The 286,530-nt window shown below is 48.3% G+C and overlaps 3 protein-coding genes and 1 long non-coding RNA gene across 6 annotated transcripts; 2 read left to right on the forward strand and 2 right to left on the reverse strand.

The window, feature by feature from the left end:
* The first annotated feature begins 11,763 nt into the window (after positions 1 to 11,763).
* HK1 (hexokinase 1) lies at positions 11,764 to 169,162 on the forward strand. Of its 3 annotated transcripts, XM_058298948.2 has the most exons (20): positions 11,764 to 11,954; positions 57,015 to 57,108; positions 63,325 to 63,369; positions 99,240 to 99,402; positions 121,119 to 121,267; positions 127,193 to 127,312; positions 131,554 to 131,649; positions 132,335 to 132,434; positions 132,533 to 132,716; positions 138,807 to 138,962; positions 143,501 to 143,734; positions 145,610 to 145,914; positions 148,178 to 148,326; positions 148,590 to 148,709; positions 150,121 to 150,216; positions 152,576 to 152,675; positions 155,032 to 155,215; positions 157,070 to 157,225; positions 166,026 to 166,259; positions 168,254 to 169,162. In XM_058298948.2, exons 2-20 carry the CDS (start codon positions 57,082 to 57,084, stop codon positions 168,402 to 168,404), a joined length of 2,769 nt encoding a protein of 922 aa, XP_058154931.1. In that variant the 5' UTR covers positions 11,764 to 11,954; positions 57,015 to 57,081; the 3' UTR covers positions 168,405 to 169,162. The 3 variants fall into 3 exon arrangements, with proteins under 3 accessions (XP_058154931.1, XP_058154932.1, XP_058154929.1); XM_058298949.2 differs by lacking the exons at positions 11,764 to 11,954; positions 57,015 to 57,108; positions 63,325 to 63,369 and adding an exon at positions 77,848 to 78,047; XM_058298946.1 differs by lacking the exons at positions 11,764 to 11,954; positions 57,015 to 57,108; positions 63,325 to 63,369 and adding an exon at positions 80,851 to 81,159.
* An 802-nt stretch (positions 169,163 to 169,964) lies between these two features.
* Positions 169,965 to 184,628, reverse strand: TACR2 (tachykinin receptor 2). The gene is made up of 5 exons (XM_004470546.5): positions 183,586 to 184,628; positions 179,940 to 180,134; positions 175,616 to 175,769; positions 174,307 to 174,503; positions 169,965 to 171,390 (listed from the first exon to the last, which is right to left on the reverse strand). Exons 1-5 carry the CDS (start codon positions 183,975 to 183,977, stop codon positions 171,111 to 171,113), a joined length of 1,218 nt encoding a protein of 405 aa, XP_004470603.1. The 5' UTR covers positions 183,978 to 184,628; the 3' UTR covers positions 169,965 to 171,110.
* Positions 184,629 to 203,673: 19,045 nt separating this feature from the next.
* LOC131278744 (uncharacterized) lies at positions 203,674 to 214,593 on the reverse strand. The gene is made up of 2 exons (XR_009186166.1): positions 214,343 to 214,593; positions 203,674 to 207,057 (listed from the first exon to the last, which is right to left on the reverse strand). It is a non-coding gene; the product is annotated as an uncharacterized lncRNA (long non-coding RNA).
* Positions 214,594 to 214,745: 152 nt separating this feature from the next.
* Positions 214,746 to 263,692, forward strand: TSPAN15 (tetraspanin 15). Its single transcript, XM_004470548.5, has 8 exons — positions 214,746 to 214,934; positions 243,942 to 244,127; positions 245,329 to 245,403; positions 252,540 to 252,635; positions 254,972 to 255,088; positions 260,896 to 260,943; positions 262,474 to 262,590; positions 262,861 to 263,692. The coding sequence occupies exons 1-8, from the start codon at positions 214,839 to 214,841 to the stop codon at positions 263,008 to 263,010; spliced, it is 885 nt and encodes a 294-aa protein (XP_004470605.1). The 5' UTR covers positions 214,746 to 214,838; the 3' UTR covers positions 263,011 to 263,692.
* Positions 263,693 to 286,530: the final 22,838 nt, after the last annotated feature.

A 286,530-nucleotide genomic window follows, 5' to 3' on the forward strand; every position in this document is an offset into this window, starting at 1 on the left:
ACATCTGCTTCCCTACTTTAAATCTTTAGGGGATAATTTATTAGAATTCTAATCTTTTTTAATGAATTGAATATTTATTATTCTTATAGTGACCCTCTCTACGTCTAGTGATTCTCGTTTTATAGTCTATATTTTCTAATATTCCTTCATCAACTTTTTTGGGGTAAGTATTCATCTGATGTATCTTTTTTCATTCTTTGCATTCAATTCTTGTCTGTCCTTATTTAGACATGTCCGTTCTAAATAGTATTTGGCAATATTTTTGTTGATAGTACAATTATATATATATATATTTTTAAAGATTTGTTTTTTATTTATTTCTCTCCCCTTCTCCTCCCCCTCCCCCCCCAGTTGTCTGTTCTCTGTGTCCATTGCTTACTTCTAACCTTTATCAGCGGCACCGGGAATCCGTGTCTCTTTTTGTTGTGTCATCTTGTTGTGTCAACTCTCCGTGTGGGCGGCGACATTCTTGGGCAGGCTGCACTTTGTTTCGCTCTGGGCGGCTCTCCTTATGGGGCGCACTCCTTGCGCATGGGGCTCCCCTACGTCGGAGACACCTGTGCATGGCACGGTACTCCTTGTGTGCATCAGCACTGTGCATGGGCCAGCTCCCCACACATCAAGCAGGCCCGGGTTGGAACCATGGACCCCCCATGTGGTAGGCGGACACCCTAATCACTAGGCCAAGTCCACTTCCCAATCATATTTTTGTAATTATTGATATATTTAAACTTTTTTGAACTATCTTAGTTTTTTTTTTTTAAGATTTATTTATTTCTCTCCCGTCCCCCTTCCCCTCCCTGGTTGTCTGTTCTTTGTGTCTTCTATTTGCATCTTCTTCTTTGTCCACTTCTGTTGTCAGCAGCACGGGAATCTGTGTTTCTTTTTGTTGCATCATCGTGTTGTGTCAGCTCTCCATGTGTGTGGCACCATTCCTGGGCAGGCTGCACTTTCCTTCGCCCTGGGCGGCTCTCCTTACGGGGTGCACTCCTTGTGCGTGGGGCTCCCCTACGTGGGGGACACCCCTGCGTGGCAGGACACTGCTTGCGCGCATCAGCACTGTGCATGGGCCAGCTCCACATGGGTCAAGGAGGCCTGGGGTTTGAACCGCGGACCTCCCATGTAGTAGACGGATGCCCTAACTGGGCCAAGTCTGCCGCCCTCTTAGTTTTATTTCTATTTTTAAACTATGTTCTATCTATGTCCCCTTTTACCTTTGTTTACCTATGTTCCTTCTTTTCCTTTGTTGCCTTTTTTGGGGGAGAGGGGAAGCAGATTGATAGATTTTTGTCCTATTTAAAAACTCTTTGCCTAAGTTACTATGTTATTTTTTCAAATTTCTATATTTTATTTTTCATATTTAATATTTCTATTTGGTTATTTTTTGTGATTTCAAGTTTTGTTTCATGTTCTTATACTTCATCTCATTAAGTGTATATATATCATCCTTACTTGACACTTCTGGTCTGTCTGTTCTAACATTTTCTGCTTTAGTTGTTTGCTCAATTTGCTTACTTTCTTTATAAGTTATGAAGAGTGGCAGGGGTGGTCCTTGGCTGGGTTCGTTTGCTCGGAGCAGCAGAAGACAGACATGCCAAACTGGGCTAGGAAAGAAAAGAGGACTTATTTGCTGGCAGGAAACCGGAGATGTACAATCTCAAATCAGCTTCTCACAACTGCAGAAATTCTAATATTTTATGCCATCAGGATGCTAATGAGTAATTGGGATGGAGAAGGACATAGGTTCCTTCATTAATGAACATTAAGGGGTTGAACGTGGTGGGGGTACCAAACCAGGGTGAGTTACAAGGTTGCAATCATGATCAGAGATCAAGATTCTGGGATAGGAAAGTACAGAGTAGAGGTCAGTCACGAGGTTTCCCATAGGGACGGTGAACCGGAGGGTGGAGGGGTTATACACAGGGAGAGGTTACATTTTGTGTAATGGTAAACAGGGATGAGACCTTTTTAGAATGACTATCATAATTACAAGTCTAGGCTAAATCTAGCCAGTTTCAGCAATTTCCGATATTAACCTTTTGCTAATCTTTATAAAAAGGCATTTATATCATTCTTAACCTTCTATTGCAAAGGTTCAGTACGATGCCTCCATATTTAATCTATACTGGGTTTTTCTAATACTACAGTTATCTTATTCCTCAACGTCTAGTTAGTTTTTCCTTTGAGCTTATATTTACCCAAGGATTACCCTGTCTCGGAATGTGTACTGGGGAAGGATAGAAGACTACACCCTAGTCTGAGTCAGTTCCAGTGAAATCAATGAAGGGCGGGGGAGACCTCTCTAGAGATGCGAGTCCTCGGTACCCGAAATGCACGTTAAATACTCCTGTTATCCTCAAGCACCTCCTGTGGTCAGGGTTTTAGAGTTTGGCCTTTACTGTCTTAGGGAAAAGCAACATGGGAGGAGGGATCTCAATGTATTATTCTACCAGCCCTCAGGGGTGGGCGAGTGAATGCCCAAGACTGGCCAAGCCTTGCCCGTTTTCCAGCTCTTCACCCTGGTAGGGCTTTTGCCCTGGTCTTACTCCATGGACACGTGCACTGGGGCCTGAGCCATTGCTGCCCCCAGTGAAGGAGCTGGAAGTGACAGATTACATGCAAGGAGAGGCAGGAGCAAAATTTAAACCACTCTTCTCTGACCCTCACCTCTTTCATCTACAGAAACAGCTACTTCCTGTGGTATGGTGGATACACATGGATGTGGTTGCTTTGGTGGTGGTGATAAAAATGGGATTCTCCTTTAAGCATTGCTCTGTGCTAGCTATTTTTGCTTACAAATATGTCATGGATAGCCATTAAGATTTATGTCGTCTTTTACTTTTTTTTTTTAAAGATTAATTTTATTTATTTCTCTCCCCTTCCCCCCTCCCCCCCCCCCAGTTGTTTGTTCTCTGTGTCCATTTGCTGCGTGTTCTTATTTGTCTGCTTCTGTTGTTGTCAGCGGCACGGGAATCTGTGTTTCTTTTTGTTGTGTCATCTTGTTGTGTCAGCTCTCCATTGTGTGTGGCACCATTCCTGGGCAGGCTCACTTTCTTTCGCGCTGGGTGGCTCTCCTTACGGGGCGCACTCCTTGCACATGGGGCTCCCCTATGTGGCACGGCACTCCTTGTGCGCACCAGCACTGCGCATGGGCCAGCTCGACACGGGTCAAGGAGGCCTGGGGTTTGAACCATGGACCTCCCATGTGGTAGACGGGCACCCTAACCACAGGGCGAGGTCTGCTTCCCATCTTTTACATTTTTATAGCTCCTTATAAGCGTTAATAAAATTCTATTCATCGGATATCCCTGTGATAAAAATACTGTTTTAGAATGAACTGTGGAGGGACAGGGCTGGACACACAAATCTGATGGTGGGATTAGAGGTGAGGAGGTAGAGGAAAGGAGACTGATATTTCCCAGGGGAACTGACAGGTTAGCCAACTTCCCAGGTCAGGTTCATCTTCTTGGAACCATGCTGCTATTTCCTCGGAGCCTAAGGCACTTAATAAAGCACTTCCTACTCGCACTATGGCTACCTTATGGGCTTTTCTTGGGTATATGTTTGTATAATCGTGAGTTTTATCGGCCAACTCTTCGAGGGTTTCATAGTTCTACTCTGTCCTACCATCTATCCGCCCCCTTCCACTCCAGGGCCTGGTACATAGAAGACAGCCTTGGGAACCCAATAGGAAATCTGTCTCTCCTCTTAAAAGAGGAGTGAGCGCTGGATCTATGTGGCCTGTCCCCGGGGACCCGGTTCTAGCCTGCCTACGTTTCTGAGTCTGCTTGTGAGGTCTAGGAATGCCCCTTGGGGAGAGGTCAGGGTGGGCAGTTCTGGGTTTGAAGCTCGGATCTGATCTGTTAGACAGCGTCTGGAGCTTCGCACAAAAGGGAATTGAATTGTAGATCAGCTGGGAGGTTATTGTGATGGCCCTGGTGCCCCGTGGCCTCCAGGGCTGGAACCCTGTGGGAGCACATAGCTGGCATTTTTTGCTTGAGATTAGGAAGTCATTTGCTTCCTCTGTGAAGTGAATTCAATGGGCTCTTGTGGTAAGATGGGGACACTTTTTTTTTTTTTTTTTGGTGAAAATGAAACAGAGATTTGGCTCCAATTGTTAGGAGGCAGGGGCGGATGACCTCTCTCCCGTGTTTGGTACAAAGCCACTTTAAGAGCATGTGGTCACATTTTTGTCCGGAATCATCAAGAGTGGAGAGAAGCTGTGATTCTAGCCTCAGAGGATGAATTTTTATCACTGTGTGACTCTCCAAAGACCATCTTTATGCAGGAAATGTCAGAGCCCATTACATAGTAAGTTTCTTTTTAGGTTTTGTTTTGGCTGATGCTATGCCATCACTTAGGGGCTGACATCATCCCAGGTGGTGGCATACATGGGAGTCTTCCCCAGCCTGGAGTCACTGACTGGCAGTGGATGACCAGGCTGAGAAGCAGGTCCTTGTGCTTATTTCTTCCTGGGCTTCAGTCTGTCTCACGCTGAAATGGGCTAACAATCTCTGCCCTCTTCCTCAGGTCATTAGGATGTGGGGAGAACATGCTAAGACAAGTTTGAAACAGAATGTAAAACTGCTCTTTTTTGTACTCTGCCCCATTTTGTTTTCTCTGAACTGGGTCTTTGGTTGGCATAGTCTTCAGAATGGCATTTGCCCAAGGTTGACTTTAGTTTCTCAATTTGAGGAAAATATTGGGCACTGCCCCAATTGAAGGTAAACTGGGGGAGGGTCTGGGATTGGATGGGGTTTGGGGGATGGGCAGAATGGTTGAATGAATGTGTGAATAAACATACAATTGGTGGAATGTGATAAGGAGCCATAGAGTGAGAGATGTTGTGAGAATCATTTCCTCTGCAAATAAACAGGTCTTAGGCTGTGAAGTAATCAGGACTCCTGAAAAACGTCAATAGTTTACTTAGTCCAAAAACTTCTTCCTAACCAGCCAAATCATGAAAGGGGGATTTAGATTAAGCCATGTGGGAAAGACCTCAGTGACTTAGCAAACATGCTAGCTTGCCTCAGAGTTGGGAATCATTTCCCTATGGCCTTTCCTTAACATTCTCCAGGCTGTGGTCACCCTCATGTCAGCTGGCCCAGCTGAAGGGTGAATGTCCTTGAAGTTTCTATCGTGTGTTCCCACTTGCTGTAATAAATCCAGGGTCTTTCCTTATACTCTGGTTGGTCTGTGATTGTGTCTTCACTAAGAACTATGGACAAAGAATGACTGTCATCCTTGTGCAGTCATGAGGAAGGAGAGAGTTCACCCATAAGAGTCCAGAGAACTAAGGCCAGTGGAAGGAAATCAGAGGGAGGTAACTTTCATCTCTGATTTTCAATTCAGAGCCAACCCATAATGGAAAAGTCTGCCTTCAAGGGTGAGGTACCACCTGTCCCCGTCTTGTCTTGGGTGGGGGGTGGAGGTGGGGTGGAATATGATCTCCTAGGTACTTTACACTTCTAAAATAATACACTTTACTTTCCAGAGTCTCAGCCTCTAGGCATTTAGTCTCTGAATTGCTAAAATGCTTGGATTCGGGGAAATCTTTCATTCCCTTACCCCCACCTCATCAAAAAATTTGTTGCCTTTCTCTCTACAGTTGGAGATCCCTATCAGGGCTTCTATCTTCCAGATTATCATCAGGGCTTCTATCTTCCAGATTATCACCTAAAAATTCCTCTTCCATTTGGAGAACATGAGCAATTGAGAGAGAACCACTTTTTAAAAAATTCCCCTCCCTTGCAGCTTGCTTGCTCTCTGCTCTGTGTCCATTTGCTGTGCATTCTTCTGTGTCTGTATTTATTTATTTTATTTATTCCCCACCCCCCCTTGCAGCTTGCTTGTTGTCTGCTCCTTGTGTCCATTCATTGCACACTCTTCTTTGTTTTTTCACTTGTCTCCCTTTTTTTTTCTTTTTTCCTTCCGTCACCCTGTTTTTTTTACTTGTCTCCCTTTTTTTTTATTTTTTCGTTGCGTCACCCGGCTCTCCGTGGTGCTTGCGGGCTGGGCAGCACTCCGTGGCACTTGCAGGCGGTCAGCTCTCCACAGGTGTGGGCGAGCCTGCCTTCACAAGGAGGCCCTGGGATGCGAACCCAGGGCCTCCCATATGGTAGACGGGAGCCCAACTGATTGAGCCACAGCCGCTTCCCCGAGAGAACCACTTTTAATGAATGAATCCACTTGACTGTAGACATGGGAGAATGGCTCTCAAACTTAGGCTTGCTTTAGAATCACTTGGAGGGCTTGTTAAAACACAGGTTGTTGGCCTCACCCCCAAAGTTTTCATCTCATTAGGTCTGGGAGGGGGCCTGAGAATTTGCATTTCTAATAAGTTCTCAGGTAATGCTGATGTTCTCCAGGGCCTACTTTGGGAATCATTGATCTAGAGACCATTCTCAATAAATCCCAAATACGGAGGGGGTGGGGATTAATACGTAGTAGGGCATGCTGTCCTCCTTCTCCTTTAAGGGCCCCTGTTCCCTGCCTCGGGGGCCTCAAAAGAAAACCCGCACCAGGGCAATGTGCAGCTCCAAAGTCCTTTCCTCCCATGATCCCCCAGGCTGTATTTGATTCTGTGGGTCCTTGTGCTTCTCCTTTGTGGTAGTTACTCCAATTCATAGTTTGTAATTGTAATTTTGTAATTCCTTAATTAATATCTCTCTAACTTAGAGACTGTTAAGCTCCATGAGGCCTGCATTTAAAAATAGTAGGAAGGAGGTGAGAAGGTTGGGTGGGGATTGTGCACAATAAAGGAAGGTGAGTGGACAGAGGCGTCTGTCCCCAAAGCAGCTCCTCACACAGGGAGGAGGATGGAAGGAGGAGGCCTGGGACAGTCATTTGATTTTTGGCTGGTCGTGTCTACCAGCCGCTGAACCTCACCTCATCTTGCAGCCAAGGGCTTCGTGGTTATGTGTTTCCGACTCCGTGTATCTCCAGGAAAACAGAGCAAGAGAGGTTCAGCAACTTGCTTGGGGCCACAGACTGGGATGAAAAGCCAGGGTCTTTTCGCTGCCTGGTGCATGCCAAAACCAACCTGTGACACCAGGGTTTGGAAGAGAAAGAGCTTTAATGCACAGTACTGTGTAAGGAGAACAGGAGGCCTCAGCCTCAGATCTGTCTCCCCACATTGGAGAACTTTGAGCCTTTTATGAAACTCAAACAAAGGGAGGTGGGGTTGGTGACACTGGGATGTTGGGAGACAGCGATTGCTTTGTTTCATTGGAAGTGAGTGAGGGCAGGCCCCAGAGGCTGCTCTTGTGGATTGACAAAAGCCAGCTGCCGGAAGCATGGGTCCCAGGTTATGGCAGAGTCCTAAATCATTTAATTAACTTACGATCTCAAGTAAAGGAACTGAACTGAGCTGAACAAGAGGGCCATTAAGAACTGACCAAGTCTAGCGGGGCAATATGTACACAGTTCATTAATAGTTCAATTGATACGGGATAGGAATTAAAGGAAAGAAAGCAAACTAAAATAACATCCACTATAATAGTCAGCAGTTACGATCTACAGGGAGACTGTTCCTAGGGGAAATGGGCTACCTGGCTACAACAGTGGTTACACAGTCACACCTGCTTGTTGACTCCACATACGAGGAAAACGATCTTTTGAAATACACAACGCCAGGCCTGGGGGAGAGAGCAGCGACCCGCCCTGTGCCTGGGGAGTGAGCTCCAGCTTCCTGGGCTTGCCTTCTGGTCCTGCTGCTAGGCCAGAGGCGTCAGGACAGCGTTTCTGACCCCCGCAGGGACTGCGCAAGGCAGGTAGGGTGATCCCCGTGTTACAGGTGTCAAAACGGAAGTCTAGCGAGCAGAAGGACCACGTCCACGTTCACACGGTAACCAGGACTCAGCGACGCTGCACCTGGCCAGCCTGGCACCAGCCAGAGGGGGCTCTTCTCGATTTCTTCCACCAACCTGGACCTTTCTCTCTTTCTTTCCTTCCTTCCTCCCTCCTCCTTCCCTCCTTCCCTTCTTTTAAAAATTGTGGTAGCATAATATGCCATAAAATGTGCTATTTTAACTCTTTAAAATTTTCTTTTTATTGTGGAAACACATATATAACACATTTCCCATTTTAACCACTTTCAAGTATACAATTTGATGGTGTTAATTACATTACTTCATTCCTGTTTATGGCTGAATATGGACATCTTTTTTTTTTTTTTTACCACAGATTCTTTCGCTTTTTCCTCCATCCCTCCCTCTTTTTCTCTCTTTCTTTTTTTCTTTTTCTTTCTGTCTTTCTTATTAGAGCGTTTATAGGTTTACAGAAAAGTCATGCAGGAAGTAGTTCCCATATACCACCCCTCCTCACACACAGTTTTCCTGATTACTAACATTTTGCCTTAGTGTGTTATCTTTGCTGCAATTGATGAAACATTGTTATATTTATACTATTAGTTATACTCTGTAGTTTACATTAGCATTCATTCCTGTTGTACAGTCTATGGGTGATTTTTTTATAGAAATTTCATTCTGGAAACATATACAACCTAACTTCCCATTTTAACCATTTTCGGATATTCAATGACATTTAATTACATTAACAATATTGTGCCACTATTACCACCATCATTTCCAGCACCCCAAACAGAATCTCCATATACCAATTATTGTAGCAGTTTGATATGGTTATGAATTCCAAAAATAGATATTGGATTATGTTTGTAATCTGGTCTGTACCTGTGCATGATTAAGTTATAATTAGGCTTTGATTGGGTCATTAGGGCATTAAGTTCCCACCCCTCGGTGGGTGGGGACTCACAGATAAAAGGCACGGCAAAGGACAGAGTTGAGGGTTTTTGATGTTGGAGTCTGATGCTGAAGCCTTAGGCTGGAGCCCTGGGAAGTAAGTACATAGAGGGAAGAGAATCCAGCCCCAGGAAGAGAGGAACCCTGAGCCCAGGAAGAAGCAGGTCCTGGGAAGAGAAGAACCCTGAACCCAGAGAGAAGCAAGACTCTGGAAGGGAGGAATCCAGGAAGCCTGAACCCTCGTAGCCATCGGCAACCATCTTGCTCCAACACATGAAAGTAGACTTTGTGAGGGAAATAACTTACGTACGCTTATGTCCTGGTATCTGAAAGCAACTAACCCCAAATAAATACCCTTTATAAAAACCAACCAATCTTTGGTATTTTGCACCAGCACTCCTTTGGCTGACTAATACAGTCATTAACATCCCATTTCTTACCCCGACCCTGGCTCGTGGTAATTTGTATTTTAGTTTCTGACTCTGAATTTGCACATACTAATTATTTCATATAAGTGAGCGCATATATTTGTCCTTTTGTGTCTGGCATATTTTACTCAACGTGATGTCTTCAAGGTTCATCCATGTTGTAACATGCATCAGAACTTCATTCCCTTTTATAGTTGAATAGTATTCTATTGTATGTATATACCACATTTTATTGATCCATTCATCCATTGATGGACACCAGGGTTGCTTCCACCTTTTGGCAACTGTGAATAATGCTGCTATGAATATCAGAAGACAAATGCCTGTTCAAGCCCCTGCTTTCAATTCTTTTAGGTATATACCTAGCAGTAGTATTACTGGGTCATGTGGTAATTCTATACCGAACTTTCTGAGGAACCACCAAACTATTCTTCATTGCAGTTATACAATTTTACATTCTCACCAACAATGTACGAGTGGTCCTATTTTACCACAACCTCTCCAACACTTGTATTTTCCACATTTTTTAATAGTATCCATTCCAGTAGGTATGAAGTGGTATCTCATGGTTTTGATTTGCATGTCCCTAATGGCTAATGATGTTGAGCATTTTTTATTAGCCATTTGTGTATCCTCTTTGGAGAAACACCTATTCAAGTCCTTTGCCCATTATTTCATTGGGTTATTTTTGTAGATGTGTTTTAGGAGTTCTTAATATATTCTGTATATTAAAATCTTATCAGATTTATGGTTTCCAAATATTTTCTCCCATTTTGTGGGTTGTCTTTTTACTTTTTTTTTTTAATTTGTAATTATTTTTTAGGTACCAGGGCTGGGGATTGAACCCCTGACCTTGTATATGAGGAGCTGGTGCTCAACCACCTAGTCACATCACTTACCCTAAGTTGGTTTTTTGTTTGTTTTGCTTGTTTGTATTTTTGTTTTTAGAAGCACCAGAAACCAAACCTGGGTCCTCCCATGTGAGAAGCAGGCGCTTGAGCCACATCTGTTCCCTTTTTACTTTCTTATGAAGTCCTTTGATGCAGAGAAGTTTTAAATTTTTATGAAGTCCCATTTATCTATTTTCTCTTTTGTTGTGTGTGCATTTGGTATAAAGTCTAAGAAATCATTGTCTAATACAAGGTCCTTAAGATGTTTCCCTACATTTTCTTCTAGGAGTTTCATAGCTTTGGTTTTTATATTTAGAACTTTGATCCATTTTGAGTTAACTTTTATATATGGTGTGATGAAGGGGTCCACCTTCACTCCTTTGCATATGGATTTCCAGTTTCCAAGGACCATTTGTTGAAGGATCAGTTTTTTCCCCATCGAGTGGACTTGGCACTCCTGTCAAAATAAATTGGCCATAGGGAAGCCCATTTGGCCCAACTGATAGGGCATCTGCCTACCACATGGGAGGCCCAAGTTTCAAACCCGGGGCCTCCTGACCTGTGTGATGAGCTGGCCCACGCACAGTGCTGATGCATGCAAGGGGTGCCGTGGCACGCAGGGGTGTCCCTCGTGTAGGGGAGTCCCACGCATGAGGAGTGTGCCCCGTAAGGATAGCAGCCCAGTGCGAAAAAAGTGCAGCCTGCCCAGAAGTAGAGCTGCACACATGGAGAGCTGACGCAGCAAGATGACGCAACAAAACGAGACACAGATTCCGGGTGCCGCTGACAAGAATACAAGCAGACAGAGAAGAATACACAGTGAATGGATACAGATAGCAGACAACTGGGAGGGGGGGCGGGGAAGGGGAGAGAAATTTAAAAATAAATAAATAAATTGGCCATAGATGTGAAGTCTTATCATAAATGGGGAAGTCTTGAGTTGAACTCTCAATTTGATTCCCTTGGTCTATATGTCTGTCCTTGTGCCAGTTCCATGCTGTTTTGATTACTGTAGCTTTGTAACAAGTTTTTAAATCTTGGCTTTTCCATTTCTGCAAAGGAATCTGTTGGAATTTTGATTGGGATTACATTGCATCTATAAATTGCTTTGGGTTAACACAGATTCTTAAACTTGAGTTGGTTTTACTAGATCTGAACTACCTACTAGCTCCAAGTCTCAGCTCCTATACTTATAAAATAGAGGTAAAAGCACGAGGGCTGGAGATGCCTGAGTTGGAAGCCCGACTCAGCCATGCATTTCCATGAGCATGTGACTTAACTCTAAGCTTTCTCTTCCCCATACCTAAAATAGTTTCTACTTCCTAATGCTGTTGCAAAGCTTCCAAGAGTCAATGCGTGGGAAACTCAAGGCACGGCACCTGGCACATGTGAGCTGCCCTCATTATCACCATCTATCATCATCCTTGTCTTCATTCATTTTCACCATTCACACCCCTGTGCCCAAGGTTTCTGTGAGGTTCCAGGGGGACAAAGAATTTCGTAGCCATAAAGCACTGTCCAAATGCCAGGGCCATTGAAGTGCCCACGATAAAGTTCTTTTCACTGGAAAGGAGACCAGTTCCCTTCTTTCCAGGGGATACTGGCACAGGCCCTCCCCCTGCAGGCCCTGTGGTGACTCCCAATTTTATGACAAATGCATCTTTTGTGCCTTTCTGTTCTCAGGGCTTCAACTAACTAAAGGACTGTTGCCCAGAGCATTGTTCATAGGAAGAAAAGAGCCAGAGCACCCACCCACACCTGCTTTGTGCCAAGAATCTACAGTTGGGAAGCAAGGACAGCAAATGTTGTCCTTTTGGAAAAATGAAAGTGAGCACAAGTGAGGAGCCAGCAGGGGCATTTCAAGCCATCACAAGGCAAGTGGATGGGGTGGGTGGGTTGGGGTGCAGGTCTCACTTCCCAGGGATCCAGACCCTCTCTGACCTTTTTTTTCCCCTGAAAATACAATAGAAAAACTTTGCTCACTGGTGTATTTTTCTAAATGAGCAATAGGCTATTCACAAATAAGCAGATTTCCAGTGACGTATATTAAAATGGCAATCCTATCATTGTTTGAAATCCAAATGAAAAAAAATTCATTGAGACACATTTGATCTGTGAGTTTTAAACAAACTTTCTGATGTTATGACATTCATTTTGTTTTTGTGCCCCCCCCAATCACATGAGCACCAATATTGTCAAAGAACATTCAATATTTAGTAAAACAGTGAAAAATGTAAAAATCAGTGGGGAGGGGGGCTTTTCGAAAGGAAATCTTTGGAGATCAGTTTATTGCAAATAAAATACCAAACAGTGAGTGCCCACTCCTGATAAATAGAAATACTAATAACTAAAAGGTAGTCCAGAAATAGCAGCTTCTCTGACCTTTTGCATCAACTAGCTTCCTGCCCTGTTCTATAAAATAAGAATAAAGAGATATCAAAGAATCAGGATTTCAAAAGGTAGATCCTGGAGTTTAAATCCACTTATTTTACTGATGAGACCCAGAGAGGCACAAACATATTCTATGTGTTACACAGTAATTTGTAACTGGACCCAAACTCACTACAGTTGGGTCTTTTTGTTTCAAGTGATTGGGCTAATGCCATCTATAACGTGATTTTTGTCCCTACCAGATGGCTCCCTCATCTGTCTGCTCTCTGTTTTTGCTCATTGTCTGCTCGCTGTTTGCTCATTGTGTCTGCTCTCTGTCTGTTCATCTTCTTTAGGAGGCACTGGGAACCGAACCTGGGACCTCCCATGTGAGAAGCAGGTGTTCAACTGCTTGAGCCACATCTGCTCCCTATATAATGTGCTTTTTCTAAAAAAAGGCAATGATATGCTGATATTCATTGTAGCTTGACAAATTGCAAAATGCCTCTTTTCTGTGTGCCCTTTCCCCCTTCTCTTTTAACATCAGTGTCTGAGTTGACACCGTGCTGTTGAAAGACAGTGTAGAACTGAAACCTGGGAAGTCCTGGATTCCTCTAGGTTCTTGGCTACACTACATGAAAGAATTTAAGAACATGCCAGTTTAGTTAGACCAGTAAAAAGAATTTATTGAGACATGGGAGAAAGGAACAGAGCTGCTGAGAAATGGAAGAGAAGGACGGAAATATGCACTGAGATTTGATGCTGGCTCTTCTAGGCAGAGAGCGTAAGATTTGGCTTGTGTGGTCACCTTTTAAGCTATTAATTATTCCTCCCCTTGCTAATTTGCTAATGTTTGTGGGAGGGGCCCCAGCGATTTGCTGTTCTGGTTGATTACCTACCGTCAGATCACCAGGGGACACAATGATGAGGCCCCTTGGTGATATCCAAGGCTTTCTATCTTGTTCCAAATGAGACTCTCATGGCCAGATCCCAGCCTTCTTCTCAGGAGGTTTCCTGGCCAGGTCTCATGGCCGTGCGGTCTCTCAGCCATGTTGTCTGTTGGCCATATTGTCTGCCGGGCTAGCCGCCTTCCCCCTTTCAGTATGCTAACCTACTTTAGTACAGTGGTTAAGAGCACAGAAGCAAAAAAATATATATATCTAAATAAAACGTGTAGAGAAATAAAAAATAAATAAAAAGAGCACAGGACCCAAGGCCAGCCTGATTTCAAACCTCGATCTTGTTGCTTACCAGCTGTATGACCTTGGGCAAGTTACTTAGCTTCTTGGGCCTCATCTATAAAATGCGAGTAATAGTACCTACTATCAGGTTTGTATGAATTAATGCCTGTAAATTATTTTGAGCAGAGATGGTAAGCACCCAATAAATATTGTTTATAATTATCTCCAAAAGAGTAGTTTAAGGGAAGCGGATGTAGCTCAAGTGATAGGGCAGGCTTCTGTCTACCATATGGGAGGACCTGGGTGTGGTCCCTGGGGCCTCCTGGTGAAGGCAAGCTGGCCCACGCGGAGAGCCGGCCCGTGCGGAGTGCTGGCCCATGCAGAGCACTGGCCTGCATGGAGAACTGGTACAGCAAGTTGATGCAACAAAGAGAGACACAGAGGAGAGACAATAAGAGATGCAGCAGACCAGGTTGCTGAGGTGGCGCAAGTGATTGAGTGCCTCTCTTCCACTCCAGAAGATCCCAGGATTGGTTCCTGGTGCCTCCTAAAGAGAAAGACAAGAAGAAAAGACAAGCAGACACAGCAGAACACACAGCGAATGGATACAGAGAGCAGACAGCAAGCACAAACAATGGGCGGGGGAGAAATAAAAATAAAATGCCGGGGTAGAGCAGATGTAGCTCAAGTGGTTGAACACCTGCTTCCCGTGTACGAGGTCCTAGGTTCAATCCCCAGTACATCCTAAAAAAGCTTGGCTATTAGGATCCCTAAATTAGGTAAATTACACAAATTAAAGCATCTAATTTTAAATCGTATGTGATAGAAACCATGACAGGTTTTCGAGAAAGGCCCCACTTGTTTTACACTAATGCTATGGATTCCCAGGAGGGAAGGAGGAGCATGGTTTTAGACTTCCTGGAAAACCATCAAATTATAAACAAATTGAACTTTTTAAGGAAAGACTTTGTAACAGTTTGATATTATTTTTGAATTCCAAAAAAGATATTATGTTTATAAACTGATCTGTTCCTCTGGGCATGATGCCCTTTGTATTAAATTCAAAGGTTTTATGTTTACTTGATTAGATTAGGGCTTTGATTCTACCACATCAGAAGGTTGTGATTCAGGGTTGAGTCTCTGCCCCCTTGGTGGGCTGATAGAAACTGACACTCAAGAGGATATACAGAAGAGGGCACAGGAAGAAAGAGAGCTCCAAAGACACAGAAGAGGAGAGAATTTGGTCATTTCAGTCCTGCCAGAAAGGAGAAGGCTCAAACAGCTAAAGCCCCAGGGAGAGCTGATAGTTTGCAGCTGAAGAGACCAGGGACCTGAGCAGCTGAGAAGGCCCAGAAAGAAACTAGCCCTCCAGCCTACAGCTGAGATCAGAAGAAGCGGGGCCCGTGGAGCCTTAAAAGGAAGAGGAGGCTGAGCTCTGGCAGAGATTGGTAACCATCTTGCTTCAATACGTGGCAACAGACTTTGGTGAGAAAATACCTTTTATGATACCTTGAGTTGGACTCTGTAGGGCCCTATAAATGTAAGCTTTTACCCCAAATAAATACCCTTTATAAAAACCAACAGATTTCTGGTACTTTGCATCAGCACCTCTTTGGCTGACTAACTCAGATTGTATTCAAAAGGCTTATTGTTGGGGAAAGTTCTGCTGCAATTGAGGGAGGGGACCATGGCAATAGGGAGAAAGCTCTGACCTTCAGGTGTGCAAGTGTCTCAAGTATTAGGAAAAAGGGGTTTTCCTTTATAGAGAAGAAAAAAGAAAGGAGTGTGGGAAAATGGGATGAAAGGTGGGCATGACCAGATAGCTTTGAGAACATTTTATGCTGAAGCAGCCTAAATTCTGAAGCATCCTTAAAGTTCTAGAAGTCTGGAGGAAGGAACTTAGCCAAAGTTTGGTTAACAAGCATTTTGTTCAAATTTATCAATGGGACAAAAGTTCTGCTAGTCACTTATGAGACAGGCAATAGGAATGTGGAGGGCCCGCGTCTGGCCTTGTCATGGGTAAACCAGGGGCATCCATGGGGAGGAGCATTCTTTGCAGGACTCTGTTTTCCAGAATACAAAGGTTGGGGGCTTCCTTAACCTTCCCTGTTTTCCAGCATCGCAGGACTCAGATGAAATCGAGCATTGTCAGAACCCCTGCGCTCCCAGTTGGAGTGGTGGGAACACGGCCTCCAGTGCGAAGTAGGCTGTGCATGCGGGAGGTACCGGCTCTATGAGGTGCAAGCGAAAGCGTCATGGATTTCCGCGCAAATTCTAGACCAAGCAGCCTCTTGACAAAAAGCAAGGGCCCTGGGCCAATCCCTAGGCTTCCTTTCTTCCCTCCACTACCGTCTCCTGGGTAACAGCAGATCGGAAGCCAGGAAGAAGGGGGGTGGCCCTCAGCATTATCTTCGCTGTCACAGTACTGACCCATGGGGACTTTTAAGAAATCAGTACAAATGGGAAAGGTGTAACATCCATTCTCTGTAAGGTTGCTTTGGTGATGCAGAGCAGCGCCCGCACTAGACACGAGTTGCTGCCCGGGTCTTGGACAGGAAGCCCAGAGCGCATGGTGGAACATGCCGATGAACTGCTCTGAATGCAAGGGGCCGGCTCAGCCCTTGCGGGCTCTCCTTGGGGAGGCGGGGCTTTCTGGGGGCTGAAGAGGAAGGGGGGGGGGGTGGACGACAGGATACAGACTCTCACAGTGAAGTGGAAGAAATACGGGCACTGGAGTCTGTGAGCTCTGCGCCCAGGCTGTCCCCCCAGTGCTGTGGTGTGGCACTGAGTCAGTCACAGCCCCCCGAATGTCAGCATCCTCATCCATTAAAATAGGAAGTACTATCCCCCTCTTAATGGGGTTATCAGGCTGAAATGAGGAAAGTTGTTAAGAAGCGTGATGTGTAGATGTTGCCCTGTGAGTGCAATCTCTTTCTTACTGTGGCATTGTTAGTAGTTCCTGGGCAACGAAGTCTCTTTTGTGCTAGCTTTCATCCAGCCCATCTCCCCTTCCCTTGGAGCATCCTAATACCTTCCTTGAGGGATCCAACTGGCTGTGTTGGATCTTTGCAACGAGGTAGAAGGAGAGGGATCGTTATCTGATGACACCTGAGGTTTGGCGGGGTTCAGGGTCTTTGCTGAGATTGTCTAGTAGGCGGTGGACCCAGGACCAGAGCAGCAATTCTGACTACTTGTCCAGCGCTCTTCTACTCCAGCCTGCTTCTTTTTTTTTTTCTTTTAAAGATTTATTATTTATTTATTTCCTTCCCCCCGCCCCCCATTGTCTGCTCTCTGTGTCCATTCACTGTGTGTTCTTCTTTGTCCACTTGGAGTCTTGTCAGCGGCACGGGGAATCTGTGTCTCTTTTTGTTGCTTCATCTTGCTGTGTCAGCTCTCCGTGTGTGCAGCCCCACTTCTGGGCAGGCTGTGCTTTTTTCATACATGGTGGCTCTCCTTACGGGGTACAGACCTTGAGCGTGGGGCTCCCCTACACGGAGGACACCCCTGCGTGTCAGGACACTCCTTGCGCACATCAGCACTGCGCGTGGGCCAGCTCTCCACATGGGTCAGGAGGCCCTGGGTTTGAACCCTGGACCTCCCATGTGGTAGGCGGGCACTCTATCCATTGAGTCAAACTCACTTCCCCAGCCTGCTTCTTGATAGCAGGGACCAGCTCCTTCGGGCACAGTTATCTAGTGTTATGTTAAAAAAAACACCCTGAATTTAGTGGCTTAAAACAATAAGCTCAAAATTCTGTTTCAGCAATTTGGGCTGAGTCCACCTGATGGTCCAGCTGGTCTGAGCCAGGCTGGGCTGATCTCAGCTGGGCTGTCCTGTGCCTGCAGGTGGCTCCCAGGTGGCTGGGGGTGGGCTGGCCCGGGGTGCTCAGCTGGGATGGCTTGTTTCTGCCCCATTTGGCCTCTCATCACAGCAGGTTAGCCCAGGCTACTTCACATGGCCCCAGGGCAGGGGGTCGCCAGCAAGAGAGAGTAAGACCCCATCCGTAAGCACTTTTCAAGTTTCTTCTTGGAACATATTTGCTGTTGTCTTAACACTAAAGCGAGTCTCTTGGCCAAGCCCCTAATCACTGTGGGGTGGGACTCCCTGAGGACATGGACAGAGAAAGGAAATGAGGTACACAGGTACAGTGAGCACCGCCAGAAGGTGGGTGAGAGGCTCCAGTCCTCTCCAACCTGGAATTCTGTGCCATAGGTCAAAGGCAGGTGTTCTTTGAGAAGCCTTCTCAAACCCACAGAATATGGTTCAAAATATAGTAGCACTCTTCCCCCTTAACAATGCATTCTAATTGTTCTTTATTTTCATAAGCTCTACAAGGGCAGGTACTATGTCCATCTTTACTGCTGTGGTGCTGCTAAGAGCTTGTGTATTTGGCACATAGTCAGAGCCAACTAAATTCTTGTTGAATTGGACACTTGTATAATTTCTCCTTTGAGAATTACAGAGAAGTGTTTTTCATGATGGGGCTACATGTGGATTTCTCGGGGTTAGAATAATCTCTTGCCCACTATCATTTGGTAAGTGTAAATAAAATAAAACAAACCCAACTAGCTATATTAACAATAGTGATGATTTTTTTTTTAAAGATTTATTTATTTATTTAATTTCCCCCCCTCCCCTGGTTGTCTATTCGCTGCGTCTTGTTTCTTTGTCCGCTTCTGTTGTCGTCAGCGGCACGGGAAGTGTGGGCGGCGCCATTCCTGGGCAGGCTGCTCTTTCTTTTCACGCTGGGCGGCTTTTCCTCACGGGCGCACTCCTTGCCCACGCGGGGGACACCCTTGTGTGGCACGGCACTCCTTGCGCGCATCAGCGCTGCACATGGCCAGCTCCACACGGGTCAAGGAGGCCCGGGGTTTGAACCACAGACCTCCCATATGGTAGGTGGACGCCCTAACCACTGGGCCAAAGTCCGTTTCCAACAATAGTGATGATTGCTATTAAGTACCTACCATGTGCCACAACTATGCATCATTTACTCTGCAACATCCTGGGTTCTACTAAACCTTCCCATTCACTCGACAGCCACAGGCCATGCATGGCCCCATCTGCCTAGGAGTTTGCCGGCAGGGAAATGTCAGGTTCTCCTTTCCTGAGGGAGTCTGTGCAGCAGCCCACACAGCAGAACAGCTCAGATGGGGTAAGACAAGATCTCACTGGGCAGTGTAGAATCCCCTGGCTTACGCCCCTGTCCCTAATATCTCTTGTAACGGCTCCACAGGGATATCTTCCTGCATGCTACGTTGACAGGTATGAGTTGCCACCAGGTACTTATAGTTCTCTCAATCCAGAAGCAATGACCTAAGGAGGGGTTATTTTTATCCTAAGGCATTTGGCCAGTAATTTGCATGGCATACAATCCTTATCAGGTAACAAGGGGAGCAGAGCTGGAGAGTTAACTTAAGGTCAAATTCTAATACAAAAGGAGAAGAACTTGATAATTCTCTCCTGTGAAACAGATGCTATTATTATGCCCATTTTATCGGTAAGAAAATCTGGGCTCAGGGTCATTCAGTAAGTGGCAGAGCAGGGATGAGAACCTTAGTTCCAGGCTACATGGCTAGTTTAACTGTCTGTTAACCTCTCTGGCATAATTAGGAGAACACTTTTTTAAATATAAACAAATCATAAATTACAAAGCAAAATGTCAATTACATTTAGTGTTTTGCTTTGTCAGTTATTGGACTTTCATTAGTATAGGCTGATGGAGTATCTATCAGGGTATTTGCAGAGCAAGCTGGAGAGGACAAAACCAGGAAAGCTTTATGCTTTTAGTCAGGGCCTCCAAACCTTTTTGGTTGTGCACCCCACTGATAAAAAGTTTTGTGGACACATCCCTGAATGTATGTGTGATGGTTAGGCTAATGCGTCAACTTATCCAGGTAATTGTGCCCAGTTGTTTGGTCAAGTAAGCACTGGGCTAATTGTAATTCAAGGGCATTTATGGACTTTAGTCACCCATAAGTTTATGCATAGATAGCTGATTACATCTACATCAGTCAGGGAGATTGCTGTCAGCAATGAATGACCCTTTATCCAATCAGCTGAATGCCTTAAAAGGGGAAGTGAAGGAAGTGGATTTGGCTTAATAGATAGAGTGTCTGCCTACCACTTGGGAGGTTCGGGGTTCAAACCCAGAGCCTCCTGACCTGTGTGGTGAGCTGGCCCACACGCAGTGCTGATGTGTGCAAGGAGTGCTGTGCCACGCAGGGGTGTCCCCCGCGTAGGGGAGCCCCATGCCCAAGGAGTGCGTCCTGTAAGGAGAGCCGCCCTGCGCAAAGAAAGCACAGCCTACCCAGGTATGACGCCACACACAGAAAGCTGATGCAGCAAGATGATGCAACAAAAAGAGACTCAGATTCCTGGTGCTGCTGACAAGAATCCAAGTGGACACAGAAGAACACACAGCGAACGGACACAGAGAGCAGACAATGGGGTGGGTGGAGAAAAATAAATTAAAAACAAATGAATAAATAAATAAAAAGGGGAAGTGACTTCAGCATTCAGGAAGAATTTCCCAGCTTGTCTTTGGACAGCCAACGTCTCCTGGAAACTCATCAAGGACCTTCACTGGATTTTCATCAGAGACCCTGGTTTGAACCTGGACTTGTGCATCCCCATGGTCACAAGAGAGACTCTTATAAAATCTCATTCTATTGAGAGATATATCTTCTACTGATTCTGTTTCCTTAGAAAACCCTGACTAATACAATATTTATTTTAATTATTTTGAAATTATATACATCTATGAGTCCATTTATATGAAAGGTCCCAGAATAGGCAAATCTAAGCACGGAAGGTAGATTAGTGGCTGCTAGGAGTGGAAGTGGGGGGAAAATGGGAGTGATTGCAAATGGGTTTGGGGTTTCTTTTTAGAGTCATAAAAATATTTTGGAATTAGATAGGTAGCAAAACCTTGAGAATATACTAAAAATCACTGAATTGTACACTTTATTTAAAAGGGTGAATTTTTTTATGTGGGGAAGTAGATTTGGCTCAACTGATAGAGCTTCCACCTACCACATGGGAGGTCCAGGGTTCAAAGCCCCAGGGCCTCCTGACCCATGTGGAGAGCTGGCCCATGCGCAGTGCTGATGCATGCAAGAAGTGCTCTGCCAAGCAGCCTGCCCAGGAGTGGCACCACACACATGGAGAGGTGGTGCGGCAAGATGATGCAACACAAAGAGACACAGAGTCCCAGTGCTGCTGACAAGAATATAAGTATACACAGAAGAACACACAGCAAATGGACGCAGAGAGCAGACAACTGGGAGGAGAGGAAGGGGAGAGAAAAAATAAATCTTAAAAAAAATTTTGTATGTGAATTATATCTCAATTTTTAGAAAATTATATACATATAATAACTGGTGGTATCTAGGAGTTATGTACCCCCAAAAATATGTTCTTAATCCATTCCTATGGATGTTAACCCATTGTAAATAGGACCTTTTGATGAGGTTACTTCAGTTAAGCTGTGACTCAACTGTATCGGGATGGGCATTAATCCTATTACTAGAGGCCTTTTAGAGAAGGGCACAGAGAGAAGCCATAGGGAGCAGACAGAATTTGGAAGTCAGTGGAAAACCTGGGAGAGAAAGAAGACACCATCATGTGCATTGCCATGAGATGGAAGAGCCAAGGAACCCCCAAAACTGCTAGCCAGAGTGAAGATACTGACACCTGAAGAAAGCAAGCCTTCTAGCCTCTGAAACTGTGAGCCAATAAATTCCTGTTGTTAGGTCAACCCCTTGTATTGTATTTGTTTTAGCAGCCAGGAAACTAATTACAGTAAAGTACTAAAATAATGTGTACATTAAAAAGAATAGCCTGCCAACAACCAACATGGCAGCAGAGTAACTTGCTCCAAGAGTCAGCATGTGCTACAAGGCAGTTAGTAATCACCCAGAACTAACTAAAGCACCTGTTTGGGGGCTCCAAGAAAGTAGAAGAACACCCTGTAACATCCTTGAAAGAATGGAGGGAGGAGACTGCCCATGTGCAGAGAAGATTTGTGAGTAGAGCACTCCTTGCCACAGAGGCTGGTGCCCATACTCCACTGGTGGTACAAGCTGCCTTGGGAGATATTCCATGGCTGGAATTGGAAGCTCCATTTACCAAAAACAGGGGAAGAAGAGTCAGTAGGCACAAACTTCAGATCCTGATTAGTAAATTTGGCTGGCTAAAGTATAACCCCAAGAACAGTTAACATTTAAACCTGTCCAAGTCAGAAAGAGGCCAGTAGCTGCCATTTTGACTCTGCCTCTGGCATGAAAGGAAGAGGGGCTGATTGAAAACCACAATAATGGTAGAGACTGGCTTCTTTCCACCCAGATTGGACTGCAGGCCTAGCTTAGGCTCCAGCCCCACCTCTGGCAGGGAGGAAGCTGGCAGAACCTGCACCAACCTCTCTGGGTAACTGCAGGTACATTCAGCTGGCACAGACTGAATAGTTGGACACCTATAACTCCATCCCTGCTCCCAAGTAAGATAGAAGGGAAGCTGTGTTTCCTTGCATTTCTGGGCAAAGACAGATGCTTTTGGCCTGCATGGCCTGGACTAGTGGGTACCTGTGGATCCACCCTACCTCCTAATAAGATAGAAGGGGGCTGGTGTATACTCAACCTCTCCAGACAACAGCAGGTACTCTCAGCCTACAGAGACTGAACTGTTCGGCGCCCATGGATCCATCCCCACCACTCAATAGAATAGGAGAGGACTGGTGTTTCCTCAGCTTCTCTGGGCAATGGCAGGCACCTTTGACCTATGTGGGCTGAACTGTTGGGTGTCGGTGGTTCCATTCCCACATTCTAAAGGGCAGAAGGGACAGTACTCCTTCAGCCTCTCAGGGCAACTGCAGGAACATTCAGACAACATGAATTGAATTGTTGGGCAGTCCAGAGGGACCATCTCCACCCCTGGTGGGGGGATGCTACATCAGTCTTCCTGGGCAACTGTGGTCATTTTGGACCCACATGGCATAGATTGCTGCCCACACCTGTAGCTCCATCCCCACCCCAGGCAAGGGAGGAAGGGGCATGAAGCTTCATGAATCACTTTGGGAAACTACAGATGGTCTTGGCCTGCATGACTTAGATTATTACACACAGCTGTGGCTCTATCCCTACCTCTGGCAAAGGAGAAAGGTGGGAGAAGCTTCATTGGAACGTGTGGCAACTCAGGCAACTTCAGCCTCCACAACTTACAGGACCAACTACATGGTCAGCTCCTCCTATACAACCAGGAAGGGAGAAAGGGCATAAAAGCCCAAAACGAAAGAGAGAAACTGTTACCAGATTTTATCCAGGTTCTTGGCTATGCTGCAGAAAGGAATTTCAAGAGCATGCCGGGGGAGTTAGGTCAGTAATTTATTCAGGTAGGGAGGGAAGAGAAAAGGGAGAAAATAACAGAGCAGGGGTCCCAGGTAGAGAGGAAGGGGGTGAAAAGGGATAAAGAGGGCTGATTTACAGGCTACAATTCCACATTATAGATTATAAATGCCCAGGTTTACTTGTGTGGTCACGTGGCAGAGGAAAAATGGCAAGAGCAGTACACAGAGGGCAGGAACGTGTCCAGAGGCAAGAGAGCAGGGTGTGAGCCTACTCGGTCCTCTCGGTTTGCTTTATAAACTATTAATTATTCCACCCCTTTGCTAATGGCAGGGGAAGGATTCCAGATGTTTGCTTTTTGATTGATTACCCCACCCATCAATCCCCTAGTGAGGACCCAATGATAAAGTCCCTAGGGAACATCTGGGGCTTTTCTTTGCTCCCAGAAGAAGTCTTTGATCTGGATAGCAGAATCCTGGGGGTGGGGGTCTTCCAGCAGCCATCTTGGGGGTTACTGAGGTCCACTTGGACTCTCTGCCAGGTTCCAGATCCATCTATTCCTTATCTTACTAGCCTGCTTCATGCCCCCCTCAGGAGTTTACACCTTTAATCTTAAAGGGGTGTTGAAAGGAGATGATCTTTCTTTTGTAGCTACTTCCTGCTGGTTACAGGCATTCCCTGACAAGGTGTAGAACCCTGCTATTCTATCTCGATTGAAGGAAGACAGATCTGGCATCCTCTATGAAGCTGCATGAAGTCCCCATACTTCGCTAACAAGATGTTGATCTTGGAAGAAAAAAACTTGATTAGAATTTTGAGAATATATGATCCCACTAAGAGGATACTGGACCACTGAAGTAGAAAAGGTCAGGTATCTGCAAAGTGTGCATTTTCCCAAAGCTGATGGGAAAGAATATTCTTTCTTCAGTAGAATGGGAAGTATTGTCCTTTTTAGTTAAGATCCAGGAAATGAAAACAGACAAGGTTTCTTTAAGGGATGTTTGGTTTGTTTTCCCCCTAGCAATAGGCATTTGGGCTAGAGTTAGAGGGAACAGCTGACTTTGACACAGACACTACTTGGCTTTTTTTCTTGAAGAGGTATCTTACACCGTCCAATGGCTGGCACTCTATGACCTGTCAGGTGTTTCTGGTGAGAGTTAATACTTCCTTGGACAGCTGGCTTCACTCGGGATAAATGTACCCAGCTGGCAATCCCTTTAATTTAACAGCTGTGGGAGTGATTAAAACCACAGAATAAGGTCTCTTCCATTTAGGCTCTAATTGAGAGTGAGACCTGTTTTCTTGCCAGGTTTTGATTAGAACCTGGTCTCCAGGTGTAACTTTAGGTAAAGCTAATTCATGGTTGGGGCTAGGAAGAATTTTGTTTCCAAGCTCCTGGATGATTTGTTGAGTTCTTCCTAGGCTGATAAAATATTTTGTAAGTTCTTGAATTTCTGGATCTGGTACGAGGTCCTGGGTAAGAAAAGTCTGTCCATAAACCATTTCAAAGTGGCGAAGCTGAAGTGGGTTTTTAGAGTTAAACGGAGCCTTAGTAAGGCCACGGGTGAGTTGGTGACCCAAGGTGATGCAGTTTCCTGGCAGAGTTTAGCTCGAATTTGCTTTAAAGTACAGTTAACTCTGCCTTCCTTGAGGATTGGGGCCTCCAGGAACTATGGAGATGATATTTAATTCCGAGGGCAGTTGATAGACCTTGGGTTATTTTACTAGTAAAGGCTGGCCCATTATCATTTTGGAGGGACTTAGGCAAGCCAAACCTGGGAACTGTTTCCTTTATGAGAGCTTTAGCCACTCCAGTTGCCCTTTCTCTTCTGGTGGGAAACGCTTCCACCCATACAGTGAAAGTTTTTACCAGTACTAAGAGATACTTATAGCCCTGGCAAGATGGCATGTGGGTGAAGTTTATTTGCCAGTTCTCCCCCAGATATGATCCCTGCCTCTGGACAGGGGGGTTTAAAAGGGGAGGATGGTTAAGCCTCCTGTTGTCTGAGTTATAAACTGCACACTGGGGGCAACTCCTGGTAACTTCTTTGACTGTTTTCACTAAGCTCTGTCCTTCAAAAACCCGTTTGGCTAAGCTGGTTAGGGCATCCCTCCCCAGTTGAATGGCTTGGTGAAGTCCATGAAGGACTTCCCATTGAACTGCTCCTGGCAGGTAGACCTGAGTATCCTTAACAAGCCACCCATCAGCCTCTAGGGTGAACCCCAGGCTAGCTGCCCTGGTTTGTTCATCCTGGGTATATTGTGGAACTTCAAGTACTGGTACAGGTGTTGAAATAAGGGGTAGGAGGGAGGCCTGGGTTTGTGCTGCCCCTTTAGCAGCTGCATCAGTTTGAGCATTTCCCTTGCTATACCAGTGTTTGTTTTCTGATGCCCTGGACAATACATAACTGCTATCTCTTGAGGCAACTGTATGACTTCTAGTAAATTTAAGATTTCTTGCCTATGCATAATAGGTGACTGTTCGTAAGCAAGCCTTGTTCTTGCCACACAGCAGAGTGAGCATGAAGGACAAGGAAAGCAGACTTAGAGTCTATGTAAATATTAGTCCATTTCCCAGCTGCTAGTTTTAAACTTTGGGTAAGGGCAATTAGCTCTGCTTTCTGGGCTGAAGTGCCAGGGGGAAGAGCTTGGCCTCTATGGTTTTATTGAGAAGCCACTGCATAGCCTGCCTTTTAAATTCCTTCCTTAATAAAACTGCTTCCATCTGTGAACCATTTAATGTCTGTTCACAAGAGGCTCATCTTTTAAATCTGGCCTGCTTGAGAGTAGTTTTGGTTAAGAGTTTCAAGGAAGGAGTAGAGAAGGGGTCCTTCAGGATCTGACTCTGGGTCCTCTACTGGTAGTAGGGTGGCTGGGTTAAGAGTCTGACACACCCTTATTTGCCCTTCAGGGGTCTCTAGCAATTGAGCCTGGTATTTAATTAACTGGCGACCTGTGAGCCACGGGTGGCCCCTGGCCTCAAGCACGTCCTTTACCTGGTGTGGGGTGGAAACTGTGAGAGCTTGCCCCCAAGTTAGTTTGGTGGCTTTTTCAGTTAAAAGGGCTGTTGCCACCACTGCTCTCAGGCAAGGTGGCCATCCCTGTGCTGTACTGTCTAGTGGTTTAGAGAAACAAGCTACAGGTTGTGAAATTTCATCCAGGTTTTAGACTTACACTCCTAGAACTACTCCTTTTTTCTCAGTTATATATGGAAAGAAAGGCTGGCTTAGGTTAGGAATTCTGGGGCTGGAGGGCTAACTAAGGCCTCTTTCAGAGCATGACTTGTTCCCCGCTCTAAGGGTTGGTTATCAGCTCCTGCAATAGTGCTGTACAGTGGCTGGGCCATTTCCCCAAACTTAGGTATCCACAGTCTACAGTAACCAGCCATTCCTAGGAAAGTCCTCAGCGCTTCTTTGTTTGAGGTAGGGGATACTAGCTTGAACTCTTTCTGGGGAGAGATCTTTCTCCTGGGGTAAGAAGGAACCTTAAATGGTAGACTTTCTGCTGAGAGATTTGTGCCTTGGATGCTGACACCCTATAGCCCTATCAGCTAGGAAATTAAGGACTAAAATGGTGGTGGCATCGGAAACTTCCTTCATTGGACTGCAAAGCAACAGATCATCCACGTACTGTGAAAGGGCACTCTGTGGCAAGTGGAGGTCAGCTAAGGTGTCCCCCAAAATGTGGGGGCTGTCTCGGAACCCTTGAGGCAACACAGCTCATGTAAGCTGGGCTGGGGGCCTAGAGTTGGACTCCCGCCATTCAGAGGCAAAAAGGAAATGGGTGTCTGCATGGAGAGGAATACAGAAAAAGATGTCTTTTAAGTCTAGAACGGTAAACCAAGTCAAGGTTTCTGGGACCTGATTTGGCAGAGTATAAGGGTTGGGTACAACTAGGTGAATTGGTATTACAAAGTTATTGACTGCTTTTGTCTTTTTTTTTTATTTTAATTTTTTAAATTTCTCTCCCCTTCCCTCACCCTCCTCCCCAGCCCCTCCTCCCCCGTTGTCTGTTCTCTGTGTCTATTTGCTCCGTGTTCTTCTTTGTCCGCTTCTGTTGTTGTCAGTGGCACGGGACTCTGTGTTTCTTTTTTGTTGTTGTTGTGTCAGCTCTCCGTGTGTGCCACGCTGGGCAGCTCTCCTTACGGGGCGCACGGGGGACACCCCTGCGTGGCAGGGCACTCCTTGCGTGCATCAGCACTGCGCATGGGCCAGCTCCACACGGGTCAAGGAGGCCCAGGGTTTGAACCGCGGACCTCCCATGTGGTAGACGGACGCCCTAACCACTGGGCCAAGTCCACTTCCCTGCTCTTAAGTCTTGAACTAGCCTGTAGGTACTGTTGGGCTTTTTCACAGGAAGAATTGTCAGGTTGCAGGGAGATTGGCAGGGAATTAGTAGGCCATTCTCCAAGAATTTTTTAACTGTGGGCCAGAGGCCTTTAACAGCCTCCTCCTTGAGGGGGTACTGCTTTCTGTGAGGGTGTGGCTGGTTAGTATCATAAGAAATGGAAACTGGGGGAACTGGAGGGCCCTTCTGGGCATCCCAGTTTCCCAAACAATAGCATTTACTTTACTCTTGATTTCCTGGGGAATGGCTGTTGATGAGACACTGACTCTTTCTCCAGAACCATGGCTGAACACAGAGTTCCACATTCTTCCTCTGAGCACTGGGCTATAGGCACCTAAGAGGTTCTATCGATTCCTACTAGTTGGATGCATGTTCTCAGAGTACGAAGTGAATCTCGCTCCAGTAAGGGGGTGGGACATTCAGGGACAATTAAAAATTGATGGCTTAAAATTAGGTTTCCTATTTGGCAGAGAAGGGGTTCAGTAAAAGATCTAACTTTAGTTCTACCGTCAACACCCACTCCTGGACAGGTCCTGGGGGAGGAGGCTTGGAGTGACAGGTCAGAACTGAAGAAGTGGCTCCCGGATCAATTAAAAAGTTAATTTCTTTACCTGTCATGTCACAGGTCACCCGGGGCTCCTCTAGTTCGGTGTTCCACGGAGTCGTCCAAGGAGCCACTCTTTGCCCGGGCCCCTCAGTCCTCCATGGGGTGGGGGCTGCTGCCACCAGGGTCTTGAGCTGTGCTCTGCCTCCCCTTAGGGACTCGGCGCCCTCTGGAGCCCAGGGGCCTGTTTTCCCACACCTGGGGCGGGGACTGAGGGCTCCTTACGTGGTTTAGGGCAGTTTTCCCTCAGTGACTAAACTCTGCACAGTTGAAGCGGGATCTCGACGGTCTGGAGCCTGAGCTGGGGTGACCCCGAGGTGGCCAGCTGCCATTTATGGCAACTGCAAGTGGCTGAGCCTTCTGCCTGTCCCTCTTCGCCCTTGACTCCTCAAAGGCCTGGTCATGGTTGTCAAAGATGGAAAAAGCTGCTTTTAAAGGAGAATTCATTGAGGGTCCAGGACCTGGAGCTAGCTTTTGGAGTTTTCTTTTACTATCTGGAGCTGCCCGGTCGATAAATGATTTTTAGTCATAAATGGTTTTTAATACAATCTGTCCCTCCAGTGAGTCTGGATTAATTTGGGTATACTTTCTCATAGCTTCTACTAATCTTCCTTGAAACAGAGCAGGATTTTCCTTTTCCATTTGTGTTATTTCCTGCAGCTTATTATAATTAATGGATTTGACAATGTACTTTTTTTATTTCCTTTAGTAGGCATGCTATCATATGGTCTCTTTTCCTTACGTCTGCTTGCCCTTTTTGGTAGTTCTAGTTAGGATCAGCCTCTAGAACTGCCACAATCCCTACGGCATATTGCTGGGGCTGCTGGGCAGCCGTCCCATCCCCATGCCCCTGGGCTGCTTCCCAAATGGGGCGTTTTCCTTCAGGGGTGCAGCACAGGCTAGGATAACCTGCACATCTCCCCATGTCAGCTCAGAATTTAGAGTTACCTTCTGGAATTCCTCAGTAAACTTATTTGGGTCTTCTGAAAATTGCCCCCACTGTTCCTCACACTGAGTTAAATCTGTCATGGAGAAGGGAACATGGACTCTAATTGTTCCCACTTCTCCATTTGCTGCTTGCCTTATTGGGTAGAGACCGTTTTTGCATCTCCTATTAGGGTGAAACATGCTCCACTTCTAGTGACTCCTGCTGGGTTAACTACAGGGACATGAGGCGCGGAAGCAGAGGCTGGAGAAGGGGAACTGAGGAGGGGATCATCTGAGATATCACCCTCCTTTTCAGGGAGTGGTTTCACTTCCCAAGCATAGTATAGCTTGCAAGATCCACTTAACCTCATATCCTGATATAGAGCTATAAAAAGCTGAATATATGAAACCTCTGACTGCTTTCTTTCCTTCTTACACAGGAGGTCTATTTGCAAAACACAGTCATAATTTAGAGTGCCATTTACAGGCCTCAAGGCTATACTGTGGCCATGCAGTGTTGCAGAAGAAGATCAGTTTCTCCTTCTTCAACCCTTCGGTTGGTAGGGTTGTCCATTTCTCGAGAATACCAGCGGAGTCTGCTGGTATGCTAGAGGCTGCACCCATTATTCTAGGAAGAATGAGAAGCACCCTTTAGTCGACCATTCTGGCATCCCAGAGTCCTAGTCTGACTAAAATTCACCACTCCACATAATTTGGAGCTGAAGCCCTGTCTCAGCATCCTGAGAATTCTTATTTTCAGGGCTTAACTGACCCACAAGTGTCCTTGTGGGTAGGTCTTGGGGGTATCTGATTCTGGATATCAGATCAATGACCCCAGATCAGTGGCCCCAAATCAAAGCACCTGAGACGTTTGTCCCGGGAGATATCGGCTGCTCTCTGAATGGATGGGCCCAAGGGAAGGGAGATATTCAGTTTCCTGCTCTGATTCTCGGCACCCCTACTTTCCAGGGTCTGAAACCGACTGACCCAAACAGAAGTTCCTGAGTTAAATCTCAGGAAATATTTGGCTGCTTTCTGATTCCCACCATCACAGGGTATCATAGAGCCCTTGCCTCCGGGCATTCCCGGGGCAGTCCTAGACTTGGGAGACAGGTTGACTAGATTTCAACCTGAAACTGCCAAGCCGAATTGTGCTTCTTCCTCCTATCCTTCTAGAATTCTTAGACTCAGCCTTAGGTCTTATGACTTTATTGTCTGATAGTTTCCTAGTTAAACCAGTCATCAAAAGGCCATTAAGTGATTAGAGGCTAATTGTTCTAGCTAACAGGCTTTGGGTTCCTGAGGCAATAGCTTCCTGGTTAGACAAAGGCACTTTTCATTTTCACAGTTTTTGGTTTTTAAAAAAAGATTTATTTTTATTTATTTCTTCCCCTCTCCCCCACTACCCCCCCAACTTCCGTTGTCTGCTCTCTGTGTCCATTCCCTGTGTGTTCTGCATCTGCTTACATTATCTGGTGGCATTGGGAAACTGTGTCTCCTTTTTGTTGTTGTTGTTGTGTCATTTTGCGTCAGCTCTCCGTGTGTGTAGGGCCACTCCTGGATGGGCTGTGATTTTTTTCAAATGGGGCAGCTCTCCTTGCGGGGCACACTCCTTGTGCATGGGGGCGGGGGTGCCCCTGGGTGGCACGGCACTTGTTGCATGAGGCAGAGTGTGCGTGGGACAGATTACCACATGGGTCAGGAGGCCCTGGGGATCAAACCCTGGACCCTCCATATGGTAGACAGACACTTTATCAGTTGAGGCATGTCTGCTTCCCTTTTCACAGTTTTTTAAAACAGACCAAAGCATCCTAACACAAACCTGCAAAGAGAAATTCAGTAGTAAGAAATAAAAAGGTAAAACATGGGCAAAGGTTAATTATGCAAGGGTATCACAGCCTGTGACCGCCTTGGGGAAGGGAATTCCCACGGCATCCATTTTTGGCTCTGCCCGCTGCCTTCCCACTTCATTCCTCCAGATGGCTGGGTATGGTCAGATAGGAATGCTGCTTGCAATGGCATGGACCCGGTGGGAGGGGTAAGCTCTCAGATCTCCACTATTGCCATGGACCCCCTAGGGGAGAGGGTGGGAGAAGGCAATGGCAGGCAAGCCCGAAGACAAAGACTCTGGCAGCTAAAGTGGCTTGAAGAAGGTCAGCAGGGCCTGGTGCTGTCCTGGGGAACCTCTGTCTTCGTAGGGCCATGATTTAAGCCACTGCCACATGATGCAGCCATCCTGACTGGGATTAGGTCTCACAAGGCAGGGTGCGCAGAGCAAAGGTGAATGTGGATGCAGACATGGACGTGGAGAATTCCTGAGCCCCAGCCCCTTTTCCTGGGATTACAACCTTTGGGGCCCATTTAAAATAGAGAACAAAAGGAAGGCATTAAACAAGCTGTAGGCCACTCACCAATAAACTCCTGGACTGGCACGCCAAATATGTTACCGGGTTGTATCTAGGTTCTTGGCTATGCTGCAGAAATGAATTTCAAGAGCATGCCGGGTGAGTTAGGTCAGTAATTTATTCAGGTAGGGAGGGAAGACAAATGGGAGAAAATAACAGAGCAGGGGTCCCAGGTGGAGAGGAAGGGGGTAAAAAGGGATAAAGAGGGTTGATTTATAAGCTACAATTCCTCATTACAGATTATAAATCCCCAGGTTATTTGCATGGCCAGTGGCTGAGGAAAAATGGTGAGAGCAGCACACAGAGGGCGGGAATGGGTCCAGAGGCAAGAGAGTGGGAGGAGCGAGCACTCAGGCCTTGCAGTTTGCTTTATAAACTATTAATTATTCCACCCCTTTGCTAATGGCAGGGGAGGGGTTCCAGCTGTTTGCTGTTTTGATTGATTGCCCCACCCTTCAATCCCCTAGTGAGGACCCAAGATACCCAGAATCTTGGGGGTGGGGGTCTTCCAGCAGCCACCTTGGGGGTTACTGATGTCCACGTGGACTCTGCCAAGTTCCAGATCCATCCCTATCTTACTAGCCTGCTTCAAAACTATACTCAGAATAAATACATCTAGTAAGCCAGATGCCAAAACACTAACAAAAAATTACAATGCATACCAAGAAACAGGAAGATTTGGCCCAATTAAAGAAAAAAGATAAGCTTCTAGATGACATAAAGGAGTGAGACAACTAGTCATAGACGTTCAAATGATCTCCTTAATAAATTCAGTGAGATGGCTGAAGAGATTAAGGATGTTAAGATTTTGGGCAAGCACAAAGAAGAATTTGAAAGCAAAAATAGCAGACCTTATGGGAATGAAAGACTCAATAAATGAAATTAAAAACACACTGGAGGGCACTTCTGGGAATATGGTGGCCTAGAAAGACATGGACTTTCTTTTCTCCCAGAAAAATACCTAGAAGACAGGCTGAAAAAGTCGGGAAAAAGTCTTCTAGGGTTTAGGATGCCTGATGAAGGCTGGGCACTGCCCAGAAGAGAGTGACAAAGGAAAAGAATCGCAAAAGCAAAACTGTGAGTTAAAAGCTGTGGCTTAAAAGAAAGAAAATTCCGGAATTTGTTATTATTGTAATTCCGGTAAGACAAATTGATGGCGCTTTATGTTTTTGATCAGTTGAATAGATATCAACGTCAATGTGTGAAATTTTTCTTAAACTTGCTCGTGTATTATTTTGATCCATTTCTCTGTGGCATTTGGCACAATAAGTCTTTTGAATTTATCTTGAAAATAGCTGTGGCTGCTAGTGCTGGCACCCTCCCCCACAGTAAAGACACTTTACAACTCTCAGGCCTCTGGGCTGGCTACAGACAAAGGGAGCTCCTGGGATCCACTAGCCTGGGAAAGGGGGGAGAGAGGAGTACAGCCTAAGGCTGACTCAGCTTTTTAAAAAAAAAATATCTATTTTTATTTATTTCTCTCCCTTCCTGTCCCCCCCCCCCCGCCCCAGTTGTCTGTTCTCTGTGTCCATTTGCTATGTGTTCTTCTGTGTCTGTTTCTATTCTTGTCAGCAGCAATGAGAATCTGTGTCTCTCTCTCTTTTTAAAAAAGATTTATTTTATTTTTTTCTCTCTCCATCTCCCCCTCCCAGGTGTCTGCCCTCTATGTCCATTTGCTGCATGTTCCTCCGTGTCCACTTCCATTCTTGTCAGCGGCCTGGGAATCTGTCTCTTTTTGTTGCGTCATCTTGCTGTGTCAGCTCTCCGTGTGTGTGGCGCTGTTCCTGGGCAGGCTGGGCGGCTCTCCTTACAGGGCACACTCCTTGCGTGTGGGGAACCCCTATGTGGGGGACACCACTGCATGGCATGGCACTCTTTGTGCACATCAGCACCGCACGTGGGCCAGCTCCACACAGGTCAAGGAGGGCCCTGGATTTGAACTACAAAACTCTCATGTGGTAGGCGAATGCTCTATCTGTTGAGCCAAGTCCACTTCCCCTGTGTCTCTTTTTGTTGCGCCATCTTGCTATGTCAGCTCTCCGTGTGTATGGCGCCACTCCTGGGCAGGCTGCACTTTCTTTCACGATGGGCAGCTCTCCTTACAGGGCATGCTCCTTGTGCATGGGGCTCCCCTACACGGGGGACACCCCTGCATGGCACAGCAGTCCTTATGTGCATCAGCAATGCATGTGGGCTAGCTCCACATGGGCCAAGGAGGCCCTGGGTTTGAACCATGGACCTCCCATGTGGTAGGTGGATGCTCTATCCGTTGAGCCAAGTCTGCTTCCCTGACTCAGCTTTTGACTCACAAATTTGGTCTTCTGTGTCCCACCAGCAATTCCAGGCCAGGTGGGGTCATACCATTGTTTGCCTTGGGAGCCAGTTTGGGACTAAAGAGATCTGGGACTAAAGAGATCCATCTCTCCCAATCTCCTTCTTTACTAACTGGTACTGACTGTTGAGGACATAGAGGGGAGTGGAATTATATCCTGCCCTGGAAAAGGGAGGGGGCTGCCAGGGAAGGCTGGAGGACTATCTGAAAAAGTTTGAATTACAAGGCTGTTAGCCTCCAAGCAGGAACCTCTATCACATTGATGCAGTCCTTGTTGTAGGAAACACACTCCAACCAGGCATTGAACTGAGAGGGCTGACAAAAAGCACCTTCTGCTGGCAGTCCAAGGAAGTGCATGTGAGAAAATTAAAAGTAAATAAGAGGAACCAGCAAGATGGCTGTGGAGTAAGGAGCTCCTAGAGTTAGCTCCTGCTACAGGGCAGTTAGTAAACACCCAGAGCTATCTGGAGCCGGCTGAAGTACATGTTTGGGGGCTCCAGGAGACCAGAAGAGCACCCTGCAATGTCCTTGAAGGAGTGGAAGGAGGAGACTGCCCATCTGCAGAGAAGACTCATAAGTAGAGCACTCTACCCCATGAAGGCCTGTGTCCATCCTCCATTGGAGGCACAAGCCACCTTGGGAGCTGTTCTGTGGCTGGAATTGGAAGCTCCCCTTCCCAAAAATGGGAGAGGAAGAGACGATTGGGAACCAACTTCAGCTACGGATTAGTAACTTTGGCAGGCTAAAGTATAATCCTAAGAACAGCTAAAGTTTGAACCTGTCCAAGTCAGAAAGAGGCCCATAGCTCCCAATCTTAACTTCGTGCCTGACACAAAGTGGGGCAGATTGAAAATCACAGTGATGGTAGGGACTGGCTTCGTTCCATCCAGGTCAGAATGCACCTCTAGCCTAAACCCCAACCCCACCTCAGGCAGGGAGGAAGTTGGGGGGACCTGTGCCAGCTATTCTGGGAAATTACAGGCCATACCACAGAGGCTGGTGATTTTCCTACTTCAGCAGTGCAAGTTACCCCAGGAGCTGTTCTGTGGCTGGAAATTGAAGCTCCATTTCCCAAAAACAGAGGAGGAGGAGATGGTTGGCCACTGATTTCAGCTACTAATTGGTGGATTAGGTTGGCTAGAGTATAACCCTAAGAACAGCTAAAGTTTGAACCTGTCCAATTCAGAAAGAGGCCGGTGGCTGCCATTTTGACTTCACCCCCAGCCTGAGGGACAGCCTGGCTGACTGAAAATCACAGTGATGGTAGAAACAGTTTCTTTCACCCAGATTGGCCTCCAGCCCTAGCCTAGGCTTCAGGCCACCTCTTGCAGGGAGGAGGCTGGCGGGCCCTGTACCAGCCTATCCAAGTAACTGCAGGTACACTTGGCTGGCACGGAATGAATAATCAGAAGTCTACTGGGTAACTGCGGTCATCTTGGACCCGCACTGCATAATTTGCTGCCCACACCTGCAAATCCATCCCTACCCCAGGCAGAGAAGAAGGGAGCATGAAGCTTCATCAGTCTCTCTGGGCAGCTACAGTCTAGTCCTGCATGACTTGGATTATGCCACACAACTGTGACTCTGTCCCTAATCCTGGCAAAGAAGAAAGTTGAGAGAAGCTTCATCGATCCCTGGGGCAATGAGGGCAGCTTGAGCCTCCACAGCTTATAGCACCAACTACATCCTTGGCTCCTACTGCACAACCAGCAAGGGAGAAAGGGCAGGAAGCCCTACACTAAAGAGAAAAATTGCACCCAGAATAAATACTCTAGTAAGCCAGATGCCAAGACACCAACAAAAAATTACAATCCACACCAAGAAACAGAAAGCTATGGTCCAGTTAAAGAAATAAGATAAGTCTCCAGATGACATAAAGGAAATGAGACAACTAATCATAGATGTTCAAACAAATCTCCTTAATAAAATTCAATTAGGGAAACGGACTTTGGCCCAGTGGTTAGGGCGTCCGTCTACCATATGGGAGGTCCGCGGTTCAAACCCCGGGCCTCCTTGACCCATGTGGAGCTGGCCATGCGCAGTGCTGATGCGCGCAAGGAGTGCCGTGCCACGCAAGGGTGTCCCCCGCGTGGGGGAGCCCCACGCGCAAGGAGTGCGCCCATGAGGAAAGCCGCCCAGCGTGAAAAGAAAGAGCAGCCTGCCCAGGAATGGCGCCGCCCACACTTCCCGTGCCGCTGACGACAACAGAAGCGGACAAAGAAACAAGACGCAGCAAATAGACACCAAGAACAGACAACCAGGGGAGGGGGGGAAATTAAATAAATAAATAAATCTTTAAAAAAAAAAAAAAAAAAAAAAAAAATTCAATGAAATGGCTAAAGAGATTGATGATATCAAGAAGACATTGGGGGAAACGGACATGGCTCAACTGATAGAGCATCCATCTACCATATGGAGGGTCCAGGGTTCGATCCTCAGGGCCTCCTGACCTGTGTGGTAAGCTGGCACACGCACAGTGCTGCCACGTGAAAGGAGTGCCGTGCCACTCAGGGGCACCCCACATGGGGGTGCCCCACGTGCAAGGTATGTACTCTGCAAGGAGAGCTGCCCCATGTGAAAAGAGTGCAGCCCACCCAGGAGTGGCACTGCACACATGGAGAGCTGACGTAGCAAGATGACACAACAAAAAAGAGGCGCAAATTCCCAGTGCCACCTGATAATGTAAGCAGACGCAGAAGAACACACAGCTAATGGACACAGAGAGCAGACAATGAGGGGTAAGGGGAGAGAAATAAATAAAATAAATCTTAAGGGAAACGGACTTGGCCCAGTGGTTAGGGCGTCCGTCTACCACATGGGAGGTCTGCGGTTCAAACCCCGGGCCTCCCTGACCCATGTGGAGCTGGCCCATGCGCAGTGCTGATGCGCGCAAGGAGTGCCGCGCCACGCAGGGGTGTCCCCCGCGTAGGGGAGCCCACACGCAAGGAGTGCCCCATAAGGAGAGCCACCCAGCGCGAAAGAAGGTGCAGCCTGCCCAGGAATGGCGCCGCCCACACTTCCTGTGCCGCTGACGACAACAGAAGCGGACAAAGAAACAAGACGCAGCAAATAGACACTGAGAACAGAGAACAGACAAACGGGGGGGGGGGGGGGGAGGGGGGGAATTAAATAAATCTTTAAAAAAAAAATAAAGCCAACTGATTTAAAAAAAAAATCTTAAAAAAATAAGACATTGGATGAGCACAAAGAAGAATTTGAAAGCATACATAGAAAAATAGCAGATCTTACGGGAATGAAAGTTGCAATAAATGAAATTTTTAAAAATATTGGAATCATGATCAGTAAGCTTGAAGAAATGGCTTCTGAAAGTGAACATACAAAAGAACAGATGAAGAAAATAATGGAAAAAATTGAACAAGTTCTCAGAGAACTAAATGACAGCAGAAGACATGCAAACATGTGTAATGGGTATCCCAGAAGGAGAAGAGAAGGGAAAAGGGGCAGAAGGAATATTTGAAGAAATAATGGTAGAAAATTTCCCAACCTGATTGAAGGATATAGAAATCCATGTCTGGGAAGCAGATCTGGCTCAACTGATAGAGCGTCCACCAACCATGTAGGAGGTCCAGGGTTCAAACTCAGAGTCTCCTGACCCGTGTGGAGCTGACCCACACGCAGTGCAGACGTGCACAAGGAGTGCCCTGCCACGCAGGGGTGTCCCCCAAGTAGGGGAGCCCCATGCCCAAGGAGTGCGCCCTGTAAGGAGAGCTGCCCTGAGTGAAAAAAGTGCAGGAGTGGTGCTGCACACATGGAAGAGCTGATGCAGCAAGATGACGTAACAAAAAGAGACACAGATTCCCAGTGCCGCTGACAAGAATGCAAGCGGACACAGAGAACAGACAGTGGTGGTGAGGGGGGGGGTGGGGCAAGGGGAAGAAATAAATAATAAAAATCTTTTTAAAAAAAAATCCATGTCCAAGAAGCACAACATACTCCCATCTGAAAAAAATCTGAAAAGACCAACTCCAAGACACATTAATCAGAAAGTAAAATGCCAAAGACAAAGAGAGAATTCTGAGAACAGGAAGAGAAAAGCAAACCATAACATATAAGGGATACCCAGTAAGATTAAGTGCTGATTTCTCACCAGAAACCATGGAGGCAAGAAGACAGTGCCTGATATATTTAAGATACTGCAAGAGAAAAACTTGCAGCCAAAAATCTTATATCTGGCAAGATTGTCTTTCAAAATATGAAGGCAAGTTTAGACTACTCACAGATAAACAGAAACTGAGAGAATTTCTAAGCAAGACACCAGATTTTCAGGAAATATTAAAGGGTGTGCTAGAGCCTGAAAAGAAAAGACAGGAGAGAGAGGCCTGGAACAGAGTCTTGAAATGGGTCGAAAGAGTGGTGAAAATAAAATATGATAGATAAAGTCCAAATTGTCAGGAATAAACTTAACCAACAAGGTAAAGCACTTGTATTCAGAAAACTGCAACTCAGTGTTAAATTTTAAAAGGCCTAAATAACTGCAAGAACATTCCATGTTCACACATTGGAAGACTAAATATCATTCAGATGTCAATTCTACTCAAATTGATGTATATATTAAATGCAATCCTGTTAATCATTCCACCAACATTTTTTAAAAAATTGAAAACATGATTATCAAATTTATTTGGAAGGGTAAGGGGTCCTGAATAGCCAGAAACATCTTTAAAGCAAACTCTCATCTCCAGACTTTAAATAATATTAGCTAGCTATAGTAGTAATAAAATATAGTGGTAATAAAACAACATGGTACAGACATAAAGACACCCACATAGACCGATGGAACCAAACTGATGGTTCAGAAAGAAACCCTCACATGTATGGTCAAGTAATTTTTGACTTGTCTGTCAAACCCACATAGCTGGGGCAGAACAGTCCGTTCAACAAATGGTGCTGAAAGAACTCGATATCCATAGCTAAAAGAAGGAAAGAGTACCCCTATCTCACTTTATCCAAAAATTTACTCAAAATGGATCAAAAGCCTAAAAATAAAAGCAAGAACTATAAATCTTCTAGAATAAATTGTAGGAAAACAACCTCAGGACTTGGTAGAAGGTGGTAAATTCTTAAAGGAGGTAAGAGGAGGACTGAGAAGGACTACTGATATTTAATGTATATAGATGTTTTAATTAGCTTACTGTCAAAGTGTGGAAATGTATAGAGCGGATGGCAACACATAGTGAGTAATAGCTAGTTTGTAAATGGGGATGTGGCTGAAAATGGTAGTGTAGGTATTTAAATGTCAGTTGACAGAATGCTAGAGAATAATCTAGGAACTGAATAGCACAGTAAACCCAGAGGTGGATGAAAATTGTGGTTGATGGTACATATGCAAGAGTGTCCTTTGCCAACTAGAGCAAATGTACATCACTATTGCAGGTTGGTGGGAATTTGAAGAAACATGGAAAAAATTCAACTGGAGTGACCTATGGAATGTGGTTACTGTAATAATGTAATATTCTTGCATCTATGCCAAAGATATACTATGTTGATAATGGGGCTGTATTTGTCAGCTAAAGGGGTGCTGATGCAAAATACCAGAAATTGGTTGGTTTTTATAAAGAGTATATATTTGGGGTAGGAGCTTGCAGATACCAGACCATGGCTGCCAATGTCTGCAAGGGTTCAGGCTTCCTGGGTTCCTACATTCTTGGGCCTTGCTTTTCTCTGGATTCGAGGTTCCTTTCTTCCTGGGGCTGGCTTCTCTTTCCTCTGTGAGCTTACTTCCCAGGGCTCCAGCTTAAGTCTTCAGCATCAAACTCCAACTTCAAAACTCCAACATTAGAAACCCTCAACTCTGTTCTTCACCATGCCTTTATCTTCACCGTCCTAATCATAACTCAATCTGCCAGGTACAGATCAGATTACAAGCATAATCCAATATTTCTTTTTGGAATTCATCAATTATATCAAACTGCCACAGGGGCAGTATGGAAAATGTGTGCCAAATGTATACTATGGATGTGGTAACAATTGGATGATATTACCTTATAATCTGTAACCAATGTCCACCACAGTGTGGTGTGTTGATAAAGGGGTATTGCTTGGGAATTCTACACATATGCATGATTGTTTTGTAAGTTTACAACTTCCGTTATAAAAATATAATTTAAAAAATAATACTACGGTGGGTTGGGGGAAAAATACACCAAATGTAAGATAAGGACTATAATTAGTAGTAAGATTTTGACAATATTCTTTCATAATTTGTAACAAACGTCTCACGGCAATGCAAGGTGTTGGTGGAGGGTTGATGTATGGGGCTCATGTATGATGTTATGCATATTTTCTTTTTAAGTTCACAACTTTTACTATATACTTATTGTTTTTGTATGTTCATATACAGATGATATAAAGATAATAATAGGGTGGGTTGGGGGAAAATACTTTGGTTAGTAGTAATATTTTGACAATGTTCTTTAATTGTTAGTTAAAAATGTTTAACAACAATGCAAGTTATTAGTGGTAGGGTGAGTTATGAGAGTCCTGTATGATGTTATATATATTTGTTTTCTAAGTTCACAACTATTATATACTTGATGTTTATGTGTGTTTATGTATGAGTGATATACTTCAATAAATTTTTTAAAAATGGGAAAAAAGACTTACATTAGAGAGAAGAAAAGAAAGAAAAAGAAACAGCTGAAAGTATGGCAAGATATTGTTAATTGTTGTATCTGGGGGCTGAGTTAATGGGCAATCATTATACAATTCTCTCTGAAAACTTTAATAATGCAAAGTTCAGAAAAGTTTTAATTTTAGAATAAGCAAACTCACAGTCAGGAGCTGGAATATATGTTACCAGGGGATAGGGTAGGGATAGAGAATGGGAAGTTAAAGTTTAAAATGCACAGGTTCCCCTTTGGAGTGATGGGAATGTTTTGGTAATGGATGGTGGTGATGGTAATGCAATATTGTGAACACAGTTAACAGCACTGAAATATATATTTGGATATTAAAAGGAAATTTTACATTGTGTATAGGTAGTAGAATAAACTTTTAAAAAAATTCGTGGAACTACATTATACAAACAGTGAACCCTAAGGTAAACCATGGATTTTGGTTATAAGTACAATTATCAAAATGTGCTATCATCAATTGTAACAAATATTCCACACCAATGCAAGGGTGTGTGGGGGGGTGGGCAAGGGGAATCCTGTATTTTATGCATGATTGTTCTGTAAACCCACAAATTTTCTAATAAAAATGTTTTTTAAAAAAAGTAAATAAGACGTTTTCTGGCCTTTATAGTCTCCCTTGCCAAGGTCCTAGGAAAAAGGTCTGAAACCCATTAATGGGTCCAGAGCCTGGTTTTGAGCAACTAACAGAGACAATTTTAACAATCCATGTTGAACCATGAATCAAAGAACAGCAATAACTCATAACGTCCTGCCATTAAATCCTTCTGAAAGAGAAATAAAGCATCTGAGTAAACTATCATCCTAATCAGATGCCTAGACATCAGCAAAAAATTATGAGTCATACTAATAAAATGGAAGACATGACCCAAGAAAAGGAATATACCAAAGCCCTAGAAGTGATGCAGAATTTGAGACAACTAATTAACGAGGTGCACACAAATTTACAAAATCAAATTAATGAGTTGAAAGAAAATGACTAAAGAGATAAACAACATTGAGCAAGCACAGAAAAGAATTTTAAACCCTGAATAGAAAAGTAACAGAGCTCATGGGAATGAAAGACACAATAGGTCAATAGGTGAGATAAAAATCATGTTAGAAGCATACAACAGCAGATTTGAAATGATAGAAGAAATAATAGTAATGATACTGTAGACTGAGCAGCAGAAATTGAAGAGAAAAAAGAACAGAGAGAAAAGAATGGAAAAATTGAGCAGGGGCTAAGGGAGTTGAATAACAACACAAAATGCAGTAACGTGTCATGGGAGTTTCAGAAGGAGAAGGGAAGGAAAATGGCAGGAAGAGTATTTGAGGAAATAATAGCTGAAAATTTCCCAACTCTAATGAAAGAAATGAATTTACATGCCCAAGAATCATGCTGTACTTCAATCAGAATATATCCAAATAGATCTGCTCCAAGACACATACTACTCAGAATGTCAAGTGTCAAAAATAAAGACAAATTCTGAGAGCAGCAAGGGAGAAGCAAACCATCACATAGAAGAGACATCCAGTAAGACTTAGTGTGGACTTCTCATCAGAAAACATGGAGGTCAGAAGACAGTGGTATGATCCAATTAGAATACTAAAAGAGAAAAACTGTCAGCAATATTATCCTTCAAATATGAAGGTGAGTATAAAATATTCACAAACAGAAACTAAGAGTGTGAAAAAGAAACTACCTTTGCAAGAAATATTAAAAGGAAGATTGAGAGCCTGAAAGAAAAAGGAGAGAGGGGTTTGGAGATTATAGAAGAAATAATAGCAGAAAAGATAACCAAAAGAATAAGAAAACAGAAAAAAAATGATATGACATATGAAAACCAAAGAATAAAATATTGGAAGTAAATAATGAATTTACAGTAATATCATTGAGTGTGAATGAATTAAACTCCCCAATCATGGGAAGTGGATGTGGCTCAAGCACTTGGGTGCCCACCTACAACATGGATGGTCTCAGGTTCGGTTCCTGTGCCTCCTAAAGAAGACAAGTGAGACACTGAGCTGATGTGACAGGCTGGCATGACATAACAGGATGATGCAATGAAGAGACACAACAAGAAAAACACACAATGAGAGACACAACAAGCAGGGAGCCCTCCCTTCCACATGGGAGTTTCCTGGTTTGGTTCCCAGTGCCTCCTAAAAAAGAACAAGCACACAAAGAACAGACACAGAGAGCAGACAGTGAGTGCAAACAATAGGGGGGGGGGGGATAATAAATAAAATAAATCTTTTAAAAAAGATATAGGCTGACAGAATGAATAAAAAACATGAGCTATCCATATGCTGCTTATAAGAAACTCACCTTACACCCAAGGTGAGATACAAACCAGCTGAAAAATGAAAGGTTGGAAAAACATACTCCACACAAACAGTAACCAAAAAAGAGCAGGGTAGCTATACTAATATCAGACAAAACAGATTTTAAATTCAAAAAAGTTATGAGATAGAGAAGGCCATTATATTTAATAGAAGGAACAATTAACCAGGAAGATATAACAGTCATAAAAATCTATGCATCTAACAAGGGTGCCCAAAATACATGAGGCAAACTCTGGCAAAACTACTATAGTCACTGGAGACTTCAATACACTACTCACATCGTTAGGCAGAACAACTAGACAGAAGATCAACCAGGTAACAGAGAACTTGAACAATGTGATAAATGAATTAGACCTAACAGATGTATACAGAACATTGCATCCAAACTCAGTGGGTTATACATTCTTCTCAAGGGTCCATGGATCTTTCTCCAGGATAGAACACATGTAAGGGCACAAGGCAGCTCTCAAAAAATATAAAAAGATTGCAATTATACAAAGCACCTTCTCAGATCATAATGAAATGAAACTGGAAATCAATAATAGGAAAGAGGTAAATTCTCAAACGTGTGGAAGCTAAACAACACACTCCTAAATAATCAGTGGGTCAAAGAAGAAATTGCAAGTGAAATCAGTAAATATATTGAGACAAATGAAAACAAGAATACAACTTAACAAAACTTGTGGGATACAGAGAAGGCAGTTTCGAGAGGTAAATTTGTACCCTAAATGCCTGTATTAAAAAGAAAAAGAGGGAAGTGGATGTGGCTCAACTGATAGAGCGTCCATCTACCATATGGAGGGTCCAGGGTTCGATCCCCAGGGCCTCCTGAAACATGTGGTAAGCTGGCCCACGCGCAGTGCTGCCACATACAAGGAGTGCTGTGCCATGCAGGTGTCCCATGCACAAGGAGTGCACCCCATGTGAAAAAAGCGCAACCCATGCAGAAGTGGTGCCGCACACACAGAAAGCTGATACAGCAAGATGATGCAACAAAAAAGAGACAGTTTCCCAGTGCCTCTGAATAATACAAGGGGATGCAAAAGAACACACAGCAGATGGACACAGAGAGCAGACAATGGAGGGGGGACAGGGAGAGAAATAAAATAAATCTTTAAAAAATTAAAAATAAAGAAAAAGTTTACTCAAAGATTTAACTGGACAACTGGAGAAATGAGAAAAAGAACAGCAAACCAATCCTAAAGCAAGCAGAAGGAATGAAATAATAAATATAAGAGCAGAAATAAATGAAATTGAGAACAACAACCACAATAACAACAAAAGAGAAAACCAACAAAGCCAAAATCTGCTTCTTTGAGAAAATCAATAAAGTTGACAAACCCCTAGCTAGACTAACAAAGCAAAAAGAGAGAAGATACAAATAAATACAATCAGAAATGAAAAGGGGGATGTTATGATAGAAATAAAAAGGGTCATGAGAGTATATTTTGAGAAACCGTATGCCAACAAACTAGACAACCTAGATGAAATGGACAAATTCCTAGAAATGCACAAATGACATACACCGATGCTACAAGAAATACAAGAATTTAACAAATCAATCACATTTAAAGATTGAATTGTCATCAAAAATCTCCTAACAAAGAAAATCCAGGAAAAGATGGCTTCATAGGTGAATTCTACCAAGCATTTAAAAAAGAATGAACACCAATCCTGTTTAAACTCTTCCAAAAAATTGAAGAGGAGGGAAAATTGCTCAAAAACATTTATGAAGCCAACATCACCTTAATACCAAAGCCAGATAAAGGCACTATAAGAAAAGAAAATTACAGACCTATATCTAATGAATACAATGCAAAAATTCCCAACAAAATAATTGGAAATAGAATCCAACAGCATGTCAAAAGACTTACACATCATAACCAAGTGGGATTTGTTCCTGGTATGCAAGGTGGTTTCAATGTAAGAAAATCAAATCGAAGAGATAAAAACCACATGATCATCTCAAATTGATGCAGAAAAGACATTTGACAGAATCCAACATCCTTTCTTGATAAATACACTTCAAAAGATAGGAATAGAATGAAAGTTCCTTAATATGATAAAAGGCATATATGAAAAACCCACAGCCAACATTTTACTCAATGGGGAAAGATTGAAAGCTTTCCCTCTAAGATTGTGAACAAGACAAGGATGCCCACTGTCACTAATGTTATTTAAAATTGTACTAGAAGTTTTAGGTAGAGCAACTAGACAAGAAAAAATAATAAGGCATTCAAATAGGAAAAGAGGAAGTAAAATTCTATTTACAGATGATGTGAACCTATATTTAGAAAATTCTCAAAAGTCTACACCAAACTACTTGAACTAATACATGAGTTTAACAAAGTGACAAGATGCAAAGATCAGTAATGTTTTTGTACACAAGTATTGAACAATCAGTAGGAAATCAGAGGAAAATTCCATTTACAATAGCAACAAAAAGACTCAAATATCTAGGAATCAATTTAACCAAAAAAGTACAGGACCTATGTGCAAAAAACTACAAAACAATGCTAAAAGAAATCAATGAAGACCTAAACAAATAGAAAAGCCTTCTGTGTTCATGGATTGGAAGACTAAATACCATAAAGATGTCAATCCTACCCAAATTGATTTATAGATTCAATGCAATACCAATAAAAATTCCAATAGTCTACATTACAGATATAGAAAAGGCAATTTCCAAATTCATTTGGAAGGGAAAGGACACCCTGAATAGCCAAAAGCATTCTAAAAAGAAAAGCGACATGGGAGGAATTTCACTGCCTGACCTTGAAACATATTACAAAGCTACAGTGGTCAAAACATCATGGTGCTGGCATAAAATAGAAACATCAATCAGGGAAATAGATTTGAAAGTCCAGAAATAAACCCTCAGCTTTATGGTCAACTGGTTTTTGACAAACATATCAAGTCCAAATTAATGGGACAAAGCAGTCTCTTCAACAAATGGTGCTGGGAGAACTAGATATCTGTAAACAAAAGAATGAAAGAAGACTCCTATCTCACTCCCTGTACAAGAATCAATTCAAAATGGATAAAAGACCTAAATATTAAAGCCAAGACCATAAAACTACTAGAAGAAAATGTAGAGAAACTTCTTCATGACCTTGTGGTTGGTGATGGTTTCTTGGACCTTATCACAAAAATGTGCATAACAAAAGAAAAAATAGATAAATGGGACCTCCTCAAAATTGAACACTTTTGCACCTCACAGAACTTCGTCAAAAGGGTGAAAAGGCAGCTGAAACAATGATAGAAAATATTTGGAAATCACATGTCTGATAAGCACTTAATATCCATGAAAAATAAAGAGGTGCTACAACTCAACAATAAAAAGACAAATGACCCAATTAAAAAATGAGCAAAAGACTTAAATAGGCATTTGTCCAAAAAATACAAATGGCAAAAAAAAAACCAACCCCCAAAAAACCACACGTGAAAAAAATGTTCATCACTAATGATTAGGAAAATGCAAGTCAAAACTACAAAGAGATATTTCATACCTATCAGAATGGCCACTATTAAAAAGACAGAGAACAACAAGTGTTGGAGAGGATGTGGAGAAATAGGAATGCTTATTCTCTGTTGGTGTGAGTGCAGAATGGTACAACAAAGGTGAAGGACTATTTGGCAGCTCCTAAAGAATTTGAATATAGATTTACCATGTGACTCTGTAATACTACTACTGGTTATATACCTAGAAGAACTGAGAGCAGTGATATGAATAGAAATCTGCACACCAATGTTCATAGCAGCATTATCACGATCGCCAAAAGTTGATGTCCATCAACTGATGAATAGATAAACAAACTGTGGTGTATTCACATGATGGAATATTATGCAGCTGTAAGAAGAAATTAAGTCATAAAGCATGTGACAACATGGATGCACCTTGAGGACTTTATGTTGAGTGAAGCAAGCCAGACATAAAAGGACAAATACTGTATAATAGTGTTACTATGAACTAAATATATTATGTAACATATTTCATGATTCCATTTATATAAAATGTGAGTATAAATCAATTTATAAAATTGAAATTTGAGTGGTGGTTATGTAGGTCTAGGGGAGGCATACTAAGGTGTGTGGAATGTTTCTTTTTGGAGTAATAAAATAATTCTAGAATTTTTTGTGATGATGATGTACAGCATTGTGATTATACTGGGAGCTATTGATTATACACTTTATTTTTTAATTAAAATTTTTTTAAGATTTATTTTTTATTTATTTCTCTCCTCTTTCCCCTTCTCCCCCCCCCCCCCCGTTGTCCACTCTCTGTGTCCACTCGCTGTTGTGTTCTTCTGTGTCTGCTTGCATTCTTGTCAGCAGCATGGGAAATCTGTGTCTCTTTTTGTTGCATCATCTTGCTGTATCAGCTCTCCATGTGTGCAGCCCTATTCCTTGGCAGGCTGCACTTGTTTTGTGTGTGGTGGCTCTCCAATGCAGGGCTCCTACATGGGGGAATCTCCTGCATGGCATGGCACTCCTTGTGCACATCAGCACTGTGCATAGTCCAGCTCACCACATGGGTCAGGAGGCCCTGGGTTAGAACCCTGGACCTCCCATGTGGTAGGTGGATGCTCTATCAGTTGAGTCAAATCCACTTCCAGTGATTATACACTTTAGATATATTGTATGGTATATGATTATATCTCTATAACACTGCTTAATAAATAAATAATTGTGCAAGAATAGCCAGAAATGGCAGCTGTGTGCAGTGGGGGAGGCATAGACAGATTGAGATGTGGGGAATTTTCTTGTTTGTTTATCTTTTTTTTATTATTATATTATTATTATTGAAGTAATGAAAATGCTCTGATAATGATTGAAGTGATGAAAGCACAACTGTGTGATTATACCAAATACCATTGATTTTACACTTTGAATGAATTGTATGCTTTATTAATATGTATCAATAAAATTGACTTGTTAAAAAAATACACTGGAGTCATATAACAGGAGATTTGAGGAAGCAGAAGAAAGGATTGGTGACCTTGAAGACATGGCCTCTGAACATATAAAAGAACAGCTGAAGAGAAGAAAGGAAAAAATTGAACAAGATCTCAGGAAACTAAACAACAGTAAGAGGTGTGCACACATAAGTGTCATGGGTGTCCCAGAAGGAGCAGAGAAGAGAAAAGAGGCAGAAGGTATATTTGAAGAAATAATGGTAGAAAATTTCCCAACCTGATTGAAGGACATAGATATCTTTGTCCAAGATGTACAATGTACTCCCAAATGAATAAATCCAAATAGACCAACTCCAAGACACAGACTAATCAAAATGCCAAATGCCAAAAAGAAAGAGAATTCTGAGAGTAGTAAGAGAAAAGTGATGCATAACATATAAGGGATACCTAGTAAGATTAAGTGTGATTTCTCATCAAAAGCCATAGAAGCAAAAAGGCAGTGGCATGATATATTTAAAATACTGCAAAAGAAAAAGTGCCATCCAAGAATCTTATATCCAGCTAGATTGTTTTTCAAAAATGAGGGTGAGGGAGCAGATGTGGCACAAGCAGTTGAATGCCTGCCTCCCACATGAGAGGCCCTGGGTATGGGTCCCGATGCTTCCTAAGAAAAAAACAACAACAACAGACAACAAGCAGACAATGAGCAAATGAACAAACAACAAAATGTGGGCAACTTTAGAATATTCACAGATAAACGGAAACCAAGAGAGCTTATAACAAAGAGACCAGTTTTGCAGGAAATACTAAAGGGAGTGCTACAGCCTGAAAAGAAAAGACAGGAGAGAGAAGTTTGGAATAGAGTCTAGAAATGAAGACTGTATCAGTAAAAGTAAATAAAAGTGTCAAAAGAATGATGAAAATCAAATATGACAGATAAAACCCAGAGGTCAAAATGGGTGAAATAAGAACTGCCTTTACAATAATAACATTGAATTATAATGGATTAAACTCTCCAATCAAAAGACACAGATTGGTGGAATGTATAAGAAAATATGAGCCACATATGTGCTATCTACAAGAGACTCACCTTAGACCCAAGGATACCAATAGATTGAAAATGAAAGGCTGAAAATAGCTATTCCATGCGTGTAGTATCCAAAAACAAACAAACAAAAACAAATAAACAAACAAATAAAATAATGCCGGAGTAGTTATATCAGGTGAAACAGACATTAAAAACAAAACTGTTATTAGAGATAAGGAAGGACATTATATATTAATAAAAGGGGCAATTCAACAGGAAGAAATAACAATGATAAATGTATATGTATCTATCCAGGATGCTCCAAGATACATGAGGCAAATAGTGGCAAAACTGAAGGGAGAAATAGATGTCTCTACAATAATAGTTGAAGACTTCAATATACCATTCTCAGCATTGGCTAGAACATCTGGGCAGAGGATCAATAAAGAAACAGAGAGCTTGAATAATATGATAAATGGACTAAGCCTAATAGTCATATACAGAACATTGCACCCCAAACAACAGGATATCTTCAAGGAGATTAACAAAATCAACAAATCTTTAGCTAGATTGACAAAGGATATTACCTAGCTACAGTGGTAAAAACAGCATGGTACTGGCATAAAGATAGACACATAGATCAATGGAACTGAATTGATGATTCAGAAACAGACCTTCACATCTATGGTCAAGTGCTTTTTGGCAAGCCTGTCAAATCCAAAAGGCATACAGTTTATTCAACAAATGGTGCTGGGAGAACTGGATATCCATATCCAAAAGAAAGAGGACCCCTATCTCACACCTTATACAAAAATTACCTTAAAATTGATCAAAGACCTAAATATAAAAGCAAGAAACATAAAGCTCCTAGAAGAAAAGTAGGAAAACATCTTCAGGACCTGGTTGTAGGTGGTGGATTCTTAAACCGTACACCAAAAGCACAAGTCACAAAAGAAAACATGAATAAATATTGGACCTCCTCAAACTTAAACACTTTGTGATTCAAAAGACTTTGTCAAGAAGGTGAAAAGAGGAAGTGGATGTGACTCAGGTGACTGAGCTCTTGCCTATCACACAGGAGGTCCAGGTTTGGTTCCTGGTGCCTCCTATAGAAGATGAGCAAGATATCAAGCTAACACAATGGGCTGGTGCAGCAAGTTGACACAAGATGACACAACCAAGAGACAGCAAGGAAACACAATGAGAGATACAACATAAGCAGGGAACAGAAGTGGCTCAGGCAATTAGGCACCTCCCTCCCACATCGGAGGTCCCAGGTTTGGTCCCCAGTGCCTTCTAGAAAGAGAAGACCAGCCCACAACGAATGGACACAGCAAATGCAAAACAATGAGGGGATGGGGAGAAATAAATAACAATAAACCTTAAAAAAAAAAGGGTGAAAAGGCAGCCCACTCAATGGAAGACAATATTGGAAACCACATATCTAAGAAGGCCTTGACTTCCACTCTATATAAAGAGATCCTACAACTCAACAATAAAAGAGCAAGCAATCCAATTTAAAAATGGGCAATAGATTTAAATAGACATTTCTCCAAAGAGGAAATACAAATGGCCAAAAGCACATGAAAAAAATGTTCTGTATCACTAGATATTAGGGAAGTGCAAATCAAAATAACAATGAGATAGCATCTTATACCATATAGAATGGCCATTATTTAAAAAACAGAAAACACCCCCCAGCATGGGACATGACACCTGGGGATGAGCCTCCCTGGCACCGAGGGATCACTACCACATACCAGCTGAAATGCAACTAGAAAATGACCTTGAATTAAAGGTTCAATACGGATCAACAGAATATCCCTGTCTACATATAATAACATGACTTCAAAATTCTGTTTGACCTAATGTAAGGGGGAAATGGAAGGGAGAAATGAGATTATAAGGCTATGAGTCTCTAAAAAAGAGTCTGGAGGTTGTCAGAAGGAATGCCCTTATGCACAACTGAGCAGAGTCTAAGAGACAGATAAAGTAGATACAACCCCAGGTATTGGTTCTTTTGAGGGATAAAGAGACCCACGGGTTCTATGGTCATGGCAGATGGGGTTCACTGCCATGGCAGATGGCCCTTCTTTGGAGTTGGTGTTTCTGCATGATGGAATTGGACTCAGAGGGGATCTCTTCTCACAAGACTTGCATGCTACTTTATTGGAATTGTAGTAGGTGCTGGGGTTTAAGATATATTTAGGGGATTTGAATCTCTGGACTGATAATATGACACCCAAACCCAGAGCCTCAACAGACTTCAGCTCCTACACTTTGATTTATTGGACTTACCCCACTCAGCTAACATGGAGTTGAAGAAGGTCAACCACCACACCATGGAGCCTAGAGTGTCTACAACTGAAAGCAGGAGGAGTGCATCCAGTATCCATGTGGAATCTAAGCCCCCACTTGACATAGATGTGCAATGGACACAACCAATCCAATGTCCACAGAGAAAATGTGGAATGGGTGTGGGAAGGGTAGCCATGGTGGCTGCTGGGTTTGGGAATGGGAGGAAGAGATGAGATGTGGAGGCGTATTCGGGACGTGGAGTTGTCCTGGGTGGTGCTTCACGGACAGTTACGGGACATTGTAGATCCCCCCAGGGCCCACTGGATGAAATGTGGGAGAGTGTGGGCTATGATGTGGACCATTGACTACGGGGTGCAGTGATGTTCAGAGATGTACTTACCGGGTGCAATGGATGTGTCACGATGATGGGAGAGAGTGTTGCTGTGGGGGGAGTGGGGGGTGGGGGCGGTGGGGTTGATTGGGACCTCATATTTGTTGAATGTAATTTTTAAAAATAAATAAATAATTAAAAAAATAAATAAAAAACAAAATAATAAGTGCTGGAGAGGATGTGGAGAAATAGGAACATTTCTTCACTGTTGGTGGGATTGTAAAATGGTGCAGTCTCTGTGGAAGACAGTTTGGTGGTTCCTCAGGAAGTTAAATAAAGAACTACCATATGATCCAGCAATCCCTCTACTAGGAATATATCCAGAAGAACTAAAAACTGTGACAGGAACAGACATCTGTACACTAATGTTCATAGTGGTATTATTCACAATTGCCGAAGGATGGAAGCAAACCAAGTGTCCATCAACCCATGAACTAATAAGCAAAATGTGGTATATACATATTATGGAATATTATGCTGCAGTAAAAAAATGAATTTAGGACACATGATAACATAGGTGAATCTTGAAGACATTATGCTAAGTGAGGTAAGCCAGAAACAAAAGGAACAAAAGGACAAATACATGTAAATAAATGGTACCATTAATATGAACTAAATACAAAGAATAAACGCAAGGAGTTAAAACCTAGAGTGTAGGTTATTAGAAAATAAGACGTGGACCCAGAAGGACTACTGATGCTTATTATATATGGAGTTTTAATTAACATTACTGTATAAGTGTGGAAATGTACAGAGTTGATGATAACACATTATAGTGAGTAGCAGCTAGATGGAAAGGGTAGTCTAGAGATGTAAATGTCAGTTGATAGAAAGCTAGAGAATAATCTAGGAACTGAATAACACAGTGAACACAGAGGTGGATGAGCATTTTGATTGATGATACAGATACAAGAGAGTCCTTCTGTGAGCTCGAGCAAATGTATGTCATTATTGTAAGGTGGTGGGAATGTGGAGAAGCATGGGAAAAATACAATTTGTGAGGCTTGTGGACCGTGGTTAACAATGATACTGTAATATTCATGCATCTATGCTAAAGATGTACTGTGTTGATAATGGGAGGGGATATGGGAAAAATGTGCCAAGTGTACATAATGGACCATGGTTGTTGGTAATAGCCTGATGGTATTATCACATAATCTGTAACAAATGCTCCACCGCAATGTGGTGTGTTGATGAAGAGGTGTTGTATGGGAGTTCTGCACATGTGCATGATTGTTTTGTAAGTTCACAACTTCTGTAATAAAAATATATTTTAAAAAATAATAGGGTGGGTTGGGGGGAAAATACACCAAATGTAGGATATGGACTATAGTTAATAGTAAGATTTTGATGATATTCTTTTATAATTTGTAACAAATGTCTCATAACAATGCAAGGTGGTGGTGTTGGGTTGCTGTACCGGACCCCTGTAAGATGCTATGCATGTTTGTTTTGTAAGTTCACAACTTTTACTATACACTTATTGTTTATGTATGTTCATGTGTGAATGACATACTTCAAAAAAATTAACCCCTGCCCAAAAAATGCACCAATAAAAAAAAAAAAAAAGAATAGCCTGGGGGACAGATGTAGCTCAAGTGGTTGAGCACCTTCTTCCCATGCATTAGGTTCTGGGTTCAATCCCTAGTACCTTCTTAAAAAAAAGGTCTATAAAAGTTATAAGGTGAGATTTAAAAAGACATGCAAATAAAAGTTCTGATATTGTCTTCCCTTACCCCAGCAACTTGTCTTGTGTTCTCTCCCTGTAGAATCACTACTTTAAATCACCACTGAATAGGCTGTGCCTTCTGTTACAAGCCATTTGTGGTTATTAGTAAAAACCCTTTCTGTTTTGAATTTCAGTAAATTTGCTAATCAATCAACAATAGTAATATCTAACTAAATATAGAGTACTTACTAAATGCCACACACTATTTTAAGTGCTCTTAAAATAGTATAAATGCCTTATAATAGCGTATGACTCTATTACTATTATATCCCCATTTTACAGTTGAGGAAACTGAATTCAGGCAGGATAAGTAGCTAATAAGTGGCTGAGTAGAGCTTTAAACCAAGCAGCCTGGCTCTAGCGCCCACCCACTTAACCTCAAGGCTGAGTTCAACACTTACTCTGTGCCTAGCACTGCTCCAGGGTGTGGTCAGTGGTAGTGGAAAGAAATACAATCCCTGTATCTTCAGAGCTTATATTCTAATTAGGGGTGGGGTGGGGGCAATAAGCAGGTAAAGAAATAAGACAATTTACAATATTATAAATGCTGTCAAGAATACATAACAGACAAGCTCTATGTCTCCTCTCTTACAGAAACCGTTGGGGTGAAGAAATTAAGTATGAGCCTTAAACCAAATTTGGTTTACATGCAAATGCCTTTGAGCCAGGTCAGGGAAAGTTAGGGATGACAAGTATCCATCCTGCCAAAAAAATTCTGGTGGATTTCACCAACACCTGAGCTGTTGTGGTTCACTGACTGCATGCCCAGCATCACACCAGTATTGAAAAGCATGGACTCTTGACTTCTCCTCTTAGAGCTGAAATGGTCTTAAACGATGGGATGACAAAACTTCCATGAATTTGACTTACGATACCTGACATTTATTGATCAGGGACCCATGACTTAGCCTTTTGGTATGAATTATAAAATCTCTATTCAATCTAACAAAAATGATGAGGTTGGCATGTAAGAGGCTGTGTCAAGGCTTTTGCATGGGTCATACTTCAATTTTTGGCAGTGACCTTTTGTTAGTATGGCAGTTTTAATTTATTATTATAAATAATAACATGAATATATGCATAGCCCCTGGCCCCAGGCTCTTGTGTTTCAGTATCCATGGAGAAACCATGCTTGGGCATCTTATATTCATGACTAGGTAGTTATTCCCAGGCTCCAGGTCCCGTTGGAGTGTATACGTTCTCAATCTATGCAAACTCTACAATCAACATGGCACACCCCATCCAAAGCCTGGTTGTCTAGGAGTATCCTTTCCCTGTCCCCTTACTGCCTTGTGAGACTGGGAACATGATATGAATCCCACCAGGACCTAACCCCACGTTGCATTTACTTCCAGCTTCTGGCTCCTCCCTGTGGCTTCTCTTTCCATCTGACTTTCCTTCTGCCTATAAAGGACTCCAGTAATCCAGATTTAGTTGGACCATATCTTAACTGAAGTAATATCTTTTTTTTAAAAAGATCTATTATTTATGTTATGTATCTATCCTCCCCTTGTTGTTTGTGCTCTCTGTCTGCTCTGTGTCCATTTGTTGACCGCTTCTCTTCTTTTTAGGAGGCACCAGGAACTGAACCTGGGACCTCCCATGTGGGAGGGAGGTGCTCATTGGCTTGAGCCACCTCCGCTCCTTGCTTGTTTTGTCTCTTTTTGTGTTTCCTCATGTTTTTTTGTTGTGTCATCTTATTGTGTCAGCTCACTGTGCCAGCCCACCATGCCAGCTTGCTGTCTTGCTTGTCTTCTTTAGGAGGCACTGGGAATAGACTTGGGAACTCCTGTGTGGTAGGCAGACACCCAAATTCTTGAGCCACATTCACTTCCCTGAAGTAACATCTTGAAGAGATCCTTTTTACAGTGGATCCACGCCCACCAGAAAGTGGGCAAGACCAAGAGTGTGTCCAAACTGGAGTGCACAACTCAAATCCCATACCCTCTTTGTGAATGAATACCCTGAACTTTTCAATCTTTCTGATGCACCAGCAGAAAGTCGTCCTCCCACACCCCTGTCTTTCTCTTTAGAGCATGTTTTCCTGACAGTGAATCTCCTAATGTTATCATCTTTTTCAATCTGGATAGGCTGAGCATTTCCCAAGTCATCAAGTCCTGGTTCCTTTTTGCTTAACAGTTCTTCCCTCAATTTATCACTTTCCTCTGCATTCAGGCCTCACCTTCAACTCTTTGCTCATCAACCAAACACTTAATTTCTGCTTTCCGTATAAACTATAGGACACAAGTCAATTAAGCAAACTGCTACTATTTGACAAGGTTCCCCTTTCCTCCAGTTTCCAAAAACATGTTCCTCATTTCCTTCTGAGCCCTCACTGGCAGAATCCTTATAACATCCATATTTATACCTACAGCCTATGCAAGACAATCTAGCCTTTATAATGCACCTCAGAGTTCTCCTAATCTGTGCCCATTGCCTAATTCCAAGACCATTTGTACATTTTTAGGTAAGCTCTACAGCAGTACCCCACTTTCAGGTGCCAAAATCTGCTTTAGTTGTCTATGGCTGCTATAACAAAATCACCACAGACTGGTGGCTTAAAACAACACAGATTTATTCTCTTATGTTTCTGGAAGCCAGAAGTCTGAAATCACTGGGCTGAAAGCACTGTGTCAGGAGGATCATGTTCCCTCCAGAAGTTCTAGGGGAGAATCTATTTCCTGCCCTTTTCCAGCTCCTAGAGCTGCATTCTGTGGCTTGTGGACCTTTCCTCTATCTTCAAAGCCAACAGCATAGCATCTTCAAATCTCCCCTTGCTTCTATCATCACTTCATTTTCTGCCTTTATCAAATCTTCCTCTGTCTCCCTCTAATAAGTACTTTTGTAATTGCATTTAGAACCCACCCAGGTAATCCAAGCTAACCTCCTCATCTCAAAATCTTTATCGTAATCACATCTGCAAAGTCTCTTTTGTAATATAAAGTAACATCACAGGTTCCAGGGATTTAGGAACCTTCATCATTTTGGGGGGCCATTCTTTGGCCAACCACAGGGACAAAAGAAGGATATGTCCCTGCGTACATTAGTAGGGTTCCTGTGCTTGTCATGAGTTTCTTAATGAGACCCTGCCACCCTCTGCCCCACCTGTAGCAAAGGCTTTGGTTGGCACCTCACATTGCCCCCAGCACTTACCACTTGTGATAAATAATTTCGTGTGTCAGCTTGGCTAGGTGATGATGTCCAGTTGTTTGGCCAAGCAAGCACTAGCCTGATGGTGCTGTGACGGTATTTAGCAGATGTCATTAATCAGTTGATTGCATCCATAGCTGATTGCCCATACAATCCACACAGGAGATAGCCCTCAGCAATGAGGGGAGTTTCCTCATCCAATCAGATGGACTTCTGATAATTTCAGGAGTCAGAAAGAATTTTTTCAGCCAGTAGGCTTCTCCTGGGAAATTCATCTTCATCTTCATCACAGTTTCCAGCTTGCAGAGCCCTACAGAGTTTGGATGTGCCTGATTTCACAATCACCATTTTCAAAATTTCCAGCTTGCAACTTACCCTACAGAATTCAGACTTGCCAATCCCACATGTAGCCAATTCCTATACTAAATCTCTCTTTATATATCCTGTTCAGTTCTAGTTCTCTAGAGAACTCTGACTATATACCACCTTTGATTTAAGCATCTAAATTTTAGCATCTCCTCCCTCCCTTCCTTCCTTCCTTTCTGGCTGATAAATGCCTCCTCTTCTTTCTGGTTTAGCAGAGGCCATCCCTTCTCCCTACTCTTCCTAAGGGTAGGGAGGCAGCCAGCATTCGGCCCCAGGAGGGCTTTCTGGAACCCCAGGACCCAGAGCCATGTTGCACGAGGTTAAAGAGCAGGTGGGTGATGAAGAGATGACCAACAATGATGCCTTTAAACATCTTGGCTGTGATGGTCAGGAGGAAGGATGTTTGCAGTTATGGTCTTTTACTTGGGGTTACAATCCTTCTAGAAATGTGGGCCTGCGCTCTGCCCTCAGTCCCCAATGTCAGGATGTCTCGTTTCTCAATGGGAGAGGACAGGAATGAGGCTGACAAGACACTGAACTTGTGTCCTTTGAACTTTGCTTTTCTCCAGATATTCCAGATCCTGCTGCTGAGAGAAGAGAACAAGAAAGGCCCCAGCTCAGGAAGTGCCCCCCACCATGGGACAGACCTGTCAGCGTGGACATGTGAGTTCTCCCCAAGCTTGGCTCCAGCTTCTGAGGCAGTACCCTGCACCACAGCCTGCAAAGCCCACTCTCTCTGGCAGTGCGTTATGTCAAGGTCCACTTTATGAGAGAAAACTCCATCCAAGAGCACAGTAGTGGCATGATGCAGCAAGGCAGGAGCCCTACAGAGCCAGCCTCTACCTCTGGGGCCAGTTAATTCTCCCAAAGCCACGCGGGTCCTGACCCAAGGAGTCCAGGTGATCGAGTCCATGCCTCGTTCACGTCATCCCTCTGGCTAAACACTTTTCAGACCCTTACATTGTGAAGTCATGAAAGCGTGTTGAAAACAGGAACCTGGCTTGTCCTCCCTAAGGAGAGCCTTCTTTGGCCTGATTTTACATTGCCATGTAAAGACAGAAGTCTGTTCCTATCGCTTGCTTTTCCTCTGGATGTTGAAACAACCCCCTGGAAAACTTTTATAGGCCAAACGAGGTTCTGAGTAGCTGGCTCATTTAAAATCAATCTAGGCTGCAGGAATACAGCACAGAGCAGGAATCCAGTTTGGGAATTTGAGGTGGAGTTTAACCCCAGTGACAAACCCTGTGCGCCCGGGATGAGAGTCTTCTCAGCTCTCTCTGAGGCGTGTTTCGCGAATAATCTCCTCAGGTCAACCCCATGCGTGACAAATTAGTTCCCAATTAGCATCTGAAAGTAGAGACTAGCAGCCCAAAGAGCTGCTTTAGCCTGGAGGTGGGGGACCACTTTCCCTCAACCCTGCCTAGGGCAAGATTTGTTTAAAAACTGGTCATACGGACAATTACGGGACATTGTAGATCCCCCCAGGGCCCACTGGATGGAACGTGAGAGAGTCTGGGCTATGATGTGGACCATTGACTATGGGGTGCAGTGATGCTCAGAGATGAACTTACCAGGTGCAATGGATGTGTCATGATGATGGGAGAGAGTGTTGCTGTGGGGGGAGTGGGGGGCGGGGGCGGTGGGGTTGAATGGGACCTCATATTTTTCATAATGTAATTTAAAAAAATAAATAAATAAATAATTAAAAAAAAAAACTGGTCATAACAAAACAAAACAAAACAAAAACCCTTCCTCATCTCACAGGAAAGTCTGCTACAGCCCAGCCAGGATGTGGCCTTCCTACCTCACAGGGCTGTGAGCGGACTAAATTCCACCCTGTCTCTCAGGCCCTGCCCCTCAGCAGGCACCAGGCCTTGGAAGCTCTTGGTCTTGTTCTCATTTGCAGAGTCTGAGGTGCCTCCTTGACTTCTGGGACCGGGTGGAGGAGCGGAGGTCACTAAATACATGAATCTGAAAACTCATCTTGGCCCTTGGACCTCTGAGCCTCCTTCCTTGTTTTCTTAAGGAGGAGAAAAGGTTTTGTCTGCTTTGGGAAAGCAGAGGCACCTCAACCAGAGGTTTGTTTGGGATGTCATAACCAGCCCTCACGATCACCACCGGTCACCCCTGTGCTCCTGCCGGGCCTGGCTGGCCTCTGGCAGGAGGCCACCGAGAGCGAGATCGGAAGGCAGGCCCGGGGAGCAAGGCAGCCAGTGTCGCAGCCGCCCCACCACTGTAGGTGTGGGTGGGTGCTGGCAGCTGGGGTCCAGTGTCAGTCTGCGGGTGGAGGGCTGGCCCTCTGTGTCTCAGACCCAAGGTGGACACCTAGGACTTGGACATTGGCTTGAATCCCTGTCCCTTATGCCTCAAGTAGCCCAGGGTAAGTTGCCCTAAGCCTCTGTCAACAGTGACCATTACTGTAGTTGTTGCCATTTAATGAGCAATTACTCTGGGCCAGTCATTCAACTTTCCATGGTCTCCTTTACGTTCCCATTTTTCAGGGGAGGAAACCAAGGCTTAGAGAGGTTAAGTTACTTGCCCAAGGTTGCACAGCTGGTCAGTGACAGATCCAAGACATAAATTCTTATCTCTCTGACTCCAATCGTATGTTCTTTCTATGTCCATAGCAAACTCAGGGCTGAAGGTGATGTGTGCCACTGCAACCAAATCTTCCTAAGGACTGACATATTTTGAATTTTCCCCAGCTTAGAAACATCATGTTCTGGGTATTGAATCCCTTCTATTAGTCTAAAGAATGGCCAAACATCATGTGACCTGCTTAGTGTCTTTCTCCTCAGCCCCCAGGCTAGTCCAAGCTCCAGACGGCATTCTTTTGCTCTTCCCTTATTCTTTCTTTTTTTTTTAAGATTTGTTTTTTTATTTATTTCTCTCCCCTTCCCCCCCACCCTCCCAGTTGTCTGCTCTCTGTGACTATTGCTGTGTATTCTTCTGTGTCCACTTGTATTCTTTTCAGCAGTGCCGGGAATCTGTGTCTCTTTTTTTGTTTTGCCATCTTGCTGGTCAGCTCTCCGTGTGTGCAGGGCCACTCCTGGGCAGGCTGCACTTTTTTTGAGTGGGGCAGCTCTCCTTACGGGGCGTACTCCTTGCATGTGGGGCTCCCCTACGTGGGGGACACCCCCGTATGGCAGGGCACTCCTTGCGTGCCTCAGCCCTGCACACGGGCCAGCTCACCACATGGGTCAGGAGGCCCCGGGGTTTGAACCCTGGACCTCCCATGTGGTAGGCGATGCTCTATCAGTTGAGCCAAATCCGCTTTCCTCTTCCCCTATTCTTAATTCTCCTGTAGGCCTCTAAATGTCAGCAAGGCCGGCTTCACTAGAGCCCTTTCAGCCGGAAGTCTGCTCTCTTGAGTATATTGGAGGAAGGCCTGGACTCTGATTCTTGGGCATATGGAAAATTTGCTAGATTGTCCAGGTAATTCGGGCTATCTGAGGGGTGACTTTTCTGGCTTCCCTAGCCCTGGGACCATGATTTCTGTGGGGCACCTTTGATCTGGGACCTGCTCAGAAGAGGGCATGGCTTTTCAGTTCATAAACAGCAAACATTTATTAAGTGCCTACTCTATGCCAGATGCTGTTCAGCACAGGACAAGCTGTAAAGAAAGTTCCTGCCCTCTAAGGGGGATACATGGGTTACCCCTGATTCTTACAAGGCCTAGGGCCACATCTGTAGGCTGCGATGCAGCCTTCTGGGTATCTTAGTCTCCTTCCTTGTAAAGTGGGATTGCCTCATGTTCTGTCACTCCAGGCTCCATCCCTTGTTACCTGCCAAGAGTTGGGAGGGAGAAGGGGAACTAACATTTGTGCTGTGCTTTCTGGGTCCAGGAACTAAGGTAGGAGGGGCTTTATAGGTTGCTCTGTCAGATAAAGAACTGAAGAGAGGCCTAATTTCTGAGTTACAATTATCAGAGCCATTTGAAGCCCCTCGTTGGGGCCAATATACATGAGTTTGGGTCACATCTACTCTAGTCTGGCCCTCCCCAGAAAATCTGTCCCTAGCAGCCCAGGGATTGGTTGGGACCATCCCCCACCCCCACCTCTCACCCCTGCTTCCTAGGGGGAGGCAGAAGGACCAGATAGGCTCTAATTGAGCTGACTGGTCTCTCCTTTACTGGCAGAACTGATTTGACCTTCTCAAGCTCTAAAGCAGGTGAGCTGGCCACATGCGTGTCCCCAAATACTCATTTCTGGAGGTGTGACTTGAGTCCATGACCTGAGCATTTTTACTCCAACCCCTACCTAGCTCCTCGGCATGTGGTAACATTTACCATGCCTGTGATCCTCAAGTAGCCCTCTCTCTGTGCCCAATGACAGGTGAATCAGTCCCCAGCCTTCAGCCAGTGGTCCCAGCATGCCCTTTACACAAGAGATTGGCACTCACCTTCCCTGAGGTTCCAGCTTCAGCTCACCTCCGTAGGTCCAGACTACCTTCTCCCTCTAGAATTCCAGCAGGAAGGGAGCAAAGCATCGAAACAGGATGGCTTGCATTTGAATTTTGGGGATATTGGAAGAGGAAGGAAGACATCTCTGAGATGTGCCTTGTTATTCTGACTCCTACTTTTAATTATCCTTCTGTATCACTTAGCTTTTGCTGCATAATAAATCACCCAAGTACTTAATGGCTTTAAACAACTTTTTATTTGCCCAAAATTCTGTGAGTTGGCAATTGGGCTCAGGTGGGACGGCTCTTCTCTGTCCCATTACAATCAGCTGAGCTCACTGAAACATTTGCAGACAGCTCATGGTTTGTGGCTTCTCTCACATGTCTGGCAGGTGACTGGTTATAGGCAGGTGTGATGAAAATAACTGGACCATGTGTCAATCATCCTCCAGCAGACTAGCTAAGGCTCATTACATGTGGTGGCTGCAAGGATTCCAAAAGCAGGATGCAATTCCTCTGCTTGCATTATGCTGATATTGTCCTTTTGGCCAAAGCAAGTCACATGGCAAATCCCAGAGTCATTGTGGGACAAGGAAAATTATAATGGCTATTTTGCGCAAAAAATTTGCTACACCCTCTGTCAAAGGTGTAGTCAACCAAAGGGGTGCTGATGCAAAATACCAGAAATCTGTTGGCTTTTATAAAGAGTATTTATTCGGGGTAGAAGCTTACAGTTATCAGGCCATAAAGTAGAAGTTACTTCCCTCACCAAGTCTGTTGCCACGTTTTAGAGCAAGATGGCTGTCAATGTCTGCAGGGTTTAGGCTTCCTCTTCCTCTCAAGACTCTGTGGTCCCAGCTTCTTCCAATCTCAGCTGTAGGCTGGGATACCTCTTGTCTCTCTTCTGGGGCTTGTTTCTCTCTGGGCTCAGCTGCTCTGGTCTCTTCACAAGGTCAGCTGTAGACTAACAGGCTCATTTCTCTTCCAGGGGCCCCTGCCATGTGTATGGAGCCATCTCTGTTCCTCTTTGTTCTTCTCCTTCATGTTTACTTCCTGGGGCTCCAGCTCAAAACTCCAACTAATTCCCCTGCCATGTAGTTTTCTCTGTGAGTCCCTGCCCCCTTGGTGGGCAGGGATGATACATCCTACTAACATGGCCCAATCAAAACCTTAATCATAATTTAATCAAGTAAAAGTGAAACCTCTGAATCCAATACAATCTAATGTACCCAGAAGAACAGACCAATTTACAAACATAATCCAATACCTATTTTTGGAGTTCATAAATAATAAACTGCTACACCCTCCATAACCCTTCAGGCTGCCAACATGAAGAAAAATACTTCTTTGATTGGTAGCAGCTTCCAAAAAAACTAGTGAATAAAAGGAAGTTCTGAAAGGGCAGGATTCCGACTCATCCCCACCTAGACACCACCAAGAGCTGGTCAGTGCTTGATGGCCCCGTAGCTTCCCTGCTCATCTGGGAAGCATTGTTCCCTGTAATCTTGGCTCAGCAGGGATCGGACCCTTGTGCTTCTCTGGTGACCCTGCAGGCCTCTCCAGCTTTGCTCATTGATTGACACATCTGCCTTCTCTACTAGATGGTGGGTGTAGTAGTCAGCCAAAGGGGTGCTGATGCAAAATACCAGAACTCTGTTGCCTTTATAAAGGGTATTTATTTGGGATAGGAGCTTACAGATACCAGGCCGTAAAGCATAAGTTACTTCCCTCACCAAAGTCTATTTTCACGTGTTGGAGCAAGATGGCTGCCGATGTCTGCGAGGGTTCAGGCTTCCTGGGTTCTTCTCTTCTTGGGTCTTGCTTCTCTCTGGGTTCAGGGTTCCTCTTTTCCCAGGGCTTGCTTCTTCCTGGGCTCAGGGTTCCTCTCTTTCTGGGGCTTGCTTCTCTTTCCTCTGTGTGCTTACTTCCTGGGGCTCCAGCTTAAGGCTTCAGCATCAAACTCCAGCATCGAAACTCCAACATCAAATACCCTCAACTCTGTCCTTTGCCATGTCTTTTATGTGTGATTACTCAACATCCTGATGACATGGCCCAATCAAAGCCCTAATCATAACTTAATCATGCCCAGGGACGACCAGATTACAAACATAATCCAATATCTATCTTTGGAATTCATAACGATATCCAGCTGCTACAGTGGGCTCCCTGAGTACAGAGCCAGTGATGTTTTTCATCTTCAAATCTCCACCTTCTAGCACAGGGCCTGGCGCATTTGTAAGCACCTTGTAAGTGTTTATCAGAATAAATTGGCAAGTTGAACACTTCTGAGCTCTGCTGTGTTTCATTTATGAACTGCTGTGTTTATAATTTGTTTAGCCATTTCAAGGTTATTTGTTATTACTGTTGCTTTTGCACAGTGATTTGTTGGCTATAAGCTTTGGGATGTGTGAACACACATTGCTAAGACAACTTTGTAACACCTTGTCTTGTCTTGTCTTTCTTTAATGCCCATGGAAGTCTACAACAGGGAGCACAGTGTATCCCCCACTCACAGAAAGTAAGGTAAGAAACCTCAATAATCCTCTAATTTTTTTCTGTAGCATTTTCTGAGAGAGAGAGAGAGAGAGAGAGAGGGAGAGAGTGTGTTAATTCTCTTCGGGAATTCTGATAATTGTTTTAAACCAGCCAAACAATCCGGCAGTGAATTCTCTGGGTCGAGGAGAAGCATCCACCTCTCACCTGCTCCTGCCAGACCCTAGTCCATCTCCGAGGGCAGGTGCTTTCTGAGAGGGCCTGCTTTTTGTTACTAGGCCCCTTTCTTAGCCCTTTCCTAGAGGTGAGGTGCTAAGTTTTGGAGCTAAACCCAGGACCCTTCTGTCTTGAAGCTGCATGAAATACTGACTGTGGAAGAGACTCTGGGAGAAGGAATGGAAGCGTCTTTCCTCCAGTCCTTTCCAATGTGCAGAATCAGGCCTGCCAGGGATGTGATACTCATCTCATCTGCACTTGAACATGGATGGATTTCAAATCTTTGCTATTGACATATCCCACATGGCCCCAAATCAGGGTTTTCTGTGTTATTGTGATGATCATGCTCCCTCCCGTTTCCCAAGTAGGCCCCTTACTGTGTGCTTAAAATTGCAGTAGGGTGGATCTGAGATGGGTTGCTTCATGTGAAGGTGGTGAGGTGGAGTTCTTTAAGAGGCAACTTGTTAGGGAAGAAGTACAGTAACTGTTGATTTCTCCTGCCTCTGGGCCCATTACCTGGTCCCAGTTGAGTTCTGAGGCCCAGTCTGGACCACCTCTGCCTTGTTCTACATTCCACTGATTGAACAACTGTATTCTTGTTCTTTTGAAGTTGAGTAAGACTCAGTTCCCACAATGGATTTGTGGTTCAGAAGTGAAGCTCAATGTGCATACACACACATACATACACACACACAACAAGAGTGACGTGTGCCTTAAGAGCCAGGGAAGGGGGAAACGGACTTTGGCCGAGTGGTTAGGGCGTCCGTCTACCACATGGGAGGTCCGCGGTTCAAACCCCAGGCCTCCTTGACCCGTGTGCAGCTGGCCCATGCGCAGTGCTGATGCGCGCGGGGAGTGCTGCCCCACGCAGGTGTGTCCCCCGCGTAGGGGAGCCCCACGCACAAGGAGTGCACCCGTGAGGAGAGCCACCCAGCGCGAAGGAAAGTGCAGCCTGCCCAGGAATGGCGCCGCCCACACTTCCCAACGACAACAGAAGTGGACAAAGAAACGGACAAAGAAACAAGATGCAGCAAAAAGACACAGAAAACAGACAACCACTGGGGGAGGGGAGGGGAGGGGAGTTAAATAAAAAATAAATAAATAAATCTTAAAAAAAAAAAAAAAAGAGCCAGGGAAGGGAGTGATCAATGTTGCTTAGAAAGATAAGTCTGAATAGTGGACATTAGACTTGCAGAGAGTCTTGAAGCCGAAGAACAAATTTGCTGGTCCAGGAAGGGCATCCCAAGCAGAGAGCAGCAAGTGCAAAAGTAGAGCCCACTGTGGTGTGTGGAGAATTTGGGGGAGACTGGCTGGCAAGAAGCTGTTGGAGAAGGCAGGAGGTGAGGTTGGGAGGGGCTGAGACTGGATGACCCATTAAAGAATTCCTTCAATGGGGCTCAAAGGACCTTCCAGGCTAAGGAGTCATGTGATCAAATTGATTTTTATCATTGCAGTGGCGAGGAACATGAGCTGGAGGGAAACTTTGGACATTCAGGAGGCCAGAGATGCAGGCAGTGGGGCTAAGTATAGAGAGGCCTCCAGAGTCGGGGGTATCTAAGATGATCCACCTGGGAGCAGGAAGAAAGTATCATATCACAGTTCCCTTGTTACCAATTTTTAAAAGACAAAAATTGTCTTTTTTGTATAGTATAGACTAGTGGCCTTGCTTACTCAGCCTTTCAGACCATCATCTGTGTCACCCTGTATACGGCGTGTCTCCCAATGAGGAGGGGTTGACAGTGGCCCCCTCCTTTGTTTCCTGGGCCAATTTTAGTATTTTGTGAGGTATTAGAGTTTTATAACTATCTTGTTGAAGCAGTTTTATGGGTCATATTATCTAGCTTTAACTAGACTATCCTTCACAAAATAGACAAGTGGTTCACAAAAGATTACTGCAAAAAACACTGTGGATTGTGTTCTAATATTTTTTAGTGGAATCCTCAGGATTTCCTATATAAAAGAGCATGTAGAAATGAAGTCTGAATACTTCACAAAGAGAAAATGGGAGTGCTAATACTTTTCCTGATCCCTCATACAAGCTATTCATCAGCCACCTCGTAGGGTTAAAAGAAAACAAAGATCTAATCAGATCTAATAAGAAGTTAGTGAAAAAAAATTGGAAATTAGGAAGGCTATATAAATTCTGGCTTTACTTTCTGTATTAATGATGCACTAATTCCTATGTGTTGAGTTCCTTGAGATAATTAGCGTAAGGTACTATATGGCTACCACATTTTAAAATATTGTTTATTTCATCTTTCTCTTGTTTATTACTTTAATTTTCATTAAGGTATACCCTCCTAACGGTCAAATGCACAAAGCATAAATGTCAGCTCAATAAATGTTATCAGTGTATACTTCTGTGTAACCATAACCCAGATCAAGATATATAAAACATTTCCGTCACTCCCTAAACCCCCTCGTGCCCCTTTCTAGTTAATACTTCCCCATCCCCTGTCCTGAGGTTATCATTATTCTGACCTCTATCACCCTAGGTAAGTTTTCCTGTTCTTGAGTTTAATGTAAGTAAAACTTTTACGTGTGACCTTTTGTGCTGGGCTTCAATGATCTTATGCTGTTGCACGTATTCAGACTTCATTTCTACATGCTCTTTTATATAGGAAATCCTGGGGATTCCACTGAAAAATATTAGAACTATTAAACAAGTTCAGCAAGACTGCAGGATACAAAGTCAATATCCTCAAATCAATTGTATTTCTATACATTTGCAATGAACAATCCAAAAATGAAATTAAGAAAACAATTCCATTTACAATAGCATCAAAAAGAATACAATACTTAGGAATAAATTTAACAAAAGATGTACAAAACCTACACTCTCAAAAATACAAAACATGGCTGAAAGAAATTAAAAACAGAAATAAATTGGAAAGACATTCCATGTTCATGAATTGGAAGACAATATTGTTAAGATAGCAATACTTCCTGTATTAGTCAGCCAGAGGGGTGCTGATGCAAAGTACCAGAAATCTATTGGCTTTTATAAAGGGTATTTATTTGGGGGTAGAAGTTTACAGTCATCACAAGGCCCTAAAGAGTCCAACTCAAGGTTACTTAAGAGGTACTTTCTTACCCAAAGTCTGTTGCCACATGTTGATGCAAGATGGCAGGCGATGTTGGTGAGGGTTCAGCCTTCTTCTATCCTCTTAAGACTCCATGGGTCCAGCTTCTTCCAATCTCAGCTCTTTGGCATAAGGCTCATCTCCCTTCCCAGGGCTCATTTCTTTCTAGGCTTAGCTGCTCTGGTCTCTTCACAAGGGCAGCTGAAGACTATCAGGCTCATCTCTCTTCCTGGTGCTGCAGGATCCTGTCTAATGAACTGTATCTCTTCCTCTGTGTACTTCTTCTCTGTGGGTCTACTTTCTTGTGAGAGTCTGTTTTATCAGCCCACCAAGGGGTCAGGGACTCTATTTTGAGTCACACCTCTAATGAAGTGGTTGAATCAAAGCCCTAATCTTAGCATAATTTAATCAGACATCTCAACTGAATCTAATACAACCAAAGGGTTATCATGCCCAAAGGAAAAGACCAGTTTACAAACATAATCTTTCTTTTTGGAATTCATAAATAATCTCAAACTGCCACATTCCCCCAATTAACCTTAAAATGCAAAATAATCCCTATCAAAATGCTAGCTGTCTTCTTTGCAGAAATTGACAAACTGATCCTAAAATTCACATGGACTCAAACTAATCAAAATAATTTTTAAAGAACAAAAATGGAAAACACATACTTCTAATTTCAAAACTTACTGTAAAGGTATCCTAATCAAGAGAGTGTGGTACTGGCAAAAAGATAGACACATATATCAATGGAATAGAATTGAGTCTAGAAATAAACTTTCACATTTAGGACCAATGGATTTTTTTATTTAAAAAATTTTTATTGTAAAATATATACAACATAACATTTCCCATTTTAACCACTTTCAAGTGTACAATTCAGTGATATTAACTACATTCCCAATGTTTTGCTACTATCACCATCCATGACCAAAAGTTTTCCTTCACCCTAAACAGAAACTGTGTACCCACTAAGCATTAACTCTACTCCTGGACTCCGGGTAATCTGCAATCTCCTTTCTAGCTCTAAAAATTTGCATATTCTAGTTATTTTATATACGTTAAATCATTTGCTATTTTTCCCTTTGTGTCTGGTTTATTTCACTCCACATGATGTTTTCAAGGTTCATCCCTGTTGAAGCATGCACCAAAACTTCATTCTATTTTAGCTGCTGAATAATAATACATTTTAAACTCCATTTTTTTGTTGATGAGCACTGGACTTACTTCCAGTTTTTGGCTGTTGTGAATAATGCTACTGTGCATATTGGTACATATGATCAATTGATTTTTTTGACAAGAATGCCAGAACAAATCAACGGGGGAAATGAATAGGGCAAAGGATAGTCTTTTCAATAAATGGTGCTTAGACAGTTGGATATCCACATGCAAAAGAATGAAGATGGACCCCTCCCTCATACTATATATAAAATTACTTCAAAATGGATCGAAGTCCAAAATATAAGAGTTAAAATTATAAAACTCTTAGAGGAAAACATAGATGATCTTGGATTTGCCAATCATTTCTTAAATATGGCACAAAAACCATAAGAAACCAAGGAAAAAATAAATATCTTGGGCTTCATCAAAATTAAAATCTTTTGTGCCTCAAAGGACACTATTAAGGTGAATAAATGAGCCACACAGAATGGAAGGAAATATTTGCAAATCATATATCTGATAAAAGACTTGTATCTAGAATATATAATGAACTCTTACAATTCAATAAAAAAAGGTAAATAACTCAATTTAAAAATGGGTAAAGGACTATCTTTGCTGCCTCTACTGGGAGAATGGAGACCATTCTCAGCAAGCAAACTGTTGAGATTCCAGAAAATATCACAATAATGCACAGTTATTGTGAAAGTCCACGGAGGAATCCTGAGGAGGGATTTCTTTTTTTTTTAGATTTATTTATTTATTTATTTCTCTCCGCCCCCCCCCCATTGTCTGTTCTCTGTGTCTATTTGCTGCGTCTTCATTGTCCGCTTCTGCTGTTTTCAGCGGCGTGGGAATCTGTGTTTCTTTTTGTTGCGTCATCTTGTTTTGTCAGCTCTCCGTGTGTGCGGCGCCATTCCTGGGCAGGCTGCTTTTTCTTTCGCGCTGGGCGGCTCTCCTTACGGGCGCACTCCTTGCGCGTGGGGCTCCCCTACACGGGGGGCACCCCTGTGTGGCAGGGCACTCCTTGTGCATATCAGCACTGCGCATGGGCCAGCTCCACACAGGTCAAGGAGGCCCGGGGTTTGAACCTTGGACCTCCCATGTGGTAGACGGATGCCCTAGCCACTGGGCCAAGTCCGCCGCCTGAGGAGGGATTTCAATCGCATCCATGTAGAACTCAGTCTACTTGGGAAGAAAAGGAAGACGCGTTGGGTTGACAAATGGTGGGGAAATAGAGAGGACCTGGCTACAGCTGGCACTGTTGATTGTCCTGTGCAGAACACGGTCAAGGGTGTTACACTGCGCTTCCGTTATAAGATGGGGTCTGGGTGTGCTCACTTCCCATCAATGTCGTTTTTCCGGAGAGTGGGTTTCTGGTTGAAATCCAAAATTTCTTGTGTGAAAAATATATTCTTAGGGTTCCAGTGAGGAAAGGTGTTGCTTGTTTGTTATCTCAAGCCCAGAAAGATGAGTCAATTTTTGAAGGAAATGATATTGAACATGTATCAAATTCAGCAGCTTTGATTCAACAAGCCCCAACAGTTAAAAACAAGGATATAAAAAAAGTTTTGGATGGTACCTGTATTAGTCAGCCAAAGGGGTACTGAGACAAAATACCAGAAATTGGTTGACTTTTATTTATTTGGGGTAGGAACTTACAGATACCAGGCCATAAAGCATATGTTACTTCCCTCACCAAGTCTATTTCCACATGTTGGAGCAAGATAGCTGCTGACATCTGGCAGGGTTCAGGCTTCCTGGGTTCCTCACTTCCCGGGTCTTGCTTCTGTCCAGGCTCAGGGTTCCTCTCTTCCCAGGACTTGCTTCTCTTTCCTCTGTGAGTTTACTTCCCAGGGCTCCACCTTAAGATTCCAGCATCAAACTCCAATATCAAAACTCCAACATCAACTGATATGGCCCAATCAAAGCCCTAATAATAATTTAATCATGTCCAGGTACAGACCAGTCTACAAACATAATCCAGTATCTATTTTTGGAATTCATAACTACATCAAACTGCTACAGTATCTATGTCTCTTAAAAAAAAACAACAGTTCAGCAGGCTGATGAATAAGATCTAAGAATTGTGTGGCAGTAGAAACAAGGTGCAAGACCTATTTGTGATATTTTAAAGATGTGATAAATGCATGTTTAACTTAAAAAACAAACACAAAAAATGGGTAAAGGACCTGAATTGACATTTCTCCAAAGAAGATATATAAATGGCCAATAAGCAAATGAAAAGATGGTCAACATCTTTAGTCATCAGGAAAACGCAAATCAAAACCACAGTGAGATACTACTCCACCCCCACTAGGATGGCTATAATAAAAATTTAAAAATAAATAGATAACAGGATAATAACAAGTGTTGGTGAGGCTGTGGAGAAACTGGAACCCTTATAAACTGCTGGTGGTAATGTAATATGATATGGCTACTTTGGTAAACATCTACATCCATCTATTGCACTCCTACATATGTACCTAAGAGAAATGAAAGCATAAGCCCACACAAAAACCTGTATGTGGATGTTCATAGCAGTAGTATTTTTATGGAATGTTGTGTTTTTTTCAAGATTTATTTATTTATTTATTTCTCTCCCCTTTCCCCCCCACCCCGGTTGTCTGTTCTCTGTCTATTTGCTGAGTCTTCTTTGTCCGCTTCTGTTGTCAGTGGCACAGGAATCTGTGTTTCTTTTTGTTGCGTCATCTTGTTGTGTCAGCTCTCCGTGTGGGCAGTGCCATTCTTGGGCAGGCTACACCTTCTTTCGCACTGGGCGGCTCTCCTTACGGGGCGCACTCCTTGCACATGGGGCTCCCCTATGTGGGGACACCCCTTCGGGGCACAGCACTCTTTGCGCGCATCAGCACTGCGCATGGGCCAGCTGCACACGGGTCAAGGAGGCCCAGGGTTTGACCCGCAGACCTCCCATGTGGTAGACGGACACCCTAACCACTGGGCCAGGTCCACCGCCAACAGTAGTATTTTTAATAGCCAAAAAGTAGATACAAACCAAATGTCTATCACCTAAATATTGGATAAATAAAATGTGGGATATTCATACAATGAAATATTATTTGACAATAAAAGGAATTAACTTGGTTAGTACAATGCTTCACTATGTGTTCATCGACTGTAACAAATGGATCACACCAACAAAAAATGTTAGTATGGGTGTGGGAGGGTGAGGGGTGGGGTATATGGGTATTCCCTATATATATTTTTTCGAAGATTTATTTATTTATCCATCCCCCCACTCCCTCATTTTCTGCTCTCTGTGTCCATTTGCTGTGCTTTCTTCTGTGTCTGCTTGTCTTCTCTTTAGGCGGCTCTGGAAACCGATCCTGGGACCTTCCGGAGTGGGAGAGAGGGGATCATTCTCTTGAGCTACCTCAGCTCCCTGGTCTGCTGCATCTCTTATTGTCTCTCCTCTGTGTCTCTTTTTGTTGCATCTTCTTGCTCTGCCAGCTCTCTGCTCAGGCCAGCTTGCCTTCACCAGGAGACCCTGGGAATAGAACTTTGGACCTCCCATATACTGGACGGGAGCTCAATCACTTGAGCCACTTCTGCTTCCTAATCCCATGTATATGTATATCTAAAGGAATATTTCTCCATTTATTTCAATGTTCTTTCATTTTTCCTCCTCCCCCTCCCCCTGCCCTGCTGTTTTTTTTTTTGCTATCTGTGTCCATTCACTGTGTGATTCTCTGTATCTGTTTCTCTTTCTGTCTTCTCTTGTTTTTCTTCTCTAGGATTTACTGGGATTTGATCCTGGGGACCTCTGATGTGGAAAGAGGTTCCCTGTCATTTGCACCACCTCAGTTCCTGGTTTCTGTTGTGCCTCACCTTGACTCTCCCCTTTGTCTCTCTTTTGTTGCATCATCATCTTGCTGCATCATCATCTTGCTGCGTCATCATGCTGTGTGACTCACTTAAGCAGGCACTGACTGGCTCACCGCACAGCACTCAGGCACTCAGCTCGTCATGCGGGCATGTTTTCTCTTTTCTTTTTTACTAGGAGACCGCAGTGATCACACCCGAGTCCTCCCATATGGTAGGCAGAAGTCCAATCACTTGAGCCACACCCTCTTCCCTCCCCTATATATATTTTTTTGGTCTTTATTTATTTTTTTAATGTGGCATTCAAAAAATATGAGGTTCCCATATACCCCCCATTCCCCTCCCTATATTTTTGATATAACATTTATGTAATCTAAACCTTCTTTAAAAATAATAATAATAAAGGAATGAAGTTCTGATGCATGCTACATCTCTTATGTGATGTTAAATGAAAAAAGCCAGTCACAAAAGGCCACATATTGTATGATTTCATTTGCATGACATGTCCACAATAGGCAAATCTATAGACATGGAAAGGAGATTAGTGGTTTTATGGGCCTGGGATAGGATGGCAGGATTGAGAGGTAAAGGCTAAAGAGTCCAGGGTTTCTTTTTGGGGTGATGAAATGTTCTAAAATTGATTCCAGTGATGTCCTCACAACTCTGTGACTGTACTAAAAACCACTGAATTTTTCATCTTAAATGGGTGAATTTTATGGTATGTGGACTATATCTCAGTAAAGCTGCTACCAAAAAAAAGGAAAAGAAAAAAGTAGTTCATTTCTTTCTATTGTTGAGAAGTATTCCATTGTAGGAATATAAAAACATTTGTTTATCCATTCATCTGATAATGGGCATTTGGGTTATTTCCATTTTGATTATTACAAATAAAACTGCTAGGAACGTTTGTATACAAATCCTTATATGGACATATGCTTTCATTTCTCTTGGGTAAATACCTAGGAGTAGAACTGCAGGTCTTAGGGTAGGTGTGTATTTAACTTTTTTTTTTTTAAAGAAACAACTGTTTCCAAATTAGTTATATTATTTTATACTACAATCTATCCAATCCATTTTATGTTTGTTTTATGCCTATTTTATGTGTTTTATCATATACATAATGTGTTAGTGCAGCAGTATGCATTGATAGTTATAAGTAAATAAAACTATTATTTTTTTAATAGTTTTTTAAAAAAGATTTATTTATTTATTTTTCTCCCCTTCCCTCCCACCCCCCCTCTCTGGTTGTCTGTTTTCTGTGTCTATTTGCTGCGTCTTCTTCTTTGTCCGCTTCTGTTGTTGTCAGTGGCATGGGAATCTGTGTTTTCTTTTTTGTTGCGTCATCTTGTTGTGTCAGCTCTCCGTGTGGGCGGCACCATTCTTGGGGAGGCTGCACTTTCTATCGCGCTGGGCGGCTCTCCTTATGGGGCGCACTCCTTGCACGTGGCACTCCCCTACGCGGGGGACACTCCTGCGTGGCAGGGCACTCCTTGCGCGCATCAGCACTGTGCATGGGCCAGCTGCACACGGGCCAAGGAGGCCCGGGGTTTGAATTGCGGAACTCCCATGTGGTAGATGGACGCCCTAACCACTGGGCCAAGTCCGCTTCCCAAAACTATATATTATTGAGATACATAATCAAAACAGTTTTACTGGGGAGTGGATGTAGCTCAAGTGGTTGAGCACCTACTTCCCATGTACGAGGTCCCAAGTTCGATTCCTGGTACCTCCAAAAAACAAAAACAAAACATTTTTACTGATAGGTGTTCATGATCCAACAAATTTTGTAGCCTGGGGATAGGGGAGAGTTGATACTGATAAGGGTTTTGTTCTAGGAGAAGGAATATGGAGAGAGAATGGATTCAAGTGAGTTCTTAGATGTGGTTTGATTGTGGGGTTTTTTGTTGTTGTTGTTTTTGTTCTTGAGACACATTAGTAGGTAGAATTGATAGGGTTTGGTGACAGACTAGTTAGGGGGCATGTGGAAGAAGAAGGAGCTCAAAGATGACACCCAGACTTCTAGCTAAGGTGATGGGATGATTCTGCCTGGAACATCCTTTTCCTGGTCATTGGCATGGCACACTCCCTCACTTCATTCTGGTTTCTGCTCAAATGTCACCTCCTCAGGGAGGCCTTGGCTGTCTATCCTATCTAAAACAATACTCCCATCCTCTATGTGTTCAGCCTGTGTGTCAGGAAGGGTGAGATTAGGCCAGTTTAACCTATGTATCAGGGTTGGATTTGGCTGGCAGTAATAGAAAACTCCAAGAGAACAGTTGGGTAAGCACGTCAAATTTTTATTTTTCTCCCAAGTTCCAGAAATCTGGAAGCAGTCAGTGCGGGGCTGATATGGGGCACCGTGGTGACAGGAACCCAGGCTGTTTTATTTTGTTGCTTTGTTTTGTGTGGCGCCCATTCCCAAGGTCATCTCATAATCCAAGATGGCGGCTGAGTCTCCCGGCAGTATAGCTGTGTTTCAGCCAGCAGGAAGGAGGGAGGAGGAATAGCAAAGAAGGCGGAAAGGGTTCACAGGAAGCACGTCTTCAGGAAGGCTCCTGGAAGCTGCCAAGAAACACTTTCACTTCCATCTTCTTGGCCAGCAATGGTCACATGGCCACATTGAGCTACAGGGGATACTGGGAAATGCAGTCTTTATTCTGGGGGAATCCGAATTCAGCCAAAGATTGGAGCTTTTATAAATTAAGACAACGGTGAAGTGGATATTATGGGATATATCTGTCAGCAACACCCTGCTTATTTTTCCTCCTAGCACCTGACCTAATGTATATTTATCCGTGATTTGTTTACTGCCCGTCCTCTCCCTCCCAGAAGGTGGTCAGGGACTCTGTCTTGGTCACCACCACATTTATAGTATGGAGAGAAGCCCTAGGGAAGATTAGGTGCTTCCCAAATATTTGCTGAGCGAATCAATGATGAGGTGTAGAATCCAGAAAAAAAAAAGATTAAGAAGAAAATCACTGATGGGAGACATTGAATTTCTGGTGCCGGTGAGACATCTAGGAGTTGATGTTTATATGCAGTTGGAAATATGGGTCTGCAGCTTGGGAGTGAGGTTGGGGCTAGAGATCTTGACAAGGACGAGTCTTTGGGAGGACAGTTTGGAACGGACTCGGAGCAGACAACGAGAGAGAAGGGCACACTCAGCCACCCAATTCAGCAGGATCAACTGAAGCCAGATGCCCCTACCCCACCCCGCTGGGAGGGGAAACTGCTTTCTACAACCCCCTCTGCCTTGCTGCTTGGCTTGAGAATGTCCCTTTATGGGAGACTGGAGAGCCGGGACCCACTTGTCATGCTTTATAAATCTATCCAAGGCTTTATTGGGTCCACCAGGGGGAAAGTTCCCAGTCAGGTCCTTGAACCTACCTGTGACTGAAGTTTCACTGGATCAGGGGGAAATAAGAGAAATAAGGACATTATGGTAAAATGACTACTGTACCTTGTTGGAGTGGCAGAGTGAACTGGTGTATAAGAGCACAGACTGGAGGCAGACAGTAACCATGTGTCCTCGAGAATGTTGCTTCCCTGTGACTCCGTTTTCTCATCTATTAAACAGGATATTAATAGTATCGACCCCAGTGGACTGGCTGTTCTGAGGATGAAACAAGTTAGTACAAGTGAAGACCTTAGAACAATACCTGGTATATAGCAAGAGCTACTTAAACACTAGCTTTATTACTAAAAATCCATGTATTTAGTTTAAAAAAAGTCCATTATTTTGAGGTTATGTCCTTTTTACTTCTATGGGTTAAAATATCTTTTTCCTTTAGGAAACTATGGTGATAGAAGATAGAAATTATAATTTTAAAAAATATCTTTTCTTGGCAAAAGAGAAAATCAGTACCTAAATTTTGTTTGTTGATTTATATACAAACCCAGAAATCCCACAGCTAGAGCCCTTGCCCAGGTGTTTGTTGACTGTGGCCTCTCTGTGTGAGCTTTTTCCCTCTATATTTGGGTGCCAATTCTAGGGGGCAGGATTGGGGATCTTTTGTTGGCCTGCGAAGGCAGTTGTGTGCGGGCACTGGAGAGAACTATCCCCGGGAAACTCTGGTCACCCCGGGAAACTCAGGGTGACCACAAGGGTGATTTGAGATTGCTCTCCTTCAACAGAGATAAGGGTTTCCTTTGGGCAAGGAGACTTCCAGAGATAAGGAGCAGGTCTGAGGCCTTGGGCAGGCCTCGACAGTCTGGTTAACCCTTCCTCCTCCAGGCCGCCATTCTTTCTGCGGGAAGGAGGCTTGTCAGCGCCACAGGCAACAGAGTGAGGGTGGAATGTAGAGCGGAGCCTCCTTAGGACAGAGGTTGAGAAAGAGGTCTGTGGTGGCCAGGACCTCTGGGGACCATGGTGAACAGATGAGGGGTGGGCAAGGGGCAGGCAGACAGGCAGAGGCTCTAATGGTTCCTGAGAGAACAGAGCAAAAGAGGCACCCAGGGTGCAAGATTTAAATGGCACAGCTCCTGCCCCACCCTAGTCCCCACTCTAGTACCTGAGGCCTATTTCTTATAATCTCCAGGCTTCTGGCGTTTAAAATGTAAATACTTTCAGGGCCAATCAGCAGAGTAAAGTAGGGAAGAGGGCAAGCCAGGTGGGGCCGGGCCGCCCAGAGAGCAGAGGCTGTTGATGGTTGCCACGTGGTAACCCGGGTTCTCCTGTAGCTAGATCTTAGAGGCCAGAAACCTGGATTTACAAATGAAATACCCTAATTTTGAATTGTTGGCTCGAATCTATCAAACACCATGTGAGCCAAATAAGGTATGTTACAGGCCACAGTTTAGCCTGACGGTTGCCTGTTTACAACTTCTGTTACGATGTTGCTGGAAAGTGGAGCTTTGGGCAAAGGAAAAAGGGAGAAGGAAAGGCTAGGAAAATGATTTTGCAATTCAGCCACTGTGGGGGCTGTGTGTTCTCAGGCAGCAGCAGAACTGTGTGCTAAGCTGATGAGAAGGTCATGGTTAACCTACAGGGCCACCAACACCCTGGAGGGACCACGTTCAGCGCTGTCCAAGCGAGGCCGCTAAAAATATTACAGGTTGATTCATTGTAGAAATTTCTTAAAGATGTTCCTGTAGAAAGTCAGGGTCTAAATTGGCGGTTCTCATCTGGGGAATTTATAAAAACTGTCCGGACTGCACCCCAGGACCAGACCTCTGGCGGCAGGGCCTAGCTGTCAGCATTTTCCAAAGCCCTCCAGGTATTCCTCACGGGCGGGCAGCCAGGTTGAAAATCCCTGACCTAACTAATGGAAATACTGGATCAGGACCCCCTCTGTCTCTTCTCTATGGTTTATACGGAGCAAGATAGTCCCAAACTGTGTCAGGTTGGAAGACGTTGCAGTGGTTTGGGCATTCATTGGACTGCCTTTTTTCTTTCCTTGCTATCTTTGAGACCTTAAACAAACTATAACTTTCATATCCTGACATTGATGATTAAATGGGGATAATGATATTTGCCTTTCTAACTTCCCAGGGCTGTTATCAGGAGAAATGAGGGTATACATGAGAAACTGCTCTGTAATCTGTCAAACATTATGCAAACATATCGCTTTGAGAAGTGTGCCCCAGTCTACTGGGTGTAGGGCTTGGATCCACTGGAGAAAATTTTGGGTGTAACACTCCTAGTGCGCTGGGTGGGTCCGACTCAGGCGTTACAGACATTCTGCCCTGAGCTGCAGCCTGTGCTCTCTTTTAGGCAGGAGCGTTTGGTGGGGTGGGAGCCTGGGTACTGCTGTTCCTACCCCCCGCCCCCCCCCGACCACCACCTGTACAAGAGGTCTCTTGGGAGACAGCCACAGAATGAGAGCAGATGAACAGAGAGAGATCCAGGGGATTTGGAGGAAGGGAGGGTGCTCTGGAGGTTGAGGGAAGGAGACCTGTAGAGCTGCTCTTTCTGAGCGTCAGGGGAGTAATCAGCAAGCAGACTTAGTTGGGGCGTAAGAGCCATGTGACAGCAGAAAGAGGCAGAGGAGTGGAGACGTGCAGGAGGTGATAATTGGTATGACAGAGGAGACACAGTCTCAGCGCTGAGCCCAGTGGAGGACAAAAGAAGTACAGGGTGGCCTCTGGCCTCGGGAAGCTCTGTCTGATTAGAGCAGATAAGATGGGGCCCCCCAGAGGACAGTAACCAATATTAGGCAGGCGTCATGACTCAGTGTTACTTATCTGAGGTGCAAGCTGCTGTGAGGTTGTGGGGAAGGATGGACAGAACTCCGGGTGGGCATCAGAACTGGGTCTGAGTCCCGTAACCCAGTTCTGAGCAAGATGGCATGCCTGCTGTGCCTCAGGGCCCCCGCCTGTCAAGGAGAGTGTTTGTTGGTCTAGACATTGATGCACTCTGAGCACAGTCTGAGTTTGCCCTGTGGAGGTACCGAGGCCTGTGATACTGGGGTGAGTAGACGTGGTGGTGGTGGTGAGGTGGTGGCCGCTTCCTGTGGAAGGCGGGAGAGCTGGGCCTCTGGTGAGGGACGGGTATTTGGTCAGGTGGAAGTGAGCGGAGAAGGCAGGGCAAGCAAGGAAATATGAAGAGGGCCTCAAATGGAATGGACCTGGAGGGAGCTGAGGGCAGTGGGAAATTGGCCTGGCCTGGCTGTGGTCAACATTGGGAGGAAGAGATACCTGGGAAAATGTGGAGTCAGATTTCAGAAGACCTCAGAAACCGGGCAGAGAAGTTTAAATGGGCTCCATCAGGAAGGAAGGGGCTGTTGAGGGATTTTGGTTAGGGTAGTGATGTGATTAGCCTGCTTTTTAGCAGGATTAATGTGGCGTGGTGCTCGGAATGGCTTGGGTGGCGGGAAGCCAGGAACCAGGGAGGGTAGGCAGAAGCCTCTTTTAATATTTTTGACATGGGGTGATGAGGACTGGGGATTGGGGGGAGGTAGTGGTTCAGGCCTAGAGACATTTCTCTGCAACTACGGATGGGCCTTGGGGCCTGGCTGCATTCAGCAGAGGGTGGAGAAATGAGTCACCTTGAGAAGGAGCTGCTCCTCAAAGGCCAGAGAAGAGAAAGCAAGGCAGCCTTCCCGCCTGCAGACAGAAGATCTCAGACCATTTGGGGGGCAGCTTCTCCCTGGCTCCATCAGGCTCAGATAAGTGATCTCAGTTGTAGCGGGGGCTGGTTAAGGGGTGAGCTCCTGAGAATGGCACCCGGCACCTGCCTCATTTGACCTGCCTCATGCCAGACAGGTTGGGGGAGACAAAGTAATTAGCAAAACACGGTCCTCCACCCTCAAGGAACTTCCAGCCTTGCAAGTTTGGCAGAATCATATCTGTAGGACTCAAATCAGATGGCACTTGAGAACAACCCTCATTCACCCAATTTTGCTTTATGACTATATAGGCAGTGTAAATGCTTGATGGGTGCCCCAAAACCTCTCTGTTCCTGGCTTATAATAATATCCAAGATCCAGGTTGTGTGGGGATTAAAGCTTACATAATTTTAGGGAACCTCTTTGGAAAGGAATTCAAATGTCCAAACATAAAAATTTCTAGGCCCTCCTAAGGCCTAGGAAGGGTCATATACAAGTAAGTAGCCCTGAAACTTAAACCTCAACTTCACAGTCAGTCGTATGATAATACCTACCGCGTACTAAGGGTATATCGTATGCAGGTGTTTTATTACAGTGTTTCACAACAACCAAGGGGCATGAGTTTAGGCTCAGGCCTCAGAGGTGTTCCTTGGGATGCCACGGCTGGGCCAGTGAATGGGGGCTGTGTGCTGGACGCAGGGTTCTGGCCTCAGAGGCCCTGTCTGAGCTCTTCCTTTGCATTTGGTGATGGCAGCTGCCAGGCTCCCAGGGCTCATAAGGACAGTTGTTCTGGATGTGAGTGCTTTCCTCCTGACTCCACTGTACCTTTGCTAGGCCTGGCCAGGGGCTCCCAGGACCTAGGGCTGAGGTGGGGGTGGGCTTGCCAGCATTGCATTCTGGCCTCTCCAGGCAGCACATGGTGCAGCCCCATATCCAGAGGCCCCCAATCCACCATCTCCATCAGGGAAAGGGGCCCAGGAAGGTGGCCTCTTTAGGCAGATGCAGCTACATACAACTGGGAGGACCATAAAACCCAGGAGCAAGCTCTGGCTGTGCAGACACAGAGACCCAACACCCAATCCCAAAAGCACAACTTCCTGGCTGTATAAAAGCCAGCAAGATAGGTGGTGTCCCTGAGCCTCAGCCTGCTCACCTGTTGAAGAAGGATAGGAGCCACTCCTTTGCAGTTTTTAGCTCAGTACTCAGCATCTCACAGAGCAGTAAAGCTCCTGGTAGCATTGGGACACAGAGACATGAATCCAAGATTTCTGTGGCTGTCATCCGTCCTAGTAGACGCATAAATACCTCTAAATACCCCTTTAATTTTAGTTTTTTAATCATAAAGTTTGCCCTTTTAAACCATTTTGAAATGTACGATCCAGCGGCATTAGTTATATTTACAGTCTTGTGCCACCATCACTTCCTCTCCCCAACCCCCCCCCCTTACTGTAGCTGAATGGTTTTCTAGGGATCCCTTCCACCCCAGCTAACTTCCTGTACACACAAACGGCTCTGCAAGAAATACGTCATCTGGGAAGGGAGCCTGAATTGTCCTCCAGACTCTGAAGGGCCTGGGTCACCGAGAGGCCTGCATCCCAGGTTCCCGCCCAAGCAGGAGCCCGTGAATCAGGGGCGGACGCTACCCGGCGTCCCAGTGTATTTAACAGTGGCAATCCTCGAGTCGAGATGAGGCCCGGCGGCGGGCGGGAGGCGTCGCAGCGCTGACCCGCGGGGTGGCAAGGGCGCTGCGCTGCGGCCGAGGGCCCGGGCAGGGCGCCGCCTCGGGCCCTGGACCCGCCAGGGCGGACGGGCGCGGCGACTCGGTGTTGTCCCCGGGCTCCCGCTTCCGCCGGCACAGATCTGCCGGCTTTCCAGGTCCATTTCTGCAAACTCCCTCCCTCAGAGCACAGAGTAGGAGGTCTAATCTGCGAGGGAAGAGGAGAGGCCACTCGAAGCGTCCGGGTTCTCGCAGCGAACCCTCCCGGCGCGCCCCGCCCGCCCGGGCGCCGCCACGCGTGGTGGTGCGCGGGCTCCCTACGTGGGGGACGTGCAGGGCGCCGCCCGGCTCGGGGGGATTTCGCGGCGTTCCCCGCCTACTTTCCGCGCGGGAGGGAGGACCGCGCGTTCCTCGCTCGCGTCCCGGCGCCGCCGCCCTGCGCTGCAGAGGCGCGCGGCAGCCAATGGGCGCGGAGGAGGGGGGCCGGCTGGCGCGGTCACCCTCCGGGGCACGGGGGACGGGAGCGCGGAGGGAGGGAGCGCGCCGAGCGGCCGCCGCGCCCGGCGGTGGGGGAGGAGCTGCGGGAGGAGAAGGAGGAGGAGCCGCCGAGCAGCCGCGGGAGGACCACTGCTCGCCCCGGCTGCGGAAGACAGACGCCGGCCCCACGCCTGCCGCGCCGCGACCGACCGCCAGCATGATCGCCGCGCAGCTGCTAGCCTATTACTTCACCGAGCTCAAGGATGACCAGGTCAAAAAGGTGAGCCCCCGCCGCCGCCGCCCGGCGCCCTGGCCGCAGCCCTGCATGCCGGCATCCGCTCGCAGTCGCCGCCTCCATCCTCCGGCTCCCAGCCTCCCCCAGGCCAGCATTGGACTGCCGAGCGCTGGGGACGCCTGCTCGCACTGATTCCCTCTGGCATTGCCAGTGTGGGTGTGTGTGCTGCGGGTGTGGGGTGGGCGCCAGAACCCCGAGACTGAGCTTGAGCTGCTTGCTGCAGTGTCCTTGAAACGGGCTGTGGATGTCAGATGGGCCGTGCGGGGAGGTGGCTGCGTGGGGACCGGCCGCCGCGCTCGTGTGGAAGGGTCCGAGCGCCGGGGGCGGAGGTGTGATGACGGAGATGCTGGGGAGGTGAGCGAGCAGCAAGCGGGAGTGCTGCCTGGAGGCCAGCCAGCCCATATTTGGGGTTCCCGGCGGATGGCGCCGGGGTGCCCCGGAAGGGCTGTCACCCGGGCTCTCCTAGCTGTTGCGGCTGATCGTTAATCAGAGGATGGGTGACCAGCCCGGGTAACCAAGCCTGGGTGACCAGCCTGGCTTCCCGGAACCGGGAGGGGTGCGGAAGCTACGGGAAACTTTGCTCATAGGCCTCAGGTCTGGAGCTGCCCATCTGAATGGAATTTTTTATTCATCTACGTGACCACTCTCCTACGCTGTAATTTCCAGCCAGCTCAGGGAGCTCAAATAAGTGACTCTGGTTCTTCGGGGTGCTTGTAGGCCTTGACACGCATGTTTGTGATATGTGTATTTGTACATGAAGACATCTGTCTGCCCTGACATGTTGCTGCCTTTGACATCTGTCTAGGGTAAAATATTGTCCACTTGCAGGTTTCTGCCGATTTTGCTAAATTGTTATTAAGAAATAGCTGAGGCTGTAGGGAAAGACGCCCATTTTTTCAGTGCCAGGTTTGGCACAGGCTCCTGTCCCAGCCACACCTGGTGTGAGTGCTGTTATTGCTTGGGTAAGCTGGGATGGCCGAACAAAGTCATCCTGACTGGCTGTGCTCCCTTTGGGTGAGAGGCTGGAGCAACAGGCCTTGATTTTCTGCCCTGCGGGCCACAGGATGGCCAGTGCTCTTTGCATACACGGAAGAAGACCCCCACCTCCCACACAGTAGAAAACCAGCCCGGAGAGGGCAGTAACCTCATCAAGGTCACCTGGCAGGGCCAGGGCCAGGACCAGGGTGGGGACCCAGATCTCCCATCTCCCATCTCCCTCTACCAGGCACCGGGGCCAGGCTCCTCCTGGAAGTCAGCTGAGCGGGGAGGTGCTGAGAGACAGTCCCTGGGGCCCTGGATAGGAGACTGGCCTGGGAATCAGCTCTGTGAGTTCAGCCACTCTCCGTGGTCCGACATGGCTTTAAGGGACAGCGGACTCTGAGCTCAGTCTCGCTTCCGTGGATCACCCTGGAGCTCCCTTCGGGCCCCTGAACTCCAGGAAGAGTGAGTGCCAGTGCTGGAATTTCACAGGTTTTCTTCAATGATGTTGTGCATCACTGACACTCTTTCGATTACATGGTGTGAAAATTAAATGTGGAGACAGCCTTCCAGCATGCCTAGAACAGGCCAAGAGATGTTGGCTGCCCTCCTGCACGTGGTGGCCTCTGTGGCTGAAGACGGCAGACCGTGGGATGGTGGGTGGGATGACCTTGTAAACCAACAGCATCTACTTCCGCCACCACCTATGTGTGACCTCTGCCCCCTCAGGGTCTGTTTTATCAGGGGCGTCAGATCTAGTGCGGTCCCCAGAGCTCTCTCTTCCCCTCAGGCAGCCTGACTCATTTCTTCTGTCTCCCTGGCCCCTGGGTGAGTGGGTGTGACTTTCAAGTCTATTGATCCTTAAGTCCTTCCTGTAACATTGTTATTCTGAACTCCCTTCCCACCCTGGGCCTCAGAGCCTTCTGTGGGCGGGGCTTGAGCTTTGGCAGGGTAATATTTGTCAAGGGGATTCTTAAAAACAAGATGGCTCTCTTGAACCTCACCAAGGACTGCTTATTTCTTATGCCTTGCCTGCGACCCTATGCAGACCCAGCCTGATTTAACCCTCCAGCCCCAGGTGGCAGGTCTCAGAGGCAGACCCGGCATTCGCCCCACCTTCCCACGCCCCCTGGCCTGGGAAAGCAGGGAAGGTTTGGCGGGATTCTTCAGGCTACCGAGGTGATCACAGCAGGGGAGTCATTCCTCTCCCCATTGCCCATGAGGCACATCAGTAATTAAATATCATAATATAGATCCTGGGTTGAAATGGTTTAAACATCTGGATTCCAGGCTTGGGGCCCCACTTCCCAGACTGCATCTATATAATATTGGTTAATAGGGTGCTTTTAAAGTGATGTCCGGGCATTAGGCTTGCCTAAGCACAAAACATTGATTTTCCGTTCATTCTTATAGTGCTCTTTGGAGGAAAAGAAGGCACGTGTATGCTTGTGAAAGATTCCATTCATGAGAATCCCAGACATCTGCAAATACTGCAGCTCGATCCTGGATCCTTTGACCTCAAAGTGCTTTAACATGTGCCTTGTCTCACCAGCTCTTCCACTCGGCCTTAGGAGCCTGGAGGAGGAGGATGGATTGCAAGTGCTCTGTTTAGGAAAATGAAATGGTCCAGGAAGGTCAGAACCTGTCCTCTAAAGAGAGACTTCCTCTCCTCTGGGACAGTCAGAATGGAGAGCAAACACCCGTGAATTTTCCCTGGGTGCGATCCCAGGATCTACGTAATCCCAAGCAGGCAGGTAAACAAACAGGTGTGATTTGTCGAATGTCCAAACCTAGGAGCCGTTGGCCCAGGAAGACAGGAGAGCAAGCTTAGCAATGTAAGGGTCCATTTCCTCTGAATCCATGGGTCCCAGCTGCAAAAGCAATCGGAAGAAAACACCCTTTCCTTATTGCTGAGGGGTGAGAGAGATGAGATGCAGAAAATTATGAAAAATGTCTCGTAGACTTTTCTGTCTGGTGTTGTACAAATATCCATGAGATCGTTGCTCCTTGGTGAATCATCATCTCAGAATCCCTGTCCCCTCTACCTCTGATGCCCTAGGGGTTCTCCCCATGAGAAGGCACTGCACTCTGTTTGGTCTGATAATTTGGGAATGTTGTGAGGGAGTGAACTGGGAAAGTGGGTAGGTGTGAGGGGTTTCACATCTGGCCACGCTGCCGACCTCCCACGTTCCTGCTGTTCTGAGAAAACATGGGCAGCTTTCCCCCAAAAAAGACTGATTTGGGGTGGCTGCTTCCAGCTCCGTGTGGCTGATGCGATTAGCTGCTGGCGTCTGCTCTGACCATGCCTGAGGCGGCGCAGGGAGGCTGGATGGAGAGGCAGGCGTATCTGTCCTGGAAGCAGTTGTGGCGGGGCTAATGGCACCCGCTTATTGATCAAAGACCCTTCGAATCAAATCTAATTGCTGGAACATACTCATTTCTTCAGAAATGTTCATTGAGTCCTTTTTATATGTGGGGTACTGTGCTAGGTTGGGGCAGTAACTACAAATCATGCAGATATGGCCCCTATTCTCATGGAGCATAAATAATTATTTGCTGTCAGATGTGATATGTGCAAAGCATAGACTTGTATGAGAACGTATCAAATGAGGGACTGGGTGGAGGGATGGGAACTGGGGTGGGAACCCCCCAAAGCCAGGCTCTAGGTGTTGGCCTGGTAAGTGCCAGGGGCAGCTGTTCCCTCTCCCTGCCCTCAGACCTGAGGGAAGTGTGTGGGGGGGTTAGTCTGGTTGGGGGAGCAGGACAGGTGTCCACTGCCTTCCCACCAAACGAACCCCTAACAACGGGATTGTAGGAAGCCACTTAAGATACCCTGGGCTGTGTTCATTGCATCTGATCTTAAAGAGAAATAGGTAAAAGTTTTAGCTGATTGATAGGCTCTTACTTCTGAGAACAGCATTGACTGGTAAACAGTACAAATGGGAATATTTTACTTAGAAACGTTGTTAAGGTAGAGCTAAATGTTACACACCAAAATGTAGTTTTGTTTTTTCTTTAGCCTTTCTCTTAATGGTTGCTTGTTAACCCCTGAGCAGCCCGAAACACTTTATAGGTGTCATGTCTGAGAGTAATAGTCATTTTTTTTTGTCAGACATATTAAAAATACACACAGGTATGATAGCATCCAGGGGTACGTGTTATCGGACCTTTTAAAAACGTGAGTAAGGTTGCCAGGTCTGTATGTGCCCCCTGCGCTCAGCCTCATGCTGCCTGCCTTGCGTGCTGCTGGTAGGAAGGCAGAGATTTTATTCCGCATTTAGAATTGCAGACTGGAGGCCCATCCGGAGGAGAGAAGAGACCTTCCCCAGGTTGCCTGAACATCAGACATGGGATCAGAAGGGCTGTTCTTGTTCCCTCAACTGTCTTTTCCTTTAGGACAAAAATCCATCTTTGCTGATTTTAATGGTGTACCTTGGAACCTATATTTTAATTCTCTGTCCCATAAATTAATAAATATAAGTTAATATTTTAGGTATATAAAAAATATTGAGGTTAACAGAACAAACACCTGTGTACCCACCCACCAGTCAGCTTTAGAAATAACACATCATAGACACTGTAGAAACTCCTTCTGGGCCCATGTCTGAGCCCATCTGCTCCCCCTTCCTCCAGAGGTGACCTCTGGCCTGAATTGGGTATTTATCACTTCCATGTTTGTTTGTTTTTATACTTTTGTTACATATGGATGTATCTTTTTTTAAAAAGATTTATTTATTCCTCTTTCCCTCCGTTGTTTGCTCTGTGTGTCCATTCTCTGTGTGTTCTGTGTCTGCTTGTTTCTCATTAGGCGGCTCTGGGAACCGATCCTGGGACCTTCCAGAGTGGGAGAGAGGTGATCATTCTCTTGAGCCACCTCAGTTCCCTGATCTGCTATGTCTCTTATTGTCTCTTCTCTGTGTCTCTTTTTGTTGCATCATCTTGCTGCGCCAGCTCTCCACACAGGCCAGCAATCTGCGTGGGCCAGCTTGCCACATGGGCCAGCTTGCCTTCACCAGGAGGCCCTGGGCATCAAACCCTAGACCTCCTATATGGTAGACGGGAGCCCAATCGCTTGAGCCACATCTGTTTCCCTGCATGTATCTTTAAACAATATATATAGTATTGCTTTACATGGGTTTCAAACTTTTATAAATGTTACCATACTGTATGTATCCACCTTTTTTAGCTCAGCATATTTTTGAGGTTTTCCCACACTGATCCATATAGCTGTTTCATCAATTTAAACTGCTCTATGCTCTTACAGTGTGTAAATAAATCACAGTTAATTGATCCATTCTGTTGATGGACGTTTGGGTTCCTAATTTTTAAAAATAAAAATAACTGCCACGGTGAGCCTTCTGGTGCACATCTCTAGCACGTATACAAGAGTTTCTGTAGGTGCTAAGGTGTGCACTTGGGCTGGGGTAGCTAGTGTGCACGTGCGTGAGTGCATGCATCTTCCCATTTACAAGATTTTGCCACCTTGCTCTCTGTCCCCCGCGGTCCTGGCAGCTGGCATCCCCATCAGAAGTGTGTGCGAGTTCCTGTGGTTCTGTGCCAACCCTTGTTAAGTACGGACCTTTAAAAAGTTTAATAGGGAAGTTTTAAGAGTCTGTTTCTTTTCGCAGTCATTTCCAGTCACATTACAGCATTCAAGCTTAGTTTTAAATTAGCCCATTTCTTAATTTACTTTATCAAACAGCCCTGGTTGCAAAGTCTTACTGAGTTAAGCGGACAGCTCTCATTTTGGCCAAACTCCACTCACGGCTGCTGAAACAGTTTTACGGGAGGGGTGCATGCAGAGGAAGGCTTGTGATAACTCTGTGGCCCTCCAGGCTCTACTGTGAATCCGTTAATGTTTCTGGGAATTAGAAAACAGACACATGCTAGCTTTGCTTGCACTCTTTCTTCCTGGGAGGTCCCTGCCTGTGGCAGGCTTATCTGTCTCCTAAACATGCCTCACTCTGTTCAGAGAAAACTCAAGGCAGCAGCCTCTCTCAGACTATATTCTGTAAAAGGAGGGGGTGGCTGTATCCCACCTTCCCCTCATCCTTCTGTGCCAGCAAAACTGAAATGTGGCACCGGCAGTCCGGTCCTTTGCAAACAGAAAGAAGCCCTGCAGTCCCTGTGTGTGGCAGAAAAGGCAGGCTCCCGTGCAGTTCATCCAGATCCGGTTTTGGATGGAGGCTCACTGAAGATAAGCCCTGGGGGGACCTAGAAGACTAGAAGTGGGGAGGTGTTGCATGCTTGTCTTTCTTTTTCTTAACCTAGGTCTCATTTAATAATTAGTGGAAATAATACTAATTGAAGTCAACATGTAATGCCCAGTCACCTTTACTGCCAGGTACTGGGCTAAAATCTTTATGAGCCTTATCTTGCTGTATCCGACCACGCCCTCATGAGGCAGGCACTGTTAGGATCTCTACTTTCCGGTGAGGACCCTGAGACTTAGATGTTACTGAAATCTAGTTCACATACCATGAAAATCACCAATTTAACCATTTAAAAATAGACAATTCAGTGGTTTCTAGTACATTCACAAGGTTGTACAGCCATTACCACCATTTAATTCCAGAACATGTTCACCCCCTGGATACTAAGGAGTTATGCCACAGCCCCTGGCAGCCAGTAACTTACTTTCTGTCTACGGATTTGCCTATTCTGGACATTTTAAACAAATGGAATCATACAATAGGTAGCCTTTTGTGTCAGGCCTCTTTCACTTAGCATAATATTTTGAACATTCGTCTGTGCTGTGGCATTTGTCAGTCCCTCACTCTTTATGGCTGAATAGTATTTTATTGTATGGCATACCACATATCAATTGATGGACTCTGGGGTTCTTTCCATCTTTTGGCTATTATGAATAATGCTTTTTGAGTGGGCATGTTTTCACTACCTCCTTGGGGATTTTCTGGGAGACTTCCTTTTAATCACTTTGAGGGAGGTGGCATCATCTCCATTAGAAATGAGTGGGGTGGGAAACGGACTTTGGCCCAGTGGTTAGGGCGTCAGTCTACCATATGGGAGGTCCGTGGTTCAAACCCCGGGCCTCCTTGACCCGTGTGGAGCTGGCCATGCGCAGTGCTGATGCGCGCAAGGAGTGCTGTGCCACGCAAGGGTGTCCCCCGCGTGGGGGAGCCCCACGCGCAAAGAGTGCGCCCGTGAGGAGAGCCGCCCAGCGTGAAAAGAAAGAGCAGCCTGCCCAGGAATGGCGCCGCCCACACTTCCCGTGCCGCTGACGACAACAGAAGTGGACAAAGAAACAAGACGCAGCAAATGGACACCGAGAACAGACAACGGGGGGGGGGGGGGGGGGGGGGGCCGGGGGGGGAATTAAATAAATAAAAATTTAAAAAAAAAAAAAAAAGAAATGAGTGGGGAAGTGACTTGCAGATGCCCACACAGCTCGTTAGTGATGGGGACAGATGCACTTCCTGGTCCCCTGAACTCTGTGCTTTCCACCATAGTATGCCCAACTCCCTCATTTGGCAGTTCAGGAAAAATGAGTGCCAAGAAGGGAAAGCTAGAGTGTGTGTGGGGGAGGGGCTCAGGATTCCACTGTACATTCCCCTAGCATTCTTCTCTTGTCCCTTGCCAACCCCTGTGGGCTGTCTCCTGTGTGTCCTTCTCTGCCAGCTGTGTGTGGACCAACCCTCTCTACTCGGGAAAGAAATTTGTCCAATAAAATTATTTACAGTGAGGTATCAACAGTTTTCCCTATTGTGTTCAAATCCCTCTCTCAGCCCTTTCCACGAGTCCTCCCCCCCTCCCCCATCTTTATTTGCATTTAAAAGAGAACCCCCAAGAGGGCTCCTAATGCTCCCAGCCCTGCTGTGCCCACTTCTGGAGGCTGCTCCAGCCTTCTCTCCTTGCCTCTCTACCTGGCCATATTGTAAGCCCTGTTGATTTTACCGATTGACACATGGGGTTTGTCTTCAGCTGATGGTTACACCTGACCTCACTTCTCTGCTGTCTCCTGGTGCCTACCAGGGCCCTCTCTGGGTGGGTGGGGTGAGTAGAGTGGGAGACCCAGGTTGACATTGTATTAGATAGCACCTCACAATTGCAGTTGTGCAAAATGCTTCCATATGCTTGATTTGGTTGAGTCTTCCCAGCAAGCTTGGATGTAGGCATTTCTTCCTGTATTTTACGTATGGGGCAAACAAGTCTCAGAAACCATGTTCAGAAAGCAGTGTGCCGGGATGGGGACCCAGGAGGGCCTGGCCCAGATGACGTTGCTGGGCATGCAGAGCCAGGACCTCAGGCTCGCAGTGCATTGCTCATTCTACAACATCACAGCTGCCTCCTGGTAGGAGCTGTCCACCCCGGACCCCCGTAAAAGAATGAGTCTGAAATGCTGCCCAAATACAAAAGCCACTAGCCACAAGTGGCTGTTGAGCACTTGAAATGTGGCGAGTGTGATTTGAGATGTCTGTTAGGTATAAAATAGACCTAGGATTTTGAAGACTTCATATGACAAAACGGATATAAATATCTCATTCAAATTTTTTTTTAACATCCATTATATGTTTGAGCTATTTTGAATATATTGGATTAAATAAAATGGTCATTGAAAGTAGTTTCATATGAATGACATACTTCAATAAAATCTTACTTTAAATAAAAAAAAAAAAGAAAGTAGTTTCACCTGTTTCTTTTTACTTTTTAAATTGTGGCTACTTGAAAATTGAAAATTCCAAATGTGGCTTGCATTGTATTTCTGTGGGACAGCACTCTACTAGGCAGTAGGTTTTATGGCTCCAAAGTTGGGACAGAGGCATGTTGTATTTAAAGCAGTGGGTTCCTGTGGGTCTTTGGGCCTCAGTTTACTCATTTATAAGATTAGGAGGCTCCAAAGGACCCCTCCTGCTTCAGGAGAGTTGTTCAGTGGCCAAGAAGCTCTCTGGGCCTCAGTTTCCTTATCTGTGGGGTGAGATTAAGTCATGAGAATTAAATTAGAAAATGGATGTGGAAATACTCTTAAAAGTGTGGCCATGGTTTTTCACCCAGAACCCTGGTGGCATCTGTGGTAGCCAGGTGGGGATTGCAGCTTTTTGGATAGGAGAGGACAGAGTGCCAGGCTGAGGCGGGCACCCTGGTGCCATTCTGCCTTTGCTCCCAGTTGTACGTGAGAGCTTGAGGATCTGTCGACATCTGCATGTCCATTTTCCCACCGGCCAAATGGATTTCTGAAAAGCCTGTGTTCTGAGGACTCCACAGTGCCGTGGAGCTCCTGTGCCCACCATGTGTGAGGGTGAGAGGGTGGGTTTTTCCACAGAGAAGGGAGTGACTTGCTCAAGGTCACAGAGGGAGTCGTTGTGGCTGGAGGGGGTCTTGTAACTTCTCACCAGCTCCTCTCTCACCACTGCAGCCTGGGCTGGGGCTGGGAGAGAGGGAATGGGATGGGAGTGAGCGATATTTACAGCCCATGGCACGGGGGCCTGGTTGCCTCAGAGTGAAAGCAGATCTGTCGGCACTTCAGATCCTGCTTTCCGTCTTGTCAGGAGGTGCCCGTGCTGCTGGGGATTGCAAGTTTGGAGGCTGGCCCCTTCCCAAGCCATCCAGGAGGAGGCTGAGAGTTAAGCCTGTTGTTCTTGCCGCGCCACATTCCAGGGCTGTTCTGTTCCCTTTGAGAGGACGGGTGCCTCCTTTATTTTTAGATTGTTCATTGTGACAGCTTTGTTCTTATCCGGGGCAAGGGCTTGGTCACTCACCATCCAGGAAACTCCTACTTATGGGTGCCAAGGTCACCAGGAGGACCTTATGACCTTAGGGCCCCAGCCTCCTGTCCGGGAATGAGGGAAGGAGTGCTGAATTTGGAGCTCCTGAGCCGGTGCTGCCCTGGCTGCCAGGTGCTTTGGGGTGGCTTTGGGCTCCTCCCGGGTAAAGTGTGATAGCTAAAGCCTGCCTTGCAAACTGTGCAGCCTGGGTCACACGGTAGGTGCAAGTGCCCTCTGTTCTTAGAACTTTAGTTTCCTCAATATTGGGGATCCCGTTTTCCTCGTGGTTTATTGTGAATGAACAGTTGTACGAGCAGTATGTGGTACACAGTAGCTCTAAGTGCATGTTCAGGAGACAGAACCAACAGTTCAGAAGCACGAGTAAAATTATGGCTAAAGTGCACTGCGCGTTATCTATGAACCTGACAAAGGGACTGGGAAAGGGGGATGTCCACAATTCAGCGGGCTCACATGCCTAAGGGGCCATTTTTGCTTTGGAGCTGTTCAGCCACAGATCTTGCCTCAGGAGACTCTAGTGGAATTTGTTTTCCTCCAGGGACTTTCAGGTATCTCGGCAGTTCCAGGGAGGCCTGGCTAGGTGTGTAAGAATCCTCATTGCCTCCAGGGCCTCTCGTGTCCCTCTGGGCCTCAGTTGTGAAATGGAGATCCTGTGAGGGAATGGAGTGGGGTTAAAATTAAAATGCCTGTGGTGTTTTTTCCCTTGCACGGGGTGCCTTGAGGCTGAGGTGAGGGGTCCAGCTTGGCAGGGGAGAAGGGCTGGGCCATTGGGGGAAGAGGAGTCCCTGGGCCTTATCTGAACCAACAAACCCTTCTGGAGACCTCCCCGAGGTAGGCCCGGCCCAGCCGAGCAGCCACCCGCGGCACCGCGCAAAGGGCTTTGGCGACACGAAGTTCCGGAAGGCACGGACTGCGAACCACTGGTGCTGGTGTTCTAGCCGGACACGCCGACGGTGCGCCAGGCCGAACGGATGCTGCGGAGAGGCTCCGACCGCGTGGGTGGGGACAGATGGTGTCATGTGCGCTGGGGGGCGTGTGTGTAGAGATGGGCGTCGGGGAGGCGCTGGAGAGGCCATTGCAGGCCAGGGAAGCAGAGTGGACAGTGGGTGTGTGAGGAAGGAGCTTGGAGGGGAAAGCACCGACGTGAGGGCCCCACACTGCCTGAGGGGAAGGCTCTGGGGCGCCGCTCGAGGGCGTGGGGAACGGTTCCTGTGGGGAAAGCCTTAGGTCAAAGTTGGCGCATGTGGCAAACTCCCTGTCTGCTCAGAGGCCAGCTGTCAAGAGCAGGACAGAAATGATGCATCCCCAGCCGCCACCTGTGGCAGTGACGGGGGGCCTGGTGGCCCGAGGAGCGGAGGGATTGGGGTGACACAAACCACAGCAGAAGGCTCATTCCGGTTTGAACTTCCTCTGCAGGATTTTGCAAAAGGGGAACTCAGCAGATGAGGCAGCTTGTTGGGTATGATCCCAGGTGGAGGGTGAATGAGGCCTAAAAATCACCCTGGCCGTTAGCGCTGTCTGCAAGGGAGCCCCCGCTGCTTGTGCAGTGGACAGCGCTGGGGCTCTCAAGCTGCCCCAGGTCCCTTATCTCCCTGCTCTCGGAAGCCTGGGTTCTCCCTGGGCTGAGCAGAAAGGTTCAGAGGAAGGAGCAGAGGGCCAGGAGTCGGGGAACTTGGTGCCTACCCTGGCCTTTTGCTTACCAGTGGCCACCTTGACCGTTCCCCAACTCCCTTTGGGTCTTGGATTCTTCCTCTGAGAATTAGAAGTGACGACAGCTGCTGAATTTCTGTACCAGCTGGTGTAAGGACCCACGTGTAAAAATGCTCTGTGAGGTGGCGGACTTGGCCCAGTGGTTAGGGCGTCCACCTACCACATGGAAGGTCCGCGGTTCAAACCCCGGGCCTCCTTGACCGGTGTGGAGCTGGCCCATGTGCAGTGCTGATGCACGCAAGGAGTGCCCTGCCACGCAGGGGTGTCCCCCGCGTAGGGGAGCTCCACGTGCAAGGAGTGGTCCTCGTAAGGAGAGCCGCCCAGCGTGAAAGACAGTGCAGCCTGCCCAGGAATGGCGCCGCCCACACGGAGAGCTGACACAACAAGATGACGCAACAAAAAGAAACACAGATTCCAGTGCCGCTGACAACAACAGACGTGGACAAAGAAGATGCAGCAAATAGACACAGAGAACAGACAACTGGGGGGGAGGGGGGTAAGGGGAGAGAAATAAATAAACAAATCTTTAAAAAAAAAAGCTCTGTGAATTATCTATTGAGGGCATGTGAACATACCCATGTTGCAGGTGGAGAGACCGAGAGGCTGACAGGACGGCAAAGCCAGTACTGAGTTCTGGGGTCTGCAGCGCCTCATCTGGGCTCCTTGCCGGCAGGGCACTGAGGAAATCTCAAGGACCCCCCTCTGTTAGTGCGAGTCTTCCAGACAGTTCCCAGAGGAAGTGGGAAGGTGGCCTTCAGGTTTCAGAGGAGAAAGTGTTCGTGACATGTAGTCTCTGTGTGCACAGGTGTCCGTTTAGGTATTCAAACAGCCCTAGAACATCAACCTCTCATAGGAGGACTATCTCTGGGAAGGTTGGGGGAAGAACTCATACTTTTTTGCTTCTATGCATGTATGTGGTGTTTGAGTATTTTTATTTTTATAATAAGTGTATATTGCTGTTACAGTTAAAAACAAAACAAAACAAAAACCCAAATGATGCAGATGATTCAGAGGAATTTTGCTGGTGTCTCGTTTGCTGTAGTTTCAGGCCCATTGCCATCTAGCTTTCGTTTTTCTTCTACAAAATGGGTCAATAATGCTTGGTAGTTGGGTGCATTTTTCTAGATATTTAGGTAAAAGGAGTTGGGGACATGATGATGTCCCTTTCATAGGGGTAGGCAGAAGAGAAATGACACTTGTTGCTTGCTTTGTTCTCAGCACATTATTAAAATCCTCCCTGTTACCCTCGGGATGAAGAGGTATTATCACCATCTTAAAAGTGAGGAAACCAAGGCTCAGGGTTTGTCCAAAATCACACAGCTAATAAGTGGCTGATCTTGAATTTGAACCCAGCTCTTTTCCTCCAAAGCGTATATGTTCCTTCCACCACGTGGGAAAGAAGAAACCCCACATGAGGGGTTATGAGACCTGGATTCTAGACCCACCTGCCACTTATAAACTCTGTAGCTGTGAGTCACTGGGTCTCAATTTCCTCTCCTGTAAAATGGAGATAATTATATATATCCTGCTTACGTCACTGGGTGTTGTCAATGGAGAAAGGGAACTAACATACTAAGCACCTACTTCATGCCGGCACCTTACATCTCAGCTCATTTCATCTCTGCTGTGAAGTTCAAATGGGATAATATATGTGAAAGTCCTTTCTGTACACCCAGGACCCATTCCGGCTGAGGAGTCGGTCTCTTTAAGAAGGGGAAGCGAAGCCGCTGTTGAAATCTCCGCCCAGCCCTTAAGCAAGCCTGCCTCTTAACCCTTCACTGCCGGGCTCCTGACTTTCTTTGCAAAGGAAACGTCAAGTCTCTTGGCTCTGCCTCATTCTCCACCTCACCGGAGAATGGATGAGAGAGGGAGTGAGGCTTTTCCATGTCCTCGTCCCCTGCCTCCAGGGGGTGAACGTGCCTGGTCGCCAGTGGTTACCAGCACCTCCTGCCAGGACTGGGTTGTACCCTTGGGACATTCCCTTGGGCATGTCTGGTCTTGACTTTGGTGTTGGCGCATCTCTTTGCTCCTGGGTCTATGTGCACTGTTCTTTTGGGAGCAGGAGGTGGGGTGGGGTCGGGACACAGGACTGTTTGTGAGTTTAGCTTGGTACTGCGCCATTTGGTTCTTTCATTGGCTGGAAGACTCTGGGTCTGGGGCCTTGGCAAGGCTCTGCTCTCTGCCTCACATTCCCTTTCCCGTGGCCCAACTCCTGGAGCTGTTGAAAGAAAGCTTCAGGGCCTTCTTGGTCCACAAGAAGGATAACCCAGGGCAAGTTTTTGGACAGGATTTGGGCAGGAGCCCCTGCCCTGAGCAGCCCACCTGGCCTGTACCCGCACAGGAAGGGCCCGGTCCTCAGGAAGTGGTGGGAGAGACCCAGGTGGCTGGATGGCGTTCCTCGGCAGGCAAGAGTCTGCAGGACCCAGCCCTGGGTGTGTGATGGGGCCTCTGCCCCCCCATTCCCTTCCCAGCCTGACCGTAGTCCCACTTGCTTGTTTCAGACACCATGTGAGAGTAGAGCTTGGGAGCCTCAGGCCTCTGACATGTTCCAAAGGCTTGAGGTTTGTAGCCAGAAGGTCCTGCACTGCTTTCTCCATCTCCAAGATGTGTGGGCTGGGGAGTTGGAAGATCAAGGGGATTCTTTGGGTTCTGTCATTTGGCCCAAGCGGTAAAGCAGCAGTGGTTTGGAGGCAGTGTCTCAAGAGGAGGGGAAGGATTGTGGAAATGTGAGTGTGTGTGTGTGTGAAAGAGAGAGAAAGAGAGCTAGAGAGAGAGACGAGGGATGAGGTGGAGAGGGGAAGGGGACAGAGGGACAGATCTGGAAATGCCGTGGAGAGGGTAACAGGTATAGAAAAGTTGAAAGGACCACAGACTGACCGGCCAAAACCCCCGAGCCCAGAAGTCTGCCTCTGTGGGTCTTGTCCCTTAGCCTCGTCTCTCCTCTTCTGGCCTCCCGGCCCCACCTCATATAGGAAATAGCAACTTTCTTACTGGGTTTCTTGTAGAGTGCAGCCTTGCCAAGATCTGGAGCCACTGGGCAGAGCATTAATTTATTTTTTTTTCCCCACTGCCTTTCCTTCCTATCTCCGTCCCATTCACCTTGCATTCTCAGGCTCTTTCCCAGGCTGACAGAGGCTGGATGGGTTCAGAGGCATCCTGGCCAGGTGCCAGGGGAGCTGATCTGAATGAGAGGAGCTGATCTGAATGAGAGGAAAGACACCCTTTGTTCAGCTGGGCGCTGGGCACCCTGGGCCCCGAGCCTGTTCTGCAAATGTCTCTTGGCCTGTGCTTTGGTCCCATGCTTCCCAGCTATTAATACTTACAGTCCCAGCCCACTTGGTGTCCATTTGCTGAATGCTGCACCCAGTGCCTGCTTGGCTGGGCAGCCTGGGGACACTAGAGGAGTGGCTTCTCCCTTGGCCAGGACTGGTGGAAAGGGCCTCCCTTCACTCAGCCTCAGTTCACTGACATCCAAGAGCCCTCAGTTTCAGTTCCAGCTCTGCCCAAGTCACACCCCCACTTGGCCCCAGTTTCCATATCTCTTCTGAGAGAGGTTGTGCTACATGATGACTCATGAAATGTATTACAAAGAGGGCGACTGCCCTGCTTCCATGGAAGCATGGACACCGGGTTGCCTTCTGTGTCCCCAACCTGCTTCCTCATTTGAGCTTCTGGACTCTGCTGCGGAAAACATCGGGACTCTCAGATCTGTGTCTGCTGAGCTGCACTTCAGTTTGGGAAACAAGGTGGCCAAGGAGCTACCAAGAGCCCTGTTTTTTCCTGAAAGCTTTTCTCTGACTGGAAAACTTCAGTAGCTTTACTTGGGCCTGCCCTCAGAATAGGAGGAGCAGCCTTTCCCCCAGGATGGGGATGACTGAAGGAAGGAACATTAGGTTTGCAGGTACAAGCTCTAAACCCTGGTTGTGCGCTTTGATAATCACTTAGCTTCTTGGAGCCTCAGTTTCTCCATCTGTATAATGGACACTAAGAATGTGTCCTAGACAGGGTTGTTTAAAGGTAAAATAATATAGTGTACGTGGAAGCACTTGATATTCAATAAACCACAATATAATGACAAGGTACATACTATTTCAGCATCCAATAGACATTTATTGAATCCCTCCTTTGTGCCAGGCAACATTGGGTGAGTTTCAAAGGTACATTAAACATGTTGCCTTTTCCTGTGACACTCAAACATTATCGGAAGAGATGGACATGTCAGTAAACAGGTGATCACTGAGCTGCGTGCTGAGTGTGGGAGTGGAAGCGCGTCCAAAACGCTGGAGTGCAGTGTCACGGTTTTGCACGGTCTTGCTCCTGCCCCGTCTGTTCTCCACCCAGACAGCTTGATCTTGCTAAAACACAAATCCCACCTTTGTATTCTTGTTAAAGCTGTTCCGAGCTGGGGTGGAGTCTATATTTGTTCACGTGCCTCGTAAGGCCCTGCACAATCCAGGCCTTCAGTCTTTTCTTCATTACGCTGTCTGCTTGATGCACACTGAATTTGTTTCTGTTTGTGGAACAAACTACTCTCCCTCACCTTGGCCTCGCACATGCTCTTGTTGTGCCTGGAAGCCCTAACATCGCCCCTCCAGGAAGCCTTCTCTGAACAGTGCGTCGTCGCCCGCACACACACGCTTGTGTCATGATCCCCCACCCAGACCGCGGCGCCATGTTGGCAAGGCCGGTTCTGATCTGCAGCCCGAGGTGGTGCCCTGGGGGTAGGCTGGGGTGTGGCTGTCCTCCCAAGGCCGTGATTCAGGCAACTTCTGTTTCAGTGCTAGGTGGTTTATGATGGTGCTTCCTTGAGTTGCTTTATCTCAAAAAGAAAAGGAAAAAGTAGCTGCAGTAGGAGAGGTCGGGGGTGGGGCAGGGATGGTCTTTGGTTGCAGGGGACTTTTGGGGAGACTCTTGCCTGATTGTCTGTGAGGCAGGGGACAGGCAGAGCCTGGGAGGGGTCACGAGGCTGCAGAAATGACCTAGCGGAGGCCTCTCTGCCCTTGAGTTGGGATGTAAGGTAAGCATGAGCAATCAGTGTCAAGGTCTTTTCAGGCTTACCAAGTCATAAATATGCCCCTCCATCCTCTCGGAGCCTTGTGTGTGCAGGACACAGTGTGGGGCACTGGGAGGTCAAGGTGAACGGAGCAGGCCCTGAAAGCCGTGATCCAGGCTAGATCTTGCTGAGGGAAGCGGGGCCCAGCCTGAGGGATTCAGACATCTGATTCGAGCCTTGAAGGGCAGGTAGGATTTGGACGGCTGGGCAGGGAAGGTAGAACATTTCCGACAGAGGTGACAACAGAAGCAGGAAGGCCCGGGCACTTACAGGAGTGGTAGAGGTGGTTTGGCTGGAGTTCAGAGGGTGTGGAGCCAAACCTGGGCTGCAGAGCTTTGGTGCCTCAGAAATGGAGAGGCATAGCAAGGTTTTGAGCAGGGGGGTGAATTGATCTGGGTGTTTTGAAGGAGGCTGATGTGGTAGTGGTATAGAAGATGGTGGGAAGGAAGAAAGATTAGAGATGGAAACCATTGTGATAGATGAATCATCAGTAATCAGGTACCTGGTTCTTAAGCTGACTAGTGGAAAGAATGAATGGTGAGGCAAAGGGACTGCTGGTGAACTCCCCGGGACAGGTGCTCCAAGGACAGGCCCAGTGCCGGGCACATAGTAGGTGCCCAGTAAACATTTTCTGAGAAAATAAATGGTAAACTATGAAGGAGGAACAACCACTGACTTGGCAATGGAATGATTGCTCCCCCTCTGCCTGTCCCAGGGGGCCTGAGTTTGGGAGCTTGGGAACCTTGAAAACAGAGAACACAGGTCCCATCCACGGGTGGGAGTGGAGAGTGGTCCGACTTGGAGCCATGAGCACATTGGCCCTGGGACACGGGTACTTCTGCGGGTGCTGTTAAGGTCTCTGTGCTGTGGTCCTGCCTCCCCATTTTCTGTGGAGGGTTCTAGCCCTTTGGCCATCATTTTCATCAGCCTGAAAGTCCTATCCTAGGAAACCCACTGATACCATAGCCACACGTGAGTAATAAATAGCTGATGTCTATTGAGCACTTACTATGTTCTAAGTGTTCTCCAGCTAATGTGATCTTCAAACTTCCTGTGAATTAGGTCCTATTTATCATGGTTTTTCAGTTGAGGAAATTGAGATTCATGCAGCTGGTGACAGCTGAATTTGAATGCAGGGAGCTGATTCTAAAGCCCTCATTTTACCCTCTGCTGCACGGCCTCCACGTGAGGATGGCCACTTCCCCCAGGGGTAAAGAGTCCTGTGGAGGCTTGAGGTGTGAAGGTCCGGGACAGACCTGTCTCTGTCATGTTCTTGTGGGGCTCTAAGGGCAGCTTTCCTGTCCCATTCCAGGTTGGAGGGACTTACAGATCGTCTGGTTCCAGCCATTCCTTTTACAGGTGAGGAACTGGGGCTCAGAGCATTCACAGATCCTGTTCTGGGTCTCACAGTTGGTGATGGTCCCGTGATGTGCCAGTTGTGGACTTTTCAGCATGAGCAGGAACTGATTGTCTCGGCCAGGAGGGCACCTCAGGCTGCCTTGTCCTGACCCAACCAGTCTCGAACTGACATAGCCATCTTCAGCCTCAGTTTCACGTGCCTTCCTTCTCATCCTTCCCACCAGATTGACAAGTATCTGTACGCCATGCGGCTCTCCGATGATACTCTGTTAGATATCATGACTCGCTTCAAGAAGGAAATGGAGAATGGCCTCTCCCGAGATTTTAATCCAACAGCCACACTCAAGATGTTGCCAACGTTTGTAAGGTCCATTCCTGATGGTTCAGGTGAGTCTCTCAACCAGACTTTGGGCTCTGAGGGCTAAATATTCTGTGAAACCAGAACTGTCTTTACCATTTCTCCCCCTTCCTCCCTCCCTTTTCCCCTCCTCCCCTCCCTCTTTTGCCATTCCACCCATCAGGTCTTCCATCCATCCATCCATCCATCCATCCATCCATCCATCCATCCATCCATCCATCCATCCTCCCTTCATTCTCCCTCCATCCTCCTGCCCTCCCTCCCTCCCTCCCTCCCTCCCTCCCTCCTTCCCTCTCTCTTGCCATTCCATTCATCAGGTCTTCCATCCATCCATCCATCCATCCTCCCTTCATTCTCCCTCCATCCTCCCTCCCTGCATCCACCTATCCAACAGATGTGTGCTGAACACTGTCATGTGCCAGGCATTGGGGTACCATGGTTAGATATGGCCGACCTGCCCCCATTGGCCTGACTTCTAGTGGCCTGTGATACTTGAGAAAGTGTAGTGTTTATGGGTCTTACAGTTGCTGTTAGGTTGCCCTGATGACTTGTGTACATGAAAATCTCTAGAACATGAAGGTTTCATTTTAGGAGAATCTCTCCATCAGGGCACCAAGGACCCCCTTTAGTACCCCAGATAAGTAAAATCTTAGTAGCCAAGTGGGTCTCAGATTCAAAGGTGAGAGTCAAGAATCCCTTTGAAACAAATTATGTAATGCTGAATCAGTTAGTCCCCAATGCAGAGAAATGGAAAAGGGAGGTGGAATTGAAAAAAAAAAAATTTTTTTTCTCCCATGGGTTTGTGTTCCTGGGGCATCAGCCCCTGCACCAGGCAGAGTGGAGAGGCTGGGAGGTGCAGCCTGGGCTGCCCCACTGACTGCAGTTATTAGTTTGCAGTGGTGGTTTTGGCTTGACCCAGGCTTGCAGTAAAGGGAGAGAGGTTATGAGGAAGAAAAGTTTCTCTTGGGGTTGTGAGGAGCTTGACGCTCACCACTCATTCTCCTACTTCCCTGCTGTGGACACTCATGCTGAAAGCAGGGAATTGGGGCATCTGGTGTGCAGCCTGCAAAACGGAGGTCAGGAAGACTGCAGCTGTTGCCGCCAACATTCACAGAAGCTGGACATGTGCATGGTTTGTTGGAGCCGACTGGCCACAGTGACCTTCAGAAATCACAACAGTGATTCCAAGGCTGATGAAGGGCGTGTGCTGTTTACTGTCAGCAGTGGTCACAGATGGGGTGTATTTCACACACACACACCTATCACGTTGTTTCTTTGCTATTTAGAAATCTGCTCTGTTTGCCTTTTTCCTTTTGTTCTTTTTGGTCTTGGTTACTAGCACTATAGCTTTTTTTGTTAAAATTGTTATTTTGAAATACTTACAAACGTAACAGTACAGTTAACAAAATAATACGAACCCTATTCAGAGAACTCTGGCATACCTCTATCCCCCCAGATACCCAGATCCACCAGATTTTTTTTTTGGAGATCTACCAATTTTAACATTTTGTCACATTTTCCATATTTTCCTCCCCTCCTTCCCTCCCTCCCACTCTTGCTTCCTTCCGTCTATCCATCCATCCCTCCATCCATCATCTGTCAATTTATCCACTTTCTGAACACTTAAACTTAAGTACTTAAGTATAGTGTAGTGCCATGTGCATTCCTAAGAACAAAGATTTTCACTTACTGTACCCACCTTAAGTGCACTTATCAAGTTCGGGAAATATAACATTGATATAAAACTTACAGTCTATAATTGATATTTTCGTTATGTCCCAATAATGTCCCTTTGAGCTTTTTCTCCTCTTGCTAGATCCCATCCAGGACCATGTATTACATTTAATTGTCATTGTCTCTTTAGTTGCTCTTTTACCCTTTTTAAAAAATTTAATTTTGTGAACATACATATATAGCATACACTTTCCCATCTCAGTCACTCCCAAGCATACCATTCTATGGGATTAATCACAATCACAATACTGTGGTACGCTCACCACCTTTCACTACCAAAACGTTCCCATTTCCCCAAACAAGCCCTATACCCAGTTTGCTTTAACTCCCCACTACCCCTGTCCTCACTGCCCCTGGCAACCTGTATTCTTTGTCTCTGTGAGCTTATATATGCTCTGATATTTTCTTTGTTGTTGCTATGGGGCTTAAATTTAACATCCCAAATCTTTAACAATCTTGTTTCTTTGATACCAACTTAACTTCAGTGGTATACACAAACTATATTCCTATACCTGTCTGCCCCCCGACCTTATGTAGTTCTTGTCACCAGTTTCATGTTTGTATGCAATGAGTCCAAAACCACTGCTTTCTCATTACAATTTATCCTTTGCCTTTTTAAAAATAAGATTTTATTGAAGTATATCATCCATATATGAACATACATAAACAATAATTGTATAGTAAAATTTGTGAATTTACAAAACAAATGTGCATTTCATCATATAAAGCTCACATACATCTTCCTACCACCAACCCCTTACATTATTGTGAAACGTTTGTTACAAACTATGAAAGAGCATTGTCAAAATATTACTGCTAACTATAGGCCATAGCTTATATTTGGTGTATTTTACCCCAACCTCCCCCCCCCCAGTTATTAAAACCCTAAATTAGTATTACATATTTGTTATCATTTAGGAGAAAACTTTCTCATCTTTGTCCTGTTAACCACAGTGCATCATCCTCCACTAGATCCTCTGTGTGTACGGACCCATGCTTTTACAGTCCATTCAGAGTATACACTCAGTGGCTCTCATTTTCATCAGAGTTGTGCTGTCATTACCTCAGTCAAGTTTAGAACGTTTTCATTACTCCAAAAGGAAAAATCTCTTACCCCCTTGTACACCCCATTATTGTCCCTTAGTATTGAAATAGTATCTTCTTGCCCTTGCTGCAAAGTATTACAATATTACTCTTAACTATTGTCCATAAATTACATTAGTTGTTATTTTCCGTGCATCAATGTATTCTTAGCACTTTGTTAAAGAACATTCTTATATTATAGTCATTATTCTTATAATTCTGTAAGAAGTAAAAAGAAGTAGAGTTACAAACCAAAAATACAGTGATATCGGCATTTATATTTACCTGTTATTACTCTTATCAGAGATCTTTTATTCCTTCCTGCAGCTTTGATTTATCAGGTATTGTCCTTTCCCTTCAACCTGGAGAACTCTCTTTAGCATCTTTTGTAAGGCTGTTGATGAAGTCCCTCAGTTTTTGTTTATCTGGGAATGTCCTAATCTTGCCTTCATTTTTGAAAGACAGTATTGCCAGATATAGAATTCTTGTTTGGCAGTTTTTTTTTTTTAATTAAAAAATTTTTATTTTTATTTTTAAAGAAGCTTTATATTATATAAATATTACATAAAAAATATAGGGGATTCACATATCATCACACCCTCCACCCCCACTTTCCCACATTAACAACATCCTTCATTAGCATGGTACATTTGTTACAATTCATGAACACATATTTTAAAGCATTGCTACTAACCATGGACTATAGTTTACATTATAGTTTATACTCTGTCACACACAATTTTGTAGGTTATAACAAAATATATAATGGCCAGTATCCATCATTGTAATGTAATGCAAGACAATTCCAATGTCCTGAAAATGCCCCCATGTTACACCTATTCTTGCCTCTCCCTCCCTGCAGAACCTCTGGGAGCCACTGCTTTTATATTAATGATAAAAGAATTGCTAGAATTATAATAAATCTATAGTAGAATAATAATAGTCTACTTTAGTCCATTGTTCATTTTGGGATGGTGATGCCCACTCTGCTGCTAATTGAGAGGGGCTTAGATCCCATGGGGGCAGATGGATGGAACTATCTTGCTTACAGTTGCAGACACTCTCTCTTGGGATGGTTTTTGTCTATCGTCATCTCCTTGTTAGTTGTCCTGGGTGAGTCCTATGAACTGGAGAGTAGGTGTTGCAACGCTGCTGGGATTCAGGGCTCAACTGGCACATGGATGGACAAAAGATTTAAGTCTCTGGGACATATATTTAACAATTATAGTTCTAATTATAGGTTCAAATAAAAGGGGCAGAAGAGCCATGTGTAGGGAAACTATAAATGAGTCTGACTCCGTTATATTGGGGAATATAAATTCCAAAGTAAGGCCTACTGATGGGGATTTGTTGGAAGTTTTTTGCTTTTAGCATTTAAAAAATATGTTCTCCCGCTACCTTTTTGCCTCTGTGGTTTCTGATGAGAAATAGGCACTTAATGTTATTGAGGCTTCCTTGTATGTGACATGTTGCTTCTCTTTTGTTGCTTTCATGATTCTCTTTCTCTTTGGCATTCAACAGTTTCATTATAATATGCTGCAGTATGGGTCTATTTGGGTTTATGCTGTTGCTGTTTAGAGTTCATTGAACATCTTGGATGTATATATTTATATCTTTTGTTAAATTTGGGAAGTTCCTGCCATTATTTCTTTGAATATTCTCTCTGCCTCTTTCTTTCTTCTCCTTATGGGACTCCCACATGCTTGTGTAGGTATGCTTGATGGTGTCCCACAACTTCCTAAGGCTCTGTTCACTTTTCTTCATTCTTCTTTCTGTTCTTCAGACTGAATGATTTCAATTTTCTTATCTTCAAGTTCTTTATTCTTTCTTTTCCCAGCTCCAAACTTCTGTGGAACTACTCTAGGGAATTTACATTTCTGTTATTGTGGTCTTCAGCTCTGTTTGGTTCCTTTCTATAATTTCCATCTCTCTTGATAATTCTCTGTGTGTTCATCTATTATTTTCCTGGTTTAGTTCTTTGTCTACATTTTCCTTTAATTCTTTGAGCATATTCAGAATCTTTCTTTTCCTTTCCTTTTTTTTTAGGAGGTACTGGGGATTGAACTCAGGACCTCATACATGGGAAGCAGGCGCTCAACCACTAAGCTACATCTGCTCCCCAGGACCTTTAAAAAAAAAGATTCATTAATTGATTTATTGATTATTGATTTATTGATTTATTTCTCCCCCTTCCCTTTCTCCTGTCATGCTGTTTTTGCTGTCTGTGTTGTCTTCTCTTCTCATTTTCTCTCCTCTAGGATTCACCGGGATTTGATCCTGGAGACCTCTGATGGGGAGAAAGGTTCCCTGTCAATTGCGTCACCTCAGTTCCTGGTCTCCTGCACTTCACCTTGACTCTTGCCTTATCTCTCTTTTGATGTATCGTCTTGCTGCGTGACTCACTTGTGTGGGACACTGGCTCACCACGCAGGCACTCGTGCTGGCACTGGCTTGCCGTGCGGGCACACTTTCTCTTCTTTTTCACCAGGAGGCTTCAGGGATCGAACCCAGGTCCTCCCATATGGTAGGCAGAAGCTCCATGACTTGAGCCGCATCCGTTTCTCCCCAGGACCTTTTTTATGTCTGTCTGGTATGTCCCAGGTCTGATCCTCTTCATTGATGTTTTTTTTCAATGCTTTAATAGTCTTCCTTGCCTGGGTCATCGCTTCCTATTTTTCCTTGTATATTTGTAATTTTTTGTTGCGACCTGGATGTTTTGATATTTAGGGTGTTATATCTGGAATTTAGACTCTGAGGTATCTGTTCCTTAAGCTTGTTTCCAGCTAGTATTAGGACAGAGCTTTCCTTGAATGCCAGGAACTAACAACAACAACCAAAAAAAAGAGGAAAGAAAGGAAACACCTTTCCTAGTCTTTGTGGATTGACCAGTGCCAGTGTTCTTCAGAGCTTATCCATCATACGATGACTTATAGAGAATAGCTTGAGGCCAAAGCCTAGGGGCCATCCTGATCCTTTTTGAGCAAGCTTTTTGTCTTGGGCATGCTTGGGTGGCCCTAGGAATTCCTCCACTTACTTGGTTACAAATTTCCCCTCTTCCCTAGGAAACAGTTTCCTTGGGGTCCTGAGCTCTGCACTATATGTCCTACGCCAGCAGTCCCTTTCCCCACACTGCCATTTGGCTGCTCTCCCACAGCTCTCTGTAGGAGAGCTCTGTGAGCCGCTGTCCACATGCAGGGCAAGTTCTGGGACAGCGAGTCCTTTAGGCCACCCCAGGCAGATTGGGCCCAGGCAGATATGCTCCCAGGGTTACTCTGCTCCCTCTGGTACTGGGACCAGGGATCCACACTGGGAGGACAGGCTGATCAGTGCCGAGCTATGAGGGGTAGGGGAGAGGCCACTAGGGTGCCACAAGATCATACGGCTTGATCAAGCTGGGCCAGTTTAGCTTTTTAAGAACTGCCCGAGAGATGGTGGCCATCAGGGTGACCCACCCATGGAGGGCACTGGGTTTTGTTCTGACGTCTTTGGCTGGGGTCAAGAGACCTTTTTGGTTGGATCCTGCTTTTCCTGGATGGAGCCCATATCCAGGAGCATTTGAGCCTTTCCAGGTTTAGCAGTTTCAGAGTTGTAGGAGAGATGTGGCTGTGCCCTGCTTTCAGCTGAGAGAGGGGAAGGGGAGCTGAGGTGGGTGTGGGCAGCCCCCAGGAGAGCACCTGTTCTGGCTTGGCTTGGTGGAGCTCAGAACTATACCTGATCCCTTCGGGACACCTGATCTGCTGTGCCGGCCCAGGGCAGACACGTCTGAGGAGGAGGTGGCATCCTTCTCTCTGAATGGTGCTGTCAGTCAGCCCCTGCCTAGGATCTGATGTTAGCTGGGGGCGCTCCCTCTCCACAAACCATTTCCAGGACTGAGAGTCTCCAAGTGGATTCAAGTTTGCCCCTATCGCTCCTCCTCAAACAAGACCCAGAACACATTCATTTGGGAAATACAACTTTCTCCAGCCTTCTCTTAGAGATCCGATATACTAAAGGCCCTGAGACACCAATATACTCAAGGCCCTGAGAAGTCCTGAAGGAAGAAAGCTATTTTATCCCAAACCGTTTTTATCTGTTACCATATATTTATCTATTTCAAAACACTCATGCCTTTCCGCTCGAGTATCTCTGAAATCAGCAATATGTTGTCCAATGGATCACATCTTAAAATTATTTTTGGCAGTGTTTTTTCTTTCTTAGTTGTCTTTGTTAGCCAAAGGCTGCCAGTGCCATATACCAGAAATGGGTTGGCTTTTTAAAAAATCAACTTTATTGATACATATCTGTTGGGAGCGATAAAAAGAATGTATGTCGAACTCAGCAAGAATCAGTAGCACGGCTGCCAGAGAAGAGCCAACCCTCTCAATTAAGCAAACTATAATTAGCCCCTCACAATATGTCAGGTCCCACAACATGGCAGAATCCAAATCTGCCTTGTCACTTCCTCATTCTTCTTCCCCTTCAGGTCTTTGTTCTCTGTCTTCCCGCCACTGCCCAGGCTGACAAGGCAGTGCGCAGGCACAAGGCAGGTAAACTGAAACCCACTCTACATATCAGTAGTGACCACAACCAATCCCTAACTTTCACCTCCACCCATTACCCCTCCTTTTCCCAAGAGTATATATCCTTTGTTCCCCTCAATAAAATTTGCAGCTTGATCCTCACCCTGTCTCGCTGTCATTCCTCGCGTCTCCTGTCTCATCATTCTCCTCCACGCAAGCCACGAGCCCCAGTTCGCAGCCCCGCTGGCCGGGGCATTCACACATATCAATAAAGCATACAATCTACCCAAAGTATACAGTCAGTGGTATATGGTAATCACAAAGTTGTGCACTCATTTCGTCAATCATTACTAGAGCATTTTCTTTATTCCAATAAAATAATAGAAAAACAATTAAAAAAGGACTGTACCCCTTAATAATCACCTCTCAATTTCTCTATGCTTCCCTTGCCATATAGCTATTCTGTTTCTATCTCTCTAATTTATTTATATTTATATTTTATATACATGGAGTCAAACAATATGTAGTACCTTTAGTTTCTTTCACTTAATAAATTTCATTTTTTCTTTTATCCTTAATGGAAGATTATTAATATATTATTATACACTACTGTCTGAATTTTGCTTTGGCTGTATTTTTCCCTAATATTAACATCTTCTAACATTAACATACATTTTTTCTGTTTCAAGGAAAAAGTCTTATGTATGCAATATTACCCATACTTATATTTTATGTGACTTTTGCTATGCTATACAGTGCCATGTTACATTTTTAGCTTTCCATCTAGTAATATTCAGGACCTTAGACTTTCGTGTTCAACCACTGTCATACTCATATATCAGTGCTGCTAGTTACAAACACTAAAATGTGGTTTCAGCATTTCTATTCATTTCCAAAGATTTACAAACAACCTTTTTACCAATTCTGCATAGATTAACCCTCAACTTTCATTCTCTAACCTCATTCTGTTTTCTGGTGACCTGTATTCTAGTTATTAACTTCAGGAGTTTGCACATTATATTTAGTTTGTAATAATGTAGTCATACACTATTTGTCCTTTTGTGTCTGTCTTGCTTCACTCTATATAATGTCATCCATGTTGTCATATGCTTCACAACTTCATTTCTTCTTATTAGCTGTATACTATTCCTTCATACATTTACATCACAATTTGTTTATCTATTCATTGGTTGATGGACACCTGGGTTGTTGTCCATCTTTTGGTAACTGTGAATAATGCCACTAAGAACATCGGTGTGCAAATGTCTGTTTGTGTCACTGCTCTTAGTTCTGGGTATATACCCAGTACTGGTATTGCCAGGTCATGTAGTAAATCTGTATTCAACTTCCTTAGGAACTGCCAAACAGTCCTCCACAGTGGCTGTACCATTCTACATTCCCACCACCAGTGAATAAGCTTTCTTATCTCTCCACATCCTCTCCAACACTAGTAGTTCTCTGTCTTTTTAATAGTGGCCATTCTAATAGGTGTGAAATGACATTTCATTGTTGCTTTGATTTGCATTTCTGTAATTGTTAGTGATGTTGAACGTTATTTTCATGTGTGTGTTTTTTTTTGCTATTTGTATTTCTTCTTTGGACAAATGCCTATTCAAGTTTTTTGCCCATTTTTTAATTGGGTCATTTGTCTTTTTATTGTTGAGTTATAGCATCTCTTTATATATCATGGATATTAAACCCTTTTCAGACATGCAATTTCCAAATATTTTCTCCTATTGAGTCTGCTTCTGTTTCACCCTTTTGACAAGGTCCTGTGATGTGCAAGTGTTTAATTTTGAAGAGGTCCCATTTATCTATATTTTTTCTTTTGTTGCTTGTGCTTTGGGTGGAAGATCCAAGAAACCACCACCTACCAAAATGTCTTTAAGATGTCTTCCTACATTTTTTTCTAGTGGTTTTATGGTCCTGGCTTTAATATTTAGGTCTTTGATCCATTTTGAATTGATTCTTATATAGGGAGTGAGATAGGGGTCCTCTCTCATCTTTTGGTTATGGATATCTAGTTCTCCCAGCACTATTTGTTGAAGAGATTGTTTTGTTCCAGTAATGTGCACACTTGGTTGGTTTGTCAAAAAGCAGTTGGCTATAGAGTAGAGGGTCTATTTCTGGGCTCTCAGTTCTATTCCATTGATCAATGTGTCTATCTGTATGCCAATACCATGATGTTTTGACCACTGTATCTTTGTAATATGTTTCAAGGCCAGGCAGTGAAATTCCTCCTATATCATTCTTCTTATTTTAGAATGTTTTTGGCTATTCAGGTACAAATGAATTTGGTAATTGCCTTTCTTTTTCTGAAAAGTAGGCTGTTGGAATTTTGAATGGTACTGCATTGAAACTATCAGTTAGTTTGGGTAGGATTGACATCTTCACAGTATTTTGTCTTCCAGTCCATGAACACGGGATGTCTTTCCATTAGTTTAGGTCTTTGATTTCTTTTAGCGGTGTTTTGTAGTTTTCTGAACATAGGTCCAGTATATCTGGTTAAATTACTTCCTAGATATTTGAGACTTTTCGTTGCTATTGTAAATTGAAATTTTCCCCTGATTTCCTCTTCAGATTTTTCAGAGCTAGTGTACAGTAATGTACTGATTTTTGCCTGTTGACCTTATATCCTGCTACTATGCTGAACTTGTTTTTAGTTTAAGTAGCTTTTTCATAGACATTTCAGAATTGTATGAAATGTCCTGTCATCTGTGACTAGTGAGAGTTTTACTTCATCTTTTCCTGTTTGAATGCCTTTTTTTTTCTTTCTCTTATCTAATTGCTCTAGCTAGAACTTCTAGTACAATGTTGAATAATAGTGGTGACAGTGGGCATTCTTGTCTTGTTCCCAATCTTAGAAGAAAAGCTTTTAACCTTTCCCCATTTAGTTCCATGTTTGCTGTGGATTTTTCTTATATGCCCTTTATCGTATTGGGGAATTTTTTTTTTTTTATTCTTTCAGAATGTTTTTTATCAAGAAAGGATGCTGGATTTTGTTGAATGCCTTTTCTGCATTGATTGAGATGATCATGTTTTTTTTTCTTCAGTTCATTAATGTGGTATGTTACATTAATTGATTTTTTTGTGTTGAACCACCCTTGCATACTGGCAGTACATCCCACTAGTTGATTTGTATAATTCTTTTGATATGCTGTTGGATTCTATTTGCAAGTATTTTGTTGAGAATTTTTGCATCTATGTTCTTTGGAGAGATTGGTCTGTAATTTTCTTTTCTTGTTGTATCTTTATCTAGCTTTGATATTAGGGTGGTGTTGACTTCATAAAATGTGTTGGGTAATTTTCCCCCCTCTTCAGTTTTTTGAAAGAGTTTAAACAGGATTGCTGTTAATTCTTCTCAAAAGCTTGGTAGAAATCACTTGTGAAACTATCTGGTCCCTTAATTGAAGCACTCTAATAAAGAGTCATCTGCTCAAAAGGCCCCTTAACTGAATCTAACCCAGAGGTCCCACATTCAGTAGGTTTACGTGCACTGGAATGGGTTAGTTGAAGAACAGAATTTTCTGGAGTCCTCGAAAGACTCAAACCAGCACCTCAGTGTTACATAAAATAGTGATGTGTGTCACCAGTCAACGGTGTCTTGAATTTGACGACTTGCGTTAATACTCCCATGTGGGGAAACACTCTTAGGGTTTGCAGAGCAGAAGCCAGCAGCAGGAGGGGGGCTCCCCTGCCTCCTTTTTGGCCTCTCTCCTCTCCAGTGCTCATGCAGGTGAATGTTTGGGACTGCTCAGGAGCACAAAGCTGCATGGAGGAGGGAAGCAGGAAGGGGAGTGGAACCACAGCCCTGAACTGCAAGGACCCACCCTCCTGTGCACAGACGGTGCTCTCAGCACCCTTCCCACTTCCCGCCACCCTGGTGCTCCACCCTCAGACTGCTTCTTCCTTGGGATAGCCCTTCTGCTTATGGCTGTTTCTCAGGTTAGTGGGTGGGCTCAGTTCCTGTGTCCTGCGGCCCACACTCCTATTACAAGGGTCCCTACAGCCACACAGAGAGATGGCTATTGGGCCAAGGCCCCAGTCGCGGGGGCCCCCATCCAAGCCCTGCCCCTCTGTGAGTGCCTCCACCACCTCTTCCCCTGCGCCTGCCCTTCCTTCATCAACAAGACTCAGGAGGCCCCCTGGAGAATCGTAATACAGGTCTCCTTCGTAGTAGTCCGTGGTGCTGTTCCCTTTTTGAAATGTTTAATCACTGCTTCATCTGTAGTAATTAGTCAGCGACAGAATTAGTGGTCATCCCAAACCACTGAAGGATACAGCGGAACGCAACATGGCAGAGAAATACCCCTGCCGCTTATGTGGTGATTTGATTTCCAAGGCAGAGAGAGAACCTTTTCTTTCCTAGTTCATCTTGACCCTGGTGTACTGGACGACTTGGAGTTCAAATATATATGTTTATTTAGCTTTTATGGTAACATATATATAACTGAAAATTTCCCATTTGACCATTTTCAGGTGTACAGTTCAGTGGTACTGACTACACTCACTGTGTTGTGTGACCATCACCACCATCCAACAACAGAACTTTTTCATCATCCCAGACAGAAACTCTGCACCCATTAAGCAGTAGCTCCCCATTCCTCCCTGTCCTATTCCCGGCTCCCCAGCCTGTAATCTGCTTTCTGTGTGAATTTGCGTATTCTGGGAATTTCATGTAAGTGAAATCATGCAGTATTTGTCCTTTTGTGTCCAGCTTCTTTCACTCAACGTGATGTCTTCAGGTTCATCCTCGTTGTGGCATGTAGCAGGACTTCATTCTTTGTATATGGCTGAGTAATATGTCAGTGTATGTACATACCACATTTTGTTTATCCAATTCCTCCGCTGAAAGTGGGGTTGCCTCCACCTTTTGGTTATTGTGAATAATGCTGCTGTAAACATGGGTGTACAAACATCTGTCTGAGTCCTTGCTTTCGATTTTTTTGGCTATGTACTTAGAAGTGGGATTGCTGAGTCTTACGGGAATTTTATATTCAACTTTCTGAGGAACCACCAAAATGACTCAGTTTGGATGATCTTTCCCTACTTACTTTGTTCAGAAATATATCAGCCCAGCCCTTTGAAAAAAAATTTTTTTTATTAGGCTAGTAAAAAGAATTTATTTGGGAAATGGGGAAAAGAACAAAGCTTGCGGAGAAATGGGAGAGAAAGCTGGAAGTACACACCAAGCTTTGGTGTGGTCAGCCCATTTTTACAATTTAATTTTTTCTTCTCTGGCTATTTTTTATGGGCAGTGCTATTTCTTTAGTTGCACTTCAGTTATATATACATTAATTTTTTAAGCCTTGAAGTAGCTTTTAGTTGCTGTAAATCCTTTTCGAAGGAGAAAAGGTGTGAATAATAAATAAAAGAAGGAAAATACTGAAGCCTTTTAACACTGGTGACTTGGCTAAATAGAAGTCCCTCTTCAAAGCTGCCCACCTGCGTCTAGCCTTTCTGAGGAGAGCCAGCTCACTTTGGGTCTCATTCATGAAACCTTCCCTTTTCCCCCCTTCTCATTTATCACTAAGGATATTATAGGTACTAATCAGATTTTATACATTTTGAGGGTAAATGGAGTTGGATGTTTCTTCCTCCTTCATGCTTCCCAGCCTGCTCTTTACCCAAAGGAGAAGTTCAAAGAATATTTGCTAGAAGCCTAAATGGTACCATTATCTTTTTTCATGCAAAGGAGAATGGTTTGCAGTGTGGTCAGTTATTTTTGGGCTCTGAATATACATAGTACTAGTTTCTAGCCAAAGGAAGGAAAATATTTCCTTTCTTTTCCTGTGGCATTTGGGCTAGTCACTTGCCTTTCTCTGCCGCAGTTCTCTCATCTGGTAAGTTCTTTCCATCTCTGAATTTCTAGTGTTCTAAATCAACAAGCTTTCACTTACAACCGCAGAGGTGGGTTTTTGATGAAGGCGTAGAATTCTCATCAAGTAGCTAGATTACAGATGGGAGGAAATGCCTTTATATCTCATGTGCCAAATTAATTCATTAAGAAGGCCCAAGGCAGGCATTTCATGAGGATGGAGTTTTTGTTTGCCCTATATTCCAGTGCAGGCTTGGACTCAAGTGAGACATCTGTCCCCATGTTTGTTTTCCATTATTTGCTAGTAATAATGGCATTAGAAAGTGAGAGTTGCCAGGAGCCCGTTGGATGTTTTGTTTAATGAGCCTTGTCTTGAAGAGAGGTTCTCCTAGCTTCAGTGGAAATAGAAAATGCGGGAAACATCAGTAGCAGGAATGAAGTTTGAGGCCAAAGATTTGAAGGGAGGGTGGTGGTGGAGGGAAGGAAGCACACAGCTGCAGAAAGAGGGCACGTGAAGTTAAGGGGGGGGAATGCAATTATAAACCCAAAGCATTGGATTAACCCCTGGCTGTAGCATTTCCTAGTTATGTGACCTTAAAGAAGTCACTTAACTTTTCTTAGTCTCCATTTCCTCATCTGAAAAATGGGCATGATAGTCTCAGCCCTACTTGCCTTTTAAGACTGTCGAGAGAATCCAGTGAAAATGCTTTGGGAATTGTGAGCCACCCTAAGAGTTACGGTGGCTCATTGCGGTCATCATCATCATTGTAATTTAATAACTGACTTTGCAAGAATTCTTTGGGGAGGCCTTTCCTAACCCATGTGGCCAGTCCAAAGAGCCCCACTGTCAGGCCCCTGGAGGGGTTTCACAGGAGTCACTGGCATCCCTGTGATGTGACGGGGGTGGAGGCTGACAGCTGGGGGAAGCGAAGGCAGAGTGTCTCCATGCTGACTCGGACCCCCCATCTGTGGGCTAGCCACCCAGAATGTGGGTTAGCCCACAGCCCAGAGCGCCGGTTGCTGTGCTGCAGGGCAGCCGGCCACGCCACTTAGAATCGGGAGGCCACCTGAGATAAACTCATGGGCGATAGGTCCCCTTTGTTACGGAAGGGAATTAGGTATTTAGGGGGGCACATTCACTTACTAATAAAGAATATTGAACTTTGGAGCCTGTTGGCTGTGGCTGAAAGAAATCTAAAATTAGTTTAAACAAAAAGGATAATTCTAGGTTTCCGTAACTGGGAAGTCTAGACTGGAGTTGGCGTCCATATCCAGGGATTCACCTGTGTCATTCTTTCAGTCAGCCCTATTTTCTTAGCACTGGCTTCATTCTCCGGCCAACTCGGCCCTTAAGACGACAGAGATGGCTGCTGCAACCCCAGGTGACATCTTACAGCCAGCCATCTCAGCGAAAGAGCATGCCCGTTCCCCGGAGTGAAATTCTTGGCAAGGGTGGTGGTCGGTTGACTTGGCTGATTCTGAACCAATTGTGATGGCTGAGAAGGCTGTCTCTGGACAAACCTGGACGTGCACACATCTGTGCCCCTGGGGCCTAAGCAGGGGGTCAGCCCTGCCCCCTATCTCACAGATTAAAAATGGGAGGGTAGTTATCTAAAGAGATGCCAGACATCCAGAAGCTTACGGGAAATCTGTGCCCTTACCAGAGAGCATTCCCTGGTGTCCTCTGCCTGGCAGAGTACGGGTCTGAATGGACCCTGCTGGACCCAGGTACTTCTTATTGAGCTAGCAGCAAACACTCGTTGATGGCCATGTGCTGGGTTCAGTACTTGAGGAAGGGAGGTGAACCTTTGCCTTCAAGTTGCTTATAATCCAACTGAGGAAGGTTAGAAGATGCACGCCCTGGCCCTGCCCATGGGAACCATGAGTGAGTCATTCAACTTTGTCATCCTTAAACCAGGAAGGTGAGTTAATATTTGTACCACATTTCCTGAGCTGCAGATGTGATTTTCAGAAGAGAAGTCAAATGTCACTTCTTTTTTTTTTTTTTTTAAAGATTTATTTTTATTTATTTAATTCCCCCCCCCCCCCCCCCCCCGGTTGTCTGTTCTTGGTGTCTATTTGCTGCGTCTTGTTGCTTTGTCCGCTTCTGTTGTCGTCAGCGGCACGGGAAGTGTGGGCGGCGCCATTCCTGGGCAGGCTGCTCTTTCTTTTCACGCTGGGCGGCTTTCCTCACGGGCGCACTCCTTGCGCGTGGGACTCCCCCACGCGGGGGACACCCTTGCGTGGCACGGCACTCCTTGCGCGCATCAGCACTGCGCATGGCCAGCTCCACACGGGTCAAGGAGGCCCGGGGTTTGAACCGCGGACCTCCCATATGGTAGACGGACGCCCTAACCACTGGGCCAAAGTCCGTTTCCCAAATGTCACTTCTTTTAGTACACACAAAACCCACCCTTCACATGGAACCAGGATCTGTGTTGAGGGAAGGATCAGGAGAGAGAGCACTGGTCTTGACCGGGACCTTGTAACTGACTGCCTTCAGGGGCTATTTCTCATGCCCCCCCCCCAACTCTGTCAACTCCCATTTATAGGGTTTATGGAGTGTGTTGAACCTTGTCCTCACATCTCAAGGCGACCCTTCTCTGACCCTAACTCCCTGCGACCCTGCTGACAGGACACGTGCTTGTTGCCTAAGGAAGCAGTGGAGAGCTGGCGTGGGTGGGCTCTGGCGGCAGGTTGGCTTACCAGCCCCAGGCACCCCTACGGCCAGGCTCCTCCTGGGTCTCCATGTAGTCCAGGTCACTGTTCACTTCTCCTGCTTGAAAAACTTCAGGCCTGTGTCCTGCACAGGTGCTGCCCGCAGCGTGCCCCCTTGCCTGGCTGAGCGCAGGCTGCTCAACCTGTGCTCACAAACAGGAGTTCCCGGCCGCCAGCACCGCAGCTTCAGCACCGTGCACCTGCTTTCTCTAGGTTAGCTCTTTGATTCAACTGAAATGAGATTTTTGACTCAGCTGGCAACTGAAAAAGCAGGGACCGGTCTCCCCATGCCTTTTTTTAAAACATTAGGATGAAAACCTAGTGTAAAAGATTGAATAAACAAATGTGTGTATTTAAACTCAAACATTAAATGAATTCATTAACTATAAATGTTAAATAAACAAAAAAACACCCATAGTTTCATCCTAACATAGTATTCACTTTGCCCATTATTTCCCTATGCACATATGGTTTTATAATTATTTGCACCAGATAAGTTTTTATTATCTTCATGAAAGAACAGAGCAAGACAAAGACAAAAGCTTCTTGGATGTATTCAGAGGGGTCATGGATACTGAGAAAAGCCCCAGAAAAGAAATGTGAACACCCCTGACGAGCTGCCAGCACACTCGAATGCCATCCCTGGGGAGAGCCCTGTCCCGAGGCCTGCCCAGGAGGCAGTTTTAACTCGATGGTTATGAACTTGGGCTTTGGGTTCAGATTCTCGATCTGCTACTTGCTAGCTGTGTGTTTGGGTGAGTTACTCCCAGCCTTGACTTGCTTGTCTATAGAATGGGGACCATTACAGTGTCTGCTTCATAGTTTTGAGTGGATTAAAAATAAAATGATGTACGCCAAGCACTTTATCAGTTGCAGGAGTGAAGAAAAACTCGATGAATATTAGCTGGTGGTCAATTAAAGTGCTTTTGATATTCTAGTAACTCATCCTCAGAAGAGGAATCGCCTCATGCCCAATTCAGGTTTTTAACCTGGTAGTTGTGTAAACAGCATGGGTGTTAGGATTCTGATGGGAGCCCAATGAAAACCTTAAACTGATGTGAACCATTCATAAAGTCAGGGTCTCATTTTCCCACAGCTCTGTGATGCCTGTTCCTCATCATTCTCCCACCTCTACCCTTGGTTTTTCTCCTTTGGACCACCAAAGCAGATTGAAGTCTGCGGAGTCATGTGATACAGTCATACAGCAGAATATTATTTGGCAATAGAAACTAAGTGCTGCTGTGTGCTTTAACATGGGTGAACCTTGAACCTTTTGCTCAGTGAGAAAAGCCATATGAAATGTCCAGAATGGGCAAGTCTGTGGAGATAGAAAGCGTAGGCTGGGGAGGTAGGGGGGGGAAATGGGGAGTGACTGCTAATGGTATTGGGTTTCTTTCGGAGGTGAGGAAAAGTTCAAAAATTGGATAGTGGTGATGGTTGCACAAGTCTATGACTATATTAAAAACCACTGAATTGTATACTATAAAATGGGTAAATTGTATGATAGGTGAATTACATGATTATAGCTCAGCTGCTTTTACTGCTTTGTGCTTATTCACCAACCAGCAGGGGTGACTTGAATGAATGAATGAATAAATAGGCCACTAATCCTTGTGATCGGTCAGCCACCCAGCTGAGCTGGCCTTGGATGCCAGGGCAGATGGAAAGACTCCTAAGGAACTTGAGAGAGAAGATAATAATGACAGTTAAATTCAGTGCAAGACCACACCAATGCAAGGTGTCAGTAATAGGGTGGTAAAGGGAATTCTGCCTTTTATGTATGATTGTTCTGTAAACCCACAACTTTGCTAATAAAAAATACAGAAATTGAATGGACTGGAAACCCAACCCTCTGACTGAATCCAACGTATTCTAAGTTTGCATCTTCACAGGAAATCTTCCAGTAAATCATAAACTAAAACAGCACTAAGATTTAAAAAAACAAAACAAAACAAAAACTTCAGTGGAAGACTTCTTTGGTTCATTCATTCATTTCTACCCTCAATTATTTGGCAAGCATTTGTTGAGACCTTACTCAGTGCTAGACAGTATTCTAACTTCTAGGAATAAAGCAGCATGTCAGAGCTTACAGGTTGGTGATATCAGATACAAATGTGTCAATTTTATTTGAAAAAAAAACAAAACAGCCTTTACAAATTTTTTTTTTTGAGGTACGGGAATAGGGGATTGAACCAGGACCTTGAACGTGGGAAGCTGGTGCTCAACCACTGAGCCACATGGGTTTCCCTGAGTTAGTTTTCTCGTCCGTTTGCTTGGTTTTTGTTTTTAGGAGGCACCGGAAACCGAACCCAGGACCTCCCGTGTGGGAAGCAGGCACTCAACCGCGTGAGCCACGTCTGCTTCCTTTACAATTTTAAAAAAATAATAAACAATTCCAGGGATCCAGAATAGCCAAAACAATCTTGTAGAAGAAGAACGCAGTTGGAGGACTTTAGCTTCCTGATGGGAAAACTTAGAACAGAGGAGCGGTACTCAGGACAGTGTGGTACTGCCATAAGGACAGGCATCGAGATCGATGGGATAGAATTGGGGGTCTAAAAATAGGATATTTACAGTCAATTGATTTTTTTTTAGGAGGTACCAGGGATTGAACCCAGGACCTCATATGTGGGAAGCAGGTGCTCAACCACTTGAGCCACATCTGCCTCCCAATAAGATTTATTTGTGTGTTTCTTTCCTATCAGGTACCAGGGATCTAATCTGGGACCTCATGTGGGAAGCAGGCACTCAGCCACTTGAGCGACATCTGTTCCCCTCAAATTATTATTTTTTTTTAAAGATTTAGGTTTTATTTTTCTCCCATTCACACCCCTCCCCCCCACCCAGTTGTCTGCTCTCTGTGTCCATTCGCTGTGTGTTCTTCTGTGTCCACTTGTATTCTAGTCAGCGGCACCCGGAATCTGTGTCTCTTTTTGTTGTGTCATCTTGTTGCATCAGCTCTCCATGTGTGCGGAGTCCACTCCTGGGGGGGCTACGCTTTTTTCGTGCGGGGCTGCTCTCCTTGTGGGGCGCACTCCTTGCATGTGGGGCTCCCCTACGCGGGGGACACCCCTGTGTGACAGGGTATCCTTGCGCATGTAAGCGCTGCGCGTGGGCCAGCTCACAACACGGGTCAGGACAGGAGGCCCTGGGTTTGAACCCTGGATCTCCCATGTGGTAAGCGGATGCTCTATCAGTTGAGCCAAATCTGCTTCCCTCAAATGATTTTTGACAATGGTGCTGAGACTATTTAATGGGGAAAGAATAGTCCTTTTAGTAAACGGTGTGGGACAACTGGATAGCCACAGCAACAGAATGGAGTTGGACCTCTCCCTCACACCATATATAAAAATAAACTCAAAATGAATCAAAGACCTAAATATAAGACCTGAAACTACAAAACTCTTAGAAGAAAATATAGGGAGAAATTTTCATGACTTTAGGTTTGGCAATGGATTTTTAGATATGACAACAAAGTACAAAAGCAAAATGAAAAATAGATTAGTTGGACTTCATCAAAAATTTTTAAAAATTTGTGCTTCAGTGGACACTAGAGGGAAGTAGATGTGGCTCAACTGATAGAGTGTCCGTCTATCATATGGAGGGTCCAGAGTTCGATCCCCAGGGCCTCCTGACCCGTGTGGTGAACTGGCCCACACACAGTGCTACTGTACGCAGGGAGTGCCCTCCCATGCAGGGGTGCCCTGTGCAGGGGTGTGCCCCGCAAGGAGAGCCGCCCCACATGAAAAAAAGTGCAGCCTGCCCAGGGGTGGCACTGCACACATGGAGAACTGACGCAACAAAAAGAGACATAGATTCTGGGTGCTGCCTGATAAGAACACACAGCGAATGGACACAGACAGCAGACAATGGGGGCCGGGGGGGGTGGGGTGAGGAGGAAGGGAAGAGAAATAAATAAAATAAATCTTTAAAAAAAAAAAAAAAGTCCCTTGAAAGGAAGTAAAAAAAAAAAAAACAGGGAAAATATTGGCAAATCATATATGTAAGGGACTGGTATCTAGAGTATATAAAGAACTCTTAACAACTCAAAAACAAAAACCCAATTTTTCAGATGGCAAAGGATCTGAATAGACTGATCCAAAGGAGATACATAAATGGCCAATAAGCACATGAGAAGATGCCCAGCATCATTAGTCATTAGGGAAATGCAAATCAAAACCACAATGAGATACCACTTTACATCCACTAGGATGGTTACATCAAAAAGTCTGATAACGAGGGGAACCAATGTGGCTCAGTCTTTGAGCACTGCCTTCCCACATACAAGGTCCTCGGTTCAATCCCTGGCCCTGGTACCTAAAAAACAAAACAAAACAAAAACAAAAAGTCAGAGAACAGTGTTGGTAAAGATGTGGGGAAATCAGAACTCTCACCCACTGCTGATGTGAATATAAAATGGGGCATCTGCTTTGGAAAATTGTGTGGCTTTTCCTCCAAAAGTTAAAGATGGAATTGCCATTTGATCTGGCAATTCCAGTCTTAGGTATATATGCATCAGACACCTGAAAACATGTCCACACAAAAAATTTGTACACAGTTTTTCATAGGAGCATTAATTATAATATTTTCTAAAAAGTGGAAACAACTGAAGTGCCCATCAACCAATGAATCAATAAACAAAACGTGGTATATCCATATAAAGGAGTATTGTTTGGCAATAAAAATGAATGAAGTACTACTGATAAATGTTATGACATGGATGAACCTTGAAACATTTTGCTAAGTGAAAAAAGCCATTCACAGAAGATTATATATTACATGATTCCATTTATATGAAATGCCCAGAATAGGTAAATAGAAATAGGAAGTAGATTAGTGGTTACTTAGGGCTGGGGGGTGGAGGGATTGGGAGATAATAGCTAAAGGGTACATCCAGGGTTTCTGTAAGAGTGATGAAAATGTTCCAGAATTAATCACAGTGATGCAGTGATGGTTGCACAACTCTGTGGATATACTAAAAGCCATTCGATTGTACACTAGGTGGGTTAATTGTATAGTATGTGGTTTATATCTCAGTAGAGCTGTTACTTCCTCCCCTTTCCCTAAATAATAGTAAAGATGTTCCCCTAGAAAAAAGATGCCATAGGAAAGAGGGCTTAGGGGACCACGGGGCTTGCAGAGGCAGGATGGCTCTCTCACCCTGGCTCAAGGGACGGTGGGAATGTCACCTTGGTATGTGGAGTAAAATGAGCAGATTTTAATGACCTTTTTCTGGGGGGTGCATGTGTGCGGTGACTAGATAGGATGTTTGCTGGCGGCTGAAAGGCTCGGATGCCTGCCTCCCTTGGTGCCGCCTGGTGAACTTGGCGGATAGTCTCTCAGCGACTTCTCCATTCTCTCAGACCGCCTCCCCTAGTCACTGCCCATACTGGTCATCAGGGAGGTAGTCGCCGCAGCAGTTTCTACTCCTAAGTGACCGAGACTAAGAGGAGCTGCGGCTCCTGGTGACTGATGTCAGAGCCGACGTGGGATGGCCCTCAAGTTCAGGGTTATCTCTGAGTCGAAAAACCCCTCATCCCAGTTTGACTGTGATGCTTCTCTTTTCTTATTTCCTTTTTAGTGGATAGCAGTGCAATTTTTCAAGTAAGGTAAGGAATTAAAGCGTGTGTAGTTAATTCAGTATTCTCATTCTTCTGCAGCTGAGCGTGAAGCTGCTTGTTCAAGGACTCCGGGCTCAGTTTAGGGTCCTCTAGCTCCCTCTTCCAGCCAGGGTGGGGTTCAGGTGAGGTTTGCCTCCTCCTGCTTTCCAGCTGGGAGGACCGCACGGCAGGGGGAGGCAGAAGAGGGCCTGGGCCTCCGGGGAAGCGGGCACGGTACGTGACCTCCTCGTGATACTTGAATCTGATGTGCTACCTGTTGTCTCCCTCAACAGAAAAGGGAGATTTCATTGCCCTGGACCTCGGTGGGTCTTCCTTTCGAATTCTGCGGGTGCAAGTGAATCACGAGCAAAGTCAGAATGTGCGCATGGAGTCTGAGGTTTACGACACCCCAGAAAACATCATGCACGGCAGCGGAAGCCAGGTGGGTCCCCGCGCTTTTCAGGTCAGCTCGGGCCGGCCAGGCCCTGGGCCCCGGGCTCTCAGAAGAGCCAGATGCCGAAGCACTCAGGGTGTCCTGCACCTCTGGCTTAGCTGGAAAGCATCTGGCAGAGATTTCAGACTGAGAGGGACACCTGCGTGGGAGGCCGGGTTGTAGAAGAGACACCCCATCTGGGTGAACTGGTGGAGTGGGGCTGGGCTGCTCCAGCCTTTGTGGGGTCCAGGGTGTGAGGAGGGAGGCTGGCAGCTCTGTCGTGGAAATGCATTCATTCCTTAAGGACCCTGGGGTTGTTCCCCAGCAGGGGTTTACCAGAACCCTGGGGCGAAACTGTCCCTTTCTCCAGCTCACTGGCCTCCTCACACAGCTCACCAAACCCAGTCCCCATAGGGTGCATCGGGAGAGCAGGACTCGGAATTCACAGCTCCAGGCTGATCAGGGGCCTCGTCGCTACCTGGTTTCATCGTTGTGTCCAAAACCCTGGCATGGAAAGCAGGAGGACAGGGCCTTGCTTAGGAAACTCCCATCCCACTCAGCACCCGAAGCCCACCCCTCCCCGGGCTCCCTGCTGGGCTGTACCCTGGAGGGATGGTACCTCTCAGGAAGACTGGCCCTCGCTGGCCAATGAGCCGTGGGCATACTCCGGAGGGCCCTTCCAGCGGCTCCTGCCTGCCGGGTTGTGGTCAGCGGGGGCCCTGTCTCGCTGACACCTCTGCGGTCAAGATTTGGCCAGTGCACCTTCTCCCGGAGGCCCAGCCGGTCGGGTGGGGGGACACTCCTTGCCCTTTCCTTAGACCCCTCACTCCTCTGGGTTGTGGCTCGTCTCCTGAGTCATGGCTCCTGTCCGGGATATGTGTTCAGACCTTGCCAAATATTTGCTTTGGGGAGGGTGTGTTTGGGACAGGGGTCATGAGCAGGTTCCGCAGGGAACCCATTTGTTCTGGGGTGGACCCAGGAGGCTGCTCCTCTGGACTCCACTTTGTTCTTAAATTATCTTGGGTGGGACCTGGAGTCCGTCATCAGCGTTTTCTTTGTCCAGGAGATAACGGGCTAGTCCTGGCTTTTAACCTGCTTCCTGGAGTTTGGGTTCAGAGTTCTTCGGACCCGTGTCACTGAAGGTGCAATGTCATTCTAACAGATGGACACTCTGCGCTCAGCTGCTGACCCTGGCACTTCCCCTCACTTGATGGCCCTGCCCAAAGGCCCCCTCCTCATTCTGTCTCTGGGTTCTGAGTGGCCCACTGGTTGGAGGGCTGCAGCGGTTGGGCCTTTCTAGCATCCCTTGCCCTCTGCCATGTCCTTTGTGCAGGTGGCCATCAGCATTTCGGCTTCCTGCTCTGGGCACTTGGCCACAAGCACTCACTGTCCCTCATGATCCCGTCCTTGGGAGCCACTTTGCCTGTTGCTTTCGCCATCGGGCCTCACCCCTGATGCACACATTGCCTCTGTGCTCTGGCCTGAGCTTTTAGGGCAGGGCTGGTAAATAAATGGGTGTCCCCAGCACACACACACACAGTTCACTCCGCCGAGTTGATTCCATGTGATTTCCTTCTTTTTTTTTTTTTTTTAATTTTTTTATTTTTTATTGACTTTGTAATAATATTACATTAAAAATATATATGTGAGGTCCCATTCAACCCCACCCCCCCACCCCCCCTCTCCCCCCCCCCCAACAACACTCGTTCCCATCATCATGACACATCCATTGGATTTGGTAAGTACATCTTTGGGCACCTCTGCACCTCATATACATTGGTTCACATCATGGCCCATACTCTCCTCTATTCCATCATGTAGGCCCTGTGAGGATTTACAATGTCCGGTGATTACCTCTGAAGCACCATCCAGGGCAGCTCCATGTCCCGAAGACGCCTCCACCTCTCATCTCTTCCTGCCTTTCCCCATACCCTTTGTCCATTATGTCCACTTTTCCCAATCCAATGCCACCTCTTCTATGTGGACACTGGATTGGTTGTGTCCATTGCACCTTTATGTCAAGAGGAGGCTCAGATTCCACCTGGATGCTGGATGCAATCCTCCCATTTTCAGTTGTAATCACTCTAGTGATTTCCTTCTTAACCACCCCGGTGACCTTGTCTGTCCCAGACTCTGTCCCTGTCTTCTTCTTTTCTCATTCGCAGGATGGCTTTGTTTCCCTCCATCTCTGTCTTTTCCTCTGCCCATTCATTCTAAGCAGTCTGCAAAGGACAGGTGGTGATGATGGTGGTGGTGATACAGCATGATTATGGCAGATACCTAAGTAGTACTTACATGCAAGGCACTCACCTGAGTACTTTACATATACTAATTCATATACTCTTCACCACAAACTCATGGGGTATGCATTATTATCATTTCCATTTTACAGATTGGCAGATGGAGGCTCAGCTGTCCTCAGCAGCGCTTGTGTCTTACAGCCTGTTTCAAGGGGTAGAGCTGGACCTTGAACCCAGGCAGTCCAGCTCCAGATGTTACAGTTTCAGCAACATGAAACTACTAGGCTTGGTTTTGTTTTGGCCTTTATGGTTTATATTTCTGGGTTTTTGTTTTAATTTTTTGATGATGAGGAACTTTGGGATGAAGGAGAGGGTTAGAAGATGAAAAATAGGGATGAAATAGAAATCCCTACTCCAGAAGTTTGGTGTGAGGTTGAAATGAGAATTGGGTGGTGCATTTTTTCTGAACTCTCTCATGTACATTTATAGAGTATTCCGGTAAACGAGGGCCCTCATTTGTCTAGGAAGCAGCTCAGATTCATAGGCTATGAAGAGAGGTAAATTCTTGGGGTTGTGTTCATAGGGAACTTTCATCATCTAATGTGTGGGAATTATTATTACATTTTAAAACCTTTTATTTTGATGCAATATTAACCTTACAGAAAAGTTTAAGGCAAGTACAAAGAGCTCCTCTATACCCGTCACCCATATTCCCCAACTGTTAACTATTTGCTTTAACCTTTTTTTTCATTCTTCTTTCCTCCCTCCCTCCTGTCTTTACACACAGACACACACACAGCATCCCAAAAGTCTCAGTGCAGGTTTTTTAAAAAGATTTATTCCACCCCCTGCTACCCCCCCCTCCGTTGTCTGCTCTCTGTGTCTACTTGCCATGTGTTCCTCTGTGTTGCTTGCATTCTTGTCAGTGGCACCCAGAATCTGTGTCTCCTTCTGCCACGTCATCTTGCTGCGTCATCTCTCCACATGTGCAGCGCCACTCCTGGGCAGGCTGCGCTATTTTTTTCACATGGGGTGGCTCTCCTTATGGGGTACACTCCTTGCTTGAGGGGCTCCCTACACGGGGGACACCCCTGCGTGGCGCCGCACTCCCTGCGCACATCAGCACTGTGCATGGGCCAGCTCACCACACAGAGGTCCTGGGGCTTGAACCCTGGCCCTCCCATGTGGTAGGCGGATGCTCTATCTGTTGAGCCAAATCCACTTCCTCAGTGCAGTTTTAAGCTTTAATAACTTCAGAATTATGAATGCAACTCACTTGAAACATTAATTTTCAGGATTTTGAATAATACATTTTAAAGTTTTTGTTTTAGTAATTGTCACCTTCAGTTAGAGCAAGGGCTCTTAACCTTTTTTGTTCCACAGACCCCTTCTCAGAATGTAGTGGCAGATAGTTTTATGACACTCCACTAGCAGCGGGTCTAACAACTACTGTAATTTCAAAGTATGGATTAGCATAAGCGATATTTTGAACTATGCAACAACTGTAATGTGATATGAAATGAATACTGCTATAATTTATTTATTATGTACATTCATAAGTGAAAGAAATGCTAGATTTCAGTTAGAGGTCGGAGAAAATAAAGATAATAGGTTGGTTTTTTTCAATTCAAGCCTACGGAGCCCTTGAAGTCCTTCCACGGATCCCTTGGGGGTCTGTGGACCCCTGGTTAAGAACTCCTCTGAGTTAGAGGTACTGATTTGGGGAGTGAGGGGAGGTTTAATGAACATGTTGTCGGGAAAGAAATAATGCTAAAAGCGTGAGCCCAGAGAGGTTGCATAACTTCCCTCCCTGGCTGATTCTAGACGGGTAGCCCAGGGGTCGCTTCCTGCCTCCGTGAACAGGCTTGTAGCTCGTGGACTGTGCATTTCCTTCCGCAGAGGCATTTCCTCCGTAACGGAGGGCTGTGGGTAGTTGTGTTTGGTTTGGGTCCAGGGGCTGGCTGCAGGGCCCCTCTGTGTCAATCCCTCTCTGCGTTCGAGCTCTCAGCACTTCCCTGCCACTTCCTGCCGGCGGCCTTCCTGCTGCCCAGCCGTCTCTCCTGAGGCGGCAGGGCAGCCTGGAGCGACTGAGTGCGGCGGGCGTGGGGCGCTGATGGACTTAGTAATGGGTTTATATTGATCTGAAATATAGGTCACAGGAAGCTCAGCAGGTTTCTGCAGAGGGTGGGGACATGGTCCTCTGTCGCAGCCCAGCCCAAGGAGTCAAGACTGGGACAGAGGCTCCTCAGTCAGTCACCCGGGTTTTCCTTTTCCCTGGCAGGAAAGTTGGGCTTTCGAGCGGGGCCAAGGTCATCTGGGGAACGATGGAGATGGAAATAATGGCTTGTGGCCCCCTCCCAGGGATGGTTCTGTGGGGACAGCCGTCAGGCCTTTTCTGGGACCCCCAGGCTGCGGCTGTTCCCCGTGACTCTGCTTTGACTCCACCAGTACTGCTGCCTTCTGGGCTCCGAGGAGCTCTGTGACCGGCTGTCCCCTCTGTAAGCCAGCTGGTCCTGACGGTGGAAGGCTGAACGAGGGAGGTCTGGTGTCAGGGCAGCCATGTGCAAAAGACGGCTACCTGGACTGTAGTGTGTCTGCCAAAAGAGCACGTATAGGGTTTGGTTGCATTACCAGGAGTAGAGAGCTAAAGCTAAAGGAGGTTCTTTGTTCTACTAAGCTCTCCTCTGGTTGAACTTTATATTCGATTCTGGGCATGTTTGAGAAATGAGGGGAGGTTTTGGAGAGATCCGGAAGGATTGCCTTTGCCGTGGTGAGCCTCCTCTCGTTGGTAGTATTTGTACGGAGGCCAGGGCGCCAGTGTTCTGGGTTCTTAGTGGATTCCTGGGATGTGTAAGCACCTGAGAGATCGCAGGTAATGGGTTGCAGTGCAGTCAATAAATTGTGGTGTTCACACCATGGAACACTGTGCCGCAAGGAGAGCCAACAGTCTGCAGTGCCACACCACAGCATAGCTGTCATGCACAGTGCCGCGTGAAAGACGGGGACACTGAAGGGCACACTCTGTGTCATCGCATGAACACACAGGAGAAAAGCAGGCAGGGCGAATCGGCAGTTAGGAGTCAGTGTGGCTGGTGGTTGTCGTTGGTGGGGTTGGGTGGCAGCCGCAGAGACTGCAAGGGCGCAAGAGGCACTTCCAGGGTGCCGGGTGTGGTGTTGGCCACGCGGGGGTGTGCCGGTTGTGGGAACCCGCTGTGCTCTGCACTAGGGTGTGTGCACTCACTGCACTATAAGAGAAAGTTTAAAAAGGCGTCGTGGTCGGAAGGTTCTTAAATCACTGCAGAGGGCTAGAGGCTGGGCAGTTGCCATTGCAGCTTCTAGAATTTACAGCCGTAGAGGTGTGGGAAGGGGCTGTAGAGCCTCGGCCGGGGTGGGATGGAGGGATGAGCTGGTTTCTGTGATTTTCGCATTTTCTCAGTTCCAGGCCGTACGTCCTGGTGACCGCTGAGGGGCCAGCCCTCTTTCCAGCGTCTGCAGCGCGTCCTGAGTGCCGTGCGGGCCCCAGGCCAGCCCCTTTGCCGTGGTTCTTCTCCGCCGTTCACGCAGCGCGGCCGTGGGGAGGACGGCGTGGGCAGGCGTGCCCTTTTCTGGGGGTGGAGGAGGAATTGTTTCCATTTCCCCCGGAAACGCCAAGTGCCCTTTCCCCCACTTGACTGCTCTCTCATGCTTCCCTCAGCTTTTCGATCACGTTGCTGAGTGCCTGGGAGATTTCATGGAGAAAAAGAAAATCAAAGACAAGAAATTACCTGTGGGATTCACGTTTTCTTTCCCATGCCGACAATCCAAAATAGATGAGGTAAGGCCCTTCTGGGATTTCCCAGGCTCCAGACCCCAGAATAGGAAAGCTAATGAACCTTTTTCTTGACTCATTTCCCCTTTTGTTTATAGGATGGTGTGCATATTTTTTTTTAAGAAACACAGAAATTAATGTGACGTCATGATATAGTTTGTTTTTTCAATTACTTATATGTCGGTATTTATGTATTTGGGGAGACGCACCATGATATTTGTGGCCATAAGGTAGAGAGAAACATTTATAAAACTTAAGCAAGTGAAGGACTATAAAGCAGGTTGAATGATGATGGGGAGAGAGTTTGGAAAGCCCTTGGATGGAGCTGCGTGGTGTGAGGGGGTTAGCTGGAAGCCTTCCTGGTCCCAGGGAGTCTGGGCAGGGCCTCGGGTGCCAGGGCCACCTCCTTGCCAGGCCCTGCTGCTGCTCAGAGAAGCACGGGTCCCCTTGTTGACTTCTGCATGGCTTGTTGCGTTCACCTTTTTTGTTTGTTATTTGTTTGTTCATTCATCCCTTCAACCTGAATGGACCCAGATCAGCTGTTGGATAGAATTGTACTTTGGAGCACTGCAGGAATACAGAATAAGTAGATGCAGTCTTGTTCCTGTTCTACGTGAAGAGATAGAAACACACACACACACACAGAAACCTATGAATAAATTCCTAAAAATAGGAATACCAGTAGTTAACATTTATTGTGCCGTGTGCCTGGCCCCATTCTAATATGCTCATCACAGTTAATGCATATAACCTTCAGACAGTCCTACGAGTGAAATCCTTAGTATCCCTGCTTTACAGATAAGGAGTCCGAGGTTCAGGGGGGTTAAGCAGCCTGCCCAAGGTCACGAAGGAAGCAGCAGAACCTGAATTAGCTCTGGTTAGCCTGGCTCCAGAGCTCCTGCTTGGAAGCTCTCCGCTTTGCTGTGGAATAGTAGCTTTTGGGCACCTGGCACCCTCTATACCCCCCGGTAGTATCCCTGTACCCCTCTTTCAGCAGGGTCAGTACCCTCTCTTGGACACTGATACCCACTGCTGGAGCCCTGACATTGTAGATTTGTGGAATCACGTAATGTAGGAGCAAGAAGGAGCTTGAGGGACGTGGATGTGGCTCAAGCAATTGAGCTCCCGCCTACCACATGGGAGGTCCTGGGTTCGGTTCCCAGTACCTCCTGGAGAAGATGAAAAGACAGTGAGCTGGCACGACAGGCTGGCACGGTGAGCTGATGGAACAAGATGACACAACAAGGAGACACAAAGAGGAAACACAACCAGATACAATAAAGCAGGGAGGTGGAGGTGGCTCAAGCAATTGAGTGCCCCTCTTCCCCATGGGAGGTCCCAAGGTCAGTTCCCAGTGCCTCCTAAAGAGAAGATGAGCAGACCCGGAGAGCACAGAGTGAATGGATACAGAGCAGACTGTGAGTGCAAACAACAAGGTGGGGGGGATAAGTAAATAAAAATAAATGTTTAAAAAAAAAGAAAAAATGAAGGGGCTTGAGGGTTCAGCAGGCCAAGCCCCTCATTTCACGGATGGGAAAACCGGAGCCTCCCCAAGGAGCCCCCCGTCCTCCGGCGGGTCTAACTGCCTCTGGGAGAGTTGCTGTCTCATTCTGGAACCTCCTCCTGCTGTCACAGCGGGGCTGGCCTGTCTGCAGGAAGTGGGAAGCACCGGGAGGAAAGGAGGAAGCAGGGAGATGACTGAGTGACCCTTCCTCCCACTTTTAGGAAGGTCGTGCCCTGAACCACCACTAGCACTTACGTCCCCGCCTGCTCTGCTTCCATTAGGGTGGTTTCCTGGTTACCTAGCAAATGACTCAATTTTGCTTCTATGTGTCCTGACTCTCCCAACAGATCATTGATTTCTCCAGCTCTGCTCCTGTGTGGCAGTGCTGAATTGGGTAGTGGCTGATGAAAGCAAGTCAATGAATATGAATTTTAAGTTGTACATCCCTGAAAATTTTTTTTAAACCTTTAGCCACCGCTAGCCCTTGTTGCAGTAAAACTCGACTGTGCCTTGGAATTAAATGCATTTCAAGGTAGCAGACTTGCAGGGGTTCTGTTCAACAAGGCACAAGACTCCTGCCGTGTCTGTAAATATCTCCAGGGACTCAGGTTACTGTGGACAGATGGTTTGGTCTTAAGCCGCCTGCCTGGAGGAGGGGATAGCAAAGGTCAGGAGCAGAGGCCTGGGTGGGAGGAGGGTGGCAGAGTTTTCCTACAGTGCCCTGGTGAGGAGAGAAAGAAGGGAGCCACAGGTGGTAGGAACTGGGGCTCAACAGCTCTAGACCCTGTATGCTTGTCCTCGATCCCCAAAGATCCTGGTGGAAGGGGAAGAGTTCTCACCACGCACATCCCCGAGCTGCGGGCCTGGGGTAGTGTGGGCGGGAGACCAGGGCGGGATGCCTGCCTGTCTCCAAAACTGAGAAATAAGTGTTTGGTTAGTGTCCGTGGCCAGTCTTTCCCCACAAGCAGCATATTTGCTTGTTCTCGGCCTTTCGTATCCCTTTACTTCTGAGAACTGAGACACAGCAGCCTTGCTCCCTGGGCAGTGGGGCGCTCAGGGCCGTCCCCCGTGCACACACAGCGTGAGAGGTGGGAGATGGCCTGGGGACGGCGAGCCCTCGGCGCGGCCGGGGGGCTGAGCTCCGGCCTCGCGCGTGCGTCCGTTCAGCGAGAGCTGTCCCTGCGCCCGGCGCTGCGCCAGGCCCTGGGAGAGGCCAGTGAGCAGACACGGCTGCCCTCCCAGCTTCCAGGGAGGGACCGTCCCCGTGGGCACGAGAAGACCCTGGAGAAGTGCCTGGGAGAGGGGCCTTCTGGGCAGAGGAGCCACAGCGGGGGCCCAGCCGCTGTCCTTGCCCCCCATCCTGGAGAGTCTCCTGGGCGTCCAGGGCATCGGTGTCCTTGCTTTACGGCAGGCAAGGGCCTTCGTGATTGCCCAGATCTCCACCAGCTCCTTGTTCTGCCGATGATTCAAGTCAGGGGCAGAGGAGCTAGGGGACAGCCCCCAGGAAATGGCCAGGAGGTGTGGAGAAAGGACCAGGGTTTCCAGTCTAACGTTCTTCCTCAAACACCATCTTCTCTGCATTTTTTGGGGGGGGCCAGGGGGCTGGGGCAGGGGAAGAAAAGCCCAGGGACTTGAGGAATGCCTGCCCGAGCCACCGGCTGCTGCTGCTGGGGGAAAAGCCTCACATTGTCACTGCTGCTGGGGGAAAGCCTCACATTGTCACTGCTGCTGGGGGAAAGCCTCACATTGTCGCAGGCTGGCCTTTGCCAGTGCCTCTCACAGGCTGGCCTGGCTTCCGCGGGAAGGAGGGCAGCGCTCGCCGCCGAGCAAGCCCCATTACCGGGTCACCCCTCACCCACCAAGACTGTACAGTGGGATCAGAGAATCGTCCCAGGCCCTCCGCACGTGTGGCCACTGTCCCCATTCAGAGAAAAACACTCAACTGTAGTGATGATTTTTCCCATTAGTATCTTTGGTTATTTTAAAATGCAAAAGCAAAATGTAAAAGTATTTAATATAAAAGTTTATAAAGCAAGAAAACCAAAGCAAAAAGAAAAAGAAAAAAAAATAAAAGTACATAAAACAAAAAGTAAAATTCCTACCCCTCCCCATTCCAAAGTGAATAACCTTTGATACACACACACACACACACACACACAGCCTTCCTGATGTTTCTCCATTAATAGACACACAGAAATGGGATCATATTGTATAAACAGCGGAGGGTACAGCTGTACAGCTTACAAATAGGGTTAATTTCTAAAGCGGTGAAGGAAGCGTAAATCATATATAGGTAACATTGTCCCTGCATCTCCTAGACCTGGCTCTTAGGAGCCAAGAATTATCTGAGCATTTTGTTTCTTTTGCCAGTTTGGCTCTGGCTTTTTTGCCCTGGGGCTGTGGAAGCTGGGGGAGGGTGATCAGGTAAATGGGATTTCTCTGGGGCTCGCTTTTTTAATGGGCCCTGGCTGTGCAGTTGAAATCTAGTGAGATTTGCTTGCTGTGTGACTCCTGGACTGTCGGTTGCTTGATTTATTCTAGTGTGAGCCAGAAATCCTAGGCAGGTCTTTTCCTCCCAGAGAAATCCATCACGTGGGCGAACAGAAGATGGAACGCAGTCTGGCAAGGCGCTTAGCCTCTCTGGGCCCCCGTTTCTTCGCTCTCCTTGAGCAGCCTCTCCAGGGACCTGGAGATTCTGGCGGCTTCCCAGCGCTCATCCAGCCCCATCTGCTCTCCTTTGCAGGCCGTCCTGATCACCTGGACGAAACGATTTAAAGCGAGTGGAGTGGAGGGAGTGGACGTGGTAAAGCTGCTTAACAAGGCCATCAAAAAACGAGGGGTAATTTTCCTGTGGGCCATCTGCCTCTGCCACGTGGAGGAGGGGACATGCGGGGAGAAGGCTGTGTCCTGAAACAGACCAAGGCCCTTTCCAGGGGGCAGTGGGGTGGGGGTCAGGTAGTGCCAGGGCCCAGGCCATCAGATGGGGGGAGTCTTGAAGACCCAAGCAGGTGAGAGGTGGGGTCAGGTGAGAGGTGAGAACAGGTGAGAGATGGGCATCAGGTGAGAGGTGGGGGTCGCAGCCCGGGGGCCCTGTGTGGGTCACACAAGAGCTCTCAAGGGAACAGAGGCACTGCCCAAAGGACCCACATGCCCAGGCCAGGGCCCCCTCTGGGCACTGGAGAGCTTGGACTGTGCAGTGAGTGTGAGTTGCCAGGTGCCCTCTGTGGCTAGAACAAGGCAGAAGCGCTGGCATTGGTCAGCTGGCCTTAGAGGAACATGGCTCCGTGAGAAAATGCACTCTGCAGGGAGCATAAGCCCGGTGACTGAGGGCAGTGAGCAGTTCCGTGATTAATCCCGACACTGTAATCCAGTTCACTGGAGTACCAGCAGGAATGAAGCAGCTCCACCCCCGAGGGGAGTGGTGGGTATTAAACCCGGAGCTTCTCCTGCCCAGTGCTGCTCCAGGTTGGTGAGCTCTGCTCCCACGTGCGAGTGGACGGTGACACTCCGCTCTCTGTCCCCAGGACTATGACGCCAACATTGTGGCCGTGGTGAACGACACGGTGGGGACCATGATGACCTGTGGCTACGACGACCAGCATTGTGAAGTGGGCCTGATCATTGGTAACGCCCGTCCCTCCGTCCCGCCCACGCCCGGCGCGGACACCGCCGCCTGCCTCGTGCCTGTGTGTGCTCACAGCTCCCCGTCTTGTCTCTCCAAGGCACCGGCACCAATGCCTGCTACATGGAGGAGCTGAGGCACATTGACCTGGTGGAAGGCGACGAGGGGAGGATGTGCATCAACACCGAGTGGGGGGCCTTTGGAGACGACGGCTTCCTGGAGGACATCCGGACCGAGTTTGACCGAGAGATAGACCGGGGGTCCCTCAACCCTGGAAAGCAGCTGTGAGTCCCTGACTTTTTCTTCCCAGCCAGTGTGTGACTCAGGGGACACGTAACACAAAGGTTTGGGGTGGGAGAAAAGAGGCCTGTAGCCAAGCGGTGAGATCAAAAAGGGAAAAGGCTACCACGTTTGCATTCTCTCTCCCTCCTCGTTTGGATAGATGCACAGTGGGGAGTCTGTAGCTTTAAAAGCATTTTTAAAATGATGTTTTTTCTTTTCTTTTTTTTTTTTAGGAGGTACAGGGTATTGAACCCAGGACCTCGTACACATGAGGAGGTGCTCAACCACTGAGCTACAATACACCCTCTCCCCGAAAATGATGTTTTCTTAGTTTAATTACACTATGATCATACATTGTAAAGCATGGAAAATTAAAAGCACAGAAGCATTATGTAAATTTAAGGTTTAAAAACCTCCGAGTACACCCTTGTCACCAGTGTTGCAGCTTAGAGAGGACACATGCGGGGGGCGTCCTGAGCAAGCAGCTGTGAGTGTCCACTCATTTGACATGTATTTCTTGAGCACTTGTTATGTGCTCAAGGCTCCGTGACACAAAACAGGGCCTCCCCTTCCCGGACTTATTGTCTAGATGGGGAGGAAATGTGCAAATATCTTTCTGATAGAGGGGTGGGTGGGAATCATGAGTTTTACAGACCCTAGGGAGATTGGAGGATGAAGGAATTTCTCCGTATCCAGTACGGGCACGTGGGTCTGAGTGGGTGGAGAGCTCCTGGCTGCTGAAATCAGGGTGACATTTGGGCCAGAGTGGTCCTCGCTTCATTTCTGAGGTGCACATGGGTTTTCACATTTCTCTCTGATTCCAGTGTGCTGCTAGGACCTTAGATGGACTCAGCCTTCCAGCGGCCTCATCCTGAGTCTGATCTTGGCGACCTGCAGGGAGGCTGGGAGAATGGGCTGACTTGCTGTTCCATCTTTTAATGGTCACCTACCCTGTTGGCCTAACACCCCTAATCCTTAGGCCACAGAGAAATAGGAGTTTGTCATTTGAAAGTCCGTTGCCCAAAAGCTCTGGAGATTTCAGCTGGACGAGTTGAGCTTGCCACCTGAGTTAAAGGAATTGCGTAACTGGCCACCTCCCCACAGCCGGGGGTGGTGGTTGAGTAAATTAGGCTGCTCGCTGAGAGAATTGCCAAGTTCTTAGACCCAGAGTTGAACATGTACTTGGCAGCCTGAGACTGAGGCAGGAGCTTCTTGAAAAGGGCCACACGCAACCCTGACCGCACTTCCAGAGCTCCGAAAGCCACAACCTTGGGTGATTCTCTCCTCCATGGGTGCTAGAACCTGAGGCCAGCTGACACACAGCTGCTTGCTGTGACCGTGTCTCTGTCGTGCTGCGCAGCTGTTAGCCCGATCCCAGTGCTGCCACAGGTACTGCTTGTGGGGGTATCCCGAAATAAGCGGCATATGCACCGAATTCCATCTCTAAAATCCTCAAGTCTCCAACTTCCAAGACACATCTGACCCCAGGCATTTCAGATAAGAGATCATGTGGCTGTAGCTACTAGCTCTCACTCAATCACAGGTGGGACCCGCCACCTGTGCTCACTGAGCAGGTACAGCCCAGGTGCTTGTCTGCACCGTCGCAGCCCTGGTGGGAGAGATGTGTAAACCTGGATTTCTCAGCTCTCTGTCCTTGACAAATTTTCTGATTTCTCTAAAGGACTGAACTGTATCCCCAGGCTGAACTGGGAACTGGGTTCACAGTTGTTTTCCAACAAGCGTTTCTGAGAGGGGAGGATGGATGGATAGGTGTGGGATGGGTGAACAATGGATGGGTAGGTGAATAAATGGGGGGGTGGGTGAGAGAGAAAGGCTGGGGTGTCTTCCCCACAGAGTTCTTTCCTGCTTATTGATTAACTTAGGGCAGATAATCATTCTCCAAGAAAAGTATAGATTTCTTGAGTTGCCTCATACTCTTGGAAATAAGCTCTTGACCAAACCTTGGTAACCTTAGGGCAGGCCAGTTTTTGCTGTTCTCCCAGGCTTTGGGTCTTCCCTGTGCCTCTCTTTAATGGGATACCAAGTTATTCAAAGCCATGTGTCCTGTGTGTGACATGGAAAGATGTTTGTTCCATTTTACTGGTGGGAAAATGAAGGCACTGGGATAGGTTAAAACTGGGTCAGGTCTCTTTGTTGAGTTTTTTTTTTTAAAAGAATTATTTTATTTATTTATTTCTCCCCAACCCCTATTGTTTTTCACTTGCTGTGTCTGTTCATCTTCCTTGTTACTTTAGGAGGCACTGGGAACCAAACCTGGGACCTCTGGTGTGGGAGGGAGGTACCTAAATGCTTGAGCCACCTCTGCTCTCTGCTTTGTTGTATCATTATGTTTTTCCTATCCACGTCTCTTGTTGCATCAGCTCGCTGTGCCTGCCCATCGTGCCAGCTCTCTGTCTTATTTAGGAGGCTCTAGGATCCGAACCAGCAGACTCCCAGGTGGCAGGCGGGAGCCCAGTCTCCTGAGCCACACCTGCTTCCCTCTCTGTTGAGGTTTGAGCTGGCCTTCCTTGGGGGGTCTTCTATGTGGGGGTTGAAAGTTTGAATATTCAGAGAGAGCTTCCAGAATCCCCAAGAGGCATCTCTCTCATTTATGGGAAAAAAACACATCAGGGTAGAGTAGTTTTTTACCATCCTTTTTGGCCTGGGCTGGGGCCGGTCCTCGGGATTGTTAGTGCTTGCCAGGTGATTCCAGTTTTTAGCCAGGGTTGAAAACTTGCGTGTGGTGGATTTATGCAAAGGCTTTCGGTGCCCAGGTGCTGAAGCGCTGGTTCTAGGCCACTGCACGCCCACTCATTTTCTGCATTTTGATTGCAGTTAGCATTGACTGAGCGCCTGCTGTATTTGGTTGATAGGAAGGGCATTGTCCCAGGAGCTCTGTGGCTCTGGCCTGCGTTGATGACCACTGCCTTCCTGGACATTTTGTTCCCCATCTTCTTTCATTTTGAATTCTCTCTCTGTTTCCCTCCTGTCTCCTTGGGCCTCCTGCTCTCCTGTTTTCTGTGTAGTGTCAGGGATCTCAAATCTCATTTTCCCATGACTCCTTATTCATCACATCCTTCTAAATGCAAGGAGATACCCATCCCACAAAACAATAGCAGTGGTTGCAACAGCAAACGCTGTTGGTCGGGAGAATTCTTTTGCCTGGATGGAGGTGGAGTAACTTCAGATCTTTTCAAGTCCACCCCAGATGCCTTTTTGTACGCCGCTCCGCCCACCCGGGCCTCTGTGGCTGCAGTCCCAGTTTGCTTGGCCACAGACCTCTGTCCTCCTTTCCCTGGGCTGCCAGTTGGGGCAGACCCTGGCTGCCAGGGGAACTAGTTGGTGTGCACGGCCTTGCCCATTCTCTGCAAAGGACCCCACCCTGCCTTTCCAGCCTGTCTTCCAGGCCGTGTGGGTCTCACCCCTGCCTGTGTCAACCAGCAGGCAGGCAGCTGGCGCCCGCAGGGCCACTCCTCGCTGCCCATTCTGGTCGTAGGTGTCTGACCGCTGGGAGGGAGACCACGCTTTGCTGGGTTTCACATGCGCAGAAGGGAAGGAAGCACAGCGGCTGTGCAGGAGCCTGGCCAGTCCCCAGGAGCCTCTGGCTCGGGCCGAGAAAGGATCACGAGAAATGCTGTTTTCTCTTCTGTTGCTCCAGTGAGAGCTCTGGGGGCCTGGAAAAGGCCTAGGGCCTCCTTACCCAGAAAAGGGCATGTCAGGATCTACATGGAGACCATCCCATCGAAAGGGTTCAGATCCTGCTGGGGGTCTTGGGAAGGCCGCGCGAGAAGCAGTGGTAGAAGTGTGTCAGGAGGTTGCTTTTAGCTCATCTTAATGGGAATATTCTTTCCTGCTGTCGGACCGTCACTCTAGCAGCAGGCTGCTGAGGGCGGAAGTGGACTAGAGGAGGATGAGGCAGGGAGATTGGCCTAGCTGGCCCCAGCATGACATGATAGCAAACGTTTAATGACACTGTCCGTGAGCTAGGCAGAATGCACAGTGGTTACAGCATGGCCCCTGGGGCTAGACTTAACTGGGTTCAAAACCTGCATTTGTCACTTATTAGCTCTGCGATCATGGGCAAGTTATGTAACTTTTCTGTGCCTCAGTTTCCTCATCTGTGAAATGAGGATAATGATAATGCCTATCTTATAGGGTTATAATGAGGATGAAATAAATTAATACATATAAAGTGCTTAGAAAAGCATTGGACACATAGGAAGAGCCAAATAAGTCCTCGTTATTCTCTGGGCACCGTGGCATTTTACCTATTACCCATTCCCTCCTTAGCACAGCCCTCGATGATAGGCCCTGTCACTATCCCATATAGAGATGAGGAAACTGAGGCATGGAGAGGTGAGGGCAGAGCTGGGACTGGGCCCAGGCAGCCTGGCCCCAAGGCCCCTGCTGGCCTTGAGGTCCTGGCTCAGGGCTGAGCGGCGGCTGTCCCCACAGGGGCCGGGGGCGGTGGCTGGGCCTCCAGGAGCCACTGGGGCACCCAGGCCAGGGAGCCTCGACACCGATGTGGCCGGGCAGTCCTGTCTGGTCCTGTCGGAGCAGGAACAATGAAGGCTGTGTTTCCAGCGCGGCTGGAAGTCACTGCCTGCGTTGACAGGGGAGGGCGGGCACTCAGGTCCCAGCAGCAACTTGGCTCCCGGGCCCGCCTCTGACTGGAACAGATTGTTTTGCTGCGTCAGAGCCAGCGCTGGTGGTGCCAGCTGGGCTCCCTGCGAGGAGTGGCTGGCGACTCGGGCGGGGATCCTCCTCTTTCATCTGCCCTACCCTGGCTCAGAAGCGGCACCACGCCTGGCCTCTTGCTGGCTCTCCTGAGCCTCCCTTCGTGCATGGTGGCTTCAGACGCAGGCTCCACGTGCAGCCCTGGACTCCGAATGGCTGTTGCAGCAACAGAGGCTGCACCTCACACCACGCTTCCCTGCCCAGGGTGGAGGGAGGGGAGAAAGGAGAGGAGAGAGAATGAGAGAGAGAGAACAGGAGAGAGCACAGAAGCTGTGTACCCAGGAGTCTTCTCTCAGCTCCCACAATCTGTGGATTTTCTCTGTCAGCGCCTGCGCCTGCACATGGCTTAAGCTCTTAAGCTGATTGGCATTAAGCTCAGAGCCCACCCTGAAATTTAGGGTGAGATCAGTGAAGAGAAGTGGGTTCCTCAAAGCAAATTCTTGGTTATTTTGCTAGAGGAGAAAATGGATACCAGGGAGGTAACAGGCCCCAGCAGTGACCCCACTGGGAGCAGCTGCACTTGCAGCCCCATCACCTCCTCAGCTGTCCCTTGGAGAAGACAGTAATCCTTTCTGAGCTGGGGTCACCTCCTTTCCACAGGGGTTGGGATGTCCCTGATAGAGCAATTTTTTTTTTAAGATTTATTTATTTATTTCACTCCGCCACCCCCCCCACCTCATTGTTTTGTCTCTTGCTGTGTCTCTTCATTGTGTGTTCATGTTTTTTTTTTAGGAGGCACCGGAACCTAACCCGGGATCTCCCATGTGGGAGGGAGGCACCTAATCGCTTGACCCACCTCAGCTCCCTGCTTTGTTGGGTCTCTCATTGTGTTTTCCTCCTTGTGTCTCTTCATTGCACCATCTTGTTGCATCAGCTTACCATGCTAGCCTGTCTTATCAGCTCGCTATCTTGCTCATCTTCTTTAGGAGGCACTGGGAACCGAACCCAGGACCTCCCGTGTGGTAGGCAGGAACTCAGTTGCTCAAGTCACATCTTCCCAGCATACAGTTTTGTGTAAATGTAAGGGAAGATCACATTCTGCTCGTTTCTGTCTGGCGGTCTTCTCATCATCCCCAGATAATGAGAAGGCCCCACCTCCAGGCAGCCCCCCTTGCCTGCTCCCGCCCTGTGGCGCTCATCTCTCACTGACCTTCCTGGGCATGGACGTGCCGTCCGCATGATGCGCCTTTCAGCGTTGGCTTCCCAGGCCCCCTGTCCCATCACACGTGATCCCATGACTCTGTGGTCCCGCGGCTAACGAGACTGGGCTGGCGAGGATGAGGCCTTGCCTTCCTCCCCTGGTCGTGCTGGTGGGTGGGAAGAACCTGACAAATGCCTGGTGTGTTTCTCCTCAGGTTTGAGAAGATGGTCAGTGGCATGTACATGGGGGAGCTGGTTCGAATGATCCTGGTCAAGATGGCCAAGGAGGGCCTCTTATTTCAGGGGCGGATCACCCCAGAGCTGCTTACCAAAGGGAAGTTCAACACCAGCGACGTGTCGGCCATCGAAAAGTAGGTGCCGCCCCTCGAGGCCTGCTGGGGGTGGTGGGCAGCGGCGGGCCCTCCTGCTCCGGCGGGCCTTTCCCCCAGGAGTGCCAGGCTTCTCTGCGCAGTCCCCCCACGCTGGAGCTGACCCGCGGGGCTGGTCTCCCTGCGGGCCCTTGTGGTGATTCCATTTCTCCTTGAAAGAACCACCTAGTGAGTGGCAAACGCTTGTGGGTGATTTTTCCATTTCATTACAAAAGCAGCTTACCTTCCCCCATCTCCCCTCACTGTCTGTCTCTTTCTCTTGCTCCCTCCCTCTCTTTTCCCTCTCTCGGGGTAAGATTAGAATCCAGGAAGCAGATGATTCTAATGATTCTAATGGAGAGCATGGAGCCGAGCAAGTCCCCGGGCTGGGGTCTTGCTGGGAATCCCCCCATCCGTGTGTCATGCCCTCCTCCAGCCAGTGTCCAGGAACCCTAGAGACCTTGAGATGATAACGGCTATTCCCTGAAAGAAGGACCTGTGGCCAATAAGTTTGAGAAACACTACGTTTTTTTCTCCCTTTAAAGATTTACAGTATTCATTACCATTTAATCTTAGCTAACCCAATATTTTCCAAAACTTTTTGTGCCCAAAGTCCACCCCTTTTCTTCAATATACCGTCTTTCAGGGAACTCCTGTTAACAGCCTGAAGGGTTCCCTGGCATATAAGTTTGGGAAACACCGGTTAGCAGATGAGACAGGACAGATAGCCATGGAAAGACAGAGTCCAACCAGCAATCTGACTGCAACCTCTTGGTGCCAAATAAGAAACCCAGGAATTCTCTGCCATGGCTGTTACTTCAAGGCCCTTCAGCCTGAGAGGGAATCAGGAAACTGATCCCGGTGGTAATTTGATGTTGCCAGCTGCCTCCAAATCGATGGGATTCTTGTGACTGCTTCTGTTTGCCACCAGGTTCTCTTCCTGGTGCAGAAGAGTCCATCTGTCCAGCCAGTGGAGGGCCTCTGGTGGAAGACAAGCCTAGCTGGCGGCCACCCTGCTGCTGGGGAGGCATCTCGCGGCTGCACGGAGCAGCATTCCCGCAGCTGCTGGCTGGTCAGGTGGGGCCAGTGGCTTCCCAGTGCTGGCTCCTGGGAGAAGATGTGCATCTGCTGTCTTTGGGGTTAGATAAGGAGGCTGCCAGAAGTAGAGTGAAGTTTGTTTGGAATCTTCTGCTGATGCTTGTGCTGGGCTTTGTCCTAGGACACTCTCCTTTGGGAGCAGACCGTGCAGAGCTGCAGTAAGCAGGGAGCCTGCACCACTGAGGATTTTTCTTTTTTCTTGTTTAGGCTTAACAGAAAAATGATACAGAAAGCACAGGATTCCCACCTAACTCCCCTCACACATATAGATTTCCCTTAAAATTTTTTTTTTTAAATTTGTCTTTTTAAAGATATATAGATCACAAAAAACATTACATAAAAAGATATGAGGTTCCCATATACCCCACCCCCCACCACCCCCACTCCTCCCACATCAACAACCTCTTTCATCATTGTGGCACATTCATTCCACTTAGTGAATACATTTTGGAGCACTGCTATACCGCATGGATTATAGTTTACATTGTAGTTTACACTCTTCCCCCAGTCCATTCAATGGGTTATGGCAGGATATATAATGTCCTGCATCTGTCCCTGCAGTATCATTCAGGACAACTCCAAGTCCTGAAAATGCCCCCACATATACCTCCTCTTCCTTCTCCCAGCCTTCAGTAACTGCTGTGGTCCCTGTCTCCACATCAGTGAGATTTCCCTTTTATTAACACTTTGCCTTAGTGTGGTACCCTTTGTTACAGTTGATGAAACAATGTTATTATAATATACTATTAGCTATAGTTTATACGTTACATTGGGTTCACAGTGTGTGTTGTAAAGTTCTATGGTTGAAAAAGAATTTATTATGGTAACACACATACAACCTAAAATTTTCCCTTTTAACCACCTTCAAATATACAATTTAGCAGTGTTAATTAATATTCACAATGTTATGCTACCATCGCCACCATCCATTTCCAAAACTTTTCCAACATCCCAAACAGGAACTCTACTTATGATGCATTAACTTCCCATTTCCTACCCCATCCCGGCCCCTGGTAACCTGTATTCTGTTTTCTGACTCTGAATTTATTTATTTCATAAAAATGAGGTCATATAATATCCATCATTTTGTGTCTGGTTTAGTTCACTCAATGTGATATCGTCAAGGTTCGTCCATGTTGTAGCATGTATCAGAGCTTTGTTACTTTTATGGCTAACATCCCATAGTGTGTATGTACCACGTGTTGTTCATTCATCTGTCAGTGGACACTTGGGTTGCTTCCTCCTTTTGGCAGCTGTGCATAATGCCTCAGGGAACATCCGGTGTGCTGCACTGCTGAGCTTTGAATTGTCTTCCCAGGTCTCCTGGTCTGCCTTGGGGAAAGAGGGGTGTGGGAGGTGGTGGCTTGCCTTCAGTCATCGACAACGGCAGGAAATGCCTTTCTTCCTTTCGGTCTGCTTCTCATGTTCTCTGTGATTAGTGGGAAACACAGACCTACTCTAGGTCGCTCAAGAAAGCATGTGTATTTTAAAAATGCCTATCTCAAAAAGCCTCTAAGATCAATCCTCATGTAAGTGCGGGTGCTTGAAGCCTTCCCTTTAAAATCAGAAATGAGTATCTCTGGTTTCTCTTAACCTTGTGTTGACTATTGAAGTATTAGTCAGTGTTAAAAACAGAAACCACAAAATGAAAAAAAGCAAAACAGAAAGAAACTAAAGCCATGAGAATTTAAAAAAAAAAAAGAGGAAGGAAGTAAAACTGTCATTATTTGCAGATGAATATTGTCTAGAGACACTCCAAAAATCTATAGACATTTGAGCAGAAACAACAGGAAAGGATAGCAAAATGTCTGAAGCTAAGATATAAAAGTCAATTGTATTTCTCTATATGGGTAGTATTTAAAATGTATGTATACACATATGCATGTGTATCTTTTTAATTGAATTTTAAATTTTAGAATTGTTTTAGATTTACAGACAAGTTGCAGAGGTAGCACAGAGTTCCTATATACCCTGAACCTAGTTTTCCCATTTGTTAACATCTTACATTACTATCTATATCTTGTATATCTTTTTTTTAAGATTTATTTTTATTTCTTTCCTCCCACCCCATTGTCTGCTCTCTGTTTTCCATTTGCTGTATGTTCCTCTGTGTCTGCTTTGATTCTTGTCAGCAGCACTGGGAATCTGTGTCTCTTTTTGTTGCATCATCTTGCTGCGTCAGCTCTCCGTGTGTGCGGCGCCATACCTGGGCAGGATGTGCTTTCTTTGTGCAGGGCAGCTCTCCTTACAGGTGCGCTCTTTGTGGGTGGGGCTCCCTATGCAGGGAACACCCCTGCGTGGCAGGGCACTCCTTGCGCGCATCAGCACTGTGAGTGGGCCAGCTCACCACATGGGTCAGGAGGCCCTGGGTTTGAACCCTGGACCTCCCAAGTGGTAGGCGGATGCTCTATCCATTGAGCCAAATACACTTCCCTTGTATATGTTTTTTTTCTGTTTTTTTTTTAGAGGTACCAGGGACCTTGTACATGGGAAGCAGGCTCTCAATCAGAGCTACATCTGTTCCCCTATTATGTGCATTATAGAAAGGATATACATATATTTACAGGCATCATTTACAATAGTAACAAAACTATTAAGTACCTCAGAATGAATCTAATGAGATATGCAATGCATGTATGTAAAAAATTGTAATTTAACTAAAAAACCTCAGGGAAAGGATAGGCAACTCACAGGGGGCAACTCACAGACCCCAACAGCAGGAAATTGCCCCAGGCTTCATGAACTCTGAGCCCTGGGGTGGGGGCAGTTCATTCTCCAACCTTCTTAGAGTCCACATATTTCCTTTCTCCACTTCTCTCCATGTACCTTGCCTGTTGTAACCCAGCTTTGACTAGTTTTTCCTGTTGCCCCATATTTCTTTTGGAGAGGAATCCTTTTCATGCTCTTCTCAGGCATCTTACTATCTTAGGTCCAGTAGCTTTCCAACCTCAGTGCTTTGCATTGCCTTATACGGTCTTAGTTTGCTAGGCTGCTATGACAAATAGCACATAATGAGTTGGCTTAAACAATGGGAATTTATAGTCTCATGGTTTCAGAAGCTAGAAGACCAACATCCAGGCATCAGCAGGACCATGCTTCCTTCCCAAAGTCTGTAGCATTCTGGTGCTGGTTTGCTGTAATCCTTGCATCTCTGCCTTCCATCACGTGGTGATCTCTCTCTCTCCTTATGTCTGCTTTTCTGGTGTCCACTGACTTCTAGTTTCTTCTATATGGTCTTCTCCAACCTCCATTGCTTTGGTTAAGACCCACCCTCATTCAGTTGGGCCACACCTGAACTAAAAACATCATCTTCAAAAGGTCTTATTTACAGTGGGTTCGTGCCTCACAGAGAGGCATATTAGGATTGAGAGCACGTGTTTTTTTTGGGGTATGTGACTCAGCCTAGCATCAGAGTCTTCACAGTATCGTCTCTCACCTCACAGGAATAAGGAAGGCCTCCACAATGCCAAGGAAATCCTGACCCGCCTGGGAGTGGAGCCGTCTGACGACGACTGTATTTCGGTCCAGCACGTGTGCACCATTGTCTCCTTTCGCTCTGCCAACCTGGTGGCTGCAACGCTGGGTGCCATCTTGAACCGCCTCCGTGAAAACAAGGGCACCCCCAGGTTGCGGACCACGGTTGGTGTCGACGGGTCTCTTTACAAGACACACCCACAGTGAGTCTGCCCTTTGCTGTAATTGGCACTTAGTACCCATCTGGCCTAAACTCTTCCAGAGGTCAGACTTTTGCACCCAGTGAACGTTGGTTGGTAGAAACGCCAGATGACGTTTTAATAATAACCAGTCCAAATAACTAGTGAGATGCAGCCATGGAGTTCCAGAGGAGAACACTGGTGATTCTTATGAGGATAACTGTTCCTCTGTTATCAAGCCAAATTTTAAAATGTGTGTTGCCCACTTGGGAAGGATCCAGCCCTCAGCTGGTTCTCACCGGCACTGCCTCTGCACTCCAGGGCCACCTGTGCCCATTTTAAAGTCTTGTTAGGGATTTCTGTAGTTGCCAGTAACACTGGGTAGAATGTGTCTATCTTCAGTGACCTTTGTTGTCATTATAGCTTGGTCAAGGGTTCTGCACACACATTTTTGTTTTAGAAACTCCTGATAAAATCCCCCAAAGCCTCGATGCCACCTGTTACAATAGGAACTTGTTGATGCTTTGAATCAGGGAGCCAGAGCAATGTGAAGTTGTGAGTAATCCACATCCTCCTGCCTCATCAATGAGGAGAGGCTCCATCATGCAGCCTTCCTGTCTCTACCTGAGCCAGGTTCAAAAGTTTAGTTTCAAAGGCCTCTTGTGCTCAGTAAGAACTTGGCTTGTAACTTTGTAAAAGGCTGGAGGTAAATTCCAAGCCTTTATTTCTAAGTTATAATAATCGCCAGTGACATGACTTTGTACAGGGCCTTGTTTTTTACCCACTGTCTATTTAATGAGCACGGCAGGTAAACCAATGTGGACTTAATTTGAAATTCTTCTGAGTTACTGAGGAGCTAGGGTATAAGCTAATTACATATTATTATCTGCCTGGCTAGAATAAGTAGCATAGCTATGGTTCTTAATTTTATTTCTTTGAATTCTTAAAGTATTTGTAAAATTCTTGAGAATAAACCTAGCCACCCATCTTTATTTTTTAGTTTTTGGAATTTCTTGGCTAATTTTCGGGCAAGAAAGCCTAGGGATTTGCCACATTTTTAAAAAAATGATAATTTTAATGAAATATTTCTTCTTTCAGAAATAATATATTTTCAGTATAGGAACTTCAGATAGTTCAAAAAGTTACAAGAATAGAAGTCATTCTTGATCCCAGTCCCTGGAGGTGACCCCTATTAATATTCTGGGGTACGTTTTCCTTGGCTGTTCCCTTTGGCGGGCAGCCTTCTTTTTTGTCTTCCTCTCAGAGTCTTGTCCTAAAGTTTTCTTCTAGCTGGTAATAAATGTCTTGGGGAGGGGAGGGCAAGGCCAGTTCAAAGTAAAAAACAAAAGTGATCAATGACTGAGCCCTGACTGAGCACCAGGTACCAATGTGAGTGTTTCAGTGAACTCATTGAGTTCGGATCCCATCACGGTCAGCCAGATACCGTCTTCCTGATTCCTCCAAGGTTAACTAACTGCTCAAGGTCACTTGACTTGGAGTGCTAGAGCTCCCTTTGTTTCTGGGTCTGTCTGATTTTCCAACACTGTACCCTTGACCACTCTGCTATACTGTGTTCTCGTCATGTGGAGGATGACATTTCTTTTGGGCCCCAAATTTTCTGTATTTGGTACTGATGTAATCATTATAATCCTTTCTTTTTAGGTGTGGTTGCAAGTAATTTCATTTTTCCTTTTACCTGTCTATACTTGCTACGGTTTCATTTTTCCTTTTTGCCTGTCTGCACTTGCCACTATTTTTGTTTTTCAACAATTGGGTGAATGTGACTTGTGCAATGAAAAAATAAGTGTAGGAAATGGAATGGAAGTGTGGGGAAAGAGGGCCTCGGCAGCGGGCACAGTCCAGCTATGGTGGCATGTCCAACCCACTCCTGCTCCCCAGGTATTCCCGGCGTTTCCACAAGACCCTGAGACGCCTGGTGCCCGACTCCGACGTGCGTTTCCTCCTCTCGGAGAGTGGCAGCGGCAAGGGGGCCGCCATGGTGACGGCCGTCGCTTACCGCCTGGCCGAGCAGCACCGACAGATAGAGGAGACCCTGGCCCACTTCCGCCTCACCAAGGAGATGCTGTTGGAAGTGAAGAGGAGGATGAGGGCTGAGATGGAGTTTGGGCTGAAGAAGGCAACGCACGAGAAGGCCATCGTCAAGATGCTACCCTCCTTCGTCCGGAGCACTCCGGATGGGACTGGTGAGGGCCTCTTCTGGGGGCTCAGTATTGATGATGGAGTCACAGAGGGGCTGGGGCAGGCAGGAAGGGGAGATTGGATTCTCTGGGGGATGCAGGGTTTGGGCAAGAGCTAGATGCTAACTAAAAACCTCCATTTTCCATTTTTATCACTGATTGACCATGCGTGTAACTCCAGGAAATTGACTTGCCCTGGTCAGGCCTCCCAGGCAAGCTCCGTCTCTAAACTCTTGCAGCCCTGGTCAGAATTAGAAAGAGCTCTTAAAAGAAAGAAGTTGGGCAACTCCCACAACAGTGAGACTGATGTAATTTTTCTTGTGAACATGGGAAACCCCAGAAGGATAAGCACTCAGTGCATGGATTTGAGAGTAAGGAAGTTATTTAATCCGGGCTCTTCCTAAACCCTGCCCGGGTGTGTGTGAGGCAGACAGGGGCCTGGGGATTTTCACTCCCTGACAGATGGAAGGACAGAATCCAGCTCTTAAGGACAACCTTGCTGGGCTTTGTTGGGGCTGAGCACTTGGGGGAATCCAAAGGGCTTCTCGGGTGGGTCCCGGGAGTACTGAGTGTTGGTGATGGGTATGTCTGGTGTTCTGGCATTATACACCTCCCTCAATCTTAGTGGCTTAAAACGACCACCGTCTTAATGCCCATGGGTCATGGGTTGGCTGGACGGTTCTGCTCGTCTGGGCCAGCCCGGATTGATCTCTGCTGGATTCACTCATGTGGCTGTGGTCACAGCTGGGCTACCTGGCCACGTTCCTCATTCCATTCTCCAGCAGGGCCCCAGGCTCGCTGTGTGGTAGCTGCCGGTCAGCGAGGGAGAATGGGAGATGGCAAAGCTTCTAGGAGGCCCGGGCTGGGAGTGGCTCAGCTTGACTTCTGCTGTTACTTTCTTGGCCAAATCAAGTCATAAGGCAGGCCCAGACTCAAGGGCAGGAGAAATGGATGCCAATTTTTTTTTAATCCCCCATTTAGTGTTTTATTTCTACAATTATAGTTTTCATTTCTAGAATTTCCTTTTTTGTGTGTGTGCTTTGTGGTTATATATCTCATAAAACTTGCCACCGTAACCATTTTTTAAAACTTTTATTTGTATTTATTGTATGTTGAAGTTATTCCCAAGCCGTACGTTTTTGTTTCTTCTGTGCAATCTCCTCTTCTGGTTTAGGAACAATTTGTTCTTTTTCCATAAGGATCATCTCAGTGTGGCAGGGGGAGCTCATGTATGGGTTAATCTGACCATGAGTTCTGTAAGTACGATGGCGCATCTTGGACGCTTTGTTCACATGGATGTGCTCAGTGACCACAGAATCTACATCTAAACCCTTAAGTTCAGTATTACCTTCTGCATTTTTAAGCATGTGCAACAAAAATTCAGCACATTCATTGGGCCGTCGACCCTGTTTCCAGCCCCACTCTTTGCCTGGGCACACCTCCTGATGCCACCATTGTAACGACGGAATGGCCGTACATTGCTTCTGCAAAGTGACATCATTCAGATACTTGGTGGCTTTTTGAATATGTATACCCTTGATGGCCTGGGCCATGTCTCAGGTGTTCTTAAAGTGAACATGAAGACTTGAACCTCTTGATTTGCATGATTTTGTGGGGTTTTCTGGGTCAAGAGAATAGCGAATCATTTTCAGAGATCACCTTGGGCCACCCATTTATAACCATTTTTAAGTGTGCAATTCATTAATTACATTTACAACGTTGTGCGACCATCACCACCAACCATAACTAAAACTTTTTCATCATCCCAAACAGAAACTGTACCCATTAAGCATTAATACCCTAATCCCTCCTCCCTCCGAAGAAGATGGAGTGTAAGCTTCATCTTTTTATGGGCAGAGCTGCAAAGTCATATTGCAAAGAAGCGTAAGAGCAGGGAGGGGAATGATGGTGGCCATTTTTTCAAACAATCTACATACTGGCGTGAATTATTAGTTTTTGTATGAAGTTGTCTAAATCGAGAGCATTGTCTCCAGGCTTTCTTATTAAGCTGGGTGAAGTTGGTTTGCTTGTGCATTGTAACGAGTGATTCATATTCTTTCAATGTGGTTCACGGACTAAAAGCATGTGGGGGTCCTTCTCTAGGCCTGGGCTGTGAGCAGGAGGGAGGGAGGAGAGGCAGGGCTGGCCTGTGGGGGCTTGTAGCCTCTCCCCTGTACTTAATGAGGGGTACCTCCTGGAAAGCCTGGAGTCTTGAGTTACTGGCTACCAAGACTGTGTTTGACCTTCTTTATGTTCTTGACTATAACAGAGAATGGTGACTTCTTGGCCCTGGATCTTGGAGGAACGAATTTCCGTGTCCTGCTGGTGAAAATCCGTAGCGGGAAGAAGAGAACGGTGGAAATGCACAACAAGATCTATGCTATTCCCACTGAAATCATGCAAGGCACTGGGGAGGAGGTGAGCACAGTCTGCATCACTGTGGTGCGTGTGCGGCAACGTGGCCCCCCGGGCTCCCATGTGCTGCCTGCAGCCATGCAGTCATGCCCTGTAGCCTCAAAGCACTGGGGTTTACCTGTCAGCCATGCTGGGCTTCTGACATGCAGGTGGCTGCAAAGATCCCAGAGAAGGGGGCCTGCCCTGCGTGTGCCGTGCTTATACTTTAAGTGTCCTTGTGCATGAAACCAGAGCGAGCATGGGTAATACTTTTTTTTCTCCAAAAGCTGTTTGACCACATCGTCTCCTGCATTTCTGACTTCCTGGACTACATGGGGATCAAAGGTCCCAAAATGCCTCTGGGCTTCACGTTTTCGTTTCCCTGCAAGCAAACGAGTTTGGATCAGGTGAGTCTCTTTCTTCCAGGTGTCAGACAGTGGGGAGCTCTGATGCCCTGTGGCAGGGTGGGCTGGCGCCCAAAGCCTTCTCCACTCTTGGTTTGAACCCTGATGTCTGAGACTAGCTCACATATTTGGGAGTTCACCCAGGCTTGTTTCACAATTACTGATAGGTCTTATGACCCTTCTCCTGCTCTTCCTTATCAATTTAACTACACCTCTTCTGGGAAGCCACCTGGTCCCCCAGGCAAAAGAATTTCACCCTCTTCTATGTTCCCTGTTCCTTTGATTGCTGCCTTGATTACAGCACTTTTCAAACAGTTCTTCGGATGATATAGCTTGCTTTTCTACCGTGATGTGAGCTCTTGGAGCAAGGACCTGTTTCCCTACATACACAGCATGTATCAGAGGAGATACTTAGTAAATGCTTGTTGAACAAATGGGGTGAAAAGGGTCCAGGGCCAGGGTTTGCGTACTGCTGAGAACTAGGTGCCGGGGACAGCTGAACTTCCTGTCTTTGGGGAGTCCAGTGTGGCAGCTCCAGGCAGGCAGAGGGAGCCGATTTTGCAGTCACGAGGGAAGCAGAGCCTGTCTGGTTGGAAGAGCCCGGGGGAGCTCTGTGTGTCACAAGTGGGGGTGTGGCCAGGAAGAATGCCTGGAGGTGGCATCAGATCACACAGGCCTTGGGCCAGGGGTGAAGGCCTGTGATTGTCAGCACTGAGGAACCAGAGCGGGGCCACCTGCCTCCCTAAGCCAGTTCATCCAGTTGCTTGCAGACCTGGGACTTTTTTCCCCCTTAAATCCTTTTAAGATCTTGGGAATTGGATCCATAGGAACTTTTTTTTTTTTTTTGGCAGGTTTTGTTTGTTTTTCAGTGTTTAAAGGTTTGGGTGACTTTTTAAAAAGTGGTTCATGTATACCATCACTACTCCTCGTAGTGAGTACACATCGTGACACTTTGTTTTCCTAACAAAATTATGACTTCAGCCCATTCAAACCTAAAGAGCCCACACTGTTACTAATATTTGCGTTCCCTCACGTAGGTTGTCGGTGAGCCCTGCCTCAGGGAAGCTGATTGGTTTTGCCAAGTATAGCAGCAGGCTGAGAACCAGGAAACCTGAGGCCTGGTCCAGCTCTGCCCCCTGCTGAGTGAACTTGCACACGCCCATTGACCTTCTATGTCTCAGTTTCTCCATCTCCAGGGTGGGGTTCTAAACTATGCTGTGAGAACGCTGAGGGCAGGGTGGGCCCGGGGAAGCTATGGCCAGTTGTGTTATTGGTTTGTGCTTCAGATGTTTAAGCCCTGGGCCTCGCTTTAAGTTCTCAGCAGATGTTAACTCAGGAGGGAGGGGGTGAAATTTTGTATTCTGCCCCAAAGGGTTAATTACACCTGACTCCACTGGTGCTTTTCGTATTTCAGGGAATCTTGATCACCTGGACAAAGGGTTTTAAGGCGAGTGACTGCGTGGGGCACGATGTTGTCACCTTACTAAGGGAGGCAGTAAAAAGGAGAGAGGTAACTATTAAAAATATGTATTTCGGGGAGCGGATGAGGCTCCAGCAGTTGGGCCTGCTTCCACATGGGAGGGGGAGGTCCTGGGTTTGGTCCCTGGTGCCTCCAGAATACTGTGTACGAGGTCCCAGATTCAATCCCCAGCCCTGGTACCGTAAAAGATATACACAGACATATATGCACACATATATATTTAAATCTTTGTTGTTGTAAAGAATTCAGATAATATAGAAGCACATGATCTTGCTAATGAAAGTTCCCCATGTCCTCATTCTACTACTGCCAGCGATAAAACTGAGGTTAAGAGATTTGTGTTGCTAAAGGCTAATATTTTAGAAAAGGTAAAATCATGATTCTCATACAAATTGAAAAAGAGCAAAGCCACTCCTGACAGCTGGGCCCTGGCCTGGCACGCTTGGCCTTGGCGTTCTCCTGTAAATGTAACAATTTATTGGCACAAGAAACTCGGACACAGCCACTCTGAACACAATGGATTAAGACAAAAGTAAGCCCAATATGTAATCAGGTCAGAACTTAAATAGTTGTTCGAACATCCCTCCAACCTAGCTAATGCAAATGGCTACTTCTTCACCAAGGACCATTTTAGCCACACTTCACTCCCTGTGGCTTCTAGATAAGATTTATTAAGGTACTCAATCATAAAATTGCCCCTGCTTTCTGACAGCAATTCAAAACAAAGCCCCACTTCTTTGAACCCTCTCCCAAATCACCTTCACAGCCCGAAGCCTATAAGAAATTCTTTCTAAGACTTCCTGGCTGAGGGGCTCCAGGGTGCCCCATGGTATGTGTTCTCCCAAGTTGCAAGTTAATAAACCTAACTTTGTCCTGGTGGTCTTTGGCTGGAAGACATTGACAAAATAGAAAATGGGAAAGGCCAAAGGTTTTGTTTAACTCAATGAATGAGGGAATCAGTAAAAAGCTAAAAAAAAAAAAATCAGTTCAAAGGACAGTCCAAAGAACAGACGAATATATAGGCCATCCAGAAAGTTGAAATGAATGTCCTGGAGGAAGGATCATTTGCACCAGCCGCAGAATTTTACTTATTTTCATCTCTGTGGACAAGAATCATTTATATTACCATCAGTTTTCTACAACTTTCTTAAAAAGTTGTAAAGTAGGGAAGCCCAGTAGATAGGGCGTCCGTCTACCACATGGGAGGTCTGTGGTTCAAACCCCAGGCCTCCTTGACCCATGTGGAGCTGGCCCATGTGCAGTGCTGGTGCACGCAAGGAGTGCCATGACACGCAGGGGTGTCCCCCGCGCAGGGGAGCCCCATGCGCAAGGAGTGTGCCCAAGAGCCGCCCAGTGCGAAAGAAAGTGCAGCTGCCCGGGAATGGTGCCACACACATGGAGAGCTGACACAACAAGATGATGCAACAAAAAGAAACATAGATTCCCGTGCTGCTGACAACAACAGAAGCGGACAAAGAAGAACACGCAGCTAATAGACACAGAGAACAACTGGGGGGGGGGATAAATAAATTAAAAAAAAAAAAAGTCGTAAAGTAGCCCCCAAACAAAGGCATATAGTCCTATAGACTCTGAAACTAGAAGTGTATGTATGCTAGATGACATCTAGTATTTCATTGAAAAGAGGCCTGCGATCTATTTTTGCCCATTTCAGACTCTGCCTGTTTAACGTTAATTTGTATTCTTACTTGTTTGCTTTCCATACATTTACCAAAACACACGTTATACAGACACATTTTTTTAAAAAATGGAAAATATGTTCTATAAACAACATTGCAACTTGCCTTTTTTCATTCTCTGTGCTACAGTCTTTTCTCATCCAACATCTAGGCCAATCTCTTCTCCTGGCTGCACAGGGTTCCAGTGTGTGTCTGAACTGTGGTTCCCATAGCCCCCCTGATCTGGATCTGGATCTGGGTTGTTTCTGTCTATTGCACCTCATGCTGTGGTTCAGTGTCCTCGTGCTATACCTTTGTGTACCCACCTGACTATTTCTGAAGGGCAGATTCTGAGAAGCGGATCTGATATTTCCATTATGCTCTCTGCAAAGACTGCAGATGACACTTTGGAGTTGGGCCATCATCCTTTGTCTTTGCTCCATTCAGGAACTCCCTTCTGGCTGCCACTCTTAGTACTTGGTACCATCTGTAAAATGGGTAGAAAACTTCCCTTACTTAATTTAAGATTTTACGTACATCAATAACAGTAGATATTAGTCAGTGAAGATGATTACCTTTTTTTCAGCTGGTAAGAAAACCATTTCAGGGGATGTGCCAGTGGCTCTCTTGACTGCTGGGCAGCAGAGTGAACTGGCAGGGCTCAAGTTGGGTAGAGCTGCCCCCTCTAAAACTGTGTCCCATTCTTCCCAAAGGAATTTGATTTGGACGTAGTAGCTGTGGTCAACGACACGGTGGGCACCATGATGACCTGCGCATACGAGGAACCCACCTGTGAGGTCGGCCTCATCGTCGGTGAGTGTGCCGGGAAGGGAAGGCTAGCGTCCCCCTGCTTTGTGGAGCCCTGACTCCGCAGCTCAGCCCCCTGGGCCGGGCAGTGTATGGTCATGCTGGCCCTTCACTACCTTTGTTCAGAGTTCAGTCCTGGACCAGGGTTGCGGAGCCCTCCGGAGCCTTTCCCTTCCCCAGCAATCCCATACACTTCACACTGATCTTGATGAACTTGAGCTGTCTCTAGGAATGAGGCCCCACGTGGACTGCATGGCTTGGGAGGGTTGGTGTCGGGTGCCCTGAAGCTGGTCTGGCCAAGAGGGTGGACTGTATTGGGTGCTTTTAGTCTTGGGCATCATTTTGCTTTTAGCAACCACTATTGGGGAGGGGTCCCGGCCACTGAAGTGAGTCCCGGAGGGATTATCTGTGGGCTTTGCAGGTTGTTCCCTGGTATTCTGGGTGCGTTAGGGATCTGGGCCTGGCGTGCTCGTCATTCCTGTGGCCTACTGATTTGGACTGTGAGGAAAGCAGTCATCCAGTCCTCCTCCTGCGGTCAGGAGCCTGGAGGGGAGGGCGCCACCCCTGCTGGGTGGGCCATTTGCTGAGTGTCTTGGAGACTGGGATGAGGCCCCATCAAGCCACCCTTCTGATGCTGGGAAGACTTTTCATTTGTTACACCCCTTTTGGTTTCTGTCAAATTTCAGAATAACTGGAGATCAGTTCCAGGTGAAATGTTCGGGGGTTGGCTTTTGGGCTGTTTCCTTTCCTCTTTCTTTTGTAAAGCTCTTTCTCCACCCATCCCCTCCCTTCCTTCTGTGACTGGGTTTAAGTGTGAAGTGCAAAGCTAGAGTGACACAGCACATTCTCCTCTTCCTTTCAAGGCCTCACCTTCCTGCCGGGGAGGTTGGGACGGTGCCGCTCAGGGCAGCCTGATTAGATATTCGTGGCACCAGGCTGGGGTGGAGGTTCTCCACTGGCTGCAGCCACATTTCAGGCCACGTTTCCCTTCCTCCCTCAGTTCATCTCTGCTCAGCTCCCATGGGCAGGAAGTTTGGTTTTGACTTTCTTTGCCCCTCCTCCACCACCATCCCTTCCACGGCACCTCTTCTTTGAAGTTTGTAATCTTGAGTGGAAGGGAACTGGGAGAGAGCAAGAAAGAACAAACAAACAAAAAAATCCCCCAGAAATACCCAGTTACACTCTCAGCAGTATTTGTGAGTTCTACTTGAATATCTTCTTCAAAGGGGAAGAAAGTGACCTAAAGAGCCCTTTTGCTCTGACAGGGCTTGGGAGTTATTGTGTCTCCCTAACTATGTTAATAATATCCACCTATGTTCTCCCTAGAACCAGTCGGTGGTGCTCTAGGGCCTTATGCTGAGTGAGGTCCATGGGCCAGTAGCATTGGGCGTCACCTGGGAGCTTGTTAGAGATACAGGGTCTCAGGCCCCACTTCAGGCCTTCTGACTCAGGATCTGCATCTTAACAGACCCCCCAGGTTGATTCAAGTGCACATTAAATACCTGTGCTCAGGATTCATTGGTTAGTTGTCTGGTTGGTTTTTAATTTGTGGTCTGTTCAATGTGACAAGTCCACCTTGGGTGCCATGGCAATTAAAACTGCGGTGAAAGTTTCAGAACGTGACTCTCAACTTCTGTTCTTATCTCGTGGACTGGAACAACAAGTAGTTTGTGGTCCAGCCCCAGTCCTTGGCGTGTCCCTGCCCTAGAGGAAATCAGAGCCTCCTGAAGCCCTGCAAGCCATTTGCCTAATTGCCTACGGTGCAGTGTTTGCATGAGCCCACAGAAATGTTCCTTTTCCTCAGGAGAATCAGCACGTTTTGAAAGAGGTCTGTGAGACCAAAATGGCGTGGAGCCATCGGCTTAGGAAATGCTCAGGACACTGTCCATCCCTAAAGTACTGTGGGATTCATTCCTGAAACGTTAGGAGAGTTTAATGAACAGGCCTAGCCTGCGATTGTCCGTAATAAGCGGATGTCTAGAGCAAGACGGTAGACAACCCCCGTATAATATTATTTCCTTTCAGCCTGAATATTGCCTGAACCTCCACCATTACAGACACATCCCTTTGTTGTGAAATCATCTGCTCTTAAAACAACTAGAGCCTTGGGCAGGTTAATACCCAGGCCCTTGGTACCGATGCCTTAGTGTACAATAAGTTCATCAGATGCACTCTGGGAGGAGGTTCAGACTCTCCCTTTGTATGTGGAGGTTTTCCTGGAAAGCGATGGAAAAGAAACTGTTACTTGGTTCATTTTTAAAATGTACCTCTGCATCTGTGGAGTCACAGGCCCCAGGCCCAGTAGCAAGACCCCTGAGCAGGGAGGCATGACCACGCATTTCTGCTCCTCTGTGTGTTTCAGGAACAGGCAGCAATGCCTGCTACATGGAAGAAATGAGGAACGTCGAGGTGCTGGAGGGGAACCAGGGGCGCATGTGTATCAATATGGAGTGGGGCGCCTTCGGGGACAACGGGTGTCTGGACGATATCCGAACAAACTATGACGTACTGGTGGATGAATATTCTCTAAACGCTGGGAAACAAAGGTGATCCCCCTTCCTCCTGGGGGAGGGGACCGCGGGGCAGTCAGGAGGGAGGGGGGCATTTGGCTGCATTCTGTTTCTCTAGTAGGAGGGGGGTCTGGGCAGGGGCCGGGAGACTGGCTCCGCAGGGTACCTGCTTCATTCTTGACCTTGGCTTGTTGTCCAAGGATGGGAGAGACCCAGTGAGGATGGGCCCTGGCATGGTACCCGACAGCCCGGGGACTGGTGCCCTGTCCAGGTGCCTCCTCTGCCCGGGAATATGGCCAGACAGCAGGGGACATTGGCTCCCCACTTCCCTCATTGACCTTTTCCATCCTAGAAGATTCTGGTCTTCCCCTGTTCTGCGTGCCTTCCTCATCGAAATAATAGAAACCAGTTTGGTCAGCAGGTTTTTACTTTGTTGTTTCCGTGGAAGTAGAACATACTCGGCCAGCAGTTGTCAAAGGTCTCCAGGGAAATTAGGGGTTTGGGGAGGAGGTCAGGGTTGAAGCAGGGACTCGTTCCCAATTCATCCTTCTCACAGGGGACCCGCCTCCACCACCTGGTGGCTATTTGGAACTTTGCAGCTAAGGTCTCAGGGACCCTCTCTGAGATGGCAGCAGCATCCACTCTTCCCATTGCGCAAATGACCTTTGTCTCAGAGCTCCCAGGCTTCCTTGGATTCCAGGAATCACACCATCCTCTGAGAGGCAGGGCATGTGCAAGCCTGTCCCAGGAGCAGAAAGAAGCACCTCCCAAACATAAGTCACCCTCCAGCCACCCTCAGGACTTTTGCCTTTTCTAAATACCACCTGGGCTGATAGTTACTTAGTGTTTTTCTTTAAATCAGCTTATATTCTTTACTTAAATTTAGTGAGGGAGGAACCAGGTAGAAAACCAATATTACCATAAATAGATGGCAACCATCAAAATGAATGTAGTGACAAGCAGTGCTTTTAAGTTATAGCTAGATACTGTGACCACCGAAGGCTCTAAACTAAGACCCCCTCTGTTACAAAGAGAGGTTAGCCAAGTATTAGGAAGGAGTTCAGGACATATTAGCACTGCACTGAGTCCCGTTGGTAGACTCAGAAGAACTGAACGGGCGTTAACCACACATACCCTCTCTGTGAGTCCGTGCTAGTTCATGTGTTTTTCTGTTGACCACCTGAGATCTCTCAAGTATCACCAGAGGGATCTTTCCAGCTTAAGGACTCTGGGATGGGTGTGTCCTTGGAGACACTTAAATCCTGTGTCATTTCTAGAGATGCTGGAGGGCAGGAAATGAAGAGCCCCTAAAACGGGGTGACCTCAGGTGTGTTGTAACCGCTGGAATCCTCCAGCCTGCATGGCCCCTCCATTCCACTTGCACAACCTTCAGAAAATCTAGGAACTTCCTCCTTGTCTTCTTGTCCTCTTGTCCCTTTAATCTTGGCCCAGTACTTGCTTATTCTGCAGGTATTTGTTGAGCATGTAGTGAGAGCTGAGTGCTATGGTAGGCCCTGGAGAATCAGAGCTCAACAAGTCACACATTCCCAGTCCTCTTGGGGCTTTCACTGCAGTGGGAGAGGGAAGCAGGGAATTGAGTGTTGGAAGGAGGGGAAGCATGGGTGCATGGCAGCCAGTCCACGGGAGATGAAGGGCTAAGAGCTCCAGTGGTGTTTAGCCAGGCGAAGAGCCGAAAGTTAGGTGAGGAGGCAGACCTGCTTGGCAGTCAGGCATGGATGCTGAGCTTGGTTTTGCTTCTGATTTGGGACGAGTTGAGGATTGCTGGTCCTTCTCGGTCTTCTGCGCCCATGCTTCTGCTGGGGAGGCACACGGCCACTGGCGCTCCGGTCACCCCTCTCAGCTACCCCAACTCCCCTCCTCCTCCCTCAGGTATGAGAAGATGATCAGCGGAATGTACCTGGGCGAGATCGTCCGCAACATCTTGATCGACTTCACCAAGAAGGGCTTCCTCTTCCGAGGGCAGATCTCTGAGACCCTGAAGACAAGGGGCATCTTCGAGACCAAGTACCTCTCTCAGATTGAGAGGTGAGTGGGGAGGGGCAGCCCCACTGGCTAGAGGTCGGCCGGGCCAGTGAGTCTAATGGGTTGTGGGGCCTCTCGGGGACATGCTGGCCATTAGCCGAGGGTGTTTTTCTTCTCTGGAGTAGTCAGGCCCTGAGCATCTCTGCATATTGAAATCCCATAATTTTATTATAAATTACTTTCTTTTTTACTTGTCTGTTATATTAGGGTACAGTATTAGTTTATTTGAAATTATGTATGTAAGTATACTAAGTGGATGCCATTCCAGGACAGTAAAGGCGCAATACTTCAAAACAAGTATTTGTATTAAAGGGGCATTGAGTCTAATAGAGCATTTCATCAGAAAAGGCAGCCTGGGACCATGGCTGAGCATGCGCTGCACCCCACAGCTGCTTCTGTCCTCCTCCTCCTTCTTTTCGCAAGTGGAGTGAACATTTTCGTGCCTGCCCTTGCCACCTTCCAAGGGGAGCTGTGAGAGAGGGTGGAAAAGTGCTCTGAGAAAGCAAAGCCAGTGCTACACATGCCACTTCATTTTTATAATCATCATAATAACAAAAACATCAGCACTGCTGGAGCCTGTGCACTGCTTTTCCCGATGCCTGTGTTGGTGACCTGCACGGAACACTGGCCGCCCACCGTGAGGAAGGCAGCGAGGTGCCGCCGCAGACGGGTGCAGGAGCAGTGAGCCCGGGAGAACTGAGCACACCGAGCAGTCACCGCCCCCCAGCTCTGGGGAAGGGTGGCGCACCTCACCACGTGATGCAGTGGACTGCTTTGCCCTTGAAAAATAAGTGATCACCTGCTTTCTCATCATACCAAATGGTTCAGAGAGCTACATGTGAAAAGTAGGACCCATCTATTTTTTAATCTCAGGATGAGGAAGGTCTTTTAAAGCATAAGAGTGCAGCTAGCATAAAGGAGGGGGGTTATGGGAAGATGGCTGAACAGGAAGCTCCAGGAATCAGTCCCTTTACCAGCTCAACTATTAAGCAGACTGGAACTGTCTGTATCAACTATTTTGAAACTCTGGGATCCAACAGAACCCTGTACAGCATCCAGGGAAGAGCTGGTAAATTATGGTAAATAAAGTAAATTGCTGTCACATGGCAGTTACGATTCCCATCCACCGTATCAGACCAAGCGAGCTCCGGGCCCTGGCATGGCTGCTGGCGCCAGAAAGGGATCGAATAATCCACTTCCCAAGATCTGGGGGGGCAGGGGCAATCTCTGGTCCTGGCTTTTGATTCGTTACTTCAGATGCTGGGTGTCAAGCTCTGAGGGCTGCTCTTGTTTCAACCTGCCCTGGACAAAGGTGTCAGAAGAGGCCTAAACACAGTAGGCTTCCTCCAAGCTGCGGAGGACAGGTGAAGGGCAGTGTTCCCAGACAGATCAAGAAAGCAGCTTTGGGGAGCTGTGGACGAAGCTCCTGGCGCCCTTCCTGGACCCTCCCTCATCCCTGCTCCAGAACAGTTTGGAATTGGCCTGCACTCCCTTTGTTGGTCCCTGGCCTTGTTGCAGCTGGGAAAGACTGACTTGGAAAACTCCTCCCAGTTATGCGCCCCCCCTCCCCAAATTTGCCTTTGAAAAACAATTGTGGCAGATAGCCTGGACAAAGACTTACCTGCTTTAAATCCAGCAGTAACTGGGAGAGGGAGAGGTCTATCTCCTAGGAAGTAGAGGGTGCATTCAAACTCCCGTAAACAACTCCTAAGCAACCAGCAAGCACAAGGCTAGGATAAGACACAGGCCCAGAAATGACAGGGAAGACTCTGCACTTTTCATTTCCCTTGTGTGGACTTTTCTTATAAGAGGGCTAACACTGAAGAAAATCTGTATTATTTGTCAGCTGGTTAAAAACTCAAGAAACAGACATCTCAGGGAATAAATCCCAGAATTAGCATTTTAAAATATGAAAATGTATAGTGTATAAGAAAAGATTATGAGACCAGATTTTGGACGTGCCGGACAAGGAGATGAAGTCAAGTACAGAGAAATAACTAAAGGATATCAGGAAAACAGTGAATAATATGAAAGTCTCAATATAGATAAATTTTAAAAAGGAACCAAACAGGAGTTGAAGACCACAAAAATTGAAATGAAAAATACCCAGTAGGGTTTCAACAGCAGATTGGAGCTGACAAAATAAAATCTGTGAACTTGAAGACAAGACAATAGAAATGAGTCAGGCAAAGGAGCACCATCAAGCATACCAATGTATGCATTTAGGAGTCCCAGAAGGAGAAGAAAGAAAGGGGAAGAAAGAATATTCGAAGAAGTAATGACAGAAAACTTCTCAAACTTAGCAAAAGATGTGAATGTGCACATCCAGGAAGTCCAGAGAGCACCAAGTAGGATAAACTTGACGAAAAATATACCGTGTATATATTGCTCAAACTGTTGAATGCAAAAGACAAGGAGAGACTTGTGAAAGCTGCAAGAGAAAAACGTGTTATGTACAAATGTACAAGGGAGTCTCAAATTAGGTTGAGTGCCAATTTCTCATCAAAAACAATGGAGGGAAAAAGACAGTGGGTTGAAATACTGAAAGTTTGAAAGTAAACAACTGCCACCCAATAATTTTATATGCAGCAAGACTTACTTTCAAAAATGTGGGAGAGATTAAGACATTCCCAGGTTTAGTATAGGGTAGCTATACTAATATCAGTTAAAATAGACTTTAAATCAAAACAGTTATGAGGGACAAGGGCGGTCACTATAGACTGATAAAGGGGCCAATTCAACAACAAGGCATCACGATTATAAATATGAATGCACCTAACGGCAAAACACCGTATGTGAAACAAATACTGACAGATTTGAACAGAGAAATTGATGATTCTACATTAATAGGAAGAGACTTTTATATACCACTTTCAATAACAGAACATCTAGACAGGTCAGTAAGGAAATAGATTCTCAGATTTAAAACAAACAAACAAAAAACCCTGAGGGAGTTCATCGCCATCAGACCTGCCCTACAAGCAATGCTAAAGGTAGTTTTTCAGACTAAAAGGAAAGGATCCTAGACTGTTCAAAGTGGTATAAAGAAATAAAGACCTCTCGTAAAGGGAACCATTTGTGTAACCACTCTCCAGTTCATCAGACCCACCCAGGATAACTAACAAAAAGATGCTGATGGACAGTGCCCATCCCAAAAAAACAGAGTATCTACAACTGCAAGCAAGACAGTTCTGTCCATCTTCCCCATGGGATCTAAGCCCCTCTCAGTTGGAAGCAGAGTGGGCATCACCATCTCCAAATTCTCAAAGCTTGAGGACTCAACAAACATAAGGGGGATAAACTCCCCAAACTTGGCAAAAGATGCCAGTACTATTTTATTGTATTTCTTGTTATGTTACTCCACTTCTCACTTCCTAAGACACTATAAGGCAAATGCACAAAAAGTAATGGTAAACCTATGGTTTTGGACATACAAGGTATAAAGTTATAATTGGTAATGGGTACAAAAAAGGTGAACAGAGAGGTATAGGAAAAATAAAGGGGTAGGCTATTGAAGTCAAACTGGTATCAAACCTAATATGACTTTTATATATTTAGGGTATTAAATTTTAACCCCATGGTAATCGCAAGGAAAATATATAAAAAGTGTATCCAGGTAGAAATGAGAAGGCAACTCAATGTGGTGCAAAACAAAAAAATATATAAAAGTAGGTATTAGTGGAAGAATTGAAGAACAAAAAAGGAATAAGACTTACGAAGACTACATAGCAAAATGGCAAGAGAAAGTCCTGCATTTATTAATAGTGACTTTAAATGTAAATGGATTTAACTCTTCAGTCAAAAGACAGATTGGCAGAATAGATTTTTTTTTAAAATGACCCAAGTATATGCTGTTTACTAGAGACTACCTTAAATTCAAAGACATAAGGAGAGTGAAAGTGAAAGGATGGAAAAAATATGTACCAGGCAAGTAATAACCAAAAGAGAGCTAGGGTAGCTATCAGATAAAACAGACTTTAAATCAAAATAGTTATGAGGAACAAAGGCGGTCATTATATACTAATAAAGGGGTCAATTCAACAAGGCATAACGATTATAAATATATATGCACCTAACACCAAAGTACCATAACATATGAAGCAAATACTGACAGATTTGAACAGAGAAACTGATGGTTCTTCATTAACAGGAAGAGACTTTTATACACTACTTTCAATAACAGATATAACATCTAGACAGAAGGTCAATAAGGAAATAGAAGACTTGAATGATACTATAAACCAACTAGACCTAATAGACATAAATAGTTCACCCAACAGCAGCAGAATAAGCATTCTTCTCTAGTGCACATGGATCATTCTCCAGAATAGAGCATATTTTACATAACAAAACAAGTCACAAATTTAAAAATATGGAAATCATACAATGTTCTTCTCTGACCACAGTGGAATGAAGCTAGAAATAAATAACGAGGGAGAAATGGAAAAGTTGCAAATATGTGGAAATTAATGTACTTTTTAACAGCCAATGGGTTAAAGAGGAAATCACAAGGAAAATATCTTGAGACAAATGAAAATGAAATACAACATACCAAAACTCCTGGGGTGCAGCAAAGGCAGTGCTTGAGAGGGAAATTTATAGCTCTAAATATTTAAATTTAAAAAGAAGAAAGATTTCAAATCAGAGACCTAACGTCAAAACTGGAAACACTAGAAATAGAAGAGCAAACTAAATCCAAAGAGAGCCAGAGGAAGGAAATAACAAAGATTAGAGTGGAGATAAATGAAATAGAGCAGGGGTTCTTATGCAGGGGTCCACGGACCCTCCGTGGTTTCAGGGAGTCCATAAGTTTGAATTGAAAATTCAAAAAAACATTATTTTTGTGGGGATCTGTTAGTGCGAGTAAGATATATTTATTAAATACGCAGTACAGTGTGGACTTAGTAAGGGGTCTGTGGTTTTCACCCAACTGGGAAAGGGGTCTGTAGAACAAAACAGGTTAAGAAACCCTGAAATAGAGAACTTTAAATAAACAATAGAATCAACAAAACCAAAAATTGGTTCTTTGAAACAGAACAGTAAAATTGACAGACTTTTAACTAGGCTGACAAAAGAGAGAGGACAAAATAACCGAATTCAGACATGAAAAGTGGGGAGACATTACTACTGACACTACTAAAATAAAAAAGGACTCTAAGAGGAAACTATAAGCAACTATAAACCAACTAACTAGATAAACAAGATGAAATGGACAAATTCCTAGAAACACTCAAACTGCCTACACTGACTCAAGAACAAATAGAAGATCTCAACGCAACAACAATTAGTAAAGAGATTGAATCAGTAATCAAAAGCCTCCCAAGAAAGGAAAGCCCAGGATTGGATGACTTCACAGGAGAATTTTACCAAACATTCCAGGAAGAATTAACACCAATCCTGCTTAAACTCTTCCAAAAAGTTGAAAAGGATGGAACACTTCCTAATTCATTCTACGAGGTCAACATCACCCTCATCCCAAAGCCAGGTAAAGATACCACAAGAAAACAAAATTACAGACCATAATCTCTTATGAATATCCAATAAGAGTTTAATATCCAGAATATATAAAGAAATCATTCAACTCAACAAAAAGACAAACAACCCAATTAAGAAATGGATGTGAGGGAAGCGGACGTAGATCAACTGATAGAGCATCCACCTACTATATGGAGAGTCCAGGGTTTGATACCCAGGGCCCCCTGACCAGTGTGATGAGCTGTCCCATGCACAGTGCTTCTGCGCATGAGGAGTGCCATGCCACACAGGGGCGTCCCTGCGTAGGGGTGCCCCACGCACAAGGAGTACACCCCTCAAGGAGAGCCACCCCACATGAAAAAAAAAAAGCACAGCCCACCCAGGAGTGGCGCTGCCTACATGGAGAGCTGACACAGCAAGATGACGCAACCAAAAAGAGACACAGATTCTTGGTGCCGCCTAACAAGAATCAAACTGACACAGAATAACACACAGAGAATGGACACAAGAGAGCAGACAACAGGGGGGAAGAGGGAGAGAAATAAATAAATCTTTAAAAAAAAAAATGGGCATGAGACTTGAATAGACATTTCTGCAAAGAAGTTATGCGAGTGGCCAGAAAGCACATGAAAAGATAACATCAATAGCCATTAGGGAAATGCAAATCAAAACCATAATGAGATATCATTTCACACCCAATAGAATGACTACTATTTTAAAAAACAACACAAATTTACAAATGTTGGAGAGGTTACAGAGCAATAGAGGGAAGTGGACTTGGCCCAATGGATAGGGCGTCCGTCTACCACATGGGAGGTCCACAGTTCAAACCCCGGGCCTCCTTGACCTGTGTGGAGCTGGCCCATGCACAGTGCTGATGTGCGCAAGGAGTGCCCTGCCACGCAGGGGTGTCCCCGCGTAGGGGAGCCCCAAGCGCAAGGAGTGTGCCCCATAAGTAGAGCCGCCCAGCACAAAAGAAAGTGCAGCCTGCCCAAAAATGGCACCGCACACACGGAGAGCTGACACAACAAGATGACGCAGCAAAAAGAAACACAGCCTCCCGGTGCCGCTGATGAGGATAGAAGTGGTCACAGAAGAACACACAGCAAATGGACACAGAGAGCAGACAACTGGGGGTGGGAGTGGGGAAGGGGAGAGAAAAAAAAATAGGGCAATAGAAACACTCATTCATTGCTGATGGGAATGTAAAATGGTGCACTGCTGTGGAAGACAGCTTGGCAGTGCCTCAGAAAGGTAACTATAGAATTACCATATGACCTGACAATCCCACTTCCAGTTATACACCCAAAAGAATTGAGAGCAGGAACTCGAACAGATATTTGCACACCAGCGTTCATAGCGGTATTCACAATTGCCGAAAGATGGAAGCAGCCCAAATGTCCATCAACTGAAGAAAGGATACAGACACGGAATACTATTCAGCTGTAAAAGGGAATTAAGTTCTAATATATGCAGTGACATGGATGAACCTTGAAGACATGGTGTTGAGTGAAATAAGCCAGGCACAAAAGGACAAATATTGTAAAATCTCACTGATAAATAATTAGGATATGTAACCTCATAGAGACAGAATAGAGAATACAGGTTGCCCGGGGCTGGGGTAGGTTAGGGGATAGGGAATTAATGCTTAAATTGTACAGTTTCTATTTGGATTAGTTGTTAAGTTTTGGTAATGGATGGTAGCACAATATTGTGAATATAAATGGGGAGTGAAAATTAAAAGGGGAAATGTTAGGGTTGTATATATGGTCCTAGAATAAAAATTTTTAAAAAAATCCTTGGAACTGTACAACACAAACAGCAAACCCTAAGTTAAATCACAGAGTATAGTTAATAGTACAATTGTTAAAATATGCTTTCATCAATTGTAACACGTGTACACATGTCCATGTGTATTTAGGAACCCTGTATTTTATGCATGATTGTTTTGTAAATCAACAACTTCACTAGTGAAAAAAGGGGGAAAAAAGAAATCATAAAGTAAAATTGCTAAATTTACCTATGTGTAATGTATAGCTTCTGTGAAAAAAAAAAAATGGGGGTGGGGAAGCAGATGTGGCTCAAGCAGTTGAGTGCCCACCTGCCATATGGGAGGTCCTGGGTTCAGGTCCTGGTGCCTTCTAGAGCAAGCCAGCAAGCCAGCATGACTGGCTGGCATGGGGAGCTGATGCAATGAGATGACATGACAAGGAGATGCAACAAGGAAAATTACAATGAGACACAAGTAGGGAGTGGAGGTGGTTCAAGCGATTGGGCACCTTCTCCCACATGGGAGGTCCCAGATTCAGTTCCCGGTGCCTCTTGAAAAAGAAGACGAGCACACAACAAACAGAGCAAACAATGGGGGCTGGGGGAAGAGTGAAATAAATAAAATACTCTTTAAAACACTGGAGGTTTAGCAGGTGGAGCTCAGTGGTTGAGTGCCAGGTTCTATTCTCCTGTATCTCCTAAAAAGAAAGGGGGGGGGCAGTCATCCAACTTAAAGAGGGAGGAGAACATGCATATTTTATGTAAGTTGGTCCAGGGTCGGGCAGGTCTGGGCTTTAGACCCAGCTCTGTCCCACTGACATGTAAGTTATTTAGTTTCTCCCAGCCTCAGTTTCCTCATCTTTAAAATATGAATAATCATTTGTGCATTGATCATCATCATCATCATCATCTCTTTAAACTTAGTAAGAAAGAGATAAGCACCCCAGGAGGAAAAAAGGCTTTGGACTTAATGGGTATGTCCATTTGATATGGCAAATAAATGAAAAAAATGGCCACCCTCACTAATAGATACAAATTACAACACTGTGTGTTGCCATTCTTTTCTTACCAAATTGCCAAAAGTTTAAAATAGTGATTATTTCCCTGGGTGGGGGTGGGGGGAAGAAGGTGTGGTTGGTAAATGTGCATGGGGACAAGTACAATCAGACTCTGCTAGAGTGAGAAAGTAAATTGATACAACTTTTCTGAAAGGCACCTGGCAATATATATCAAAAACTCTGACCCAGAAATGTGTCCTAAGGAAAAAAAATCAGAGTTGAAGACTAAGAAATGTAAACCAAAAACTTCATCGATATGTCATAGCTGCAGAAATTGCAAGCAACCTAAATGTCCCCAAATGGGCTAAAAAAATTATGGTGCGCCCCTAGAATGGAATACTATGGCAGCAGTTTCCAATCCTGTTCTCGGGATGTTTAAGGATGTGGGAAATTGGTGCGATTCATGAAGTCGGAAAAAAGCAAAGAGCGAAAAGCACTTGGGAGCCAGCTCCCAGGCTGCTCTCGGGGGCCCTGCTTCATCCAGCTTTTGTCCACCACAGTGACCGCTTGGCACTGCTCCAGGTGCGGGCCATCCTGCAGCAGCTGGGGCTGAACAGCACGTGCGACGACAGCATCCTCGTCAAGATGGTGTGCGGGGTCGTGTCCAGGAGGGCCGCGCAGCTGTGCGGCGCGGGCATGGCTGCCGTGGTGGACAAGATCCGCGAGAACCGTGGGCTCAACCACCTGAACGTGACGGTGGGCGTGGACGGCACGCTCTACAAGCTCCACCCGCAGTAAGTGGGGCTGCGGGCTCCCACGGGCAGCACCTCCCGGGCAGCTGAGATCCGTTGATCCTGATGGGGCATCGGGCTGAGATGCCCGCCAGGAAGTTTGCTCACCTGGCCTGGCCGGCCCGAAGGCTGGGCCTGTAGAGACTGGGGCTTGCCTGGGTGGGATCAGCTTGGGAGCTTGCCTGGAACCCCTGGGGAGGCAGCTCTGCTCAGCGGCACGACACAGCTCCGCCTGAGTCCAGGATGGGGTAGGGAGCAGGGAAGGAGGTCAGGGGGGCGTGGGCATCCGTCTGGCTCTCGGCAGCCTGGCCTGAAGGCTGCTTGGTGAGCAGGGAGAGGGAGGGGAGGAAAGGGGCAGAGTTTGTCAAGAGGCTGGAAAGAGCCGTGTGTTCTGGCCCTGGGCTTTGTGGCAGGAAGGGGTAGGGTGTGGCCTCCTTTTGGTTGCCTGGTTCTCGTAGAGGCTGGTGGCTGGGAAATGCCTGACACCTGTGTCTGAGGAGGACACATGTCCCTGTCTGCCTTTAAAAAAAAAAAAAAAAAAGATTCATTATTTATCCCCCCCCCCCGTTGTCTGTTCTCTCTGTCCATTTGTTGTGTGTTCTTCTGTGTCTGCTTGCATTCTCCGCGGCACCAGGAATCTGTGTCTCTCTTTGTTGCATCATCTTGCTGCATCAGCTCTCCATGTGTGTGGTGCCACTACCGGGTGGGCTGTGCCTTTCTCGCGCGGGGAGGCTCAATGCAGGGCACATTCCTTGCGCGTGGGGCTCCCCTACACAGGGGACACCCCTGCATGGCACGGCACTCCTTGCGTGCAGCACGCCGCACGTGGGCCACCACCACACAGGTCAGGAGGCCCTGGGTTTGAACCCTGGACCTCCCATATGGTAGGCAGATGCTCTATCAGTTGAGCCACGTCTGCTTCCTTACTTTTTCACCTTATCATGTGTCCCCAAGCTTGGCTCTTATGAGTGGAATGATCATACAACTTAGTGTCTGAACTGGGGTCCTGCGATGAAAAGGGTGCTAATAATAATTACTCTGGGACCATAACAAACTGGAACCATCCCAGACAAACTGGGCTGTAATGTCATCCAACTCAGTTGGATGTCCCTTGCTTACCTCGTGGTCATGGCTTGGGATGGAACCCTCTGTCTTGTTCATCCCACCTCTGTCTCTCCACCTTAGCAGTGGTCCTCACTGTCCACTGAGGCAGCACCTGAGGGTGGTTTTGAACTAGGTTTGGGAGCCATACAGTCTTGGATTTAATCCTGCTGCCATGATGTAGAAGCTGTCCCCAAGTACTTAATCTCTACAGAGTCTCATATTCATCTATAAGCAGAACTGGGGACTAGGTATACAGAGTGTAGGGCATCTAGTCGGTACTCAATAAATGGCAGGGTTGTTACTCCTGTGGGCCCATCACCCGAACATCCTCAGCCTCTTTCCTCCTCCATTGAAAGTGCAAGCACTTGTGTCACCTCTCATTTAGCAGTTATCCTTCGCTGGGGGGGGGGGGTGGAGGGATGGGGGTCTCGCTCTCTTGGCTCTTGGGTGCCAGGCTGTTCCTGGTAATGGGGTGGGGGTCTCCGAGGGACTGCAGCTGGGTGTAGGTTATGTTCATTCACATGTAGCCTCGGCTTGGCTGGTTTGGGCCAGCCTCGGTGGTCCATGTCCAGGATCCAGCACCCGTGTTAGATTCCAGGTCCCCTGGAGCCCCAAGCTCTGCAGATGGGCGTGTCCAAGTGGGCGATTCATGCCCCAGCCCCTATCAGCCATGCAGAGTAGTTTGTTTTGGAGTTATCTGTTGTGCTTGCCTGCTCAAAACTGTGACGTTAGGATTGACCCAGCCACTTGCCGCTAACCATTTTCAGTAAGCCGCAGAAGATTTTAAGTGGTCCTGCGCATCTTCCTTCACTTCTCTCTTATTAGGGTGTTGGGGCATTTACAGGGGAATCCAACGTCTCTGCCCATCTTCCTCTGTTTTCTGTCTTTTTTAGCTTCTCCAAAATTATGCACCAAACCGTGAAGGAGCTGTCACCAAGCTGTAATGTGTCGTTCCTCCTGTCCGAAGATGGCAGTGGCAAGGGAGCTGCCCTCATCACGGCCGTGGGTGTGCGGCTCCGAGGAGAAACAGGCCTGAGCAGCTAAAAGCGCAGGACCCCCAGCCTGTGCCCTTCCAGCACTTCTCTCTTCAAGCGGTGACCCCCTCTTCCTCCCAGTGAGCTGTGCTGGGAGACGCCAGCACCAGAGCCCACCATCGCCGCAGTGGGGAGGAAAGCACGACAACGAATGGCGTATAAAGTAGGGTACAAAATAGAGTGTGCTGTTGAGAGTCTCTCTCTCCTGGATCCCTCCTCACCTGCCCTGCCACTCTGCATGATTTGATTTCAACATGGTCATACGTTCCCCGCGTGTGGGCCTCAGTGGTGTCCATTCCTAATTTATGCATTCACCCAACGAAGTTATTTATTGGCTCGAAATGAAAAGTCACGTCATCTGCCAGGCCTGATAGGGCCTGCCCGTGGAGACGCATCCCCGTAGGAAACGTATTACCCTCCAGCAGACACTGCCGGGACTCCCCTCCCAGGGGCGCGACCTGAAGGGTGTGTGGATGTAGCATTAGCCGCTTCCTCGCGTCCCAGCACCTACTGCTGTCATTGTCCCAAGGCTCCTGTTGGGGCATGTCATTGCCACTAAATTGTGTGTCTGTGGAACCAGCCGTAGCCACATTGTGATAGTTTTGCACCCTGTTTGTCTTGGGGGGGGGAGGTGGGTCATCCATGGGAAAGTGTCTTGTCTTCATTTGGGTAAAATGAACCAACCAACCAATAATACCATCACTGGAGTTTGCCGTTGCTTCTGTGAGCCATGGTGTATGACCTAGTAAACTTTGTACCAATCCAAAACCTGAGTGATGCTTAATGACTGGGGAGAGGGAAGAAAGTCATGGAATGTGGTGAAATGGGGCCTTCTGGGTGGGGGGAGAGAGTTTCAGGTGAAGGTTGTGTCCTTCAGACCCCATTAATCTGGCACAATGACTTGTGTACCCTCCCTGGAACGTATCACAGAAGTGGCCTCTCTCCTTGCCTTCCTTCCAGCACCTGTCCTGCCGGATGTCTATGCTAGTTCTCTACCCTGGGGTCCTACCTCTTGCATGGAGAGGCTCCTGCAGCCCCCACCCCACACGGTTAAGGGGTAAAAGAATGTCAGGCCTCAGCTCTGCAAACAAAGCCAGTCATGTCTTTACCTGTCGTCCTTGCTTGAAGTTGGAACAAAGAAACAAACTTGGCTTCCACGGGCTGGGTTTGAGGTTCCCGCTTCCCCATCCCCAAGCAGATCCTGCCCTTTGGTCACCCCCTCAGCTGACTCCTGGGCAATAGGTTAAATAGTACCCCTGCCCTAAGGCATGTGAAGTATCAAAGCAGGCCAGGGCAGCAGGGTCTGCTGCCTTCCCCGCCTCCCAGATCTTAAATGACTCCCTCCTCAAGGAAATTTGTTCATTATCAGCCCCTTTGCCTCTGCCTGCACCAGCAACAACCTTTGCAGATGACTGTTCCACTGCCCGGCTGCCCTTTTGGGTTCTCCCGCCGCCCTCTGGTGGATCCCGTCTCAGTCCACATTTTCGTGCCACATGTGTCTCCCAAGCCGGGACTCCAGCTTTAAGTACCCCCCCCCCCCTGGAAAACTGCAGACTGCATGCCCACTCCATTTCGTGGGATGGGAATATCTTTATTTGGGGAACCGCTGAGGCTGGTGTCTGGCACAGTGATCTTTGTGGAGAAGGCACATACCATTAAACTCCTTGCTCCTTGATACGCGCTTAGTGTCACGTGGTTCTTTGGGGGAAGGGGCATGGAGGGTGAGTGTGCAAGTGAGGAGCAGCGCACCCTGGGGTGGACTGAACCAGGCCTGGAGCTTTCTGGGAGTGGGGACAGTTGGGGTTCTCTGCCTGTCACCTGCTTGCCGCAGTAGGGAGGGGTTCGCTGTGTTGCTGAACTTGGAGGAGGCTTCCATGGCAAACGGCTGGCAGAGAGGAGTCAGCACGGCCCTGTTCGCTGGAAGCTCGCTCTGGCCTGCTAGTTTATGGGCGTCACCTAGAGAGATCCTACAGCAGCCTATAAGGTGGGCTTGCCATGGGGAAGAGGAAGAGGATAAGGGTCAGAGTGACTTGCTGGAGGAAACACAGCTGGGATTCAGGTCCAGTTCCCTTCTAACCACTGTCCACACTTGGCTGTATCTGAGTTCTTGGGTGCTGAGGTAGAGAAGCCTTGGGTTAACTCACAGCCAATGGATTTTGCAAAGCAAGAAGCTTCCTTCTTTGTGTCTTTTGCCTGATAACCAATGTCAGTGTTGTGTGCTGCCCACAAACGTTTTGTTCCATTTTTCCAAAGTTAGGAATATGTGAGCCAAATTTATTAAGTGCGAAGTTCTCACAAGTTTGGATTCCTGGCTTCTGTTGAAAGATTAGAAGACCTGGCAGCAGGTACCATGTGACAACATTTGTCCAGAGCCAAACAGCTGTCTCCATGGGATGCCTGTCTCTTCCAGTTTTACCACAGTCCCCACCATTCCGTATATCCCCACGCTGAGGCTGGAAGTCAGTTGCCTTTTATTATGTTGGCAGATTTTCTTTTCTGCTGGACCCCATGCACTCATTTATTTTGTATGCCTGGCCCCAGGAAGGGATTTGAGCTTGCAGTTCCTGGACTAATGTTAGCTGTCTACGCTGACCAGCGTAACATCCCTGAAGCAGTCTCTGGGCTGGGCCTCTTAGTGTCGGCATCCCCTGCCTGGTCCATGGCCCTCTCTTGTTTTTTCATTGGTGTATTGAAGGGTGAGGAGTGGGCCTAACTTTCAGATCCTGTGCTCTCGATTCACTGCTTGTCCAAAGGTGCTGGGCTTCGCCCTGAGCAGGCTACAGGGCTCAGTGGACACCCCATCTTGGGGATCCCCAGCCTGCCCATTGGTGTCCTCACAGGGGACCGCTTCCCCAGTCGTGAACAAAGTCTCTTTAGTATGACACCTGTTGACCCTCACTGAGAGCGATGGAGCATAGGTCAGCTCGAGTCTGTCTTCCTCAGTTGGCGTGACCCATGGGCAGCAACGGAAAGCCAGCCGGAATCCTGAGCGGAACCTGGAGGTGGAGAGTCACCATGAGCACAGGGTCAGGGCGCAGCGTCCGGGCTGTCGTGTGCCCACCCCCACCCCAGGAGCTCATCTCCCCTCCAGGGGACCGTCGCTGCCTCATGCCTAGGAGCCCACCTGGCTCAGTGTCTCTCTTTTTTGAGGTGCCAGGGCCAGGGAGTGAACCCAGGACCTCCCGTGTGGAAAGCCGGTGCTCAACCACTGAGCTACACTGGCTCCCCGCTCAGTGTCTCTTGAGATGTGTTCTTTACTGGGTTTGAGTGTAGAAACAGCCGGAAGTAATCTGGAGCCGAGTTGAGTGATTGAAGTGGGTATTGAAATGGAATTGAATCATTTGTTAACCTACAAGTCTAATTATGAAAGAACAGCAGGTTTTCTTGTTTGACCTGTAAACTGACTTCTATAGGGGTATTCAAGGAGGAAGCTCTTTAAAAATTTAGATTTTGGCACTGTTGGAAGTGCTTTGAAAGAAACTATGCCTGTGGAAGTGCTAAGTTCTAGTACCTTTGCTTAAACATAAATAACTTTCCCCATGAAAGTACAGAAGATCCATGTGCAAACTGGAATTCAGAGGAAGCAGACACAGCGAACAGAAGAAATGGGTTGGCAGAAAAAGGACACTGGCTGGTCAGAGAAGCGGCAACGAGATCCTGTGCAACAGCCGAGCGAGGGAGAACTGTCCTGTCCCCCCCCCTCGGCAGGTTCTGTGCCCAGGAGGCCAGGACTCACTGGGACCCTCACCTGTAGCTCCACCCGAGTCCACTGTGTGGCCCAGCCACCAGCACGTGAGCAAGCGTGGTGTTCCTGTACCTGACATCCACATCAACGTGTCCCCAGGGGAGCTCCCGATCACTCTCCCCACCCCAACCAGCTTATCTGCCCCCACTGCTTCGTCCGCAGTGTTCCCCATCTCCCGTCATTCAGGCCAGGAAGCTGGACTTGCCCTCACATGCCACTTCCCCTCCAGCACAGAGGCTGTCGGCTCTACCTTAGCAATATCCAAACTGACCACTCCTTAGATGGGGCCTAGACCACCATCTCTCGCCTGGATTGCCACGAGAGCTTCCTAGCCGAGTCCCTGCTTGTACCCACATCCCCCTAGGGTCCCGAGCTGCCGGGCTAGGTCTCTCCCAGAACCCTGCAGTGGCGGTGCCCTCTGCCTGGAACTCTTCCCCGGCCAGCTGCATGGCCAAATGCACCCCTCAAGTCTTTGCCAGATGGACTCCTCAGTGAGGCTCACCCTGACTGTCCTGTGAAGTTGCAACTCCCACCCCCACCACTCCACTGGCAGCACCCTCATCCCCCTTATCCTGCAAGAGCTTTTCTTTTCCCAGACGACTTCCTACCTTCTAATACACGAGGGGCACTTAGTCCTTGTGTGGAGTGTCTGCCTTGCCCCATGGAGAGCCAGCTGGCTGAGGACAGGGACCTTTGGTTTGGTTCACTGGTGTAGCCCAAGTGCCCGGAACAGTGTTGGACACATGTTGCCACTTGGGAAACACTGGCCGAATGAATGAGGATTCCTGCCAGGAGCTCCAATCCGGCCTTAGAGCCAGTGTCATCACATAGGCAATGATTCAGAGGCTATTTCAGGATCGCGCGGAGCCCTACCTAGGCTGGCTTTCAGGTTCCAGGGACTGGGTGGCTGGGTAGTAGGCATGTGACCCATGCACAGACACTGGGGTGGCCCTTCCCTGACTCCCAGGGCTCTCCCACCCAGAGAGAATGTGTGACGTGGGGAGAGGCGCACAGCCTCTGGAGATACACAGAATTCTGGTTTCATTGCTTGCTGAATGAATTGAGAAGAATCTCTTCCTTTCCAAGGCGGTTTCCTCACCTGTAAAATGGGGATAACCCCTTCCCCCTCCCATCATCTACCTGCCTGTTAGGAGATAAAGGAGGGTTCTGGCACCCAGTTAGCACCCACCAAATACCTTAATTCTCTCACTTCCTCCCGGCCTTTGCCAGGTGGATGGGAAGTCTGAGCAACAAAGACCTCTCTGCACTGTGGGTGGCCTGGACACCTGGGGGGGGGGGTGGCAAAAGGCCCAGGGTCACCTCACCCACGTCATTTTCTTGCTGTGGCCAAGACTCAGTGTCCACCTCTCACCTACTTTTGCCTGGCCCCACCTTCAGGGGCTTTGGAGGTTGAAAACAGCCCGCTCTGCAGAGCTGCACTCTTGGGTGCTGGGGTCCTTCCCTGCCTTACTCCCCTGCTCCAAGTGCCCCAGACCAAGTGCCAGTCCTTCTCGGGACTCTGCTTTCCCATGAGTGCAAGGACAGGGAGAATCAGACGACATGGAAGGGAGGAACGGGATCCTGGCTGCCTTCTCCCAGCTGAGCCAGCCACGGCCACTTCCCAGCTGCCCTGCAAGCCCCTCGAGGGCAAGGAAGACACTGGACTTCCCAGGCAGCAGCCAGCCCCAGCCCAGTCTGGCCTCCAGCTTCCTGCCGAGTGCCTAGGACTGCTGGGGTTGGTGCTGCCCGCTTCTCAGGGGAGTCCTGAGGTTTTCTTCATCGCAGGAAGCTCTTCAACTTGCCAGGGCAGAAGTAAATCCTTCCTTCCCACTCCCTCTGCTTGTTCTCCTGCCTCTCCTGGACTTTGCTCCTCCTTCTCTGACATAGACCCCAGAAAGGAGAGCTTGTAGGCATTACGGAAGCAGACAGAGCTGTGGCCTGGGCAGTCGGGCAAGGCTTTGGGGAGGAGGTGGGGCTCAAGCTGGGTCACGAGGAGAGGGAGAACTGTGCTGGGGGTTGGACTGTGAAGATGGCATTCTTGTGCGGGGGTGAGGGGCAGAGGGGCAGAGGCTCAGGCTGGAACGGGGGAGGTGGCTGGAGCTGCGCAGGCTCGGGCACGCCCAGGTGGGGCCCCCAGGGCCGAGGGAGGGGCCAGCGTGGGGCTCACCTGCCGTTGAGGCAGCAGTAGATGATGGGATTGTACATGGTGGAGCTCATGGCCAACCAGAAGAGCGCCAGGTAGACCTGCTGGATGAACTTGTGGCAGTAGATGTCCTCCTGGAAGCGGCCCAGGATGAAGTAGAAGTGGTAGGGCAGCCAGCAGACCGCAAATGTCACCACCACCAGCACCATGGTCTTCACAAACTGGCCCGGGAGAGGCTCAGGTCACTCTTGAGCGAGAGCCCCGAGCCCCAGCCCTCCCGGGGGCAGAGGTGGGGGCCCGCAGGCCAGCCTGGGGAGCCCTCACACCGGGGCCCTCTCTTCCTCTACTGCCTCAGGCCCCTGAAGCACGTGTCACCCAGGCATGCCTGAGCCCCTCCCAGCCACACTGTCCACCCTGCTGTCCTTTCTGAATCTTGCTCTGAAGCCCCCCGTCCTCAGAGCCCAGCTCAACTGCCACCTCTCCCAAAAGGATGAGCTCTCGCTCCTAGCCCCACCCTTGGGGAGACCCCGTGCCAGCTGCGAGCTCCCAGGCCCCCTCTCCCTGGAATCTGTGTCTCCCTGACGCAGCCCTTCTGTCCAAGGCCTGGGGTGCCAGCTCTCTGCCCTCTGTCCCCGCGGTGTGGCCCCCACAGGCCCCTCCTGCAGGCCCAGCGCCCTGCTGGGATCAGGTGGTGTCCCTGTCCACTACTTCCCTGAGACCCTGTGAAAAGTGCCAGGACCAGGTGAGAAGCCGGGGCTTTAAGCTGGACCCATCATGTGCCCAACCCATTCTGTCCCCTGGTCGCCTAGTTGGAAGGGGGCGTGCAAAAGGTAAGCCTTGACTGGGTGTGGGCAGAGGAGCACTGAGCATGGAATGCTACATCGGCATCCTTGGGGGGACCCCGGTGGCAGGAGGGACGGGGACAGTGACATTTCAGGTGGGCGTGGAAAGTGGAAACTGAAGACAGACATGCAGCTGGACGACAATCAGGCCTGCAAGATCCCTGAGGGCTGCAGTTCTGGCATTAGATTCAGGTTCCTGTGCTGCTTAAATTCAACATTCAGATTATTCTAGAAGTCTGGGTTTAAGATTCTATCATTCTGAGATTCTTGGAAGTACCTGAAATTCTGTGAGGCTTTAGGATTTATCCAGGTCTCCTAAGATTCTGGGAAGTTCGATTAACTCTGCATGTTTAACTCTGTTTGTGACCTAAGACCAGATGTAAATCCGCCAGCCCGGGAGGAACGGATGCAGGATGGGGCCAAGGACAGGTTACCCAGGGATCCTTGCCCCCCACCCCGCCCCCGCTTCAGCCCCACCCCCCAGCACCCACCTTCTTCTTGGCACGCAGGTGGCGCAGGTTGGCGCCGTGCGCCTGGTGCCCGGGGACCCCACGCCTCCAAAGCGTGAGGCCGATGACGCTGTAGGCGACGAACATCACTGCCAGCGGCAGGAAGTAGATGAGGGCGATCACGGTGAGGTGGTACCTGCAGGGAGAACCGGGGGCCTGGGCACCGGGTGGCCCGACTCCAACATCCGCCCGCGCGCGGTCCCCGGAGCCCCGCGGGCGCCCTTGGACCCGGCTCGGGTTTCCTGGGCAGATCTCTGTGCACCCACCCCCACCCGGGGCCTTGGTTGGGATTAAAGAAAAACACAAAGGTGACGCTGGCTAGCATATGTTCCAAAAGAGGGCGCCCCCTGCTGCAAAAGGTGGAAATTGAAGGCCGGCACAGTGGGTTCTCCCCGACCTCTGGGGCGGTAGTTCCCGCTGGAGAGTGGCCTCTGGGTCTAGCTAGAAGGCTGCGGTAGGTCTGCCTGGCTTCTTAAATTAGCCCTGCCTCCTTCCCTGTGATAGACAAGTAGCAAACAAGGAGACAACGTCTAATAAAAATGAATAAGAATGAAAAAATTACCCGAGTAGTACATTTCTTTAAAAATTTTAAAATACCATTAAGCACAAAGGTGGAAGTGAATCACTTATCCCACTCCCACACTGTTGACAGGCTATTTCCTTCCACAACCCTATGTGTGCAGATTAGATAATATCTCTGTAAAATCTGTCTATGCACCACTGCAGTTAACATGGGTCCATCCGGCACTAATGTCCCAGTCAAGGAACCGGCAGCGGGAAAGCCCCAGGTTGCACACGCTGCTGTCATCGGCTTCCCGCCGGTCAGCATGAGGCTGGGAACACGTTAGTGAACGCACTTTTACACCACCTGTGAGCAAGCGGCCCAGAGGCCCACCTCATGGCTGCTCACCCCGCCCCCACGCGCCGAGGCGGTTTCGCTTCCTTTTGGAAGGACAGTGTTTACACACACATGATCTCTGGCCCCGAGTGATGCCTGAGCCTTGCTCCAGGGAAGCTCCAGGGAAGCGGAGGCTGAGGACTGCCTCCCAGCCAGGGCTGCAGCGAGAGCCCTTTGAACCTCTCATGAATGGGCTGAGACTGCTGCCCTCCCCGCCTTCCCACCCCTGCCCCCCACCACGTGGCTTTTTTCTTTCTTACTAAGAGGGCAAAGGTGTTCCAAGCCCCACTGTGTGCCAGCCTCACTGGGCCCCTTTCAGACGGCACCACCACCCAAAGGTTAGGAGAGCAGGTAGCTTCAGCAAATGTCTCCCTGGAAGCCTGGTAATTAGAATTCTGTTTGCGTGCTCCTTTGGCAAGAATGCCAAATTACAATTACAAAATGAGTGGGAGCGCCAAGACCCCAGATCCTCATCTAGGAGCTGGGTTGAGAGCCCTGCTGTCAGAGCAGGTAAGATGGGAGGAAGCACAGCAAGTGCCAGGCCACTTCACCGTCATTGTGGGATCATAGTGATTGAGCAAGAAAGGCTTTGAGGGTCAACCAAGCCACCTGCCTTATTGTCCAGATGGGGAAACCGAGGCCCAGGAAGTCTGTATCAGCTCCATAGACTTAAGACTCAAATGAGGGAAGCGGACTTGGTCCAGTGGTTAGGGTGTCCATCTACCACATGGGAGGTCCGCGGTTCAAACCCAGGGCCTCCTTGACCTGTGTGGAGCTGGCCCATGCGCAGAGCTGATGCATGCAAGGAGTGCCGTGCCACGCAGGGGTCTCCCCCGCAAAGGGGAGCCCCACACGCAAGGAGTGCGCCCTATATGGAGAGCCGCTCAGCGCGAAAGAAAGTGCAGCCTGCCCAGGAATGGTGCTGCACACACGGAGAGCTGACACAGCAAGATGACACAACCAAAAGAAACACAGATTCCCGTGCTGCTGACAACAACAGAAGTGGACAAAGAAGAAGATGCAGCAAATAGACACAGAGAACAGACAACCGGGGGGCGGGGGGCGGGGGGTGGGGGGAGAGAAATAAACAAATAAATCTAAAAAAAAAAAGACTCAAATGATTTTCTTTTACTGAGGGTCAACCCTGTGTGATCAGAACAGGGCTCTTGACCTGTTCTTTGATGTATGATCTTGGGCAAGTCAGGTGTCTCCCTCAGCCTCAGTTTTCCCATCTATAAAATGAGGAGGTAATCACTAAGGGTCTTTCCAAATACGATCAGCCCATCTTTTTCCTTCTTGGAAGCCGGAGTCAGGATAGAAATTCACCCAAAGCTAGGTTTCCACCAGGAGTGACCTCTGAGGAGCCATGGGGACTATATTCTAGGAACTTCTAGAATTAGGGATGCCTCCCCTCTCAGCCTGGACTTTTTGTATTTTTATTTTGGGTATACGTGACTTTTCCTGTCGAGAGCATCTGGAAATTCATCAGTCTCACCCTGTACACACACACATACACACACACACAGGATGGTGGCCTCTGAGGATGGAGCCCCCAATCTAGCTCTTAGTAGGAGCTCCCCCACCCAAGAAAAACAGTAACACGTTCTCACGCTTAAACCAAGCTTCCCCCCAAATCCTCTCTCAGAATTCTAAATAACAACGAAGAGTGGCTTTCCTGGCCCACTCCTGCCCTCCTGCAATCCTGTTGCCAAAAGCAGGGTTGGAACTTGCCATGCCTAGGGAGTTGATGCTGGGTGCCCTAAGTTCGGACCGTCCCCCTCTCAGGGGAGAAAGGCCTGCATTTAGGTGGAGAAGCATCGCCCCCCAGTGGCCAGGCGCAGTGTTCTGTTCTCCACTCCCTGAGCCCTACATGCGCACGCCTTCACAGGGGACCCTTCTGAGAGAGTGGGGAGCAGGGTGGGGGCAGAGACTCCCTCCCCCCGGCAGGGCTGCCCTCGAGCCTCGCCAGCCCCCGGGGACAGGCTCCGCAGAGGAAGGGTGCTTCCCCAGCGCTGAAGGCCACAAGAAGGGCCTGCTCTTGGCAGGTGCTCAGGACAGATGGAGAGCAGGTGGGCTGGTGCTGGGGGAGGGGTGAGAAAGCAGGCGGGGCAGGGGGCTGTGTGGCCCTGGTTACCTGGCAGCCCTCAGCTCAGCACATGCCGCATCCTCATGCTCACGGGCGCAGCTTTACCGGCCTAAGCCTGCCACCTCCAGGTTAGCTTGGCGCCTTTTGAAACTACCGCATCCTGGATGCCAGTTCTGTGTCAGGAACTGTGTGAAGGGCTTCGAGTACAAGGCCTTATTCCTAATCTCCCTGTTACAGAGAAGGAGCCAGAGGCTCAGAGAGGCTCGGTGACCTTGGTGGGTCTCCCACCAAGAGGGCTCCCATCTAGTTGACAGACTGCAAAACCCCTGCCCACAACTGTTTTTTTTTGCAGTTTTTTTTTTTTTTTTTTTTGCTGTTTGCTTTTTGTTTGCTTTTAGGAAGTACCAGGGATTGAACCCAGGCCTCATTTGTGGGAAGCAGGCGCTCAACCACTGAGCTACATCTGCTCCCCTCAACTGGTCCCTCATCCTCTACTAACCAATGGTGCAATGCTTGGGGATCCCAGAACCACACTGTGAGAACTGGGGAAACCGAGACCCAGAATGGGGAAAGGACATAGCCAGGGTCACATGGCAGCTGGGCGAGGCCTGGGTTCTTCTAGCCCCTCCCACCCAGCCCCCCCCCCAGCCTGGGGGCCCACCTCAGCCTGGAGCAGGCACCTGGCATCCCGGACCCCACCCACCACTCTTTCCGCTTCCAAACTCTGACCCTCTGTGGCCTGAGCACGTGCAGTGCCCTCCCCTGGCACACACGGGCCCACGTGCACGCCACACATCAACAAACACACCCATGTGCTTTCAAACACGTGCACAAGTGAGCACGGCGGGCAGGGTCCCGTGGTCACATTCACACTGCATGGTCCTTATGGAAGGGCACACATCTTATTTAAGTAGCACAGTGCTCGGGAGATGGGGCGCTGGAGCCGGATGGCCTGGGTTTGAATCCCAGCTTTATCACTTACTAACTGTGTGGTCTTGGGGAAATGACTTAATTTTTCCATGCCTCAGTTCCTCATCTGAAAAATGGGAATGATGATAGTACTTCCCTCATAGACCGTTAGGAGAATTCAATGGGTTGATATACATAAAGTGCTCAGAGCAGGCCTGCTGCCTGGTCAGTGCCATGTCACACTATTTTTAGCATACACGTGTATGCACCTAATCCCATGTACCTGGCTGGACACGTGCGTGCACACATACCCCCCACGTGTACATGCATGTACACGCGTACACAGGCACACAGGTACACGCGCCTGTTCTCAGGTATACACACCCACCCACATGCATGCCAGGGGGCCTTACAGGAGGAGGGTCATGCCCCCGCTGTCTTTGGGCCAGTCCACGACACACTTGGTAGCACCCTGGTTCAGGGTGACGGTGGAGTAGAAGCACTGGGGGAAGGCGAGGGCCAGAGCCACCAGCCAGATGCCAGCAATAACCGCTTTGGTGCTGGGCGCCGAGAGCCGAGGCTGGAAGGGGTGGACGATGGCCATGTACCTGTGAGCAGAGGGTGGTGTGAGCAGCGGGCACACTCCCGGCAGACCATCTCCACCCCCTCCCCACCCCAGGCCCGCCCTCCAGCCCCATCCCCTGCATGCTGCCCACTGCCCGCAGATGCTGGAGCCTCGCTGCCCTGCAGAGAGCCAGCTGGGCCGGTGACTCCCAATGGCCACACAGCACGCCAGGGCCCCAGAGGTCCAGCCCAGGCTCCCCACCGCACCACCTCCCTCTGAGAGGGGACACGCCCGCAGCCCGCCACACTGCAAGTCCGTCCTGGGGCAGGACTGAAGTCGTGCCCTGCCCGAGCCCCTGGGCCAGGCCCTGTCCAGAAATCTTAGCAGAGCCCACCAGTCTCCCGAAGTCCCACGCAGACCTTTCCGTGTTGTTCTGTCTCTGTGCTGTCCCATTTAGTAGCTGCTAATCACATGTGGCTTCAAGCGCTAGAACTGTGGCTAATGTGACTGAGGAAATGATTTTTTAATTGTAATTAAGTTTAAATAGGCACATACGGCCAGTGGCTACAGTTTTGGACAGTGCATTCCAAACCTCGAAATGCGAATTTTGAGACCCTCCACTGTATGGCCAGTGCTCTTCCCCCCTCCTCTGCCACGGCTTCTCGCGGCTGCCCTGGTCCCTCTGGCCCTGGGACAATGCTGCCCCCGTCACTCTCCGTGGGACACTTCCCCCCCCAGTCCAGGCATTCCAGGCGTGGAATGCCTCCTTCCTCTCCTTATTCATTAGCGTCCAAGCAAAACGCCTCCTCCTCCGTGGAGCCTGCCAGGAACAGTCCTGTCTCCTCGGCTCCTGCCTCTCTCGGGGGTACCCGTGGGGGCTCGAGCTGCCCCTTGGCACTCCTTTGCCTGGTGAGGTGCAGGGCTTGTTGCCTTGCTGAGTTCTCTCAGAGGGTTGTTGTCTTCATTTTCCACAGCAGGAAACCGAGCCTTGGAGAAGTGAAGCGACAGCTTGGAAGAGGCGGAGCTGGCTGGCTTTGAACTAGGTTGGCTCCAGCCCTCTGCTACCGGGTCTTGCAGATTTGGCTCTGCTCTATTGCCAGGACCCAGAAAGACGGTAAAGGAAAGTCCTGGGCCCTGGTGGGGCTGAGGCTGGGTGGGTCCAGGGCCCTGATGGAGGAAGGGGGAGCTGCAGGGTGGCCACGTGCTTCCCCAAGGTCAAGAGCTGAAGGACACCCTCCCCCCAGAAGCAAGGCCCCCGCCTGCCCTGCACAGCTCTCGCGGGCTTGGCCTCCTCTAAAGAGGGCGTGGGGCTAGATCCGGGACTTTCTTTGTGTCCTGCGTCTTGGCAGTCCCGGCCCCTCCTATGGATAATGCTTATGCACGAATTAAATATAATACACATCACAGAGTTTCTGTTTGGGGTGATGGAAAAGCTGTGGGAAGGGATGGAGGTGACGGGGGCACAACATTGTGAATGTAATTACCAACACTGAACTGATCTTGAGCAAACAACCTCAGCCCTTTGGGCCTATGCTTCTTCCTCTGTGAAAAGGGATATTAGTAATTCATGCCCCACAGGGTTGTTGTGCGAATGCAGCGAGAAATGCCAGGAAGCGCTCTGCGCGGTGGCCGGCAGGCCGCAGGAGCGCGGGGGCTCAGAGCTGCACTGGTTCCCACGTGTTTCCTTCAAGCGCACCCAATGCGTTGGTCCTGGATGGTCCCTCTCCTCCTCCTGCTGCTCCTCACACACACCAGCCGTGCCCCTGCCACAGGCCCTTTGCTGCTGCCGTGCCTTTTGCCTGGAACGTTCTTTCCCAAGGGTCTGTAGGGATCACTCTCTCACCTCCGTCCTGCCTTTGCTCAAATCTCACTGTCATGAAGCCATCTGTCCTGACAGCGGGGCCTGCCCATCCCCTCTCTCTAACATCTTGGATCCCCTTTACACTTGCTGGTATTTTTTCATAGCACTCATGACCTCAAAACACAACATATAGTTTATTTCTTTACGTGCTGATTGTCTAAACTCTTCCCAAGGCGGACATCTTTCTGGCTTTTTCCCCTAACGTATCGGGTCTGCACATAGCAGGTGCTGAGTACATATTTGTTGAATGAATGAATGCTTGAATGAAGAAATGAACGGAGGAGTCGCCGCTCTTGCCACCCTGGTCTGAGCCGCCATCCTCTCTCGCCTGGATTATCCCTGCGCAGCCTCCCGCCTGGTCCCTGCCTGCCCCCCTGCCCTCTGCAGTCTATTTTTATCCCCCTTTAAAAAGAAAGCCCCATGAGGTCAGCAGCTGGATGTAGTTTTCTCCGTGGGCATTATTGCCCAGGGCGCAGGACTGTGCCTGACAAAGAAACTCATACAATTGTTGAGCAAACGAAAGGAAGGAAAATCTGAGCGAGGCCTTTCAGAGACATCCAGCGAGCATCAGGGTGTATCCTGGGTGGTGGTGGTGGGGTGCGGGGAGCTGACGAGGGGCGAGCACTGGGCTGAGAGCCCGAGGCCCGGGCGCCCGCTCTGCCCCCCTCCTGTCTGCCTCCAGCCTGCCTCTCTGGGTGTAAAGTTAGAAGCTTGTTCACAATGAATGGTTTTCTAACCTTTCCTTTTTTAATTAATGGAACTTAAAAAAAAAAGACAAATAAAATCTTAAAGGGAACTCCATGGCAAAACCGCCCAGTGCAGAGTAGGTGAGTTTCTCTGGGTAAAGGTAGCAGGGCCAGTTGGGGTGGGGGCTAAGGGGGTCAGGGAAGGACTGGGAGGGCCCCGACTTGCCAGGCCACCCTGGGCCCAAGTCTCCGAGGGTCCCGGGCCCCCTCCCCACCTCCCACACACCCTGTGTCTTTCCCACGTCCCTTTCTGATGGCTGTTGATCGGACTCGCACTCCCCCTGGGACTCAGAACTCCCCTTCCTCATCCCCACTCGACCCTGCCTGCCCCAACCAGCTCTAAAAGGGACCAGTCCCCGGCGAACTCCTCCCACCCTCCCGGCCCCTCCTCAGGGGCACTGTCTGCAGTGCCTGAGGACAGCGTCGGGACACTAACTGGCCCTCTCGTAAGGAACCCTCAGGTCCAGCCGTAGGCTGGGGAAATTGATGCTTTGTATTATATCTGCTTGCAAAGTTAAATATTCTTCCCCCAATGATCTGTCTGGGGGAAAAAAAAAATCAATACAAGCAGCTTCCTTGTGGTAAAAGAAAGACACCAAAACCAAGACCAAATCCAGAGAAGAACATTCCAGAAGGCCCCTAAAACTCTGCCTCATCCCTCCCTTCACAACCTGGCACAACCCATCTAGTACAAAGTTCTCCCTTGCGTCTCCCCTTAGCCCTGCTTGCTTTGGTTCCACAGCCCACTGACCTCCAGGTACACTGGGCCGGGGAGGCAGTGCCCTGGGTCCTACCCTTAGCTCGCTGTGCCCCCTCAGACGGGTCGCTGCCCCCCTCGGCAGAGCGAGAAGCCCCCGCCCCCACCCCCCACCCGCAGCGCGCCTTGCCTGTCGGCGGCGATGGCCGTCATGGAGTAGATGCTGACGAACATGGCCGTGATGGGGAAGAGGTTCTGGAAGTAGCAGAAGGCGCGGCCGAAGTACCAGACGTTGTGGCTGGCGTAGACGAAGTTGACGGTGGCGTTGAAGGCGGCCATGCAAAGGTCGGCCAGGGCCAGGTTGACGATGAAGTAGCTGGTGACCGTGCGCATCCGCCGGTGGGCCAGGATGATCCAGATGACCGTGGCGTTGCCGGCCACGGCTACCAGCACCAGGGTCAGGTAGGCCGCGGCCCAGAGCGCCAGCTGCCAGGCGGGCATGGAGAAGGCCGTGACGCCCGTGACGTTGCCCCCAGGGTCGGACGAGACGTTGGCGTCGGGCGCGGCGGTGCAGACCCTCATGGCGGCCCCCGGGTCCGAGAAGACGCGCCTGGCTCTGCGGCTCCTCCCGGGCCCCGGTGCTCGGCCCGGCTCTGCCGTGGAAGAGGAATCTCCTGCCGCACGTGGACAGCAGGGAGAGAGTGGAGCGGACGCCGTGTCGTGGGGGCCTGGGTCACTCGCAACCCCCCGGCATGACCTGGGACTAGCGCAAAAGATGCATGGGAATGAGCAGAAAGCCAGAGCTGGCGGCGTTTCAGAGTTCCACGACCCGGCTAGAATTCTCAAACACCACGTGGCAACCTGGAATCCAAATCACAGTTTCAGAGCAGGAAGCATCCTTCGAAATCACTGATTCAACCCCTTCCCTGCAGAGATGGAAAAACTGAGATTCCAAAGAAGTGACCAGCCCAAGTTACTCAGCAAGTTGAAGTTGGTGGCAAGGCAGGACTTGAACCCAGGGCCCTCCTAAAGCTATCCAGGAAACAGGCTGGATCCGATGGGAATGGCGTCCCATGCTGACGGGTGCTCAGCCGGAGACTGGATTCCACGGTCCACCGCCCAGCAGGCTGGCTCTCCAGCTTTGGGGTGCAGGCTGGGCGGGGGGCCAGGATGTGCTCACAACTCTGCCAAGCGCCAGCCCCAGGCTGCTGCCTCTCTGCAGCTCGCTCTCCCGAGCTGGGTGGAAAAGGGCCTTGGCAGACGTGCTGTCTGCTCACGAGGTGCGGCTTCGGCTCCCGCCCCCGTCCCACCCCCTGCTTGGACGCTGGGCCTTGCCTCTTGAGGAAAGCTTGAGGGCTGGCTGCTGGGGCAGGAGAGACCCAGGGGAAAGGGCGAAAGCTGGACGGGCTGGAGGCGGGCTGGCCTGGGGAGCAACGGCCTCGGGGGGTGGAGAGAGCCAGCAGGGGCAAAGGCCGCTTCTCCAAGGGGACAGGAGCACACACCTGGGGGCTAGGCCGACCCGGGCAAGTCCTTTATGCTGTCGGGGCTCCAGCTGCCCCACCTGAAAAAATTAGGGAAAATAAAGTGCCTGTCTCACAGTGTATTTGTGAGCTTTAAATGAGATAATGTACTTAAACTATATTTATGCCTACAGCTGCAAACAAGAGAATTGCATCCATCGTCCAAGTGGAGTCGAGGCCCCCTCTCGATAGAGGGGTGGAGTGGACATAGCCATCCCAGGGTCCACAGGGTGGAGGAAGAGAGCATGGATTAGAGTGGACTTATTGATGCTCTATTCTGGAACTAATGTGCTTAGTAATGGAAGTAAATGTAACACTGAGGTGGAGAAAGTGGCCACGGTAGCTGCTGAGGGTGGGAATGGGAAGAAGAGATGTGACATGGGGGCATTTTCAGGACTTGGAGGTGTCCTGGGTGGTGCTGCAGGGACAGTTACTGGACGTTGTATGTCCTCCCATGGCCCACTGGGTGGACTGGGGTAAACTATAATGTGGACCATTGACCATGTGGTGCAGCAGTGCTCAGAGATGTATTCACCAAGTGCAATGAATGTCCCATGATGATGGAGGAGGTTGTGGTTATGGGAGGAGTGGGGTGAGGGGGGTGGGGGAGTATATGGGGACCTCATTTTTTTAATGTAACATTAAAAATTAATTAATTAAAAAAACTTAACTGATGAAGTAAAAAAAAAACACAAAAAACCCAAATTCTATATTTCCCCAAAAGTAAAATTACATTTCAAAGTAACTGCTGTCAAATATCCTGTTAGAATGTTCATTCAAATTTGAAAATAAAATTGTTAATAAATAATTCTAAGAAGTTGTTTACACCTAAAATAAAAAAATAAAAAAATAAACTATAGTTAGCACAGGGGTTGACACATAAAAAGTGCTTCAGGGATTTGTGGCTCCAAGGGAATCCCCCAAATGGCTCTGGGGTCTACACAAGGGAGAAGACAGAAAAACCCAGGCCTTTCCAACGAGCTACCAGGTCATACTGAGGCTGCTGGTTTCGGGCCTCGCTTTGAGAACCATGTGCCTCCTTGTGGCCCCCAGAAAGGCTAGAGTTGTTATTTTGTTTGTTTGTTTTTTAAGAGCCTGTTTTTTTTCATTGTGGTAAAATACGTATAACATAAAATCATTTTAACCATTTTAAGTGAACATTAAATGTGACATTAAGTACATTGACAATATTGTGTAACCTCCACCACAATATATTTCTGGAACATTTTCATCACCTCAAACAGAAATTCATACCCTAACAATAACTCCCAATCCCCCCTGTCCCCGGTAACCATTAGTCTGTTTTCAGTCTTTTTTTAATATGCATATTCTAGGTGCTTCTTGTAAGTAGAGATCAAACAATGTCTGTCTTTTTGCGTCTGGCTCATTTCACTCACCATGAGGTCTGCAAGGTTCATCCACATTGTAGCGTGTATAGAACTTCATTCCTTTCTGCAGCTGAATACTATTTCATTGCGTGTGCGTGTTTACCACATTTTGTTAATCCAGTCACTAGTTGAAGGCTAGGCTTCTAGTCCCTGGGGGGCTGTGATGGGCTTGCACGAAGGAATCTGCTTTGCCGTTGACCGAGAGTGTGGTGTGTTGTAATGCCCAGTGCAGGTGTGATGCTGCTGCTGAATGATGGGGGTGTGTGCTCCCACCTCGTGTACCTGTGCCCCCCTGTGCGGGGGTGGACCCCAAAGGCAGGGCTCGCTCAGAAGGTCAGAGCAAGCCCCTCGTTAAAGAGACGAGGGTCTCACTCCCCAGCCAACCTTGGCCGGTGGCCTCCTGGCTCCCCCAGGCTCTGCAGGACCAGCTGCCTGGCACAGGCTGGACCTCTCATGGCCTGCCCTGCCCCACTGCCACCTGGACCCCTTCTTTCCTGCTTCTCCCTGGTGCATCACTTCACACAGACCGCCTCCTGCCTTCCTGGCTTAGCTGGGAAAGGCCTTTAAAGGTTTCAAGTGAAGAAAAGATTATATTACTAATGGAATCCAAAACAAGCACAACACCAAAACTGTAAATCACGAAACTTAAATACATGCTGAAATCGAAAGAGATTTTTTCTAGATTTTTCCAATTGTAAACTTCCAGATAAGTTATTCAGAGTTGAAGAACTTGGTTTGGTGCCCCTGCTGTGCTGTTGTGCTAAGCATGCGTGTGGTCTGGTCAGATCCAGTCCTGCTTCTTGGGGAGGGGGTGCTTCCTGGGCCCTTATCCTCCACTGACTGTATGTCCTGGAGACTCTGGGACTCCTGCCCGGCCACAGCCAGCTTTGGACAGAACCAGCTCCAGGCCTGGCCACGCCAAGGAGAGGTCTGTCCCCTCTCCAGGGCCACCCACCACCCTCTGTTTGGCCTTTGACCTCTTTCACTGGCAGCAGCAGCAGCTGGTCAACTTGGGGCTTGTTTCTGCTCCATGCCCAATTGGCCAGGCTCTTGGAGGGTAGAACATGTAGAAATGAGAATGTAAACACGAGACCTCTCCTGGCTGTCCTGGCCTCCTATTCCCAGGAGGGCAGAATTTTTTTAGTTTCAGGTGCCAGCACACTGCAGGGCTAGGACAGCTAAGGACAACTGTTACCAGGCCACAGAAGTTCAGAACAGTACAACCCTCCCCTGTATGTGTATCAGGAAATCCAAGGAGATTTTTGGAGATTTTTGGAGCTGTTAAATCTAAGGGATTTTATTTCCTCCTAAATCATATGCTCTTGCATCTTTCCAGCTATGTGCTGTGAGGCTTGTGGCTTCAAGAAGGGAGAGGATGGGAGCCACCCAGGACCAAGGGGTTACTGACCAGCTTTGGAGCTCATAGCTGACCTTCTGAGCCCCTCGCTGGATGATGGTCTTTAAAGTCAGGCTTTGGGAAGCAGATGTGGCTCAACTGATAGAGCGTCTGCCTACCACATGGGAGCGTCCAGGGTTGGATACTCAGGGCCTCCTGACCCGTGTGGTGGCCGGGCCCATGCGCAGAGCTGCCGTGCGCAAGGAGTGCTGTGCCACGCAGGGACAACCCCATGTGGGGGTGCCCCATGTGCAAGGAGTGTGCCCTGCAAGGGGAGCCGCCCTGCGTGAAAAAAGCGCAGCCCGCCCAGGAGTGGCGCCGCACACATGGAGAGCTGACGCAGCAAGGCGACCCAACAAAAAAGAGACGCAGTTTCCCGGGGCCACCCAGGGTGCAAGCGGACACAGAAGAACACACAGCGAGTGGGCACAGAGAGCAGACAACGGGAGGGAGGGAAGGGGAGAGAAATAAATAAAATAAATCTTAAAAATAAATAAAGTCAGGCTTTGTTAAAAGAGAAAGAATATACTAAATTCCTGTAGCTCCTATTGGCATATCAAGACTGTAAGGTTGGGGAATGGATGTAGCTCAAGTGGTTGAGCGCCTGCTTCCCATATATGAGGTCCTGGGTTCAATTCCTGGTACCTCCAAAAAAAAAAAAAGGCTGTAAGGTTTACTCATCAGGGTTTATGTATATGAAGTCCCGTCCAACAGGAAGCAGCGGAGGGAGGCGGGGAAGGTTGCTCCGAGGCTCTGGCCGTGACTGGCTGGGCTGATGGCCCAGGTTGGGTACCTCCAGGAAGCAGACTGGTTCAGAGATTAGTGTGCAGGGGGCTTATTAAGAGCACCCTTGGGATCTTCACCGGGGAAGGGTGAGGGCAGGGGGAGAGGTTCAGTGGGAATGCGGGCTGGACAACCCCACAAGCCTTGGCTAGACTTGGACAAGTCCATGGGTTGCTCTGGAACTAGAAGGGCCCTTCAGAGTGGTCCTGCACTGGTCACAAGATCATCTTCCATCGTTGGATGTAAGTCGCCCCATGAAGGGGCGTGGCAAGGCCCTAGGCAAGGCAGCTCCGCAGGGGAAGCAGGCGGGAAGGAGATGGCAGCTAACCACCTCTGGACGGCACTCCCAGCCGCCTGCAGGGGATCTGGGGAGCACAGCGCAGTGTCCATCAGGGCCGATGGCGGCTGTGCCGTCAGACAGGGTGCATGCACAGGAGGGCTCCTGCTCACCTGTGTCATTGTGACCTCTAGGCTGGAGGCTGGAAGACGGGAGTTGGCAGAGGAATTGTTTTTTCAGGTAGGAGAAAAAGGCAGGAGCAGCTGCAGGGTCCAAAGTGGGTGGGAGAGAAAAAGGACCATAGGAAGTCCTGTGGATTGTATGCCCCTTCAAAAGATCTGAGAGGTGCTTGCACAGAGTTAGTTTTGGAATTGCTTTTAGAAGTTGTCTGATTGTGTTTCTCTGACCTGGAGATGCCCTAGGCTTAGACCTCTAAGTCATTCTGTGGGTCATACCAAATGGTGGGACATTTGCGCTGGAAAGCCTCTGCAGGTCACCTTGTCACACCCACTGAGTGCGCATCAGGTGATGACAAAGTTCACCTGGAATGGGCAAAATGAAGACAACGAGGATAAGGTAGCTCCGTATTCAGCTAACGGGATTCATTTAAAGGGTTTCTCTTCATTCTGAGACTATGCCCTTTCTGGTTTGTTGGGTGAAAATGTCCTTTTCTTTTATGAAATAATGGCGATGACAGATGGTAGTTGTTAGGCCTTGTGTTGCTTTGAACCTTTTATGTGGATCCCAGAAAATTTTGTTCTTAAATTGAACCTATCAACCCTTTGATGCGATTAGATCAGGTAAGGCCATTTGATTAGATTGCTCCAGTAGGGCATAGCCCAGGACGGGTCCTAATCCTCTTACTGGAGTCCTTTATAAATCCACAGACACACAGAGGAAAAAGCAGCAGAGACAGAAAGAAGCCTCCAGAGTTGACAAACCCAGGAGAGAGAAGAGTCATAGAGCAGCCCGAAGTGGAGCTAGCAATGGCAGGGGAGAGAAGAGCTGACACTGCCATTATGTCCTGCCACGTGCCTGGCCACCTAGAGCTGAGCTCAGGGAGAAAATGAGCCTGGAGGAGAAAGCAGAGACTGGCAGAGCTGCCACGGTGTCTTGCCACGTAGCAAGAGTCCAGGATGGTCAGCAGCTGACCTTTGGTAAGACAGCATCTCTGATGATGCCTTGATTTGGACATTTTCACAACCTCAGAACTGTAAGCTTTTAACTTAATAAATTCCCATCGTAAAAGCCAATGCATTTCTGGTATGTTGCGTTGGCAGCCTTTAGCAAACCAAAACAGGCCTGTCTTTGCTTTTTCCTTAAAAATCCTTACTCGCTGAAATTAAAAAGTTGGTAACACCGTATGTTTCCCTCAACTGATAATTTGAAATTTTATTGCATGAACTCCAAAGACCCAGGAGCCCTGATTTAGTTTGACCTTCTCATTTTGGAGAAGAGGAAATTGAGCCCTCAAGAGGGAAAGGACTTGTCCCAGGTCACACTGCCAGGGGGGAGGCCCCACAGCCCTGAGAGCGGCTGCCCATTGCCTCCCTCTGACCTGCACATCCTTTTCTGGTCTGTTCATCCTCCTCTCTCTGGGAGCCCATCAAAGCCACCTCCCTGTTACACCAATGGGGGGCTCCTCGGGCCAGGATTGTGTCCTATTTATCTCCAGGGTCTAGGAGAGTGGTCAGCGCATGGTAAATGCCTTTAAATGTTGGTTGAATGAAAATGGTGAGTAAGATTTAAAATATCAATGAAAGCCTTTAACTAAAGGGACTAGGACTAATGGGATTTTCAAAAACTCTGAGTGGACAGGGCAGCATATGCTATATATATGATGTTTAAGTACATTGTAATGTGATAATGCCTGGCACACTGGCACATAGTAGTGCTCTATAAATGACGGATGAATAAATGAATACAAATTGATGAATAATGTTTAAAATCTTACCCTGCCAGGGGTAAGGAGGTAGCAGTCTTTTTTGCATAGGACTTGAAGCTTAAACTAAAGTCACATCTACATATAGGCAGAGCAGAGCTTTTGGAGAATATGAGAGTCCCCATAGCATTTCTGGATTTATTCCTCATACGTAGCTCCCTCTGTCTATGACCGAGTGGGTCCTGAGTCCTGGTCCCCGTAGCAATGGCTCGTGCTCCCTGCCCCTTGACCTGGGCATCTGTGGCCCAGAACTCAGTCTTCAGCCGAGTGAGGGAGAAATGGTCTCTGCCAAAAGCATGGGCGTAGCTGACACTTTCTTTAAACATTGGGAGCGTGTTGGGGGCAGTGTCTCGCCCTGAAAGCCTGAAGTTTATCTTGCTGGAGAAGGGAGGCCGGGAATGTTTACATCTGCCGTAGTCCTGGTGTACACAGAGCTCAGAGCCCTTAACACAAAGCAGGGCCATTTCTCAGGCAACGGCCCGCAGCAGAACCTGCCCATCTAGGGAGGCGCAGGAGGAAGTGGGCGAGGCTGGTCCTAGGAAGGGCACCCCGACATCCCATCTAGCTGGCTGGGTAAACGGGGCTCACTCCAGGGGCAGCAGGGGTTGCAGGCAGAGGATTTGGCGGCTTAGCCTTGGTGTTGGCAAACATGGCAGCTGGTGCCGTGGCATGGTGCAGGAGTGAGGGGAGAAAAGGGCGTGGCAAAGGGTTCCGTTGAAGGGTCCCGCCCTGGGCCCTCAGCGAGCCTCCCTTCTCAGTGGGTGGTCTCACATCAGTTCAGCGTCGGGAGAAAAGCACCTGCCTAGGTGGGAAGCAAATCTCAGCCTAGCAGAGAGGACTCCCCCTACCCAGCTGGTGAATGGGTGTGCCACCTCTCACGCCACGAGCTTCAAGTTTCAGAGGAGAGAGGGAGAGACCACCAGGGGCGTCCAAGATGAAGGAGCGGCGGGCACTTGGGGGGCCCCTCGAAGGAGTGGCGGAAGGGACAAGGAATGAGCCTCAATCCGGAGGGGAAGGCAGACCAGCCTGGCTGTCACAATTATAGATCTAAGCTCATGCGCCCAGGAGCACAGAACAGTCCTGTTTCCTCGTTCTCTCAAAGTCACTTTATCTTGACTCCAAGTCCCCATCTCAATGAGCTGCAGGGAAATCCAACCTCATCCCACTCCACTGCCCACCCGTGGGGCTGCGCAGGGCACCCAGGCATCTGGGGTGGGGCCCCTTTCCTGGGCATCGTTCCACACAGGTCACGGCCCAGGCGCCTCTTCTCCCCGTTCCGGCAAGGTCGGGGAGTGTGTTGTTTCTGAGACGTGCCTGTGACCCTGGAATTTGGGGCTCAGCTGGGGCATGAGTTCCGGGGGTCCTTCCTTCCAGAGGTCCCCACAGCCACTCCTGCCCGGGCCCTGCCAGGGAGAAGGACCGAGCACGCGCTTCTCCCGGCCCCACGGCCCCCCCGCCCCTCAAGAAAGTCCTATGTCCCTAAGAACCTCAGCGGCTTCCTCCGGCTGCGCCGTCCTGCCTGCTCTTCCGTGGTATCTTTGACAACCTTTCCTCTTTCCTCAAGGGCATGGCGACTTTCGTAGGAAACTTCCTAGGACCTGAGGGAAAACATTTGCATTCTGTCCTTCAAGTGTGGCAAAGGAGGAAAAGGTAAAGCTAAACTACCATATTAAAACCATTAGAGGCGGGGGTGGGGGAGGGGTTGGGGAGGGCAGACAGACAACGGTGGGGGAGGGGAGAGAAATTAATTTTTAAAAAATCTTAAAAAAAAATGCCACTATTTTGAGGATGCATCAGTGTGTGCTTTTAGGCTAAATGGCCTTCTTCACCCGAGGGTGCTCCACCCAAGGTCATTTGCAAAATCTGCTGTCCACCTCTTAGTAGGGAAACAGAGCCTGTCCCTGACACAGGCTTGGCCAACAGGCCCTCACAATATCAGTTTGGGCTACAAAAATTTAATTCCACTAAAATGACATCACGAGGCTGGGGGATTCTGCAGAAGACTCCCTGACCAATGGAAAACAGGCGAATAAAGCTCCTGTGTGCCTGCAGCTCATGCTGGAATCCCAGTTAGTTCTTGGCATATGTCACAGAAAATTTTCCACTTGGCCAAAAACGCGTGTGGGTCCATAGACCCTTCCGCCCATCCTCACGGGGTCCAGGTCGCCACCGCCGTTAGACGTGCCGCAGCAGCCTCCTTGCTGCCGTCCACTCCCTCTGCCACCACTGCCCCTGTGCTCCTTTTGAAACACAAATCAGGGCCTCTACTTACTGCTTAAAATCCATCAGGGACTCCCCACCGCTCTTCAGGTTAAGAGGAAATATCTGCCATCCTTTGCCGTGGGTGACTGTTTATCATCCATCAGGAACCACTTTCACATTCTCCCTTTTAGAAAGAGAATCTGCCTGGGTGTCGGCTGGTGCCTATGTGCCCACCTTCCTGGAGAAGGTCACTTATAGCTCTAGAAATTCTCTTCCTGGGGATGGGCCCACGAGAGCGAGCTCTGCCAATGAGTCCACCTGTTTCTGCACAGCAGGGAGCAGCACGTCTTTGATCATCACAGCAGTAGCCACCACTTAGCCAGCTCCAACCATGTGTCAGGTGATCGATCAAATCCCATATGCTCTGGTGCCTCGTTTTCCTCATCCGTAGAGTGGGGCTCGTTGCATTGCCTCATAGGATCGTGCTGAGGATTAAGCTATTAATAGTTAATATATGCAAAGGGCTTGGAATAGTGCCAGGCAATAGGGCTAAATAAGCCCTTGCCGTTCTCAGTTTATATATCCTCCCTTCACAGACGGAGATATATGCTCAGAAAGACTAAATAACTTGTCCAAGGCCACACAGCTGCTGGTTCCAAGAGTCAAAACCTGGTAAATCTGACTCCAAAGCTCACACCCTTCCGCCTCTTATCCTGGGTTTTTCTCTGACTACAAATTTCTCTTGAATGTCCCAAGGATGGGTGTCTTGCCACAGACTCTTAACTTCTTTAGGGTCCAGATAGAATGCTGCCTCCCCCTAGAAGCCTCCCAGGGATTCTTCTCCCACCTGTGACTCCAGGGCACTTGTGCTCTGCCCTTCAGCAGCACTGGACACACCCTTCCAGGAAACAGGAGAGCTGAGCCTGCCTCTTCTCAGAAGGGAGTGTTCAGAGCGTGGCCCACGATTGTTAGGCTCCCAGAGACTCCCTCGTCTCAAGAATGGCGCTCACTAGAGGTCAGATAGCCAGGAACTCCGGAGGTGGGACCGGAACCCAGGCCTCCAGACTCCGGGTCCCTCGCCCTCTCCCCCGCCCCTCCAAGGCCTCCTGCTTGACGGAGGAGCAGTTGCAGAGAAGGCGCCGTATCTAAAGGGGACCCTTACTCTCAGTTGCGCAGACCACGGGACTCACCTGGGAGACGGTGGCCTGAGCATCAGGCCAACTCGGGGCCAGCCCCTCCCCACCCGCTCCCTGCGCTGACTGCCGCCTGGGCCCAGCCACACCCCTGCGGAGGGGTGCGGACGGCGGGGCGCCTGTAGCACGCAGATGGCGGCACTAGAGGGCGCCCCCACCGCGAGAATGCTTGAGTACAGGTGGGGAAGGGGCGGGGGCTGTAAGCAGCCTCTCAACCAGCTGCGCCGAAGGACGCGGCGCGGGAACAGGTTCCCGAGCCGGGCAGGACATCTCTAATGAGCACGTCTTCCGGCCCTCAGCCCTTCCTCCTCCTGAGTGCTGCGTCCAGGAAATGGAGCCCGAGCCTAAAGCTGGCCATCACATCGGCCCCTTCCTGCCTGCTCTCCCCACGGTTACCACCTAGTCCAGTCTACTCGACCTCCTAAATCTTAACCCTTTCTCTCCATTCCCCCTGCCTTCCCGTCCCCTCCAGCTCCTCATCCAGCTTCCAGACGGCCCCTCCCCTTGCCTCGTGCCCTAGTGCAGGCCAGGTAGAGCCCAAGCTTGGACGCACAGAAGCATCACCCGGGGAGCTTTGTTTTTCTTTTTTTTAAGATTTATTTATTTGTTATTTATTATTTATTTGTTTGTCTCTTCCCCCAACCCCCCACCCCAGTTGTCTGTTCTCTGTGTCCATTTGTTGCGTGTTCTTGTTTTTGTCCACTTCTGTTGTTGTTAACAGCGCGGGAATCTGTGTTTCTTTTTGTTGTGTCATCTTGTTGTGTCAGCTCTCCGTGTGGGCAGCGCCATTCCTGGGCAGGCTGCACTTTCTTTCACGCTGGGCGGCTCTCCTTACAGGGTGTACTCCTTGCGCGTGGGGCTCCCCTACGCAGGGTCACTCCTGCGTGGCAGGGCACTCCTCGCGCGCATCAGCACTGCGCATGGCCAGCTCCACACGGGTCAAGGAGGCTTTGAACCGCGGACCTCCCATGTGGTAGACGGACGCCCTAACCACTGGGCCAAGTCCACCACCTGGGACTTAAATTTAATATCCTAAATCTATAACAATCTTGTTTATTTTGATACCAAGTTAATTTCAATAGTCTATACATATTGTGTTCCTACAGTCCTCCTTCCCCCATCTTTATGTAGTTCTTGTCACACATTACATTGTTATACATTATGAGTACCAAACTACTGATTTATCATTACCTTTTTTGCACTGGCATTTTATTATTTTTTTATTTTTATTTTTTTTAAAGATTTATTTATTTATTTAACTCCCTCCCCCGGTTGTCTGTTCTCTGTGTCTATTTGCTGCGTCTTGTTTCTTTGTCCGCTTCTGTTGTCGTCAGCGGTACAGGAAGTGTGTGCGGCGCCATTCCTGGGCAGGCTGCTCCCTCCTTCGCGCTGGGTGGCTCTCCTTACAGCAGCACTCCTTGCGCGTGGGGTTCCCCTATGCGGGGGACACCCCTGCGTGGCAGGGCACTCCTTGCACACATCAGCACCGCACGTGGGCCAGCTCCACACGGGTCAAGGAGGCCCGGGGTTTGAACCACGGACCTCCCATGTGGTAGACGGATGCCCTAACCACTGGGCCAAGGTCCGCCCCCCAGCTTTGTAAGCTCCCATGCCCTGGTCCTACCTGTGACCAATGAAAGCTGAGCTGGGCATTAGTACTTTTTAAAGCTGCCCAGCAAAAGTTTGGGCACCACAGGTGAAGGCTCTTGCCTTGGTGTGTGACATCTTCCACATCCGTTCACCTGGTGACACCCCCCCCCCCCAACCTGGCAGACCCCTCTTTAATATCACTGCCTCCTGGGAGCCTTCCTGGAATGCACAGACGGAATCTAACCGATCCTTCTGAACGCCCCCCTCTGGATATGCACCATGCTGTATTGTTACCACTTTTCTAAATATCTGCTCCCCTTCCCCCTTCCCTTGAGAGAAAGATGGTCCTTCCTGCTCGCTGTATGCCCAGCGAGCCTGACCGATGGCCTGTGTGTGCATACACGAACAGAACGAATCTTTACAACCACAGAGGTAAGTTTTATTCTTACAATTTTGAATTTTGGCGCGGGTTTGTTTTTGCACTTTGTCTGTTTACAAGGTTTGAAGTACAAACAAATACATTTTCTTTTCTAATGGTGGAAGTAGATATAAATATGTCTGTTCTTAATACCCTCAAAGCCCCTTCTGCCCAGTTTTCTGCTTGAAATTCCCAGTTTGTGGCTAATAACTGTCCAGGGACCTTGAGACTATGGGGAACACCTCACGTGCTTATGGTTTATTGGAAAACACAACGAACGCAACAATTTTAACTGAAAAGTGAAACCAGAGAGCAGATGTGCTGAGCTGATCGGCCAGTGCCCACGGCTGGGAGGTGGGGGCTGCACACCTGGTCTTTCCCAGGAGCTGCAGCCTGTCCTTGTCCCTCCCGCTAGTGTGTTCTACAAGTCAATGCTCCATTTTACAAAGGAAGAAACTGAGACTTGAAAGGCTCATATTACACCAAGCAATAAAAGAAAATTTCAAACTGAGGCGGGATTGTCCATATGGGAACAACTCAAAGTTTCCAGATCTGTTTTCCCTTACTGTTTTTGTTAAATGTTAAACTTTTTTAAAAAAAATCAAAGTAATACATTTACATTATTTAAAGTCAAATGATTCCATAAGACTTATAACAATAAAAAGTGATCCCCAATAATACTCTTCCTAATCCTAATTCCTGTCCCCAGAAGCAGCCAATTTCAATTCTTTTAGTCATTTTTTCTGATACTTATCTGCATTTGTCCTAACACAATAACATCACTACTTCCTGATTTGTAAATTTAAGTTTTTACTCTCTAACTTTTTCTACTTGGTATATTTTGCTGATCTTTTTTCTACTTTCTTAAATTGAAAGAAATTATACATTTTCAGTCTCCCATGATAAATAAAAATATATTTAAGGCTGTAATATTTTCTTTGAGTAGAGTTTTACTGTTACTTGTAGGTCTTAGCTGCATCTGTTACTTTCTTAGAAAATCTATTTTAATTGCAATTTTCTTATCGATTTAGAAGTTATTTAGAAGGATTTTTAATAATTTTCAAATAGTTGAGATTTTTTTTTGGTCAAGTTTTTTTCTTTTTGATTTCTAATTTTATTGGTTTATTATGAGCACGTGCTGCTTGCTCTACCTTTCAGTATTTATTAAAGGTTCCACTATGGTCAGTTACATGAGTAATTTGGTACATTTTCCATGGACATATATGAAAAGGGTGTATAGTCTTTGATTGTAGGGTTCAAAATGCCAAACACACCTATGAATTGGCTTGTTGATTTTATTACTCAATCCTCTGTATATGAGATTGTTTGCAAGTTGGAAATGAGTACATTAAAATGTCCTACTATATCTTTTTTTTTTAAGATGTAATTTATTTATTTCTCCCCACTCCCTTGTTTGTATTTGCTATGTCTTTTCGTTGTGTGCTGGTCTTCTTTTTAGGAGGCATGGGGAACCCAACTCAGGACCTCCCATGTGGGAGGGAGGTGCCTAATTGCTTGAGCCACCTCCATTCCCTGCTTTGTTTTGTCTTTCATTATCTTTTCCTCCTTGTGTCTCTTGTTGCATCATCTTGTCGGGTCACCTAGCCACACCTGCCTGTCACATCAGCTTGCTGTCTTGCTCATTGTCTTTAGGAGGCCCAAGGAATCAGGAACTGAACCGGGGACCTCCCATGTGGTAGGCAGGAGCTCAATTACTTAAGCCACATTCACTTCCCCTGCTATATCTTTTTATTAAATTTGTCTGTAGGAGTAGGAATTTTTGCATTATGTACTTGGCTGCTATGTTATTTGGTGCATAAAGGTTTGAATATTATCACAGATTTTTAAGTTACATAATATACTACTTTGTCCTGTTTCATCCTTTTGGTCTTGAATATCACCTTGACAATAATGTTGTGACTCCTAATTTCTTTTTGTTTGCATCTGCCTGGCATCTCTTTGCCCATTCCCTTTTTTTCAATTTTTCTTTTTCACTTTGTTTTTGATATATTTCACATTAACAACATATAGCTAGATATTTTAAAAAATGTAACTGACAATCTCTGTTTTTGATGGGAGCATGAACCCATTTATATTTAATGTTACAGTTAAGTATTTTTATTCCTCCCATCATATTTTACATTTACCCTTTATTTTGTACAATGTAGTTCTTCCATTTTGTATTTCCTTTCACTTGTTTGTTGATCAAATGATAGACTACCTTCTAAGTATTTCTAAATACTAGTTAAATATCTAGTTCTCTATTATAAAAATCAATGACTACATCCCCTTCAGTAAGATGTTTCACTTATTACCCTCTCTTTCAGGATAAATGATACATTTGGAAAACTTTGTCTTCCTTATTTTTTTCTCTTCGCCACCTAAGCACAGTGTTTTGCTGAGATCATATAACTCTTTTAGTCCTGGGCTATTTTTAAGATTGGATCTTCTATTTCAAGACTTCTCACTTAAAATTTTATAGAAGTCATGTTATCATTATCCATTTAGACTTAACTATAACTGTTGCTCACCACTGTCTTTTCTTTGCCTTCTCCCATCTTGAGATCTCTGTTCTGATTTAAATTGCCATTTAGTTAGAGTACTTCCTGGAGCAATCTACTCATGTACAGTAGGTACACAGAATGCACTCTGAGACCTTGTACGCCCCCAATTATTATTTTTGTCCTTCAGGTGAAGGATATCTCGGCAGGACACAGATTTTTATTTTTAAAAAATTTTTATAACTTTTATTTTTGTATAATTTCAAGAGTTTGCACAAGGATCCTCATATATCCAGTACAAGATTTACCAGCTGTTTACATTTTGTCTCCTTTGCTTTTTCATTCTCTCCCTCTACATACATACATACATGTATATACCCCACTTTCCCAAAACATTTTAGGGTAGGTTGGAGACATTATGTCCCTTTACACCTAAATACTTCAATATTTCTGAAGAACAAGGGCGTTCTCTTACCTAATCACAGTACAGTTATCACATTAAGGAAGTTTTAGCATTGTTACTTGACCCGGTCTCTCTCTCTTTCTTTTCTTCCTTCCTTTCTTTCTTCTTCTTTTCCCATATAACCCACTCCCCACCACATCATTTTTGTAAATTATATTTTTTGAAGATATATACATCACATAAAAAATGTTATATTAAAAAATATAAGAGGTTCCCTTATACTCCCCCACCCCCCCCCCACTCCAACAATCTCCCCCATCATTGTGGCACACTCATCACACCTGGTGAATGCATTTGGGGGCACTGCTGCCCTACATGGATAATAGTTTACCCTGTAGTTCACACTCTCCCCCAGCACATTCAGTGGGTTATGGCAGGATATATAAAGTCCAGCATCTGACCCTGCAATATCATACTCGAAGTCCTGAAAATGCTCCCACATCACATCTCTTCTACCCTCTCCCTGCCCTCAGCAACTACTGTGGCCACTTTCTCCACGTCGATGTTAAAATTTCTTCTATTATCCATCACAATAGTTTTATAGTAGAATATTAGTAAGTCCACTCTAGTCCATATTTTATTCCTCCATTCTGTGGACCCTGGGATGGCGATGTCCCCTCCACCTCTGTATCGAGAAGGGGCTCAGATTCCACATGGATGATGGATGCAATTCCTCTGCTTGCTGATGTAGGCACTCTCGATTCCCTGGTGTGGTGGTTGACCATCCTCACCTCCATTAGCTGACCTGAGCAAGACCAGTGAACCAGAGAGTAGGAGTCGCCACTCTGCTGAGGCTCAGGGCCCAGCTGGCTCATGGGCAAGGATACGGATTTTTAGATCATGGTTATTTACTTTCAATCATCTATTGATATTGTCTTTTTGTCTTCCAGATTCAAGGGTTTAAAATGAAAGAAAATCTAATGCTAGTCTGATACTTTTTCTTTGTAAAGAATTGTTCTTTTCTCTTTTATCTCTTATTCCTGGAATTCTGGGATTTACCGAGATGTATCTAAGAATACCGTTTTAATTAAATATGCCTGGTACTCGGTTCTTTCAATTTGAAAATCAAGTTTTACTTCTCCAGAGGGAACTTTTTTCTATCATTTCTTTAATTATTACTTCTCATAAGTTTACGTTTTATTGGGCAGAACTGTGCTATAAAACAAAGGAAGCTGAGCAGGAGTAAATTTCCCTTTTCTAGCCTCCACTGTAGAGTAGGAGAGAGGAAGAAGGGGTTGGGAATGGGGTGAAGTTAGCCAGCCAGGAACATCCCTGGGTTTCTCCTTCTTGGATCTGGCCTCCATATCTCGTCTTACCCTCTTGATTTCTCCCTCCCTGTTCATTTTGTTGTTGTTTCCTCTGAGAGGTATTTCTCCCGCTTTATCTTCCAGGCTGCCGATTCAGTTCTCAGCACGACCTTCTCCACCTAATTGCTATACTTCAAAGTCAAGATTTTTTCAGTTTGCAAGAATCTTTTCGTGTGTTTTCTAACTGTATCTCCTTGATAAACCTCCCCCCCCCCTTTGAAATCCTCTCCGTCTTTCCTGCTAGTTCTACTTACTGTGCTCATCTAAGGCCTCCTCCTGCAGGTCCCTGAGTTTTCTTGTACGTGTATAATTTGTCTTTAGTTGCTCATGGTTTTGTTTCCTCAGCCCCACAGAGGTCAAGCTGCTGATGTTTCTAGAGCAGGGCCAAAGCAGTAAGCAGTGGAAGACATCCGTTTCTGCTCTCATGGGCCGGTGGCGGGGAAGGACCTGGCAACCCCCTTCACCTCTCTGTTCCAGTCAGAACACGAGAGCAGTTGCCCTTTGATCTGCGTGGTCAGCTGGGGGGGCAGGCCCCCGAGGACCACACACCGCCCAGGCAGGAGCAGTCCCTCCCTGAGAAGAGCGAGGGTTCTGTTGGCAGGTTCTGCTCCAGGAACCGGAATTCCTTCCCACCAGACCCCTCCAGCAGGTCACGCCTGCTCTCCTGCCCCTGGTCCCTCAGCTGTAGTCCAGGTGAGAGATGTCCCAAACTTCCTCCTGCCCTGGGAGGTACAGCAGTTCTCCGAAGTCTCAGGTGTCCCCTCCAGGCTCCCCAGTCATGGTACCCAGAGCGTTAGTGAACCAGCTGGGAGAGCGGGTCCGACATCGATGCTCAATTCAGGGCATTTTAGGATTCACCTGAGCCAACTTTAGAAAGGTTTTGCTTTTGCTTAGCACCTGGATACTTTCTGTGCAAACAGATGTTGCAAATCCAGATGTGACTTACCTGCTTGCTCAATCAGACCTAGCAGGGTTTCTCTGAGGCATTCTGCAGCAGCTTGATTGAGATAGATGAGCGGTTTTCAAACAGTGCGCTATGACTAGTGTTAAAACCAAGGAGATAGAATAGAAAATACCAGAGTGCATCACCCAGTAAGGACAAGTTTGTTTCATGAAATTTTTGTCTCAGCTGTGTTTTGTTTGTAGTCTGGGTCACAGTGTAAACTATTTCTGGGTGATGTTGAAAGTGCATGAGCCAGGTCGAATTGGAAGACGCCTGGGAGGCAGGTGACTTGGCTTCACATGACAGTAAAATTGGAGGAAGATTAGATTCTTTCCTAAGTTAATTCCATGGTTCCACTTTAATTACCTGCTCCCTCCGTGGCATTTATGATGCAGTGTAACTTACAAAGAATAGCCACGGGCTTTCTGGCCCTCTCAGTGGTTCCTGCCCAGCACTCCCTCCTCCACCTGGGAAGTCCAGATTAGCCAAGTTTTACTGCAGTCATTGTCAAGGGCTGGGGGCTGTTCTCTAGGGCAGAGAGGAGAAAACACTGCTCCATTATTTGAAGGGAAGCCTGAGGAAGCAGCTGGGTGGTGGATGCTAGCCCAGCTTCTAGTCCCTGAGAAGATCCTCAAGGGCTGTGTGGCTTTGGGTACAAACTCTGAGCCTGAGGTTCCTCGTGAATAAAGCAGGGAGACTCCTGCCTGCCTTGTTTCCCACACAAAGCTCTTATAATGATCCATGAAAGGGAGAAAAAACCCCAACAGTTCATTTAATATATTTGTTACAGACAGTGATATTTTGCTAATGGGGGACACTTTGATTTTTCTGAGCAGGGCAGAGAGGGATTTGGTGTGCATGAGAGAAAGAAGAGGGAAGCGGATGTGGCTCAAGCAGTTGGGTCCCCGCCTACCACATGGGAGGTCCCAGGATCAGTTCCCGGTGCCTCCTAAAGAAGACGAGCAAGACAGTGAGCTGATGCGATGGGCTGGCGAGGTGAGCTGACACAACTAGACAATGCAACTAGATGACGCAACTAGACGATGCAAGTAGACAACGCACCTAGAAGATACAATAAGCAGGGAGCAGATGTGTCTCGAGTGACTGGGTGCCTCCCTCCCACATGGGAGGACCTGGGTTCGGTTCCCGGTGCCTCTGAAAAGAAGATGAGGACACAGTGAACAGAAGTGACAGCAAGCACAAACAATGTGTGTGTGTGTGCAGAAATAAATAAATAAAATCTTTTTTTAAAAAAAGTAGATGCTGCAACTAAGCTGAATTGCTCAGGGAACAGGAAAGAGGAAGTAGAAGTGCCCTGAGGGAAAATGTGGGAAGTAGGAGAAAGGAGCCAGCAAGTCTGGGAGAGGAGAACTGACCCCTCCCTGTGAGCCCTCCCGGTGGCCAGGGCTGTCTGGATTTTGGTGGAGGCCCAGGGAGGGTCAGCTCTGCAGAGTCCATGTTTAACGAGCACCTAAATGGACCTGGCATCCCACCCATTCTCAGATGCCAGGTGGTAAGATGGCACTACCCACCGCAGGGTGCTGATGATCCAGTGGGGAAGGCGGGCACCATCCAAATAAGTCTGGAAGTGGTGAGTGCTCGAATGTGTCAGGTGAAAGTACTTTGGAGGCTGTAAACTGTGGCATCTGCCCTTAAGGGCTGCTAGTTTTCATCTGCCCCTGCTCTGGGGGTCCCGTGGCATTTCACACATGGCAGGACGCTGTGACTTGTTAACTTGCCTGGCACAGAACAGGGGATGATACATGTTTTCTGAGTGTAAAGTCTTCCATCCCTTCCTCTGTCCATCTTCCCCAGTAGCTACAGGATCAAGTCCAGACCCCTCTTCTGGGCCCCCAGGTCCCCATTTTTGGCACCGTCAGCCCGCCCCCCGAGGCCTTCCTTCCCAAGCAGGACCCTGCCATTTCCGAGTGACAGGTGGGGCTGCTTGAGCCTAATGCCTGGGCACCCAGCCACTCCCAGTGAGTCACGCAGGGCCTGGCACCACCTCCCCTCACCAGGGCTCCCCAGCTACCTTCCCTGCATGCCTGGCTGAACCCCAACAAGGCCAACCCCAGCTGGCTCCAAGACCCCTCCTCAGTCAAAGCTCTGTGCATCCCGCCTGGGGTCTCCTCAGCCAGGAAGGCCCCCTCCTCTGGGCTTAAGGGGTGAGACTGATATTTCCTCAGCCTGCCAGCCTTTGACTTTGCCCACTTCAAAGAGCCTATTGCTTAATAGATAAAATGTGCAAAGGACATCAACAGGAAATTTGCAGAAAAACTACAAATGACTAATGAACGTGTTAAAACACATTCAACCTCACTAAATCATCAAATGCAAATTAAAATGAGAACATCATTTTTCTTTAAAAATACGTAACTTTTTATTATGCAATATAACACAGGTAGAAAAGGGCTTAAAATATAAATGTATAACCTAATGATTTGATAAAGCAAGCACCCAAGAAACCACCATGCAGGGCAAGCCAAAGGATGTTGCCAGTGACTTTCCAATCACAACCCTTGTTCTCCCCCTTAAAAATAACCATTACCTCGATTTTAGAATAGAGCACTCACTTCCTTCTTTTCTATACCGTGTACTGTATCTTTAAACAGTATAGCTTTGTTTCGTCTGTTTGTGTTATATTTATGGAATCACATAGTATGTGTTCCTTTATGCCTGGCTTCTTTGGTTTAGTGTTTTTGCTGTGAGAGTCATATCCAGTTTTACTGGGTTTGGCTGAAGTTCGCTCATTCCAGGCTGCCTGGTGTCCCACTATGTGCACATACCACAGTGAAGTAGCCACACTCCTGCTAATGGCCTTTTGGGTTGTGCCTCTAGGAATATTCTCGTACTGACCTCTCAGGGCACATGCATGCATTTCAGTTGGAATTTCTGAACCATAAGGTAGAGTTTATCTCCAACGTTAAAAGAAAATGCCAAGTAATTTTCTGAAGTGGTTGTACCAAGTTACAGTCTAGGACTGTGTGAGAATTCTGTTGCTGTCTCCTCAGTAACACTTGGTCAGTCCTCTCAATTTTAGCCATTCTGATAGGTGTGAGATGGTATTTCATTATGGGTAAGTTGTAATAACACTTTTCATTCACTAGTCTTGGTGAGATTGTGGAGAAAAAAGCACATGTGCACAAACACACCAGGAACAAGAATGACCAAGGTTGCGTTGGCTGCAACAGCAAAAGACTGGGAACAACCTAAAATCTATCATTCTGGGCACTGGTGCCCTAACTTACAGTGCATCCCTATAATGAAATTCCAACTGTATAGCCTTCAAAAAGAATATGCCTATGATAATTATTTGGGTGAAAAGCAAGCTTCAGAACAGTATATAATGTATGAGCTAATTTTTTTTTAGGTACCAGGATTAGAGATTGAACCTGGAACTTCGTGTGTGGGGAGCCAGTGCTCAACCACTGAGCCACATCAGCTCCCTGTATGAGCTAATTTTTAAGAAAAAAATTTGCTTGCTCTCCTTTCTCTCCTCACATACATAATGCACACAGGAATATATAATATATATATCGACATATAAAATTGAATATATATGCATATTGATTTGTATATATGTGTAACTTTGGAAGGAAGGGACCACTTAACTTTCATATCTTCCTTTTGTAATTTTTTGTTGTAAGTCATTTTTTGCAACACTGTTCTTAGGAGAACAAAAGTCCCCTTTAGGTGGCGGACTTGGCCCAGTGGTTAGGGCGTCTGTCTACCACATGGGAGGTCCACGGTTCAAACCCCGGGCCTCCTTGACCCGTGTGGAGCTGGCCCATACGCAGTGCTGATGCGTGCAAGGAGTGCCCTGCCACGCAGGGGTGTCCCCCACATAGGGGAGCCCCATGCGCAAGGAGTGCGCCCCGTATGGAGAGCCACCCAGTGCAAAAGAAAGTGCAGCCTGCCCAGGAATGGAGGTGCACACACGGAGAACTGATGCAACAAAAAGAAACACAGATTCCTGTGCTGCTGACAACAACAGAAGCGGACAAAGAAGACGCAGCAAATAGACACAGAGAACAGACAACCGAGGGGAGGGGAGAGAAATAAATAAATCTTTAAAAGAACAACAACAACAAAACTCCTCTTTAACTACCCTCCCCCATCCTACTTTTCTCTCCAAAGTTAAGGACTATTATTATGCATATTTGTAGGTAACATGTAGTTAGTTTGAGGTTTGTGTTCCTATATATATATATGAACATGTTGTACATACTGTTTTTAATCAATTTTATTGATATTAATACACATTCATAAAACATATAATCTATCCAAAGTGTACAATCTTTGTATAATCTATACAAAGTGTATTTGGTATAATCAGAGTTGTGCATTAATCACTTCAATCAACATTAATGTTTTCACTACTCCAATAATGTTACTATTAAACAAAAACCTCTACCCCTTAATAATCACCTCTCAATCTCTCTTATCTTTCCCCTGCCATCCATGGCTGCTATTGTTTCCATCGCTCTAATTTATTTGTATTTATATTTTGTATAGATGGAGTCAAATAATATATAGTACCTTTTCTCTAGTTTCTTTCCCTTAGTATATTTCCTTTTTTACTCTTAATGGAAGATTATTAATATATTACTGTACACTACTGCCCATAGTTTGGTTTGGTTAGATATTTGCCTGATATTAACATCTTATAATATTAATGTACATTTGTTCTATTTCAGAGAAAAACAGTTTTATACATGCAATATTATCCATATTTCACGAGGTTTTGCTATGCTATACAGTGCCATGTTACATTTTTTAGCTTTCCTTCTCGTAATATACAGGACTTTAGACTTTCCCTTTCAACCACTGTCATACCCATATATTAGCACTGCTAGTTACTAAGATGTGCTTTCAGCATTTCTACTCATTTCCAAAGATTAACCAACAATCTTTTTACCGATTCTGCACAGGTTAACCTTCTGCTTTCCTTTCTGTAACCTCATTCTATTTTCCGGTGACCTATAGTCTAGTTATTAAGAACACGAGTTTACGCAGTATGTTTAGTTCATAGTAGCGCAATCACACAGTATTTGTCCTTTTTTATTTGGCTTGCTTCACTCAACATAATGTCCCTCAGGTTTATCCATGTTTCATATGCTTCATGACTTCATTTCTTCTTACAGCTGCAAAATATTCTATTGTATGTTTACTCCACAATTTGTTTTTCCATTCATCGGTTGATGGACACCTGGGTTGTTCCCAGCTTTCGGCAATCATGAATAATGCCGCTATGAACATCAGTGTGCCGGTGTCTGTCACTGCTCTCAGTTCTTCTGGGTGTATACGCAGTAGTGGTATTGCCAGGTCATGTGGCAAATCTATATTCAACTTTGTTAGGAACTGCCAAACAGTCCTTCACGGTGGCTGTACCATTCTACATTCCCACCAACAGTGAGTAAGTGTTCCTATCTCTCCAATCCTCTCCAATACTTGTAGTTTTCTATCTTTTAAATAGTGGCCATTCTGATAGGTATGAAATGATATCTCATTTTGGCTTTGATTCATACATACTGTTTTGCAACTTGATTTTCTTTCTCTTTAAGGATGTCTTGGGTGGACTTTCTGTGTCAGCTCATTCTCTGTAACCTCTGTGTGGTTTCCATGGTGTGACTGTACATAATCTCCACTGATGGTCCTTCAGGCATTTCCAAAGGTAACCCCAACGAACATCCCGTGTGTGCTTCTTGTACACGTAGGGCATTTCTCTAGAATGGAAATCTAGAAATGAAACTGTTAGGTCAAACGCTATGAGCCCCTTTAATTTCAAAAGATACTGACAAATGACTCCAAAAAAGGCTATACAGTTTGCACCCCCACCACATTGTGGAAGGGGGATTTGTTTCCCCATATTGTTTTCAATAATGGGTATTTCTGATCTTTTTAATTTTTGTCAATTTAAGGACAAAAAAGAGGAATGGAATTTTAAAAATTTGTATATTTCTAATACTAGTGATGTAGAAAATTTTTCATAAGTAATTTTGGCTTTTTGCATTTCCTCTCTTTTGCCTGTTTTTTAAAGTGGGTTGCCAACCCATTGAGTTATAATAATTATTAAAATGTTTTGAGTATTAATTATTTGTCTATTACTTATCATAAATATTTTCTCCTAGTCTGACGCTTTAAAAAAAAATCTGGGAAGTGGATTTGGCTCAAATGATAGGGCGTCTGCCTACCACATGGGAGGTCCAGAGTTCAAACCCAGGGCTTCCTAACCTGTGTGATGAACTGGCCCATGTACAGTGCTGATGCGTGCAACGAGTGCTGTGCCATGCAGGGGTGTCCCTGCATAGGGGAGCCCCATGCGCCAGGAGTGCACCCCATAAGGAGAGCCACCCACCGTGAAAAAAGTGCAGCCTGCCCAGGAGTGGCGCTGCACACATGAAGAGCTGATGCAGCAAGATGATGCAACAGAAAGAAACACAGATTCCCAATGCCACTGACAAGAATACAAGTGGACACAGAAGAACACACAGCGAATGGATGCAGAGAGCAGACAACTGGGGGAGGGGAGGGGAGGGGAGAAAAATTTAAAAAAATAATCTTTAAAAACAAAACTCTATGGTCCCTTTTCAATGATTCAGCCTCTTCTTTCATGAATTCTGTATTTTATGTAAAAGCTTTTTTAAGCCCAAGAATACTAGCATAGACATATTTTCTTATGATTTTTTAAATTAAATTTTTAAAAAACCTTTTCTCTAGAATCTGCCTGGAAATTACTTTTTGTTGCCATAGGAATAAAGAGTTGCCCTTATTTTTCCACAAACATATAGCCAATTGTCCCAATTCCATTTACTGTGTAGTCTATGAAATGCCACCTTCAGCACACACTAAACTGCTATACATATGTTTGCTCTAGTAATCTCTAGTATGCTCCGTTAATCTTTTTGGCCACTCCTGCAACCAATGTCACTCTGTTTTAATTACTATAGCTTAATAGTTTGTGTTAATTTTTGAGAGTGTCTGTTCTAGCTCATTTTTTTTCTTCCTAATTTTCTTGACTATTCATTTATATTTTCTGGATGAATTGTAATATCAGCTTGTGGATTCACTTCTGAAATTCTCTTACACTTTGCTTGGGACCTCTTTGGACATAGAGATTAATCCGTAGAGAATTGACGTTTTCAGTACTGAGACTTTCCGTCTAGGAACGTGTCTTCCCATTTATTCAGGAAAGGACCCCAGAGACCTGAGTTCTCATTCCAGGTCTGCCTGCACGTCCCTGCGCACAGCGAGCAAGGCTATGTGGGCTCCGAGGTCTTCCCCATGTAGAGGATCTTGGTGCATCCACCGTTGCAGCTGGACAGAGGGTCAGCTGTCAGCTGGGAGTTTTGGAGAAAAACCGGAAGGTGCAAGAGAATCATGAGAGCATCACACACCCTCGGGGGGATGCAACCCTCCCTGTCTGCTCTCTTTCCCCCTGACCCTCTCCACATTCTGAAAAGGGATTGCATTTCATGAGGGACAAGGACCTCCCTTCCCTGGTCCCTCCCCGGCCCCTCCCAAAGCATCCCATTCCATGTCTGGACACCTCTATAGGAAAAATCTCCCTCCGGTCTAGATACAGCTTTGGCTCACTTCTTTAGGGCCTGCTCTGTTCCAGGCCCCGTGCTTGATCATTTCATGCTGGTGACCTCATTTGTCCTTGGAGGGCCTCACTCACAGGTGAGGAAACTGGTATCCAGAGAGGGCAGCTGCGTTCCCAGTGTCTCAGGCTTGCGCACGGAAGGGCTGGGATGTGAACCCCCACTTTCTGACTCTGAATCGAAGGCTTTTTCCCCAACCCTGTGCTGCTTCCGGGAGTCCACCTCCTCCGGGATCATGTCCTGTTGGGCCTGTTCCCATCCCAAGGGCTCCCTTGCAATGAGTCTCTGCTCTCCCCCTCGACAGCCTTCGGGTAACTGGAGACACTGGTCCTGTCCCGGGACCTCCATTCCATCTCTGAGTTTTCCTCTTACCACTGACCACTCCCTCTGAACATCCGTGAGAGGGTGGGCAAGGTGGAAAGAAGCACCGTCAGCAACTGCCGAGTCTGCCCAGCACTTTCCCAGTTTTAGCATCAGAAATTCCTGCATCCTGGGAAGCCCCTCAGTTCCAGAAAGCTGTGATGGTTTGCTTGGCACTGTTCCCATTTCAAAACCAAAAGTCCCACATCCCAGGAACCGCCCTCAGTCCTGGGCAAACTGGGCAGCTGGTCACCCGAGGAAGAGGGGACAAAAGAAAGTAAACATGTCCCTGGGGCATCCATTTTCCCCCACCCCAAGGGAGGCGAGGGCAAGTGGTTAGAGAGGAGGAGAGCCCCTGTGCTTCAGCGGTCCCAGGGCAGGACCTCGGTGAGGATTTTGTTCCAAGTTCTACAGGGAGCCAAGGGCAAGGCGAGGGCCTGGCTGGTGTCCATGTGTTTGGAGCCAGGGCTCACATCTGTGGTAAGTCAGGATCTGGGGCAGCTTCAGGTGAAGTGGCAGAATGGGTCAAGCCTCAAACAGTCTTCAGGTATTAGCAGCCTCAGGACCCTGTCACTTGACTAGAAGAGACTTGCTGAGGAATGAAAAAGTTCCAAATCATGGGGCAGCCATACCTGGGGCCCATACAGGGCAATCCAAGTTACATTGGAAAGGACTGGGCATCTGTTGGTTTTCAATTTGAGGAGAATCCCTCCTCCATCTTCTTCTGGAAAGACTCTCACCCTACACATGGAGGGGGAGTAATTTTGGGAGAAAAGCTCTCATCCTATGGAACTTACCATTGATTATCCTCTTCTGATTTCCATGGCTCCACCTCACCTGGACCTCCCCACTGGCTGACCACCTCGGCTGACCCCCAGGCCTGCTCCTGCCCACCACCCAGGGGCCCAGCCCCAAACGCCTCATGGGGAACAGTAGACAGAACTCTTGTAGGTTCTGCCAGCTCTTGATCCCATTCCTAGCCCTGGGACCTGCTGCCAGATCAGGGACCCTCCCTCCTGGCCCCGTGGACTTGGCCACTCTACCCAGGACTCCCAGATGTCCCATCCCTTAAGGGCCAAGGGAGTTCTCCAATAGACTCTACCCACCCGCTGGGCACTACCCTTCTGTTCCCCCAACCCCATCGCTGAGGATGGAAGCCCAGAAAGCCGTGCTGGAGTCTCAGAATTAGACAAACCTGACCTATCCCAACCCCAACCTCCCAAACACAGGCAGAGCCTCAGTGTGTGAAGAGCAGTTCCCACGGTCCTCAGTAGACTTCCATCCAGTGACATGGTGCAGCATGGCTGTGCCATCATTTAGCCATGGTTCCCTGTGGCTGGAAAACCACGTTATCAACCTACCCGTCCCACAGCTGTTCCCGAGGCCATCTGCTCTGTGCTCCGGCTGGTGAGGAAGAGCCGTGCAGCTGGGACAGCAGGGGTAGCAGGAAGGCGGGCCTGGGCTGACCAATGTGGCATGAAGGCATTTGTGCAACTGCCCCAGGATCTTGTCTCAAGGAGGGAGTGGGGAGGGGCAGAGCAAATTGGGCCTCTGGGACCCAGAGAGAATGGGGAACTGGACAACTCATTTGGTCCTGTCTGCCCCAAAGGAGGCAGGAAGTGTCTGGTCGGGGGGAGCTGCAAGGAGGGGGGTTCCGCAGCCAAGCCTAAGAAGGCGGCCCTGGGATGCATGGAGATGGGCACGGGTGGCAGCAGGAGCACACGTTTTGGAAGCAGAGCTTCAGGGGATTTACAAGATGGGAAACCACAGGATTAACTCTGGCCCCTCTGAGCACTGAGCATTTTGCATTTCCTGAGAGGCTTTGGTCCTGGTTCCTCCTGGGCCCTGGGAGGTAAAATCACAGACCCCACTGGTCGTCTTGCAACCATAGTAGAGGAAGTTGTATAATTTTACAAAGTCAAGCAAAAACAATCTCTTTGTCTTTAATTTTCTTCTTAAATATAGAGCACATGACTTGGAGGAGGTCACATTCAACTCCAAAAGAATGAGGGAATTAGTTCCACTGGGCAGCATTTCTCAACGTACATTCCAAGGGATACTAGCTCCTTGATGTTAATAGCTGATGACTTGGGAAAAAGTGATTCTGTGGTTAATACAGTGGAGAAAGGCTGCATACCTTTCTTTCCTCTTAGAGATCTACCATACCTATTCACGTTAGAAGCTATGAAGATATATACTGCAGCATTTCCAGAATTATCTGATGGATCCTTTTTTACAAAACACTTAGTCTCACAGAACTACTGTTTTGCAGTAACCTACAATGACTCCATGTGGTTTCAGCTCTAACCAGTATTGAATTCCCAGTATCTGGCTGCGTGTACTGTTCCTGTTTTGTTTTTCAAACCACATGAAGTCACTTCATTCTAATGTAGCTGGGGCAATAGCACATAGCTTGCTGGATGAGAGAACAGTCTACCTTCCCAGTGGAGAACTATTCAGTTACTTCTCTGAACTTCAGTGTTCTATTTGTAAGGTGGGACTAACATCAACTTCCACAGGCTTTGGTGTGAGAATTGAGATAATCATGTGAGAACCTACGGCTCAGTGCCTGGTGCTAAATAAATAACTGGTAGAGAAAGAATGTGGATCCATGAGAATTGAAAAGTGGATGGGGAGGAGATGGTGCAGAAAGGGGTAAAGGAAAGTTTGAGGGAAAACAGAAGTGCATTCTCAAGAAAAAATATATAGTTCAAAAATGCAGTACTCCAGGGAAGTACTGGAGGAAGAGGAAAGAAGGGATGGTCATTTGAGTTTGTTTATTGAGTCACTAAGTTTATCAGTTAGCATTTGCTTCATAACAAAGCACTCCAAAACTTCATGCCTTAAAGCAATCATTTGTTACTTCATGATTCTATGGGTTGGCAATTTGATCTGGGCTCAGCTAGATAGTTCACCTGCACTCACTTACGTGGATGTGGTCAGCTAGTGGGGTGACTGGGCTAAGTGGTCTAAGATAATTTCACTCATGCCTGGCTGTTAGTAGCTGTCAGTTGGGACAAATTGGTTCTACTTCCTGTAGTCTCTCCAGCAGACGGGCTTGTTCTCATGGCAGCAACATTCCAAGAGCCCAAAGCATGAGCTTTAAGGCCTCTTGAGACCTAGACTTGGAACTCAAACATCCTCACGTCCATCAATCACAGCAAGTCACAAGTTCCCCATAGACTCAAGGGGTATGGAAATAAATGCTATGTGATAAGAGAAGCTGCAAATGATTTGCAGCCTTTTAAAATTTCCTATAAAGAGGCTACTAACTCTTGTGTATTTGGGCTGGGAGGCTATTTGGTGCATTTGAAAGAATTCCACATATTAAGTACCACATGAGTGGTTTTATATACCTGTCCGTGAGTGTCCGTTTCCCTGTTCCCTTCCCAGCAAAGTCCTCAAGAGTTGTCTACCTTTGCATCTTTCATTTCTTCTCTTTCCTTCCACTCCTCAATCCACTCCAACTGGGCTTTCACCCATGGCTCCATCGAAATAGCTCTCATCAAGGTCACATCTTATAATGCCCTGCATCTTGTAAAGTCAATGGTCAATTCTCTGCGCTGCCCTTATCTGCCCTCTCAGGACATAGTTGGAGAGTTTCAGAACATGTGTTCCCATGAACACTAAATCCTGCTCCACATCTCTTTCAAATTCTTGAAGCCTTTTCTTCCCCAGGCATCCCTGTCACTGTACTGGCCTCATTTTCTTCCTTACTCACTAGCTGCACCTTCTCTGATTTCTTTACCAGCTTCTCCTTCTCTCAATGTTGGAGGACTTCAGGAACAATCTTTGGTCCCCTCCCCTGCCCTCCCCTTCTCCCAGGTGATCTTACATAGGCCCATGGTTTAAATTGACACGATGACTCTTAAATTTATGTCATCCAGTATAGACCTCACTTCTGAGCTCCCAAGATAACTCTGGCAGGATTTGGAAAAAACAAATTGATTTCCAAGCAGACCTGCCCCTACCCCTCCTCACCTCTGCAAATGACAGCACCATCCATGTAGTTGCTCAAGGTGGAAAACTTGGAATGATCCTTGATTTTTCTCTCTTCTTCACACCCCACACCTAATTCATCAAGAAGTCCTGTTGTCTCTATGTCCAATAAACTTTCCCAAATCTAACCACTTGCCACCATTTCTGGTGCTGTACCCTTGGTCCCAAGCCAACATCATCTCATACTGCGACTGCCACGATGGCCTCGTAACCAGCCTTCCTGCTCCCCAGTGTCTGCCTTCTCCAGTCCACCCTCCATGTGAAAGGCACAAGGAGATTTTTAATGCACCAGTCAGATACTAGATCACTTCCCTGTTTAAAACTCATCAGTGGCACCACTCACTCACATCATGAAAAAAATCTAAACCATACACCCACTCTCCACCTTTACTCCCTTCCTTCTGGTGCGGAGCCCTGCTGCCGGCAGTTCCCAGCGCTGTCTCTGGTGGTGAGCGTTTATTGGGGGAGGGGGGCTGTGAGACAAGGGGTAGGAAACTTGGTCAAGGGTGTCATTCCTGGAGTCACCACCAGGGACCCCACCCAACACTAGGATGGAGCTCAGGACCTCTGGGCCCCACGTGGAATTAGCAAGTGTTATAAATAATTGCCGGTTGCCCAAAGCCCCAGGCTGAGTTAGGCCCAGGAGGTGGGAAACAGGGTGAGTAAGGCCGCGACGGCTAGCATGGGAAACAAGGTCACAGCCACCTCTGCCACCAGTCCGAGGAAAGGACAGACCAGGAAGAGTCCCAGTCGGACTTGGGCTGAGGGTGTGCAAGGGAGGGAGCCCGCTGACCCAGCCTGGGAATGGCCAAGGGCGAGGGCTTCCCGGAGAAGGAGGACCTCGGAAGCAGGGCTGGAATATCACCAGACCCCAAAGAAGAGGATTCTGGGGCACCGTTTGGGCAAAGGCTTCCGTTAAGAGCTAAATTACAGGAGAAAACTCCAGGCCCTAGCTCCACCCCGGTCTGCTGCACCTTCCAAATGCGCACGTGGCGCTGGCATTCCGCCCCCGCCCACGGTTGAGCACCTGCACTTATTTCATTCAAGTCTTGCACACTTACTTGCATACTTTCAACACCTTGGCCGTTATTTGCTGCCCTTTCCCGTAGTCTGCCTTCTGGAAAACAGTCCACAGCCCGCATGTAAGCAGCGCCTTCTGTGTGCCCGGGATTAGGCTCGCTCGCTCCCTAGCTCTCCTCGCCGACATTCGCTCCCACGCCCCGCTCCGCGCCTTTCAGCGTAGCCGTTTCCAGAGGCGTCGGCGAGCTCCTCCGCGAAGCTCTCGCCGGCTCGCCTCCCCCCGCCTCGGGTCGAGTCCCGGGCCGCGGCTCCGCCCTCGGCCGGCCCCCTCCCAGGGGCTGGGCCTCCGCCTCGCTCCCATTGGCCGCCGGGGCTGGCCGGCTCTCCAGCTGGGGCCGTGATTGCGGGGCCCGGGTGCCAGTCCCGGGGAGAGCGCTGGTGGCGGGGCCGGCGGCCGGGCAGCCGCAGGTGGGGCCGCGAGCGCGGCGGAGGGACCGAGCCCGGGAGCCCCAGAGGCCCGCGCCGGGAGCGCCCAGGATGCCCCGCGGGGACTCCGAGCAGGTGCGCTACTGCGCGCGCTTCTCCTACCTCTGGCTCAAGTTCTCGCTCATCGTCTACTCCACAGCGTTCTGGGTGAGTGACCCGAATAGGGCGCGGGGGTTGGGGGAAGGTTCCCACTCCATCGACCGCCACCACGCCCGGCCCTGGCGCTGGGTTGGGTCTGGATTTAATCCCATCGGGGCGGGCTCGCGGAGGTGCGCCGAGCCCCTCGAACCACTCTCCCTGAGAACCTGGAAATCCAGGTGGCCGACTCAGCCGGAATTTCAGCGGCGGGGTCGGGAGCGTGAGAGTCGGTAGGCGACGGAGCACCATGAGTCTCACCTGTGCACCTGGCGCGCGGTTAGTCTGCGGCGCCGGCAGCGCACACCCCTGGCTCCGCAGGCCTGCGGGCGGTCACTGAGTTTGCAACTCCCTTCTGCCTGTGAGGAGGAAGCGGGCAGGCTTTGTGGTCCCGGGTTGGAAAACCTGGATTCCGGGTCCTGTCCCCGTTATTTACTTGGCGGTTGGCCGCTCCCTGCGCCTTCATTTCCTCACTGGTCGAAGGAGGTTGCACGAGTCTTGGCCGTGGCCTTGTGGGGAAGATTTCACTAGGGGATGTCTGGGGAGACCTGCGGCCGCTCCAGGGTGCTCAGTACCAATTGTCACTGCCACTGAGCCTTGCCTCCTCCTCTGTTTTGCTGAGAGTCAGGAGGTAGTGGTTAGAGCATGCAACAGGATTCAAATCCTGCCGTGGCATTTTCTAACTGAGTGATCTTGGGGGAGTAACTTCATCTCTCTATGCCATAGTTTCCTCATCTGTCAAACGGGGACAGTGACCCTTAGCATGGCTGTGAGGTCAAATGACCTGGCCTGTACAGTGCCTAGAACAGGGGTCGGCGAAGAGCTCAAGTGCGAGCCATTGTTGTTGTGAGCAGGAAGCTGGAAACCCAAAGTCCGTGGGGTAAGCTGTCCCAAGAGACTGGGTTTCCTTACAGGGAGGTCAGGTTTGGCTGAGTACCACATAAAAGTGGGGACATCTTCCCACTGGCCAGCTTGAGGCTGGCCACTCTAGAAGAGCTCCCCCCGCCCCCTCCAATATGCCACAAGGGCAGACTTGCCCAGTGACCCTAGGCTGCCAAGGTCGCTGACACTTGCCCCTCAACATACACACAGTCATACACACTCACACGCACGCCTCCTCCTCAGCCCACTTGTCTTGCCTGTTCTGCTAGCAGGAGTTGGTAGATCTGCCATCAGCGCCTGCTTTCCGTGGGGCCCCTCGGTGGGTGTGACCTCACCTGGTGGGGAGGAAGTCCTGGCTCTAGTTCTGCTCTGTTACTGACTCATTTTGAGATCTTAGGCAAGTCGCTTCCCTGTTTTAGGCTTCAGACTTGCTAGCTGACTTGCCCGGGGACACCCATCTAGAAGGAGGCACCTCACTCCTGGTCCAGTTCCCTGACTCCAAGTAATGAGCAAAGTGATGAACATTCCGTGGGGGGACCCAGAGGGTGCGGGAAAGACCCCTAGTGAAAGGCCCAGGGAGGCAGAAGGTTGTTTGAGCGATTGGGATGGGGGTGATTTGAACTCTCATTCGGTGATTCGCACCCCAAAGATGCATCAGAAGCAACTGGAGAGGGTTTAAAAACTCCGGATGCCCGGGCTTGCCTCCAGAGAATTTGGCTTCAGTCCATCTGGGATAGGGCCCTGGCGCTGGTGTTTATTTAAGATCCTCAGGTGATTCTAGTGGGCAGCCAGGGTTGAGACCCACTGAGATGCTCTCGAAGGTCCTAGTTGTGATTTTGCAATTCTTTGCATGCCGCAGGCACTCCTCTCTGTAGGTCAGAGTTGAAAAAGGAAAGACCAAGTTTGGTGGGTAGGGAGGTGAAAAGATGGGGAAGACCAAGGGGCAGAAGGGGGGCTGTCACATTTCTGGCTTCACCCCTCCCTCACGTTTTCTCATCCGTAAAGTGGATAACTTCTACTTGTCTACCCCACCTCCCTGGGTGGTTTTTAGATTTAATGATATGGGGAGATAGTGACCTGTGAGCTAGCAAAGTGCCAGGTGAAAGAAATCAATGCAGTTCAATAAACCGAACTGGAGTTCTTAAGGCCTTGTTCTGTCACCCACCTCTGCAACCCCCAGCGAAGAACCACCCAGCAGCCCTTGCTTTGCTTCTTGGGGGTGAGGCGAGACTCAAAATTTGGAGTCTATCTTCTCCAGCCAACTGTGCTGGCCTTACCAAATCACTGACTTCTCATCCCTGGAAAGATTTCTGCTTAAAAACCTTCCCACTCATGCCAAGAACTCAGCCAGGGCAGCTCCAGGTGCCAGAGTTTGACTGCAGGGCGGAAACTGAGTAAGTAATTTGTCCCAAGCCTGGTTTGCTCTTAATTGGAAACCATTTACAGGAAAGCCCATTATCTCTGGTGCCACCTCTTGGAAGGAGGAGTAGAGCTAAGGGTTACTTGCTTTTTAAGCCCAGAGTGCTAACATTTTGGTCTCAGTCTTGAGGCCTGAAAGGGACCATAAGTTGTACCTTAGCCATGCAACTTCTGTAATATTTTGTTACATGGTAAAAAAGTACAAAAAACTGGTCAACAGTGGCAAGTCTTCACCCCTTTCTTCCTGTCCAACTTTTCTGAGACATATTCGGCACAAATATGTGTATGTTCAGAGGTAGCACACTATACATCATTCTGACCCTTAATTTTTCACTTACATTTAAAGCCATGTAAAGTTTGGAGATTTGCCAGTGGCTGCTTCATCTGTTTGATGGCTGCATGGATGACATAGATTCAATCAGTCTCTTAGGTTGTTTCCAGGCTTTAGTTATTGCAGTGAATATCTCTGAATGTGTCATTTTGCACATGTATGTGTATGTAGGGTAATTTAACCTAGTGCAAGTGCTAGGTTAAAGGGATATGAATGTATAATACACCTATCTTAAGCGCATTCAGCTTAAGGACTTTCCACCAAGTGACCACACCTATAGAATCAGCCCCCAGATCAACCACAGAACAGTCGTCAGACCCCAGGAGCCCCCTCTGCCCATGCCCTCCTCCAGTCACTACCTCTTCCTCCAGGAGTAAGCACTAGTGTAACCTAGAATAGCTTTACTGGGTTTTCGATGTACTTTTAGAATTTTGATAGATGTCGCTAAACTGTCCTACATAGAGGGGATGCTAATTGTAATATTATTTATTTAATATATTTCTTTACATTAACTCACTTTTTAAGCTTAAACTTCTTTTTAAAAGGTGGCTTCATATCACTGCTGCCAGGGGGAGACCAGTATCCCTCATGTGAATCCTACGCCTGCTGAAGGCTGTGCATTTGAGGCCTGCCCCCTCTTTGCTAACAGGGCAGCCTGGCAAGTGTTCGCAAGGTGTTAGAAACCGGCAGCCTAGCCAGAGATTCACTCGATGCGATCAGAAGGACTGGAAGGGAATTAAAGGAATACTTTTCTCAGCTGCTGAGTCAATCTAACCTTAAATCTATTAAAATGATCCCCCGTCCCATACTTGGGGACCCTCCTGTTCCCAGAGAGGACATGTTTCAGTGGTCCCCATTCCCGTGCTCCTTCCAGGGTGTCGTGGTGAAGTCTCCGTTATAAAGGAGACCCTTCAGGCCTCCTCTTCCCACCCCGCAGAGTGAATCATCCTGACACATGTGCCCTGAGCCCACTGGGGACACACCTCTAATTTTAGCACTGACTACAGGGCATCCGAGAGATCAGCTTTCATGATCTTGCTGGACGGCAGGCTCCCAGAGGTCAGGGGGGTAGCCCATTCATACTCCAGCAGTCAGGGGGTAGCTCACTCATGCTCCAGAGGTCAGCAGGGTAACTCCCCTCTGAGTGTGGGGCTCGGGGCCGGGCACACAGCCGGCGCTCAGGGACGGCCTGCTGCCTGGTGGTGGCATTCGGCCTCCAACCCACGCCCTGCGTGGAGCCCCGACGTGGAGGTGCTGGGCAGAACCCAGCAGGGGGTATGGCCAGCAGCGGTCGGGTCTGCCCAGGCCTCTGGCTCTGTGGAGTGGGCTGGGCTGGTCACTGAGCTACTGAGCTACTGGCTCTCTAGAAAGCACCAGCAGTGGGTGGGGTTTCCAGTGTGGGCAAGGGTGTCAGGAAGAAAAGTACCTGGGGATGGTAGTAAATGCCAGAAGCAATAGTGGCTCTTCCTTGCCTTTTTTTTCCTCCAAGGATGGGCCTGGTTATCACGGTTTGAGCTGTGATTCTTTTTGTTTCCCTGTAGTGTAGTACACTGGCTCTACACTCAGGGGGAAAATGTCTTCTGGGTAAACCCAGAGCACAGGGAGCTGTAAAGAAAACCTTTTCGTAAGAGAAATTTTGGATGTGAATGGGCTCTCGATCAGGCTGCCTGGGTTCAAATCCTAACTGGCACTTAAAGTTTGTACAATTTAGGCAGCTTACTTCCATATTAGGGTTCTCCAGAGAACCCAACCCAACAGGATGTAAGTGTGTGTATATAGCTATCTATGTATGTATATAAATATTAAGAGGTTTTTATAGGAACTGGCTCTCACAATCGTGGGGGCTGGCAAGTCTGGCAAATCTGAATTCCATGGGACAGGCCACAAGCTGGGAACTCCTCCCTAGGAGGAGCTGGCCGACTGAAGTACTGAAATTATCCTTTCTGAGCTGAAGTCGTCCCTTTAAGGCCTTCAGATGATTGGATGAAACTTCTCTCATTGCTGAAGGCATTCTCCTCTGTTGATTGTAGATGCAGTCAGCCGTAGATGCAGTCAACTGACTGATAATTTAATTCCTCACAGTAACAATCAGGCCAGTACTGGGCTTGACCAAACAACTGGACACCATAACCTAGCCAAGTTGACACATGAGCTTAACCATCACAACTGCCATTGGCCTCAGTTACCTTATTTGTAAAACGGGGGACATCAGTACCTACCTCAGAGTTTCTGAGAAGATTAAATGGATATAACGTTTAGAAAGGATGTAGGACAGTGCCTGGCACCTGGAGAGCACTGCGTCAACTACCTGAGGGTTTGCTGTTCTTTTTCCACCCTCCTCTCTATGCTTTTAGGTGCTCAAGAGTCATAGACTGAGAAGAGCCCTTAAGGGCACCTTAGTGCAGACTTTGCAGTTTACAGAGAAGGCGGAGGCCTGGAGAGAGGGTGGGACTTCCCCCAGACTGCACAGCAAGCTGGTGGCCGCCCGAGACAGGCCCCGCGTTGCCTGACTCCAGTTTTGTTGTAGGGGCCCCATTGCCTTTACCAGCCCCCCCCCACCCCCACCCCTCCCTGGTGTCAGGGCTGGGTGGGGGGCAGCCTCTTCCAAAAGCAGCAGGTCCCCGCCTCCCACTGAAGCGCAGGGTGAAGCAGGCGGGAAAGAAAGTGGATTCGCCTCCCGCAGGACTTTTTTTTTTTACCTTTGAAAAAGCTTTATTGTTTTTGTGAAAATAATAAGTTCACATAGTTGTTTTTTTTTTTTTTTTTAAAGCAATTCAGGAAAGTTCAGTGAAGACCGTAAAAATCACCATTGATTCTACCTCCGGAAGAGGCCGCCGGGTTTGGGGTTGGTGAACAACCAGCCGGCCATCTATTTGTGTGTATATGTACATGCCTTTTGTTTCCTTTATTCTTTTGTTGTGCTTGGTTCTTCCGGCAGGCTTATTTTCCTCTTGTATTAGGCGAGCGTTTCAAAGAGGAAGTGGTAAAACTCAAGCCCAAGGTGGAGTGGGTCAGCCCAAGGGGTCAGCGTGCAGCAAGCCCCGGGCTGGGCCTCGGGCACTAAGAGTCTCCCCACCCCTCAGCTGCCCCGGCCTTTCCAAGCCAGAGAAGGAGGAGCCTCCCCACGCCCTCATTTTACAAAGGCCCCGGGAGAGCCGCTTCTCTCTCGGTCTAGGCTTCTGTGCGTGGTCCCTTCCCTTCCTTTAAGGGAGGGATTATTCAAGTTGTTAGACTGGATGGCAATGTCGTTTTGTTCCTGGGGAGGCGGGAATAGAGATCTGGCCTCCTGCCGCCTTCCCTGCCCACACCTCTCTACCTCTCTCCCACTCACAGGCTAACCTGGGGTGGGGCTCAGGGCGAACCTGATAAGGGACTGATAAAGAAATTTCCATACCAGCTGGCTCCACACTCAGGGGGAAGATGTCTTCTGCGCAAACCCAGAGCACAGGGAGCTGTAAAGAAAACCTTTGCCAGAGAGAGCTTTCGGATGTGAATGGGGTTGAAAGGGCGAGAATCTGTGAAAGGCAGGAGCATCCGGTCCTGACCTACCAGTCTCTCTGTAAAGCAGAGTTGGTTGGTTCTTAGTTATTTGATACCTACTAGATGCCAGGCCCTGTGACAAGGTACCTGGAAACAACTGTGAACAAGACAGACTTAGCTGAGCCTGGGGGAAACAGGCAGTCCAGTAAACAGCATAGTTGTGGTAGCTGCTAAGGAAGAACCAAACTGTGTTAGTAAGTGGAGAGGGGTGGAGAGGCCCTCCTTTAGATGGGGTGGGCGAGGAAAGCCTTCCTGAGGTGCTGACGCTTTAGCTGAGGCCCACAGGGTGAGGAGGAAGCAACCATAGGAAAAGGACTGGTACGTGCAAGGGCCCTGAGGCAGGCAAGCGTGGTGTAGCAGAGTGGGAAGCCTACAGAGCACCAGGCTGGGGTGGAGAGGGTGTCAGGGGCCTGGGGACGTGAGTCAGAACCTGGTGGCAGTGCCACCTGAGATCCCCGACCAAGTGCTGGTTCTGCTGTGTGACCCAGGTAGATGACCTGCCCCCAGCCTCTTCATCTATGGACACCCCAGAGGGCAAAGGCATCCAGCACGCCGGGGGCCTGGAGCCCACGGGGAGTATAGGCTCTTACCTGGGGAGCCTCGCAGAGCTGAGGGGAGCTGGCCAGGGGCTGGGCTGGGCTCCGCTCCGTAAGATACCACTGGAACCTCTGGAATTTGTTTTGTCAGAGGAGGCGACGTTTCTCTGGGGGGGGGGGGGCTCCACCTGTCCAGGGCAGGTGGTTGTCACCTTACCCTTTGGCCAAGAGGTCTGACCCTTTGAGAGTAGATGTGGCCTCTACCCGGGGTTGGGCCCTTCCCTTGGTCGGGCGCGCGGGTCCAGTGGGCTGTCGAAGCGGCGTCCTGCAGGGTCCTGAGAGCTGTCCCCACCCCGCCATAAGGACAGGGCGGGGATCTGCCCAGGCAGGAAATGCAGGATGGGTCTCGGTCAACACGGGTGCATTTGTTTAGCTCCAAGCTCAGCCCCAGGGCCAAGGGGTGGGGGAGACAGAAGTCAAAGGTGCCATCTTCACCCGCCAAGAGCGTCAGCCCATGGGGAGACGGAAGCCGAAATCAACAGCAGCGGCGGCCGGTCCGAGGGGGTGCGTGTTTTCCTGCCGGCCTGCCTGGCTGTGGCGTGTGGAGGACTTCGAGGAGGGGGGGGTGGGAGGCCTGGGAGAGAGGAGTGGAGATGACCATGGGCGGGTCATGCATCCCCTATGCCTCAGTTTCCTCCTCTTAGCAGTGTCTTGCACAGAGTAGTTACGGGATCAGCATTTGTGCAGGTGTGAAGAGGGCAGGGCCGCCGGGCAGGAGCCTGGGTGCTCGGTGGGTCTTGCCCTCCTCGCCCTGCTGTCTTCACCTCCTTGGGTCCTTTCGATATCCCTGGACGCTGGGCAGGCCGTGGACTCTGGTCCCGTTTACAGAGGAGGCGACTGAGGCCCTGAGCGGGCGTGGCTTGTTTGAGCGCAGAGGGCAGGTAACAGGCACATCTCTGGCATAAGACTGTTTCACAGAGGAGAGCCGGCACAATGCCTGTTTTGTTTTATTTAACTTTTCCTAAATGGGCTTTCTGACCAAGGGAGGCATTTGCATCTTGGCCTGATGGGCAGTAAAATATTTGCCCGGAAGTCAGAAAGAAAACAGCCTTGGCCCTGTTAGAGCTTGTTTTTCCCTGCCCAGAGCCCGTCTCCTTCCGGCCTGCGACAGCAGGAACCACCAGTTCCCAGGCGCACTGGCAAGCCCCTCCCAGGATGCTGCCCGTGGCCTTGGGCAGGTCACACAGCCTCCTGTCCCCACAGCTGGCCGCCACAGTCTCTCTGCTGTATTGCAGAGCGGGTGGGGGTGGGGGTGGGGGGGCGGGGACCGTGGAGGTGCCTGGGGTCAGGTGGCCAGTTCCCGCGCACTCACTGGGTGCCCGGGGCCGTGCCAGGCGCTGGGGCGCTGGGCCGCAGGCATGAGCACAGGGTGGTTGGCAGGGGCCTGAGGCCCGCCCCGCCCCTCCCCACGGCAGATTGGGGCAGAGTCCTCTGGGTGGGGTGGGGTGCCGGCTTCTGGGGCTGGAGCCAGATTCTGGATGACTGGGGCATTTCCTGGAATCAGAAGACAGGGCCTTCGAGGTCACTGGGGTTCAACCACGGTGAGAGCCTTCCTACCTGGGAGATTTTCCAAAGCACCCACGTCCAGACCTCGTCACAGACGTTCTGACTCCACTGGTCTAGGTGGAACCCGGGCACCTGTAGTTTCTAAGCTTCCCAGGTAACTCTCCTGGGGGGCTGGAGTTGAAACCATAGCCCACGGCCCTCCTAAATGAAGGTGCTGGGACAGGACCCGCCCTGCCTCCACGTCGACCTCCTCTGGAGCTGAATCCTGAGGAGGGTGCTGGGTTTTTTTCTGACCTCCCTGACCACCTGGCCAGTCTCCCTGGGCCATGGATGGGAGAGGCTGGCTGCAAGCGGGCCCAGGAAAGGGGAGCGGTGGGGCTCAGTCGGGGCGAGGCAGGGCTGGCGATGTGTGAGCTCACCAGGCTCAGATGTGGGGGGCTGCACGGGAGGCAGCGCTTCTCCTGCAGGGGCTCCATGGACGAATTCCCTGAGACCTAGAATTTTATGCTTCCTGCTAGGTTTTCTTTACAACATTCCTTTATCTGCTCTAAAAGCAACACCTCTCTGCAGTTAAGTTTGTAACTCAAAGAGGCTTCTACAGAATCAGACTTGAGCCTTTTGAGTCAGGGATTCCCAAACCTGAAGATTGGTGCGTGACCTTATTCCCTCTTAATTGTATCTCAGTTTGGAGAACTACTGACGTTGGAAAGCTGGATGTGACCTGCAGTTCTGATCCTGGTAGGGAAGCCACAGTGGGGTGGTCCTGCTCCAGTTCCAGATGGAGAAACAGAGGCCAGACGGGGAGATGCACTTGCTTGGGGGTCCTGTGCTAGCTAGTGGCCAGCTGGTGGAAGGATGGGCACTTGAACTCGTGGCTTCTGACTCAGACCAACTGTTCTTTCTGCTTCATCAGGTTGCCACTCTAGGAAGGGGCCCAGTTGAGCTGGGCCCTAAAATCCCTTTTTCTTCTGGGAGCTGTGCTGAAGACTAGGAGGGGAGAGCCTGCTGAGCAGGACTGGGGCCAGGGGAAGATCACACCTCGCAGGGCTGAGGCCTCAGGGCCCACAGCCCTGCCCTCCCCGATCCCCCGGACTGCAGAGATCAGAGCTCGCCAAGTCAATTGCTTTAGCCACATCTACTTCCCTGGGATGGCAATGATTAAAAACAGACAACCACGGTAGGAAGGAGGCCAGCAGATCTTGGGGATTTTCCCTCTGCAAAAAAAGCCTTCATGGAAAGAGGTTAAAATGATAATTCGAGTAAGGGACGGGAATGCCAGTTAGCTCTCAGGAAGGACTTCCTGGCTCTGAAAGTAGTTAAATTGGAACTGCTTGCCAAGGGAGGCCATGAGATATCTGGGATTCCCTTCCCTGCCACGTGGGGTGGTTTGGACGTGGCCTGGACGTCGAGATGAGCTGTGGGGGGCATCTGGTGCTGCCCTTCCTTTCAGAGAGGAGGAAACGGAAACCCTGATCCCACCGCCAGTCCTCTGGTTCTGCAGCCGCAAAGGGGCGGGGCACTCCTCAGTGACTGCGCCCCAGGGGCGTCCTCCCCAGGTGGGGTCAGGCTGCCGCTGCCCCTGGGGATGGAGGCCTGAGCTCTGATTTTACTGACCGACTGGCCCTTGCTGACAGAGGGAAGCGTGTCCCCTGCAGGGCAGGCAGCGGGAACCCCCGTGCTCGCGCTGGCTGGGTTCCGGCTCAGCCTCCCCCGGCCTCTGCCCCGGGGACTGCTGTTCACCTGGCGCTGGGCGGGGCTGCGCACTCGCAGGGCCCAGCGGCCTGCTCCGGGCGGCTGCAGGCAGTCTGTGATCTGGCGGGAGCTGCTGGGCTGGCCTGGTGGACTGCTCCCAGGAGCCTGCGGTGGGGACACTTAGCAGCCGGGAGCTACGCTCTGGGCCCCTGGTGCAGGAGGAGCCCAGCGCCCAGAAGCGTGGCAGGGGCCACTCAACTCCTTCCTCCCTGCCTCTGCCCGTCCCGTGGTAGAAAGGCTCATGCTCGGAGCAGAAGCAAAATGAGGGCCCGCGTTGTTCAGGGGCCCCTGGGCGCAGAGGCAGGAGTGGGCCTGGTTTTGGTCGGCTTCTGTCTTCCTTCTCACTGTGTCTTCGCTGATGCTGGCCTCAATTGGAATGAAGCAGTCCCCTTAACAGTCAGGAAATCCCCCCGCACTCCTGCCACCCATCGTCTGCTTGAACCTTCAGCATCCTCCTAGTTTGTCCTTTTTAAGCTAACATCGAGGGCTTCCTATATGCCAGGCGCTGGGTTGAGATGTTTTCTAGACATCCTCCAGCAACCAAGAATTAGGCACTATTACTATCCCCATTTAGACTGAAGAAACAGAGGCTCAGAGAGGTTAGGTAACCTGCTAGTAAGTGCAAGGTCTTGCTTGCCCTCTTTTGACAGACTTGCTGACTTCCTTCCTACCCCAGTTGTCTTTGTGTATATGTGGTTTTGTTTTTTAATAATTGCCACCCTAGGGAAGCTGATGTGGCTCAAGCGATTGAGTTCCCGCCTACCACATGGAAGGTTCCGGGTTCGGTTGCTAGTTCCTCCTGGAAAAGGCAAGCTGGTGCAGCCGGCAGGCACGGTGAGCAGGCACAGCAAGATCACTCAACAAAGAGACAAAGAGGAAAGGCAATGAGAGACACAACAAACCAGGACGCTGAGCTGGCTCAGGTGACTGAGGGCCTCTCTCTCACATGAGAGATCCCAGGTTCGGTTCCCTGTGCCTCCTAAAGAGAAGATGAGCAGACACGGAGAGCACACTGCAAATGGACACAGAGAGCAGAGTGACCACAAACAATGAGGAGGGGTGGATAAGTAAATAAAATAAATCTTAACAAAAAATTGCCACCCTAGTAGGTGTGGAGTGATAGCTCATTGTGTGTTTTGATTTGCATTTTCCTAAGGGCTAATGATAATATCTTTTCATGTGCTACTTGGCCATTTGTATGTCGTCTTTGCAGACATGTCTATTCAAGTCCTTTGCCCATTTTATTTTATTTTATTTTTTGACTTTTTTTTTTTTATTGACTTTGTAATAATATTACATCAAAAATATATATGTGAGGTCCCATTCAACCCCGCTCCCCCACCCCCCCTTTCCCCCCCCAACAACACTCGTTCCCATCATCATGACACATCCATTGGATTTGGTAAGTACATCTTTGGGCACCTCTGCACCTCATAGTCAATGGTCCACATCATGGCCCATACTCTCCTCCATTCCATCCAGTGGGCCCTGTGAGGATTTACAATGTCCGGTGATTGCCTCTGAAGCACCATCCAGGGCAGCTCCATGTCCCAAAGACACCTCCACCTCTCATCTCTTCCTGCCTTTCCCCATACCCATCATCCACCATGTCCACTTTTCTCAATCCAATACCACCTCTTCTATGTGGACATTGGATTGGTTGTGTCCATTGCACCTCTATGTCAAGAGGAGGCTCAAATTCCACATGGATGCTGGATGCAATCCTCCCATTTTCAGTTGTAATCACTCTAGGCTCCATGGTGTGGTGATTGTCCTTCTTCAACTCCATCTTAGCTGAGTGTGGTAAGTCCAATAAATCAGATTGTAGGTGCTGGAGTCTGTTGAGGTTCAGGACCTGGCTATCACATTGTCAGTCCAGAGATTCAAATCCCCTAAATATATCTTAAATCCCAACGTTAACTGCACCTCCAGCACATTAGCATGAAAGTCTTATGAAGGGAGATCCCATCTGAGTCCAGATTCATCACACATAAACACCATTTCCAAAGAGGGGCCATCTGCCCTGGTAGTTAACCCCATCGGCCATGGCCATAACTCCTTCAAAGGAACCAATATCTGGGGGTTGTATCTGCTTTATCTGTCTCTCTGACTCTGCTCAGTTCTGCATGAGGGCAATCCTTCTGCCAGCCTCCAGACTCTTTTTTAGAAACTCGTAGCCATATAAACTCATTTCTCCTTTCCATTTCCCCCTTACTTTAGGTCAAACAGCATTTTAAAGTCATGTTATTTTATGTAGACATGGATATTCTGCTGATCCGCATTGAACCTTCCGTATAAGGTCCTTTTCCAGTTGCATCATCAGTTGGTATTTGATAGTGGTCCCTCGTTGCCAGGGAGGCTCCTCCCCGGGTGTCATGTCCCACGCTGGAGGGAAGGCATTGCATTTACATGCTGAGTTTGGCTTCGAGACTGGCCACATTTGAGTAACATGAAGGCTGACAGGAGGAAATTCCCAGGCACAATGTTGCTCTAGGCCTTGTTCTTATTTTAGGTTTATCAGCTCACAAGCATAGTCATTAGCATCAGGGGCTCACTGTTGAACCCTCACTCCCTCCAGGTCCCCGCCGCTGTACCTGGGAGACTGTCGCTGCTCCCCTAGGGACCGCGGCAGAGCACCACTGGCCAGGAACCCAGTACCCCCCCTGCTGTGGTTTTTAATTGTTGCCATTATGAGTATATCCAATCATTACCATGCCCCCTGGACATATGTTCTGTACAGCTCCCTGTCAGCCATATATCACCTGTCATTGGTATCCCATACCAGTATCCCTCCATTGCCATTGTTGAAACACTCTGTGGTCCAGAACTCCCCGAAATTTGAAGCCCAATATAATGTCATGGTCCCTTACTAGGGAATGGTATATAGCGATGGGTTTAAAGGATGGATAAAGAACTTGGATAAAGTTAGATAAAGAACTTAGATAAAGAATGTTGACTTGAAAAAATTCCACATCCTATCCTTTTTTTTTTTTTTCCCCCCCCCCCCCAATTATTCAGCATTTCTTCACAGGAGTCCTAGACCACAGCAATGCATATATATAATATACAGCACTCCCATACATCCACCACAAAACCTTTTTCCTTCCACAGCGATACTCTTACACCCTTTTCACATCATATTTACTTAAGGTGATGTACAGAGTCTGAGATATTAGCTTTCTAACAAGGTAATATCTGTGCTTACATTATGGTGCATACTTTAGGATACACAGTTCTTTACATTTTTAGTTATCCTATGTTTTACATTATGGTTTACATTATCAGTCTGTCATCTCCTATATGTTATGGTGTAATATTACATGTTTTATATCCATCCTTGTGTACTCTCAAAAAACTCCTCTCTTGCCCCCCTTTTACTTTGGTTCCACACATTTAACGTCCATTTTCCCTTCCACCTTGGTGCCCACAGTGACAGCCAACCTTCGTTTCCTGAGGAGCCACTTCCAGAAATAGATGGAATAGTGTTCAGGGCCTAACTTGCTCAACTGCCCCAATGCCCTGGGAGCCACCCTTTCTCTCGAGGGATACAGTTCCCTCTATTTGGTGGCATTAGTCCTCCCCAGGATGTGGGTCCACCCCCACTCTCACTACTTGGGATTTTACCCCATGGTGTCACCCACTCTGGCAGAATGAGCATTTAGGCATTCCCCAGGAGCCCGTCCTGCATCAGACCCTCCCCTCCGAGCATTCTAAACAGGTAACCCTCTTTATTATATTTTGATATGATTTTCTCGGCATTTTACTCTCCACCACCTCCTGACCCTCTCCTGTGTTCGTATGCTCCCCCTCCCTCCCCCCACTTTTGGGCAACGTTACCCAACCATCCCTCCCCAGCCACCCTCAAACCCTTAAAGCCCCAACCAAAGGCAACCCCTTGCCCCCATTTTATCTCTTCTTTGTGTTCATACTTACCACCATCTCGTCTTAAATTCCCCCCCTGCAGACATCGGCTCATATCCTTCCTCCACCCTCCGATTTCCTGTAAGCCTATCGTTCAGTCTCTTGCTATCTAGGGCAGCTTGTTTATTTCATATCATTGAGGTCATGTAGTATTTGTCCTTCAATGTCTGGGTTGCTTCACTCAACATAAGGTTCTCAAGATTCATCCATGTTATCACATGTGTTTGTAGTGTGTTTGTTCTTACAGCCGAGTAGTATTCCATTGTGTGTATATACCACATTTTATTGATCCACTCATCTGTTGATGGGCATTTGGGTTGATTCCAACTTTTTCCTTTGCCCATTTTAAAATTAGGTTTGTCTTTTTGTTGTTGGGCTGTAGCAGTTCTTTATATATTGTGGCTATTTAAACCCTTATGTGATATATGGTTTGCAACTATTTTCTCCCATTCATTAGGTTGTCTTTTCACTCTTTTGCCTTTGCCCATTAGAAATAAAATTGTGGTAACATATATACAACGGATTTTTGCCACTTCCACCAGGTGTTCTTTTAAAGAACTTTTCCCTTTTTAGAGTCTTTGGCTTGGGTGATCTGTAGACGGGTTTGGTCACTCAGTCACGTGTCAAACATTTCAGAGGCAATCCAGGGCCTTGGATTCTCTGGGAGCATCTTCCCAGGAGTGGGGCCTGGCCCCCTGCAGCAGGGGCTGTGGGCTCCCCCGGGGAGGTGGGAAAGAAGGGGGCAGAGTGCAAGTGGGACGAGGTGCCGAAGCTCGAGCCCCCATTGTGCTCCCTGGAGCTGCAGGAAGGCAGGACTGGTGCCGGCATCACTGTCCTTCAAAATAGGTTTTTCATTTTTCTTTTTTTGGAGAGGATAGACCAGGGCATGAGAACTTCCCTCTTGTTCCTGATGAGGGTGGGCAGCTTGGGGTGGAGACAGGACTGGCCTGGGAGTGGAGAGGCTGGGTGGCAGCTGCTGACCCCTCGCTGGGGGTGGCGGCCTCTCTGGGCCTCAGATGCTCCGCTGTGGAGGGGGAAGGTGGGGCCAGCGCAGTGCCCATCTGCTGTTCCTGGTGGAGTTTGCGATGGCTCTAGGTGGTTCACCCAGGATGTTAAAAAAGGCTAATGCATATTACGGGTGTGTGAATAAGAAAATAGTGCCTCAAATCTGTCATTTCATAGATGTCAATTAGATTAGGTTGGTGCCATATTTATTGTAGTAAGAAAAGTAAGTCGTTTGAAGGAAAATATCAAGTCAGTCGTAGTGGGAAATGCTGTGCGTTCTTGGTGGCACCTCCCAGCCCCCGAGTTCTGGGACCTTTGATATCGTGGCACTTCCTGGTCGGGCATATTTGTTGACTTTTAAAGAAAGGATGGGAATTCTCAGGACGTGGTCCAGCGCCTTACAGTTTACAAAGCAGTTCTGTGGTCTCATGGATTCTCTCAGCAACCCCTGGGCAGATGGCATGCAGAGGCAGGCAGCCCTCAAGAGTGGGAAGATCTGCCCAAAGGCACACAGCTCCTCAGTGAGAGCGTGGTCTCTCCAGGCCCCGGGCCTGCCCCTCCTGGGCCCACCCCAGCGCCCCAGTGGCTCTTCCGCAGCCACCTTCACCTCCGCTCCCAGCTGGCGTCGGTGCTGGGGTTTTGCTTTCATGTGGGTTTGTCGTGCGCATCTTTTCTTTTCCTGATTTTCTAAGTGTAGAGGAGGAGGGGACTTTGAGAGGGCCGGCTGGGTCAGGCAGGCCGGGGAGCACGTCCTCCAGCCCTCGGAGGCCTGTTTCCTAGCAGGCTGGGCTGGCTGCATAATGGGTAGGTTCCCGTTACAGTCTATATTTAGCCCCATCAGCAGTTAGTGGAACATCTGTTTGGGGCATTAAGTCCAGGCCAGAGGAGGCCACTGCCCCAGGCCGCGCTGAGCCGGCCCCCGGCTGCAGGCACCGAGACCTCCCTGCCGCAGGAGAGTCTGGCTGGGAAGGAAGACTCAGACCTGTGCGTAGACCGCCTCTTGGAAAGTCCAGAACTGGGGTCTCATTTTCTCAGCTTTTTATTGCTAAACATTTCAAACGTGCAGAGAAGCTGGAAGAACGATACAAAGAACACCCGTACGACCACTACCCGGATTCAAGCATTTTAACGTGTGGCCACAGCGGAGGAAGTTGTGGACATCGTGAAGGGTCACCCCAAATATCCCAGGAGGCATGTCATAAAAAAAAAAAGAAGTTCTCAGAGATAACCACAATGCTGTTATCATACCTAAGAAAATTTAATGATAATTCCTTTGTTTCTAATAAGACGTGCATGTATAACTACTCTAGTTGTCCCCAGAAATCTCCTAGCACTTAAAAAAAAAACACACCAAAAAGACCAGGATCCAGTATCCCATGCATGGGACCCCACCTGAGACTCCCCGAGTTCCTCCCCGCCCAGGCACTAGGGGCTCCCCTGGGCCTGGCCCTGTGGGGAGACCTTCTAAAGAGCCGCAGGACCGCTGTCTGCCTGGGGGGACCCACGTGCCCTGGTGTCGCCTGGCCTGGAGGCTTCAGGACAGGCCGGCTGTCTCCCGGGGGGCAGCCACTCTTGGCTCCTTGGTTCTGAAGGCAGGAGTGGGGGCAGCTGGGAGAGGCCTCTTCTCTCATGCCAGACACAGAGCGCTAACATGTTGCTGGAGAAGCCCCCATCAGTAATTCCTATGTCTAACTGTGACGGGGAAAATGAACTTAATTTTTTTTTTTTTTTAGATTTCCAACTCCCAGAAAAGTTGAAAGAAGAGTTCAAAGAAAACCTTCCTGCTTTTGAGTTACCAATTCTTAACATCCTGACTTAACCATCTCTCTCGCTCACTTGCTCTATTTCTCTCTCTAAATAACCACTTTCCTTTTGCCAAACCAGCTGCAAGGAAGCTGCCATCATCATGACACTTCACCCCTACGTATGCCAGCATTCAGCTCGACTGAAGGGCACTCCCCGCACAGCACCCCCACTGTCCATATTTTAGGAGTCACCATTAAATAACATCATTCAATACCCAGTCCCTATTCAAATTTCCCCAGTTGTTCCCCAAAATGTCCTTTGTGGCTGATGTTTCACCCAACCCCTGATGCACTCAGGGTTCACACATTCTTTAGGCAGGTTTCTGGGTTTTTTTTAAAGATTTATTTTTTTATTACACACACACACACACACACACACACACACCACCCCATTGTCTGTTCTCTGTGTCCATTCACTGTGTGTTCTTCTGTGTCCGCTTGTCTTCTCTTTAGGTGGCACTGGGTAACAATCCTGGGACCTTCTGGAGTGGGAGAGAGGCACTCAATCTCTTGTGCCACCTCGGCTCCCTGGTCTGCTGCGTCTCTTATTGTCTCTCCTCCGTGTCTTTTCTTGTTGCGTCGTCTTGCTGCGCCAGCTCTCTGCTTGGGCCAGCTCACTGCACGGGCCACCTTGCCTTTACCAGGAGGCCCTGGGAATTGAACCCTGGACCTCCCATTTGGTAGATGAGAGCCCAATTGCTTGAACCGCATCTGCTTCCCTTTAGGTGGTTAAATGTCTCTCTAATCTCCCTCAATCTAGACTATCTCCCCTTCTTTTGATTTCTTTGTAGAGTCCAGTCCAGTTAGTTGCAGAACGTTCCAGCTTCTGGATTTGCCTCACTGTTTCTTCCCAGTTTGGCTTTGGTCACGTGTCCTGCTGGAGGGCTTCATGGGGGGCAGGGGGGGGGAGTGTGGTGAGGGGAGTGTGGTGGGAGGCCCAGGGCACCACACCGGAGGCCCGTGAAGACAGGCCAGGTGGGCCCTGCCAGGCTGGGAGTGGGAGAACAATGGAGTTCTCTCCATTGTAAAGGCACGTTTCTCATTGCAGTGACTCCCTAAGCTGTGGGATGATACTTGGGGTGGTGTGGATCGTTTGTTTGGTGAAAGAATTTTGAAAGCAAGTCAGTGGTTTCATGGATGCTTCATGGAGAGAGATTGCACTCAGCTGGGGTGATCCAGGAAGGCTTCCTGGGAGAGGAGGTCTTTGAGTTGAACTTTGGAGGATGGGGAGTAGCCCCTTTTGGCTTTATTACTTCCAGGAACATTTGGCCTCCTTTCCATGGCTGCTGTGGGAAGCAGTGCTGGGGGCGTGTGCCTTGATCGAGGCTGGTGTGTCCCTTTGAGGCCTGACTCATGCAGAAGTGGGCTGTCCCTCGGCCAGGTGGGAAAGCAAGCGTGCACCCGGGGAAGAGGGTGGCGTGTGGGGCGAGCGATGCATTTGCTGAGAGGAGGAGACTTTGGACCGGCACGGTCTGTTCGTGCGTTGGGATTCCAGGAGGGCCTGTTTGGGCATCAGACTCTTGGAGCAGTGACGATGCCTCATGTCCAAGCCTCTCCCTTTGAACAGGGAAACTGAGTCCCAGAGAGGGAAAAGGATTTGCCCAAGGTCTTACAGGAAGTAACGACAGAGCTGGGATTCAGGTCCAGGGCTCCAAGTGCCAGCTCAGTGCTCCTTCCAATGTTTGATGCTTCCTTCTTTCTTTGTTTCCCCTTTGAGCTCTTCGGGGTCCCGAGCCTTGGAGTGGGGTGATCATGTTCTCTAAGGCCCTGCACAGGCCGGACACTGACACCTGTGGTCCCACTGCAGCCTCTGCCTTCCAGCCTGAGTTTAGGGGCACAGAATCAGTTCAGACGTGGGATTCTGTGCAGAGGGAAAAAGAACGAACCACGTTCCCCCTTATGGGAGCCCGCGGTGCTGCCAGGGCCAGCTGTCCAGGGTGCTTTGTTTGCTGGTCTGATTGCTCTGGCTACCGAGTCAGCCTGGCCCTGGGGCCCACCCCGGGCTGAGGTCAGGCAGCCTGGTGCCTGGGAAGGTACCACCCAGGCCCCACGGCCTCCTGCAGGCAGGTTCTGACCTATGGAAGGTGGGGAGGGAGAGACAGAGGCCTGGAGAGGGAGGGGAAGAGCACAGCAGGGAAAGGAGTTTGTTGGTGCGGGTGAAATTGCTCCCGACCAGCCTTCCTCCCTTGGCTCTTTCCATGGTTTTCAGATTAACCACCACCCACATTTATCTTTACGGCCTAGAAGGCTCTATTTCGGAATGGGATTGGCTCAAGCATTTCTTCTTTGGGCTTACCGTCCCCTGAAACCATGTCACTTCTCAGATTCGTTCCTTCGTGCAGGCCCAGCTGTGGGAAGTCAAACACCCACGTGTCTCAAGGCGCAGCCCAGATGGCCCTTCCCTCTGGTTTCCCAGGAGGGAGTAATTGCTCTGCATTTTGTCCTCAGAATATTGTAACGGGTTCTCTTTAAGCCACCTTTCTGCTGCCTTCTCCCGAGCTCTTCCTAAATTGAGTGTTGGGGGCTTGTTCAGCGCTGACTCCCAGTGCTTTGTGCATCGTGTGGTTGCTCCTAAAACTACGCACCTGCTCTGGCTGGTTGGCATAGCTGGAACTGGCGAACCTCCCAGTTCAGCTCCTTCCCAGCCTGGCATGTGCCGAGCGCGTGTAGGAGTCTTTTAAGCCAAGTTTCTGAAGCTATTGCCAACAGGAAGGGTAGCAAAACAGTCTGGCAGGTCCGCTCTGCTTCCTCGAGAAGGTTTGTTTTCCAGAGGCTGAGTTCCCTGCTGGGCCTAGCTGGAGGGCCTTCCGGCTGGAGGAATACTTCTGGAAGTCTTTGCCCAGCTCTGCTCAGAAGCCATGTCAAAGCTTGGAGAAGCAGAGAGCACTGTTATTAATGAAGTCACAGTACAGAAGACCTAAATAAAGAGGGAATAAACTTACCCATGGAGAGGAAGGCCTAATATGTAAAGATGTCAGTTCTTCCCCAAAGAGATGTATGTATAGATTCAGTGCAGTTCTGGTCAAATATCAGCAGGTTTTTTTTCATGAAATTTGATAAGATGATTCTGAAATGTAGACGGAGAGTCAAGGTCCAAGAATACCCGCTTCTGAGGAAGCCCGGAAGGGGAGACGTGGCCTGCCAGATGCTGAGACTCGTCATGAAGCTGTGGTCGTCCAGTGCTGAGGGTCATCTTCTCATGGATGTTTTCCGTGGTTTTCAAATTAACCACGAGCCACTCTTATCCTTTACGCCCTGGGAGGCTCTGCTCTAGAATGGGATCAGTGGAAGAGGCCAGAGAGGTCAGAGCAGACCCAGCCGTGTGTGCAAACTGAGCGTGCAATGGCGGGATCTTGTCTGTCGGTGGAGACGGGCTAGTAAGTGAAGCTGGAGAGCATGGTAATCCATATGAAAAAGGTGAGATTGGATTCCCATGGATTAAGGGCCTGGATATCAAAAACAAACTATAAAACTTTTAGTAAGAAATATAGTAGGTAAATATGTTTTAGAACTTGGGGCAGGGACAGAGTTCTTAAGGCAAAAAAGCATTGGCTATAAAAGATATATTTGACTTCATTAAAAATGAACATTTTTGTGTAGCAAAAGATACCTTAAAGAAAGTGAAGAGACAGATTGCCTCCTAGGAAAAGATCTGTGTAATATAATCAAAGGAATTGCTATCAGGAATATGTAAAGAGCTACACATCATGAAGACCAACAGCCCAAAAGAAAAATGGACAAGAGGCATTAAAAGGCATCGCAGGGAAGAGAATTTGGCGCAATGGATGGGTTGTCCGCCTGGGAGGTCCAGGGTTCAAGCCCAGGCCTCCTGACCCGTGTGATGAGCTGACCCACGCACAGTGCTGATGTGCGCAAGGAGCGCCGTGCCATGTGGGGATGTCCCCCACGTAGGGGAGCCCCACGTGCAAGGAGTGTGCTCCGTAAGGAAAGCCACCCAGCACAGAAAAATTGTAGCCTGCCCAGGAGTGGCGCTGCACATACGGAGAACTGATACAGCAGGATGGTGCAGCAGGGGGAGACATGGATTCCGGGTGCTGCTGACAGGGGTATGGGCAGACACAGAGAGCAGAAAACTGAAAGGGGGAGGGGCGGGATGGGGAGAGATAAATTACAAAAATAATACATCTTAAAAAAAATAATTAAAGGCATTGTACCGGGAAATGAATGTGGCTCAACCAATTGATCTCCTGTCCATCGTATAGGAGGTCCAGGGTTTGATGCCCAAGGCCTCCTGGTGAGGGCAAGCTGGCCCACGCACTGAGCTGGCCCACGTGGAGTGCCAGCCCACGTGGGAATGCTGCCCAGTGCAGGAAAGCCACCCAGTACAGGAAAGCCGCCCTACACAGGAGACTGGCCAGTGCAAAGAGCTGGTGCCAGCAAGATGACGCAACAGAGGAGAGACAATAAGAAGACGTAGCAGAACAGGGAGTTGAGGTGGCGCAAGAGAGTAATTGCTTCTCTGCCACTCTGGAAGGTTCCAGGATTGGTTCCCAGAGCTGCCTAATAAGAATACTAACAGACAAAAAAGAACACACAGCAAATAGACACAGTGAGCAGACAATGGGGAGAACGGGGGTGGTGCGGAGAAATTAAATCTTCAAAAGAAAAAAAGGCATTGTACAAATAAAATTTTAAGAAAAGAGAAAAACAAAAACCCAACAAAAAAAGGTATTGCACAGAAGGAGAAACCCATGAGTTCAATAAACATGATATACCCATTTGGTAAAAAAAAACAAAAACAAATCAAAACTTTGGCAACACTGAGTGTGTTGGTTTCCATGGCTGCTGTTGGTTTCCAAGCCTCAGTGGCTTAAAACAGAAAGTACCCTCACAGTTCTGGAGGCCGGAAGTCTGAAATCAGGGTGTCGGCGGGGTGGGTTTCTTTTGGCGGTTGTGAAGGAGACTCCGTTCCCTGCCTGCCTCCTTGGCAGTCCTTGGTGTAGGCACATCCCTCCAGGCTCTGCCTTTGTCTTCGCGTTGCCTTCTTCCTGGGGCTCAGTCTGTCTCTTAGGAGGACACGAGTCATTGGATTTAGGGCCATTCAAAATCATCTCGAGATCCTCACTTACATCTGAAAAGACCCTTTTTCCAAATAGGGTTACCTTTACAGATTCCAAGGGTTAGGACATGGACACATCTTTTTGGGGCATCACCATGAGCAGTGCAGGGAATCTGGCTCCACACCAACTCTCATTCCCTGCTGGGGACGTACGTGTGGATATAATCACGTGGGAGAACACTTTGGCATTATCTCCCAAAGCCTATCATTCCTCTCTCATCTGTAGGGCAAATCCTCTCCAAGGGACAGATGAGAGACAGACATTTGCTCATGCCTACCGGGAGACACGTCCAGGACATATGCACGGCTGCGCAGTGTGCTTCAAGACCTTGCAGCAACTGCAGTGCCCACTCGTGGAGAGTGGGTGAACGCACTGTGCTGTGTTCACAGAATAGGACTATGCAGAAGGGTACACAGCACTCAGAACATATGAACTACAGCGAGACCGCGGGTGGTGCAGGGATACATATACCAGCCAGTGGAAGGAAGAGAGGCCCCGAAACACGCCTGCATGACAGGGGTGGTGGGACTGGGCCATGGGGGTGGCTGGAGCAGTTTAGTATAGTTAAGAGCCATGTGCCATTCAGTGCATATATACACATACCCCTTATGATCCCTTTTTATAAAATAAAAATACAGTTTTGGAGTACATATAGATGACTTAAAACTGTAGAAAAAGGAAACTAAAGGAATAAACACAGGGTTCAGGGTGATGTTTATCCTGGGTAGATGGGAACGATGTTAGGTGTAGATGATTGTTTTGGGTGGTCGGTTTCTAGGTGCTTATTACATTATTAAAAATAAATAAAAGTGGGCTGTGACAGTGAATGTGTCTTGGACCAAGGATGATAATTACCTGGATTCTGTGCACTTGACATCCAGGTTTTAAAAAGGAAAAAGAAGTCCTCTCTTGGGTCAGGGTAGTGTGGACAGCAAAGTTTTGGGGGCACAGACCAGGGAGCAGCCCCCTTCCCAGCTCTGCGAGGCAGCCTCTGCTGCTTTCCCAAGGGCTGGTTTTGGCTCAGGGTTGTGGGGAGCCCCATTCCTCAAGCACTGGCTGCCTGGGGTAGTGGGTCTGGGGTCTTGGAAATGGCCCTGGGGCTGGCTAAGGTCCAGGGACGCCTGACCTTGGAGTGCTGCCCACGGGTCCTGGAGGTGGACCTGGAGCTCTCTGGGGGAACAGAGGGAGTCCTCCAGCAGGTTAGGTTAGGGGCACTGCGAGGCCTCCTGGTTCTGGCCTGTTCTGCTTTCCTTAGGGGCAAAGGAAGTGGGCCGACAGGAACCTAGCTCTCTGGGGGAACGTGGGAGAAGAGGAAGGTGTTTTCTCCTGGATGAAGTCAGTGGGTATTTATTCAGCATTCTCTAATTAATGGCAGGATGATTGGAATTTTTTTTTTTTTAGGAGGTACCAGGGATTGAACCCAGGACCTTGTACATGGGAAGCAGCTACACCTGCTCCCCTGGCACATAACTTTTTCTTTTTAAATATGTTTTTATTATGGAAGTTGTGAACTTAAAAAGCAATCCTGCACATGTGTGGAATTCCTGTACAACACTTCTGCACCAACACAGCACACAGTTGTGGAACATTTGTTATGGATTGAGATAATATCATTAGACTGTTCCGCTATGACCACAGATATATATATGCCATAGCATATATTTGGTATATTTTTCCCACCCCCTTTTATTAACATAGTGCATCTTTGGCATTGATGCAAGAATATTACAGTATTGCTGTTAAGTGTAGCCCATACATTACATTAATTATGTTTTTCCCATTCTTCTCCATATTCCTGCCACCCTGTAATAATCTGGCACATGACTTTACGAAGTGTGGTCTCTGCCTTCGGAAAGGAGTAACAGGGCGTGGCGAAGGATGCCATCTGATGAGGAGACACTCTAGAGCTGCTTGTCCAATATGATGGCTGTTAGCCCTGTGAGGTTAACTATACATTAAAATGAAATAATGTGGAAAAATTCAGTTCCTCAGCCACACAGGCCATGCTTCAAGGGCTTGCTAATCATGTGTGGCTTGTGGCTACTTTATCAGATATTACCATCATCACCAAGAGTTCTGTTGGCAATGCTGCTCAGCTCCTGGTACCTTCAAATTCTGCAAAGCCATTTCACCAGCTGTCTCTGGTCTCCACAAGATGCCCATTCGGTAATGTCAGTGGCCAGCCAGCTGTTAGGAGGGAGGGCTCGGGGGTGAGTCCTGACCCTCCTGTGTATGCTCTGTGTCACTTAACCTCTTTGCATCTAACTGGAGAACTGGGAATGGCCCGTCCTTTGGGTGTGGAGGGGGTGTGGAGAGGAAGGGACTTGGCAGGATGCTGGCACGTGTAATGGTAGCAGGCTTTTATGGACCCCAGAAAATTATGTTCTTGTGCATGTACACCTTTTGTGTGTGGGGTCTTTTGGTTAGATTCAGTTAGGGGACCTTTGATTAGATCACTTTTGATTCAGTTGCTTCAGTTGGGGGTCTTTGACATGACACAGGGTGGGTCTCTGTCCTCTTGCTGGAGTCTCGAAAAAACAGAGGAGCCATGGAGAGAGCTGCCGTTTTACCCTGCCAGGTGAGAGAGGACCCTGGGATCACCTGCAGCCACAGAAGCACAGAGAAACCCCAGGAGCAGAGCTGCTGAAGCAACGAGGCCGGAAGAGCGAGCGAGCGTTATGCCTGATTGTTCACAGCTGAGCTCAGGGAGAAAGTGAGCCTGGAGAAGGCAGACCCACGGTTATTTTCCCTCGCCGTGTGCCAGGAGTCCAGGATCTGCCAGCAGCTGACCTTTGGTGAGACAGCACTGCTGGTGATGCCTTGATTTGGACATTTTCACAGCCTCAGAACTGTAAGCTTGTACCCTAATAAATTCCCACTATAAAAGCCAACCCATTTCTGGTATTTTGCATTGGCAGCCCTTAGCAAATGAGACCACTGTTTTACATGTGCAAATAAAGCCCAAAGAGGGAAAGTGATGAGTCAAGGGCACTGAGCTAATAAATGGCAGGCCCACAAAACAAGTCCTGTGTCTTATCTTTCCTCTACTGCTCTTTCCAGCACCCTGATTTGGGCAGGAGAGAAGCTGGTGCAGAAGCCTGCTTCCCACAGACCTGGCTTGGTCACCACTTTTGTACCAAGGACACCTTTGGCTCTCTGGGGAAGCCTATGGACCCCTCCTCAGAACAAGATATTTAAATGAATAAAATGAAATACACAGGAAAGTGGACGTGGCTCAAGCTATTGGGCTCCTGCCTACCATATGGGAGGTCCAGGGTTCGATTCCCGGGGCCTCCTGGTTAAGGGGAGCTGGTCCTTGTGGCGAGCTGGCCTGAGCAGAGAGCTAGAGCAGCAAGATGATGCAACAAGAGACACCAAGGAGAGATAATAAGAGACACAGCAGACCAGAGAGCCGAGGTGGCACAAGAGATTGAGCACCTCTCTCCCACTCTGGAAGGTCCCAGGATCAGTTCCTGGTGCTGCCTAAAGAGAAGACAAGCGGACACAGAAGAATGCACTTGAATGGACACAGAGAAGACAATAGGGGGAGGATAAATAAATAAATAAGTCTTTTTTAAAAAATGAAATACACAGGGTTACAAAAAGAAACCAATTATTTTGAGATACAGTGATTAAAATATTACAAAACCAAATATGCTGTAAGTAGTACTGTGCTTCATCAGTGCATTAAATCACAAGATATAGCAGTGGGTCTAGTGAGTACTGTAATTTTGAAGCAATAGTAAATATAAATGGTATTTTAAGATACAATAACTTTAGCACCATTTCTATTGGTATTAAAGTCTCAGGTGCTGCTACGTTTGTTGCCAGCATTCAAAGTGGAAGTGCTGTATTTCCGTTAGAGGCTGATGAAAAGAAAGGTAACTTTTTCCACTCCAATCCAGAGACCCCCTGAATTCTCCTCAGAGGGACACAGAGATCATTTCTAGCCTCTCCTACCTCTGCTACTCAGGTTCACCTCAAATCTGGCCTCCCTCTGTGACCCCACAGAGCCTCCTACAGGGCCTGAAACACAATGGGTGCCTGCTGTATGCGTTTGGGGTGAAAACGAACCCTTTGCAGGTCCGCTCTCAGGGCTCATCTTGCCCCAGCTGGGGCTGAGCCTCCCGGCACTGCTCTAGGTCACCAGATGCTTCCTACGAGGAGGCCCAGGGGCCACTCACAGGCCCCCTGCTTCCCAGCAGCTGCGCGGAATGCCCCTGCCCCACCCCTGCAGCGGAGGAAGCTGGGTCCTAGGCCTCTGGCCTCTGGGCAGTCCTGCTGACCCCCCCACATCGTGCACCAAGCCTAGAGCTTTGGGCCTGGCCTGTGGGCTGCTAGCAGCATGCCCTCGCCCGCTCCACAGGGGCGTGGCTGTGCCCCCTGCCCCGTGCCCCCTGCCCTGTTTAGCTGAAGCTAAATGCACCATTTATTTCCTGAGCTGGAGCTGGAGCAGCTGGGCGCCCCGCGAAAAGCTATAATTAGCCGAGGGTGGCGGGCAGGATTGCACGCTGGCATTGACAGTTAATGTTGTGCTCGGAAACATAAACTGATGTCATCGGCGAGGTCAGCATCATTTGGAAATCTTGAAGTTCCTGGGAAGGGTTATGCCGGCCCCTCCCCATGCCCACTGCCCCTTGGAACTCTTGAAGAAAGAACCCAGATGGGCCCGTGGTGTTTGGGCCCCCTGACGGGGGAGCCTGCCAGGCGGCTCAGAGGGAGACGGGGGCCTGTGACGGCTCAGTGCACAGTGCTGGGGGAGTCGTGAGGCCAGGGTTTCAGTTCGCTGTGGGAGTTTCCCATGGCTTTCGTGGTCTGGAAGCATCTCCAGGGTAACTGGCAAGGAAGAGGGGATGCTTTGCAGTGGCCGGGAGTGAGATCAGACCGGAGGAAGTGCTGTGTTTCCTGCGGTGTTTTGCGCTGGGTCTCAGGGCCCTGATGTCCTCCTCTGGGAGCTTGTGAAAATAGAAGCCACCAGGAGGGCCTGCGTGGAGAGACGGGGTCAGTGCTGCTCGGAATCGGGGGCCGACGGCAGCTCCGGTGTTTTGGGGGTGCCTTCCCAAGCACAGTACCTTAACCAGAAGCCAGGCTCAGGTGGGAAAGGGGGAGCAGGCGGAGGGGTGGGGGTGGGGAGGTGGTCAGGGCCCGTGCCCCGTCTTGCCAGAGAAGAAGGATTTCTTTTACTCACAGGAAACATAGAACACTCAAAAGTATATGGAATCAGTTCTGAAAATAGTAAAATGTCAGAGTTCTTTTGGTTCAGTGACAAGGTAAGAATTACACTTTTCATCAAGATAGAAGATAACCCTCCTCTCCCGCCCTCAAGTACACTGTGTCCTTCCCTCAGTACTTTGTTCATGCTGTGCTTGGGCGCTGAAGACTCCGTTCTCGGGGGGCGGGGGGTATTTCTCATTTAACCATTAGCCTCTGCTTTGGAGTGGAGGTTTCTGTGTCTGGCTCAGGCCTGGGCTTTGGTGCGTGGCTCCTTCTCGGTGCGGTATTTTGGAAGCGGGGGATTTGGCTCTTTAGAGATTGCTCATCCTGTTCTCAGTGGACCCCTGGGGTTTAGGCCAGCCTTGAACAACAATTTCACGGCATTCTGGGTTTTGGAGTGTGAACTGAATGGTTAATTTTTCTTTCAAAGGTAGATTTGATGTCCTTTGGTTGTCATTCTCCTGCAGAGGACTGTGTGTGTCTGTGTGGGTGTGTATTCTCCCTATGAATTTAAAAATTTACCCAAGTGGTTAATTGCGATGAAGTCACTTCACTCATGGCTTTCCTGACGTGGCCAACTTGTTAGTAAGTGGCTGAGTCTGTCCGTGCCTCCAGCGCCTGCTGGCCCCCGTGTGCTGGGTGGGAGGGAAGAGTGTAGCTCAGTGAGCCGGGATGATCTTTTCAAACCACGGGCCGTGGCACTCTGCTGTGAGATGCAGCAAGACGGTGCCCAGTGACCCTCTGGAGGTGAGCTTGGTCTGCTTGGTTGACTTTGTCAGCACTTAGGCCCGTACCTGACAGTCTTGGAGATCTGCGGTGAGGACACGGGGATCCACGAGAAGCCCCGTCACAGTCGATGAAAGGCCGAGGGAGTAACTGGAGCGGTGGCCCCACAGGGTTCCAGATATTGCCTGGTCTTCCCAAAATCTTGCCTGTATTATCTTTTCCAAGGTTTACTCAGCCTTAAGTTGCCAGCACCACGGCTTCTGTTTACCCTCAAATGCTCCCTTTGGCTCAGTGGAGAAGTCCAGTATGTCTAATGATTTGTCCCAGCCCCCAGAAAACCTGCGGACCAGCAAGTCAGAGTCCCTGGATGGGAGCGGGCCACGTGGATGTCAGGAGGAAGGGCATTCCGGCCGTGGGGACAGCCAAGGCGCCGAGGTCCGCATACTGTTATGTGTTGGGGGAGCAGCAGAGAGGCCAGTGCAGCTGAAGCAGAGCGAGGAAGGGGAGAGAGGGAGGGTGGTGAGGACCTGTCGGCTGTTTGGAATTTGGCCTTCATTCTGGGTGCAGAGGATCGCCACACGCCGACGTCGGTTTTGCTCTGACTGTGGTGTAGGAAATGGGCTGAGGGGCAGTTAGGGGGCCTAGGGGGTGTGGCAGAGCAGCTCCAGGCTTCTCTGGGTGCTGTGGGTGGGGCCAGCTGCAATGTCACAGTGATCCTTCCATGGATGGAAAGATTGGTAATGGGGGAATTCTACCCCAAAATCCCCTTGAAATCCCTCCCAGGCCAACCTTCGGCCTTTGGAGGGCCATCCTGAAAGGAAGTTTGTTTCTTAAGGTGCTGGGTGAAATGCCTGCCCTCTGAGCAGTTCCAGAATTTCCTGGAGGGTCCCACCTGTCTCACCCTCACCCCGGCTGCTCTGCGCTTCCAGGTTCGCGGTGTCTCCACTTTGTTTATCTCGCTAAAGCCTTGTCGAAAACCTGTCTGGTGAACAGGGCAGAAACAACTGTTTTGGTACCGTTTTTCAGATGAGAACACTCAGTGAACCGAGCGCCCAGTCTCTGACTTTCCAACCCAGGGCGTTTCCCCAACCCACCGTGGCCGGCCTGAGAGGGGCCTCTCCCCGCAGGGCCCGTACACGTGCGGGGCCCGGTGGCAGGCTCCGCCACCCCGAGGGACTCTAGGGGGGGGAAACCCAGTGACGCGGGGCCTTCCCCGGCTCTCTCCCCGCCCTCTGCGGCAGCTGATCGGGGGCCTGGTCCTGTCTGTGGGAATCTACGCCGAGGTCGAGCGGCAGAAATACAAGACCCTGGAGAGCGCCTTCCTGGCCCCCGCCATCATCCTTCTCCTCCTGGGGGTCGTCATGTTCATCGTCTCCTTCATCGGCGTGCTGGCTTCCCTCCGCGACAACCTGTGCCTCCTCCAGGCGGTGAGTCCCACCCCCTCAGCCAGCCCTGGGGTCCCCAGGGGAGGGGCGGGGGCAGCCCTGGGGCCCGTGGGGCAGCTCAGCTCCTTCCGGCCTCAAGGCAGCTCCCCCGGAGTTCCCTGGAGGAGCCCATCTGTCCCCCTGGGCCCAAGAGGGCCCAGGCCACCTCCCCTCCTGGGTGGAAGAGCTGCGTATCTTTAATGCTGTTGTGCTCATTTTTCTTAAACCTCGTGCTTATCTGGACCCTCAGTTGCAAGTGGGAGAAACCAAAGTCAAGGGAGAGCAAGTAAAAGCAGAAATAGGTGGGAAGTGAGCGCATTAGCTTGTGGGACCAGGAGGCCCTTGGCTTGTGCAGAGGTGCAGGGAGCACCGGTGGGGTCTCTCTCCGCCACCCCCCGGCTGGAGCTGCTCCGCCTGGCATCATCCTTGGGCTGTCTTTGAGCGGGTCCCCGGCAGCCCCAGGCCAAAAGAATCCCCGCAAGGCTTGATCCCAGGTGCTTTTTCCGGGTTACTTGGGCCAAAGTCCCAGGGCGTGGCCGGCCTGCTTGGGCCCGGGGTCAGGGGGTGGAGCCTTCCCTGGCGGCTGTCTGTGGGGTGAGGATGGCCCCCTAGAGCCAGGGCGCCGGCAGGCAGGCCTGCTCACCCCCATGGGTTGTGTTTCGGTCCCCCCTTGTCCCCTCGGAAGGGCAGCCCCTCTCCACAGGGCCTGATGCTGCCTGAGGCTGGAAGGTGCTGGAGTCAGCAGGGACAGTGCCTGCTATTCAGTGAGGGCAGGGGTGGGGTGCACCCCTCCTAAGCCTCAGGCACCCCTCAGCCACCCTGGGGGTTTAGGGGATCCGCACCGTGGGCCGGAATGCCCGCACGACACAGGCAGGCCCTGTCCTCTGGCCATGGGCACAGCCACAAGGGGCGGCTCTCCTCCCCGGGTGGGGGGTCGGCTTCCCCCTCCACCCCAGCAAGGACGTGGGGCAGACACTGGTGACAATTCAGCCGAGACATCTGAGTCACTCTTCCTGACCGCTGGCTCCAACGTTGGACTTTCCCAGGGACTGTCTGTCCACTTCCTGTGTTCTCGCAGAGGAAGGGGCGACAGACCCGGTCGCCGGTGCGTGCTCGCGCAGAGGCGGTCCCGCCATGGCCCCCCGGTGCCCGATCGCAGAGCAGGTGGCGCTTCCTGTGGGTGACTCTCAACTTTGCTTTTTAGTTCATGTACATCCTTGGAATCTGCCTCATCATCGAGCTTGCTGGCGGCGTAGTGGCCTTGATCTTCCGGAACCAGGTGGGTCTGTCCACCCCTCCATCGTGGCACGTCGACTGGGCGAGCGGCGAGTGCGCCCTGGGCTGTGGGCCAGGGGTGCCGTGCTGAGCAGAGCTGACCCCTGCCTCTCGTGGAGCTTCCATTCAGCTGGGGGAGGCAGGCACTGACCAGGTTGACCAGAGAATGAGAAAGCCGGGGCAGAGGTGGGGAGGACAGCATTTAAGAGGGTGGTGACACGGCTGAGGAGGAGGCGACGTTTGATTTGAGGCCTTCATCGTGAAAGGGAGCCAACCAGGGAAGCTCAGAGGGAACAGGCAGGGGCAGGGGTATGGCAGGAGCAAAGGCCCTGGGGCAGACATGAGATCGACAGGTGTGCAGAGTGGGCCAGTGATGGGGAGGGGGCGGGAGGGGACTTCACTGGAGATGAGATGCTGGAGCGCCGCCTCTTCTCTGGATGACCGTGAGTGTTTCCCTTAGCCTCTCAGACCCTCAGGTGCCTTAGCTGTAAAAGTTTCTTGCTTGTGGGGTTTTGGGAGAAGACCTGATGAGATGGGCGTGTGCAGAACCAGGCATGGTGCCGGCTGTAGTGTGCCCTCGTGTCATGTTAGCTTCTCCACCCCAAGGCCTGGGGAAGGCAGAGGACTTGCCCAAGGCCCCACGGGGAGCGAGTGGCGGGGTGGGGCACGGAGGGGTTGGGGCAGCGACCGAGCAAACCAGATCTTCGTCCTCCTCCCTTACCTTCTCCATTTGTCTTTTTTGGGGCACAGGTGGGGCTTGGGGAGCAGAAGCTCCGTTCTCAGTTCTCTCCGTCCATTCCCCTGCCTCTACCCGTACCCTGGCCCTAGCCAGCTGGGTTTCTGGCCTCCCGGGGCAGTTGTTGCAAGGAGGCTGCATCAGGGTTACAGCAGATTGCCTTCCTTGTAGAAGCTGAGCCCAGGGCAGCAGTCCCTATCCCAGGCCCTGTGAGACCCCAGTCTGACCTGCCACGACCGTCCTCAGGCAAGAGCGGGAGCAGCACCCACCCCTGCTCTGCCAGGACCTCCTGTGTGTGTGCCTGGAAGGCAGGGGGGTGGGGAGATTCCCTTCCTATTGACGGAGGCACAGTGAGGCTGAGAAACCCCCCAAGAGCACAGCAGATGCTTCCCCACTGTTTTGCTACCTTCCCCTCCTTTTCCTCTCCTACTTTCCCTAGCATCTGCTCTGAGCAGGCAGGGCATTGGGTCCCTTGGTGGCAGCCTGGAGGGAGCCTGGCATTTCTTCCCAGTGCCCACGGGACCTGGTCTGTGGCCAGGCGGGGCCTGCGGGCCTGTGGCTCTCCAGCGGTCACCGGGTCGTGCTCCCTGTCTGGAGCCCAGACCCACGGCCTGGTCACCAGCCTCAATGGCTTTAATGCACAGTCTCCCAAGTGAACACCACTTTCCATTTTCAACAAACTTTCACACCAGCAGTCTCGTCATTTCCCAATACTCTGTATGTCAGAAAGGGCTCCTTGGTCGGAGTTCTCCAGGGAAGCAGAACTGACAGGAGATATATACACATACATATGTGTATAACTATTTAGAGATGTATTATAGAAATTGGTCACAGCTGTGGGGATTGGCCAGTCCAAATTCTGTAGGTAGACCAAATTCTGTAGGTCGGGAATTCCGATGAAGCTTTTGAGTTCTGCAGGGGAAGCTGGTGGACTGGAGCAGAGACAGAAACGTATCCTTCTGGAAGCTGCAACCATCAGTTCTCCCGTTAAGGCCTTCAGCGGAGTGGACGAAGACGTCTCCCATTGCTGAAGGCAGTCCCTTCAGTTGCTTGTGGATGTCATCAGCCATTGATGCGACCGACTCCCTGATGATTTAAATCAGCAAAATAGCCTCACGGTAACAGGCCAGTGCTGGCTTGACCCAACAACTGGCTGCCATCCCCTGGCCAAGCTGACACATGAATTGAACCATCACATCCCCTATTTTGAGGTGAGGGAGCTGAGACACAGGCACTGGCCTCGGAAACCTCAGGGGCCTTTGGTCCTCAAATCTTAGGATGCCGTGGCAGTCATCAAGCGCCGTGGGGCTTCCCCTGGGATGGGGAAGAGCTGCGCCCGCCCCGTGCGTCCTTGCTGGTGGCCCTGCTGCCCCTCTGCAGCCCTGCAGGGGGTCTCCATTTGAGCCCAGGAAGCACCTCACCATCGGGCTCTCAGCTGTTTGGAGGGTCAGGGTGGGCCATAGCATCATATGCCCTTGATGTTCAACTTTAAAAATACAAGAGCAAGACATAAAGCTACAAAGACAGTAAGAGCTCCACAGAGGAAAAAGAGGTCTGGGGAAACACTGGAAGGAAATAGAAATACTAACTCTTACTTCCTTTGAGGGGTGGGACTAGAATAATTCTTATTCTCTCCCATAAATTTTTTCCCTAGCTCCCAAATTTTCTTTTCTTTTTTTTTAATCAAGGAGAAAATGCCATTTAAAGAAAAATAAGGTCCCTTCCGACTCCAGCGCAGTGTGACTTTGTAGAACAGAGAGCTGGGCTGGTGGTGGGGGAAGGGCAGGTGTCAGGTGGAGGAAAGGGGGAGCTGCTTCTCGGAGGAGTGAGGCCCCAATTCCATTTTTTCCTCACCAAGAGAAGACTTCTCAGGGCCACGATATCAGCAGTTCAGTCTCCAGCTCCTCAGGCTACTCCCGGTAGCCCTCAAGGACCCACGTGGGGTGACAAGTGGACACAAACCTCAGGCTAACGACTTTGCGCTGGGTTCTCAGGAAGGGGCACCGGCCGCAGCAGCCGCACCGTAACCGCAGCAAAAGACCAACAGAGTCCAGGGCACAAGGAAGAAACCCAGCCAGGCCTTGACCCTGGGAGAGGTCGCACCAGCCACTTCTCCGCTTTTCAGGGTGAGTGGCTGTGCAGCCGGGACCTGGGCACAGAGGCAGGTATTGGGAGCAGAGGCAGTGCAGTCACCTCCGCAGCTGTCTGGGTGCTCATCCCCCTGGACCCCTGCCGTTGTCCTATTTGTCCTGGGGCCTCTAATCAGGGCATTGGAGCTGTGCAGCCCCTGCCCTGTATTCCCAGCGTGCCAAGTTGTGGGGCCAGGCAGAGCAGAGCAGGGACACCTGTCGCTGGCGTCTGTACCGCCATCCCGGGGCCTCCCTCCCTCTATCACTGGGGGGGGGGCGTGGAGCAGTGCCTTCCCTCCAGGCCTTGACGAGAGTGTGCCATCTACACACCCAGCGCCAGGCCAGGGAAAGGTGGGGAGGCCCAGCAGTTTGTCAGAGCACAGACTGGCTCTGGGCACTGTGACTGTACGTCCTTCCCACCCAGACCAAGCTGCCAGTGGCTCTGCAGTAGAGACAGCTCTGCACTGAACTGGCCACGCTCCTACAGCTGGCCCCACTGTGAACAGCCATTTGGGGTGAGGGCTAGAGCCCCACGTACCTGGGAAACTGAGGCATAACACGACCCCGTTTTCTGGGTTCATGCCTGTGACTTTGGGCCAGATGCGAGGAAGGGTCTGGCAGATATTCCAAAAGAGCCCTTCAGCCTTCTACGCCTGGGTTCTTGTCAGCCTCGGTTGCCAGATTGGGCTGGAGCAGAGACTGGGGTCTGGAAGCAAAGAGGAGGAGTCCCTGCCTTTAGGGGAGCTGGGGAAGCCCAGAGATGCTGGCTGGGCCCAGGCACAAAGGTAGGAAGGAAGCCCTAGGCTGAGCACCATGCCTTCCCCCCCCTCGCCCCCCCAACTTTGGGAACTGGGCCAGCAGCCGGACCTCCCAGCCTTGCACCTCAGAAGTGAATATGGAAGCAGCGGAAGCCAGCGGGTGGGGGTGGAGCCTGCAGGAGCCAGTGTGGCCCTGGGACTGAAGCTCAGACAGCCCCAGGAGCCCAGGACAGCCCACTCCCCAGAGAGGGGCGGGGTCCCTGGGGCTGACTGCGGGAGCCTGGGGGAGGCTCGGCTGTAGCCCCCTCCACCCCCCTTCCCTTTTCCTCTGTCCTCCGTGGAGCTGCTGCCTCATGTGCACCCGCTTGTGTTCCTCATTCATTTAGAAGTGCTCCACACAGCTTGCACAGAGGGGTGAGGCAGAAGCTTTGGAAATCCCTAATACTGGATTTAAAAAGAAAGAACTAGAGAGGACAATTCTTTAGCAGTTGGAGTCTAGCGGCTTAAACAGTCTGCTCTCTTGAACCGTGTGGGCTTTGAGGCTGGCTTATTGTCTGCTCATCTTGCCTGGGCCCCGTGGCCTTGTGTCAGGGATTCATGAAAGGTGATTTTCTGCCCTCGCTGGGAGCGGGCCCTGCTGGAGGGAGCTGGTTTAGAACAGAGAGGGGTGGCACTCGGGCATGCTTGGAGGAAGCCAGAACTCCCTCCACTGGGCTCCCACAGGGCGGGACCTCTTAGCCGCTCCCCCGAGGCCCCTACAGCATTACCGCACCTGCCTGCGCTGGCGCCGCACTTCACAGTTAGCACACTGCACGACCTGCTGGTCTTACTGGAGTTTCCCACCCCCGCCCTCCTTCTCTCCCCTGAAGTCTCAAGATCTCTTCCTCCCTCCCCCCACCCCGCCCAGCCCGGCCCAGGAGCCACCCAGGCGTGGGGGACCTCTCTGCCCGTGCAGCGCGGCGTTGACCCAAAGCCGTCCCAGTGGGAACGGGGGCAGCTGCCGCCCCGCGGAGCCCGGTGCCGCCGCGGGGACCATCTGTTCCTCCTGCCGGTTCCGAAGGGCCCTCTTCTCTGCAGGGCCCTGCCCGGCCTGCCAGATGGAAGGCCTAATTGTCACGAAGAGGCTTCTCTAGGGGCCAGCATGACTTTGGGAAGTGCTCAGAGGGCTGTGAGTACGTGAGGGGAGAAGCCGGGGCTGCTCACCAGAGAGGGAGGGGGCCCTTCACCCCTGCCCCTTCCCCACGCCGAGGACAACGCGCACACGCGTGCACACGCTTCTCTTCCTCCCTGCCCCGGATTCCTGCCCTCCTCCTGCCCCGTTTCCAGCCCTGGGGGATTCTAAGCAGTCAAGTTACCCAGTGGGGCATGGGGAAGGCGATCAGTGGGGCAGGGGAGTGCAGAGGGCCCGGGAGGATCCGGAGGGGTCACGGGGGGGGGGGACCGGGAGTGGCAGAAGCCACACCTCCCCACGCACTGCCCCTGGCACCCTCCCCACTCCACCCGCGTGCCCCGACCCGGCCGGCCCCGTGTGGCGTGCCATTCGGTGCTGTGAGCTCATTCCCCAGCCCCACCCTGGGTGGCAGACTGGCCCCACCCTGGTGTCCTGTTTCTCGGCACCCCCGGGCTATGCCCCAGCCAGCTGGCCTGTCACTTCAGGGCCCAGGAGAGCAGGCACCAGGGAGAAAATTTTCATGGGGCCGCTGGGAAGGGCAGGCCTGAAGCCAGGTGGGTCCCACCTCTGCCCAGGCCGTTCCCCAGATCCAGCGCCAGCTCCTGCCATCCTCTCTGTCCTCCTGGGTCTCCTGTGTGATCTCCTCGGCTCCCAGCCCGCTCCTTGCCATTTCTCATCAGCACAGGGTTTTCCTTCTGGCCGCAGCAACCAGGCTTCCTGCGCCAGCCTCCTTCATTCCTTGGTGCCAAGCTAAGCAGGTCTCCTTGCATCCTTTTATTCCTCTCGTGACACTGGAGATAGTTCGGGGAGATGACCCCAAAACTGAGCCTTGGGTCCTTATCTTGGCTTTTCAAAGAGTAAGAGGCTGGGAGTTTTGCCCCCTTTGTTCCAGCGTCTCTCTGCCACCCACCAGCTGAGTGACCTTGGACAAGTCCCATGACCTCTGGGGACTGCGGGGGAATTGTGTGGGGTCCCATTGAGTACCGGCCTGTCCTGGCAGCCCTGGATGCTGCCTCCATTGCAGTGGGGCTTCTGGTCAGGAGCTGGAGCCTCGGTTTCCCTTGGGATCGGCTGTTTTCCCCTGATGCCATGATGGGAATGAAGTGGTACCATACCTGTATTATCGTCACAGTGCACCCAGCGCCCTACTGTGTGCCTGACGTCCCACTAAGCACACTAAACCTCACAACATCCCTGTGGCGCGGAGAGTATTTTCACGCTCGTGTCGCAGGTGAGGAAGTGGAGCCTCGCAAGGCCACTGAAGTGCCTGAGCCTGGGGTGGCTGCAGGGACCGAGCTCTTGACCTGAGGCTTTTCAGCTCCTCCCAGATCTGGCTTTGACCCTCGAGTTGGAAGTTACTTTAAAGAAAGGCCCACGGGGCTGGTTTGTAAATGGGGAGACTGAGGTCCAGCGAGGGCAAGTGAGCTGGGAAGGGCTCGCAGCCGCAGAACCGGACCCGAAACCCCGGGCTGTGGCCCCCGCGGACGCCTCGGCCTCGGCCTGGTGCCTCTGGCCGCTGCCCCAGAGCTGAGAATGCCCCCTTTGTGCAGCGCAGCCTCTCCTGATACGCGGCCCCTGTCTCTGAAAGCCCCGATTGTCCCCCGTGCGTCTGGAGCCGGCGCCCACGCTCCCGGCCCCGCCCCTTCCCGCTCAGGGGTCCTTTGTCCTCGCAGACGGCAGCACAACAGCCGGGCTCTTCTTCCCGCAAGCCCAGTGTGACTGGGAGAGGGCGGCGCGCCAGCGGCCCTCCCGGGGGAAGCCGGCCCTGCCCCGGAGGGAGGGTGACCCGCTTGGACCGTGGGCCAGCATGCTGTCGCGACACGGAGGGAGGCCCGCCCGGAGGCGGGGAGGCCTGATCTCCAGCCCTGGCTGGGCCACCACCAGCCTGCTCGGTGACCTGGGCCGAGTCATGCCACCCCTCTGGGTCTCCGAATGGACCACAGGAGGCTGGATGGTGGCGAAGGGCAAAGGAAGATTTCACTGGCCTCTGGGTGGCCGAGAGAGCAGGAGGCCAGGAATCAGGCGAGCCGAGGCCCCCACCGGCATTGCCACTCCAGACCTGGTGCCCCCAGGCAGCCCCCCACCCCGGAGACCCCGCTCGGCTGATGTGGAGGAGGTGGGGCGAATCGCTTCTGCTCGAGGTGGCAGAGGGATTCCAGGGTCAGGGGAGGGCATGGGGCGCAAGGCCGAGGGTGCCCAGGGCTGGGCTGGAGGGGCGCTTGGTGCAGGCAGGGGTGGGGGCTGTGGGGGCCACACCGGCTCTCTGTGGGGACCCCTTCCGGGAGAACTCGGGTTGGATTCGGGGGTGTGTGGTTCTTATCCTTTGTGATTTCTCCTTCTAACTAGACCATTGACTTCCTGAACGACAACATTCGCAGAGGCATTGAGAACTACTATGACGATCTGGACTTCAAAAACATCATGGACTTTGTCCAGAAGCAGGTGAGCCAGGCACCCTCAAGTCAGAGATGTGCCTGCTGTGCCCTTCGCCGCCATTGGGACCCTGCTCAAGAAGGTGGGGAGAGGTGCCCGGTAGCTTAACCGTTCCTAGAGTGGGTGGCTGCTTAAGGACTGGCAGTGGATGGGGAAGCAGGGGCTTCTCCGCCAGGGATACACCCATCAGCTCTGGCCAGAGGATGATGTTTGCATTGGAACCAACCATCAGCTGGCCTGGGGATTCCATCGTCCTGCAGTGGGGCTGACAAATGCTCATCGGGCCCCTGCTTGATGCCAGGCCCTGTGCTGAGTGCTTCACACACAGCCTCTCCTTGTGATTCTCAGCTCCATTGTGCAAAGCTGGCATTGCTCTCCCTGATTTACAGACCAGGATATGAAGCCCAGAGGGGCTGATCGACTTGTCCAAGGTCACACAGCTAGGCGTGGGGGTGTGAGGATCTGAACTTGGGTCTGTCTGATTGTAAAGCACATGCCCTTTGAATTGCATCACAGAGAATGCTTCCAGATCCCCAAACCTGATGGCCCAAGGGGCACTGAGGAGACCCCAGAAAAGTTTTTGGCTTATATATCAGTCAGGGCCTCTGACCACATCACTCCCCTGGCTAAACCCTCCAGTGTTTCCATCATTCTTAAAATGCTTTCTCAGCCCCTATTTATTCAAGGCTTTATATGGTCTAGCCGTGCTGACCTCTCAACCTCATCTGCTCTACTCTTGCTTGCTCGGCCCCAGACACACTGGCCTCTGAATCTGCTCTCAAAATAAAACCTCATGTCTGTGCAGGGCCTTTGCGTGTGCTGACTGACAGTTTCCTATTAAATATCATCTCCTCAGAGCAGCCTCAGCTGAACTCCCCACCTGGAGTCACCCCTGCCCCACTCCTTTCCCTGTTTCATCAACTCCATGGACACAGCACTGCGTATGTGATCTTTTCATTTAGTGGTTGTATTAGTCAGCCGAAGGGGTGCTGATGCAAAATACCACCAATCGGTTGGCTCTTATAAAGGGTATTTATTTGGGGTAGAGCTTACAGTTACCAGGCCATAAAGCATAAGTTACTTCCCTCACCAAAGTCTTTTGCTACGTGTTGGAGCAAGACGGCTGCTGACATTCAGGCTTCCTCTTCCTCTTAAGGCTCTGTGGTCCCAGCGTCTTCTAAGATCAGCTGTAGGCCATCAGGCTTTCTGGGCATTGTCTCTCTCCCCAGAGCTCAATTCTCTCCAGGCTCAGGCTTGCGTCTGTCCACAGGGTCAGCTGTAGACTATCAGGTGAACAGCTCGTCTATCCTCTGAGCCCCTGCCATGTCTGTGGCGCTGTCTCTATTCCTCTGTGTTCTTCTCCTATGTGCTTCCTTCCTGGGTTCCAGCTCAAAATTCCATCATCAAAACGCCAACTAATTCTTCTGCTCTGCCATGTAGTTTTCTCTGTGAGTCCCTGCCCACCAAGGGGGAGGGGACACAATCTCCTGCTGACATGGCCCAATCAAAGCCCCAAGCATTGTTTAATCAAAGTAAAAGTGAAACCTCTGAATCCAATACAATCTAATATGCCCGGAGGGACAGACCAGTTTACAAACACAATTCCAGTTTTTGAAAGGCATAAATAATACCAAGCTACTACAGCAGTGTACTCTCTGTCTCCCTCCACTGCAGTGTGTGCCACAAGGGCAGGGGCTGTGTTGGTTTTGCTCACTATTGTATCTCCAGTGTCTGAACAATGCCTTGCACATACCAGCAATTCAGTAGAGTCCTAAGTACTTCCCAGGGGAGGTGATGCAAGCATCGGCTACATGATGCCAGCCTTCCCATAATTTCAGTCCTGAGCCCCAGGTGGGATGCGAGGTGTGCTTGCCTCCTTTGCGAAGGACAGGACAGACAGATCTCCCCTGGGGGGCGGACCTGGCTTCTCAGGATGGGGGGAGGAAGCCCATTTGGGGCCACTGGGGTTGGGGGGAACTTGCACAGAACCACAATCTCGTGGACATTAACTGTCATCCTCTCCAGTCTGGCGCTGGCACCAGCGACACAAAGATGAAGGAGATAGAGTCCACCTGTCAGGGGAGCATTTCTTGCAGTGTTTAGCCATTACCATTTCCCCAAGAGGCTGCCAGCCTTCACCTGCTTGCCCTTCTGTGATGGGGAGCTCACTACCTCCTGGGCAGCCCATGCCACTTTCAGTCAATTCTGGCCTGACAAAGTACAGTTTGATGTGCTCCTGTGTAGCTGCCCCCTCCCATGGGGACCCCTGGCAGGGCCCCTTCCTCCTGTCTGATGGGGTCTCTCTGATGATGGCAGCTCCTCTTTACTGCTTGTTTCCTTCTCAGTTTAAGTGCTGTGGCGGGGAAGACTACCGAGATTGGAACAAAAACCAGTACCACGACTGCAACGCCCCTGGACCCCTGGCCTGCGGGGTGCCCTACACTTGCTGCTTCAGAAACACGGTACCTGCCACTGGGGGGGGCATGTTGGAGGCCACCCCGGCTGCTCAGGCACCTCCCTCATCTTTCTGCCCACACTGAGGACAGAGGGGGTCGGGTGGGAAGGGGCAGGAGAGGGCGGCTGAGCCTTAGGGATGAACCTGGGGTGGGGTGGGGGGAGGCCTTGCTTTCCCGTCAGCTCTCAGTTATTGCACGCTCACCCTCCTCTGTGCTTTAGTGGGACCAGCTCGCTCGGTCACCACAGCCAGCCCGCGGGCAGGTGTTGTTATTTTACCCACTTTACAGATAAGGGAAGCAAAGCCCCAGAAAGCTCCATGCCTGCCCGAGGCTCACGGGGCTGGGATGAATCACAGGTGGCCAGCACCAGAGCCGTGCCCCAGATGAGCGGGCACAGAACAGGAGCAGGCTTCAGGCCGGGACCGAGCAGGGCTGGGGGGACCAGAGCAGGGCTTGCACCCCGGGGTCTCAGGAGGGCTGTGGGCCTGAGGCCCTGGTGATTGTCAGCAGCAGGGGGCTGGATGGGGGCCTGCTGTTGTGAGAGCTGGGCCCAGCACGAGCCTCTCAGCCCCACCACCCTTGGGGCACCGTCCTGTGCAGTCACCGCTTAAGAGCAAGAGGCTTCATCAGTCTTCCGTGCTTGACTGCAGAAGTTGGCTCGTTTCAGGGTTGGAAGGAGGCAGGGAGCTTTGTAATTACTCATGCCCCAAATAGTCATGGAAAATTTCTCTTCTGACGTTTCCATCGTTCTGTGCCTACTGCTGGATTCTGTAAACGAGCAGCTGCTGGTGGGGGTGGAGGCCCAGCCAATGAGCGTGGGAGCCAGCGCCAAGTGCACTCGCCCTGAAAATGCTAGATGGGGGGGCTTGGGAACTTTTAGCTGCCATGGCAGGGTGGCTCTCTGGGTAGGGGCAGAGCGGGGGAGGAGGCGCACGGGGTTTTCAGAGAGGCCAGGGAAGGGAGGGCTCCTGAGCAGCAGCAGGGCAGCGGCGCCAGAACGGCGAGTCCAGGTGTGGAGCCGTAACTTGCATCGTTCATTCAGTCATTCCTTTATTCACTCATCCAACAAATCTTTTTTGAGGACCTACCATGTGCCAGAAACATTCTAGGTGGTAGGGATAGAGCCGACGCACAAAAATCTCGGCCCATGTGGAGCTGACACCCTGGAGGGGAAAACTGACAAAATAAGAAGGTAAAAGATTGAGTGTGTTGGAAGGTGATGCTAAGGAAAAAAATAAAGCAGGGACATGCAGGGTTTCACTTTGAGATTCTAAGAAGGCTATTTCACAGTTGAAAAAAGCAAAAAACAAAACCTGAGGGAAGGGAGGGAGTGAGCTAGGAACGTGTCTGGGGGAGGGATATTCCTGGCAGAGAGACTAGCAAGTGCAAAGGCCCTGAGGTGGGAATAGCGCCAATGCGTTTGAGAAAAAGCACAGTGACCAGTGTGGCTGGAGCAGAGTGAGTGCAGGGGAGAGCAGTAGATGAAGCCAAAGAGCTCCACGGTGAAGACTTTGATGTTACCTTGCATGACGGGCTGTGCAGGGCTACAAGTAGAGGTTACACCAGATCACCCTGGCTGCTGTGCAAAGAGCAGACGGTAGGGGGCAGGAGTGGACACAGGGAGTAGGGTCAGGAGGTTAGTGCAGCGATCCCAGTGTCACCAGTTTTCTGGGAAGCAGACTCTGAGATGCTGGTTAGTGTGCAGGAGGCTTCTAAGGCGTCCTCTGAGGATCAGCACCCACTGATGGGAGGAGACAGAAGCAGGGCTGGGCAGGGGGAGAAGTCAAGCACCCACGCAGTCTCAGCGAGGGCCTCAGCCGAATCTATGAGTATGAGCCAGGATGGTCCTCCAGCGTTGGCCTGGGGGGTGGGGGCCTCGGCCTTCGGCTGCACATCCACCGACCATTGTATGTGGCTTACTGAGGCCGTCGTGGGAGGGAGCTGACAGCTAAAGCTTCTGCCAGCAGCACTCCCAGCAGCTGGGGGGGTTCTGGGCAGGAGAAGATGGGGGCCTTGAGCCAGGCATTGGTGGCGGGGGTGGTAAAAGCGGTCAGGTTCTGGCTTTGTTCTGAAAGTAAGCTGACAGGATTTGCTGACCTATCAGATGTGGGAGGTGGCGGAGGAGAGATCAAGGAGGACCCCACGTTTTGGCCGGAGCCCCAGGGAAGACAGGAGCCACTGCCTGGGAGGGGAGGGCTGCCGGGAAGCAGGTGCTCAGGGCGGCCGTGTGGACTTGGCAGGAGGAGATGGGAGTTCCACGAGAGGCCCTGGGGGTGTAAACACAGATGCTGGCCACACAGGACGGACTCTCAAGAGCCCTGAGTGGACGGGGAGGTGGCTTTCACCTGACTGAAGTTGTCTCTGGTCCCATGTTACAGAACTACCATCAGCTCTCTCTGAGCCAATCCACACCTACCTGATTTTCTCTAAATATAAAAGAGGCTGTTTCCTTCCTTAATAGAATCAGTTTGATTTGTGTACAAATCTATTTCTTTATCCATTTTACATGATCTCATTTGACAAAGGATTTGAATGAGCACACAGGAAATGCAGAGAACAAAAAACTAAAATTAAAAAATATCAGGAGCATGGAAAATGTATTCTAAAATAGGCATAGATGAAGAGAAAAATATAAAACCCTAAAGGGCCTCCGGAATCACTGGAAATGAGATTTGGGTTTGGTGGTTTAGAGCTACCTGGCAGCCAAAGGTAAAAGGGAGACTTGGCCTGTTAAATCATTCTCATTGTTAAACAGAAAACCTACCAAAAGCAACTTTGTTTCCTGGCTCTTAGCTTTAAAAGAAATGTCTCCTGGGTGACTTTATTTAGAGGATGTGGAGCAATAGAGCTTCATGTATGCTCATAAAGCTTTGGTCATACTAATATGCGACAGCGATGCCCCACAGACCTGCTGGTGTGGAGGGCAGCTTGCTCTACGTTAAATGGCCCCAGACTGCAGTGCCTGTTGAGCTCTCACGTCCAATTTTTGGAGCTATCCCCTTGCTGGGGATTGAATCACGTCCTGCACAAAAGGCATGTTCAGGTCCCAACCCCTGGGCCTGGGGTGTGAGCCCATTTGTAAGTAGGAACTTTGAAGGTGTGAAGCCTGAGTGAGGGCGGGCTTGATCCAATATCGCTGGAGTCCTTAAAAGCAAAGGAAATTGCACCCAGAAAGAGACGCCATGGGTGGCAGCCAGAAAGTGGAAGTCCGTGGCACCTGGAAGAGAAGGGAGAAGATGCCGCCATGTGCATTGCCAGGTGACGGAAAAGCCAGGAACCCCAAAGATTGTCCGCCGGGAGATACTGAACCTGGGAGGAGGCAAGCCCTCTAGCCTGTGAAACCGTGAGCCAGCAGATTCCTGTTGTTAAGCCAACCGGTTGTGTGGGATTTGTCTGAGCTGCCGGGAATCTGGTACACCCCTCCCTTGCTGTTGGCTGCCCTTTGGGGGCCTGTAACTGGAGGCCTGTCTCCTGCTTTCCCGTTGGCTGCTCAGACCCAATAACCCAGCTCATGGGTTCTGTATCTTCAGGTGAGAGGAAGACGCATGAATAGCAAAACAGCGACTTTGGTGTACTGGCCGATGGCTGCTCAGAGGCCACCTTGCTAACTGCCTGTCCTGCGGTCCTGCAGCAGTTGGGCAGCTGATGTCAGGACCCCTGGAACTTCAGCAGAACCTCTGGTGAAATACTGACTCTATGCTCAAACCCAGGCAGGCTTGGCCTTTTGAAAGACCACGGGTGCATCTTACCACCCCTTGGGGAGGGAGCTCTGGTGGCAGGAGAGGCAAGACCTACCCTGGGGACAGGGAAGGGTTCTGGGCTCTACACATGTGTGTAAGGGAAGGCACCTCTGCCAGCTGCATGTCTGCTGGGACACGGGGCACTCCCGGGGCAGAGGTTATGATTTAGTACTCTGGTCCAGCCTGATGAAGTTACTGCACTGCTCCTTGTCACATGCTTATATGCCTTATAGTTTACCTATTTATTTATTATTTATCTCTTCCTTGCTATTCCATGAAGACAAGGACTTTAAAAAATTTTAATTAATATTAAAATGAGAGCAATTGTATGTTTACAGAAAAATCTCACAGAACGTACAGAGCTCCCAAGTATACATCCACCCCCTCCACATGCATACACGTTAGAGGCCTTGTTTTGTTCTATACTCCAAGTGCCAAGAATGGTGATTAGCACATAACAGCTCAATTCCTCTTTGTTAAGTGAACGAAATGGGTGAATAAATGAACGAGGTAGAAAGCACCCCCTCGCATCATGCCCTCATGCCCCTCAGGCCTGGCTCTCCGTGGGGGTCAGGGCCACAAACGGCTGCCTGGCCGCTTGGGGTGCTGGGCGTGGCTGGCCTGGGGGCACCTGCTGGCCGTCTGCACCGAGGCAGGTAATTTTGCCCACACCAAGCCCTGTCATTCAGAATGATCTGGATGATGTCTGAGGCCACCTGCTGTCTTGGAGGGGGAGCAGACGCCTGTCCTTGCCCTTCCAAGGCCGGATCATGCCAACCAGTGCAGCCAAGCTCTGCTGTCGGCCTGGCCCGGGGCAAGCACTGACGTGTGCATCTCATTTCATGTCCTAAACAGCACTCTGAGGTGGGCTCAGTGATCATCACTGCTGGTAGGGAAGACAGAGGGGCCCCTTCACTCACTCATCCATCCATTCATTCAACAAGGATTCGTTGAGTGCCTCCCACGTGCTGGTCCCTCAGCAGCCTACCTAAGGCCGCTCAAGGAGCTAGGAGGTGGTAGAGCAGGATCTGGACCCAGGAAACCCGACGGGAAGAGCCCTGCCAGCCCCGTGACTTGGGGCTTGCCTAGGGAGGTGTGTCACTCAGGGTTCTAGAGAGAAAGAGAACCAAGAAGATACACACATACGAGTGTGTGGATGTATATATGTACATGCTATACGTGCATGTATATACAAAGATTTATTTTAAGGGATTTGCTCACGTTGTTATAGGAGGTGGCAAATATGAAATCTGGGGAGGGCCAGCAGGCTGGAAACCCAGTAGGTGTTGACGTTGCCATCTTGAGGCAGAATTTCTTCTTTGAGAACCTTCAGTTTTGCTCTTTAAGGATTTAAAGCGATTGGAGGGAGAACTAGCCACATTATTATAAATAAATGAGGGTAATCTCCTTTATTTAGGGTCGACTGATCATAGGTGTTAACAGCAGCTACAAAACTCCTTCGCAGCAACATCTCGGCTAATGTTGGAGCAGACGGCCTGGTCCATGGTCTAGCCAGGCTGACTCATAAAATTCACCACCTCTGGAGGGGTTGCACGGGGCTGGGGCCTCGAGACCCCGGGACCTGACCACAGCTTCCCTGAGCTCAGATTGATCGGTATCTGGGAGTCCCTGAGAGCAGCCCCCTTCCCAGGAAGCGGTAGTGGCACCCTCCACTGGCCCTCTGGGTGGGTGGTGGTCTCCAAGGCAGGGAAGTGTAGCCAGGGGCCCCGACTGGCTGCTCACCCTCAGGTCTGAGCCTTTTCTTCATAAGAGCCAGCGGAGTGCCCTGACCTCTGGGATAGTAGCTCTGGGGCGCTGCAGGGGTGAGGGGGGGAGGCTGGGGGTCCCCCCACCCAGCGCCACGGGCCCAGCCTTCCCACCTGTCCTCCCTGGATGTTTCCCTGGGGGCAGTCGAGATGCAGACACGGCCAGACTACCTGGGGGGGAATCGGCTCCGTGACTTTGGACGGAGGCCCTCTGCGCCTCAGTACTTCCATCCATAAAATGGGGAGAAAATGGCATCTTGTAAAGGAAGCATGTTAAGTATTATCTGCTAAACTATTTCTATTTCAGACCGACGTCGTCAACACCATGTGTGGCTACAAAACAATCGACAAGGAGGTAGTGTCTAAAATCCCGTTTCCCCCAGGAATGTTGCTCTTCCCATCCCACCCCCAGGACGATTGGCAGGATCCCTGGGGGAGGGTGCGGGGGGGGGGCCGGATCCCTGGGGGAGGGTGCGGGGAGCTCGACTGCTGAGGTTTCCCAACCTCCCCAGCTCTGAACAGGAGCCAGGGACCGCCAGGGTTTGCCACCCCCATTCAGACACAGAAGTGCACAGGTTGCTAGGAGTCCTGCAGGCTGGGCGAGGGCCCCGGCCCAGGGTGCCAGGCACCCACTGTGGGCTTTCCCCAGAGGCCCGCACGGCGCTTGCTGGTGCCCCGTGTGGCCAGCCTGCTCGGCACGCCCTGCCTCTGCCCTCGGAGCGGCGGGTCTGCAGACCGCTCCAGCTGGGTCCCTCAGCCGGGACCTCAGAAGCCCCTGGAGGACGGCGAGCCTGCCTGGCCCACACCGCCGGCCCAGGGCAGCTTCCTGGGCAGCTCCGCTGGGCTAGGAGAGAAGCCGGGGGTGGTGCTGGGAAGGGAATCCAAATAACGATGACCTCGAGCTGCCTTGGAGGTCCTCAGAGCGGAGCCCCTGACCCGGCAGCCTCAGCCTCACCTGGGAGCTTGGCAGAGATGCAAATTCTCAGGCTTTGCCCAAGACCTCCTGAATGAGAACCTCTTGGGCTGGGGCCCAGCAGGTGACTCTGACACATGGTAAAGTTTGAGGACCATAGATCAGCAATGGTTCTCAACCCATCAGCCCCAATGGCCATTTTTATGATAAATACTTGGTAATGCCCTATTTATTATCCTGAAATGAAATTCACAGATACAAGCTTCCTGACACACATAACTGAGATCAAAGGAGAAATAGAACGATTCACAGTTACATAACAACGTATTTCAGCATGCCACTGCTGAGGCCCTAGAGAGAGACTGAAGGAGACGCAGTAAAGTCATCGTGTTTGTAGTTGCCGTGTTGTCACCGATAGGAAGACTCCCCGAGACTGCGCTGCTGCAGAGGCAGCTGATTCACGGGGGTTGTCTTGGCAACTCACATACGTGGGCATCATTTTGCCATTGCTTTTTAAAATGTGAACAACTCTTCATAAAGTTCTGAACAAAATGAAGTACGACCATTAATTTACATAGCAGTATTTCTGGAAAATTCAGTGCACATATGAAAACCATTCAGAATGCACTGTGCTTTTTTTTTTTTAACCTGGAGTTAGGGTTTTGGCTCAGCTGTTTATAAATGGGATTCCTGCCCACAGGCCTGCCTGAGGCAGGGTCGTCATTTGTGGAGGAGAATTGCCCTGAGCTTTGCAGCCCCTCGGCCCAGAGCCCCAGAGTTTGTGAGAACCAAACATGCCCCCACAAACGTCCAGGCTGTTCCCTGGGGAGCAGGACTGCTTTATTGAGGGCGGTGGTCTGCAACCACCCTGTCACCATGAGGCGCAGAGGTTGAGGGACATTCCCATTCCGGGCAGGTGGGGGGGCCTCTGCCCCGCCGGCCAGGCTCCACCCCCACACCCCCCCCTTGCAGCGCCTCAGCGTGCAGGACGTCATCTACGTGCGGGGCTGCACCAACGCCGTGCTCATCTGGTTCATGGACAACTACGCCATCATGGCGGGCATCCTGCTGGGCATCCTTCTTCCCCAGGTGGGCTGGCACCCCCACCCCACGGGGAGGGGAGCGGGCGGGTACAGCTAGGCAGGCTGTAGGTTCAAATGGGGGGGGGGCATGGGACCCTGAACGGAGAGGCCTCTGCCGCTGGGGGATGGGGAGGGTCCCTGGGATTCCCCGGGAGGGGCAGAAGAGGGGCCGGGAGACGCTGCGCTGTGGGGGCTTCCCAGGCCGCCAGAGCCAGGAGGGTTCCTGAGGGCCAGGGACCGTCCAGGACGGCCCTCACTGGCCCCACGCCCCCCTCAGTTCCTAGGGGTGCTGCTGACCCTGCTGTACATCACCCGGGTGGAGGACATCATCACGGAGCACTCTGTCACCGACGGGCTCCTGGGGCCTGGCGCCAAGGCCAGTGTGGAGGCCGCGGGCACCGGCTGCTGCATGTGCTACCCCATTTAGGGCCCGGACCGGGCCTCCCGTGGGACAGAGCCAGGGCCGCATCTCCCAGTCCACGCGGGGACTGGCCAGCAGTGCGGCCCCTCTCCCGACACCTGGCACTGACCAAAGCCTCTGCCCCGCGCCTGGGCTGCCCGCACTGCTGCCCTGCGGCCACGGCTGGCCGAGCTCGACTCCGTTCCCTAAGAAGCCTCTGGGTGGCCCTGCCCGGATCCCACCCTGCTCAGAGCGGCACCCACACTGCAGGGTGCAGGGCGCGGGGAACAAAGGCGCGTCCTCTCCAGGCCTGGGTGGCTTGGGGGTGAGGGGAGCTCGGGGTTTAGCTCAGGGCTAGTTTCTGGCAGTGCCTTGGCTGGTGGTATTTATGTCCCTCTGGGGAGAGGGGAATGCGTGTGACCTTCTGGGGCCAGTGGGAGAGGGGCAGCCCCAGCCCCCCCACCCCTTCCTTGGCCACACTCCAGGGCCAGGTTGGGCCCTTTTCTCAGCCTTCCAGGTGCCTTGAGCCCACCCCCAGGGCTGCTCTTTTGCTGACCTGAATTTTTTATGTGATTTTTGTAACACTCAGTTTTGTACGTGTTAACAGGAGTTGCTGACTAATCAGAGCTGGGTGTATCTCCACACGCCCCATTCTTGCCCCTCCAATCCAGTTCGTTAATCAAACAATAAAGATGTGATTTTTTTTTTTTTTGTCTTTTGTACTCTTTTGATGCGGCCTCAGCTTTGGATAGGAATCCCCTTACGGTGCAAGCGCTGTCAGGGGCCAAGCGGGGGTGATGATTTGGTGCCAGTTGGGGGCACCGAGGCCTGAGGATGAGCATCTCTCCCAGGGGTGCCTGCTTCTGGTTTGGAATGGCCTTTCTCATTCTTCGGTGTGGCTACTTAAGGAAATGGCTTTTCCCAGCTGTACTTGGGGGCCAGAACCTTTCTCCGTCATTCCTGCTAAGAATTCTCTCATGGGAAACCTTGGGAGGAGGCAGAGAGCACAACACCTGTTGTACAGACTGGGGTGCAGTTTCAGCAAAGTATGCATGGGGTCCCTCCTCTGGGAAGTGGGGCAGATGGGGAACTAGGAAAGCCAAGGGTCCAGAAGGGAGTGGTACCCATAAATCCACGTGTGGTTTTAGGACCAGAGTGACTCCTTCCAATAGTGAGCAGCTTGTACCCAGGGGCTGAGGCTGTGAGGCTCAGTGACAAGTACAGCTTGGTGCCGAGCGCCCCCTGCTGGAGACTGCGGGACTTGCATGGATCTGTCTACCCAAGTTTCCTGCCCCAAGACTTGGGTTCTAGATTTTCTGTGAGTTTTTTAGTAGCCAGGGCAATAGAAATAAAATAAAAGCCCCAGGGAAGCAGATTTGGTTCAACTGATAGAGCGTCTGCCTACCACATGGGAGGTCCAGGGTTCAAACCCAGGGCCTCCTGGTCGGTATGGTGAGCTGGCCCATGCACAGTGCTGCTGCGTGCGAGGGGTGCTGTGCCATGTAGGGGTGTCCCCCGCATAGGGGAGCCCCACGTGCAAGGAGTGTACCCCATAAGGAGAGTCACCCCGCACCAAAAAAGTGCAGCCTGCCCAGGAGTGCCGCCGCACACATGGAGAGCTGACGCAGCAAGATGATGCAACGAAACCAGACACAGATTCCTGGTGCTGCTGGCAAGAATACAAGCGGACACAGAAGAACACACAGCGAATGGACACAGAGCAGACAACGGGGGCGGCGGGGGGGGGGGAGGCGGGGAAGGGAGAGAAATAAATAAAAAATAAAATCTAAAACAAAAGCCCCAGACCTGAAGAGCTCAAGGTAAGGGTGGGCGGAGACACAGAGGGGTTGGATAACCTGCCCAAGGCACACAGCTGGGAAGTGGCAAAGCCATGACCTGAACCCATGTTCAGCTCAGCCCCTCTGCTCTCCGCCTCTGTCACCTGGTGTGGTACAGGCCCAGCTGCTGCAGCTCTGCCTGGTCTGTATTTTGACCAGATAGATTCTGGTTTTTATTTGTTTGTTTTTTAAGCTCTGAATCTGGCCGGTGACCCTGTGCCCCACCACCCTGGCTTTTCTCTGAGGATTCTTTCTGTGCCCAGGGGTTAACGGCAGCCGCCTTTGGGTAGCAAAGTGGCACTGGTGCTGCAGGGGTGAGGTGGGACAGCACTGAGTCTGCTCATCCAAAGTCATGTTAGCCTGGAAACTGGAACCCCCTGATCACTTTGTCCTTGTGCTTTCCACCACCGCACACACCTTCTCTAGCTGGCTCCTCTCATCACCGCCCACATGGCTGCTCACGTGCACCAGGATCTGTGGGTCAGTGCTCGTGGGCACTGAGCTCCAGTGTATATTTACCTCCTCTTTTCCTTCCAAACCTTAGTCACACACTTCTCCAGCAAGCACGTGGAACATGGGGGGCAGGATTTTTCAGTCCTGTGGTGGAGGACTTCCCTGCTATCACACTCTTTTGTGCTTCAAGGTCAACAGCATTATCTTGACACCTCGCATCACAGGGATGGAAGAATGACCTTCAAAACCAGCCCATCTCCCCCACCGTGGGACACAAAGAAAATGGCAGTGTTTGTGCCACCCACTCTGGAAAACTAGAGGGGATTTGTGGACTTCAAGTTTGGGCCTTTGTTGTTATATAATAGAATGGTAAAAATGCCTTAGGAAAGACTGACTTCGTACAAAAATTCCAAATGCAATATTCTTGAAATTTATTTTTTAACAGTTTATTCCCAAGTGCAACGGCAAAGATCAACAAGGAAGGATGGTCCAATAATGAGCCCTTGATTCTGATGACTATGCTTAGGAGCCTGTGTGCCTGAAATATGAACTAGGTCTAGAGCTGCAGGGGGCCTAAGAGTTACCTCCTGAGAGCCTCCATGTTGCTCAAATGTGGCCACTCTCTAAGCCAAAATCAGTATGTAAATGCATTATCTTCCCCCCAACGTGGGACATGACTCCTGGGGATGAGACTCCCTGGCGCCGAGGGATTACTACCAATCAGTAACTGGAGAAGTGAGACCTTGAATAAAAGGGTCAACTCAGACCAGCAGAATATCTCAGCCTACATGTTGGATCAAGTGTTAAAAACTGCTTTTTGACCTAGAATAAAAGGGGGAAATGGCAAAGGCAAATGAGTTGATATGGCTAAGAGTCTTCTAAAAAAAGTCAGGAGGTCATCAGAGGGGTCATACTTATGCACACCTCAGCAGGACCCCAGAAAAAGCCAAAATAGATACAACCCTAGGTACTGGTTCTCCTGAAGGCTATGGAGATCCACAAGGTATATAATCATGCCAGATGGATTTGGAGCTCTGTGGCATGCCAGAGTGCCCTACTTTGGAATTTGTGCTCCTGAGTGTGATGGAGTTGGACTCAGATGTGACTTTTCTACACATTTCTCTTCTGTCACTTTTACTGAACCTGCGATTGGCACTAGGGATGGTCCATGCTCAGGTGACTTGAATCTTTGTGCCCATGAGCCAGCTGGGCCCTGAGCCTCAGCAGAGTGGCAACTCCTACTTTCTGGTTCGTTGGTCTTGCCCAGGTCAGCTAATGGAGGTGAGGATGGTCAACCACCACACCAGGGAATCAAGAGTGCCTACAACTGTAAGCAGAGGAATTGCGTCCATCATCCATGTGGCATCTAAGCCCCCTCTTGATCTAGAGTTGGAGGGGACATTGCCATCCCAGGGTCCACAGGGTGGAGGAATAAAATATGGACTAGAGTGGACTTACTGATACTTTACTATAAAACTATTATGATAAGTAATAGAAGAAATTTTAGCATCGAGGTGGAGAAAGTGGCCACAGTAGTTGCTGAGGGCAGGGAGAGGGTAGAAGAGATGTGATTGGGGACATTTTCGGGACTTTGAGTTGTCCTATATGATATTGCAGGGTCAGATGCTGGACTTTATATATCCTGCCATAACCCACTGAATGTACTGGGGGAGAGAACGAACTACAGGGTAAACTATTATCTGTGTGGTGCAGCAGTGCCCCAAAATGTGTCCACTGAGTGCGATGAGGGTGCCGCAATGATGAGGGAGTTTGTTGGAGTGGGAGGAGTGGGGTGGGGTGGGGGGTGGAGGGTATACAGAAACCTCTTATATATTTTTTGTGATGTATATATCTTCAAAAAATACAATTTACAAAGATGATGTAGTGGGGAGTGGGGAGTGGGTTATATGGGAACCTCATGTTTTTTGTTTTTTATGTTTTTTAATGTAACATTCCTTGTGATCTATTAATTTTTAAAAATTTTTAAAAAATAAGTAATTTTACCAAAACTTCCTCCTGCCCCTTGGGAATTGTTTCCTTCTACCCCTCCCATCACCACCTGCCCCATCCGCAGGCAACCACTGAGCTTCTTCCTGTCTCTGTAGCTTCGTTTGCATTTTCTAAAATTTTACATATAGCACATACAGCATGCATGTCTTTTTGTATGACTCCTTTTGCTCAACATTATTAAGATTCATTCATATTGTAGTATATAGCATATATCAAGAGTTCATTCTTTTTTTCCTCTACATAAATTATTTTGAATTCTTCTGTAAGGAAGATTTGTTTCTTCTTCCACATCTGTTCATTCAAACGTATCAGTAGAGACTCAAGGGTATTTATTTTATACTTTGGGTTATAATCCAATATTACTTTTTCACTGTGCTCCTTAAATTGTTCCAGCTTTGGCCATTGGAAGCTCTTTCAGTTGACACCTGTGCACCGGGCAATGTGGGGTTTTGGGGATTTTCGTTTGTTTTTTGAGCGCTTCCTTACTTTCTGGCACTACAAGATGCTCCTGGCTTATATTGTATATTTCCTGCCCCAGTCTTAGAATCAGTCATTTCTCCAAGGAGCCCTGGTTCCTTTTATTGGACAACAATAACAGAATCCAAGATCTGGATACTGGGTGTGCCCATTGCTACTGGAGTGTCATTTCTTTTAGGTCCTCTCAGCTGACAGAGCAAGAAAATATGTGTGTGTATTAGCTTTTGTCTATATACATATCTATAAGTATGTCTACATATAACCATTTGCATCTATATAAGCTAAATGAGTTCATACTAATGTCTCCAACTATGATCCATTACCACATGGGTCATTCTAGCCTCCTCTCCTTGCGTATCTGTAAATCCCCACCCCAACAGCAAGACAGTCCATTCCTTTTTATTGCTGAGTAGCATTCCTTTGTTTGGGCATCCCACAGTTCGTTCATCCATGATGGACATTTGTGTTGTTTCCAGTTTTTTTGCTATTACCAAAAATGCTGATATGGATGTTCCGGTACCTGTCTTTGAGTGGATGCATGCTTTCATTTCTCTTAGGTCAATATCTAGAAGTAGAATGGCTAGACCGTATGGTAGGTGTATGTTTAACTTTTTAAAGAAACTACAAAACAGTTTTCCAAAGTGGTCACACTTTTGCATCCCCACCAAAAGTTCCTGAGAGAGCCAGTTCCTTCTCAACCTCACCAGCACTTGGTAAGATCAGTCTTTTTAAATTTTAGCCATTCTAATATCACCATATGTCATGCTCTCATAGTGGTTTTAATTTGGATTTCCCTAATAATTACTGATGTTGAACATCTTTTTATGGCCTTATTTGCCATACAGATAACTTCTTTGGTGAAGTGTCTGTTCAAATATTTTTTATTTAAAAATTGGATTTATTTTCTCATTATCATGTTTTGAGAGTTCTTTATATTCTGCATACAAATTCTTTATTAGATATATGATTTACAAATATTTTCTCCCAGTTTGTGGCTTGTTTTTTATTCTCCTTAATAGTGTTTTTCAAGGAGAAGTTTTAAATTTGAAGACCAAATCACCAAGGTTTTCTTCTATATACTGTGCCTTTGGCATTGTATCTAAGAAATCTGTGTCTAACCCAAGGTCACAAAGATTTTCTCATGCTTTTTAAGAAGTGTTATAGTTTTAGGTTACACATTTTTGTTAACACTATTAATATTGTTGGATTCAGTTTGCTAAAATATTTAGAATTTTTGCATCTAGGTTCAGGAAAGATATTGGATTGTTTTCTTGCAGTGTCTTTGGTTTTGGTATAAGAGTAATGTTTACTTCATAGGATAAGTTGGGAAATATTCCCTCATTTTCAATTTTCTGGAAGGGTTGATAAAGAATTGATATTATTTCTTCCTTAAAAGTTTGGTAGAGGGAAACAGATGTGGCTCAAGCAGTTGGGCTCCCATCTACCATATAGGAGGTCCAGGGTTTGATACCCAGGGCCTCCTGGAGAAGGCAAGCTGGCCCATGTGGAGTGCCAGCTCATGCAGGAGTGCCACCCCGTGCAAGAGTGCTGGCTGATGCGGAGAGCTGGCGCAGTAAGATGACAGAACAAGTGATACAGAGGAGAGACAATAAGAGATGTAAGAGAACAGGGAGCTGAGGTGGTGCAAGAGAATGATTACCTCTCTTCCACTCCGGAAGGTTCCAGGATTGGTTCCTGGAGCTGTCTAATGAGAATACAAGCACACACAGAAGAACACAGAAAGCAGACAACAGGGGAGTGGGGGGAGTGGTGGGGGGGTGGGGGTGGGAGAGAAATAAATAAATCTTAAAAAAAAAAAGTGTGGTAGAATTCACCAAAGATGTTACCTGGACCCCAATTTTCTTTGTGGGAAGGTTTTTAGCTACAAATGCAATTTGTTTAATAGATATAGGACTATTCAGGTTATTAATTTCTTCTTGGGAGAGCACTGGTAGTTTTTGTCCTTCAGGAAATTTGTCCATTTCATCTATGTTATCAAATTTTATTGGCTTAAATTTGTTCATAATATTTCTTTATCATTTTAATACCAGTAAAATCCATAATTATTTCACCTCTTATTCCTGACGTGGCATATTTGTCTTCTCTCTCTTATCCATATTGACTATAACATGAATAAGTGAGGTGAAATAACTATGTTGCTATATCTAGTGTTCAAGTGTCACTCCTGTTACTTGACTTGTTGGCAGAATTTGATCACTCGCTTCTCCTTGAAATGCTTTCCTGTTTGTCTTCAGGATACCAACCTTGCCTGGTTTTTCTCTTACTTCTCTCGCCACCTTTACTAAGCCTAATTTGTGGTTCCTCTTCCCCAGCCTCTTAGCATTTAAAGGCCTCCTCTCTCTTTCCTATCTACCCTCACTCCCTTCAGGAGCTCTCTCAGCCTCCTGGTTTTAAACACCACGCCTGAGTTCATGACTCAGACAAAATGGCCTTTGCAGCCTACACCTTTCTTCTCTTGGTGACAGGCATAAATCCAACTGGCTACTGGACATCTCCACTTGATTGTCTAAGGACAGCCCACACACACATTTCCAACACAGATTCCTGGTTGGAAATCCTCCCCCAATCCTGCTCCGCCCGCATTCCTCCCCACTTCAGGGAAAGGGCACCCCATCCTTCTAGGTGCTCAGGCCTAAAACCCTGGAGTCACCCGTGCCTGTTCTGCTTCTCACATACGCTTCATCCAATGCTTTAGCAAACCCTGTCAGCTGCACCTTCAAGACAAATGCAGACTTCTCTCACTCCGAGCCACCATCATCTCTCACCTAGATCAATCCCACGGCTTCCCAATTGATCCCCATGTGGCCATTCTCTATGCACCAGCTGGAGCGCCCCTGTTAGAGCACTGTCCCAGCTCTCCTTTCTGCTCAGAGCCCTTGGTCACGGCTGCTCACCTCACTTGGCGTAAAGGCTGAAATCCTCCCCATGACCCGTGAGGCCCCACACCGCCTGGCTCCCCCATGACCTCTCAGAATCTCTGCTCCGTTACTCTGCTCCAGCCACGTCAGCCTCTGTGATGTTCCTCGAATGCACAGGACCTTTGCATGTGCTCTTGTCTCTGCCTGAAGTGCTCTGCTCTCAGATCAGCATGGCAAATTCTCATTCTCACCTGGTCTTGACTCAGACGTCACCTCCTCAATGAGACCCTCCTTGGCCCCCTCAGTAAAACGGCCATCTCCTTCCTTTATTCCCTGTCTCCCTTCCCAGCTTTATTTTTCTCCACTAACATATTACCACTAACATAGGATATATTTTACTTATTTGCCCTGTTTATTTTCTGTCTCCACAACTGGTACAAAGGCTCCATGAAGGTGGAAACCTTTGTCTTTTATTCACCCCTCGTCTTAGCCTGGGTTCTCCTGAAAGCTGATCTGGAGGCAAATGCAGATCTCAGGCAAATGCCTAAGAGCCCAGGCAGGCACGGGACACAAGCAATTTATTTGGGAAGTGATCCCAGGAAGCAGGAGTTTGGGACAGGGGGAAATGAAACAAGGAGGGAAAGCCAGTACAAGGATGCATTATTACATGAGCCCCTACCAAGAGGTACTCACGCCCCCAGGGGCCTCCTGAGGAGACTTGGGAGATAGGATTCCACCTACCTACCCAGTGGGTGAAAGGGGAAATCCTTTCTCCATTAGCTTCCACCCCCATCAATCACAAGTGGCCCCACAGATGTTAACTCTCCTGCACATTCACAAAGAACAAGCAGATTTTTGGGACATTTCCAGCCATGGCCTTATAGGAGCCCCAGGGCAGGAAGAGAGAGGGATGGGGCAGGGCTGGGAGTGAAGCACAGCTCTGCTGTACCTGCTCAAAGCTGGTCAGAGCCTGCAAGAACTGGATCCCATGGACCTGATTGGAATAAAGCATGGGATCAAGAGGATTTGGGATGGAGCATAGTGGTGTCTGATTCCCACTGTGTCTCCTGCACCTAGTCCAGTGCCTGACACATAGTAACACTCAGTATTTGTTGCATGAAAAAGAATGGAATGAGCGGGGATGGCCTGGAGAGAGAGTATCAATGGGAAAATAAACCCCAAGCAGTCCGTGATAGCCAGACCAGCACCCCACCGTTGTCCCAGACAACCCAGGGGATGGGGGAATGGGCCAATGCTCCCAGCCTGGACTCCAGGTGGTGCTAGGGCTGAGCTGGGACCCAGGGACAGACATGAGCTCTGGACCCCCAGTCTTTAAGAGAACAGCCCCTTCATTGTGTGACCTCTCTCCACCACACCACAGTAATCAATTTTTCAGGCTCTGTACTCAATTGTTTTCACCTATAACAGCCCATAATTACTGTTATGGAAAAGGAAATTGTGGATCAGAAGAGTTAAGGAATGTTGGTAAGTGGTGCAGCCAGGATTTGAACACATGTCTGGCCCCAAGACCCTTGCTCCTGCATAATGTGCCAGACTGGCTCTGAGTCCCCACCTGTCACTTCAGCCTCAGGGCTGGACCCCTGCTCCAGCTGGCAAGTCCCTGGACTAAGTTCATGCTCAGCTCGCAAGGTTCTACCCATCACCCCACTGGAAAGATCCAACTCCCCACTCTGCCACCCTGCCACCTGGTTCCTCCAAACCTCACTTCAATTCTGGGTGTGGAGGGACTTATTTCATGATCACCCATTTTTCAGAGGAAAGCTGAGGCCTGAATGTTTTAGTAAGTGGAATGACAAGAGGCTCTGCCACAATCCCAGAGCCTGCTCTCCTTCCTGGGACCCCCAGACCCCTGCCCTGCCCACCACCCTCCTGGGGCCTGGGAAGCGCCTAGCAACATTATGGGGCTGCTGGCTCTTGCACCGGGGACTAGCTCTCCCAGTCTGTGAACCCTGGGAGGGAACTTGATCCACAGTCCTGAGAGGCCGGGCAGGTGGAGGCACAATTCTTCCCAGCAAGAAAACGAGCAGAGCCTGTGTCCACTAGGGGGTGCTGCCTGCCCACACTGCATCTCCACTTGGCACCCCTCCCTCAGCTTGGCACCCATTGGGGCCGCAACTGGAGTGTGCCCCTCCTCTGTCCCCACCCCAGAGGTACGGACCACAAGGTGAGAAAGCCGAAAATACTACAGGTGCCTGCATTTAGTGGGCGCCCAATAAAAAAAGTCGGATGAATGACCATTCTGTGAAATTGGTTTAGATGAAATTTTGCCATCCCCGTTTTACAGACTAACAAACGAAGCTGGATAAAACCAATGGTAAGAGTGACCAGGGTCGGTCACTGTTATCGGCAACCGTCGGGCCCTTAGGTCACTGTGCGCTGGGCACCGTGCTTAGTGCGCTTTATTCTTCCTCCTATTTAGTCATCACAGCCATGGGACAGGTGAGGACGCCACTGGGGCTTCGGGAGCCAGTTGACTTAAATCATACCGTTGGTGGAATAAGCCGAAAAACCAGGATTTGACCCACTCTGCCTGCGCCCGAGCAGCAGAGCCGGCTCGGGGTCACCTGCTTGGTCCGGTAGGGTCCCGCCCCCCGGCGCCCAGCCCCCAGGCGAAGCGCCCGCTCACCCGGCGGAGCTCAGCCCCGAGGCTTCGCGCGACCGCGAGAGGGCGGCCTTGGCCTTCAGGCGCCGCACGCGGAGGCCCAGAGAGAGGCCGGGGAGGGCAGCCGGGACCGCCTCGTCGGGAGAGCGCAGCGCGCGCAGCCCGGGCCCTGCGGCGGGGGAGCACGGCCCCCTGCTGAGCCCCCCCCCCCCCCCCCCCCCCCCGCCTTTCCTCATCTGTGAACAGAGGTCACCGGGAGGATGCAGAGAGGGGCGCTTGTCCCGCTCAGCGCCCTCCCCCTCCCCAAGCCCTTGCTCCACGCGCTCCGCAGGCAATGCTAGCAACCCACTGGACTGCCACAGCCGTCACCTAACCTATCACCTATTTTACGATCTGCTGGAGGCTCAGCTCCACGCGGCAGGAGGTGGGTGTGCCTTGTGAGCTGCTGACGCCCCAGTGCTTAGGTCGAGGCACCTGGTGCTGGTGGAAGCTGAGTGAAGGCGCCTGGGCCTCTGGGACTCGGGGTCCTGAGCCCCCCACCTGTAACCACGCAGGAGCTGGGCACATACAGCAGAGGGCCCAGAGCCTGGTCAAGTCTTTGCCCATCTCCTCCTCTCCTCTCTGCCAAGGTGTGAGGGGCAATCCAAGAATCCAACAAATAAAAGAAAACTTGGTTAAAGAAGGACCCAGCAGGGGGAAATAAGGAGACCCTAGAAGAAAGGTGCAGCAAAGGGGAAGGAGAAGGAGAGGACAAGGAGAGCATCTTCTACTCACTGCAGCTCTGCCTGGCACAAGACACATAGTAGGTGCTCAATAACATTTTGTTGAATGAACATGTGACTCAGATTCTAACCTTTCCTCACAATGAATTTCACTGGCAAGATTAGGCTATTTGTACTTCTGGCTTTATATAAGACACAAGAGAATATTGCTAATAAATGAGGCCAATTCATAGTAAGAGATGGTGGTAAACAATTGAAATTTGCATTAAACGCAATAAATAGGAGACCAGAGAGTGTAAAAATCAAATAAAAAATATAAAAGACCAGAGGGAGAAACATTCTCAGAATGCAAAGGAGAAGTAGGAGAAGGAGAAGAAGGAGGACAAGGACACGGACAAGGACAAGGAGAAGGAGGACAGAGCATGACAGAGAACAAACAAAGACAAGAGCCACAGAAATCTCACCCAACTGGCAGGTTTTCCCTGCCCCTGCCTCCACCTCTGCTCCCAACCAGACACACAGACAGGCAGACACACACACACACAGCTGGAGGAAACAGAGGCAATAATCAAGTTATAAAAGAAGTAAATTTATGGTTGAAACAAGAAAAAGACTCAGTAAAGTTAAGGACATGCAGATCCTATGACTTGGCAATTGTTTTAACCTTCAGGACTCATAGAGAAAGTGAAGTGGTAGCATTTATGAGCTCCCGAGTAAAAGGAGGAGGCACCTCAGGCCTGGGATGGGGGCTCAGAATCTCACCTGCCTGTGGCCCATCCACGAGCTGCACCTGAGTGCACCTGAGTGAGCCACTCACACAGGCACCCTGGGAGTTGAGATAGGATGTCCGCGGGGGCACTGTTTGTAATAGTGAAAAATCAGAAAGCTCTTACGTGTTGGCCAAAAGAGAGGTCTGAGGTCATCCTGATTTTGTTATTTGGGATAACCTTCCTTTTCTGCTTGAATTCTTAGGGGATTCCTTATCTCTGACATTTGATCCATCTACTAGGATATATCTAGTTGTGGATTTTCTTCCTGAACTTTTCCCTAGTGCAGAGTCAACCCTGAGGAACCAGGTTAGCCCCGATACCTTTCCTTTGGCAAGTTAAAAAGTATGGAAAGACTACTGAGAAAAACAGAAATTCTCATCTAGGCCTATCCTGAATGGACAAATATTCACAATTGGACATTTTTGTTTCTGATTTTTTAAAAAAACACAGCTATACAGATAAGGGGCTCCCTTCCCCTGTGCCATTTTCCTTTTTCCCTTTCGAGTCTCATAAGTGTGCTGTATCTTCTTCCAGTCCATATTTTTATACCTTTATTTCTTGTATAGGTAACTAAATAATCTATCATTAAAAAATTTATAAATATAGGCTAATCATATGATCCAGCAATTGCACTCCTAGGTATTTAGCTAAAGAAATGGAAAATTTATATCCACACAAAAACCTGCATGTGACCATTTATAGTAGCTTTATGCATAACTGCCAAAAATTGGAAACTACCAAGATGTCCTTCAATAAGTGAATTGATAACAAACATTAGTACATGTCTATAATGGAATATTATTCAATGATAAAAAGAAATGAACTATCAAGTTATGAAAAGACATGGAGGAACTTTAAATGCACATTGTTAAGTGAATGAAGCCAGTCTGAAAAGGCTACATATTATATGATTCCAACGATGACATTGTAGAAAAGGCAAAACTGTAGAGACAATAAAAAGATCAGTGGTGGGAAGCGAATGTGGCTCAATCCCTAGGGCACCCACATACCACATGGGAGGCCCCAGGTTTGTTCCCAGTGCCTCCTAAAGGAGATGAGCAAGACAGCAAGCTGGTGCAAGGGGCTGGCACAGCAAGCTGACACAACAAGATGACAATGCAACAAGATGATGAGGCAACAAGGAAACACAATGAGAGACAAAAGCAGAGAGCAGGGGTGGCTCAAGTGATTGGGCACCTCCTTTGTACATGGAAGGTTCTGGGTTCAGTTCCCATGAGCCTAAAAAAAGATGAAGATGAGCAGACAGCAAGCACAAAACAATGGAGAGGGGGAACAAATAAAATCTTAAAAAAAAAACCCAAAACATCAGGGAAGCAGACGTGACTCAACTGATAGAGCGTCTGTCTATCATATAGGAGGTCCAGGTTTTGATCCCCAGGGCCTCCTGACCTGTGTGATGAGCTGGGCCATGTGCAGTGCTGCTGCATGCAAGGAATGTTGTGCCACATGCACCCCCACGTAGGGGTACCCTATGCACAAGGAGTGTGCCCAGCAAGGAAAGTCACCCCACATGAAAAAAAGCTCAGCCTGCCCAGGAGTGGCACCACACACATGGAGAGCTGATGCAACAAGATGATGCAACAAAAAAAAGACACAGATTCCCAGTGCCACCTGATAATGCATGCGGACACAGAAGAACACACAGCGAATGGACACAGAGAGCAGATGAGAGGTAGGGACTGGGGGGTGGGGTGGGGAGAAGTGGAGAGAAATAAATAAAATAAATCTTAAAAAAAAAAAAGATTAGTGGCATCCAGATGCTCGGGACAGGTGGATATATAGATGGAACACAGGACATTTTCACGGCAGTGAAACTATTCTGTATGATATCGTAATTGTCAAAACCCATAGGACTTTATAATACAGAGAGTGAACCCTAATGTGAACTATAGACCTTAGTTACTAGTAATGTATCAGTATTGATTCAGCAATTATAACCAATGCACCACACTAATGCAAGATGTTAACAGCAGGATAAACTGTGTGTGGGGGAGTATATGGGAATTCTGTACTTTCTGCACACTTTTTCTATAAATCTATAACTGTTCTAAAAATAAAGTTTATCATTAAAATGATATATGATATAATGTTCTATGTATCATTATGCAACTCATTTTTCCACTCAACATTGTGTTCTTAAGATCTGATACATAGAGTCCATTTATTTAAAGTATAATATTCCACTGCAGTTAAATATGCCCAGCAAAAACTTGTAAAAATGCAAAGAGAAGTTAAAAAATAAAAATCGCAAAGGACAGGGTAATAGAGATGAAGTAAAGAGCTGATCCAGATAAAAATGTTGCAGGGGAAATCACCATGTTTTTCACACTATATAAAAACAACAGAAGTAGTAATAAAAACATCCTAAACCACACCTCCTTCTAAAGGTTCAAGAAAACTAATTTCACATAAAAATAAACAATCAAGAAATATTGAGGTCAAATCTTATAAAAGTATTTTGAGAAAAATGAGTAGAATAACTTTGCTATGGACAATAAAAGCATGTCAGACATAACTACACACTCAAAAAATAAAATTATAAACTATCATTTCAAACTGATAAAAAAATATATTGACATTGCTTTTTTTGAATGAAAGACTGACAAATTAGGATTAGAAAAAATCAGAAATGGGGTGACAGAATTCCAGGAAAGAGTTAGAAATATAGGGAAAGCATTTCAATAATAAAATTGAAGGAACACAACAGTGAATAAACACAACAGACAATGCTTAAGAGAAGGTGCCAAATATTGAATGTGGACAAAGAAGACTCGACATGTGGATAACAGGAATCCCTGAAAAAGAAAACAAAAGTAAGGATATAGAAAAATACTAAAAACGATTATTTAAGCAAACAGACATTTGCACACCGATGTTCATAGCAGCATCATTCACAATTGCCAAAAGATGGAAACAAGCCAAGTGTCCATCAATCAATCAGTGAATGGATAAACAAAATGTAGGATCCACATATGATGGCATACTATGCTGCTGTAAGAAGAAATGAAATTGGGACACAAATAATAACACGGATGAATGCTGAAGACACTGTGCTAAGTGAAATAAGCCAGACACAAAAGGACAAACATTGCATGGTCTCAATTATATGAACTAAATACAAAGAATAAATGCATGGAGTTAAAACCTAGAGTATAGGTTATTAGGAGATAAGAGGAGGGCTGAGAAGGGGCACTGATGCTTAATGTATGTAGAGGTTTTAATTAACTTGACTGTGAAAGTGTGGAAATGGATAGCTTTGATGGTAACATATTATAATAAGTAGAACTAACACAGCTGGTTTATAAATGGGCTTGTGGTTGAAAAAGGTAGTCTAGGAATGTAAATGTCAATTGAAAAAAAATAGAAAATAATCTAGGGACTGAATAACAGTGAACCCAGAGGCGGATGAGGATTGTGGTTAATAGTACAAATGCAAGAATGTCCTTCTGTGAACTACAGCAAATGTATGTCACTATTACAAGGTGGTAAAATGTGGAGAATCATGGGAAAAATGCAATTAATGTAACCTATGGACTATAGTCAACAGCAATACTGTAATATTGTTGCATCAATGCCAAGGATGTACTGTGCTAATAACTGGGTTGGGGGAGTGGATGTGGTGAAAGCTGCCTGCTTCCCACATGGGAGGTCCAGGTTTGGCTCCTGGTGCCTCCCAAACAAACAAACAACAAACAAAACAAACAAAAAAGCCAACCAAGGAAAATTTATATGGCTCAGCGGTTGAGCACCTGCTCCCCACATATGAAGTCGCTGGTTCAATGCCTCGCCCAAGTACCTCAAAACAAAACAGAAAGAAAGAAAAACATTGGGGGGTATGGAAAAAATATACCAAATGTATGCTATAGACTATCATTAGTGGTAATAGTCTGTTATTATCTCCTAATTTGTAACAAGTGTTCCACAACAATGTGGTATGTTTGTGGAAGGGTGCTGTATAGGAATTCCACACACGTGCATGATTGTTTTGTTAAGTTTACAACTTTAATAAAAATATATACTTTAAAAACTATTATTCAAGAAAGCTTTCTTGACATAAAAAAAAAAAAGATTAGAAGCAATGACCCAAAAGAGAATACTGCATTTCTGAGAAATGTCTGAGAATATCAACCCAGAACAAACAACACCAAAACATACTCTGAAAAACCAACCGACCCACCAACAAAATAAAACATAGTCTGGTAAAATTACTGGCTGTCAAAGGAAAAGAAAAATTCTGGTTATCTAGGCAAAAAAAAAAAAAAAAACCATATGACCTATAAAAGGAAGAAAATTAGACTTCAGACAGCAATGCTTCATGCCAGAAAAAATCGAGTAGCATATTTAAGATACTCAAGGAAATAAAATGTGGCTTTTAAGTACAAAAGACATGGACAACCTGTTACCAACAAGCAAGAACAGAGGGAACATTGTTCCCAGGAGCCTTCCTGGGGACTCTACTGGAGACGGCCTTCAGCCTGCGGCCAGGGCCTGCCTGGGGCCCCTTAACAGGGCCCTGCGTGCATGGGTGTGGGTGCCCCAGGCTGCAAGTCCAAGCTGTAGGCCATCCTCAAAGAGGCGTCCCTTGGCCACCCCACGTTTGGTGGTTTGCACTGCCTTTTGAAATGGTACCAGAAAAGGGGCTCCCGCAGGCCCTGGCAGCAAGCTGGGAGTCCTGAGATTCTGGGTCCCCGAGAGGGTGATATAGAAAGAGTCCCAGACTCCAGGCGGGCACATCCCCTTGGTCCTCAAGGCTTCTTGCCTGAAGGGGAACTATCTAGCCAGAGGGTGGTTCAGGATGAGGGCGCTTTGGCCAAATCCAAGGGCAATCTTGAATAAAGGTATCAATATGCAGTAGTGGGGCCCAGAGAGCCAAGTCTTGGAAAGCTTCACCGAGGATGGGACATTAGATCAGTGAGCAGCCATTTGTCAGTAGAACAAGCAGGTGGAGAAGGAGGTGCATTCTAGTGGAGCAAACACTCAAGCGTGGAAAATAGCATAGCATACCCAGAACTTGGCTGGTGGCTCAGGCATAGGATGGAAGGAAGAAGAGAACCGTGGGTGGGGCTGGAGCGGTGAGCGGAGGGTAAATCATGCCATGGACTTGGACTCAGGAATAACAGGAAGCACCGATGAGTTTTTAGGCAGAGGAGAGACATGGTCAGGTCTGGGTTGTCTGTTCATCTGGCAGCTGTGAGGAGGATGGACTGGAGGGGAGCAAGGCAGGGGCAGGGACACCCGTTAGGAAGTTCTGGCAATAGTCCTGATGAGGGCCTGAGCTAAGAAAGTGGTGTGGATGGCTGGATTCTGGGAGGAGGGGGAAGGGAAGGCCTTGAGAGACACTGATGGTGTGGTGACAGCTGGGAGCGGGGCTGGAGGACGGGAGGAAAGCCAAGGGCGACTCCCAGGACCCTGGCTCTTCTGAGGGTTGAGTGGTGGCAGCAAGGTAGGTGAAGGGTCGATAGAGAAGATGCAGGCTTGTTTGGAAGACGTCCACTGACTTGGGGTACAGGCTCTGGAGCCAGACCATCTGGGCATGCACCCCAACCCTGCCACTTACTGTTGTGGTGGCCTTGTGGGGGTCCCTTAACTTCTCTGTGCCTCCGTGGAAGCACCAGTAATTAAATCAGAGGACTGAAAGAACCCATGGAGGGTGATAACCATGCAAAGTGCTTTGAGCAGCCTGGCACACAGTAGGCACTCAGTAATGCCAGTCACCAGCAGCAGCATGGCTAGAAGAGAGGCTCGGAGGGTGGCTGCAGGGACAAGAGGCCTGGCTCCAGCTAGAACGGTCAGCCTGGTGGAGTGAAAGCCCTAGCAGTGGTCAACGCACTGCTCCTCAGGATGAGAGGGCAGGGGGAGGAAAGGAAAGAAGGGGCCACAGTGGAAGCTCGGGAATCATGATACTTGAGGGAGATTACTCAAGAACATAGGAGAGCAAGGCAGGCGGGGGAGCAAGATGCCGAGTGAAAAGAGGGGTGACATCATCGATTATTAGAGACTTCGAGTGAAGTGCGGACTGAAAAGTGCCCCTTCCGTTTAGCCATCAGAGACCCTTGGTGACCCTGGTGGGGGCGGTGAGTCGCCTTGGAGGAGACGTGAGCAGGAAAGTCTCATCACTGCAGGCTGAAGAGGGCATGGGAGGGAGAAGGAAGAGGAGAGCAGGGTGTTTCTCGGCATCTACCCTCTGAAAAGAAAGGAGACAGTGAGCTGCTGGGAGGGTGGGGCATGGCTTAGGGGCTTGGCCTTGCAAAGTGGACAAGAGGTTAGCAGCTGTGCCCAGAAAGGAGCCGGCGAGTGTTGACCACACAGGAGAGATCTCCGAAGAGAGATGCCCCAGAGCACCCAGCTGCGGCGGGGAAGAAGGGCCCAGCCACCACTGCAGGATCAAATGATAAAACACCCCAAGGAACAGGCCTTAAACAAGACCTTTCTCTCTCATGCTGAAAATGTCTGGAGGAATCCATTTGAGGCTCATTCCAAGGGGTCAGTGGCCCAGGTTCCACCTATGTTATTGCCCCAGCATGAGTGACCTCTATCCTCAAGTTTACCTCTCAGGGCTAATATGGCTGTCCTTGCTCCATCTACCCACATTCTAGCCAGCAAGAAGGAAGGAAAAAAGGGGGGGGGGGCGGTACAACCCCATCTTTTAAGAAAAGACTCAAAAGCTCACAGATCACTTTCCTTTATATCCCTGCATTAGTCCAGGGTTCTCCAGAGATAAAGAACCAACAGGAGATATGTGTAAAGATGTATGTATGTATTAATGTATATAATAACTGACAGGATATAAAGATTTAGTATATAAGGGGTAGGTGTACAGGACCTTGGGGGCTGGCAAGTTCAAACTCCATAGGGCAGGCCACAAGCTGGAAACTCTGATAAAGGTGATGCTGAAGTTGAGTCCAAATTCCCTAGGAGAAGCTGGATGACTGATGTTGAGTCAGAAATTCTTCTTTCTGACTCCTGAAATCTTCAGTTCTGGCTTGTAAGACCCCAACTGATTGGATAAGGAGACTTCCCACACTGCTGAGGGCAATCTCTTTTGTTGATTGTAGATGTAATCAACTTACTAAAGATGCAAATCCTACTACAAAAGACCCTCACAGTAACAATCAGGCCAGTGCCTGTTTGGCCAAACAGCTGGACACCATAGTCAAGTCAACTTGACACATGAAATTGACCATCACAATCCCATTGGCCAGAATTAGCACATGGCCCACACCTAGCTGCCCGGGAAACTGGGAAATGTAAGCTTTATTCTGCCAGCCCTGTGCCAAGCTCAGTCATCTCTGCTGTTAGCTCTAGGCATGGGGGCATGAAAGGAGGGGATTTCAGTTAGATGGTCTCTCTTGTTTACTCTGTGAATCACAAGGTGAGGCCCCAGCTATGTGATATGTTGGGAGAGTTGAGCATGGGACTCGAGGTATCAATTTCTTGCTAAAAGGAATGGTAAAGAGGACTGTCTCAAGACAACAAGAGTCTTGTCAAGTGACCCTGGAAGCCTGGCTGAGATTGCTCCAAGGAGGACTGACCTCAACAGTGTTCACACACACCAGGGGGCAGGGCTGGCTCAAGGTTGGGGCTCTCTGCGGAGGGCTGAGAGGGGCTAGAGATCTGGGCATACTGTTACCGGATTTTATTGAGGTTCTTGGCTATGCTGCAGAAATGAATGTCAAGAGCATGCTGGGTGAATTAGGCCAGTAATTTATTCAGGTAGGGAGGGAAGAGAAATGGAAGAAAATAACAGATCAGAGGTCCCAGGTAGAGAGGAAGGGGCTGAAAAGCGATAAGCGGGCTGATTTGCAGACTACAAATTCCCTATTATACATTATAAATCCCCAGATTTACTTGCATGGCCACATGGCAGAGGAAAAATGGGGAGAGTGGCACATAGAGGGCAGGAACAGGTCCAGAGGCAAGAGAACGGAGCACGTGCACTCTCAGGCCTCATGGTCTGCTTTTTCAACTATTAATTAGTCCACTCCTTTGCTAATGGCAGGGGAGGAGGCTCCAGCTGTTTGCTGTTTTGATTGATCACCCCACCCATCAATTCCCTGTGACGGCCCAATGATAAAGTCCCTAGGGAACATCCAGGGTATTTCCTTGCATCCAGAAGAAGTCTTTGTTCTGGATAGCAGAATTTTGGGGGTGGGGGTCTTCCAGCAGCCATCTTGGGGGTTACTGATGTCCACGTGGACTCTTTGCCAGGTTCTAGATCTGTCTATTGATTTCTTATCTTACTAGCCTGCTTCATTCCCCCCTCAGAGAGTTTACACCTTTAATCTTAAAGGGGTGCTGAAGGGAGATGATCTTCCTTCTGTAGTTACTTCCTGCTGGCTAGGGACTATAGGCCCTACCTGACCAGGTATAGAACTCTGCTATTCTATCTCGATTGGAGGAAGGTGGAGCTGGCATCCTGTGTGAAGTTGGGTGAAGTTCTTATGTGGCTAATAAGATGTTGATTCTGGAAGGAATAGACTTCATTAGAACTTTGAGAATATATGGTTCTCCTAAGAGGACACAGGACCACAGAAGTAGAAAAGACTAGGTGCCTCCAAAGACTGCATTTTCCCAAAGTTGGTGGGAAATAGTATTATTACTATTTTTTTTAGTTATTTTATGCTGTTGGTTGATTTCAGAGAGAAATTGCAGTAGACAATGGGGTTAGGTATAATTGTGAATCCTAGTTCCTATGGTAGGAGAGAGGCATTGTCTTTTTAGTTAAGTTAAAGGAGATGAAAACAGACAAGGTTTCTTAAAGGGAAGTCTGGTTCGTTTTTTCCCTAGCAATAGGCGTTTGGGCTAGAGTTAGAGGGAACAGCTGACTTTGATATAGACACTACCTAGCTTTTTTTCTTTAAGAGGTCTTTCAGGTTGTTCAATGACTGGCATTTGTACATCTCGTCAGGTGCTTCTGGTGAGCTGGCACTTTCTTGGGCAGCTGGCTTTACTCAGGATTAGTGCACCGAGCTGGAAATTCTTTAATAGCTGTGGGAGTGATGAGAACTACAGATTTTACATTTTGCCTTTAGTTGAGACTGAGGCTTGTTTTTTGTCCAGTTTTGATTAGGCCCTAGTTTGCAGGTCTTGGGTAAGGAAAGAATGCCATGGACCATTTCAAAGGGGTGAAGTTGAAATGGGTCCTAACGACCTTGTTTATTGTTTCCTTTCTGATGGGAAATGTTTATTCCTGGTAGGATGTCAGGTAGGTTTGCCAGTCCTTTCCAGGGTATGAGTGGGACAGGTTCTGGAATAAGAGCTAAGAGGGATACCTGGGTTAAGCACATTTATTAACTACTTAGAAAATTAAGTTTACAAGGACTTTTGACATGTTCAATATCCTTTTGCATATGATCTATTAGGAATATCACCATAATCATCAGACATATATCTATAATAGGATATGGGTACAGTACTTAATACTAATTAATGTACTATTCAATGCATAAGTTTTTCTTTGAGCTGCAATTAACAGATTTAAGTTTCATGCTTGCAATACCTTATGTATTACCTTTCCATGGGAGCAGACCATAATGCTAATTGTGTTTAAGTTCTACTCACAGTACTCTGATAATCATGGCTCCACTTGGTATGTCCTTTACACAGTGAGCAAGCTGCAGCATCGTTGACCCTAGAGAGAGACTAGGAAAGTAGTTTCCTGTATTCCACTGGCCTGGTGCATAGCACCCTTTGGCATTATGACACAATGCCTATCTGGAGGCAACGTCCATTGTACATTTGGCTATATTGAACCACCATTGGTTGCTATAGGGGTTTGAAACTGCAACGTAGTTTTTCTTGACTTCAGGAGCACAACCAGAGATGTAGTAGATACATTTATTGTTTTAGGGGTCAGTGACCAACCTAGCCAATAACTCATATGGAGAGGCAACCTGCAATGTATTGAAGGCTTGGTTTGGATGCACAAGGTAGTCTGACAATGCCAAAGTTTATTTCTTGAACAACTTTGTGAAATTTTTCTGTTTTTTAAGAAATTGAATTAATTCCACTTGTGATTTATGCATTAAATCCACCAGCAAGACAGTATTGACCTTTAAAGATCATTTTTAGGTTGCCTTTCACTGTTACCCAATTTGTAACACATGAACCCCAAATTTGATTTCCTAGGCACGAGAAATCTGATAAAGTTAAACACAGATTTTAAAGTTGAACACAAAGTTAAGAACAAATTAAACAGAACAAATTAGCATTTCAAGGAACTCTTTGACCTTAATTGATGGCACATGAAGTTTCTTATTTTGATTACTATTCACATTTTTTTATAGGCACGACTGAGTTTAAACTGAGAAGTTTGAGGTTTATTTCCTTATTTTTTTAAGGAGACATGACATGAGGTTTCTGGGTGTTAGATCTATTTGTTTTCTTTTCTTACACTGATTTAACTGGAATTCAGGGTTTTATAGAGAGGCTGCTCTTGGCTATACTGTGGCTATGTGGACCAGCAGTAGGTAGAATTTTCTGATTCCTAAGAGATTCCTATGAGGAGTTTGCTGGTAGGTTAGAGGTTGCAATCATTATTTTAGGAAGAATGAGAAGCACCTTTTAGTTGACTGTTCCAGCATCCCAGAGTTCTAGTCTGAATAAAATTCACCACTCCCTATAATTTGGAGCTGATGCTCTGTCTCAGGATCCTGAGAATTTTTATTTAGAGCTAACCTGGCCCACAGGCATCCCTGAGTGGGCAACCTAGGCCCTGGGGGATATTTGATGCTTCCTCCAGTGGTCAGATCAATGCACCCAAGCTGAATTGGTGGGAGACTGAGCAGCAGCCCCAAATCAAAGCACCTGAGATATTTGTCTCTCAGGGGATATTTGACTTCTCTCTGAATGGATGGGCCCAAGGAATGGGGGCCATTCAGTTTCCTGCTCTGGTTCTCGGCACCCCTGACCTATACAGGGCTCGAGACCAACTGACCCAAACAGAAGTTCCTGAGTCAAATCTCAGGAAATGTTTGGCTGCTCTCTGATTCCTGCCACCCCAGGGAATCAGAGAGCCCCTGCTGCCAGGTGTTCCCGGGGCTGCCTGGACTTGGGAGACAGGTTGACTAGCAACCTGAAGCTGCCAAGCCAAATGGTGCTTTTTCCTCCTATCCTTCCAGAAGTCTTAGATGCAGTCTTAGTACTACCGTTTAGGAGTTTCTCAGTTAAACCAGTCATCAAAAGCCCATGAAGTGATTAGAGGTTAATTGTTCTAGTTAACAGGCTTTGGGGTTCTGAGGCAATAGCTTCCTTGCTAGATAAAGGCACTTTCCCAGTTTTATAGTTATTAAAACATTCTGAAGCATTCTGACACAAACCTGCAAAGAGAAATTCAGTGGCAAGAAGTAGAAAGGTAAAACATGGGTAAAGGTTAGAAATTGCAAGGGTATCATGGCCTGTGACCACCTTGGGGAAGGGAACTCCCATGGCATCCATTCTGGCTCTGCTCACTGCCTTCCTACTTTATTCCCCCAGGTAGCTGGGTGCGGTCAGAGAGGAAAGGTGCTTGCAAAGGTGTGGACCCGGGAAGCCCTTGACTCTCTGGCTCTCCATCACTGCTGTGCGCCCCCTAGGGGAGAGGGTGGGAGAAGGCAATGGTCGCTGGCCCCGAGGCAGAGTCTCTGGCTGCTGAAAGGGCTCAAAAGAGCGGTGCAGGAGCTCCTGTTCTGTGCCCCAGCCCTCCCAAACAGGGGTTAGATTTAACAAGGATGGGCATGTGGCGCAGATGTGGAGCATTCCCGAGCCCCGGTCCCT

Source organism: Dasypus novemcinctus, chromosome 6 (genome assembly GCF_030445035.2).
Source record: "Dasypus novemcinctus isolate mDasNov1 chromosome 6, mDasNov1.1.hap2, whole genome shotgun sequence".
In the NCBI taxonomy this organism is placed as follows: domain Eukaryota; kingdom Metazoa; phylum Chordata; class Mammalia; order Cingulata; family Dasypodidae; genus Dasypus; species Dasypus novemcinctus.

Excerpts from the sequence above, each read along its gene's own strand:
- HK1 (XM_058298946.1), top strand. The coding sequence starts at position 80,866 with ATGGGCGCGGAGGAGGGGGGCCGGCTGGCGCGGTCACCCTCCGGGGCA. Across the intron at positions 132,717-138,806 it reads CTCAACCCTGGAAAGCAGCT|GTTTGAGAAGATGGTCAGTG; the intron begins GTGAGTCCCTGA and ends GTTTCTCCTCAG. Across the intron at positions 157,226-166,025 it reads TACCTCTCTCAGATTGAGAG|TGACCGCTTGGCACTGCTCC; the intron begins GTGAGTGGGGAG and ends TGTCCACCACAG.
- TACR2 (XM_004470546.5), bottom strand. The coding sequence starts at position 183,977 with ATGAGGGTCTGCACCGCCGCGCCCGACGCCAACGTCTCGTCCGACCCT. Across the intron at positions 180,135-183,585 it reads ACGGCCATCGCCGCCGACAG|GTACATGGCCATCGTCCACC; the intron begins GCAAGGCGCGCT and ends CTCTGCTCACAG. Across the intron at positions 171,391-174,306 it reads TACTGCTGCCTCAACGGCAG|GTTCCGCTCAGGATTCCGGC; the intron begins GTGAGCCCCACG and ends CTCCACCTCCAG.
- TSPAN15 (XM_004470548.5), top strand. The coding sequence starts at position 214,839 with ATGCCCCGCGGGGACTCCGAGCAGGTGCGCTACTGCGCGCGCTTCTCC. Across the intron at positions 214,935-243,941 it reads TCTACTCCACAGCGTTCTGG|CTGATCGGGGGCCTGGTCCT; the intron begins GTGAGTGACCCG and ends CCTCTGCGGCAG. Across the intron at positions 260,944-262,473 it reads ACAAAACAATCGACAAGGAG|CGCCTCAGCGTGCAGGACGT; the intron begins GTAGTGTCTAAA and ends CCCCCCTTGCAG.